Source organism: Schistocerca nitens, chromosome 10 (genome assembly GCF_023898315.1).
Source record: "Schistocerca nitens isolate TAMUIC-IGC-003100 chromosome 10, iqSchNite1.1, whole genome shotgun sequence".
Taxonomy (NCBI): domain Eukaryota; kingdom Metazoa; phylum Arthropoda; class Insecta; order Orthoptera; family Acrididae; genus Schistocerca; species Schistocerca nitens.
In genome coordinates, this window is record NC_064623.1 from 100,234,526 (window position 1) to 100,522,883 (window position 288,358).

The 288,358-nt window shown below is 41.7% G+C and overlaps 1 protein-coding gene and 1 long non-coding RNA gene across 2 annotated transcripts; both read left to right on the forward strand.

Annotated features, from left to right (window-relative positions):
* The first annotated feature begins 18,326 nt into the window (after positions 1–18,326).
* On the forward strand, positions 18,327–30,703 carry LOC126209772 (uncharacterized). The gene is made up of 3 exons (XR_007540591.1): positions 18,327–18,871; positions 26,499–26,736; positions 28,528–30,703. It is a non-coding gene; the product is annotated as an uncharacterized LOC126209772 (long non-coding RNA).
* Positions 30,704–59,259: 28,556 nt separating this feature from the next.
* LOC126209770 (gephyrin) lies at positions 59,260–193,223 on the forward strand. The gene is made up of 12 exons (XM_049938896.1): positions 59,260–59,414; positions 113,127–113,260; positions 135,469–135,656; positions 144,988–145,201; positions 153,708–153,989; positions 154,862–155,043; positions 158,826–158,942; positions 170,361–170,522; positions 175,545–175,706; positions 180,781–180,952; positions 184,633–184,729; positions 190,078–193,223. The coding sequence occupies exons 1-12, from the start codon at positions 59,372–59,374 to the stop codon at positions 190,209–190,211; spliced, it is 1,887 nt and encodes a 628-aa protein (XP_049794853.1). The 5' UTR covers positions 59,260–59,371; the 3' UTR covers positions 190,212–193,223.
* The last annotated feature ends 95,135 nt before the right edge of the window (positions 193,224–288,358 follow it).

Below are 288,358 nucleotides of genomic sequence, written 5' to 3' on the forward strand. Positions count from 1 at the left end.
TATATTTTAGAGTTTCTGTGCATCTATGTTGATGATAGACAATATGATGCTCATTCAAATGCATGGTGTATGTCAACTAATAACCACTGGCATGTTTGACTAGTCGCACCAGCAGCATAACCCAAGGTGCCAAATTAACGACTAGCGAAATCGAGCTCTGGTTGTAATTTTGGACGCTCAGTAATGTTTATACATTGTTCTTATTTAAAAGTTGTCCAATTTGGGATCTCTTGATTATCACTAATGTCTGTACAACCATCCTGTCAACAACATGGATATTAGAGCTTGTTTGTGAGTAATCTTAGCAGTGAAAATAATATTTGTTACGTGTATTGAATAGAGTTTCAGGCACATTCATTTCAACAACTATCGCCTTTACTGCAATGTGAATGTTCAAGGGGTCAGTGCAGTTTTGTTTGTGCAACTGTACACGGTTTTTGAAATAAAAACTACATAACTAAAGCGTGATTGAGAAAAACGTTGATGGCTGTTAATACATTAGAATATTTTAAAGTTTCATTTAACATAACTTAGTAATACGATACCTAATACAGACACAAGGATAACATACTTCCATCCGATCGAGTTGGCGCAGTGGTTAGCACTCTGGACTCGCATTTGAGAGGAGAACGGTTCAAACTCGCCTCCGGCTATGCTAATTTAGGTTTTCCGTGATATCTCTAAATCGCTTCAGGCAAATGCTGCGATGGTTCCTTTGCAATGGACACGGCCGATAGGCCAGATGACTTCGCTGTCTGGTCTCCTCTCCCAAATCAATCAACCAACCATAATTCCTAGAGAATAAGAATACCTGCGTATGTGTGTTACGGCTTCTCACCAATCGCCGTGTTTGTATTGGTTTACATCAGGTTTATACTTATGATAAACAGAGTATAGCTCCGTTGCACAGTTTAGTTTATTTGCACACAAAGTTCATGTACTACGGCTTTCTCTTAAAGTCTTTAATAGCACTGATTTTGGCGTTTGTTTTGTTACTCATTTGCAATCAAATTGCGCTGATATTGAAGTTATGCATTTCATCTAACGTCCACAATAGCTTGTTTGTTTGCTATGTGCAGAATGGTTTGATACATCACTTTAGACCACTTGTTTAGTATTTATATTAGAACATGGCTGTACATGAACATTTATTATATCAGTTTTTGCAATATTTTTTTTTTGAAAATTTGCAATGCGAACTGTGTTTGGCCATTATTTTATGTTCTGTGCGGCTGTACTTTATATGTACAGGATGTTTCTGTTAGCGCATGCAAAAATTTTAACAAGACATAGAGGATACTCCACTAAACAATTAGAGGTAAGACACCTGGGGTCGGAAATAATAGGAATTAATTAAGGAGATAATAGGAATAAAATCACATTACTGCATTCTCTTTTATTCACATTAGTTAGTGCAAATACCATCATTGACACAATGAACGTACCATTTGTACTGTACCTTAGATAATGTGCTAAAACTGACGGATATCAACCTCAATGCAAGCATGACATCGACGAACGAGATTCTGACGCACCCTGGCAAATATCCCAGGTGTATTTGGAATCACATCACAGGCTGCTAAGTTCTGCCAAATAATTCCTTTTCCGTATCCACTGGGGTCTCACACACAAGTGACTTTAGAATCTCCATATGACATAACTAAGGAGATTCAGGTAAGGAGACCTCGCAGGCCATGGAATAGAACCTCGGCTCCGGCCGGGGTGGCCGAGCGGTTCTAGGCGCTACAGTCTGGAACCGCGCGCCCGCTACGGTCGCAGGTTCGAATCCTGCCTCGGGCATGGATGTGTGTGATGTCCTTGGGTTAGTTAGGTTTAAGTAGTTCTAAGTTCTAGGGGACTGATGACCTCAGAAGTTAAGTCCCATAGTGCTCAGAGCCATTTGAACCCAAGAACCTCGGCTTCCAAAAGACAAGTAAAATACTTACGAATGGTGGGCTCCATGTGGTTCCCAAGCCGTGCAGTGACCGTAAACCATAAAATTACCAAATATGCAGCGAGCAGTCGCAAAATCATGTTTTGTTTATTCACTTTTGCAAATCGATTTCAACTGATTAACAGCCATCATCGGTGCTTTCAACCAATATATGCCCTGAGTAGTAATACTGTCTTAAGCAGAGGTCAAACATAAAGTCATATCTTGAACTTGTGGCACATGTACTTCTTTTTGACTTTATGTTTGACCTCTGCTTAAGACAGTATTACTACTCAGGGCATATATTGGTTGAAAGCACCGATGATGGCTGTTAATTAGATGAAATCGATTTGCAAAAGTGAATAAATGAAACATGATTTTGCGACTGGTTACTGCATATTTGGTAATTTTAAGTAAAATACTGTTTCGGCATTGCTCCATTGTACTGTATGTCGCTGAATAACACTGTGTAATGAATGGGTACGTCGTTGATTCATAGCATGTCTCTCTGGGGACAATGTATATACAATACAATAGAGTTGCCTTAAGGACAAGTAAAGTAAACAAAACCAGCATAATGATTTCCTGGTAACTGGTCTCGTCTTCCTTGTTTCCTTGCAGGAAATAAACAATATACATGTAAATAAACAGCACAGCATGTGTTAGTTATAAATAACCTGGAAAACAGTAATGCTAGATAAACCTTAAGCTAGCTTCTCCGACCGCAGGTTCCCTACCTCAAACTGTTCAGTGGAGTATTCTCTATGTCCTGTTACATTTTGGCATGCTCTTACAGAAACATCCGTATGTGTTTCGTTCGTTAAGGCTCCCAGTATATTTCTTTATTCCAAGGAAAACCCAGTTCAAGGGTCATTACCGATATTGTGCCGTACCGATAAGAAAACAAAACAAAAAAAAAACTCTAAAATGCAAAACCAATATCAGAGGACACGAGTAAGTGCCAAAATAAGCACATAGTTTAATTGCAAGATAGATGATCGGGGTTCCTTGCCTGCTGGCTAATGCATTGACACAGGAAATCATGCTATAGAAAATACGTTGTTTAGTATTTGTAGACATGACTATATACACTATTATTGTCCGACCCCGGTAGCTGAGTGGTCAGCGTGACGGTATGTCAATCCTAAGATCCCGGGTTCGATTACCGGCTGGGTCGGAGATTTTCTCTGCTCAGGGACTGGCTGTTGTGTTGTCCTAATCATCATCATTTCATTCCCATCGACGCCCAGGTCGCCGAAGTGGCGTCAAATCGAAAGACCTGCACCAGGCGAACGGTCTACCCAACGGGAGACCTTAGCCACACGACATTCCATTCCATTCCATACTATTATTCAAAACTTTTATCTTGAACTTGTGGCACATGTACTTCTGACGTGAGTAGTGCACAGTTGTTTAAGACTAATCACATAGTTTGGAGCCAAAGTATAAATGAATAATCTTAAAACTAACGCTCTATCTACAAATTCTGTTCATAAAACAATGCTACTATTTACAATTTATTACGTGAGATGTCGTTATAAGACCGATTTTGGCTTTGCAAATAAAATGGAGTTTTGGCAAGCGATTTTTTGGTGTCCTTTAAGTGCAGTTTAGCTTCTCTTTGGAATACCCAACAATGACTTTGAGACCTTTCTCTCACAACTAAGTCTACTATGTACATGAAAACAGAAAAATGTTTGTGCAGTTATATACAATCCAAATGTCATGTTTATGAAATAAATTTCCTGAGATTAATATCTGATAGGATGTTTGCTAGTAAATAACTTCCTTTATGAGGAAAGTCCACGATTTTGTACGGACAAGTGTACTTCAGGTGCCACTTCTTGTTCTTCTAACCCAAAGGATAATACACGAAACTCATAACGTCTGCCACTGAAAATGAATGAGGTATATTTCTTAGATTTCTCGGACAGCAAGATCTGCCAGTGCAAATTTCGTAAATCTGCCAAAGATAGATATTGCACACTATAAAATTTCTGTATTTGTTGTTCTAACCTTTCTGGCCTTGTTCTGACAGGTATCTTGTTGATCCCTCGTGCGTCCAGCAAAAAGCATAACCTACATCCCGATGTGACTACAGGTAACAGGGCTACTACATGGCGATAAGGTTGTTTCTACTATTCACCATTCTAACATTTTTTTGATTTCTTTGTGTATAGTCTCTTTCTTGGCCAATGGAATCAAGTACGTTGTGTGGCTTGCATGTGATATACGTATTCTTTTATTATATCTGTTTTTATTCTGAAATGATTTGTATATATCTACACAAGAGGTTGCATAACTTATTCCTCTGCAGCTGATTTAAATAATCTGCTCCTAAGTTCCTGCCTGAAAATATTGCCTCGAGAACTTGCCTGTTGTCAACATTAGCACACTTGGTTACATCAGACAGACAGAGCAATTGAACTACCACCTGGTATTTGGAGGTTCAATGTCTACAAATTTGATTTTTACTCGCTGGCAGAATTTGCCATGGCGAGCTTTTCTTTCGAGCAACTCCTCAATTATATTTTTTCCATCAACTGTAATATAGCATTTGCCTGCCGACAAGTCAGTTTTTGCATCCTTCTCTTGCAGAAATCGTACAGTTGGCTGACAGATTCTCAGCCAACAGGAACGTGTAGTAAATGCTCCATTTCCCGTCAATATTCCCAACTGAGTCTGCCAACTAATGTTCTTCGACCTGGTGCCTTTCGCACTATAATTCTACAATTCTGGACTGGTAATGTGGGAGGTGGAGGTGTACCCTTCTCATATATTTGTTTAAACAAATTCTAAGGAATGACGCTCTCTGATGCACCAGTGTCAATTACTACTACTGTAGATACTTTACCTACTTCAGCTTCAACTGGAACCAGTACCACTGTACTGTTTTCCTGTCTGCAGAAATTTTCCTCAGAGACCAGTTCATCCGATATCAAAACCGTTATTATAATGGATCAGATTGATCTGTTTTTGTGTGTTGCTCCTAACACTATTTCTGGCCACTACCCGAGGGCTCGATGCGACCGAAATTAGTTTGTTGGCAGGCTACTTGAAGGCTGATTACTTTCAATCACTTCAGTTATCCTCAGGGGGTGGTTTTGTACTCGCCAGTTCGCAGCATCATTACTGTTACTCTGACTACTTTGGTTAGGGTTGTTTTTCTGCATCAAATACTGTTGCCCATTGTTTTGTGGTGCAGTATTCGGCTGCCAATTCTCTTGTTCGTTGTTTGGCCATGTTTGTGGCATTATGTTGTTACTCTGATTATTCCTGTGGTGGTAACACCAATAACGGGATTAAACCGATTATCATACCTGCTTTTCTTTCAGAAGGACTGTCGCTTGTTAGCTTCCTGTGTATGGTTATTTTTATAACCTTACTGAGGTGCATTTCGGGTATTTCCATTCTCATTATCATCACCGTTACTGATACTGTTTTGTTTTTGGTTCTGGTTCCCGTTGTCACGGTTTTTGAGGTACAGATTGTCTTTACTATTAATATGCCTGTTGTCTTGAGTCCACGGCTTCATGTCGTCATGTAACAAGTCTATAGAGTCAAGAACAGCCATGAACTGCTCAGAGTCATTTTCAGGAGCATGAAACAGCTTTTCTCTTACATTTAAATGTAATTTTGCCATTAAAATTCTTATAATATCTTTTATTGGTTTGGAATCATTCCAGATCTTGTCTTACTGATATATTTCTCAAACAACTTGCGTAGAGTACCTTGGTTGCTATTGTAAACTTCAGGTTAGTACACTTCTTTTCATAACTTCTCTTGCTGGCTTGGAACCACGACTTTGATAAAAATGTTCTCTCGAAGTGTTCATACGTTTCGAATTTCTCTACAGTTTCTGATGCCCACTGCGCACCTTCGACTTATACATGTGAGGCAACAAATTGTATTCTAAAGATGTCTGTCCAAGATGTGGTACCCTTTGAAACTCTTCAGGAAAACAGTGGGGTGCTGAGACCCTTTCTTGTTTGGGATGTAGGAGGGTTGGAACTTTAATAGTGGCAACTATTTACTTACAGCTCGTACAAAATAGATACGCGTTCCAAAGATTTACTGACCTTCAAAGTAGTCACCAGCATTGTGTATAATCCGTTGCCAGCGATGTGGAAGTCGTAGGATACTCTTAGCAGTGACAGTTGAGTTGGCAGTTCGAGTGGCGCGGTCTATTGCCCGACGAATTTGTAGCAGTTCTGAAGCGAATGCCGTGAAGTGTTTCCTTCAGTTTAGAAATCGAGTTGAACTCAAGAGGGCTTAAGTCAGGGGAGTGCAGTAGGTGGTATAGCACTTAGCAGCGCCATCAGTCAAATCAGTAACAGCTTGCACTGTATGTGCTTGAGCATTGTCCCGCAAAATGATGGTCAGGTCCTGCAGAAAGTGTCATCACTTATGTCTCTATGCTGTTCAGTTTTGGAACACAACCTACATCTGTGCACATTGGGTGCACATAGTGGTTGGGGCAGGTAACAGTATTGACAAGAGATCCTGGGTACAGTATAGAGTTTGACCTGGCGAAGATTGCATCAGCATCGAAGCATACTAGTGTTGAGTTTGTATCTGTTCTTGGGCGCCATGACCGACCTCATTTGAACTCTTCTGCCAAGAGAGTTAATTTGGAGCTGGAATGGCTGCTTATGTCGGGTGCATGGTCACACATTGGTGTGGTTCCTGTTGATTCTCTCAGTAGGTGGGATTATACTAGGCATCACCTCAACAGGAAGGGGAAGGGTAAATTGGCTGGGGAAATAGGAGGAAAGTTAAAGGGGGGAGGCACTGTCATGAGTGGTAAAATACCAGTGGTTATAGGGTTCAGAAAAGACCCGTTTTTAGGGTAGGGAGAACAGAAAGAAAGCAAATTTTAAGAGAGGTTAGAACTGAGACAAACCTTAAGTTTGAGTAAAAAAAAACATAATTCCAGCTTATTACATCATCATAAAAAGCTACTGGTTAAGAATTTTCAACAGTCAGCAGATTTTATAACTCTACCAAATTTTAACTCAGTCAATGTGAAATTTCAGCTATCTTTATTGCATCAAAATATTCGAGGACTGAGAAATAAAATTAATGAATTAACTATTTGCATAAATGAATTAGAGTCTTCAAACCCAGCTGACATAATCTGCCTCTCTGAACATCATGTGACCACTGTTATAGAACTTTTAAGTGTTACATGGTTTAGGTTAGCATCTCACTTTTGTAGATCAGAAGTGGAGAAAGGAGGAGTTGCCACATTCATTAGGAACTGTCATAAATTTAAGAACATAGAAATTCATAAATTTTGTCTAGAACAGCATATGGAAGCATGTGCAACAGAATTAGAATCTCACAAAAAATCCTTCATAATATTGAGTGTATATCGAGCACCTGCAGGTAACTTTAATCTGTTTGTAAACCACCTTCAAGCTGTACTGGCCCATTTAACAACCAAAAACAAAGAAATAGTGGTTGCTGGTGATTTCAATGTAGATTTCCTTAAAGACTCTCCCAATAAGAACTTATTTGAGTAGGTAACACTATCATTCAACTTAATTCCCACTGTAAAGTTCCCCACTAGGGTAGCCACTTGCTCACAAACAGCCATTGATAATATCTTTATAGAAAAGTCCAATGAACAAAATTATATTACAAAACCAATAGTCAATGGCCTCTCAGACCATGACATGCAGTTCCTTCTGTTGAATGTTAATACTGAACAGGATATAAAATCTGTTAAATCTGAGCTCAAGAGGGTAAACAATAATCCAAAAATTGATTATTTTAGGGCACTCCTCAGAGACATTCACTGGACTGATGTTTACAGTGCTCATGGCATGAATGAAAAATATAACACTTTTGCTAATAAAGTGCTTACCTTATTCGAACACTGTTTTCCCCCAAAACTTACCAAGGTTAGAGCAAAGTCTACAAAAAAGCCATGGATTACTCGAGGAATAGGGGTGTCTTGTAAAACAAAAAGAAAACTGTATCTGTCAATCCGAAACAGTTCCGATGTTGATGCTATAGCATATTACAAGAAATACTGCAAAATATAAAAGACTGTAATACGGATGTCAAAGCAAATATATTACAAGGAAAACATAGTCATATCAGATAACAAAATAAAGACAATATGGGATATAGTGAAGAAGGAGACCGGTAGAACCAGACATGAAGAGGAACAAATAGCATTAAGAGTAAATGATACATTGGTGACAGATGTGTATAGTGTTGCAGAACTTTTTAATAAACATTTTATAACCGTTACCGAAAAGATGGGGTTGTCAGGTTCGGTAGATGCTGCTATGGAATACCTCAGACCAGAAATTTCAAGCAACTTCCATAATATGAATTTGACCCTCACTACCCCAACAGAAATAATGTCCATCATAAAATCTTTAAAATCAAAAACATCTAGTGGGTGTGATGAAATATCAACAATGTTAATTAAAGGATGTGATTCTGAGCTAAGTAACATATTAAGCTATCTGTGTAACCAGTCATTTATCAGTGGAATATTTCCTGAATGGCTGAAATATGCTGAAGTTAAGCCACAATTTAAGAAGGGAGATAAAGAAACAACATCAAATTTCCGTCAGATTTCACTGTTGCCAGCATTCTCAAAAATTTTCGAAAAATTAATGTACATCGGCTTTATAACCATCTTATCTCAACATACTGCCAAAGTCACAGTTTGGATTTCTAAAAGGTTCTGATATTGAGGAGGCTATCTACACTTACAGTGAAAATGTGCTTAATTCATTAGACAAAAAATTGCAGGCAACTGGTATATTTTGTGATCTGTCAAAGGCATTTGACTGTGTAAATCACAATATCCTTTTAAGTAAACTAGAATATTATAGTGTAACAGGAAATGCTGCAAAATGGTTCAAATCTTATATCTCTGGCAGGAAACAAAGGGTGATATTAGGAAAGAGACATGTATCAAGCTATCAGGCATCATCCAACTGGGAACTAATTACATGTGGGGTCCCACAAGGTTCCATTTTGGGGCCCTTACTTTTTCTTGTGTATATCAATGACCTTTCATCAGTAACATTACCAGATGCCAAGTTTGTTTTGTTTGCCGATGACACAAACATTGCAATAAATAGCAAATCAAGTGTAGTCTTAGAAAGATCAGCCAATAAAATATTTGTGGACATTAATCACTGGTTCCTAGCCAATTCTTTGTCACTAAACTTTGAAAAAACACACTACATGCAGTTCAGAACTTGTAAGGGGTGTCCCAAGAGTATATGTCTAACATACGATGACAAGAAGATAGAAGAAGTGGACAGTGTTAAATTCTTGGGATTACAGCTTGATAACAAATTCAACTGGGAGGAGCACACCACAGAACTGCTGAAGCGTCTTAACAAATCTCTGTTTGCAATGCGAATTTTGTCAGATATAGGGGATATAAAAATGAAAAAGCTGGCATACTATGCTTACTTTCATTCCATAATGTCATATGGGATTATTTTTTGGGGTAATTCATCAAGCCAAGCTAAAGTTTTCCGGGCAAAAAACGTGCAGGAAGAGTTATGTGTGGTGTGAACTCAAGAACATCCTGCAGAAGCCTGTTTAGGGAACTAGGGATACTAACTACTGCTTCCCAATATATTAATTCCTTAATGAAATTTGTCATTAAAAATATATCACTTTTTCAAACCAACAGCTCAATTCATGGAATCAACACTAGAAATAAGAATAATCTTTACAAGGATTTAAAGTCACTTAGTCTCGTACAAAAAGGAGTGCATTATTCAGGAACACACATTTTCAATAACCTGCCAGCAGCCATAAAAAGCTTAACAACCAATGAAATTCAGTTTAAGAGAAGCCTAAAGGATTTATTGGTGGCCAACTCCTTCTACTCCATTTATGAATTTCTCAGTAAAACCAACTGATTTATATATATATATATATATATATATATATATATATATATATATATATATATATATATATATATATATATATATATATATATATATATATAATAGAGGGAAACTTCCACAAGGGAAAAAATATATCTAAAAACAAAGATGATGTGACTTACCAAACGAAAGTGCTGGCACGTCGATAGACACACAAACAAACACAAACATACACACAAAATTCAAGCTTTCGCAACAAATTGTTGCCTCATCAGGAAAGAGGGAAGGAGAGGGAAAGACGAAAGGATGTGGGTTTTAAGGGAGAGGGTAAGGAGTCATTCCAATCCCGGGAGCGGAAAGACTTACCTTAGGGGGAAAAAAGGACGGGTATACACTTGCACACACACACACACATGGGATGGATATGTGTGTGTGTGCGAGTGTATACCCGTCCTTTTTTCCCCCTAAGGTAAGTCTTTCCGCTCCCGGGATTGGAATGACTCCTTACCCTCTCCCTTAAAACCCACATCCTTTCGTCTTTCCCTCTCCTTCCCTTTTTCCTGATGAGACAACAATTTGTTGCGAAAGCTTGAATTTTGTGTGTATGTTTGTGTTTGTTTGTGTGTCTATCGATGTGCCAGCACTTTCGTTTGGTAAGTCACATCATCTTTGTTTATATATATATATAAAAGTACAATATAGCTTCTGTGCAATTTCAGTGCAGTAATGTATTCATTGTAAATAAGTATTATAGTAGTTGTATTACATGTTTATTACCTTATAAATAAATAAAAAACTTTTTTTATTTTAAATTCAGTGTATTAGTATTTGTAAAATGACTTTCATATAGTGTTCATTAAAAAATGACGATCATTCCACTTGGGACCTGTGGAATGGTACATTAGCTTATTTGTTTTAGATGTAAATATTTGTCATGTATTGTTGTTTTTCTGACATGTCCCACATGCTGGAGGACCTCCTCAGTACGGATCAATTAGAATGAAAGTAAATCTAATCTAAACAACGAGGAAGAATGTGTGTGAGGGTCTCATGAAGACCTTTACTGAAGAGTGGAAGTAGTGTTTTGGCGGCGTCATTACCCAGGATGAAACACGTTTTTTTTTGTCCGAACTCGAGAGCAAAGCGCAGTCCACGGAATGGCGTCATCCAGGTTCCCCTCGGAAGAAAAGCCAATACTTTCACGAACAGCAGGCTGAAAGGTGATGGCCTCCTAATTCTGGGATCAGTGTGCTGTCATTTTCATTGACTTTTTGGAACCTGGCTCCACAGTTAACCGGAATCATTACTGTTTGTCATTGGACAAGCTGCTACGTGCCATCAAGACCCACAAACCACAGCTTAAGGGTCAGCTCATCAGACTACACCATGACAATGCTGAAATGACAATGCCGAACCCCATACAGCAAGAGAAAATCAGGAAAATAGGTTGGAAAATTGTTCCTCATCCTCCTTACAGTCCAGACTTGGCTCCATCTGAGTTTTACCTCTTTGGTCGTTTGAAGGCCCTCCTGTGCGGTAAAACATTTGATAGTGAGAAAGACCTTATTTCCTGTGTCAAGTGATGGTGTAAAAGTCAATCCCCAGAATTTTACCAAAGTGCACTTTCATAATGGAAAGAACAATGGGCCAGACGCGTCACAGCTGATGGATGCTACATTGAGTAGGCTCAATGTATAGCTAAATGTTCCAAGTATGTTCACAAAAAATTTCATTCTCCTCCTGCAGAAAATAAAAAAATTAGAGAAGACTGTGTAAAACTTTTTGAATGGCCTTTGTATATCATGTTCTGTAGTACTAAATTGAGAAGCAGTGAAATTATAACAGAAGGGTAATAATAAATAAAATGAAACGTATACGAATCCTATGCAGGCGAGAAGCCATAGGCTTATATAAACACAGTCAACAACGTAGCACGGAAATCAGAGTAATTTTATAATTTTTCCAGGAGTTGCTCGACAGAATAGATAAGTGGGCCATGAGGACACTTAGCAGACTTGACTTTAGACTTGAAAGCGTGTGAATTACTGCTAAGGTCTTTGAATTCTCTTGGCAGCTTATTGAAAATGTATGCAACAGAATACTGAATGCATTTATGCACAAGAGTCGAGGAGATGCATTCCAAAAGCAGATTGAATTTCTGCCTAGTATTAACTGAGTAAAAGGTGCTAACTCCGGGGGATAAGTTGATATTGTTAACAGCAAACGACATTAAATGAAATATGTATTGAGAGGTCATTGTAGGAATGCCCAGACCACTGATCAGAGATTGACAAGAGTTTCGCGTACTTACACCACCCGTTGCTCTAATCGCCCCTTTCTGAGCCAAAAATATCCTCTCTGAATTAGAGTTATTCTAAAAAGTATTATCATACGCCACAAACGAAGGAGTGAGGCAAAGTTGACTTCTTTTCACGTTCAACTATCATTACAGATATTGGTCTAATGATAAGTAAAACAGCGTTTAGTTTTTGAACAAGATCCTGAACATGGACTTTGCACAACAATGTACCATCTACCTGAACGGCTAAGAATTTGAATTATTCAGTGTCACTAATCATATGCCCATTCTGTGTAGTCAAAATCTCAGTTTTTATTGAACTGTGTTAGAAACTGAAAAATTTGACTCTTACTCTGATTTAGCATCAATTTATTTCCCACAAGCCATGAACTTACGTCTCACACTGGATTATTTGATACTGCATCAATATTGCACACAACATCCTTCGCTGTCAAGCTGGTGTCATCAGCAAACAGAAATATTTTAGAATCACGTGTAATAGTAGAAGGCTTATCATTTATATAAATAAGAAACACCTACTCCTAGGGCACCCCTACCTACCCCCCTGGGTCGTGCTATTTTGGGATTGCACGTCATAGCTATTTTCAGTACTGCAAAGAATGACCTTCTCCTGTATGTTCTTAAAGTCAGAGGTAAACCAATTGTGAGTTATGCTCCTTATTCCATAATCGTCCAACTTCTGCAGTAATATTTCGTGATCAACACGATCAAACGCTTTAGTTCAATCTAAGATGGCCCCTAGCGTTCCAACGTTTTATTTAATTCGTCCAGAGTCTCACAGAGAAAAGAAAATAAGCATTTTCAGTTGTTAAACCACTTCTAAAACCAAACTGTACATTTGCCAGTAAATTATGTGAATTGAAATGATCTATTACTCTTGAATATACAGCCTTTTCAATAACTTTAGGAAACACCAACGGGATAGAAATAGCTCTAAAATTGTATACTTGACTCATTTCTTCATTTGTATCAAACGGCTTCATTACTGAGTACTTTAATCGGTAAGGAAACTGGCCATTCCGAAAGAGAAAGTTACAGATATGGCCAAGAACTGGACTGACATATGCAAAACAGCACTTCAGTATTCTGCTAGATATCACATCATACCCATGAGAGTACTCAAGTCTCCCCTTTGCCAGTATCACGGAGGAGTATTTCAAATAACAATCTCGGAAAGTTATGTGATCGTTCCGTTTTAAGTTATTCGAAATTGTAATACGTAAGTACATAGTTGATGTTCAACATCAACAAAAGCAAGACGAGGATAATGAAATGTAGTCGAATTGAGTTGGGTGTTGCTGAGGGAATTAGATTAAGAAATGAGAAATTTGTTAACATCGAGTATAGATTTAAGTATCAGGGAGTCGTTTCTGAAAGTATTTGTATGGAGTGTAGCCATGTATGGAAGTGAAACGTGGACGATAAACAGACAAGAAGAGAATAGAAGTTTTCGAAATGTGGTGCTACAGAAGAATGCTGAAGATCAGATGGGTAGATCACATAACTAATGAGGATGTAATGATTAGAATTGGGGAGAAGAGAAATTTGTGGCATAACTTAACTGGAAGAAGGGAGCGGTTGGTAGGACATGTTCTGAGGCATCAAGGAATCACCAATTTAGTATTGTAGGGCAGCGTGGAGGGTAAAAATCCTAGAGGGAGACCAAGAGGTTGCGGTAGGTACTGGGAGATGAGCAAGCTTGCACAGGTTAGAGTAGCATGGAGAGCTGCATCAAATCAGTCTCTGGACTGAAGACCACCACAACAACAACAAGTATTTAGTTAAATTTACAGCCATTAGATTTGTGTGATTTATCGTGTAACCGAAATTTAGAGGATTCCTTTTAGTACTCATGTGGACAACTTCACATTTTTCGTCATTTATAGTCAAGTGTCAGTTTTCTTCTGCAGTAAAACAACAAATTAGACAGTGTTTCACACCAGGCCAGATTCTATCTAACGTCGACAGTTCCTCCTTTCGCAGAGAAACTTCTTCCGGTAATGAATGATTTCCTTAAACTCCACTTCAACTGACTGGTTCGGTAAAATAAACCAGTTTGAAGTGACTTTTCGTGGGCGAAACGGTGCTAAATGTGATGGAGTGATGCGAAAGATTATTTCTACAATAACGTCAAAGTTTCCCGAAATGAATCTGAAAGTGGTTTCTGTCAACGTAAGACCTAAAATCTTCATTAGAATAAAGCATGTGAACACACAAGTTAAAACAGGACATATAAAAAATCTTGCCACGAAGAAAAACCATCGGTGGGCTGCGTCGTGAACTTCTTGATCTACAGTGAGTATTTGTGAATGCAAAAACATCTTCTAGCTCTTAATATTAAGTTTCTGAAGGTGGCTGTTATTATACCATAAAAGTGTTTATTTACTATATTATTAGTTGTAAGCGATGCTTAATAATGTGTATCAGTACTTAACAACGTACAATGATTATCTGGGGGTCTCATTCAACATGCTGAAGAGGCTATTCCTGTAGCCACTGACGGAACCGGACGCAAGCAATCGCAGACTGTGGCGCACGTTGGAATAAATGACGCCTGTTGTTTGTGTTCCGAGGTTATACTTGCATCATTCCAGCGGCCGCCAGAGAGGGTTGAGAAGACCAGCGTTGTGCACGGAGTTTCAACGAATTCACAATTTGCAGCATTGTTCCCAGAACTGATCATGATCCCTTGGTTGAGAGTCGAGTAGGAAGACTGAACAGAGAAAGTCCTATGAAAGCCACGCTGCAAATTCCTAGACTTGTGGCATAGGGTTGAGAAATGTATGGTCCTCTAAATGGGTCAGATTTGCACTACACATCAGAGGCCAATACTTATGTGTGGTGCACACAAGGTAATTTTAGATTAGGCGACTCTCCACCCAGTCCAGATAACGATAGCTGTAGGAAATCCAGCAGTATCAGTGTATGATCGAAAGAAATGCTTCCCACAAGTGAGAGTATTTAATCCGAGTGGTTATTTGCCAAAGCATTTGCAACGAAGTGCTAGACTTCAAAGTGCTCCTGAGAAGCAGTGAAGCTCATATAGTACTAGGTACAGAAAGCTGGTTAAATCCTGAAAATAATAGCAGTGAGATTTTTGGGGAAAATTTAATGTGCATATCAAAAGGATGTGTAAATGGGAAATGGAGGCGGTTCATTTATAGCAATAGACAAGTATATTAAATGATTCTCAGTATGCATTTAGGTCAAACCTATCAACAGTCAAAGCAGTTGAAAACCTTATCTCTTTTGTACTAAGCTCATTCGAGTCAGAACTATCTGCTGAAGCCATTCTAATTGACTTGAGTAAAGCTATGACTCAGTTATCCACAAATTATTATTAGATAAACTGTGTTGCTATGGAATTAAACACTTGGAACTCTCACTAACTGAATCATACCTCAGCAATATAAAACAAGTTGTAAAGCATAATGGCCAAAAGTCACAGACCCTAAGTATAAAACGAGGTGCTCCTCAGGACTCAGTGCTTGACCCTCTATTATTTATATTATTTGTAAAAGACTTTCCGAGTAACTTACCCTGTAAATCTAGCCTCTATGATGATGGCACAACATTAGCTAATTCCAGATAGGATATAAAAAAATTGAAGGAGGAAAGTGAAGAATGTCTCAAAATATCTAATATCTGGTTTAAAGCTAATGAGTCAACTATGAACCATGAAAAGACTGTCAAGATAATCTTCAGTCCATCAAACAGTAACACTGAGTTATCATCTGTTAAACTACTAGGAATACACGTTGACTCGAAATTAACGTGGGACACACATACAGATTATGTATGTCGAACATTATCACGAGTTATCTACCTACAAGCCAAACTACACACATGTGTTACACAAGATTTATTACTTCATTCATACTATGCCTCCTTTCACTGCCATCTACAATATGGCATTCTTTTATGGGGTAGCTCCCCAGGAGCCAAAAAAATTTTCACTTGGCAGAAAAAAGCAATTAGACGTCTTTATGGAATTGTTGACAACAATGCCTCATGTAGGCCTTATTTTAAAGACTTTAAAATTCTCACAGTCCCATGTCTTTACATATATTGTTGCCTATTAAACATAAAAGAAGGCTTAAACCACTACACTACAAGAAAATTTGTTCATCAACACAATAATCGACAAAGAAATATGATTGATATACCTGCAACCAGCTTAAGAAAACCCAATCTAGCTATGAATACATAGGCATAAAATTATTCAACACTTTTCCCGTACAGGCTCAGTTGGTTTCACTGGATATTTCCAAAATTAAAACCAAAGCATGAAGGAAAATACTTTCTATAGAATAGAAGAATTTCAGAATAGTTGTAAAGATGAGCTAATTTATTGATAAATTAAGGCTTACTGTTATGTGTAGATATGGGTGTAGAGGCAGCTATAAGTTGTAATATTTTGTTATGTAAAACAACTTGTACAAATAGCAGTAATTCTTCTGACGACATCGATTGCATGTTAATGCTGCAAGATAGATAAAATAAATAAATAATAAAAAACGAAAGAAACTCAAGTCCACCGAAATCGAAATTGAAGCTGTGTGTGAGATTGTCTGAGCAAGACACAGTATCAGGGTGGTCATAAAATTGTAACTGGATACTTCTGTCGCCCACCAGACTCATCTCCTGATGTAACCGACAACCTGAAGAGAAAACTGCAGTTCCCTTATACGTAAGTTCCCCACTCATACTGTAATAATAATGGGAGACGTTAATCAACGAACAATCAATTGCGAAAATTGTGGTTTTATTAGTCGTGGGCGTGACAAGACATCCTGCTAAACAATACTAAATCCCTTCTCTGAATACAACGTAGAACACCACTCGTGATGGAAATTTATTAGATCTGATGGCAAGAAGCAAACCAGACCTTTTTAAGGAATTTCACATCCAAACTGATATCAGTCATCATGAGGTAGTTACAGCAACAGTGAATACCAATGTACGAAGGACAGCTAAAACACAGGAAGATTTAGATGTTAAGCAAACTAGGCAAGGAAGTGGTAATGTCGTATCTCAGTGAGTAACTTGAAACTTTCAGCACAGGGCAAGAGCATGTAGAGGAACTGTGGCTCGAGTTTAAAAGAATTGTTAACCATGCACTGGATAGGCATGTACCCAGCAGAACAGTTCATAATGGGATGAACCCTCCATGGTATACAGTAACTGTACAGAAGCTTCTAAGGTAACGGAGACCACTGCATAATAGGTGTAAAAGAAAGCGTTGGGCTGTAGACAGAGGGATTGCCGAATGAAACGGTCAAGAGGGCAGTGGGTAACATACTGTACATACTGTAGCAGAATATCGTCAAATGATCTTTCACAAAACCCAAAGAAATTGTGGTCAAATGTAAAGACTGTTAGTAGCCCCAAAGTTGGCGTCCAATCCCTAAGGGCCAAGGGCGTGCTTTCATATCCGCCTGAAGAAAATGTTTTTATATTTTCAATTTTTACGTTACTGAAAATAAACAGAAATAATGTTTAATATATTGAATATATTAATACAAAAATTTAGGATTGCATATAATTTTCTAAGAAGTGATTGTAAGCTGCGAGCGGTAACTTATATAAAATTAGATGTTTTCATTATTTTACAGTTAATAATTTACACTTGCTGCAGCCATATTTATGATAACAGTTGTGAACAGTTCGTGTAATTGATGCGCGTTTCTCAAAGAAGCACATCTCAAATCGTTTTTTGTAGTTCGACATTACATTCATACTCATCCCCCGACCTCTTTATGTAGCAGTTCAACGGGGTGGATCGCTCATACGCAATCACGCCCTTCAAAAATTGTTCCTATTGGCTATATAAACCCAACCACAATCCACAAAGTGTTGAGTATCGCTCAACACCGTGATCTTGAATGCGACTAAGTTGCCAAATTGCCAAATCTAGTGGCATCTTCACGACAAATGTCATAGGGCAGGAAGTAATCTTCTCACAAATAGTCGAGAAACACAGGCGTTGATAGCAATTTTGTTAATAAAATAAAGATAAATAATTGATATAGCTAAGAAGATATTTGTCACTTTTACCTCCTTTGTGCTAAATTTGTTAACAGGGAAAAAAGAAATCAGATAGTTTAAGTGCTGTCCTCAGGCGGCGCGCCATGCATTCAGCACATTGTTGCTCAACTTGGCCGTTAGATGTCACTTCAACACATTATGTGCAGGATCCCGCCTCAGCTAGGAAGCGTCAAGTTTTATCCCATCATTCTTTGCGATGGTGGTCAGTTTGGGTGTTAGTTATTATGACAGGTTGACTGCCGGCGGTCTTTGATTATAGTTTTTGTCAGTCAGAGTAAATTTCTGGTGTAGAAAACTTGGAACGGGACACTGTGCAGCGCCGAATTGTGTCAGCAACACTGCAAAAATTAACAGGCTACTCAAGATTCCCTACTATCTGAATGACTAATGGAACTCAAGTTTGCTGACGAAAGTAATTAATCTGGTGAAACAATTGCAGCTACGATTTCATAGTTTTTGGTAGAGTGTAAGTGCATATGGTTTGTTTAAACTTCACTTTGAGGATGCACAATCCGAGATGAATAAAGCTATTAAAATGTAATGAAATTACTACGATATTCGAGGGTACAAATCTGTGCACTTCGAATCAGAAATGGCAAAAATCCAAAACCGAAGCAGACAGTAACGAAGGTGAGCTATTCGCACCTTGAATCAGAAATGACAAAGCCAGGACCAAAGCCGACAATAATGAAGGTGAGCTATTTATTTATGTTTGAAGAGTTTGTATGCATCTGTGTTTACAATGGACAATATTATGCTCATTGAAAATTAAGGTGTATGTCAACTAATAACTGCTGGCATATTTGACTATTCGTATCAATAGCATAACCCCTGGTACCTAATTAACGACGAGCGAAATTGAGCCCTTATTGAAATTTTGGACGCTCAATAATTTTTATACCTTGTTCTTATTTAAAAGTTGTAAATTAGGGATCTCTTGACTATCACTAGTGTGTGTGCGCCACCGTCGCGTCAACAACATGGATATTAGAGCTTGTTTATGAGTAATGTTAGCAGTAAAAATCATATTTGTTACTTGTATTTCAGGCAGATTCATTTCAACAACTATGGCCTTCATTGTAATGTAAGAGTTCAAGGTGTCAGTCCAGTTTTGTGTTGTGAAATGATGCAAAATTTAAGCTAAGTTTTATAGGCGTGTGAAAGTTGGTGACTGAATTGTCATGTTATTTATAATTATGAGATGATTTGATATACAGACACACTGTACACTACATAATGTTATTAAAATGGTTCCAGAATATTTACGTGGGTCATTCCATTTGAAACACACAATAATTCAAGGATTTGTAACCCTTTGCCCCAGATTTTCACAATACTTTGCACATTTACTTATAATTTGTGAAAATCTGAAGCAGTGAGTGTCAGGTATGGATGATGATACTTAGAATTATTTTTTTTCATCACAACACAAATTACTTTGATTTTAGGTGTATTTGTGTGTGCATTCGTAGAAAACCCATTAATCATTTTATTTTATTACAATGTGTACTGTCTTGGGAATTGTTTTGTTGTTGTTGTTGTGGTCTTCAGTCCAGAGACTGATTTGATGCAGCTCTCCATGCTACTCTAACCTGTGCAAGCTTGCTCATCTCCCAGTACCAACCGCAACCTAGATCCTTCTGAATCTGCTTAGTGTATTCATCTCTTGGTCTCCCTCTACGATTTTTACCCTCCACACTGCCCTCCAATACTAAATTGGTGATTCCTTGATGCCTCAGAACATGTCCTGCCAACTGCTCCCTTCTTCCAGTTAAGTTATGTCACAAATTTCTCTTCTCACCAATTCTATTCATTACCTCCTCATTAGTTACGTGATCTACCCATCTAATCTTCAGCATTCTTCTGTAGCACCTCATTTCGAAAGCTTCTATTCTCTTCTTGTCTAAACTATTTATCATCCATGTTTCACTTCCATACATGGCCACACTCCATACAAACACTTTCAGAAATGACTTCCTGACACTTATATCTATACTTGATGTTAACAAATTTCTCTTCTTCAGAAATACTTTACTTGTCATAGCCAGTCTACATTTTATATCCTCTCTACTTCGACCCTCATTTATTTTGCTCCCCAAATAGCAAAACTTGTTTACTACTTCAAGCGTCTCATTTCCTAATCTGATTCCCTCAGCATCACCCGATTTAATTTGACTACATTCCATTATCCTCATTTTGCTTTTGTTGATGTTCATCTTATATCCTCCTTTCAAGACACTGTCCATTCCATTCAGCTGCTCTTCCAGGTCTATTGCTGTCTCTGACAGAATTACAATGTCATCGGCGAACCTAAAACTTTTTATTTCCTCTCCATGGATTTTAATACCTACTGTGAATTTTTCTTTTGTTTCCTTTACTGCTTGCTCAATATACAGATTGAATAACATCAGGGATAGGCTACAATCCTGTCTCACTCCCTTCCCAACCACTGCTTCCCTTTTGTGCCCCTCTACTCTTATAACTGCCATCTTGTTTCTGTACAAATTGTAAATGGCCTTCTGCTCCCTGTATTTGACACCTGCCACCTTCAGAATTTGAGAGTATTCCAGCCAACAGTGTCAAAACTTTCTCTTAGTCTACAAATGCAAGATCAGATTGGATTCCACAGAAATGTTGGAACACATGAGGCAATACAGACTGTACGACTTATCTTAGAAAATAGATTAAGGAAAGGAAAACCTACATTTCTAGCATTTGTAGACTAAGAGAAAGTTTTGACACTGTTGACTGGAATACTCTCTTTCAAATTCTTCTCTGTGCCCCCACTAAGAGAATATCTGTTCTCATGAACAAATGCCTCCAGCCCTTTACTCTTAACTTTTTTTTATTTTATTTTTTTTTAACAATGCGTTGCTCCAAATGGCATATATTTTCAGAAATTTGTTCATCAAATTAAGGCCTGTGTTTGAAGCTAGAAAACTTTTCCTGGCCAGAAATGCCCCTTTTGTCAGTGCAAGTCTGCTTTTTTATGTCTTCCTTGCTCTGACTATTATGGGTTATTTTGCTGCATGGGTAGTAGAATTCCTTAACTTAATCTTGTGATCACCAATTATGTTTTTCATTTTGTCTGTATTCTCATTTCTGCTACTTCTCACTTATGTTAGTCTTTCTTCGATATACACTCAATCCATATTCTGTACACATTAGACTGTTCATTCTATTCAACAGGTTCTGTAATTGTCATCAGTGGATCTTATTATTGATATCCATTCCCTTTAAACTTTAATCTCAATCTTAAACCTGTCTTCGATGTATAGATTGAACAGTTGGGGCAAAAGACTACTTCAGTGTCTCACACACTTTTTACTCCATTTGCGTTGTTGTTGGTGTTCCATTCTTATCGTTTCCTCTTGGTTCCTGTATGTATTTTGTGGTACCCATCTTTCCTTATGGCTTACTCCAACTTTTCTCAGAATTTTGATTGTCTTGCACCACTTTGCAGTGTCAAACACATTTTCCAAATCCTATGAATGTGTCTTGATTTTTCTTCTGTCTTGGTTCCATTATCAACCTTAATGTAAAACTGCCTCTCTGGTGCCTTTACCTTTTCAAAACACAAACTGATCCCCTAACATATCCTCAGGTTTCTTTTCAATTCTTCTGTTTATTATTCTTGTCAACAACTTGGATGCATAAGCTGTTAAGCTGATTGAGCAATAATTCTCACACTTGTCGGATCATGCGATTTTCAGAATAGTGTGGATAGTGTTTTTCCGAAAGTTTCATGGTATGTTACCATACATTCTACACATAAACTTGAATAGTCATTTTGTTGCCACCATCCCAAATGATTTTGAAATTCTGATGGAATGTAATCTATCCCGTCTGCCTTATTTGATTGAGAGTCTTCTAAAGCTCTTTTAAATTCTCATTTTAATACTGAATCCCATCTCTCTTCCCTTTTCACTCCTGTTTCTTCTTCTGTCACATAGTCAGGCAAGTCCTTCACCTCATAGAGGCCTTCAGTGTACTCTTCCCACCTATCTGCTCTCTTCTCTGCATTTAACCGTGGAATTCCCGTTGCACTCTTAATATTACCACCTTTGCTTTTAAATTCACCAAAGGTTATTTTGACTCCCTGTATGCTGAGCCAGTCTTTCCAACAGTCATTTCTTTTTTGATTTCTTCACAATTATTTTGCAGCCGTTTTGCATTAGCTTCCTTGCACTTCCTATTCATTTCATTCCTAAATGACTTGTATTTCTGAATTTCTCGGAACATTTTTGTTTGTCCTTCATTTGTCAATTTACTGAAGTATTTCTTACCTAGAAATTCATTGCAGTTACCTTTCTTGTGCCGATGTCATTCTTTCCAGTTTCAGTGATTGCCCTTTTTGGATCTGTCCATTCCCTTCAACTGAACTGCATTCTGAGGTATCCATTAACACAATATCTATAGCATAAGTGAATTTCAAGTGTATCTCTTCATTCCAATTTCTTTGCCCATTCAAGTTTACAGCTAGTTGTTCACTAAAAGAGATCTTTTAGTAAACAACTCTTTGAGTAAACAACTAGCTGTCAAACTGGAATTTCTTCTGCTGTCAGATAGCAAAAAAAGTATTATAATATACGTGCAAAATCAAATTATCAAACAACTTTAAAATATTGCTGAAAATAATATTACAACCAACAACTACAGTCAGCAATAATGGTTTACTCAGAGTTGACACATGTCCACGTATGTCGGTACATGCACTGACAAAGGCAATAAAGCTAAAATAAGCTTACATCCTACTCTGCATAGTCTCTTAAACTTCAGCGTACTCTTCATCATTAATAAGTCGTAATCTGAATCTGTCTGCTACTGGATAGGCCTTACAACCCAATATCTGATTTCAGAATCTGTGCCTGACCATGATGTAATCTAACTGAAATCTTTCTGTATCTCCTGGGCTTTTCCAAAGTATACCTCCTCCTCCTCTTTTGATTCTTGAAGAGAGTATTCGCTATTAGTTGCTGAAATTTATTGTAGAACTCAGTTTTTCTCCTCTCTCACTCCTACTGTCAAGCCCATATTCTCCTGTAACAATTTCTTTCTACTCTTTCCCTACAACCACATTCCAATCCCCCTTGACTATAAGATTTTCACCTCCCTTTACATACTAAATTTCCCTTTCCGTATCATCATATACTTTCTCTATCTCTGCATATTCTGCTTGCGATGTCGGCATGTATACTAAACTATTGTTGTGGGCATTGGTTCGCTGATGAGTCTGATGAAAACAATCCCATCGCTGAACAGTTCACCATAACTCTCTTTCTCTGCCCTACCGTCCTATTCATAACAAATCCTACTCACACTATATCGGTTTCTGCAGCTGTTGATATTGCCCTATACACATCTGACCAGAAAGCCTTGTTTTCTTTCAGTTTTACTTCACTTACCCCACCTATATCTAGACTGAGCATCAGCATTTCCTTTTTCACTTTTCTAGCTCCTTTATCATGTTTAACCTTCTAACATGCTATGATGTGACTCAAAAGGAGATCATCCTTTTGTTGGATACTCAGTCTTCTTGTCATGCTCACCTCCACTTTGGCCATCCCAGAGACCTGAACGGGGAACTAGTCCAGAATATATTGCCAATGGAGAGATCATCATCATCATCATACTTTTTCAGTTAGAAGTCAGATGTCCAGTGGATGCACAGTATGCGTCTATAATGCTGTGGTTTCCATTGCTTTCTGCATCCTCATGCTGTTGATAATTGCTGATTCTTCCACCTTTTAGGGACAGTTTCCCACCCAAAGGGCAAGAGAGTGCCCTGAACCTTTGATGCTCCTCTGCTCTCTTTAAGGCATTTTGCAGAAAGTGATTGACTTCTTATGCCAGAGGTCTTCGACTGCCATTGTTGATGGTTTCTTCAAAATTGAAGCAGTGGCAGGGTTCAAACTCGGGACCGAGGATGTTTTTAATTACTAGTCAAAAGTCAAAGACACTATCCCTAGACCACAGGTGCTATCCTTCTACATAAGACACACCAACCATTTCTCCATCGACTGTCCATAGTAACTGTTTCTTTACCACATTGCACCCTTCTTGTCACTATTGATGCAACCTCCCATCCCCAATGCTCATGGCCTTGCCAATACTGAATACTATCTTTCCGAACTCCTGACTGACTCCAGCCCAACAACCTCCTTCCTAGTCAGCTTGACCAACTAATCTCCACCCACAATTGCTTCTCCTTTGAAGATGTCGCCTACAAAGAAATTCGCAGTATAGCAATGGGCTCCACATATCACTATCCTATGCCACCCTATTCATGGACCACCTAGAGGAATCATTTCTAACTGCCCAGATTCCAACTGCTCACCTGGTTCAGAATCATTTGTGGTCTAGACTGAGGGTGAGGACACCCTGTCGACGTTCGTCCAGAACCTCAACACCTCCTCTACCATTTGCTTCACCTGGTCCTCCTCAACTCAGCAAGCCTTCTCCCTCAGTGTTGATGTCCACCCCAAAGATGCATATTACAGTATCCTGTCCACATCAAATCTATCGGCCATCCCAGCAATACCTTAGACAGCTGCCACCCATTCCACACCATGAAGTGCCTTCCATACAGCCTAGCCACCCATAGCCATTGCATCTACAGTGATGAGCAGTACCTCTTCAATTATACCAAGGGTGTCAATGAGGCCTTCACAGACTGAAAATACCCTTCCAGTCTGGTACAGAAATAGGTATCATGCGTGTTGTCTCTCCAGTCACCTACTATCACCCACAATCCAGCCACAAAGAAGCACTCCCCTCATCAGTTAGTATCACTCAGGACTGGAAGTAACTAAATAAAAAAAAAATGGTTCAAATGGCTCTGAGCACTATGGGACTCAACTGCTGAGGTCATTAGTCCCCTAGAACTTAGAACTAGTTAAACCTAACTAACCTAAGGACATCACAAACAACCATGCCCGAGGCAGGATTCGAACCTGCGACCGTAGCGGTCTTGCGGTTCCAGACTGCAGCGCCTTTAACCGCACGGCCACTTCGGCCGGCTAACTAAATCACATTCTCCTGTAGGGTTTAGACTACCTCATGACCTCATATGAGGAATATTTTACCGACCACCATTCCTGCATCTTCCTTAGTGCTATTCTGCTGCCCCTCACACCTATTCAGTATCCTTGTCCATCCCTGCTCCGACTCCTTGCTTATGGCTCATATTCCTGCAATAGATCTAGATGCAAGACCTGTCCCATACATCCCACCACTACCACACCACACCACACCACACCGCCACCACCACCACCACCACCACCACCACCACCACCACCACCACCTATTCCAATCCAATCGCAGGCATCCCCTATCCTACCAAAGGCAGGACTGTGTGCGACAGCACTCACGTGATCTACAAATTAAGTGGCAACCACTGTGCTACTTTGTATGTGTGCATGACAACTGTCAGGCTGTCTTTTCAGCACAAATGGCCACTGACAAATAGTGGCAAAGAGGCATAGTTGGATCACCCAGTTGCTGAACATGCTGCCCATCACTATGTGATTCACTTCAGGGACTGCTTCACAGCCTGTATCATCTGATTCCTTCCTACATACACTGGCTATTGTACAGGAAAGAAGTCCCCCACTCTCAGCAATAAATCCTATTTTTTCTTAAGCCTCCTGGCCTCACCGAGCGAGGTGGCGCAGTGGTTAGATACTGGACTCGCATTCGGGAGGACGACGGTTCAATCCCGCGTCCGGCCATCCTGATTTAGGTTTTCTGTGATTTCCCTAAATCACTCCAGGCACATGCTGGGATGGTACCTCTGAAAGGGCACGGCCGACTTCCTTCCCCATCCTTCCCTACTCCGATGAAACCGATGACCACGCTGTCTGGTCTCCTTCCCCAAACAACCAACCAACTTCCTGGCCTCAACATTTGGTAGCCCCTGTCCTCCACTTACCTATCCTCTTCCGCACTCCAACACAATGCAGACTTCTGCTCTGCCACCACGCCCACTGGTTCTGTTCTCCTTCTCTACTTCTCTCGTCCCCCCTCCCAAAAAAGAGGCAATTAGTGACAGCACCTAGCAGAGCAGTCCTGCGCTGTCCCCGCCACTTTCCTGCACACTTCCACAAGTAGCACTAAACCTTTCCCTTCCCCACCATGCTGTCCCATCTCCCCATATCATGCCACCTCAAGGCCTCTTTTCGTTAGGCCTGTATCTTCTATGTGGTAAGTAACAATCTAGCCGTTTGATAATATTGGTGTTATTCCATCTTGTACTTCCATTGTTCACTATCGTAATCTTGGTTGTCACAAATATTTGCCTGTGGTTTTTTTTTTCTTGCAGAATTTGTCACAATTTCCGAAGCTGTGGTTAGATTGAGATCTAATAGTATAGCTGAAATTGCTGTGGTGCAAATGGGGGAAAAATACGTGATAACCTCATTTACAAAGAACAAGAAATTCTGAATGAGCAGTGTGACTGACTGTTCACATCCAAGTGACAATTCATCAGGGTCACTTCCCATCATTGATCCTGCGAACCGTTACCAACAGCGGCACACAATGGAAAAGTGGCAGACGCTGTTAGTACACTCTTATTGCTATATTTTACAAAAGAAGTGAAAATGTACGAGCATGAAATAAGTAACAGTATACACAAAGGTCATACCATGTAGTAAAAACAAAATGACTTTGACACTACGATTTTCTCATCACAAACAACTTATTTTACTCTACTTGACCTTATGTTCTGTACTGATTTATGCAAGTGGGGGAAAAAATTCACTAGAAATAAATTACTTGTAATAAAGTAAAAACAAATTACAATATTTAAGCATTGGTTTTTATGAAGTTTTCTTTATTGTATTTTCTAAGATTTTAGTTCTCATTTCACTCTAAATTATGTTACAAAGCCAAACAATGAGTCCACCATATTAAATAATCTTTCTGAATAATTCAAAAGTAACATAAAGTTACAAAAATTCGAGTAATTAACTAAAAGTTAAGGATGAAATTCTTATTTCACAGATATGTTGCAGGAAATAAACAGGAGATTTTGAAACATAAACATTTTAGGAAAACAATTTTTTTTTTTTTAAATGTACGTTGCAGAATATTTTGTGAATGTGGGCAATACAGGTAATCTGATATTCATTTTTCCCCCACACTGGTGTAATGTACACATTCCACAACCCAGAACAAAATAAAATGAAATTGGTAACACCAGATATTACAGCCTGTAAATTATAGGACAACTACAACTGAAAGCAGGCAGTGTCTCATCAAAGGTATCATATAAGTTGCTGAATGACAGAATGTTTGTCATTATAACTGACTGATTGCAGTTAAATTTCCTTAACACTCTGCTGTTATTTTAGTTGCATATGCTTATACTGCAGTCACTACACCAAACAGATTTGTTTGTATTCTATAAAGCCTTTCACTGAGTTTTTAATCATCTGGCTTTCTTGTGTTATTTGGTAGTGTTGTCTGTAATGACCAACGCTTTCACAATACGGTGTGGTGTTCATTGTTTCAGATGCTGAATTCTTTTCTCTGGCTGTTATTGTGTTCTGAAATTTGTTATCCAACATGGCCAAAACTCTGATAAGCTTTCAGTGTTTATTTTAATATATTAGTACTCTCATTACAGTTACATTTACATTACATAGGAGTCAAACTAATTTGAGTTACAATTTCTATCTCTGTGACAACTATGGATTCAACTGATGTAGGTCGTGTAATTACTTATGTCATGGTATTAGCTGAAATTATTGAGAATAATGTGCACTCTCAATTTCTCAGTTATTGTTACATTACGTAAAAAAAAGTAGTTTCCCTCTACTATAACAAAACAGTAAGCTCTCTTGCCTTGTCTTGTATAACTTTTTCAGCTGCCAGCTCTTCACTAATGAATGAGGAGCAGCAGGTGGTACTGTTGTACAGGTTACAATGTCAGTAAATCCCTGGGAATGTGATATGAAATAGAAGCTGCCTCTGCTATGATGTCACTCACACTGATGCCATCCATGCACTCAGGCATTCCATATGGGAGGACTGCGGGAACCGGGCCCTTGGAATCTTCCCTGCCACTCATTTCCTTTAGAGTCCCTGCAGCAAAACTGAACTCAGCTCATAAGAGCTTCATTTACATTTTAGTATCCACAAGACAAGAAAACAACTGTGCATCAATTGTAGTAAAATAGTTAATTACATTAACATAGTCATATGCTTTTTTTATTCTGTTGCAGTTTACATGAAACAGTGAACCATGACAAAATGTCGCTGTCGGTTCTCTGTGTTTCCTCCTTGTCTGTAGCAAGTTCCTTTTGAAATCTCCGCTTCACACTCTGCTGTTTTCTTACCTTCGCCAGAGGGCGCTGTGGCGTTGCTGCGGCCGGCTGCCTGCTGTGTTTGCGGGAGAACATCGGTTGGGAGGAGGAACTCTGATTGCAGACGTCTGGGAGTGTACAGGAGGCCACACCGTTTTGTTGATGGTTTGGCATGACTCGTGTCAGGTGTGATGCGTCGTTAAAGCCGTAATAGCAGACAGTGTTACTATCTTGGTTGCAGGTGGATCCATGGGGATGAGGCCTTGGTAGTACTATCCTACGCATGTCGTCGGACTTTAAAAAATTGTTTCAGTTTGAAATATGTTTTTTCCCCAACACAGTAACAATTGTCTTTACAGATGACAATGGATGGTCCTCCTGTGCAGCAGTTGAATCTGAAATGTCCATTTGAGAAGGTTGAAACTGGTCATCTGTAAAGCTAATTGTAACTGTGCTGGGGAAAAAAGTATTTTATGTATCACGTGCATCTACAGGGTGTTACAAAAAGGTACGGCCAAACTTTTAGGAAACATTCCTCACACACAAATAAAGAAAAGATGTTATGTGGACATGTGTCCGGAAACGCTTAATTTCAATGTTAGAGCTCATTTTAGTTTCGTCAGTATGTACTGTACTTCCTCGATTCACCGCCAGTTGGCCCAATTGAAGGAAGGTAATGTTGACTTCGGTGCTTGTGTTGACATGCGACTCATTGCTCTACAGTACTAGCATCAAGCACATTAGTACGTAGCATCAACAGGTTAGTGTTCATCACGAACGTGGTTTAGCAGTCAGTGCAATGTTTACAAATGCGGAGTTGGCAGATGCCCATTTGATGTATGGATTAGCACGGGGCAATAGCCGTGGCGCGGTACGTTTGTATCGAGACAGATATCCAGAACGAAGGTGTCCCGACAGGAAGATGTTCGAAGCAATTGATCGGCGTCTTAGGGAGCACGGAACATTCCAGCCTATGACTCGCGACTGGGAAAGACCTAGAACGACAAGGACACCTGCAGTGGATGAGGCAATTCTTCGTGCAGTTGACGATAACCCTAATGTCAGCGTCAGAGAAGTTGCTGCTGTACAAGGTAACGTTGACCACATCACTGTATGGAGAGTGCTACGGGAGAACCAGTTGTTTCTGTACCAGGCACTATCAGCAGCTGATTGGCCTCCACGGGTACACTTCTGCAAACGGTTCATCCAACAATGTGTCAATCCTCATTTCAGAGCAAATGTTCTCTTTATGGATGAGGCTTCATTCCAGTGTGATCAGATTGTAAATTTTCACAATCAACATGTGTGGGCTGACGAGAATCCGCACGCAATTGTGCAGTCACGTCATCAACACAGATTTTCTGTGAACGTTTGGGCAGGCATTGTTGGTGATGTCTTGATTGGGCCCCATGTTCTTCCACCTACACTCAATGGAGCACGTTATCATGATTTCATACGGGATACTCTACCTGTGCTGCTAGAACATGTGCCTTTATAAGTACGACACAACATGTGGTTCATGCACGATGGAGCTCCTGCACATTTCAGTCGAATTGTTCGTACGCTTCTCAACAACAGGTTCGGTGACCGATGGATTGGTAGAGGCGGACCAATTCCATGGCCTCCACACTCTGCTGGCCTCAGCCCTCTTGACTTCCATTTATGGGGGCATTTGAAAGCTCTTGTCTACGCAACCCCGGTACCAAATGTAGAGACTCTTCATGCTCGTATTGTGGGCACCTGTGATACAATACGCCATTCTCTAGGGCTGCATCAGCGCATCAGGGATTCCATGCGACGGAGGGTGGATGCATGTATCCTTGCTAACGGAGGAGATTTTGAACATTTCCTGTAACAAAGTATTTGAAGTCACGCTGGTACGTTCTGTTGCTGTGTGTTTCCATTCCATGATTAATGTGATTTGAAGAGAAGTAATAAAATGAGGTCTAACATGGAAAGTAAGCGTTTCCGGACACATGTCCACATAACATATTTTCTTTCTTTGTGTTTGAGGAATGTTTCCTGAAGTTTGGCAGTACCTTTTTGTAACACCCTGTATAAATGTTGGGGAAAAAAAGTCATGTTTTATAAAATTGTTTTAAAATTCAGTGTATACACAACATGATTTGTGGAGAATACGCCATTTCTTAATGTATTTCTGAACAAATTGTGATGCTGTGGTATGATTTGTAACATCAGTTGAAGATCTTAGTTAAGATGTGATATATAAACACACAAACTTTTTATTTTCACTGTTCATTAACAAAAAAGTAATAAAATGAAAATAATTTTCTTTTGATATGCAAATGTTGTGTAAAATGCCCTCAAATGTTAAAAAGCTGTAGTCTGATAATGGTGTATATATATAAGATGTAATGTGTGTAGTCCAGATATTTGTATACATTGTACCATAATATGTACACCTATCAGTGTGTCAGGTGCTCTTTCTCTGCATCGAACAGTCTTTCCACAAACACCTCACAAACTTTACGACCTGATGTTTTCTGCATGGCTGTACCTGGGCCACGAAATGAAAGATGTCTTGCATTGTAGACTATCTATTTTGCTTCCTTGAATCCACACATGAGTAACAGCCGATTTCCTATATAACAGAAGGCCATTAGCATTCCAAAAGAAGGCAGTTCCAGGATAATGGAGACATGCACCTTTGCAGAAGTAGCTGATATGCACCTAATTTATAGAGAAGCTAGGCAGTCTACGGAAAGGGCAAGGGAAATCTGTCATCTCAGATTCCAACTCGTCACATTACAAGTGCGAAAACCTTCAGTGCAGTGCACCACTGCCTACAAGACACATGATCTTTCGCCCATGATGCGAGGGATATGGGCAATGATGTAATGGTGCAGCATCGAACTGTGATGAGTATATTCTATGTGTAGTTGAAGAGCAAACCACTGTAAGTACAAGAAGCTCAGCAAATAAGGTTCATCGCATGTTGCATTAAGAGTTACTGCTTCTGTATCAGCACCAGAGTGTGAACTACCCACATAGAGCTAAATTCTGCACCTAGCTCATGGAAAAATGCGTAAACAACAGTTTTTTTGGAAACTACTGCTGACAGATGAATACATGTTCACTCTCGAAGGTCATGTGAGTATGCGTAATTTGTATTCCTGGGCAGATGAAAACCCTCACACCTTTCAGTGGGAGTAGGTTTTAAGCCAGATTTGCCCTAAACATATGTGCTGGGATTGTCAGAGATATGCTGCTGGTCCATTAGAGCTGCCTGTGGCAGGTGCTGTTATCTTCACGTATTACAGTCTTCTTTGCCAGAATTTCTGGAGGACATTCCACTTTGTGAACATCTAAAGATGTGGTTTATACATGATGGGGCACCTCCTCGTGCTGGAAGAATGCTTCATCAGTAATGAAATCACCAGTTTCACGATAGACAGGGTGGTGGACGAACCCTTGTCTCGTGGTCGCCCAGGTCCCCCCTGATTTAAATCCACTAGATTCTTATTTCAGGGGTCACATCAATGTGCTTTTCTACAGAGTAATCACCTGGATTGAAGCCTCTCTAAGATGGCAATTCCAAGAAGCTGTCACAACCATCAGAACTGACGTTGGACTGTGGGGACAGGTAAGAGCATCATGATATCGTTGCTTACAAGCCTGCCATGCAACTGATGGAGGCCATTTCGAACATTTGCTTGGAAGGATGTGACAGAAATCAGGGTTGTTAGTCTCCTGAGGAATCTCATAAGAGCCTTAATTTCATATATTTTGATTATCTTAACAAGCCACAGAATGTCGAATATTCTTTTGTTTTCATTGTACGTAAAGTTCTGTATTATGTAGGGCCTACCGTGTCTTCCTGTTTTCTGTTTGTTTTGTTGTTTCACATAACACATTAGTGTTATGCACATCAAAGAAGCATTGCCAATGGCTGTATAAGCTTTAATTCTCAATTGAACTTTTTCACACCTCTGTACTCCATTTTGCCTTTTTTGTGGTAATGGACACTGTAGATAACACAAATAATGACTGACAAATGATTCTTATTTCACATATAAGCATATATGTACAACAAATAATGCTTACTGGGGTACATACTAACCCTGAGAGATACCTCCATTTATAGTTAGTTGCAGGAGAGGGACCTCCACGTTTGTTATCATGAGGCTTGCCTCACTGCTTTACCCCTCTTGACAGCCCCTCACCTGATCTTGGTGAAAATAGACATTAATGGCGGGCTTATATATGGAGGAACTAAACAACCTGAAACCATATGACTTGTAATAGCTATAATTATTAGACTGAAAACAAGGTAAATACTGATGTAATGTTGTTCAGTATACCATCCTGAGTCACTAGTAGAAATATCTGCTTTTATACCCATTACACCCTGTATATTGAATAATGCCATAAGCTATTTAGGCATCAAAGGAGCAGAGTCACAGTTAACTGTATTAAGCCTTTCAAGTTATAGTTAGTTGCTAGTTGCACATGGAGCTAGGTACCATTCTATAAGCAGGACTAATAATTAATAGATGAGTCACTATAGAGGAATTACCAGTTTCTCACAGAAAGGTAGTCCCAGAACTTAGTCACAACATGAGTATTTGCAGCTTATATTTAGCATTGTTTATTTTAATAACAGTATCCATACAGTGTAGCCACCTGTAGTTGTAGCATCTGCAGAGGCCAGTAAGCCCTCTCCAAATGTGCCACTGAGACCTTTGCAGACCGAAAGTACCCTCCCCACCTCATCCAGAAACCGATCTCCTGTGACATGTCTCGCCAGTCACAAACGAGCCCCACCCTCAGTACCACCCAGAACTGGAGCGGCCAAGTCGCATTCTCTGTGAGAGTTTAGATATCTGCCGCTATGCGCTGAAATGAGAAATAACCTTCACCAGCCACCTGACCTGTGCAGTGTCCTTTGTCTGTCCCTATTTCACCTGCACTCCTAACCCCATGCCCCTGGCTCATATTGTAGTCCTAGATGGAAGCCGTGTCCCATATATCCTCATGCTATGTCCTAATTCAGTCCTGTTGCAGGCATTTTTACTCCATAAGAGTAAGCTGAAGTTTAGGAGACAAGTCAGGAAGAATCAATGTGCAAGAAGTGGGATATGGAAATATTAAGGAATGAAGAGGCTTGCTTGGAGTTCTCTGAGGCTATTGATACTGTGATACGAATAGCCCAGTAGGCAGTTCAGTTGAAGAGGAATGGTTAACTCTAAAAAGGGCAATCACAGAAATTGGAAAGAATACCATAGAAAGGCAGCTGTGAAGCAACTGTGGATAACAGATGAAATACTTCAGCTGATTGACAAAAGAAGGAAGTAAAAAAATGTTCAGCGAATTTCTGGAATGCAGAAATGCAAGTTACTTACGAATGAAATAAATGTGAAATTCAGGGAAGGTAAGGCAAAATGGCTGGATGAAAAATGTGAAGAAATCGAAAAAGAAATGACTGTCGGAAGGAAGGACAAACTCAGCATACAGAAAAATCAAAACAACCTTCTTGTAATTAAAAGCAAAGGTGGTAACATTAAGAGCGCAATGGGAATTCTGCTGTTAAATACAGAGGAAAGGAGAGCAGATAGGTGGAAAGAGTACACTGAAAGGTTCTGTGAGGGGAAGACATGTCTGATGTAGAGAAGAAGAAACAGGAGTTGACAGGGAACAGATAGGGAATCCAGTATTACAATCAGGATTTAAAAGAGCTTTGGAAGGCTTAAGATTAAATAAGGCAGATGGGACAGATAACATTCCATCAGAATTTCGAAAATCATTGGGGGAAGTGGCAACAAAATGGCAATTCATGTAGGTGTATGAGACTACTGATATACCGTCAGACGTTTGGAAAAATATCATCCACACAATTTCGCACATTGCAAGAGTAGACAGGTGTGAAAATTGTTGCACAGTCAGCTTAACAGCTAATGCATGCAAGTTGGTGACAAGGATAATATGAAGATGAATGGAAAAGAAAATGGAGGATCTGTTACATGACTATCAGTTTGGCTTTAGGAAAGCTTAAGGCACTGGAGACAGTTCTGACATTACAGTTGACAATGGAATCAGGACTGAAGAAAAATCGAGACACATTCATTGGATTTGTCGACCTAGAAAAAGCATTCAACAGTGTAAAATTGGTAAGATGTTCAAAATTATGAGGAAAATAGGGGTAAGTTATAGGGAAAGATGGGTAATATATGATCTGTACAACACCCAAGAGTAAAAGAACCATTAGATTAAAAAGGGTGTAAGATAGGGATGTAGAAATTCTTTCAAAGGTAACTTTTCAATGATTTGATTAGTTTTAACTCTAAATTGCACTTGACACATTAAAGTACTTGTTGCCTACCTGGAAACTGCTCATTGACTCGTAGTGAGTTATCTTAGCAATTTGATGCCTTGACTGGCTTTTCGTTTTCCACCAATTGCTGGTAACATTAACTGAAGTCTCTCTTTAGTCTTCTACATGTGGACTGAAAGTTATTTGAATTATCACTAATAAGCTATCAGTGCAAGTAATGTTGGAAGCATGGCTGGAAAAGTGTATTAATTTTTTAATAATAAATATAAATGATGAAAGTTATGCTCCTTCATGCCAAGCCTCTTAGGTGAACGCCTCCTGTCTGTATTAGTTCCAGCACAATACAGCCTTCACTGGATGCACCGATCTATCTCACTCTGTCACCTTAGCGATATGTACACTACTTGATACCTTGCAGGGACACGAATCTTCCATTACTAAATGTTAAAATGTGGCAATATAAATATATTAAAATGTCGGTGAAGGTGTGGCATACACACCACAATAGTGATACATCCAACATTTGCCAATGATAAGTAGAGTCCTCTGGATAGTCCCAACACAGCTGCAACATTTCTGCTGCTGCCTCAGTTCAGCAGCCTTTTTATGTGGGTGTGAACAGTCACGTAACTCAGCAGGTGGTGACTTCCATCATGTTCAAAAGAAATTAATGCATCATTCTCCAAACTTCCTGATACGGTGATGTGTTTTAGAATAGTATCTCACCTCAGGAACAATACTATCCTTAACAAATTATAGTTTGGGTTTCAAAAGGGTTGCTCTACCGAGAATGCCATTTACATGTTCATTCACTAGATTTTACAAGTATTAAATAATAAAATACCATCGGTTGGTGTTTTCTGCGACCTCTGCAAGGCATTTGACTGTGTGAATCACAGTGTTCTCCTAGATAAATCAACACTGTATGGGACTGATGGTACAGCCAACCACTGGATGTCATATCTAACCAAAGGAATGCAGAAAATTGTACTTATCAATTCGAGCAGTATAGCCCAGGGACATAATTCAGACTCTGGAGAAATCACATAAGGGGTTCCCCAAGATTCAATCTTAGGTCTGTTACTGTTCCTCAAATATGTAAACTATCATCAGTCTAATATACAACAAGCACAATTAGTGCTTCTTGCAGATGACACCAGTATTGTAATCAATCCAACCATATGTACAGAAATAGAAGAAATGGTAAACGAAGCTCTTAAAAGTATCATTGGCTGGTTTTCTGTGAATGGTCTCACCCTCAATTTTAAAAAGATACAAAATATTCAGATCTGTACATCTAGGGGTACTATGGCAATATAAGTGTAACACATGGTGAGGAAAGAACAAATAAGGTGGAAACTTAAAAAATTCTAAGTGTTCATATTGACGAGAATTTAAACTAGAAAAAGCCCATTTTGGAACTCCTAATGTCATATGGTATAATGTTCTGGGATAATCATATTCAAGAAAGTAAGTCTTCATTGTGCAAAAATGTGTTGTTGTAATAATAATAATAATAATAATAATAATAATAATAATATGTGGTGCTCACCCACAGTCACCTTGTAGACAACTGTGTAAGGAGTTGGGCATTCTGACTGCTGCTTCACAGTATTTATTCCCTCATGAAGTTTCTAGTAAATAAGCCATAACACAAACAAAGGGTGCACAATACTGCAACATGAAGCTTTGATCACTTGCCCAGTGATATAAAATGTGACAGACAGCAGAGTAAAATTTGAAAAAGTTCCTCCTTGACATCTATTCTGTAGAATAATTTGTATTGCTGTAATGTGTAAAATGTGGTGGGTAAGAATTACTAACTCGCATCAGTATGTCTTCTTTCCTTTTTGCAATTAAAAAATATGAAATTAAAAAACAATCCTTAGATGTGAATGTAAAATGACTCATTCCACATCATTACAATCTATGTGCAAAATTATCCATGGAATGTGTAACTAGTAACTTTTCACATTTTCTAATGTGCCTCAACTGTTACACATTGGGATATGAGCACCAGGACCTAAACATCTCTTGCAGTGCCCACTTTTTCACAGACAGATGGTCTGCCATGTCTTAAATCATTCAGATCTGTTTTACAACAGTGGAAGCATCTGCATCACCTAAACATTGCGTGCACTGTTGCTGTAGACTTCAACTAACTCAACATGGAACATGACTGTGCTGCTCCCCTTCAAATGGAGAAAACAAATTACCGCATGTTACATCACTTTGTCAATGGGCTGCACCATTTTGATTTGCTCCTGTATTGGTGCACTACAGTACTTTGGGGTGGTTTGATTTTAATGTGTAGCTGGAAACAATAAAAAAAATCAAGCACTTATTAGTAGCAGTAGAAATAGTAGTGGTAGTTAGCAGCAGCTTTATTCATCCATAGATCAATTTTACAAGGCTAATGGACATGTCTTTATGTTAAAATTTAGGAACAACCAAAAAATATAATGCATGTACAGGGTGAACATTAAAAAACTGACAAACTGTAGGGACAGATTCCTGATTGGAATTGGAGGAAAAAAGGTCCTATGAACATGTGTCTGTAAAGGCATCATTGCCACAATAGATGGTGCTGAAGGATGACAGCTCCTCTGACCACGTGCTGTGTATTTCTTGTGTGTTGCAGGCTGTGAGATTGACACAGCGTATTGTAAACAGTAGAATGGCCCGTTATTCATGTCAGCAACAGAGGATCAAGTAGGTAAAAAGACGAGGGCAAGTAGAAATCCTCGGGTAACACAAGAGATACTGAATTGAAAGGAGAAAATATAAAAATCCAACAAATGAAGCAGGCAAAAGGCAATACAAACGTCTCAAAAATGAGATGATGGAAAATGCAAAGTGGCTAAGTGGGAATCGCTAGAGGACAAATGTAAGGATGTAGAAGCATGTATCACTATGGGCAAGATAGATGCTGCCTACAGGAGAATTAGAGAGACTTTGGAGAAAAGAGAATCACCTGTACGAACATCAAGAGCTCAGATGGAAAAGTAGTCCTAAGCAAAGAAGGGAAAGCAGAAAGGTGGAAGGAGTATATAGTGTGTCTATACAAGTGAGATGTACTTGAGGTCAGTATTATGGAAATGGAAGAGGACGTAGATGAATATTAGAAGGAAGATATGATACTGTGTGAAGAATTTGACAAAACAGTAAGAAGCCTAAGTCGAAACAAGACCCCAGGAGTAGACAACATTCCATCATAGCTACTGATAGTGCTGGGAGAGCCAGGCATGACAAAACTCTTCAACCTGGTGAGCAAGCTGTATGACAGGGGAAATACCATCAGACTTCAAGAAGAATATAATAATTCCAATTCCAAAGAAAGCGGGTGCAGACAGATGTGAAAATTGCCCAACTATCAGTTTAATAAGTCACAGTTACAAATTACTAACATGAATCCTTTATAGAAGAATAAAAAAAACTGGTAGAAGCTGACCTCGGGGAACATTAGTTTGGATTCAGGAGAAATATAGGAACACATGAGGCAGCACTGACCCTTCGCCTTTCACAGAAGGTAGGTTAAGGGAATGCAAACCTATGTTTAAAGCTTTTGTAGACTTGGTGAAAACTTTTGACAGTGTTGACTGGAATATTCTCTTTAAAATTCTGAAGGTGGTAGGGGTAAGATACAGTGTGCAAAAGGCTATTTAAGAGGGGCGTGGAAGGAAAGCAGTGGTTGAGAAGGGAATGAGACAGGATTGTAGCCTATCCCCGATGCTATTCAATTTGTATATTGAGGAAGCAGTAAAAGAAACAAAAGAAAAATTTGGAGTAGGAATTGAAATTCTTGGAGAAGAAGTAAAAACTAATTATTAAATTAGGAAATGAGACACTAAATGTAGAAGATGAGTTTTGCTATTTGGGCAGCAAAATAACTGATTATGGTCGAAACGGAGAGGATATAAAATGTAGATTGGGTATATCAAGAAAAGCATTTCTGAAGAAGAGAACTAGATTAACATCGAGTCTAGATTTAAGTGCCAGGAAGTCTTTCCTGGAAGTATTTGTAGGTGGGTAGTTGAGTAACTAATGAGGAGGGACTAAATAGAATTGGCTAGAAGAGGAATTTGTGGCACAACTTGACTAGAAGAAGGGATCAGTTGGTAGGACACGTTCTGAGGCATCAAAGGATCACCAATTTAGTACTGGAGGGAAGTGTGGTGGGTAAATCTGTTGAGGGAGGTCAGGAGGTGAACATAGTAAGCAGATTCAGAAGGATGTTGGTTGCAGTAAATACACGAGATGAAATGGCTTGTACAAGATTAGTGTGGAGAGCTGTATCAAACCAGCCTCTGGACTGAAGGCGACAACAGCAATAACATGTACTTATACTAATACAGTAGAAGGGGACTCCCACACTCCCCCCTTCCTCTCCTGCAAAAAGCAGTGGGACAATGAAATTGTATTGATGTAGATGATTGAGAATATGAGATCAAAGAATAGTGACTTGTGTGATATCTTTAATATTTGATCAGTCTTGTTTTGTACACCTTTGCAACCAGATGCTCAACTGTATGTTGGTTCGATTTGAGAGCAATAAAAACATTGTTCACAGTTTATATCAGTTAGTGCTTTGTTCTGCATGAATACTACAATGAATTACCTGCTGTGATAATCCTGTTTCTGTGCACCAGTTTCTTTATCTCTTTTGGATTTGTATGACACTCAGTTGCTACTTCAGTGATGGATACATTTCAGGAACATTTGTTTTTCCAACAACTCGCGCAGAACTATGTGGCAACTAATGCTCCAACAAATGTTCTCATACCCATTGACCATCATCAAATGGAACTAAAACACAAAAGTGGCATCACAATGCAATGTACAGACAATGCTGTTAATGGTGGTTGGTGTGGAAACAATATGCATATCAATAGGCCTCACTCAGTGAACTCCAATTTACTGATTTTGGTGTTACAGACCACCATAATTTTACTCCAGTCACATACCTTGATCTGTGTGAAAGTCACGTAAGTGTACCGATTGGTCCTCCTGCGCCATTGTTTTTCCAGATGAACCTGTTAAAGTCACAAGTAAGTTGTGCTCAACCACTTGAGCTTCATGTCACGTGTCTGGGCTTTGCTCCATGCCATGCTCATGCAACGAGTTGTCGACACCGTTCCTGGACAGACTTTATATACAGAGCATGGACAGAGTTTTGGTGATAACATGTTTCATTGAGGTCATATGATTAAACTAACAGCATTTCAACTACTTCACCTGGGGACTTGGTTTCAAATAGTCAAACTCATTTTGCATTGTTATGGTACTGAGAATGACTTGTGGAAATTCGTAATCCTTCCGTACAATCTGTCCAGTCATGTCCACATCATCATCGATATTCTGTAGGCACCACTGACTGCTGGGAAATTTGAAGCAGGGAGATGGCTCTACTAAAAAGTCTGACGAAGACACCAGAACAAGAAGCCATATGTGAAGAAAGAATTGGTAGTAACACACCCTCACAATTTTGGAGACCACTACTACTACTACTACTACTACTACTACTACTACTATTACAACAACAACAACAAGAGTCCATCTCATGGGACGCTAAACCAAACAGTGTATTGTGGGCAATTTGCATGGTTAAACTTCCACTGCTCATTCAGTCAGCATTAATCGCAAGATTGCAGAGAGCAGGCTATGTTTGCCGAGCAGGTTATACAGAATTCCACAACAATGCCAGGGCACTGCAGTCATTTTCCTCAATGCTTCACACTTGCTACCCTCAGATGTGAGGGGGCCGTATGGACTCTGTTGACCGAGCAGCCATGAGCAGTTCTGATGCCACGTGAAGAGGGTCCACTGATCTTCAGCCTATGCCTGTTCCACCCTTGGCTGACTGCAGTGCTTCACATGCCTTGGCTTCAATGCACTCACGAAGATGCTGGTACCGCACACGCTTTGAAGACAGGGCGTGCAACAGCTCGCTTTCATGTAATTACCTAAACTTTGGGGACAGCTCGTGATAGATGCTCTGGGGTGCATTCGAGCAAGAAGGTGCCTTCTTGGCTGGATTAACAGCCCAAACAAACATAACACAACTTCAAGAAACAGATAAGAGACTATATATTCTTAACCATGACATGGGGAATTATTTCCTTGTTGACACAGGGTCAACAGTGAGCATTTTACCAGGTACTTCAGGATCCCCACAACATGGCAAAGTGGTAGTATTACTACATGCAACAAATGACTCATGTTAACCCTTTGAGTCCATACAATATGATAAACAATATAATATTAAATTGTTTCACAAAATTAACCTTCATTGTTATAGTAAACAATGACTATAAGAATTAGGCAAAAAATAAACAGTCACTTGTTTTAAGGTGGTGGCTTCACTTTGCAACTGCTAGGATATACAGTTTTCAACCACCTGTCATTTTACATGATATACAGGCTGTCTGGGCTAGAGCTATACACAAACAAATCTTTTATAATGAAAGAACTTGACATTTTATGTTGTTGCGTGAGAACACAATTGATACTCTCCAAGATGTGATCCTTACCACTTTATGAACAGTGCTGAGTAGCATGGCACATGCATGCCAATGGCAGGGCACATCTATCTCAACATGTTGATGAACTCTGCAGCCATGTAGATGCCCACCTGTGTCATTTTCCACCAAGATAATGCCACACGACCCCCATACTATCATGGTAATGTTACCATATTTCTCCCTGAGATTTTTTTCTTAGTGTCTAGTGATCTGACTTCCCTGGATTTCAGTGCGTGGGGGGGGGGGGGGGGCTTATCAGGGCATTGTTTATAGAACAAGAGTTCAAGATACAGTAGATTTGAGACAACCGATCTATGTCACAGCAGAGGCCAAAATAACTGTCATGCTTATGAACATGTCTCAAGAAATGGAGTACTGTTTTTGATATCTGTCGAGCTACAAACGGTGCCCACATTGAACTGTACGAACATGCTTAAAAATATGGGTATACTTGAAAAGAGAGACAGCATTGGTCGTATATTTTTATTATCGCAAAATCGATTTTCTGTCACTGAGTGACCATCTTCAGTGCTGTATTATATAACTTAAATTAGTAAGCACTGGTGTCAAGCTTACGGCAATCACATAGACTCGATTTTGCGATAATAAAAATATACGACCAAAGCTGTCTCTCTTTTCAAGTATACCCATTATCTGGTCGTAGTGCACAGGACACTATGGAGTCGCCAATCAATGCTTAAAAATGTTTGTGCTCCATTGTACATGTTGGACAAATGCACTTATCAAGTTTAATAGATGACAAACAAACAAACAAATGTTTCGTTGACTCTCACCCAAACACCCTGTATGAGGTGTGTTTTTTAAGTACCATTTTGAAATTAAAAAAAAAGACGTTCTAAGATGTCTCAATAATTTTATTTTTACGTGAAAGCCTGCACCTTAATCTACTTTACTACATAATTTCTGTCAATATTGAGGCACTTATCATAATGTTGTACCAGTTTTTGAATACCCTCCTCATAGAACTCTGTGGCACATCTTTTTTTGATGTCAAAATGGTACTTACTTAAAAAACACGCCTCGTATTTGAAAACAAATTCTCTTTTTTTTAGTTGCAATCCCAATCATAGAAGTACCACTGGATGTCTCTGCCTTGCAACAACTTTGGTAATTTCATGCTACAAGCATTGTTACTTCAAAACAAAATTAATAAAATGATGATTTCAGGCAGAAACCATTGATACTGAAAGGGTTAAATATAATAGAATTGTAGAAAGTACCATAGACATTGGTCTTAGAGAAAAGTGCACAAAGCATTTTTTGTACTACTGAAGTGAGTGAACCGATGTTATGGGGCTGGTTTTCCAAGTTTCTTCAACCTGGCACACAACTTGACAGTGAAATTACTTTGTTAAACATGGAATGAGGAGACAGTTTATGGCTGCTCTTGGCCACCCCAAATTCATATCCATTTAAGCAGCAGCAAGACTGTCAGGATAAGGATGAGAGACCAGAGCAGACTTTAACACATCAACTATGCAGTATGATGAAGAAATTTGAGGATGCTGGACAGGAGTGTCAACAGCTGTGTTCAGAAATTTCAGGACTACAGCAATGCTCGTGACCACATTGCACTTTTACAACAACGATGTCAGTGAAAAACTGCAACAGCTACAGCAACCACCATCACATCAGCAGTCTTCTCAGCGCATAAAGCATGAGACATTACTGCCTACACAGGTTTCCAATGCAAAGCAAGGGACGGAGGTTGGTCCAGTGCCTGATATTTTAAGTGTATGTGCCAGCCCCACATGTGTGATGAGTGACACTACCGAGCATTGCAAACGTATGGCCAAACGAGTTGTGCACCATGTCATTACAACACTGGGACCACCAGTTCATTATAAGACTCAGGGCCTCGCACTGGACAGATTTCTTATAATGAAGCATATTACAGACAAACTGCTCAATGCTGAGACTGTGAAGCCATTGTACAGTACTTGGGTGTCACCCTTGCATTTGGTTCTGAAGGATAGGTTTCATAGAATGTTTGGGGACTGTCATTTGCTAAATGCATGAACAGTGCCAGACAGGCACTCAATTTACATGTCCTGGGCTTTTCTCGACCCTTGGCAGGTGCATCTGTCTTCGGTGTAATTGACGCTCCATGTATCTGTGGCACAGGAAGATATACCAAAGACAATTGTTGTTACAATGTTTGGGTTGCATTAGTACCTTTTCATTCCTTATCGATTAAAAAGTGCTGCATAGACATGGGAGGTATTTTTTTAGGTATTTTTCTTTTTGTTATTCTTACCTTGATGACATTTTGATTTTTTCACCAAACCTAGCAGATCACAACCTACATCTTCACTTCATTACCCTGGATCATTATGGTTTTGAGATCAATGTGGAAAAATGCCAGCAATTCTAGGAGGAAGTCGCAATTCTAGGGCACAGGGTTATTGGATAATGGTCCTGATCTACCGCAGAGAAAAACATTGCTGCTTCCAGTTGTATTTTAGCCATGAACCTACAAATAATTAAGGTGATTTCTGGGAACCATCAACTTCTGCTGTAGGAGACACCTACTGCAGGCCGAAGCTATTCAAACCCTACTAACAGACACACTGACAGGAAAAAACAAATGTGGCAATTATATGCTGACATGGACTTCGGGCATTTTCAGGGCCATTGTTAACATTCAATTGTCTCTCCAACAAGCTGTGACACTCCCTTATCCATCGAAACTGATGCAGATGATGTAGCTATCAACACATTGTTCCAACAACTAGTTGATGAATCCAACAACCATTATGGTTCTTTTCTCAGAAACTGAAAAAGTTGCAGTGCAAATGAACTGCATTTCAGAGAGAGCTGTTAGCTGTGCACGAGGCAGTACATCATTTCAAAATGGAAATGGAGATTAGGCCCTTCACACATTCCAGACCCCATGCAGAGGCTACACAGAACCATGGGAAGGATTTCCCATTTGATGTTTTCGTCATTTGGACTATGGAAGTCAGTTTACAACAAATGTGAAACATATTCGAGAGGTGGATAGTGTAGTGGTAGTCTTCTGCTCAAGAATCATTGTGTATTAATAATGACTGACTTGCTTTGATGCCAGAGATAAATGTATAAATATAAGAACTTTTGCAGATACCTCAACTAGCCTTTGGTCTGAGCGCCGCCACCTCCTCAGATCGGACATACGACATACGTGTCTGGTGTAATGTATTGAGAGGGACAGTTAGACCTTTGGTTCTATCTCAAATCAGAAGAATTGTGTTTGATAGTCTCTACAATTTATCACACCTGGGAATCCACCCTACAATCAAACTCGAAACGGACCACTTCGGTCTGCCAGAAGTAAAGTGTGATTGCAAGAAATGGACCTGCACCTGCATTGTATGCCAATGCTGCAAAACAGGCAAGCATGCTAGAATGGAATTTGCCATACAACATTCTGGTGGGTAGATTACAGTGCGTACATTTGGATTTGGTCTGCCAGATTCTGGTGGATACAGGTATATTTTGTTGGCTGTTGATCGAATCACACATAGGGTCAAGACAATTCTGATACCAGAAATTATGGCCAAAATAATGGTTAAGGCTTTTGTGTATGTACAGATCTTGCGGTCATGGTGCCACAATAATGAAGGACCTGGGAATGCAATTTGAGATAGTGCTATTCAAAGAATTGCCCAGCCTCTGTGGAGTACAACACTTGAGCAATCTTGCGTACTACCTGTGAAGCAGTTGGTTTGTGGAGTGGTGCCACCACATGCTCAAAGCATTACTGATGTGCCAAGATGGATAGCGGTCAGGGGCCTTCCGTGGGTGCATCTCAGTATTCACAGTGCTCTCGTGAAGGAGCTTCAGGCTTCTCTAGCATAGATGCTATATGGTTAAAAATTGAATCTCCCATCAGAGTTTGTCACCCCTGTGGCATTAACAGACACAAATGAACTGTCGGCAATAATCCAATGAGTCAGACAGCATATCTTCAACATCAGGATGTCTCCTCTGCAGTGTCATAGAATTCTCAAGGTTTCTAAGAGTTGGCAACATGCAAGCATGTGATGTTATGTGACAAAACTATCAGAGCATCACTTCAGCCACCTTTTTCTGGTCCTTACAAGATACGACAGTGGGGTGAACACACATTTGATATCCTTCCCCATGAATATTGAGCTTGGAGCCCGACCAACAGGAATCGGACGCAGTTTGCAGCACCATCAATCCACAGCAGAACCTGCACTCTGGCTGGACACAACATTTGGTGATATCTAAGGTGGAAACTGCCACCAAACTCTTCGCTTACACCCCTACTGTCACACCTCGGCCGCCCACTCTTCCCACCTCCACAAGTTGAGGATATCATGACAGACTAGTAAGTGTTTATCACAAAAAATGATGCATTGTTAATACTATAAAAGGTAAGAAATGGCACTGTTAATTGCCGTATACTTGGTACTAAGTAACTGACTTTTGTAAATTTTTGAACACCAGTTATAATGTTTAATTTTTTTAAAATTATCATATAGTATTAATTTAATGAAAAAAAAATCCTAAGCACCCTTGATGAATCTAAGAAAACGACTGCTTTTTACTCCCAAATGTGTTGTCTTTGTTCTACAATTTGTGTTAAGTTTCAAATGGAACGTAACTGCAAGTACTACAACTCAGAGATTGGGTGTGTAACAAACATAACTGATTTTCATGTGTATTATCAAATTGGGTTTATTACTTGAAACAATAAAATGTGTATTCTTCAACAATGTTTTTCATGGTTCAGAAATTTTAGTGCTTTAATTTCTTTTTAAAAATTTCACCAGTTCAGTCATCATGGTGTACAGAACAAAAGTTGCCATTATTCTTATCCTTCCACAAAAGATAAACATAGCAAATGTTCCATACAAATTGTAAATTTCCAATTTCTACTGTTTATTTAATTACAGTAATATGACCAGAATTTTATAGTGCAGCATATCTTGAAGGGTAAGTCATTTCTATTTGTGAAGACGTCTACTCAACACAATTGGCGCCTTAGCGCCATTTGCATCTTCTCCAGTTCTCCACACTACATAGAGGAGAAGGGGGGGGGAGGGGGAGGTGAATTGGTCTCTGTGGGGACTTTCTTCCAGCAGATGCAATGGAATGATAAAATAGTATCAATACAGATGATAGAGGATATGAGAACAAAGAATAGTGAAGTGTGTGATATCTTTATCATGTAGTCCTCTGGTTTTGGATGACTTTGTGAGCAGATGCTAATGTGAATGTTAGTTCAAGTTGTGAGCTATAAAAACATTCCTCACAGTTTTTATCAGTTAGTGCGTCATTCCACAAAAGTCCTGCAATGGATTTCCTACACACATTACCAGAGTGATTTAAGTGTGATGAATTGATTGTGCAAACAATGTTACAACTCTGTGAGCAATAAGTGGTGCGTTATAGCATGTATCAGAGCACCTTGGTAAATAGTATTCTGTTTACATGTGCAAAGGCTAAAAATTAGCATCTTGTATTACTAGCAGGCAAAAATGCTACTTTTACAATTTTGGTATAGAGTTGTTCATAAGCTACATGTTAGCTGGTATATGAATATACCAATTAGTATGTGGGTGACTACAAGGCTTCGCTGTGGAAAAGTGAAGAAATAAATAAAAGTAACTATCCATTAGGCAAGTGTCAGTATTGTATTTAATACTTCAGTTCCCAGAAATATTGTAAATGGACTCTGTGTTGTTAAACAATACAGATAGACTGATTTTTATTTGGTCCTATTGACCTATTAAATTACATTTTGTAAAAAGATCATACTGTAATGTAGGACAAGTCAAAGCATACCGTATTACATGGACAAAAAAGAAAAGAACAACAAACAATACCATAAACATATAGATACAAGTTATGCAATATTACATTGAAGATTTCAAGAAGAATACAATACTGCAGACAATATATTTAAATCCACATTTATACTTGGCAGACAATGATGGAAAGAATTATTGTTTAAATTTCTTGGCACATGCTGTAATTAATCTAATCTAGTCCTCACGATCCCTATGCGAGTGATAAGTAGGGGGCTGTAGTATATTCTTAGCGTTATAATTTAAAGCTGGAAACTCGTTCTTGAAATTTTGTAAGTAGGCTTTCTTAAGGTAGTTTACATCTATCTTCAAGAGTGTGCCAGGTCACTTTCTTCAGCATCTCTGCGACACTCTCCTGTGGGTCAAACAAAACTGTGACCATTTGTGCTACCCTTCACTGTCTGCCCTTAGTCCTGTTTGATACCTGTCCCACACACATCAGCAGTATAACTGTGACCATTTGTGCTACCCTTCACTGTCTGCCCTTAGTCCTGTTTGATACCTGTCCCACACACATCAGCAGTATTCCAGAATGGGAAGCCTGAGTGATTTGTAAGCAATTTCTATGTAGACTGATTGAATTTTCCCAGTATTCTACCAATAAACCGAAGATGAGTCACCTGCTTTACCCATGAGTGAGCCTATGTGATCATTCCATGTGATATTCCTACAAAGAGTTACACCCAGGACTTTGCAGAAGGTGGCCAATTCCAACTGTGACTCATTGATATTGCTATCACGTGATAACATTTTTTTTTTTTTCTTTTGTGATGTGCACAGTTTTATATTTTTGAATACGTAAAGCAAGTTACCAATTAAGGTGCGACTAAATATTTATACATATCCAAAAACACAGATGATGTGACTTACCGAACGAAAGTGCTGGCAGGTCGACAGGCACACAAACACACACATGAAATTCAAGCCTTCGCAACAAACTGTTGCCTCATCAGGAAAGAGGGAAGGAGACGGAAAGACGAAAGGATGTGGGTTTTAAGGGAGAGGGTAAGGAGTCATTCCAATCCCGGGAGCGGAAAGACTTACCTTAGGGGGAAAAAAGGACAGGTATACACTCGCACACACACACATATCCATCCGCACATAGACAGACACAAGCAGACATTGGAGTCAAACAGGCCTTGGAGCTTTGTTCAGTGTTATACATTCAAGATATACAAGCTATACAATAGCATACAAATTACATAATTTATAATAGACTGTCCGGTCACTTTAAGACGACCACGTGTCAAAAGCCTGAATAACTACATTTTGCCGCATGGATGTGCAGGAAGAGAAGCAACGAGGTTCTGGAAGTTACCAACAGGGATATAGAACCACGATGACTCTAATGCTATGCTCTAGGTTTCTCGGTTGTGGCCCATGGTGCAAAGAGCCTGATTGTAATGGTTCCATAGATTCTTAGTTGTATTTAAATCCGGGGAGTTTGGTGGCTAGGGGATTATGATAAACTCCTACTGGTGCTCCTCAAACTACACACATACGCTACAAGCGGTGTGACACATCCTGTTTTCCCGCTGGTAGATGCCATCATGCTGTGGAAACACAAACTGCAATTAGGGTGGAAATCATCTCCAAAAGGCTCTTGTTGATCTGTTGTGCCTTCCAGATTGACAAGATCACCCAGAGGATGCCACAAAACATTCCCCAGACCACAATGCTCCCTCTTCTGGCCTGGACCCTTCTGACTATTGTTGCAGTGTTTCAAACGTTTCTTGTCGATGGAGCATGAAACATGAGTCATCTGAAAAGGCTACATATCCCCAATCAGAGGCTGTCCAGTTGCAGTGTCGGTGTGCCAATTCCAGTCTTTGTCACTGATGGACAGCAGTCAGCTTGGGTACATGAACCAGGTGCCTGCTGTGGAGGCCCGTACACAGCAACGTTTGCTGAATGGTCATTGAAGAGACACTGTTGGTAGCCCCTTGGTTCATCTGGGTGGTCAGTTGCTCATTTGCTCATCATTGTACATCTATTTGTCTGTATACATATCCACAGCCATTGTTCACCTCTGTCATCTGTGGCCTGAGGTGCAACACATTTGCCTCAGTGCTGGTTTTGAAAAGCACCATTTTGCGATGCACAGTAAACTTTAAACCATGGGGGCACATGAACAGTTCACAAACTTAGTCATTTCAGAAATGCTTCCAACCTGGGCCTGAAACCTAATGATCTTGCTCCTCTGGTCTCAGATAAATCGCTCCATTTCCATATTATGTCTGCAACTGTTCTGTTACCCATTTTCCCTGGACACACTTTGTATGCCCTCCAGCTGCTAGTGCTGCCTGTCATTAGTCTGTGGCGTAGAGCGCCATAAATATCGATATTTGTTCTGTGTGTAAGTGTGCTATCTTTGAGGAGAGGGCTTTGGGCAGGATGTTGGACGCTAATGGGAGTTAGCCTCTGGACTTGTATCTGTGTAGAAGCTAAGTGTGAATAAATCTGTATCTGAGAGAATTCTAGTTGTTTACCTACAACTATGTCATATTCCCTCACTGGTGACCCCGTTTTTTGTGTAATACGCGTCTGAGTTACCGCCCGAAGGTTATTTACACGCCTACCTCGTCGGGTTTCTCAGCGATCGCGAGGGCCTTTGTTCAGCTCCAGACAATGGCCTTTCAGCATTCACCGCCGCCCGGATTCCAGCAACATCTATCCAGCACTCCTGCCGTCATAGTGGACATGCCGCAAGAATCTTCTAAATCCTTCAGCCAGAACATGCAGTGGAATTCATCGAGTGCCGCCAGTTTCTTCCAACCGCCAACGGTCGTGCACTCTGGCTTTGTTAGCCTAGAACTTCCCACGTGTTCTCCACAGAGTGTTGGTCGGAACATTCCTACTCCTGTGTCGAACGCACAATTCAATACAGTTCGTGGCGTCGAGCGAGGTTTTGCTAGTACCAGTAGTAAATTCAAACTCGAATCAGTTCCCGCCACGTGTGTATCCTTCCGCGCCGGCTAGTCAACAGGTGTTCAATGCTCGCCAAACAGCAAATATCACACTGAGTGTGCATCCTAGCGGACGTGTGTGGGATCCTTGTGTTGCTTCTAATCAAGTCAACAATTCTGTGCTGGACAGTAATTACTCCGACATCTACAACCAGCCCCACCACTCACGGTCGAATGAATACTGTGTGCATAACGGACATTCACCGGCGTACTTAAGCACTTGTGGCTTCTCTCCGAGCTACCACGTCAATGAGAATGCACATTTTGACTATGATCCTCACACCGTTCGAGCGTCCGTCGCTTCTCAGCCGCCCCCCCCCCGCCCCCCCGGCGTCAAGTGAATTTCACGATTCCCGCATTACGGGACGCCAATAATTCGGACTCGCAATCTTCTGCATTCTCTACTTCCATCCGAAGTAATAGGCGCACCTCCGCAGTGACTGCAGTGCCGAATCTGCTGAAATTACCAGACTTCAAACCCGCTCACCCGGAGTTCTGGTTTAACCTGGTTGAGCAAACATTCAATGTCTGTGCTTTGGACGACGACGCACGCTTCGCCTGCCTCATGAACCATCTTCACGACCATGTCAATTTAATTTACGATCTGGTCAAAGCACCCCCTTCCCCCCCCCCCCCCCCCCAGCAGGGAAGTATGCTGTGGCGAAACAGACGATACTGGAGCGCATCTCTAAAACCAGGAGAGAAAATGTGTGACAGGTCATCTACGAAGAGCATCTCAGCGACAGGTCTCCGTCCCAGCTGTGGCTGTGCATCCGTCTTTTCGTCGATGAGCAAGTTATGCCTGATGACACGCTCGCAGAAATCTGGACTGAAAAGCTGTTTTTGCCTGTCCAGACTGCAGTCTCTGCATATGAAGATAGGCCAGTAAATGAACGTTTACGCGCCGCTGACAGAGCATACTCCGCCAGGCAATGTGAGCTCCGTGCACTGCATTCTGGACGTGACCGCACTAAGACGCTTTCTGACGCCACGCCCTTGTCTGGTGCTGCTAATAACAAGTTTGTTCAACTAGCCGCCCTGCCTGCACCTTAAACTCCCCGCAACGACAGTGCATCGGACTCTGTGGAAGACTCTGGGGCACATACTCCTTCACCTAGCAACTACCCACAGGAGCACAGGCCCGCCCTACCTTACTGTTTCTTCCACGCGAGATTCGGGTAGCAAGCTCGCAAATGCCAGTCACCGTGTTCTTATCCAAACTCCAACCGCAGGTAGGCTATGGTGCCACTTCCTGTGATGTAAACAACGGGCACCATCCCACGTTGCACTCCATTTCGGACAATAACAGTGAGTGTGGTCGAGTCTATGTTCACGATTTACGATCAGGTGTATGTTTTCTGGTAGACACTGGCGCAGACGTCTCTTTGCTGCCAGTTCGCTTAGCAACCAATAAAGTGCAACCACACAAAACAGTACTTCGTGCAGTGAACTTGTCTACCCTACAGTGTTCGGGTTCCACTTTGTATACAGTGAAACTTTAGCCCGAGTGCAAGCTGGAGTGGACGTTTCTAGTGTCAACAATTGAAGAACCTATTCTCGGAATTGATTTCCTCAAGCACTATCAGTTGTCACTAGATTTTGTGCAAAATACTGTGTTTTACCCGCCCCCCCCCCTTAACAAACATATTCCTTTCACTTTGCCAAGTGACAGTTCGGCTAACACCAAACATGTGTGCTGTGCTAAGAAGTGTGTAAACCTATCCTTGGAGCTGCAATCTTGGACAAACAAGTGGCTAGTGGAGTGCGCCAAGTCTTCGAAGTTGCGGATGGAACATACGGAAATGCTGCTGCATCTCCGCGACATACACCACGAGTTGGCCTCCACACAACAATGCCTCGCGGCACTACAAGCAGGCGACTCGTCGGCTACAGACAAGGTCAGTCCATGCCAATCTGGTGTTCCCGTGCCCGCGCACGTTAACAATGTTGTGAACTCTGTAAACTGTGTCAGCACCCTCTTTTGTAGTGATAGTGTACGCCCAAGTGCTCATGCTCCTTGCGTTCCGAATGGACAATTAACTTGCCAAGCTCGTGGCAACGAACTATGGCCATCTGCTGTTCGGCCACGCCCACTCGTGCCTACAGCGCTTGTAGCGGCACGGTCTGCTACTAAGAACCAGTGTACCAACTTCGCACATGTTAACACGTGTGCGGTCTTTACGCAGCCTACGAGCGGGTGGCACACCTGTACTTCCGTGCCCTCAGCGCCACAGCTTGGCCCGTCCGCCACTGCCTGCTCTGCTTTACGGACATCTGACTGTCGTGCCACGCCACGTATTGCAGTAGTCACTAATGGCACAGTTCATCGGTTACGTCTAACCTATGGGCCGCCCATATCGCAACGCCCACGCCGCCTCAAGCCGGAATTTATGAAAATTGCAAAAGAACAGTTGGATGATCTGTTACAAAAGGGAATAATTGAACCTTCTTCCGGTTGCTGGGCTAGTCCTATCCTGTTTGACCAAAAGAAAGACGGTACTTGGCATATGGTCGGAGACTATAGGCGTTTAAATGCCCGCACCATCATTGATAAATATCCGGTCCCACACATTGCAAACTTCAATCATGCGCTCGCAGGTGCAAAGTACTTCTCTGTTTTGGACTGTAAGCACGCATTTCATCAGATTCCTATGGCTCCGGAGGATATTGAAAAGACTGCCATAACCACTCCCTTTGGGCTGTTCCAATACAAATTTATGCCGTTTGGGTTGAAAAACACCCCCCAAACGTGGCAGCGTTTCATCAATCAAACTTTATCCCATCTTGACTTTTGTTTCGTATACATGGACGACATATTGGTTTTTGCTTCTACTTTGGAACAGAGTGAGGAGCGTGTTCAAGTTGTGACAGATATTTTAGCAGCCGCTGGTATTGAACTGAACAATAAAAAGACTCAATTGCACCAGTCATCCGTCACATTCCTAAGTTATATTGTGTCATCGGACGGTCTGACACCACCACAGGACAAGATCAAACCTGTTCTCGAGATGCTGTGCCCTCAGACCTATAGGGAATTACGCAGGTTCATCGGAACAGTTAATTATTACCGGAAACATTTGCCAGCCGCTTCTGCGGTGCAGGCTCCTCTCACAGATGCTCTCGCTGGCCCACAAACTTCTGGCACCTGCCAGGTACCATGGACACCAGACATGGACAAGGCATTTAACGAACTCAAACAGCTGTTGGCCTCCGCTGTCACTATTGCTCACCCACGGGCAGACGCCACAATGTTTATCACTACTGACGCTAGTGACAATGCTATCGGCGCAGTACTGAGTCAGACATACAACGATGTTACGACCCCCCTGCAGTTTTTCTCAAAAAAGCTAAACTATGTGCAGAAGAAATACTCAGCGTTCGACAGAGAATTACTTGCAGTTTACGAGGCCATAAGACACTTCAGAACTGATGTTGAGGGACGAGATTTCTATGTGCTCACTGATCACAAGCCGTTGGTTCCTGCCATAAAAAATCCTGTGGCTGATCCGCCCCCACGATGCTTTCGTCACATCGATTACATCTTGCAATTTACAAATGACATTCGCTACATCCGAGGAGCGGACAATGTGGTCGCTGATTTTCTCTCACGTGTTGGTGCTGTCACAACCTTAATTGACTTAACGGACCTACCTCGCTTGCAATCGGCAGACCCCGATACCGTGCAGTTAATTTCAGACCACAGCTCCTCTCTCCAACCAGTACGCTCTACTTTCCCTGGCATATCTGACTTAGTGTGGTGTGATGAATCGACTGGTACGTTGCGGCCATTCATTCCTAAGCCCCTTCAACGCCAGGTCTTTGACAAACTACACACATTAGCACACCCCGGTGTCAAAGCTTTCACCCATCTGGTAGCTGAACGGTCTGGAGAGACATGCGCCGTGACTGTCAGTCTTGGGCAAGGGCATTCATGGTGTGTCAACAGAACAAAGTTTCCAGGCACACTTCTCCACCCCTTGGCTGTTTTGCCCAACCGCCAAGCCGGTTTCACCATGTTTATGTCGACCTCGTAGGCCCTTTGCCCCCCTCCGAGGGTTTCCGTTTCTTGTTTACAGCTTTCGACAGGATGACTTGGTGGGCTGAGGCTGTGCCTATTCCAAACATTACCTCTGAGACAGTAAGTCGAGCATTCTTAGATTCGTGGATCTCTAGATTTGGCTCACCTGTTTACCTCACCACTGACCAGGGGCGACAATTCGAGTCTTCAGTTTTCTCTGACTTATGTAAAATGTGTGGTATTGTCAAAATTCATACTTCTGCATACCACCCCCAAAGCAATGGGCTTGTCGAGCGATGGCATCGCACATTAAAGTCTGCCCTGCATTGCCATGACTCACTATGGACAGAGACACTGCCCTTCGTGCTCCTTGGCCTTCGTGCGACTTTCAAGGAAGACCTCAAGGGTTCCGTAGCCGAGTTTGTGTATGGCCAACCTCTGGTTTTGCCTGTAGAATTAGTCACTCCGACCCCACTTCCACGGCCCTCTGAACTCCCTTCAGTTCTCGAGCGGGTGCGCTTGCACTGCAGCAAAATTCAGCCGCCACCTCCGGCTGCTCATACACCTCTGCCCGTGTACGTACCGTGCACGCTAGACTCTTGTGAGTATGTGTTTCTCAGAGACGACTCAGTCAAAGCCACACTTCAGTCGCCCTACACAGGTCCTCAAAAGGTTGTCAAACGCTCTGAGAATAACATGGATCTCCTCATAAAAGACTCTGTAACCACGGTCTCACTCAACCGAGTGAAATCAGCTTTCATTGAGCCTCAGGTGAACCTCCCTGATTCTGCCCCTATTTCTCCCACTCCTGCTTCGAGCGGCCGTCCATCTTCCCACACCATGCATTCGGGTATTGATTCTCCACAGTGTGCTTCTCTGCCGAGCACTGCTCCTTCTCCGCGTTCATCTAATTCGAGTGGCTAATCTTTTCGGGGCTTCACTCCTCACAGTCGAACTGCCAACCACTCGGATTCTATCATTGCGTTACCATCTTCGTGTGACATCTCTTTGTCACGCCATTCAATCCACGCTGGCACCTCATTGCCTACGGTCACGCTCCCTCGTCTGTCAGCTGATCACCCGAGGTTGTCTCCTGCGCAGTCCAGTGCACCTGCCACCCCCCTCTTAGCAGATGCTTCCCCCTGCCATGGCTTTCCCACACCTCCCTGCCTCCCTATCATTGCTCGTACAGGTGCCACCCAAGAATTCACATGTGCACCCTGATGACATACATAAATTATCTGTTGTCGTAGATGGCGATACGGTGTGTGTGGTACTCGCGTGTGACAATATTGAGGGAGGAAGTGCAGAATCTCGTGTGGTGCGCCGCTTTAAATTGAGCAGAAGTGCTGCGTGTGGCAATTTGCATGCCTTTGTTAGGCCTTCTGGCAAGGTGATTCTCCGCCTGCCGGCTGACGAAGTGCTACACCTCCACTCCAGGACGGGATGTCGTCTTCAGCCGCCGGCGTCGCTTGCTGACTTCACCGTCGACGTATCGGGTTTCACCCCCGGTCTCCTACCAGTCGACCGCTTCCGCCTGACGCAGAAGAACTGTACGTTACCTTCCTAACTTCTCACCCCTCTCCCCCATTCACAGGAACGTACTCCATACTGTGCGGAGGGGGGGGGGAGGGGGCTATGTGGCGTAGAGCGCCATAAATATCGATATTTGTTCTGTGCGTAAGTGTGCTATCTTTGAGGAGAGGGCTTTGGGCAGGATGTTGGACGCTAACGGGAGTTAGCCTCCGGACTTGTATCTGTGTAGAAGCTAAGTGTGAATAAATCTGTATCTGAGAGAATTCTAGTTGTTTACCTACAACTATTTCATATTCCCTCAAGTTATTGTATGCTGATGTCGAGCAAAGAAGGTGGCCACATAATGTGACTGGACTGTGTGTGATACTTCTTATACAAAACTTATAGCTCTAGAAAGTAATTTAAACCATATACAGTGTGGCTTATGAGGGACTGTTTTAATTTCTGCTTGAATGCATGGGGGGTTTTACATTCAGTGGGAGCTTATTGTAAATTCTTGTTCCAGAATGGATAATTCCTTGTTGTATTATATGGAGAATTATTGAATGTTTGTGAAGGCTTTGCTTCTGCCTTGTGTCATGATTGTGAATATCACAATTAGTTTTGGAAAGTTTTTAGTTAGTTGTGTCAAATATCATCAGTGAATAGTGCGAGTGGTATTAAACAGTTGCTTACAGAGTAGCTGATTTCTAGCACCACAGATCAATGTCACAGCTAGTTTTTGTCATTTAAAATTTTTTCTATTTTTGCAGCATTTCCTTAGAATATTATGCCATATCATACGAGATCTGAGAGTTGAAATATTCAAAGTAGAATAACATTATTATTTCCCTATCAGCACACATCAAAATAGCTCTTAGTGCAAAGCAAGCTGAAGTTTCTTGAGCAAGTGCTCAATATGTTTATTCCATGTTAATTTATTATCCATTTGTATTCCTACAAATCTTATATGTGAAGTTTCATTTATTTTCTGACCATTGATATCTACTTCATGAGCTTGCAGCTTGTTATTTGCCGTCTGAAATTGCATTAAGTTTGTTTTGGAACCATTGCTGTGAACCATTTGTATACTTTTTGTGTTGTTGTTTCAGTTGTAACATGCACAGAGGATTTCATGCCCTTGATCAACAAACATTGCTATATTTGAATTGCTATTTACTTATGTTTGTAGGCCATTAATATACACTAAAAACAGTGGCCCAAGAATCGACCCCTGGGGAACACAATACTTAATTGTTACCCCCTCTGATTTTATTGATTCGCCTGAACCGGTTAGGGCAACTATTTCGTTTCCTGTTATGTTAGAAGGATTCTAGCCGAGTGGTTGGACTTTGGTGCCATAATGTGTTTTTTTTTTTTTTTTTACTGATACGTTGTTGTACACAGTCGAAAGCTTTGAGCAAGATCACAGAAAATATGCACACACAATACCTTCTACCATTCAGTTAATCTATAATTTCTATTGTGCTTTGAGCAAGATAACAGAAAATATGCACACACAATACCTTCTACCATTCAGTTTATCTATAATTTCTATTGTGTGACTAAATGAACATTGGGAAGCTATTTATATCAAGTAATTGTCCAGATAATAGTTGTAGATTCCGTGTTATGCAGAATATTTCGACAGCCGACCTAGTCGTAAGCTGTGTTGTTAATAGCTGATTTTACCATAACCATATTCTGTGTGCAACTTGGTGCAAGTACTTCCAGGAGCTGGAAGTTTTTCTCAAACTTGCATAACATCGAGGCGAAAATGTCAGTGTTGGAAAAAAGAATGGTGCAAAGGCAGATGAACCAAAACAAATGCACCCCTAGAACTTCTAAACATGAAACTGAACATCGTCATGTAATGAAACGCGAAATGCGTCGACCGATCGTTTTGTTCCACCAAATCGGGGAATAGAATAGCAGAACAGATGTCTTTAAATTTTTGCGTGTTTTTATAATGGTAGCGTAAACATAAATGCATTACATTTGTAATAAAAGTATCAAATATTGTGTGCAGAAGTCGAAGAGTAATTAAAAGGCATTATACTGCATTTTTGTAGTCTCTTTTCGATTATTTGACAACGTAAAAGGTGTTCGAAACTTGTGTACGACGTTCTCAGAGAGTTTTTAATCTGAGCCAATTTTTCTGATTCAGTTAATTGAATACTGTTTATCTATACGCTCCTGTATCCAATTCTTCATCTAAATATTTCTGTTTTTTTTTCTTCTTCTTGTTTTGCCACGATTTTGCTCCAATAAGAATAGCGCATTTTCCTTCAATAATAATAATAATAGCGCAACAACCGAGAAAGTTACAATATTCTAACCGCCTAGGCAACAACGGCGAAGGCTACTTTGGTTTTTAATCCACCCAGTACCATGAATCGGAGGGGAGTGGGTTACTTCATGCCTACCTTTTCAAAATATTGTAAGCTAGTCAATTGCTTTATTTTGAAATACTGGAACAAATATCGTTGTTTTTAATGAATTGCTCTACGTGATTCAATACATAATTTAAATTTCTCAGTTAAACATAAGCAAAACTTTGTTTTATGTCAATCAACACATCATCTCTTAAAAAGGTATGTTACAAGGGAAAGTCACTAACTACTGTAGAAATTTGCATTTTAAAGTTTTTTAAGGTGGGCCTAAAGTACCCCCCCCCCCCCACACGTTAGTAAACCTTATTGAAAGTGCTTCGATTTTGTTAAGACTGTGATAAAAAATATTTTCATGTCGCTAGCGCTTGGACGCTAGTAACACGCCAGAACCACTTTAAAAAGTGTGTTTTCAATATAAGTCAACAACAATTAAAGAATGTGGCTTTTAATTTTTTTTAGATTGAGCATTAACTACGCTCCCCCTTTTGCTGCTACATTAATGGAAACACTTCTGGAAGTACTTGCAGAGATGAACTTGCCATGGGATTTGCAGAAGTAACATTGAGCAACTTTTTGTTCTAATGTAAACACCCCGACAAGTACTTGCATAAGTTACTTGATTAGCGGACACAGTTTTCAGTGGTAAAATCAAGAAGAAGAATAATCCGGCGTGTGTGACACCCAACAGCAATCGTGAATTGAAAGCGAAGGGAAATAATTATTTTATTTAGCATCACCTCCTTTGCTGTATTGCTGAGTACGCATGTCACTTTAGATGTGCACAGATACCGGCATAGAATAAAAGTTTATATTTACAAATATGATTTAGACTGATTAATTTCTTGGGACATAAAGTAGATCAAAATATATAGCCTCTGCCTGAGAACGAATTTTAAGGAACGTAAGTTTATTTTTTTTTTAATAAATGAAGGTGCTCAAATGTACAGGACAAAACCACTGACCTCAAAAGACCATTTACTACCAACTATATTTAGTAGGTACATAGGGGGGCACGCATGCTCCAAAATGTCGGAAGTACAGTAGACAAATTAAAAATAATTTATTTGTTGGAAAGACACTTAGAATATTTAAAACGTTAAAGCAGGTAATTCAGCTGCAGTCTAGACGCTGATGCCCTTTCGCTTCGTCAGACATTATCATCATTTACCCGGCGGAAATCTGCCTTTCTGGTTCCCTACGTTTGCAGAACTCATTGTGTATTCAATGAATAGCATGATTACGCAAGCGAATGTTGAAGGCTGAACTCAGAACTGTTTGAACAGTAGTAGTTCGTGCCCGCACCGCAGTGCAGCCTTCCCCTCCCACTGGTAAACAGCGAAGATGAGCACTGTCGGTGACAAATTTCGTATCGGCATCTTGACAGGTTAGCTATTATAATTATTTCTCTGGATCGTGTATGTGGTAGGCACCAATGCAATTCGCTTGAGACTGTCAGTGTGTGGTCTTGCAGATAATCATCATAATTCGGTAACCAAGGATGTTGTCGAAATATCTGTTTCCTGCGCAAATAAAGAATATAGCGTGAGGTGTTCTGCTTTTATCACAAATCAGCCATACATTTGTTTTAAGCATATACCCATTGCGGCTATAAAATGATCCCTGTAAATAACACGATATAACATTTGAAAAGTTTGCATCAGTATTCGGTTTTCGAGTAGAAATGTCTGCGATTATCGTGTAATAAACTAAACGTGATTACCAACGTGTTCCAAGTGTTGTTATGTCCATTATCGAAGACAATCATGATTTTTTGGATCATTCTTCTTAAATTAATTTGCGTGGTTTAAAGTGTGTACGCGTGTTTATAATACCTATTTTGGTAGATAAATTCATTTTTGTACCATTACAGAACAGATTATAGCAAAAACGTACAAATAATATTTCACCCGCCTTGTCTCACAAAAACTTGCCTTCCACGAATCCCAAAAAATGGAAATATAACCGTCATGAAGCAAGTAAGGTGTATACTTTATTTTTTCGTAATTGTCAGTATCATCAGGTTTATTTCTGACGTTAAAACCAATGCACCAAAAGCTGTACATCAGGTATCAGGCGTGACAAAATCAAAGTTTGCTGGAAGCAAGTAAAAGCTCTTAGCACTTTTTGTGTTAAGAGCAACATACTTTGTTTCAGACTGTCAATCATTTACTAATCAAAACTGGACTGATTACCTTACGTTTCAGGAGCACACACAATAATATAGATGTAATAAGTTAGTAATATGCTTACAAAAATGTATAAAGCTTAACAAAAATAAATGTTCATTGAAATTCTTTACACAGCTCTAATTGATAGCTTCATACATTAAGAAATAACTGTAGGAATAAACCGTAGTGCGCCCTTTAGAACATCTTGTGTATGGCTCTTTAAGAAGTTAGGCCTTGTGACAGTAATCTGAAAACAGTGTGCTGCAGATATAAATGAGGTATACTGTCATTCAATCTGCTTGACAATCTGCTTATATTCCATAGAAGTACCACTGAATGTGGAATCATGTGCGTGTTTGTGTTGTTTTGCTCAAGAGAGAACTAAGACTGCTAGCAGATGCACCTACCACTCCAATTGCTGAAAAATCAATCACAAAGTTATTTTAATCAAAGTAGAAACATTTTGAGCTGAACTATTGGAGAGCTCTCTTGTATTTTCAGTAACGGTTGAGTCAGAACATAATATGCCCATGTTTACATTTCTTCAAATTTTGTAACTGTGAACTTTGTGCCTTGTACTAAAGGGTTTCTGGTTATTTTTCACATAAATGGAGTATATTGAGTGAGTATTGTCATTACTCCTTGCAAGATTAAACAGCCCTGCAGTGGTCTAGTTTCTTACTTGATGTTACAGTTGTAACTGTCTTCTTCTGGAGTAGTAGGATGTGCTTACAATTTGCTGAGTCATAAAAGTAGGCTACAGTAATTTGTAACTGATGTGGCAGTGGAAGCGTGTACAGGATACTGTTCAAGTGATTTGGTCCAGCTCTCCATTCTGCTCTATCGTGTGCAAGCCTCTTCATCTCGGAGTAACTACTGTGACCTACATCCTTCTGCATCTGCTTACTGTACGCATCTCTTGGTGTCACTATTTGATTTTTACCCCTCACACTTCCCCCAGTACTAAGGTGATCCCTTGATGTCTCAGAAAGTGTCCTTTCAATCAATCCCCTTCTTCTAGTGAGGTTGTGCCACAGAATTCTGGTCTCCCCAATTCTGTTCAGTACCTCATCATTAGTTATGTGATCTACCCATCTGAACTTCAGTATTCTTCCGTAGCACCACATTTCAAAAGCTTCTCTTCTCTTCTTGTCAACTGTTTCTTGTCCATGTTTCACTTCTGCACATGGCTACACTCCATACAAATTCTTTCAGAAAAGATTTTCTGACACTTAAATATATACTCGGAATTAGCAAATTTCTCTTGTTCCGAAATGCTTTTCTCGTCATTGCTGGTCTACATTTCATATCCTCTCTGTTTCAACCCTCATTAATTATTTTGCTGCTCCTATAGCAAAACTCATCTACTACTTTGTCTCATTTCATAGTCTAATTCCCTCAGCATCACCTGACTTAATTGTCTACATTCCAGCTTTTGTTGATGTCCATCTTATATCTTCCTTTCAAGACACTATCAGTTCCATTCAACTGCTCTTCCAAGTCATTTGCTGTCTCTGACAGAATTACAATGCTATGAGAGTTTCTATTTCGTCTCCTGGGACTTTGATTCCTACTCCTAATTTTTCTTTTCTTTCCTTTACTGTTTCCTCAATATACAAACTGAATAACATTGGGGACAGGCAGTAGCCCTGTCTCACTCCCTTTTCAACCACTGTTTCCCTTTCAAAGAGAGTATTCCAATCAACATTGTCAAAAGCTTTCTCCAAGTGTACAAACACTATAAAAATATGTTTACCTGTCCTTAACTCATCTTCTGTGAGAATTTGTAGGGTCAGTATTGCCTCGCGTGTTCCTACCTTTCTCCACAATGCAAACTGATCTCCTCCAAGGTTGGCTCCTGCCAGTTATCCATTCTTCTGTAAAGAATTTCTGTTAGTATTTTGCAGCCACGATTTATTAAACCAGTACTTTGGTGATTTTTCACACCTGTCAGCACCTGCTTTCTTTGGAATTGAAATTATTATATTCTTCCGGAAGTCTGAGGGTATTTCACCTGTCTCATATGTCTTACTCACCAGGTGGAAAAGTTTTGTCGCGACTGGCTCTCCCAAGGTTATCAGTATTTCTAACGGAATGTTATCTACTCCTGGGACCTTGTTTCGACTTGGGTCTTGCAGTGCTCTGTTGAATTCTTCAAGAAGTATTATATCTCCCCTCTCATCTTGAGCTATGTCATCTTCCATTTCCATAATATTTCTCTCAAGTACATCTTCCTTGTATAGACCCTCTATATACCCTTTCTGCCTTTCTGCTTTCCCTTATTTGCTTAGGTCTGGTTTTCCATCTGAGCCCTTGATATTCATACAGATGCTTCTCTCTTCTCCAAAGATCTCTCTTATTTTCCTGTAGGTGGCATCTGTCTTTCCCCTTGTGATATGTGCTTCTAAATCCATACATTTGTTGTCTAGCCATTCCTGCTTAGTCATTTTGCACTTCCTGTCAATCTCATTTTTAGATGTTTTTATTCCCTTTCACCTGCTTCATTTACTGCATTTTTATATTTTCTCTTTTATCAATTAAATTCAGTATCTCTTGTGTTACCCAAGGATTTCTACTAGCCCTTATCTTATTACCTACTTGGTCCTCTGATGCCTTCACTATTTCATCCCTTAGAGCTACCCATTCTTCATCTACTGTATTCTTTTCCGTGTTCTTGTCAGTTGTTCCATAATGCTCCCTCTGAAACTTTCTACAACCTCTGGTTCCTTCAGTTTTTGCAGATCCCATCTCCTTAAATTCCTACCTTTTTGCAGTTTCTTCAGTTTTAGTCTACAGTTCATAATGAGTAAATTGTTGTCAAGAGTCCACATCTGCCCCTGGAAATGTCTTGCAATTTAAAATCTGGTTCCAAAATCTCTCCTCGAAATAATTCAGAGGCAGATTTTTTCATTACAAGTAACGTTTGTTTAGACAGTTCAGTAAGAATTGATATTGATTAGTAACCTGAGATTTCAGTTGTATCACATTTTTGTAGACTGGGGCTTATTATTTACTCGTCCGTAGACTATTCAACACATCAGTATCGGACGTGTCAGACAAGTTACAGAAATTATAAATACAGATATAACAAGAACTCAGCCATTTCCTTTTCAGTGGAATCATCCCAGCATTAACATTAGTAATTTTGGCAAAACTGTGAAAAACCCAAGTCAGGATTGTTGGATCATTCTTGAACTGAACCCTGCTGCTTCTGAGTGCAAGTCCAGTGCGTTTACACTGGCTTAACCACCTTGCTCGGTACATGAATGGAAAGGAAATCACATAGTCTGCAAGGAGAGTACATCATGCTCAAGAAGTCAAGTAAAAAATGTAATTTACATATAATACACTTCCGAAAAATGTAAACACATGAACACACAACTGCTGGAAAGTATAATACATGATGACCTGCCAACATCATACCCTTGACAACTAATCTACAACCAGATCCTCTGAGGAAGTGTTTTGCACTGAACCTCAAACAGAGAAAATCAGAATCCAACAGCAGAAGCTTTCTTGTACGAAGACAAACACAGCATAGATAGTACATCTGTTAACAGACTAAAAACTAAGGAAATAAATGAGGGTTAGTATTTCTGTAAGCTGACATAATCATTTACCCTGTAAAAACACTTCTCAATAAGAAATGGTTTTAACTTTGCTCTAAATCCAGTTCCTTCTCCAATCACTTTTTGTATTTTGACAATGCATTATGCAGCAAAGTATGAAAATCCCTGACAGATTAAAACTGTGTGCTGAACTAAGACTCGAACTTAGGACCTTTGCCTTTTGTGGTCAAGTGCTCTACCAACTGACCTGTCACGACCCATCCTCACAGCTTGACTTCTGCCAGTAACCTGTCTCCTACCTTCGAACTTCACAGAAGTTCTCCTGTGAAACTTGAAAGACTAGCACTCCTGAAAGAAAGGATATTGTGGAGACATGGCCTAGCCAGTCTGGGAGGTGTTTGCAGACTGTCCAGCACACAGTTTTAATATGCCAGGAAGTTTCGCATCAGCACCCACTCCACTGCAAAGTGAAAATCTCATTCTGAGCACCAAATTAGCTCACAAGTCTTTGAACATTGCAACAGTACTCGGGCTCGTTTACTACCTATTTTTCACGTGGCTCATCTGTAAAGGGGGTTGGTAGTAAACGGTTGCATTTGCGCCCCTATTATTGAGTCTGATATTGGCTGGCTTTTGAAGAGCAGTGAATTGAACTATACACGTTCAGATTGAAACTTATTTATTCAAAGGAAACACTTTAATGTTGTGGCCATGCATTTTTAAGTTCACAAATAATAATCGGTGCAATTCGTACACTGTTTGTCTCACACCCACACACTGTCACTTTGTTCCTTCGCATACCCTGCCGTCCATGCTTGCACTTGCGGCACTTTGCCGCTCCCAACTCACCACCACAACGGCCAACGACAAAAGACCCCGATTTTCCCGCTCACATCCACAGTCCTGAGTCGGGTCACATGACACTACAGTAGTCAAAACAATTGCTAAACATGGCCACAATTCGTTTACAATATTTTATAATATTTAAATACTTAAATCTAAATACATTATATAATTTTACAAATTATCACCACACTTATATAATTCGTTGCAATTAAAAGAAAACCAAAACACTATCCCACGGAACTACAACGTCCATCAAAACACAAACAAGTATTTTCCGGTCTATTTTGCCCAGCATATTATCTCTGCTGCCGTGCTTTAAATTTTAAATTACTTGAAAGAGTTCCCTATTATCCCCTGTTACCTTACATACCCCCACTTCATGGTGACATTACCTTAGTAACGGCAACATGAAGTAGCACCAAATGGAGTGAACCGATATTACTTTATACATTAAACATTTTAATTATAACTATAATGGCACCAAAACACGTAGAACAGTGTTATAGTGGTGAGTTAATCAGTGTATGTACTGTCATTACGAAAACATACATACATAATCCAACAATGTATCCAACTCAAATATACAATTAGATAGTATCCTATTGAGCAACTGGACAGGCAAAATAAATGCCCATGTTAGGCTATATGTAGGTTGCCCACTCACTGCACATTAACACTTCCACTTTTTACACAGTTGTTTCTGTAAGTTGCACGAAGTTGTTGTAACCAGATCCTTGTGTTCACAGGTTTATGCATTGGAATACAGTCTTTCCAAACTTGTCAGCCAACAGCACTGTGCTTCCTCTCATTAGCCAAGTCATCCTATCAAAATTTAATCAAATCCTCATAAATCTTGCCTAGACATGCAGACCCACATTTCCCAGGAATCAGGCTATCCAAATCCTCCCTGGAACATCCTGTTTTCACTGATCAGTTCTTATTGAGGTTTGTACAAATGACAAACATGCACACAAATCAAACACAAACATGGCATAGTTAAATATATTCTATTTCACCCTTCAAATGTTCCCAGATCAGGACCTCCGACACTTCTACCCCCACGCACCAGTATCAACTCCAGGTGCCACAGATACATTAGAAATTTTAATAAAAATATCAACTATTTTTTAACAAACTATTTGCAGATTTCCTCCCTCCTATATTCTCCACATATTTATACAGAAATAGACTATATGCACAGTAGGTTTCAGTTCCCGTATGACTTTCAACAAGGCTTTTATCACACCCACACCAGTTGTGCAAATCCATTGGACAACAGATTCCCTTATTGCAAATATATACAGTATAATGAAGTTTGTTGACCACCAACAATGGCATCGCAACATACACAGTAACACAAATAATACTCCAATTACAAATACATGTATACATAGCCCCCAATAATTTTTTTTTAAACTCGACAATAGTGTACATGGGAATCTCACTTCCTTAATCTTTATTCTTTTACCACATATTTTTTCAACTCCGTTACATTTCTCAGTCCAAATGGCTTTTTGGACACTGGATATACCAACCTATATGCATTAGGGTGTGGACAACCCATTATCTCAAAGGGTCCTTGGTATAATTCAAATAACTTTTTGATTTCGCCATCAATGTCACTGGATTTTTTCTTGTTCCTCACCAGCACCTTATCACCCTCCTTGAACTTAGTTGTCTTATACCTTTCTCCATGCCTCCTCTGTCTCTCATGTCCTTTCTTTAACATTTGCTGTCTGGCCACCTGCATCTTCTCTTGACTTGTCAAGTCTTGAGATGGAGGAAAATCTATGTTTTCTGCTATTAGATTGTCAGGCTTGATATCTTTCATGAGCTCATAGGGTGAGAATCCTGTTGCACAACTCTTCACTGTGTTCATAAGATCCTCAAACACAGTTATATATTCTGCCCAAGTACTATGCTTTTTACTGCAATATGTCCTACATAGCCTACCCAGCTCCCTCATATACCTCTCAGCAGGGTTTCCCACAGGGTGATACACTGAAATCCTTATATGCTTCATCCCAGATCTTTGCATAAACTTCCCCCACACACTAGATACAAATTGTGCTCCATTATCAGACAGAACATTCTCTGGTTTTATAACATTCACAAAGTAATCTTTCTCTAGCTTGTTAATTATATTCTGGCTAGTGGCCTTTTTCAGTGGATACAGCCTTACAAACTTTGAGAATACATCAACAGCTAAAAGAACATACTTTACACCCCCTCAGCCTGTTGGCAGCCTCCCAAATAAATCAATAGCCAGCAGTTCACCATTTCTTTTAGGAACAATATTCTGCATCTCTCCTTGTACTGCAGTAGTATTATACTTCACTTTTTGACATTTGTCACAAGAAGCCAACTGTCTCTTTACTCTCCTGGCCATGTTGTTAAAACTAACATAGTCCTGCAGTATTTCCAAACATTTTTGAGCCCCATAATGCCCATGGCTAAGGTGGATGTAATTTATTAATTTTTCCACATGCTCATCTGGAAAACATACCTTCCACTCCTCTTTGTCCAACTTTCTTCGTCTAAATAAAATACCTTTATAAATTCTATAATATTTAGCTATTTTTTCATGTTCTTTACTTCCAAAGTTTGTTTTGATAAACTTCAAGGTTTGGTCCCCATTCTGAAGTCTCCTCATGTCCTTACAGATGGATATGATTTCCTTCTCTCCACCCACTCCTTTCATATACAATATCTGTAGTTCTTTCTCGTCTCCATTCGCTTCATGTTCTTCTCCAATGAAAGGTAATCTTGATAAGGCATCAGCCACATTGTTGTCTGTGCCCTTAATATATCTTATCTCATAGTTAAACTGCTGCAAAAACATGGCCCATCTCATGAGTCTATTATTTAACAGCTTACATTCTTGCAAATAGCTCAGAGCCTTATGGTCTGTGTAAACAATCACTTTCCTACCTTCCACATATATCCTGAACTTCTGAAATCCAAAAACTATGGCTAACAGTTCCTTCTCTGAGATACCATACATCAATTCATGTTTGGACAGCATTCTGCTTGCAAAAGCGATTGCCCTGTGCTCGGTCTTCCCATCTACTACCCTCTCCTGAAATAGCACTGCCCCTATCCCATAATCTGAGCTGTCTGCCCCAATACAGAAAGGCAAAAACAAATCTGGATAGAACAAAATTTTGCTGTTTTTTAAGCTATTCTTGATGGCTTTAAATTCCTGGTCACAGTCAGATGTCCAGCACCAGGTTACACTTTTCTTTAATAGTCGACATAAGTTAGGTGAATTCAGGCTATAATCACTTATGTACTTCCTATAGAATGAACATAGTCCTATAAATGATTTCAATTGTTTCCTGTTCGTTGGCACCTTGCAGTCAACAATAGCCTTGATTTTCTCTTTATTGGGCAGAATGCCATCAGGAGTTAACTGATGACCGAGAAATAGTAATGTTGCTTGAAAAAATTCACACTTACTTAACTTTAGGGTCATCCCCCCTTTAGATATAGCCTTGAATACATCCTCCAACAGCTGACAGTGCTCTTGCCAATTGCTACTCGTAATCAAAATGTCATCTACGTACACTGTCAATTTTCTCATTAGTTCATCACCCAACACATGACTTAAAGCCCTTACAAAGACTGCTACAGATATTGATAAACCAAATGGCACAACTGTAAACATATAAGTCCTGCCCTCAAATAAGAAAGCAGTGTACTTTCTGCTCTCTTCAGCCAATTGCACCTGCCAGAACCCTGAAGTCAAATCAACACTTGACAGAATTTTAACATTATAAAATTTTTTGCAACAGCTCATCCATGTTCTCTGGCTGATCATTTTCTTTGACTATTATTTTATTTAGCTTTCTTGCATCCAGTACTATTCTTATAGAACCATCCCTTTTTTTCACCACTACTATTGGATTACAATACTCACTCCTCCCCATTTCCAGTATGCCCCACTTCAACATCATCTGTATCCTTGCCCTTACAGCCTCTCTATTAGCTATTGCTATAGGATAAGGTTTGGCCCTTATCACTTCATGTGGCAATACCCTCAAAACGTAACTGAAATCTACGACTTTTCCAGGTCTGTCAGAGAACACATGCTTATGCTTACACAATAAACCTGTAAGCTGCACCTTTTGTTCCTCATTTAAATGTCCCATTTCATTTACTTTGTCATGTATCTGCTGTTCAGTGCAGATCTCATCACCTACCTCTTCTAGCCTTTGTAAATGAGTAATTGTCTCACCTCCTTTTAATTCCCCTTTAAATTTTATTCTTCTTCTATTTCCACCAGCATCAAATTCTACCACTCTGTCCTTTACAAAAATGCTACAGTCATACTTGTACAAGAAGTCCATACCCAAAATTACATTCAACGCCAAACCCTTCACCACAAAGCAACTAATATCAAAACAATACTCACTACTATTAAATTCCAGTAATACTTCCCGGCTGATGGGCTTGCTACATGTCCCAGTTGCTGTCTTAATTTTGACTCCTGTAACTGGTAATTCTATTAATCCTAAACCTTTAATTTGCTGCCAGAAAGATTCAGAGATTGCAGATAAACTTGAGCCAGAGTCTAATAATGCTACATCTGCAACTCCTCCCACACTGATATCAATTATTGGCTGTATCACCTCTATTTCTACTCTGTTCAGCCCTGATTCCTGTAATAAATCTCTTTCTACTTCACTCCTGCTTTCCTCTTGCATAATGCAAATATCTTTAGGTCTTTCTCCAAAACATACATCAGTATCCCCTTCAAACAGATCCTTAATAGCAAACTCAACATTCTCTTCTTCACTTAATTCTTCCAATTTTCTGGCAATTTTAAATTTTATTTTACCCCATTCTTCAGGCATCAAAGCTTTATGTAATTTTGCATAGGACACCCAATCACTCAAATCATAATCAGCCTCCTCCTTTCCTAACCATCCACAATTAACATCTTTGAGGCTTGCATCATCAGTTAAGAAAACATAGGTTTCAATTTTATCTTCTGGGCAACCTACAGCAACATTCTCCATATCATTACGCATTTCCATATCCACACTGAAGTCATTATCACTACCACAGTTAACACCTGCACCCACAAGCACAGTAACTTTATCAGTAGGTAATTTACCAGTATTTTCCACATTGTCAAATACACCACTCATATTAGCCTTTACATCACACTGAATAACCCTCTCCTCACCTTTTCCACAATTCTCCATACTATTTCCAATAGACATCTCTACCCATTCATCACACCCATTATTACTGTGAACATTGCCCCTTAATTCCATATCCACTTCTGTTCCCCCTTTTGATGAAACTACCTCTGTCTCTGATCTTTCAATGAATTTTGCTGCACACAAACCAATATTGTCCTCCTCTGCTTGTAATTTCTCTTCCCTTTTAAACATGTCATCAATGTAAAACTCACACTGTTCATTGCTGATATTAGCCTTGTTCCCTTTTTTCCTCTTATACCTTTTATCTGTATTTCTATAATTGTTAAACCCCCCCCCCCCCCCCCCCCCATAGATTTTCATTTCCTAAGACAGCATCCATATGACATATCCCAATTTCCCTATTCTCCTTGCTGACTTTATTACTCATCCCATCATGTCCTTGTCTGGCCCTTTTCACATAATTACCAGCCCCCCTGCGGACCTTAAGTGAGGCATCAATCAGTTTTTTGATTGCCTACCCTGTCCATTTGCATCTGGCATTCCTACTCTCATACCTTCTCTATCACTCCTCATCTGATCAAAATTCTCTCTTCTCCCTCCAAAATTTCTGTTATACCTTTGTGGCGTGCTTCTCCAATCTCTATCCTGATTATTCTGATTACTTCTATCTTCTCTCCACCTGTTATGGTTATTACTGTATTCATAATTAATACTGTTTCCCCTTTCATGATACCTTCCACTCTCCCTATGTTCCATGTATTTAGGTCTGTAGCACAATGCCCTGTCCATATTATCCACAAAATTAAGAAATTCTTCCACTGAATCTGTTGCACTGTGAATCAAATCCCATTGCAAATGCTCTGGTAATCTTCTCTTTAGTGTAGATATTTCTGTTAATACGCCCAGTGGCCTATCCAGATGATTTAATTTATTCAGTTCTCTAACACAGAACTCTCTCATACTTTCCTTTCCACTCTTGTAACTGGATCCATTCAAAAAATCGTTTTGCAATCTTAATTGTTTTGCTTGGCCCCAGTATTTGTTCAAGAACAGGTTTTCGAAAGTTTTAAAATCACAAAATTTATCATCATTTTGGTTTGCCCATGTTTGAGCTCCCCCTTCCAACTGCCTCTTAACATATTTAATTTTTGCCTGCTCACTCATCCCTGTCACAAAGTTATCCTTACATGCAGCTAGAAAGTCAACTGCATGGTATTTACTCTCCCCATTAAAAGGTTTTGACTGAAATCCATGCCCCAGAGGATATCCCAACAATAAATTTCCATTCCCTGCTGCCACAGTATTAACTGTTTCCCTCAAGACATTTATTTCCCCTTCTAATTCCTTCTTATTGTCAGTAATTCCCTTATGGCAATCCAGCACTCCTATCTTAATGGATTCAATGTCTGCCTCTGTTTGTCTTTGAAATAATGTGCATTTCTGTTCCTGTACCTGAATCTGCCCCACAAGATTACTTTGCACAGTGTCCACCTTGGCTACTAGGCCTCTTTCAACCTCATCAACTCTCTCAATAATTCCCTCAACAATTTTAACTGTGTTTTCAACTTTATCTGTAATTTGAGTGAATTTGAGATCTAGCCGATCAAATTTTTCACTCACTGTCTTTATTTTATCACTAAGCCTTAATTCCATATCCCCTATTTTCGAATCCATTTCTCCAACTATTGCAGTTTTTATATTCCCTATTTTCGAGTCTATTTCTCCTAATTTACTAGTAAGTTTTACAAAAAATGTGCTGAGGTCACTTCCTGGTATCCAGCCTATTTCTTTTGACATGCTAGGGCTACTACAGGTACTCCTAACATCCACTGATTCGCCTTCACTTTGAGATTCTCGCGTCTCATCGGCCATGGCTAATGAAAGGACACAATTTTGCAATGTAGCTGCTGGCTGTACTTATCTTTTAAATCCTCGTGTGACGCGACGTCTGCAGTGAGCTCCGCAGCACAGCTATGCAATGAATCTTAATCGGCGGCGTGGACACACAGCAAACTCAATCAGGAGCGAGAACACGTTGCGTAGGCCCCTGGCAGCATGTAGTCGTGTTGGTTGGTGGCACGGACGACGGCGTTGATCGTCGGCAGCACGTGGATACAGCTTCGACTGCTTTACCCGTAGCAACACATGGACGTGGCACGGACGACGGTTTCTTCTGGCGGCAGCACGTATCGCGGCACGGACGACTGTTTCACCCGCGGCAACACGTGGATACGGCAAGCACGGCGGTTTTACCCGCGGCAACACGTGGTCGACTCATTAGACTGTGTAACTGACTGCTTCACAATCGTGGTGGCCTTATATCGGCGTAACCACGGGGCAGCGCGTATCTTGTCCAGCACAAACACTCCGGTACTGCTAATGCACCGATTTAGCTCTGAGCCCCCACACTGACTGTTCAAAAGCCTAACATCGGACGGACATTCGATTCCGAAATACTATGGAATATGGAAGAAAGTCGTATCCCGGACGAGCCCCCAATTGCAACTGTACTCGGGCTCGTTTACTACCTATTTTTCACGTGGCTCATCTGTAAAGGGGGTTGGTAGTAAATGGTTGCATTTGCGCCCCTATTATTGAGTCTGATATTGGCTGGCTTTTGAAGAGCAGTGAATTGAACTATACACGTTCAGATTGAAACTTATTTATTCAAAGGAAACACTTTAATGTTGTGGCCATGCATTTTTAAGTTCACAAATAATAATCGGTGCAATTCGTACACTGTTTGTCTCACACCCACACACTTTCACTTTGTTCCTTCGCATACCCTGCCGTCCATGCTTGCACTCGCGGCACTTTGCCGCTCCCAACTCACCACCACAACGGCCAACGACAAAAGACCCCGATTTTCCCGCTCACATCCACAGTCCTGAGTCGGGTCACATGACACTACAGTAGTCAAAACAATTGCTAAACATGGCCACAATTCGTTTACAATATTTTATAATATTTAAATACTTAAATCTAAATACATTATATAATTTTACAAATTATCACCACACTTATATAATTCGTTGCAATTAAAAGAAAACCAAAACACTATCCCACGGAACTACAACGTCCATCAAAACACAAACAAGTATTTTCCGGTCTATTTTGCCCAGCATATTATCTCTGCTGCCGTGCTTTAAATTTTAAATTACTTGAAAGAGTTCCCTATTATCCACTGTTACCTTACATCATGCACTTGTATATGTATAGGGAGGATACTGTACATGCACACGACTTTTGAAATAGGAGCTTCCAGTAAGCCCTCGAAGAACTATGTGACAAGATTTGAATAACACTTTTCTGTAACGCAATAATTTCATTGAAACAACTATTAGTTTTATCCCAAAAAACTGTGCCTTAACCTACCAGGGACTGGAAGTAACCAAATAAAGCCATTCTGGCACCTGATGATCACACTTTATAGATGATTATCAGAGCAAAACATGCAGGACTGCGTGTGGTTACATGATCTTTATGGTTTGATTCTTGATCAACATACACTGAGGTGACAAAAGTCGTGGGATACCTCCTAATATCATTCAGACCCTTCTTTTGTCAGGCATAGTGCAATAACTTAACATAGCACAGACTCAACAAGTCGTTGGAAGTCTCCTGCAGAAATATTGAGCTGCACTGCCTCTATAGTCTTCCATAATTGCAAAAGTGTTGCCAGTGCAGGATTTTGTGCATAAACTGACCTCTTGATTATGTCCCATAAGTGTTTGATGAGATTCATGGCGGGCCATCTGGGTGGCCAGATCGTTCGATCAAATTGTCCAGAATGTTCTTCAAACCAACCACGAACAATTTTGGCCTGGTGACATGGTGCATTGTCATCCATAAAAATTCAGTTGTCATTTGGGAACATGATTGGCTGCAAATAGTCTCCAAAATGATCAGTTGGCCCAGAAAATCCCGTCCATACCATGTAAACACAGGCCACACCATTATGGAGCCACAACAAGCTTGCACAGTGCCTTGTTGGTAACTTGCATCCACGGCTTCGTGGGGTCTGCGCCACACTTGAACCCTACCATCAGCTCTCACCAACTGCGATGAGACTCATCTGATCGAGTCACAGTTTTCTAGTTATCTAGGGTCAAACTGATACGGTCATGGGCCCAGGAGAGGCGATGTATAGGAGGATACTGAACATGCACACAACTTTTGAAATAGCAGCTTCCAGTAAGCCCTCTAAGAATTGTGTGTCGAGATTTGACTAACACTTTTATATAACTCAGTAATTTCATTGAGACAACTATTAGTTTTATCCCAAGAAACTGTGCCTTAAGCTACCAGGGACTGGAAGTAACCAAAGAAAGCCATTCTGGCACCTCATGTCAGTCATCTGCTGCTTGAAGCTCATGAATATCACATTTCACCACACTGTCCTAACTGATACATTCATCATACGTCCCACATTGATTACTGTAGTTATATCACACAGCGGTAGGAAAACACACATACAAAAGATATTAAAATTTGCCAGCTTTTGTAGCCCATGGCTCCCTGTGGCAGAAGGGTTGAAGGGGAAGGACGCAGGATGAAGGAAAAGGACTGGCAAGGATTAGGAAAAGTGGTAGAGTTCAGAAAAGTTGCCCAGAACTGCCAGGAGGAGGAGCCACTGGCTTTGAAAGCTTGCAGATTTTAATACCTTTTATACGTGTGTCCTCCCGCCACTACTTGGTGAGTAGTTTTTTTTTATCCATCCACTTATGTTACATTTAAAAAAAAATTGATTATTAGTGTTGCTTGTCTGTAAGCACTGGCAACTCTATGCAAATACTGCTGCTCTCAGTCAGTAAGTGATCGTCGACCACTGAATTGTCTGTGATGAGAAGTAATGCCTGAAATTTGGTATTGTTGGCACACTCTTGACACTGTGGATCTCAGAAAAGGACAAGTATTTGTTAATCACTGTGGTTAATAGTTCTAAAATTGCAAAAACAGTAGCCTTCTGGACAGTACATAATATATCTACCATCAAGACACACTGAAGGTTCGTAAGCTCTCACAACCCCCCCTCCTCTCAACGTCCCTGTCAGTTTTCTAGCTGGTTTGATAAGGCCAACCATGACTTCCTCTCTTGTGTCAGCTTGTTTATTTCAGAGTAGAACATAACCCAACGTCTTCAAATACTATATTTGCTGGATGTATTCCAGTCTCTGTCTTCTATAGTTTTATCTTTCACAGCACCACATAGTTCCATGAAAGTTTTACCCTGATGTCTGAATACATGTCTTATCATTCAGCACCTCATTTTTCCAGTGGTTTTTACGGGCTCATTTCCTCACCAGTTCTCTGGAGAGCTTCATTATTTCTGGTCTTCAGTCCAATTAATTGCCAGCATCCGTCTGCAACACCACATCTTAAATTCTCTTTTGTGGTTTTCCCACAGTCCATTATTCACTTCCATACACTGCTGTGCTCCAGATATATCTTCTTAGAAATTCCTTCCTCAAATTAAGGCCTACATTTTGTTAAAAGTATTCTACTTTTAGTGAGAAAAGCCCCCTTTTTCTTGTGGTACTCTGCTTCTTATACCCAAATTGCTTCCTCCGCCACACATTATCTTGCTTCCAAGGTAGCAGAATTCTTTCTCTTTGTCTACTTCATGTCTCCAGTTCTGATAACTTCATCATTAATCTCATTTCTGCTACTTGTTATTTTAGTCTTTCTTTAGTGTAATCCATATTCTCTGCTGATTAGACTATTCATTCCACTGAACAGGTTCCATAAGTTTTCTTCGCCTTCACTGCGGGTAGCTATGTCATTGGTAAATCTTCTTATTAATTTTCCTTTACTGTGAATTTTAATCCCACTCCTGCATCTTTTATTTTGTTTTTGTCATTGCTTCTTTGATTTACTGTTTGAACAGTAGGAGAAAGACTGCATCCCTGTCTTAAAACCCTTTCCAATCTGAGCACTTTGCTCTTGGCCTTCTATTCTCATTGTTACCTCTTGGTTCTTGTGCAAAGTGTATATTATCTGACTTTCCCTATAGCTTAAATCTATTTTCTGAGAGTTTTGAACACCTTTCACCACTTTATATTTTCGAATGTTCTTTTAAGTGGACATATCCTATGGAAGTATTTTCTACATTTACATACATATTCCACAAGTCACCATGCAGTGCATGGTGTAGGACACCATTAACTACAATTAGTCATTCCCTTTCCTGTTCCACTCGCAGTTAGAGCGAGGGGAAAATATACTGTCCATATGCCTCCATTTGAGCCCTAATTTCTTGTATCGTATCTTTGTGATCCGTATGCGAAATGTATGTTGGCACCAGTAGGATTGTTCTGCTGTCAACTCCAAATGCCATTCTCTAAACTTTCTCAGTAGTGTTCTTTGAAATGAATGTAGTCTTCCCTCCAGAGAGTCCCACTTCAGCTCCCAAAGCATACTGATAACACTCACATGCTGATCAAACCTTGTTGTTGTTGTTGTGGTCTTCAGTCCTGAGACTGGTTTGATGCAGCTCTCCATGCTACTCTATCCTGTGCAAGCTTCTTCATCTCCCAGTACCTACTGCAACCTACATCCTTCTGAATCTGCTTAGTGTATTCATCTCTTGGTCTCCCTCTACGATTTTTACCCTCCACGCTGCCCTCCAATGCTAAATTTGTTATCCCTTGATGCCTCAAAACATGTCCTACCAACCGATCCCTTCTTCTTGTCAAGTTGTGCCACAAACTTCTCTTCTCCCCAATCCTATCCAATACCTCCTCATTAGTTACGTGATCTACCCACCTTATCTTCAGCATTCTTCTGTAGCACCACATTTCGAAAGCTTCTATTCTCTTCTTATCCAAACTAGTTATCGTCCATGTCTCACTTCCATACATGGCTACACTCCATACAAATACTTTCAGAAACGACTTCCTGACACCTAAATCTATACTCGATGTTAACAAATTTCTCTTCTTGAGAAACGCTTTCCTTGCCATTGCCAGTCTACATTTTATATCCTCTCTACTTCGACCATCATCGGTTATTTTACTCCCTAAATAGCAAAACTCCTTTACTACTTTAAGTGTCTCATTTCCTAACCTAATTCCCTCAGCATCACCCGACTTAATTTGACTACATTCCATTATCCTCGTTTTGCTTTTGTTGATGTTCATCTTATATCCTCCTTTCAAGACACTGTCCATTCCGTTCAACTGCTCTTCCAAGTCCTTTGCTGTCTCTGACAGAATTACAATGTCATCGGCGAACCTCAAAGTTTTTACTTCTTCTCCATGAATTTTAATACCTACTCCGAATTTTTCTTTTGTTTCCTTTACTGCTTGCTCAATATACAGATTGAATAACATCGGGGAGAGGCTACAACCCTGTCTCACTCCCTTCCCAACCACTGCTTCCCTTTCATGCCCCTCGACTCTTATAACTGCCATCTGGTTTCTGTACAAATTGTAAATAGCCTTTCGCTCCCTGTATTTTACCCCTGCCACCTTTAGAATTTGAAAGAGAGTATTCCAGTCAACATTGTCAAAAGCTTTCTCTAAGTCTACAAATGCTAGAAACGTAGGTTTGCCTTTTCTTAATCTTTGTTCCAAGATACGTCGTAAGGTCAGTATTGCCTCACGTGTTCCAACATTTCTACGGAATCCAAACTGATCTTCCCCGAGGTCGGCTTCTACCAGTTTTTCCACTCGTCTGTAAAGAATTCGCGTTAGTATTTTGCAGCTGTGACTTATTAAACTGATAGTTCGGTAATTTTCACATCTGTCAACACCTGCTTTCTTTGGGATTGGAATTATTATATTCTTCTTGAAGTCTGAGGGTATTTCGCCTGTCTCATACATCGTGCTCACCAGATGGTAGAGTTTTGTCGTGACTGGCTCTCCTGAGGCCATCAGTAGTTCTAATGGAATGTTGTCTACTCCCGGGGCCTTGTTTCGACTCAGGTCTTTCAGTGCGCTGTCAAACTCTTCACGCAGTATCTTATCTCCCATTTCGTCTTCATCTACATCCTCTTCCATTTCCATAATATTGTCCTCAAGTACATCGCCCTTGTATAAACCCTCTATATACTCCTTCCACCTTTCTGCCTTCCCTTCTTTGCTTAGAACTGGGTTGCCATCTGAGCTCTTGATATTCATACAAGTGGTTCTCTTCTCTCCAAAGGTCTCTTTAATTTTCCTGTAGGCAGTATCTATCTTACCCCTAGTGAGACAGGCCTCTACATCCTTACATTTGTCCTCTAGCCATCCCTGCTTAGCCATTTTGCACTTCCTGTCGATTTCATTTTTGAGACGTTTGTATTCCTTTTTGCCTGCTTCATTTACTGCATTTTTATATTTTCTCCTTTCATCAATTAAATTCAATATTTCTTCTGTTACCCAAGGATTTCTATTAGCCCTCGTCTTTTTACCTACTTGATCGTCTGCTGCCTTCACCACTTCATCCCTCAGAGCTACCCATTCTTCTTCTACTGTATTTCTTTCCCCTATTCCTGTCAATTGTTCCCTTATGCTCTCCCTGAAACTCTGTACAACCTCTGGTTCTTTCAGTTTATCCAGGTCCCATCTCCTTAAAGTCCCACCTTTTTGCAGTTTCTTCAGTTTCAATCTGCAGTTCATAACCAATAGATTGTGGTCAGAATCCACATCTGCCCCCGGAAATGTCTTACAATTTAAAACCTGGTTCCTAAATCTCTGTCTTACCATTATATAATCTATCTGATACCTTTTAGTATCTCCAGGCTTCTTCCATGTATACAGCCTCCTTTCATGATTCTTGAACCAAGTGTTAGCTATGATTAAGTTATGCTCTGTGCAAAATTCTACAAGGCGGCTTCCTCTTTCATTCCTTCCCCCCAATCCATATTCACCTACTATGTTTCCTTCTCTCCCTTTTCCTACTGACGAATTCCAGTCACCCATGACTATTAAATTTTCGTCTCCCTTCACTACCTGAATAATTTCTTTTATCTCGTCATACCTTTCATCTATTTCTTCATCATCTGCAGAGCTAGTTGGCATATAAACTTGTACTACTGTAGTAGGCATGGGCTTTGTGTCTATCTTGGCCACAATAATGCGTTCACTATGCTGTTTGTAGTAGCTAACCCGCACTCCTATTTTTTTATTCATTATTAAACCTACTCCTGCATTACCCCTATTTGATTTTGTATTTATAACCCTGTAATCACCTGACCAAAAGTCTTGTTCCTCCTGCCACCGAACTTCACTAATTCCCACTATATCTAACTTTAACCTATCCATTTCCCTTTTCAAATTTTCTAACCTACCTGCCCGATTAAGTGATCTGACATTCCACGCTCCGATCCGTAGAACGCCGGTTTTCTTTCTCCTGATAACGACGTCCTCTTGAGTAGTCCCCGCCCGGAGATCCGAATGGGGGACTATTTTACCTCCGGAATATTTTACCCAAGAGGACGCCATCATCATTTAATCATACAGTAGAGCTGCATGTCCTCGGGAAAAATTACGGCTGTAGTTTCCCCTTGCTTTCAGCCGTTCGCAGTACCAGCACAGCAAGGCCGTTTTGGTTAATGTTACAAGGCCAGATCAGTCAATCATCCAGACTGTTGCCCTTGCAACTACTGAAAAGGCTGCTGCCCCTCTTCAGGAACCACATGTTTGTCTGGCCTCTCAACAGATACCCCTCCGTTGTGGTTGCACCTACGGTATGGCCATCTGTATCGCTGAGGCACGCAAGCCTCCCCACCAACGGCAAGGTCCATGGTTCATGGGGGGAGGGATCAAACCTACCGGTACCAAATCTAGCAGCTTGCCCCTGAATTGCTTTGATGTCTTCTTTCAATCCAGTCTTGTGGGGATCCCAAGGACTCAAGCAGTACTCAAGAATAGGTCGTGCTAGTGTCCTGTACGTAGTCTCCTTTACAGATGAAACACACTTTCCTAAAATACTTCCAAGAAACCTAAGTCAAACATTTGCCTTCCCTAGCACCATTCTCGCATGCTTGTTCCATTTCATATTGCTTTGCAACGTTACACCCAAATGTTTAAACAACGTGACTGTGTCAAACGAGACACTACTAATGCTGTATTCGAACATTACAGTTTTGTTTTTCCTACTCATATGCATTAACTAACACTTTTCTACATTAAGAGCCAGTTGCCATTTATCACATTGACTAGAAATTTTGTCTAGGTCATCTTGTACCAACCTACAGTCACTTACCTTCCTGTACACCACAGCATCATCAGTAAACAATTGCAGATTGCTGCCCACCCTGTCTGCCAGATCATTTACGTATATAGAAAATAGCAACAGTTGTATTATGCTTGCCTGGGGTACTCCAGATGTTACACTGTCTCTGACGAACACGCACCATTGAGGACAACATACTGAGTTATATTACTTAAGAAGTCTCTGAGCTAGCCTATTCTGTATCCACATATCTTTGTTGACAGCCTGCAGTGGGGTACCATGTCAAATGATTTTCGGAAATATAGAAATTGGAATCTGCCTGTTGCCCTAGATCCATAGTTCGCAGAGTTCATGTGAGAAAAGAGCAAGCTGTTTTTTTGCATGAGAGATGCTTTCTAAAGCCATCTTGATTTGTGGACATGAGCTTTTTGGTTTTAGGAAATTTATTGTATTCGAACTCAGAATATGCTCTAGAATTCTGCAGCAAACCAGTGTCAAGAATACTGGCCTGTAATTTTTCGGGTCTGTTCTTTTACCCTTCTTATATACAGGAGTCACCTGCAGTTTTTTTCCAGTTGGTTAGCACTTCGCTCTAGTCATGAGATTCGTGATAAATGCAAACTAAGGAAGGGTCCAATGATGTAGAGTGCTCTTTGTAAAACTGAACTGGGATTCCATCTGGACCTGGTGGCTTATTTGTTTTCAACTCTTTCAGTCGTTTCTCTATCCCAGGGATGCTTATTACTATGCCACCCACACAGGACTCTGTGCAGTGGTCAAATGATGGTACATTTGCACAATTCTCCTGTGTGAATGATTTCTTAAATTTGGAAGGTAAAACTTCAGCCTTCCTTTTGCTATCTTCTACTGCCAAACCAGACTGATCAATGACTGACTGGAGAGGGTAGGATGAGTATAGGAAAGGCGGTTGACCGTGGCCTCGATCGAGGAACCATCCCAACATTTGCTTAGCGATCTAGGAAAACCACGAAAAATTCAAATCATTGTGGCTGGACAGAGCAGCTCCATCCTCCCAGATGTGAGCTCAGTGTTCTATCAGCTGCATTGCCTCATTTGATAATTCTCTGTTGTATATTGTTCTTTCATTTACACACAAATTGTTTCCGGCAATTTGCAAGATGAAACATAGCTTTGTTTTTCACTGCCTACACACCATGGACACTTGCTGATGGCCCCTGAAGTGCTTCGGATCACTTGCAATGTAAAGTGTAGTTACACTCTTCACTACCATTCACACTAAAAGAACCAGTGATGACTCCTAGACTGAGACATTGCTGCTGTGCCCCTAACCTCAGTTACAGACTCCACATACAACTGTTTGCTACTGTTCACCTGAAAAACTAATCCAACAGACATTACTGTCATGTAGTACACATCTTGACACGTTATTTAAAAAATGTACTCACCAAGTGACGGCAGAACACACACGTAAAAGACTGTTGAGATTGGCAAGCTTTCGGAGCCAGTGGCTCCTTCTTCATGCAGAAGGGTTGAAGGGGAAGGAAGAAGGCTGAAGGAAAAGGACTGGAGTGGTCTAGGACTGGAGGAGTAGATCTATCCCTTTTCCTAGACCTCTCCAGTCCTTTTCCTTCACCATTCTGCCTGAAAAAGCTTGCCAATCACAACAGTCTTTTATGTGTGTGTTCTGCTGACACTTGGTGAGTAGCTTTTTATCTATCCAGTTCAATAATTTTATCAATAATTGATTGTTTTTGTTGTTGCATCTTGTCACATGATCCTTGTGAAAGCAGTAAACCATAACCATATACTGAAATGTGATACAGTCCATTACTCTGAGTCCCTTAAATAATCTGTAATTGTGAAATATGCATTACTCATGAAAAATGTCTTAGCTGCCTTTTTAAACAAGTGTGTTGTAGTTATCTTTTTCATTTCCTGTGGCAATTTATTATACAGTCGTCTTCCCTTATATAAAATGTTTTTGAGTTTGTTTTTCCTGGGTAAATGTGACTTCAAACTGGCTCTTATTCTGTAATTATGTATATAACTATGTATTAGTGCAGTATTTAGTAATATTTTCCGTGATATGCACCACAGATTGATATCTGTACTCTCGTGATTCAGCAAGGATGTCCAATTTTTTAATTAACTCTTTAAAGTGACCTTGACCATTACTTTGTTATTATTCTTAGGCCCTTTTCTGCTGTTTAAAGACCATATCCATGTTTCGTTCTTTCGATCCCAGAAAAGAATCCCATTCCCAAGAACTGAGTGTGTGCAGGCATAGCATGTATGTCATCATGAGACAGTGGCTATTACAAACTTGTGCTAACACATTAAGAACATAGCATGCTGATGACATTTTTTGCCAGTACCTTTGTATGTTACTCAGTGTTACCTGACAATCAGTGTTCATCCACAAAATTTTGTGTTTGCTATGCAATCTATAGATTTATTGTGTATGCTTAGAGTTACTTCCTCTCTTTATGCTCAAGTGCATACTGTTTGTTTTCTGTATATTCAAGTAGAGGTCGGAACATAGCCCCGGGAGTAGACGATATTCCATTAGAACTACTGGTAGCCTTGAGAGAGCCAGCCATGAAAACTCTACAATCTGGTGAGCAAGATGTATGAGATAGGCAAAATACCCTCAAACTTCAAGAAGAATATAATAATTCCAAACCCAAAGAAAGCAGGTGTTGACAGGTGTGAAAATTGCTGAACTATCAGTTTAATAAGTCATGGCTGCAAAACCTATGTTTCTAGCATTTGTAGACTTAGAGAAAGCTTTTGACAATGTTGACTGGAATACTCACTCTCAAAATTCTGATGATGGCAGGGGTAAAATACAGGGAGCGAAAGGCCATTTACAATTGATACAGAAACCAGATGGCAGTTATATGAGTCAGGGGCATGAAAAGGAAGCAATGATTGAGAAGGGAGTAAGAGAGGGTTGTAGCCTATCCCCGATGTTATTCAATCTGTATGTTGAGCAAGCAGTAAAGGAAACAAAACAAAAATTTGGAGTAGGAACTGAAATCCATGGAGAAGAAATAAAAACTTTGGGGTTTGCGATGGCATTGTAATTCTGTGGGAGACAGCAAAGGACCTGGAAGAGCAGTTGAACAGAACGGACAGTGTCCTGAGAAGAGGATATAAGATGAACATCAACAAAATCAAAACGAGGATAAAGGAATGTAGTCGAATTAAAACAGATGATGCTGAGGGAATTAAATTAGGAAATGAGACACTTAATGTAGTAGATGAGTTGTGCTGTTTGGGCAGCAAAATAACTGATTTGGTCGAAATAGAGATGATATAAAATGTAGTGTGGCTGTATCAAGAAAAGCATTTCTGAAGAAGAGAAATTTGTTAACATTGAGTATAGATTTAAGTGTCAGGAAGTCTTTTCTGAAGGTATTCGTATGGAGTGTAGCCGTGTATATAAGTGAAACATGTTTGGACAGGAAGAGAATAGAAGCTTTTGAAATATGGCGCTACAGAAGAATGCTGAAGATTAGATGGGTAGATCATGTAACGAATGAGGAGGTAGTGAATAGAACTAGGGAGAAGAGGAATTTGTGGCACAAACTGGCTAGAAGGAGGGATCAGTTGGTAGGACACATTCTGAGGCATCGAAGGATCACCAGTTTGGTATTGGAGGGAAGCGTGGAGGGTAAAAATCGTAGAGGGAGATGAATACGCTAAGCAGATTCAGAAGGATGTAGGTTGCAGTAGTTACTCGAAGAAGCTTGCACAGAATAGAGTAGCATGTAGAGCTGCATCAAACCAGTCTCTGGACTGAAGATCACAACAACAACAACAACACATGTTCAACGTTACTTTATTATACACTGCCCAGTTGTGGACATTTGCTGTCTCTTGATAGGAGTTCAGAGATTTCATCAGGGATTATGATGTTGCTGTCGTTGGCTCAGAGAATGTTTTCTCCAATTCTTACACTATCTAGAAAGTCATTTGTGAATCATATTTATTGATATTTCACCACAGTACTGGCCCACATGTGTATACTACACATATGCCAAATGTTACATTTCTTGAACATACTATTCACATGTACGTCACAGCAACATATAATTATACTTATGATGATTTTTATTACAAAACGCTGTAAATATTGATTATATCAGTCACTAAGTTGCAACGGCATAACACTTTTCTTTTATGACCATTGTTTAGTTACCCTGGCTATGAATGATGGAAATTTATTTGTAATTATGTCATCTATGGAGGTTTTCATTTTAAGAAAAAATTTTAATGATGTGTAAGCTGAAATGGCACAAACACTAGTCAAGAATGTTTTAAGATCCAAAGACAGCTACATTGTTTGCTAAGACTAGTAATCAGTCCAAATAAAGATGACTTCATGTGCGATCTTGGCTTAATGGGTTTTCAGTGCCCAACATAAAAAACACACACACACACACACACACACACACACACACAACATCATTCATATATATTAACCCATTAGCACCCGTTGTCCTCAATTGATGACAGTCAGTTTTTTCATCATTATACAATGTATGATACTCCAAATCAACAATGGGCATTTGTTGTTGTAAAGTAAGCTTTCTGTGAAGAAAGGGTACCATTGTTATCTCGCTGCTACAGTTATTCAGTTGAAGACTGTTAATTGAAGTGGAGCATTTTTGCAGAGCCTGCTTGTTTTCTGTTTTTATTTTTGTGGCTGCATCTAAGGTAAGGATCACTGTCATTTTCTGTGTGTTGCATAATTTAATACTGTGATATTGTTTGCTACTTAGAAAAGCAAAAATAGTTATTACATTTTGTGTCCTAGTGCTCGAAAACTTGCTGTCCTCGCTTGAGGACATGTGGCATCTCCGTGGTAAATGTTAATGTCTTCGGTCTTTTCAGATTTCTTTTCCATGGCTCGCCATGTTTTTAAAACTGTTGAAGAGGCAGTGGAACACTTATTTTCTAAAGAAATACAGGGTGTACATAAAGTCCGAGAACACTTTCAATTATTTATTGCACAGGAACCAAACATTCTACAGATATCATGCATATGTTTTTTTAAGAGAAACCCTGGAGTTTTTTTTTCTTTTATTATTATTATTATTTAGTGTATACCACCACGGCGTAGTTTGGTAATTTGCCGTTAGCCAACGCTAGTCGCAAACACGGCGAGTTCAGGTGCGGAGCGAGCTTTCTGTGTGTTGGAGTTCGACAAAAACAAGTGTACTACAGTTGTTCAATGGATGTTTAGGACTAAGTAGGGTAAGAAGCCACCAACAAGGAAGGCCATTTACCACTGGCACAACAGATTCGATACGACAGGTTGCTTGTGTCAGGCAAAGAGAAGTGGAAGTCCCAGAGTGACTGAAGTGAATGTGGAGTGTGTGCAAGAGACATTAATAAGAAGTCCATCCATCATGCATCCTGTGAACTCGAAACGACTCCAATGACTGTTTGGAAAGTCCTGCGACAGAAGCTGTCTATGGAACCATTCAAATTGGAGCTAGAGCAGAAGCTCAATGACGATGACAAAGACAAGTGTTTTGAGTTTTGTTTGCTGTTGCAAAGTTGAATGAGGATGGGGGTGGCATTGTTGATTGTTTAATTTTTAGCGACGAAGTCACTTTTCACACTAATGGAAAAGTGAACAGGCATAATTGTTGAATTTGGGGTACAAAGCATCCACGTGAATGCATTGAATTTGAGCGTGATTCCCCAAAGAAAAATGTTCTCTGTACCTTGTCATGTCGAAAACTGTATGGGCCGTTCTTCTTTGCTGAGAGCTCTGTCACTGGATATTCCTACTTGGACATGTTACAGCAATGGCTAATGCCTCAAATGCAATTGGTCTCTCCGTTCATCTTTCAGCAGGACAGGGGTCCATCCCATTTTCATCGTGAAGTTCGTGGATACCTGAACACAGAGCTCCCACATTGATGGATTGGCTGTGCTACGGAAGGGGACAGCTGTGTCATGAAATTGCCTCCCCAATCATCAGATCTCACTCCGTGTCACTTTTTTCTGTGGGGACACATTAAAGATCTGGTGTATGTATGGCCTCTACCATGTGATGTAGCAGAGCTCCGGGAGAAAATACGGGAAGCAACTGCCACAGTCGATGATGCCATGCTGGGACGGATATGGCAAGAATTGAATTACTGTATTGACGTCTGCTGGGTCACTCATGGTTCGCGTATCGAATGTTTGCAAAAAAAAAAAAAAAAAAACTTTCAGAGTTTTTCTTAAAAATGCAATATGTATGACAACAAGAGTGGCAAGTCTTTCAAAATAAAACCATTAGCAGAGGCTCTAGTAAAAAATGATCTGAAATGGGGAGTCTTTCAGGAAAATCTGGGATTGATGAAATGATTATGAGCTACTATGGACATCACCTTGTAAAGCAGTTTATCCAACTGAACCCCAAATCCTCTGGATATGAACTTTGGGCCTTATGTGGTACTGATGGCTACTGTTACAATTTTTTACTGTATTGTGGGAAGGACTAGAATGATGGCAATGCAAATCTACGACTGACTTCCAAAGTAGTTTTGAAGATGTCCATTGTTGGTTAGTCGAACAGTTACAAAGTATTTTTTGACAATTACTTTACTAGTCATGACCTGCTCATCCAACTGAAGGAGCTGGGATTCTGTGCAAATGCAACTGTAAGAGAAAGCAGAACAAGGAAGTGCTCCATATCATCAAGTAATATTATGAAAAAGAAAGAAAGGAGATATTCTGAGTTCATATTTGACAGAGAGAAGGAAGTTTTCATCATAAAACAGGATGACAAAAAGTGTGTTACACTAGCTACTAATTTCAACATTGTGCTTCCTACTGTCAAAATCCAACGTTGGAATTCATCCCAAAAAGAAACAATCAGTGTTCCACAGTCACATGCATTGATTTTGTACAAGAATTTTATGGGAGACGTCGATCTTCATGACTGGCTAATTGAGAAACAGACCATTGCAGTTGCATGGTAAAAAGTAGAACTGGTGCCCTTTTACAAGGATGGTAAATATGACTGTTGTGAATGCATACTTGGCTTTCAAGAGATATAGAGAAGGAACTTCTCTTTCAGTGAAAGAATTCAGTAGCAGATTGCGGGAACACACCTAAACATAGGTCTTAAAATGAGGTCAGAAGGAAAGAGCAACAAAACTCATCTCACCTCCTTGGAGTTGTGTACCAGATACACAGTATGATCAGAAGACACAAGTCATCCAGAAGCTTGAAAAGCGAAGATGATGCCAGTATGGGAACTGCAAAGGAAAGCTGAGAACATATTGTTGGAAGTGCAATGTTATGCATTGTATGGAATGCTTTCCCAAATGTCACATCAGGCCTTAATGAAATTTCTGTTTTGGAGAATTTTTAAGGTTAAAAATTTTATAAATGTTACTTAATGTAAAATAAATAAGACTTTTGAAATGTTATTTTGAGTTTGTTATTACCAATTTCTTTGTACCTTGTAAAAAAAATTTCCTAGTAAGCAGTGTGATGACAAAACAACTGCTGAGTGCCCACCGTCCTCAAATGAGGACAGCCAAAAATTTTGCATTTGACAATAAGTGAACAAAATTCTTCCTATTTCCATATACTGGGTTGCCAAGACACCATTTTCCAAAAATACAGAATGTATGTTACTAAAAATAAATTGGGTGCTAATGAGTTAAGAACAGAATTGGATTCAGTACACTATTCGGAGGAACATGTATCTTTATGTATTTCTTGCGTGACAATTGTTTCACTAAAAATTTATTATCACCAGACATATGAATGATTTCCAGATTTTGCATCCCATTTTCCAAGCAAGGCAAACCACTCATTTGTTGTTCCTCTTATACCTAATGTATGGGCTTGCTCGGGGGTATTTTATGGACAGTAGTGTTGGACAAGTCTAAGAAAATGCCTGTAACACAATCATCCATTTTGCGAACTCTGCAGTGGCCGATTTTGTACTTCTTCCACTTCTGAAATCAAACTGTGCTTTATTAAGGAGGTTGTATTTACTCACACTATGTGATCAAAATTATCTGGACACCTGGCTGAAAATGACTTGAAAGTTCGTAGCTCCCTCCTTCGGTAATGCTGGATGCTGGAATTCAGTATGGTGTTGGGCCACCCTTAGCCTTGGTGACAGCTTCCACTCTCGCAGGCATATGTTCAGTCTGGTGCTGGAAGGTTTCTTGGGGAATGCCAGCCCATTCTTCACAGAGTGCTGCAGTGAGCAGAGGTATTGATGTCAGTCGGTAAGGCCTGGCACGCTGTGTTGCGACAGCGAAAGGGACCTGTGACCACTGTAGGTACTCTAGTTTACTTACTTACGTTTATTATTAGATATCAGTTTAATTTTTTGTCAGAAGAAATCCAAAACCATATTCTGAAATAGTGTCTTGTCTCTCCCTAGGCAGTGCCACAAGTTCCTCCAAAAAATCGTAACACAACACCCACACAAATCTCATATTAGCTAATGTAAATCCACCCGATGATGGAGGTTTAAACCTTTGAAACGTGTCGTGGAAATAAATAAAACGGTGACTGGTAACAGTAAACTTGTTGTTTCATTTAATGTCAATATCAGTCACGGTAAAGCCTAACCTAAAATGTTCGCAAAAAAAAAAAAAAAAAAAAAAAAAAAAGGGTAAGTATCTTATGACCTGAGAAAATCCTCTTGTAGGCTTGCAGTTTTGCAGGTTTCATTGAGTCTGTCTTAAGCTTTACATCACATCTTGGGTTTCTTACCCTGATAAAGGCCTTCCTTTTCTACCTATCCTCTCTGCCCTCTGCATTTAACAGTGAAATTCCTCTTGCGCTCTTAATTTTGACACCTTTGGTTTTCATTGTACCAAATGTTTTTTCTGTATACTATACCTGTTCTCAAGATCTTATTAAGATGCCTCCCCTCCATTTACTCAGTTAGGGTCTCCCTTTGAAATCTGTATTATCATGACAATGATATCTCTAGTATATCCCGAGATCTAGATTAGGTTGAAAGGAGACAATTTTGTTGTGAGTGTGAGTATGAAATATGAAATAAAGATGGTTGTAACAGATTTACCTGTACAATAGCCTGCGGCCTATATTTGCACAATATATAACACACTTCTCGTTATAAATAAATAAAAGTGCAGGTAAATTCAGGAAAGCTGTTACATAATATGTAAATCTGGCTAGGGTTTTGATACATATAAAAATGCGAGGGTGATAACTACGCAACTCTTAACCATTTACCATTGGTACATCATCTGCTTTGTGTTGCAATACGTATATTTCCAGGGCCTTTACCCAAAATTTATATTTCCACTAGCATCACAAAGTACTGTCAAAAATCCTTTGTCATTCAATATTTAAATGAACAAAATTTTTACTGACGGAAGACTGTAATGTTGATTCCTGACTGAGGAAATCTAAACTCTCTGATGTTTACATGTGGCTCATAGTAATATTACCATATGGATAGGAGGACACTAGCATTCATTAACAGCTTACTCCTAATTCATTGATTGAATTCAGTGGGACTACAAGAAATTATAGAAACTGTAAGTGTTTTCATGTGTTTATTGGCCAAATTCCAAGCTGTGTGGCAATGACTATGAGCTTTTTCAGTATATGTGGTATTTCAATCAAGTTTAGCCTCTTCAACTGCTTTCCTGTAAACTCTTTTTGCATGTAAGTAATAGAAAGAGTACACATTATTTTATGTACAAAATTTTTATTCATCCCATCAGTGACTTATATTGTAGCTACTACACAAGAAAAAACCACTTTCCTTTGTTTCATTAACACTTTATTTTACATGACTTGGCCATTTCTTCTAGAGTTGTGAAACATTGGCAGAAAAGTGTCTTTTTTTTCCAAATTGTAATAATTATTTCACCAAAACATCACAGACAAGACCATAAAAATGAAAAACTGTTTATCATTAATTTCTTTTAAGCATAGATTCATTAAAGATGAATGTGAAGAGAAATTATGCAGCCAACGCAACTATTAACAAAACAAAACACTACAGCTTCTACAAAACCAGCGGTATAAACAAAGAAACTGTTAATATATTTCATCAAAATGTTATAACCTTTGTAGATGCAAACAAATCATTTTTAATTCAGGGTTTACTTTTGAACAGCTCTTTGATTATCCTGCCACATTTATGGATTTCAGAAATTCACAAAATAGTGGTTCTGCTTGTGTACTAGCCACAACAGAATATATTCCTCGATTGTTGAGCTAATTGAGGATTTGCCTTTTTTGTTAAAAACTGGTAATTAGAGACCGTGGCTCTGTGCAAAACGTAGGTTGATTATTTGAAAGAAGAAGACAGCAACCAGCCACTATTGATAATGCTATTTATTTACGCAAATAGTGCTGTAACCACTTCTGAATGAACAGTTTCATCTTCGGATGGCCGGTCACATTAAGATGCAAATTTGGTGAAATTCTCAGAATATTCCTTGTTAGTTTGTTGGAATGTTGTCATCTTGTATTCACGAAATACTGTAGAATGTATGCAGCACTTATTTGATTTGTATATAACCACATCACATATAGGACCACACCAAAAACTTTTTGATGTATGCAAATCAGATGTGCTGCATATGCTCTACAGTATTTCAGAATACAAGCCAACAACATTCCAACAAAATGAAGAGCAATTTTTGAAGACACCACCATCTCAAGAACCTTTCACCACAAGAGGGCATAAAGAGCTAAAAAAACTTACACTAACTTCAACAAATGTGCAACTTGATGTAGACAAGATGAACCTGTCAAAACTAATTGTGGTGCTAATAATGTAAATGAATAGCATTATCAATAGAAGCTATGTTCTTTGAAAGAATCCACATGCACCAATTGGAGAGTGTTAACAAGATTGTTCATCCATCATAATAGATTTTTTTGGAAAGTCAGCAACTGTATCATCAATGATTTAAACAATGAAACACTTAGCATGACACATTATGAGAATCTATTCTTGTTATCAGGTGCAAATATTTGCAAAGGTATTTTATGAGATGTTTTCATATGTGTTGTTCTGTTTGTCTTGCCTTACTGTTGTATTTTTTGAGATTTTATTTAGGCTACCTTAAAAAAAGGAAGTGCAGTACCTTAAACCCACAAAAAGACTACTGCAAGGCAAGAGAAGCTGAACACCACACACACAAACATCACATAAAATACCCATGTAAATATTTGCACTTGATAATGAGAGCAAAGTCTCAAATTCATCGTGCTAAACATGGAAAAAAAATATAAAACTGTTGCAGTGTTTCATTATTTAAATCAACAAAATTTTTACTGGCTGCAGACTGTAAGGTTGATTGCTGACTGAGGAAATCTAAACTCGCGGTGTTTACATGTGGCTCATAATGATATTACCATATGGATAGGAGGACATTAGTATTCATTAACAGCTTCCTCCTAATTCAAACTGTACACATTAAAATGCTGGTAAATGACTCGTCTGACCACAATGTATGAGGCGTGTTTTTTAAGTAAGGTCTGTTTTGTTGTAGACACTAGTAGGTCGTGTGCATACCGCAATGAGCACGTGCGTTGTGTACCGGCATGCCTCGGGAACAACTGCGCTCAGTTTCAGCTCTGTGTAAGACTGCCAACTTGCCCGGCGCGTGTCAGGTTCGCTCAGTGATACGGTTTTTGTCAGCAAGGAATCTGTCTGCTGCAGAAATTCATTGACAGATTTGCGAATTGTACGGTGAAACTGTTATGAGTGAAAGCAAAGTGTGTAAGTGGGTACGAGAATTCAGATAGCCATGACAACGTCCATGATGAGGACCGCTCCGGTCGCCCTCCTTTGATTACAGACGATTTGGTGTCTTCAGTTGAACCGAGGGTTCTTGAGAACAGGCGCTTCACAATAACAGGTCTCTCAAACGAATTTCCTGATGTGTCAAGATCAGTGCTTTACAACATTGTTTCTGAACACCTAAAGTTTAGGAAACTGTGCTCCCGTTGGCTCCCGAAACTCCTAACAGAGGACCACAAAAACCAAAGATTTGAGTGTGTGATGAAGTTCTTGACTCGTTATCACAAAGAAGGTGACGGCTTCTTGAGTCAGATCGTAACTGGAGATGAAACACGGGTTTCGCATCACACCTGAATTGAAGCAACAGCTCAAGGAATGGAGATACACACACTTGCCTGTAAAGGTGAAGGTCGAACAGCTTCTGTCCCAGCGCAAAGTCATGGCGTCAGTGTTTTGGGATAGGCATAGTGTTTTGTTGCTTGACTTCGTGCAACAAGGAACTGCTATCAATGCAGAAGCATACTGCCAAACCAAGAGAAAGCTACACAGAGCGATTAGAAACAAAAGACGCGGCATGCTGACAAAAGGAATTGTCCTTGTCCATGACAATGCAAGACCTCACACTGCAGGTCAGACCCACGATTTATTGGACAGTTTTGGCTGGGAAGTTTTAGACCACCCACCATACAGTCCTCATCTTGCGCCAAGCGATTATCATCTGTTCCTCCACCTCAAACAACACCTCAGTGGCAGCCGTTACAATGATGACGATGACGTGAAAACGGCAGTGAACTCTTGGTTATCGGAGCAGGCGGCACATTTTTAAGAAGAGGGGATTTTAAAATTGGTTGAGAGGTATGATAAGTGTTTCAACAAACTCGGCAACTATGTCAAAAAATAGAGTGAAGTATGTACTTTCTGAAAATAAATTTACTTTTTTGAAATAACCTTCCATTGTGTACTTATGTTCAAACAGACCTTACTTAAAAAGCACGCCTTGTACAAATGGCAATAATACATATTCGGATCAGTTTGGCTTAGCTGTTACATGGAGAATACTGCGTAATTGAGTAATAAACGACGACTTCAGGTGTTCAGGGAGAAATGCCAGAAAGATCAGCAAGATGTAACGAGCAGGGCAGAAACTATGAGCAGGAAGTTTAATAGCTTCTTAACTATGTTTTCATAGCACATTGTCAGTGTTCTAACATAACACAAGTGTTTGTAATGTAAAACAAAGGTAGGGAGAGGTGATGTTTGATGTCTAGTTTTCATAAGTGGAAATGCAAATGCAAAATCTCTTCTTAGTGTGTTTTCATTATCTGAAAGAAGACAAAATCCTGAAATATTTCTTGAAAGTGGAGTTTGTGCTTTGAAATGTTTGACGTGTTGTAAGTGTAACAAACATACAGTGACTGGAGATCAGACGTGTTTATTCCTTACCTACAACATCAAGGAGTCAGAATACTGGGGAAGTTCAGTCAGTCTACAAAGGAGATCATTTACGAATCACTCGTGTGACTGGTTCTAGAATATTGCTCAAGTGGGTGGGACCTGTAACAGATAGGACTAATAGGGGGTTGTTGAACATATCCGGAGAAGGGCAGCACAAATAGTCACAGGTTTGTTTAATCTGAGGGACAGAGTCACAGAAAAATTAAAGGAATGGAACTGGAAGACTCTTGGAGATAGGTGTAACTATCCTGAGAAAGTGTGTTAACAAAGTTTCAAGAACGGTCTTTGAGTGATTACTCTAGCAAAATACTGCAACCCTTTGCATACTGCTCACATAGGGATCCTGAGGATAGGATTAGAATAATTACTGCACACACAGAGGCATTCAAACGATCATTCTTCCCATGCTATATACATGAATGGAACAGGAAGAAATTGGTACACTGGGATGTACCCACTGCCATGCACCTCACGATGGTTTGCAGAGTGTAGATGTAGATGTAGAAATTGGAATTTGTGAGCTCATGCAAACACTTTGGTGTAGCAATTTGTAGGAATATAAAATGGAATGATCTTATTGGCCCAGTTTTAGGGAAAATGGGTGACAGACTTCGGTTCACGGGTAGGATACTGAGAAAATGAGGTCAGGCTACAAAGAAGACTGCTTACAAACACTTGTGTGTCCTACCTTAAAATATTACTCAAGTATGTTAAAACTATATTAAAAAGGACTGGTGGGGGATGTTGTAGTTATTCAAAGAAGGGTACATGTTTATTTGAATCATGGCAGAGCAGCTTGGAAATGTTGAAAAACCTGAGGTGACATACTCTTGACAGTAGATGCTAGTTATCCCGCAAAGGTGTACTTATAAAGTTTTGAGAACCATTTTTAAGTGAAGAATCTACAAATATACTTCAGCCTTCCCACTGGGAGTGCGAAGACAATATTAGATTCAAAATACATTTTCACTCTGCAATGGAGTGTGCACTGATTTGAAACTCAGAAGGTAGGAAATGAGGTACTGGCAGAAGTAAAGCTGTGAGGTCAAGTTGTGGATCAAGCTTGGATACTCAGTCGGTAGAGCACTTGACTCAAAAGGCACATGTCTCAGGTTCGAGTGCAGTCTGGCACACAGTTTTACTCTGCCAGGAAGTTTCAGGATTAGATTACACTTGGAGACATTTAAGCAGTCATTCTTCCCATGCTTCATTACATGACTGGACTGTGAAGAAACTCTTAACATACAATACTTCAGACTCAAGATACATATAATAAAATACACTACTGGTTAGCATTCTATTACACACTGACAGCCACTCTACAAATCAAGTGCTTCAGCCTAATTGAATTACAGTTGTCTTAGTTAATACATGTAGACATAGAACTTAACGTGTAGCCTGTATTTGTGGAGAAATATCTAAAAACAAAGATGATGTAACTTACCAAATGAAAGCGTTGGTATGTTGATAGACACACAAACACACACCCAAAATTCGAGCTTTCGATAGTGGGAAGTTCATCAGGAAAGAGGGAAGGAGAGGGAGAGACGAAAGGATGTGGGTTTTAAGGGAGAGGGTAAGGAGTCATTCCAATCCCAGGAGCAGAAAGACTTACCTCAGGTATACACTTGCGCACGCGCCAACACACACACACACACACACACACACACACACACACACATATATCCATCCGCACATATACAGACACAAGCAGATATTGTAAAGGATAGTGGGAAGTATCCAGATAACCCGGACGGTGTAACACTGTGCCAAGATGTGCTGGCCGTGCACCAAGGCATGTTTAGCCACAGGGTGATCCTCATTACCAACAAACACTGTCTGCCTGTGTCCATTCATGGGAATGGACAGTTTGTTGCTGGTCATTCCCACATAGAAAGCTTCACAGTGTAGGCAGGTTAGTTGGTAAATCACGTGGGTGCTTTCACACGTGGCTCTGCCTTTGATCGTGTACACCTTCCGGGTTACAGGACTGGAGTAGGTGATGGTGGGAGGGTGCATGGGACAGGTTTTACACCGGGGGTGGTTACAAGGGTAGGAGCCACGTGTTTGTGTTTGTTTGTGTGTCTATCAATATACCAACGCTTTCGTTTGGTAACTTACATCATCTTTGTTTTTAGATATATTTTTCCCACGTGGAATGTTTCCCTCTCTCTCTCTCTCTCTCTCTCTATATATATATATATATATATATATATATATATGGTTATAATAGAGGGAAACATTCCACATAGGAAAAATATATCTAAACACAAAGATGATGTGACTTACCAAATGAAAGTGCTGGCAGGTCGACAGACACACAAACATACCCTCTCCTTCCCTCTTTCCTGATGAGGCAACAGTTTGTTGCGAAAGCTTGAATTTTGTGTGTATGTTTGTGTTTGTTTGTGTGTCTGTCGACCTGCCAGCACTTTCATATATATTATATATATAATAAAGGGAAACATTCCACGTAGGAAAAATATATCTAAAAACAAAGATGATGTGACTTACCAAATGAAAGTGCTGGCAGGTCGACAGACACACAAACAACTCCTTCCCTCTTTCCTGATGAGGCAACAGTTTGTTGCGAAAGCTTGAATTCTGTGTGTATGTTTGTGTTTGTGTGTCTGTCGACCTGCCAGCACTTTCATTTGGTAAGTCACATCATCTTTGTTTATATATATATATATAAAAGATACTATCCACTGGTTCCATGAGCATTTAAATAATCAACAGGTCGAAGAAATATTGAGCCTCTGTGGAAATTATAATTATGTACAATGAGAATTCAAGTAAGGCTGTTACAGATCGCACCATTTACTAATTTAGAAAGCAGAAACATAATAAAAAGTTAGCAGTAACTTGGTTTTTTGTGGAGTGTGGAAAGCATTTGTTCAATCGATTACTAATATTCTTTTGGAGAAATTGACAACAAATTGAGTGTAATTGTGGTTACGTTCTCATTCAATAGTAAGAAAAGCTTTGCAACAAATTATTACTATGTATTTTATTTGTTATTATTATTCATTTATCCATCATTGGACCATTCAGTATGTAGGATAGGATTAGGCATGGATGGCCAGGCATGGATTGGCCTAATCAACGGAACCATCCCAGTGTACACCTTAGCAACTTAGGAAAACAATAAGAATCCCAAGCCAGGATAGCTAGATGGGAAATAAACCCTGCTCTTCCCAAATGTGGGTCCAGTGCATGAAAACTGGTGCAGCCACTTTGCTTGGTACATAATTAGAAAGGAAATCACAAATACGTAGTCTGCATTGAGGTTGCAACATGCACAAGAAGTACACTCCTGGAAATGGAAAAAAGAACACATTGACACCGGTGTGTCAGACCCACCATACTTGCTCCGGAAACTGCGAGAGGGCTGTACAAGCAATGATCACACGCACGGCACAGCGGACACACCAGGAACCGCGGTGGCGCTAGCTGCGCAGCATTTGTGCACCGCCGCCGTCAGTGTCAGCCAGTTTGCCGTGGCATACGGAGCTCCATCGCAGTCTTTAACACTGGTAGCATGCCGCGACAGCGTGGACGTGAACCGTATGTGCAGTTGACGGACTTTGAGCGAGGGCGTATAGTGGGCATGCGGGAGGCCGGGTGGACGTACCGCCGAATTGCTCAACACGTGGGGCGTGAGGTCTCCACAGTACATCGATGTTGTCGCCAGTGGTCGGCGGAAGGTGCACGTGCCCGTCGACCTGGGACCGGACCGCAGCGACGCACGGATGCACGCCAAGACCGTAAGATCCTACGCAGTGCCGTAGGGGACCGCACCGCCAGTTCCCAGCAAATTAGGGACACTGTTGCTCCTGGGGTATCGGCGAGGACCATTCGCAACCGTCTCCATGAAGCTGGGCTACGGTCCCGCACACCGTTAGGCCGTCTTCTGCTCACGCCCCAACATCGTGCAGCCCGCCTCCAGTGGTGTCGCGACAGGCGTGAATGGAGGGACGAATGGAGACATGTCGTCTTCAGAGATGAGAGTCGCTTCTGCCTTGGTGCCAATGATGGTCGTATGCGTGTTTGGCGCCGTGCAGGTGAGCGCCACAATCAGGACTGCATACAACCGAGGCACACAGGGCCAACACCCGGCATCATGGTGTGGGGAGCGATCTCCTACACTGGCCGTACACCACTGGTGATCGTCGAGGGGACACTGAATAGTGCACGGTACATCCAAACCGTCATCGAACCCATCGTTCTACCATTCCTAGACCGGCAAGGGAACTTGCTGTTCCAACAGGACAATGCACGTCCGCATGTATCCCGTGCCACCCAACGTGCTCTAGAAGGTGTAAGTCAACTACCCTGGCCAGCAAGATCTCCGGATCTGTCCCCCATTGAGCATGTTTGGGACTGGATGAAGCGTCGTCTCACGCGGTCTGCACGTCCAGCATGAACGCTGGTCCAACTGAGGCGCCAGGTGGAAATGGCATGGCAAGCCGTTCCACAGGACTACATCCAGCATCTCTACGATCGTCTCCATGGGAGAATAGCAGCCTGCATTGCTGCGAAAGGTGGATATAACTGTACTAGTGCCGACATTGTGCATGCTCTGTTGCCTGTGTCTATGTGCCTGTGGTTCTGTCAGTGTGATCATGTGATGTATCTGACCCCAGGAATGTGTCAATAAAGTTTCCCCTTCCTGGGACAATGAATTCACGGTGTTCTTATCTCAATTTCCAGGAGTGTATATTGATGATATAACTAGAACGTGAAATTTTGGTATAAAACACTGGAAACATATGAACACGTTATATAACACACTGAAAAGTATAACACATGAAAACCTGCTGACAATATATCCATCACAACTAAGCTAGCACCAGATCCCTTCTCTGAGGATGTGTGTTACACTGCATCTAAAGCAGAGGAAACAGAAAACAAACAGCAGAAACATTCTTCTGCATAGACAAACACAGCATAGATGGAACAGCAGGTAAGAGAGCCTAAAGAACTTAACAATAAAGGAGGGCGTAGTATATCTTTAAGCTGACATGTTTGTTTACATTTGAGCAATGCTCCTCAACAAGAAATGGTTTTAATTCTGCTCTAAAAGCTGCTTTCTTCTCCAACTAATTTATTTAAGTTGGCAGTGGATTATAAAGACTGACATCAGAGTTGCTCACATGTATTTGAGTATAAGCTGTTCTTACTTCTGTAATCTACATGGAGGGACCCACATTTGCAAGTATTGTAAATAGGGCAACCACGGTTGGTTTGCAAGTCCGCAAGTCTAGGTTCTATATAGGGAAGGTACAGTTAGCAAACACTGCTTTTTGAGTAAGGAAATTCAGTGAGCCCCAGCAGAGCTATGTACCAAGTTTTAAATAGCCCTTTTATGTAATGTAAAAATTTCATTTAATTGTCTATTAATTTTACCCCAAAAAGCTATACCATATGCTACAAGGAACTGGAAGTAATGAAGTAAACCATTCTAACACCATCTTGAGGAGCAAACTTTAGAAATAGGTCTTGGAGAAAAATATGTAGAACTGAGTCCCTGCAGCAGTTTTTTTTTACATGGACTTTCCAATTTGTCTTGATCAACACATATTCTCAAAACTTTTGTGAAATGTGCCTCTTTTAACTCATTTCTGCCCAGTACCAGTTGGAGATTATGGTTATGATTCATCTTTCCAAATTGAATGCAATCTGATTTCATCACATTAAGGGTCAGTGTGATGACAGCAACCAATAAATGTAGGGACTTAAAGACCTGATCAGTTGTGGACAGAGATTCCTTTACATCACTCGCTATTACACTAGTATCATCTGCAAAAAACTTGATCTTAGCTGCAGTTTCTGAGGACTGTATGTGATTTATATAATAAGGAACACGAGGGGGCCTATTATGCGTCCCTGTGAAACAGCTAGTTCACCTGTCTTTGACAAGATACTAATCTGATGCTATGAATATAATGAGCTGAAGTGAGTTCCATAACCTGTGACCTGTTTTGCAAGTATGATTGAAACCACTTACTTTCTGTCCGTTTTATTCCCATTGCTTCCAGCTTACCTAAAAGGATTTTGTAATGAACAGTATCAAAAGCTTTACAAAGATATAAATTAACTGCTACAAGTCTGGTGTTGTTATCCAAGCTTATATTTCACCAGTGCAATCCATTATCACTGTTTTGTACTTCTAGGGAAATATAGTAACAGTGAATTGAAATTTAAATGTTAGGAAATCTTTTCTTCTAGAATTTGTGTGACATAGCCTCATAAAAAAATGAAATGTTAATATTAAACACTGCAGAAAGAATTAATGAAGGGGGTACTCAATCAAATTTGGGAGAAAATAAAAATCTATGGCTCAACTTGACTTACGGAATGGATAGTTGAGTGGGGCATGTCCTAAGGTGTCAAGGAATACTTAATTTGGCAATGGAGGTAACAGTATATGGTAAAAATTGTAGAGGAAGACAACTGTTTGACTACAGTAAGCAGAAGCAGAACCGGATGTATGAAGGGTGTTCAGTAACTACTGTAACACTTTTTTTTTGGGTGGGGGGGGGGGGCAAGGTGGGTTTTAACCTCCAATGCAATGGCCTTACACCACCTTACTGGGATAGTGGGTATGTTCACATTTCACATGGTACCACTCTACTGGTCAATGTCTTGCTGCATCAATAACTTTCTCATCATCCACATACAGCTTTCTGCCGACTGCGTCATTCATTGGACCAAACAGAAGGATATCGGAAGGTGCGAGAACGGGACTGTAGGGTGGATGAGGAAATGAGGTTTTGTGAGCTCATCTTGGGTGCGCAGACTTATGTGAGGCCTTGCATTGTCGTGGAGAAGCAGAAGTCGATTTGCATTTTTGTGGCATGAACATGCTGAAATCATTTCTTCAGTTACCTGAGGGTAGCATAATACATTTAAGAGCTAATTGTTGCACTATGAGGGAGGACATCAAACAGAATAACCCCTTCGGAGTCCCAGAAGACTGTTGCCATTAAGTGGTTTCGAACTTTTGCTTCGGAGGAGAGGTGGTGCGGTACCATTTGTTTCTGGTTCAAAGTCATGAATCCATGATTCATCGCCTGTGACAATGTTTGACAAAAAATTGTCACAATCAGTCTCATAACATGCAAGTAATTCTGCATGGATGGCCCTTCATTACACTTTTTGGTCTTCCGTTAGGCAGAGAGGAACCCAGCGAGCACATACATATGAGTATGGCACCAGGTGGATAAGTGTGTCAGCGCCACCAACAGACATCCAGTGGTACTGTAAGGTATTTGATTGTGATGCACTGATCACCTCAAGTGAGAGTGTCTGCACATTCCAACATTGCAGGAGTCACAGATATGTGTGGCCGGCTGGCACGCAGGAGACGAGACCAGTCTGTGAGACTTCGTTGTGATGACAGACATCTTGCCCAATGACTCACTGTGTTTTTTATTGACTGCCAGGTCGCTGTGGACATCCTGCAAGTACCTATGAATATCTGTGATGCTCTGGTTTTCTGGCAAATGAAACTCGCCAGTTCCCTGCTTATAATGCACTTGTTTTTCAGACACCATTTTGAAGGCTAGGAATACTGTTGCCACATATTGAAACTTCGTGACACTATAGGAGCTGAAGCGGGAATATTGTGCGATGTCGCACAACAAATTCCACTCCCCCCCACCACCTACCAAAATGGGCTGAGAAAAAAATGTGTTGCTTTACTTATTGAACACCCCCCATAGGATGCAGCTTCTACACAGAAATGAAGAGGGCTGCACAGAGTGTGTTAATGTGAGCAGCTGTGCTTAAACTTGTCTCTGGGCTGGAGACCATACCGCCACCACCAACAGCTGTGACAACAACAACAACAACAATAATAATGATATTTCAATACCTGTCAATGATAATATTATCCACTTGTCCACAATTATTTCTTTTCACAAGAAATGTATTGGGACCAAGTCACTTTGTATCCATAGTTACTTGTATGCTGCCACTCCCTTCTTGCAACATGTAAAGATGTCCATTCTACCCAGTATCTTAAAGGATTTCATACTACTAAATACATGAATATGGCTTTTAACATCTACAATTGCATAAAATCTACCCTGTTGCTCCCCCTCCCCCGAAATATGATGATTGATGATTCCTGTCTCACCTAGCTTGACATTTTTATGACTAATGTAGTGTATGTCTCCCTTTTTTTCATTTAGTTGAAAATATTATCCTTACCATCTGTCCTCTCCAATCTCTGTGCATATATGATATTTTATCATCTTAAATTACAAAGACATAAAATGGCTGACCATTATCTGGAAACGAAATGTTGAGTACTGACAATAGAAACTTTTAAAAATAGAAAAAGCTCTCTGAGGTTTTCAGAGATTTCGAAATTTCCTTTGTCTGGGAGAAAAGGGAGATTGGTTTGTGAAGGTTGGAAGGGAGGGGCACATAACTCGGACCTCAGGTTAAATGCCACACAACTGCTCATTCATTCATTCATTCATTCATTCTTTCTTTCTTTCTTTTATTATTTCTTTCTTTCAATGATCATATTGCATTGAGACAGGAGTTGTCATGGCAACACAATGAAAATCAATAGTTCTAAAGGAAACTTCAAGAAGGAATATCAACAATGTAGGAAAAGACAGATTGCTACTTACTGTAAAGAAGACACATTAAGTTGCAGACAGGCACAATCAAAAGACGCTTACATAAAGCTTTCGGCCACAGCCTTCATCAGCTAAAGAGAAACACAACAGTCATGCACACAAGCAAGCACACCTTTTGCACACGTGACTGCCAACTCCAGCATCTAATGCCAGGATGCAACTATCACGTGGGATGCAAGCAGCAGTCTGGAGGGGGCGGGGAAGGGGTAGTAGTACATGAGTGGGGAGAGAGATGAACACTGTCTGGTGGAGTGTGCAGGGATTAGAATGACAACAGGTGCTGCGTCAGGATGTTTTGGGGCAGGGAGGTGAGGGAAAAACAAAAGGAGTGGGGAAAGATAGGTGGGAGCATTGGTAGAGGATGGCAAATAGAGAGGGAGGGAGATGAGGATGGGGAGGGGATGATATGATAGAGGGAATTGAATCTGTTGGACAAAGAGTGTGGAGACAGTATGTTGCTGTAGGTTGAGCCTGAGACAATTAAAGGAGTAGAGAATGTGTTGCAAGGACGTCTCTCATCTGTGCAGTTCAGAAAAGTTGGTGGTGGAGGGAAGGATCCAGATGGCTCAGGTAGTGAAGCAGCCATTGAAATCAAGTAAGTTATGTTCAACTGTATGTTGTGCCACAGGATGGTCTACTTTGCTCTTGGCCACAGTTTGGCAGCGGCTGTTCATCATGGTGGACAGCTAGTTGGTAGTCATACCAATGTAAAAATGTTTGAAATGATCCCAGCAGAGCTGGTAAATGACATGGCTGCTTTCACAGGTGGCCATGGGGTAGGATAAACCTGTGACAGGACTGGAATAGGAAGTGCTGGGTGGGTGGATTGGTCAGGTCTTGCATGTGGGTCTTCCACAGTGATATGCTCCCTGTGGCAAGGGGTTGGGATTGGGCTTGACATAGGGATGGACCAAAATGTTATAGAGGTTGAGTGGGTGACAGAACACCACTTTAGGAGGGATGGGGAGTATCTAAGGTAGGATGTCCCTCATTTCAGGGCATGATTATAGGTAATCAAAGCCCTGTAAAAGGATGTGGTTCAGTTGTTCCAGTCTAGGTGGTACTGGGTGATGAAGGGAACACTCCTTTGTGGCTGGTTCTTGGGGTGGTGAGAGGATTGGAGGTGTGATGGGAAATGGCATGGGAGATCTGTTTGCAGAATGGGTGTGGGTGATAATGCCCATCAGTGAAGGCCTTGGTGAGACTCTCAGAATTCTGAACAAGGGAGTTCTTGTAACTGCAGATATACTGTCCCTGGGTGGCTAGGCTGTATGGGAGGGAATTTTTAATTTTTTTGGTTGAAAGGGGTGACAGCTGTTGAAATGCAGGTACTGTTAGTAGTTGGTGGGTTTAATGTGGACAGAGGTGCAGATGGAGCCATCGGAGAGGAGGAGGTCAACATCTAGGAAGGGGACGTGCTGGGTAGAGGACGACCAAGTGAAGTGGATGGCAGAGAAGGTGTTGAGGTTGTGAAGGAAGGAAGATAGGGTGTCTTGGCCTTGAGTCCAGATCACGACGATATCATGAATGAACCTGAACCAGACTAGAGGTTTGGCATTTTGGGAGGCTAGGAAGACCACCTCTATATGACCCATAAAAAGGTTGGCATAGGAGTGTGCCATGCGGATTTGGATTTGTTTATATACCTTCTGTGCAAAGGAGAAGTAGTTGTGGGTTAGGATAAAGTTGGTAAGGTGTATGAGGAATGAGATAGTGGAGTCTGAAAGACATTGGGAAAGGTAGTGTTCAGTTTCGGTAAGACTACATGGGCGTGAGGGATGTTGGTGTATAGGGAGGTGACATCAACAATGATGAGTAGGGATCCATGAGGGAAAGGGGTGGGGATGGTGGAGAGATGGTGAAGGAAGTGGCTGGTGTCTTCGATGTGCTAGGCTAGATTATGGGCAATTGGTTGGAGGTGTTGGTCAATGAGGGCTGAAATTCTTTCAGTGGGGGCACAGTAACCAGCTACAATGGGGCATCCTTTCCCAACGTCCTTCAGACTCCAGATCCACTGCCTCATTCCTCGTACACCTTGCTAACTTTATCCTAACCCACAAATACTTCTCCTTTGGATGGAACGTGTATAAACAAATCTGTGCACAGCCATCGGCACCTGCATGACACCCTTCTATGCCAACTTTTTTGCCGACCATCTAGAGGAGACCTTCCTAGGCTCACAAAATACTAAACCCCTAGTCTGGTTCAGATTCACTCATGATATCGTCATGATCTGGACTCAGGGCCAAGACACCCTATCTTCCTTCCTTCACAATCTCAACACCTCTCTCATTTGCTTCACGTGGTCCTCCTCAACTTAGTGTGCCACCACCTTCGCAGATGTTGACCTCCTCCTCTCTGATGGCTCCATCTGCACCTCTGTCTGCATTAAATCTACCAACCACCGACAGTACCTGCATTTTGACAGTTGTCATCCCTTATACACCCAAAAATTCCTCTCATACAGCCTGTCTACCAGGGGATGGCGTGTCTGCAGTGACAAAAACTCCCTTGCTCACTGTGCTGAAGATCTCACTAAGGCCTTCACAGGCAGGCACTATCCCCTAGACGTGGTATGCAAACAGCTCTCCCATACCATTTCCTGTCACACCCCCAATTCTCCCACTGTCCCCAAGAACCAGCCAAAAAGGAATGTCCCCTTTGTCACCTAGTACCATCTGGACTGTAACAACTGAACCACATCCTCCACAACATCCTGGTCCATTCTTATTCCACTCCCGGTCCCAACCCCTTGCCACAAGGAGCATATCCCTGTGGAAGACCCAGGTGCAAGACCTGCCCAATTCACTCACCCAGCACTTCGTATTCCAGTTCTGTCACTGGTTTATCCTACCCCATCAGGGTCCAGGCTACCTGTGAAAGCACCCATGTCATTTACCAGTTCTGCTACAATCACTGCACAGATTTTTCTATTGGTATGACTACCAACCAGCTGTCTACCAGGATGAATGGCCATCCACCACATGACCAGCTTTTCTGAACTGTGCAGATGCGAGTTATCCTTACAGCACATTCTTTGCTCCTGTAATTATCCCGGCCACAACTTATGGTAACATACTGTACCCACACCCTCCTCTCAATAGTTTCCATTCTCTCTGTCCTGTTGTTTCCTCTCCATTCACTTCTCCCACCTTGTTTACTTGCTGCTGTCTTTCCAATGCACATGCCCCCCCCCCCCCTCTTTCCTCTCCTTTCTTGTTCCTTTTTTCCCCACCTCCCTGCCCCAAAACCTTCAGAAACTGTGCCTGTTGGCATTCAAGTCCCTGCACACTACAGCAGACAGTGCTTGTCTCTCCCCCTCCTCTCCCCCTCACCCTCCCCCTCCTCCTCCTCTTCCCTTTCCCCCTCCCCTTCCAGATTGCTGCTTGCATCCCATGTGATAGCTGCATTCCGGCTCCAGATGCTGGAGTTTGTGGCCACATGCGCATAGTGTGTGCTTGCTTGCTTGCTATTTTGTGTGTGTGTGTGTTTTTCTGATGAAGGCTGTGGCCAAAAGCTTTATGTAAGTGTCTTTTGATTGTGCCTGCCTGCAATTTAATGTGTCTTCCTTACGGTAAATAGCGATCTGTCTTTTTGTACATTGTTAATAGTTCTAAAGGTGCACATGCACTTGCACATTGACATGCAATATGCTTTAGGATAGTTCGTCATGCTTGACCTTGATGAATTTATTTTATTTATATATTTGTTCATCCTTTGACCATTTAGCACAACTACACAGGAGATGTCAGATACATCACAGAAATAGTATATAGGTACATAAACATATACAATGTGGGAGAGGATTAGGTGATGATAGGGCAGGCCTTATGGCCATAAAAAAGGAGCTATACCAGCATTGACCTTAACAACTTGGGAAAACCATGAAAAAGCAACCAGAATGACAGGATGATGTATGAATCCCGTTCCTCCCAAATGCGAGTCCAGTGCATTAACACTGGCTTAGCAACCTCACTCAGTATATGATCTGGAATGAAAACCACGTGTACCTAACCGAAAGCAGATTATGTTATGCACAAGTAGGAAAATCAATGATATAAGTAAAACGCAAGACTTTGTTGTACATTTGTGAGAAATATAAGCATGTGAACACAGTATGTTCCACTTCTAAAACATTTAAACACATGGAAGCCTGACAACAGTACATCCATCATGACTTTTCTTGCAACCACTTTCTTACTTTGAGGAGATGTATGGCATTGCATCTGAAAAGGAGAAAACAGGAGAAACATTCTTGCACAAACAAACAAAACACACACACACACACACACACACACACACACACACACACACACAGACAGATATGATGGTAACCTAATACCAGATTAAAAAGTACTCAACAATAAACAAGGGAACTGATGACCTCAGCAGTTTGGTCTCTTAGAAATTCACACTCATAATAAACAAGGGCCTAGTATTTCTTTAAACTAACATACACGATATAAACATTTCTCAACAAGAAATGTTTTTCCATCTGCTGTAAAAGCCATTTCCTTCTCCGATCTCTTTATGTATGTTGCCAGAACACTGTAAGGAATGAAACCAAAGTGGTTCATTACATGATGAGTATGTGTTGTTCTACATAGAGGCACCCTCAGTTGGAAGTGGTAGAACTATGGTAATAACTATTGGTTTGGAGGTATCCAAGTTAGCTCTTGTCAATAACACCCTTTGTTTGCGTGTAGGGAAGGTACAGTAAGCAAACACAACTTATTAAATAGGGGCTCGCAGTGAGCCCTTCTAGCTCAACATGACTAGATTCAAATAGCCCTTTCCTGTAATTAAAAATTTCTTTTAATCGGCTATTAGTTTTACCCCAGAAAACTTTTCCATAAGCTACAAGAGGCTGAAAGTGATCATTTGAGGTACATACTTTCGAAACGATTCTCTGATTAAAACATGCTGAACTGAGTCTCTGCGAGAGTTTTGTTACATGGTCTTTCCAGTTTGTCTTCATCAACATACATTCCTTTAAGTTTTGTAAATTTAACTCTTTCCAACTCTTTTCCATCCAGTTCCAGAAAGTGATCTTCATTTTGATTCATTTTTCTGAATGTAATGTAATTTGGATGTACTATTTTTTAGGAAACATTCAATAATTTGCCTGAAATTGTGTATGAAACCTAAATTGGGATAGTCAGACAGAGCCAAGAGATGAAGGTGATGGGAACTGTCAGAAATATTGGAGGTCGGGCATGGTACTTCCTTTAACCTCTTACTCTCTCTGGTACCACTCTTGTGGTCATTTATTCATTAACAGTGTTCTGTAGCTTACATCAGGATGGGTAAACTACAGAAATATGGACCGAGTTGAGGCATACATCAACATGAGACAAAGACATCATAAAAACTTTTTTCTGTATGCTGTATTAACAATAAACTACCATTGTATTGCTTATTACTGTTCACACACAATCTAAATTTGAGTGAATCAATGAGAAAGATGCTGCTTCCTCAGTTCCATTAAATAGCTGATATTTTTCTATGATATCAATATAATAGAGGGAAACATTCCACGTGGGAAAAATATATTTAAAAACAAAGATGATGTGACTTACCATACGAAAGCGCTGGCAGGTCGATAGAAACACAAACAGACACATACATACACACAAAATTCAAGCTTTCACAACAAACTGTTGCCTCATCAGGAAAGAGGGAAGGAGAGGGAAAGACGAAAGGAAGTGGGTTTTAAGGGAGAGGGTAAGGAGTCATTCCAATCCCGGGAGCGGAAAGACTTACCTTAGGGGGAAAAAAGGACGGGTATACACTCACACACACACACATATCCATCCACACATATACAGACACAAGCAGACATATTTAAAGACAAAGAGTTTGGGCAGAGATGTCAGTCGAGGCGGAAGTGCAGAGGCAAAGATGATGTTGAATGACAGGTGAGGTATGAGTGGCGGCAATTTGAAATTAGCGGAGATTGAGGCCTGGTGGGTAACGGGAAGAGAGGATATATTGAAGGGCACGTTCCCATCTCCGGAGTTCTGACAGGTTGGTGTTAGTGGGAAGTATCCAGATAACCCGGACGGTGCAACACTGTGCCAAGATGTGCTGGCCGTGCACCAAGGCATGTTTAGCCACAGGGTGATCCTCATTACCAACAAACACTGTCTGCCTGTGTCCATTCATGCGAATGGACAGTTTGTTGCTGGTCATTCCCACATAGAAAGCTTCACAGTGTAGGCAGGTCAGTTGGTAAATCATGTGGGTGCTTTCACATGTGGCTCTGCCTTTGATCGTGTACACCTTCCGGGTTACAGGACTGGAGTAGGTGGTGGTGGGAGGGTGCATGGGACAGGTTTTACACCGGGGGCGGTTACAAGGATAGGAGCCAGAGGGTAGGGAAGGTGGTTTGGGGATTTCATAGGGATGAACTAACAGGCTACGAAGGTTAGGTGGACGGCGGAAAGACACTCTTGGTGGAGTGGGGAGGATTTCATGAAGGATGGATCTCATTTCAGGGCAGGATTTGAGGAAGTCGTATCCCTGCTGGAGAGCCACATTCAGAGTCTGGTCCAGTCCCGGAAAGTATCCTGTCACAAGTGGGGCACTTTTGTGGTTCTTCTGTGGGAGATTCTGGGTTTGAGGGGATGAGGAAGTGGCTCTGGTTATTTGCTTCTGTACCAGGTCGGGAGGGTAGTTGCGGGATGCGAAAGCTGTTGTCAGGTTGTTGGTGTAATGGTTCAGGGATTCCAGACTGGAGCAGATTCGTTTGCCACGAAGACCTAGGCTATAGGGAAGGGACCGTTTGATGTGGAATGGGTGGCAGCTGTGGAATGGAGGTACTGTTGCTTGTTGGTGGAATTGATGTTGACGGACGTACGTGTGAAGCTGGCCATTGGACAGGTGGAGGTCAACGTCAAGGAAAGTGGCATGGGATTTGGAGTAGGACCAGGTGAATCTGATGGAACCAAAGGAGTTGAGGTTAGAGAGGAAATTCTGGAGTTCTTCTTCACTGTGAGTCCAGATCATGAAGATGTCATCAATAAATCTGTACCAAACTTTGGGTTGGCAGGCCTGGGTAACCAAGAAGGCTTCCTCTAAGCGACCCATGAATAGGTTGGCGTACGAGGGGGCCATCCTGGTACCCATGGCTGTTCCCTTTAATTGTTGGTATGTCTGGCCTTCAAAAGTGAAGAAGTTGTGGGTCAGGATGAAGCTGGCTAAGGTGATGAGGAAAGAGGTTTTAGGTAGGGTGGCAGGTGATCGGCGTGAAAGGAAATGCTCCATCGCAGCGAGGCCCTGGACGTGCGGAATATTTGTGTATAAGGAAGTGGCATCAATGGTTACAAGGATGGTTTCCGGGGGTAACACATTGGGTAAGGATTCCAGGCATTCGAGAAAGTGGTTGGTGTCTTTGATGAAGGATGGGAGACTGCATGTAATGGGTTGAAGGTGTTGATCTACGTAGGCAGAGATACGTTCTGTAGGTCTTCGTGGCAAACGAATCTGCTCCAGTCTGGAATCCCTGAACCATTACACCAACAACCTGACAACAGCTTTCGCATCCCGCAACTACCCTCCCGACCTGGTACAGAAGCAAATAACCAGAGCCACTTCCTCATCCCCTCAAACCCAGAATCCCCCACAGAAGAATCACAAAAGTGCCCCACTTGTGACAGGATACTTTCCGGGACTGGACCAGACTCTGAATGTGGCTCTCCAGCAGGGATACGACTTCCTCAAATCCTGCCCTGAAATGAGATCCATCCTTCATGAAATCCTCCCCACTCCACCAAGAGTGTCTTCCCTACCCTCTGGCTCCTATCCTTGTAACTGCCCCCGGTGTAAAACCTGTCCCATGCACCCTCCCACCACCACCTACTCCAGTCCTGTAACCCGGAAGGTGTACACGATCAAAGGCAGAGCCACATGTGAAAGCACCCACATGATTTACCAACTGACCTGCCTACACTGTGAAGCTTTCTATGTGGGAATGACCAGCAACAAACTGTCCATTCGCATGAATGGACACAGGCGGACAGTGTTTGTTGGTAATGAGGATCACCCTGTGGCTAAACATGCCTTGGTGCACGGCCAGCACATCTTGGCACAGTGTTGCACCGTCCAGGTTATCTGGATACTTCCCACCAACACCAACCTATCCGAACTCCGGAGATGGGAACTTGCTCTTCAATATATCCTCTCTTCCCGTTACCCACCAGGCCTCAATCTCCGCTAATTTCAAGTTGCCGCCACTCATACCTCACCTGTCATTCAACATCATCTTTGCCTCTGCACTTCCGCCTCGACTGACATCTCTGCCCAAACTCTTTGTCTTTAAATATGTCTGCTTGTGTCTGTATATGTGTGGATGGATATGTGTGTGTGTGTGTGAGTGTATACCCGTCCTTTTTTCCCCCTAAGGTAAGTCTTTCCGCTCCCGGGATTGGAATGACTCCTTACCCTCTCCCTTAAAACCCACTTCCTTTCGTCTTTCCCTCTCCTTCCCTCTTTCCTGATGAGGCAACAGTTTGTTGTGAAAGCTTGAATTTTGTGTGTGTGTATGTGTCTGTTTGTGTTTCTATCGACCTGCCAGCGCTTTCGTATGGTAAGTCACATCATCTTTGTTTTTAAAATGATATTTTTCTATTATTAATAGCTTAACATTTACTTGATTACAGTGGCATTTTTCAAGGAAACTGTTTCTTACATCTATAAATGCAGGATTTTACAAAATGATATTTGCAACTTTGATCACATATATAGAAATAGCTAAAAAGGTATATTTTTGGTATAATGTTCGTACCTGCCTTACATTTTAGTAGCTGTTTAACAGAGTTCAATCTGTAGCACACAAGATATGTAAGTGATATCTAGTTCCTCCCCTATGTGGCTTAGCGCATCCTCGTTAACATGTACAATTGCTGCTCTGATGCGAAATCTTTCTGGGTTCTGGTAGCCATCATTTTTCACAAAGCTGCAAAGAAGAAAAGTGTAATGGGGTTTCGTCTGGAGACCTTGGGAGACAGAAAATGGATCCTCCTGTGCCAGTTCAGTGACTTGGAAATGTGTTGGCCAAAGCCCTTATATTAATCGAGGTCCAGTGAAGAGGGTCACCATCCTGCTGCAGCACGTTGTCGGTTTGCAGTTCTTCGACATGTGGAAACACAAACTGTTCCGTGTTCAGATAAGCGGTCAAGTTTCTTTATGTGTCTGCGAAGAAAAATAGTGCCACCACACAGTCATGAAGCAGATCACACCGCATGTTTACCTTTAAACTGTTGTGCACATCCTGTCAGTTTACATACCCGGACACACTTCATTCGTGAATATCACCTTCTGCAGATAGTCTGGGGCATCATTGATGTGACTAAATACATAAATTGCAAATGCTTTGCACTTTGACCTGTCATCAGGTTGAGGCACATGCAGCGGCTGCACCTTGTAGGTGTGAATCTCCAGTCTCTTTTGCAGCACACTGTGCAGTGTGGTAGGTGGTAGCTGCAACTGTTATACATTTGATGGATTGGTTTATTTATGCTTTGAATAAATACCTGTTGCACTTGGTCCACACCTGCACCACTCATGCTTGGGTGCCCAGAACTCATCCCCTTCATGGCACATCTGGATTCCTTGAACCTCGTGTACCACTGTCTGATGCTCAGACGTTATTGGGGTGTGCTTCTGCAATCTGTGCAGAAATTCCACTGGACCTGGTTTTTCGAGTTAGTCCTACTCATGCCATTATACTTGAAGACTGTGTTCTTTTTTTTCTACAGGCTACCAGTTTGTAAATAGAAATTCGTCCATGGAATAGGACATGCCGTCCAGGAGAAATGATTTTAGGTTAGATTTGAAACTTGTTTTGCTACCTGTCAGACATTTTATAGTATTGGACAAATGGTAAAAAAATTGTTGCTGCTTATTGAACTCCTTTCTGAACCACTGACAGTTTTAATAATGAGTAATAAAGGTAATTTTTTCCTATATCAGTATATGCATAGACATCACTATTCTTCTCAAATTGTGATGGATTATGTATGGTGAATTTCATTGGAGAATATGTGTGTTATGATTGTGCAGTTAAAATGCTCAACTCCTTGAAGAGGTTTCTACATGATGACCTTGGGTAAACACCACATATTTCTCTTAGTGCTCGCTTTTGGGCAATCAGTTCTTTTCTTCTATAAGACATTACTGAGTGGAAATATACAAAATACATCAGGAGGTTGACTCATTTATTTCCAAGATCAGCAATTATATGAAGAGGAAAAGTAGCAGAACTTAATTGTTTCTTCCAGTTAGTGTTTTCATCAATATGTAGAGCCCAAAAAGACTGGAGCATTCTTCCCTATTTACTAACTGCTGCTCATGTGCTACATCATGTGTTGGTATGACTCTGTTTGTTGTATAGAACTGTATGTAGTGTGCTTTCTCAAACCTTAGGGAGACTCCATTTTCAGATAGCCGCTTAATAATCATCTGTAAAAATATCATTAATAATCTCTTCTGTTGCTTTCTCTCTAATGGGACTTATTAAAACACTAGTATCGTCTGCAAAACGTACTAATTCTACTTGTTGAATGTTAAGGGGAAGGTCATTCACATGTATAAGGAACAACAGAAGATCCATAATCCTTTGGGACTACCTTTGTGATTTCTCCCCACTCACTTAAATTTTCTACCTGTTCAGCACTGCTTCCATTGTTCAGCACATCTTTTTACATTCCGTTTGTGAAGTGTGGTTCAAACCAGTTGTGTGTAAAGCTATCAATTCTATAAAACTTTGACTTGGTCACTATAAACCATTCCACACATGTGCCATCTGCTATGGGGAGGGGAGTGTATCAATAATTAAGCTGTAAAAATGAAACTTTAGATATGTGTGAATATTGTGTCAAACTGCACCTTTGTACCTATCCCCATTTCTGAAATACACACGATCAGAGTTGTAAAGTTAATTTTGGGACAAAATGTACTACTTCCTGTGTATAGCACATTATGAATTGTGAAAGTTGCTGACAGATAGATCTGACAAGCACATTTACAAATACAAGACTGCACTGTAAGCTACCACTGATTAATACACAAGGGTCTTAATCAACTGGGTCTCTGAGTTACGTGTCCCTCCTTTCCAATTTTCCTGCACCAGTCCCACTTCTTGCAAGTCAAAAGTTAGAGCATGTTGTGCATGTATTTGAGTTTAATAAGACTTTTTTCCACTCCAGTGGCCAGAAAATCTGTTAAAATGCTGGTTTGAGTGGTGGCTTATTGCGACCTTAATATGAACTACTGTTATGTCAGAGCAAGAAAGGAAACTACAGCTTATTTGTGTTTACAGTTAGTGACCGCTGCAGTGCTGGCTTAGCAAAGGATGAGAGTGGACCCAACTTGAAAAAATTAGTATCCGGTGAATTACTTGATGGTAATGTTCTTGCAGAAGACATTGTCCCAGATGAAGTGGATAGGATAATGGTGAGTATTATTTTCTCAAATAGGGTTGTAAATGTAACACACAGTTTTTGGCCCAGTACATTTCAACATTTTTATGGAAATGATTTTAATTTGTTGTTATTATTTGAGCAATGGTGCAGAGCAAAACAGTTGCCAAGTTGAGTGAATGCACTATTAGCAATTCCCTGAGGCTGTTTGTGGGTAATGCTGTTGAATATAAGGATTTTGAATTACTGGAAAATTGTTGTTCAGTGTAAGAAAAACTATCAACATTTGGGGCAATGACTGCCAGTCACCCTCATAAGATAGATGGTTGGTTGTACTGGAATCAGTTGTATCTGCCAAGTTTCTAAGAATACTAAACCAAATCCATTTCAGATGGAACAACTACATAAATCTAGTTTTAGAAAAACAAGTGCGAGCTGAGACTTTGTGAAATTATTGATTGGAAGTGTAAATTTTCCTTTCATGAAATCACTTGCAAAATCCTCCTCCTCAAGTATTTCTCATCAGTTTGAGACCTGATCCAAGTTGAGTTAATAGGAGAATAGAGAACATTTGAAGAAGAGCTACACACAGTTTGTCAGACATCTTGTTAGGTGCTGTAATAACTTTGTAGATAACTCTCAGACCATGTCACTTGATGAGTCGAAAGACATACTCTCTTACATCACAGGCCGGCCGTTGTGGCCGAGCGGTTCTAGGCGCTTCAGTCCGGAACCGTGCTGCTACTATGGTCGCAGGTTCGAATCCTGCCTCGGGCATGGATGTGTGTGATGTCCTTAGGTTAGTTATGTTTAAGTAGTTCTAAGTTCTACGGGACTAATGACCGCAGATGTTAAGTCCCATAGTCCTCAGAGCCATTTAAACCATTTTCTTACATCACGTCGTTACTGTGACAATACAGTTACATATAAGAGGGGTACTCACAAAGTATCAGACTTTTATTTATAAAATCGGCCTTTATTCAGTTACAATGGTTTGACACTAGTCGCCTTGAAAGTAGTCCCTTTAAGCTTCTACACGCCTCTCCCAACACTGCTACCACAGTTGGAAGCATCACAGCTACGCCTTTTTCGTTATGACGTGCAGTGGTTCTTTCGATTTCTGCATAATGTCTTCCTCGGTGTGAATTCTGGTGCCTTTCAGAGTCTCTTTCAGTTTAGGGGAAAGCTAGAAGTCACTCTGTGCTAGGTCAGGGGAACAGAGACGCTGACAAACAACAGCCATGTTGTGTTTGACCAAAAAGCTATAAATTTATTGAGAAAGATGAATGGATGCATTATCGTGGTGAAGGTGCCAACTGTCTGCTGCCCATGAGTCTGGCCATTTGCATCTGGCTGCTTAATGAAAGTGATGCAGAACCTCTTGATAGTACTCCTTGTTGGCATCAGTACCTTTTGGGGTACACTCGTGATTCAAAAAAGACATCAGTATGACTTTCACATTGCTGCGGACCTGCCTTGCTTTTTTGGATTTTGTGGATGGTGGATGTTTCCATTGTGATGACTGGAACTTTGTTTCTGGGTTGTACACATAAAATTAAGACTCATCTGCCATGATAACTGTGTCTAGAAAGTTGGGATTACTGTTCACAGTATCCAGTATGTCCTGTGTGATCTCCAAAGTTGCTTCTGCTCACTTGTTAGCAACTTTGGCACAAATTTTACTGAGATCATCGTGAGGGTCAGATGTTCTGTTAAAGTGGAATGAATGGATTCAGTACTAATTTTAACCTCATCTGTAAGGTCTCTGATTGTCATTCATCTATCTTGCATCACCAGGCTCCTGGCATGATCAATAACAACCCCATTTGTGGATGTTCAGGGGCCTACCTGGATGTTATTGACTCTTCACTGATGTGTGGCCATCTTTGAAGCAGTTGTACCACTGCTTTATCTGTGTGGTACCTATTGCTTCATCTCCAAACAACTGTCGAATCTTGTGGATTGTTTCAACTGAGAAACACCGAGCTTAAAGCAAATTTTTTTGCAGTAATATTGTTCCACTTTTTCTGTCATTTTGCCCACAACTAATAAACTGACGACTACCAGTTACACGTTTTCGCTCATCAATGGCTAGCCAGCAACTAGTTGTGTCTCCAGCCGTGAAAAAAATCTGGCATGCGCACTACATCTGCCTACAAACATGAGAGTGTGCATGCCTGTATCTCAGTATTGGTTTAGCTTGAAGATCGCATGACTGGTTTCACAGGTAGCCCTCCCTTTGATGGGATAGGTGATGTTTGTGACCAGAATGGATTAGGTGGTAGTGGGAGGATGTATGGGACAGGTCTGCAAGACCCTCCTGGTCTCAACCTTTGTTAGTCACCGTCCTCACCCATTCAGTACCTTCCCTGTTCCCATTCCAGCACTACGCAGCCCTCATTACACCATTGCACCCAGTCCTTTTACTTCTCTCCTTTTCCGCTAACCCCCTCCCCTTCCCACCTCTCCCCTGCCCTCCGTCTAACCTGCAGCACTTCACTGACTGCCACCCCTACCCTACTATCCCTCCCCCTCTCCACCCCAGCATTCTCATTACCCCCACCCAGTCGCTACTCCCGTCACGCACTGGTGCTGCTGCTCACAGTGTGGTTTCTGTTGCCTGAGACTGCAGTCATGTGTGTGAGTTGCATTTGCATGAGTGTGTGTGTCTTTGACGAAGGCCTTGCTGGCCGAAAGCTTTATTCGTGACAGTCATTTTGCTGTGCCTCTGTGCGACTCAGCGTCTCTGCTGATTGTTGAGTAGCAACTTTCCTTTTCATAATATTGTTACATTCCATCCTGGATTTTCCATTTTTTGAAAAAATAAGTTTAGACACTTTTTGAACTGCTCTTGTATTTGGGCTTGAATAGTGGCACATTGACAGCTGTTCTTGCACATGCTATTTATTCTTACTCAGGTATCATGGTAGCCACTATAGAGTGCATGGCTGGGTGTACTTTATAACAATCTTCCCAATTTTCTGTCCTATTGTATTCATGCTTACTTGTAGTCTTGAAAGCATGTTTAATTTTTTACGGAGAGAGGGTGCTGGCCTCCCATCCAACCTGCGGTGTTACTCTCACAGCTTACAGGACTGCTGGCTTTTCTAAAGGGGTGGGCTCCCCTCAGGAGGTGGGTTATAAGTAGGAATAAGAAAATTGGAAAGACGCCCTCGGGCCTCGAAACCTAATACCGTTGGGGTCGAAAAAGCAAGAGTTGGCCAAGGGAGGCTGACACAAGTAAGTGGAGGCAATGTCAGACTCAGCTCGGGTCCCCGCGGTCGCCACCCGCGTACTTCTAGCCGAAGTCCCCTGGGGATTTCGGAAGATCTTCGGTCTGGTTCTGGATGCAGGTACAGGGGAATGGAGGATCAGATACAACCAAGAGCTTGAGGAACTATACCAGCAGCCCAACATAGCAGGAACTGTCAAAGCCAAACGAATGCAGTGGGCCGGCCATGTGGCCCGGATGGAGGATCACAGATGGCCTCGGAAGCTCCTGGATTTCACACCTACAGGAAAGAGACTGCCAGGGAGACTCAAGAAGCCTTGGAGGGATGGACTCCATGAGGATTTAAATCAAGTGTCAATAGATGTGGACGAATGGCGGATAGCAGCAATGGACAGAATACAGTGGAGGAAACTTGTAGATGCGTGCGGTCCACTGGGCCTGATCACGTAGTAGTAGTAGTAGTAGTAGTAGTAGTAGTAGTAGCAGTAGCAGTAGCAGTAGCAGTAGCAGTAGTAATTGTATTTATGCATTGGGCAAGGGTAGATGTACTGTCTGTATGTGGCTGTACATGGCATCATCATGATCATACAATTCCAGTTCTCCAAATACTGTTAATGAGGTGCTTCCACTTTCCTCTGTTCATGTGTATGGGGCAATCAAAAAGTTTCCATTTGAAGGCCATACATTCCAGAATCAATGAACCAACAAGATAACATTGGTGTGAGGAAATCATCCCACTGACACACCAGGTTCAAGATATCCGTTGGTAAAACACTGAGTCCTGCTGCGTAAAGAAGTCCATAACTACCTGCTGTGCATCCTTGTCAAACGGGAATTGTTGGCCCTTTGAGACCTTTTTTAAGGGACTGAAGATGTGATAATAGCACGCAAAGAGATCCGGACTATAGGGTGGAAGTTCAAGTGTGTCTCACTTGATTTGGTGTAGCTTCTGCCCTACAACATTTGCGATTTGGGGATGTATGTTATCAAGAAACAGCAACACTGCTTGTTACAGTTTTCATGGACCACAATAGTGGTTTTCAACTGGCATGCTGCCCTACACACATTATTCATTCTTCGATGGATGTCTCCTGGTGTTAGTCCTTTGGCAGCCAAGAAAAGAACACCAGCACATTGGTCCTGTTAGGATGCATTTGGTAATTATGTAACCATAGTTCACGTTTCCACATCTAGTGCACACACATTGGAAAGACATGAATGCCACACTAATGTCAGTGCTTACATATCCGCATTGGAGTTACACTATGTTGTATATATGCTGCAGCAGTGGCCTCAAATGGAAAGGTCTTCCTAGGGATGGTGGTTATTGCTGAAACAACCAATTTTCAGTTATATAAATTTTTTTATGCCACTTTAACCTGACTGTTAAAATCACTCAAAATAACGGTTTCTGAAATAACCGATGTTTTGTTTTTTTATTTGTATTATTTCCTATAATAAATGTGGAAACTGAAAGGCTCCCTCAGTTTCAATATACGTAGAATCAAAATATAAAATTAAATAGGTAAATAAAAGAAAACTTAATGTACTCACTATTGGCTACTTTTCTCAAAAAATGATAAGTGACTAAGTACTACAAAAAATAATCACCAATATTCTGCTACTGATTCTTATTGTTTGAAACTCTTCTCAAAAATCAAGTTGCAATTGAGGATCGTACCACAATTTGGGCATTATGACCAGTCAGTGCTAAACGGTGAAAACCGAGGTTTCAGAACTCTATGTTAATTTGTCCATTTTCAACAGTAAAGGCATGCTGTTTCAGACTTACCTGGCATAATAACTGCTTCACTGGTTCATAGGTGTTGCCTTGGATAATGTTGTGGCAGCTGCACTATATTTCAATGAGGCAGCTGCCTGTCATCTTCAGGTACTTACTGACATTTGCTACAGTGGCTCACCAATATATAAGCTGGCTCACTAGAAAAGTGCCAAGGGGTGGGGCTATAACATCATTGTAGACAAATCAGAGAGCATGTTGTCATCCAGTGCCCCCCTGCTGGAGTCTTTGCATGTGCGACACAGGAAAAGCGGAGCTGCAGGTCACGGCCCAGTGTGTTGGCATCCAGTTTAAGTGTGTGGACTCCGATTCCCTATCTGTGTTGACTCAGATTCATTGGTCCTGGGCCGATAACACCTTATTAACGCCAGTGCTGATTCCTGTGTTTTGCTGAGTTGAAATCTCATGTCTCTATTACTCAGTTCATTACATATATGTATTTTGACTGTTTATTTAATGATGGAGTCCCAGTGCATGGCAGCGGATGAAAGGATCTTTCTCTCGCTGTGTCCTGTATCAAGACAGTGTTCAACAACAGCAGACTTTTCTAGCTGACCCTATCTGGTGTGACATCTGTGCTCAGTGCACCTATCCTTAAAAGTACAACACATCCAGCCAATGTATAATTTCCCACTCTGGCACAGTATTTTATACATCCCTGGTCTCCTGAGACATAGGTTGTCTGTAGCGGAACTTAGCATTGTTTGCACTTGCGCTGGAGAGCAGAGGACATGTTTTATTTCATGTTTCTTAAACGTCACCATCATAGGGTAGAAAAACCATCTTCATGGAGATCTTTGTCTCTTCTGGCTGTTCTTCATGTTTAGTGCATGCAGGTTGAAATAAGTTAGGAATCTGTTTATCAGATCACCCGTTTTTAGCGAAGACGCCTAAGCTCAGCTGATAAGATCTCTGCATCTGAAATAACTCTTGCCTTATGTACGAGAGTTCGTAATATGCCACTACATTGATGTGGGTGATGGCAGCTCATATCTCGTAAGCATTGGTCAATGTGAGTTTGTTTACAAAACACACTGTGACCAAAGGAAATGTCTTCTTGTTTGTACCGAGCGAGGTGGCGCAGTGGTTAGCACACTGGACTCGCATTCGGGAGGACGACGGTTCAATCCCGTCTCCGGCCATCCTGATTTAGGTTTTCCGTGATTTCCCTAAATCGCTTCAGGCAAATGCCGGGATGGTTCCTTTGAAAGGGCACGGCCGATTTCCTTCCCCATCCTTCCCTCACCCGAGCTTGCGCTCCGTCTCTAATGACCTCGTTGTCGACGGGACGTTAAACACTAATTTCCTCCTCCTCCTCCTCTTCTTGTTTGCAGACTAGGATGTCAGAATGGGAGGTCTCCATTTATCTCCATTTCCATGGCGAAACAAATGCTCGGATGGAGGGTGTTAAGGTATTCCAAAAATGCGGGAAGCATTGCTTCCTCATATGGCCACACTAAAGAGGTATCATCCGCATATCTTCAAAAACATTTAGGTTGCAATGCTGCTGACTGATTTTTCCTTGAAGTCTTCCATAAAAAGGCTAGCTACTATGGGAGACAAAGGGCTAACTACAGAAACACCATCATTTTTTCAAAATTTTGTTCATTAAATAAAAAGTGAGTCCAGGTAAGCATATGTCTGAATAGATCTAAGATGTTCTCCTCCAGCTTAGCTTCTATAAATTGTAATGAATCCACCACAGATACTTGCATGAACAAAGAGACCACATTGAAACTCACTAATACAAAGGACTCAGAAGAGGAGCCAAATGTTTTAATAGGTAATATGTTGGGGCTCCTATATTGCTTACAGTGGTGCGAAGTAGAACCCTTTCCCTATGGATCTTACACAACCCATAAAATGGTGGTGGAACTGGGACTTGTCCACGTAAGCTCCTTTTAAGATTTTCAGGAAACTGGCTGGATTTGAGAAGGGTGGATGTCTTCCGTTTTACTGCAGGACCAGTGTATCGTCATCTCCAGAAGGAACCGACTGATGCAGTTACTATTTAATTGTATTTGCAACTCGTTAAATATCCACAATAATAACAAGTTGCCTTTGTGGTGTTGCTAAATGTTAAAATGGAGATAAAACTGAATTAATTTCCTTTGTGATTTCTTCTTGTGTACTTGCTAAGAGATTCTATGTTTATTAAGGTTCTAGAGTTTCACAGTAACGTGGAATCCAATTAATGTTTTCAGTCTTACAAAGGTGAAATACGAAGAATGTGGTATGCAATCAAAATCACTTACTTCTCCTGAAGACCTGCCCATGTGTTATTTATTAGTTAACTTTTCGGACATTCATTTAAATAATGTCGAAATTTCATTAGAAATTGTGGGAACATAAGAAGGAATAGGAAATGTCTTAAATGATGCTGTGAACTGTGGCTCGAATGATGATTATTGTGCTAGTTAAAGTCCAGAACAAAAATGGCGTATCTTCCAAGCCCGAAGGAAACGTGCACAGTAATAGTTACAGTGAAAACGAAAAGGCAGTAAATTTTTTGGTTGAGCAAAGCAGTGTGCAAAGCTGGTTTCATTACATGAGATGTGAACATGAAATCTGTAAATGGAAGAAAGATTTACACTAAGTATGTGTCAAAATGAAACTCAAGGAAGTCTAAAATAAGAACTATTTGAAAGATTTAGAACTGCTCATGACAGTCAGTGCATCATTACTTAAGAAGATCTATGAGAGTGGATGCTCTGAATTGCCAGTGAGACATTACTGATTTCCAGGCTTCTTCACCCTGATTGAATAGATTCAGGACAATGTACGGAATAGGAAGTCAGAAAATTATGAAGTTTACCTCAATTAAATGCGTAGAGAAGATGTCATTAATAGGTATTACTATAAAAACATTTGTGACTGACGGGAAGATGAAGCTTCTTGTTATCAATAAAATTATGTGTATAAGGACAGTCAGTCTGGACTCACATTCGGGAGGACGATGGTTCAATCCTGCGTCTAGCCATCCCGATGTAGGTTTTCTGTGATTTCCCTAAATCGCTCCAGGCAAATACCGGGATGGTTCCTTTGAAAGGACATGGCCGACTCCCTTCCCCGTCCTTCCCTAAGCCCATGAGTCCGATGACGTCGCTGTCTGGTCTCCTCCCCCCAAACAACCCGAAAGTCAGTCATGTTTCGTGCAAGAAATGCGTGCAAACCGCATATTCTCATTTTCAGCAAAAAGAAGACAGATTTGCATGTGCAGTCATCTATTATACAACAGTGTCAGTGATAAGTATCAGTGGATTACTGTTTCCGCAGCTTTATATCTGTCTTCAGGAACATCAAACCAAATTATGACCCAAAAAAAAAGACTGTTTACTTGCAAAAATATTGTAACTCATGTAGCAAAATCCGGAAAAATGGGAGAGAATAAATTGGAGTTTTTCATCTGAAACATCTTGTTACCATTTGTGGAAAATAATTCGTTACTTTTGTACAAAGCCATTGCCCTCAGGAGGAGGATAAAAAGACTGATTATATAATTCAGATTTCACCTGGAACTGATAGTGTGATCAAACAATACTATTTCTATTAGCTCTTTGTCATTTATGGTTTATCAACAGAACAGTATTCTTAACTTCTTTCTGCACTGTGAGTTTGCATCACCACATTTTGCAAATTTCATCAAGGATGCCTGGTATGTAGCACAACATGCAGAACAATGGCCATGACTGTTTCTTATTCAATTCCAGTTCTGTATGAATTAAAGTAGTAATGAGTGTGAATTGATGAATACATTAATAATTTTTCTTTTATCAGGTGTGCCTGGTATAAGGAAAATATTTGTTTTCAGTGTCCAGTAGACACTTCACATTTTTGTGATGACTACAGAGACTAAAAAAGGAACTGTTTCATTGTTGGTGAAATATACATTATTCAAAACCTATCATAAGAAGTGTGCTACATGAATTGTTATAAAATATTTAACATCAACAAATTAAAAGTCTCGACTGACGGAAATCGTTTGTAATCTAACATCATACACTGCCTTGATTTTCTTCCTTCTGCTAGTCACTTGTGTAACAATCTCATCTGCAACCGTTTAACTGTCGATATGAACTGCAAGTTATTCAAAAAATTGATGATTTCAGGCTTTTTGGTGTGGCTTAAGTGCTTAAAATTTGGAAGTGGGCACTTTGGATTTCACACTATGTGGCGCTACATTCTCTTGTCACGGTTGCGTCTACTTATTCGCTGATTTGCATACTAGACAGGAAGGGTCATACAGACTGCTGTTATAAATTGTTTTTGTGTGGGGAAAAAAGAGTAACTTTAACATTTTTTTTTTAAATTCTTGCAGTTTGCCTTGGCAGTTACAATTTTGTCAGTGCATTTATTTTGCTTCATTTTTTTGTGTGAAAAATTTCAGGGTAGGTTTTGGGATGTTGGATTGGACAATTCCCTTTGATAGTCTTTTTGATGGTGGATCTAAGGAATTTCATTTTGGATGCCTGGAGTTTCGATGGTTCTCTCTTTGTGAGGATGCATGCTTAGATAGATTAGATCAGTATTGATACAAAGTGGATGCTGAAAATAACTATCTTTTTTTTTTTATGGAATCTTGTCACCCCGTACAAGAGGTCTCTCTTGTTAATAGAATTCAGCACCTGTTTGTAGAACGATGCAGCCTTTCTTCCAAACAATCTCTTTTAGATCTCTTGAGCATCTCTGTTACACTTTAATATGGGATATAACAACCTGTTGTGATCTTAGCAACACCTCTCTGAATTTTTTCGATGTCTGTTAGTGTGTGTATGCAGTAATGACTCCTAATACTGGGGTGATACTCTAGAATTAGTCACATAAGTGTCTTGCATGCAAATTCATTTACTGATGCACTGCACTTTCCCAGAACTGTACAAAACAAATCTAAGTCTTTCATTCACTGTCTCACTTTACGTGTCCATCCCACTGCAGATGTTTGCCCTTGCCTTATATTCAGATGCTGTTGGGTTCTTTCCCTCTGTTATAGACATTATCTTGCATTTATCCACATAAGGAGATCTGCCATTCATTAAACCTGTTGGAAATTTTCTCCAGATGTTTATGATTTCCTTAAGATTGCCCAATACCACTTTCCTGCAGACAGCATCATCATCAGCAAATAACCTGATAGTGCTGCTGGTAACACCTGCAAATAGAAGAGCCTAAAATGAAACTGGAGGACTATGTGTGCTTTGCAAAAGTTGATGCTGAAGAATTTATTTTTTCTCTCTCTTCAGTTAAGCTTCCTCAACTACAATGCAAACTAGACATAATGGACAATAATAAAAAGAATGAAACAGATAAATTAATAATGAGAGCTACAGCATTGGACACAACAAATCTGAGACGCCCTGAAGAACAGTGGCACCACATCTACACAGATGGCTCATAGGGGTCAACCGAATGAGGCATTGCAGCTGAAAGAGACTTAAAATTCAGTGAAACAGTCTCGATTGCAACAGATATTTATTTGGCATCTTGTTTCGGCCTATATTTTTGACCATCTTCAGGCTGTGAGCACCTTGATGGTAGCTGATGGTGATGAATGGAGCAATATCCGTACGAGTATGGGGCAGTTGACATCTATTGTAGACCGAAACCAGTTGCCAAATGAACATCTGCTGTGATTGAGACAGTTTTACTGAATTTTATACCGATCATTGTTTACGCTTCATTGATAGAATGCTTTCTAAAGTGTTAAGAGTATGATCTCTTGTTCAGGAGGAAGGAGTTGCTCTGTTCAGCCATCTCAATTTGGGTTTTTCATGGTTTTCCTAAATCACTTAGGCAAATGCTGGGATGATTCCTTAATCGAGGCCATGGCAGACAACCTGTCCTACCATCATTAAGCTTGTTATGTATTCTACATGTATGTATATTTTGAGCTACTGAATTGCACTGTATTACCATGACAAATCCTGTAACATACCGAGCGAGGTGGCGCAGTGGTTAGCACACTGGACTCGCATTCGGGAGGACGACGGTTCAATCCCGTCTCCGGCCATCCTGATTTAGGTTTTCCGTGATTTCCCTTAATCACTTCAGGCAAATGCCGGGATGGTTCCTTTGAAAGGGCACGGCCGATTTCCTTCCCCATCCTTCCCTCACCCGAGCTTGCGCTCCGTCTCTAATGACCTCGTTGTCGACGGGACGTTAAACACTAATCTCCTCCTCCTCCTCCTGTAACATTGTGAGATGATTCTTGGATGAATAAAGATAAATAAAAATAAATAAATAATGGAGAAGAAGGAAACATTGAAATTGGAATGTACAGGAAAATTTGCTCTTTGTATCAGACCTTAGGACCACACTGGTTAAGTTTTGAAGGTGAACTTGAAATCATCAGAATTTGCAGGAAGCCAGCGAAACATGATTTTACGTATGTTCAACAAAGCAGTCATTTTTTGTGATTCCTGAAGAACGATACATTTGCAGTTCCGTGGGTATTGTTTCACTGTAGCTTAGACGGTAATGAAACAGTGGATTTTCTTGCAACAAAGAACACAAAAATTAAACAAATTGAAAAAAAAAACAACTAACATTTAAAGTGTGCTATTAGCATCACGTATAAAGAAGAATTAAAAGGTCCATTAAAATTTCATGTGAGGGAGAGATCTGTAAAACCCTCATTTGCAATGACTGTGTAGTACCCTATGGCATTAGCCATATTCAGCTTCACTGCTGGACGTAACTGGTTGTCCACTTGTATAAGATTGCCGTCATGTTGGCTCCAGAATGTGTTCTGTGTCACAAGATTGACTCCACTATGAAGAAAGAACATTTAAGGGTGTACAAAATTAAAAGATTGTAATCCATACATAACAACATTGTATGGGAAGCAAGAAGGCAAATGACAATAAGTGCCAGAACATTAAAATGATGATGATGATGATGATGATACTGTATGGCTGCTCATGGCATACAGAAATAGAAGTTATCCAGTGACTAGCAGCTGAGCATAATTATAAGGAAATGAAATGTATTCACTTATTTGACAGAACATTATGAACACACACCAAGCAGCATGTTTGCCTGTCTTTGAGAAGCAAAATTTTAGTTGTTGCAGCCTGGATTATGCTACACTTAATGCACAGCTGCAGATGCCAGATAGCTTGTGAAAGTCCGAAAGTGTGGGAGAGGATGTTTGTGAACTCTGACCCATGCTGTAGGCTAACTAATAATCTGTGCCCAATGCTTGTAAGAATTCTGGACTTTTAAGTGTATTTCTCTCTTCTGACAACTTTATGAAATAAATTCAGAATATTCTTTGTAAATCTTCTGTGTCTGTGTATCACATTGCAATTTATGACCGCTACTTACCCCTATCTGTCACCTAATTCAATTTAATCTTGTGGTAACCCAGAAATTAAACTATTTCTTAAGCAAAACAGACAGGACAAAATGCAGAGCAGACATATGAGAACCAAACAAACTGTAGTAAATAATAGAAGACTTCTTACCCTAAGCCTGAATCCTGCAGTTTGTAGCATAATGGCTACAAAGGGGCCTTTTATGTCACCTACAATACCAGGTTTGGTATGTAAAGGGCCATCTATACCTCTAGGGTGCTTACTAAATATATTCTGCCAGGCCGAAATCCCTTATATTTCCATATGGAATATGTTGTAGAACAAATATCTAATCATTTGTTAGGTCATTGCCCATTGGACACAATGTGACACAAAATACGCATACATACTAAACTACTTATTCTGTGAAACAACAATGTATGGCAAAGCAGTCTTTCCACACAATTCAGTTACTTGACATGAATGCAGCAACTGTACTGGGAGGGGGAGGGGGGGGGGGGAAGAAGGAGGAGGAGGAGGAGAAACATTTACTTTTTGAAACACATCAGCACATTCATACTGCTTTTTTACACAGTTAAGTTTGTAATTATTTCTTCTCAGTTAATCTGCACAGAGAAGACAGCTTTTAAACTTACTGGGAGTCAAATAACGAAGCTGGACAGAATGAAATGAGAATAATCCATTTTCTGCTCCAATTCTGCTACAGTTGACATAAGAGTTTGTGGATTTAGTCTTGCCAGAAGCAGCAACTAACAAAACTGAATTTAATGTAGTAGAGTGGTTTCAGCAAGTGCTCATGTTTTCCAGTACCATGGATAAGTTTGATGTTGACAGGGACGTCTTGTATGGTCAACTGCACCCTTCACCATGCTTCGACACTCAGCTAAGAAGTGCAAGCACAAGCCCCACCAGAGAACACTTGGCATCATGTTCCATGGATAGTGGTTGGGCTCCTTCTCTCCCTGCCACCGCTGTGATCATACATCTGCACAGTGCTGTCCCCTTTCTTGTACCATCTTCCATCACTAAAATTCTTTCCTTCCCTCCACTGCCACCACGTAACACAAGCTGGTTTAGGAACAAGTCAAAAGATCGGAAAGAGACTTTGATGTTTCAAGCAGGCTAGCTGACTATATTTACAAGAACAATCTCAGTTGTGGAGCCACTGATGACCTTGCAGAATACAGTCGGCACATAACCAGTGACAAGCAATGGTCATTTTTGTCAATCAGTCGTTCCTTGATAATTGACGGCACTCCAATCTCAGGAATATGCTAACTCATCAATGAACCCTCCCACTGGAGAGAAAAGAGGCTGCATTAGTCAACCAGTGGAAAAATGGTCCTGTTAGAGCATAACAGCATCTCTCTTCCACTGTCACTGTCTCCCTACCACTCTCTTTCAGCGCAAAAAAAGCATGAATATCACACGCCAAAATTTTTGGTGAGGAAGGTGGAACAAGGATTGACACAGCTGGTTCCCTACTTTTCTGTCAAAGTCTTTTAAAGAGGAACATATTAACCTGTTATGCTCTAACAGGACCATTTTTCCACTGGTTGACTAATGCAGCCTCTTTTCTCTCCAGTGGGAGGGTTCATTGATGAGTTAGCACATTCCTGAGATTGGAGTGCTGTCAATTATCAAGGAACGACTTCCTCAGGAAGTGCCCGTGAATGAATGGTGCTTTTATAAGCCACATAAGGTTCATGCTAGATCACACCTAATGCAATTACACTGTCATACACAGACAGTCATACAGCGACTATGTTCTCACTGGCTGTAGCCCTATTCCTACTCAGATTGTGAGGTCTGACAACTTGCCACACAACTCTCTTCCTATTACCAGTGTCGGTCAATGCTGCCATCAGTGAACCTTGGTCTGATACCGTATCGGGTAAAACGTATATAGTGTTGCTTTCACAATAAAATTTATAAAATCACCTGATGATCTGAAGACATATGAGTACAACAAAATCAAATAGATTACTTTTGTTTATTAATAGTCTTCCGTGTATATGGGTCCACACCCACTTCAAATTTCTTCAGGGAATTCCTAGCCTTGTATAGGTTGTTTTTATTTGTGAAATAAATGCTTAATTTCATGCTTTTGCAATATTAGCTAATTTTACCCCCTAGGGCATATTCAAGTTACCTCCGTCACAGTGGAAAACTATGGTGCGGCCAGGATAAAAGAGGCCTTGTGTTACACTGAACTTGATATCTGAAGCCATCTGAGTGTTATTTCTTAACATTAGGGCAGTGCTCAAACGGGGTCACTTGATGTTGAAGGGCAATTTAGTGATCAGTACTGCACTGTCAGTAGTCAGTTTGAAGCTTGTAGTGAATACAGTTCTACAGAATGTCTTCTTCAATTGAACAAAGAGTGTTTATTGTTGAAACTTTGTTTGGGTGTAAATAGCTTAAAACGTTGAATGAAAGGTTTATTGCTGCTCCTGCAAAAAGTGTTGTGCAGAAACTGATCACTAAATTTAGAGCAACAGGTTCAGTTGCTGACAGCAAAGGTAACCGTGCGAAGAAAATTTGTTCACCAGAAAATATTGAACGTGTTCTATGGTAAGAAGTCTACAGATATGAATTAGACGTCTGTCTTCCCAACTAAACATCAAACAAATGTCATGCCAGAACATGTTGAAGCTGTTGCATACGCAAGCATACAAAGTAAGAGTGATGTAAACATTAAAACCTACAGATTATGCATGTCACTGATAATTATCTGGATCCAAATCTTTACTTCAACTCAGATGAAGAATCGTTTCACCTTAGTGGTTACGTGATCTCTCAAAACACAAGCTATTGGTCAACAGACAGTCCTAGGGAATGCTTTGGCGTGCCTCTGTGTGGTTTGAAAGTAGGTTGGTTGGTTGGTTTGGGGAAGGAGACCAGACAGCGTGGTCATTGGTCTCATCGGATTAGGGAAGGATGGGGAAGGAAGTCGGCCGTGCCCTTTCAGAGGAACCATCCCGGCATTTACCTGGAGTGATTTAGGGAAATCACGGAAAACCTAAATCTGGATGGCCGGACGCGGGATTGAACCGTCGTCCTCCCGAATGCGAGTCCAGTGTCTAACCACTGCGCCACCTCGCTCGGTTTTGAAAGTAGGCATTTGGTGTGCAGTTTCAGACTAACGGATTGTAGGCACCATTTGCTTTAACATCATTGTGTACTCTCAGATGAAATAGTTGCAACCATTCATAATGCGGCTAATGGATGAAGAATGAGAGAATGTGTTTTTCCAGCAAGACGATGCTATGGTGCATACTTCACAGTTTTCACTATCATATGTCCATGATACTTTCAGAGAAGAACACACAGTTTCTGAAGGCTTATGGCCTGCCAGATCACCAGATCTGCCTACCTGTGATTTTTATTTGTGGGGTAATTTAAAGAGTAAAGTTTACAGTAATAACAATTGAAGAGTTGAAAACATATTCACAATGAGACTGCGGAAATCACACCATATAAATTGGCATAAGTTTCCAGAAACATGTTGATGTATGCCGAATTGTGTATCAAGGTTTATAATGAAAATTTTCAGCACCTCCTGTGAACTATTGACCCACTGAATGTTGAATACATTATTTTTCACAATAATAATTTACTACTCTGTATTCTGTATTTACAATAAATGAGTGAATTGTCTGTATGTTGTTTATAAGACATGATGCCTGTTTTATTTTGGCAATCCTGTGTAATCACTTGTCATATTTTCCACACTTTAGTGTGAGGGAGCTCTATCTGATGTTATCACTGATAAAGGTGACTTACGAACGTGGTGGTAATGGGCGCAACACAGATGTATTGTCCATATGTAAAATGGAAAAAAATGCAACCTTTATGCAGATCATTGTCACTGCGCCAAAGACAAAATGGTGGTGGCCATTCCTATAGAAAATGCTATGCAGCTGAAATATGTAATATGGCAAACAACATGCATGTTTCTGCACATTTCTCTGCCTTTTAAGTTGTTGTGTGGTGGGGACTCGAGGAAGTGATGGTGGGTGGGTGCATGGGACAGGTTTTACTGCAGGAGTTTGCGATAATGGTTTGGGAATATCATATGGCTTAACTAGAATGTCACAGAGGTTAGATTGGTGACAGTGAATGGTATGGGAAATATATCGGAGAGAGAATATCATTTCATGGTCCAACTTGAGAGAGGGGTATAGGTTTGTTGGAATAAGGTATTGAGGCATTTGAAGCCTGGACGATACTGGGTGACAAGCAGAGTGTGCTGTTAAGGGCATTAGTCAGCTCTCGAACATCTTGTCTTAGAGAACTGTTCTTGAGGCACCATTTGTTCCATCGAGACTGAGCTGCAAAATGTTTTTATGAACCTAGATTCCTCCCAAGGACTCACACCTGCTTTTGTGGAACATCTTTATTCCTCATGGCTCATACAACCTCGCCTTCTACCTACTTCTGAAAATCCATAAAAAGGACCTATCACAGCCATCCCATCACATCTATCTTCTGGCTTTCAAGGCACCCTCCCCCCCACCCCCCCTTCCTCTGGCACTACCTCCCGAACACATTTCAGCTCTGTTAGACCAGACCTCGAACCCATTAGACGGAGCCTCCCATTCTCCACAAGACACCCGTTGCTTCCTGGAATGCCTCAAATCTATCCCTACCTGGGTCCTTCCTTGTCACTATTGACGTAACCTCACTCTACACTATTATGTGACAGACACAAAGCCTTTCAGCTCAAGAACACTACTTCTTCCAATGGTGACCTGGAAGACTCCATAAAGCCTCATTGATTGTCTTCTTAGCAAACTTCACTCTTACCTATGACTACTTCACTTCTGAGGACCAGACATTCAGACAAATTAGGTGGACTACAGTGGTCCCGTTGTATGATAAGCTTTCCATGGATTTCATGGAAGAGACATTGCTCAGGACCTAGAAGTTGGGCCTCCTGTCTTGCTGCATTTTTATTGATGATGTGTTTGCAGTGTAGACTCACAGTGAACAACTACACTCCTGGAAATTGAAATAAGAACAACGTGAATTCATTGTCCCAGGAAGGGGAAACTTTATTGACACATTCCTGGGGTCAGATACATCACATGTTCACACTGACAGAACCACAGGCACATAGACACAGGCAACAGAGCATGCACAATGTCGGCACTAGTACAGTGTATATCCACCTTTCGCAGCAATGCAGGCTGCTATTCTCCCATGGAGACGATCGTAGAGATGCTGGATGTAGTCCTGTGGAACGGCTTGCCATGCCATTTCCACCTGGCGCCTCAGTTGGACCAGCGTTCGTGCTGGACGTGCAGACCGCGTGAGACGACGCTTCATCCAGTCCCAAACATGCTCAATGGGGGACAGATCCGGAGATCTTGCTGGCCAGGGTAGTTGACTGACACCTTCTAGAGCACGTTGGGTGGCACGGGATACATGCGGACGTGCATTGTCCTGTTGGAACAGCAAGTTCCCTTGCCGGTCTAGGAATGGTAGAACGATGGGTTCGATGACGGTTTGGATGTACCGTGCACTATTCAGTGTCCCCTCGACGATCACCAGTGGTGTACGGCCAGTGTAGGAGATCGCTCCCCACACCATGATGCCGGGTGTTGGCCCTGTGTGCCTCGGTCGTATGCAGTCCTGATTGTGGCGCTCACCTGCACGGCGCCAAACACGCACACGACCATCATTGGCACCAAGGCAGAAGCGACTCTCATCGCTGAAGACGACACGTCTCCATTCGTCCCTCCATTCACGCCTGTCGCGACACCACTGGAGGCGGGCTGCACGATGTTGGGGCGTGAGCGGAAGACGGCCTAACGGTGTGCGGGACCGTAGCCCAGCTTCATGGAGACGGTTGCGAATGGTCCTCGCCGATACCCCAGGAGCAACAGTGTCCCTAATTTGCTGGGAAGTGGCGGTGCGGTCCCCTACGGCACTGCGTAGGATCCTACGGTCTTGGCGTGCATCCGTGCGTCGTTGCGGTCCGGTCCCAGGTCGACGGGCACGTGCACCTTCCGCCGACCACTGGCGACAACATCGATGTACTGTGGAGACCTCACGCCCCACGTGTTGAGCAATTCGGCGGTACGTCCACCCGGCCTCCCGCATGCCCACTATACGCCCTCGCTCAAAGTCCGTCAACTGCACATACGGTTCACGTCCACGCTGTCGCGGCATGCTACCAGTGTTAAAGACTGCGATGGAGCTCCGTATGCCACGGCAAACTGGCTGACACTGACGGCGGCGGTGCACAAATGCTGCGCAGCTAGCGCCATTCGACGGCCAACACCGCGGTTCCTGGTGTGTCCGCTGTGCCGTGCGTGTGATCATTGCTTGTACAGCCCTCTCGCAGTGTCCGGAGCAAGTATGGTGGGTCTGACACACCGGTGTCAATGTGTTCTTTTTTCCATTTCCAGGAGTGTACTCTTCCACTTCCTACAACAGCTTAACTATTTTACCCAACTTAAACTCACTTGATCCTTTTTCAAATCCAAAGCCATTACTTGACACTGATTTCCATCCAATTGAAGCTCACGTCCAACAGCAGTCCATATGAAGCCGAACAGTAAGCAACAATACCTCCACTTTGACAACTGCCACCACCTCCACATCAAATGCTGCATTCCCTACAGCGTGGCAAACATATCTGTTTCACCAGTGAATTCCGAAAGACCTACACTGACCATATCGTCTGGTCTTCTCCCTCCCCCAGCTCCCCCACAGATCTTCTCTACAAACAGTCTCCCAGACAGTATCCTCCTCTCACTCTCCAACTGATACGACTCCTACTTCCACAAAACCCAAAAGCTCTGCTTGTCGTATAGTGCCAACAAGGCTTTTAATGAATGTTTCAATAAATTTCTCTGACCAAGGTTGTGACATTCTCAGATTGGATCCTTAAATCTTCTCTCTCTGATATCCTCCCCACACCACCTATTGTTGCCTTCTGTCACCCTATTGGCCTCCATAACATTCGTCTTGAAATTTATAACATTCACAGACTGTTATCCCTGTCCTAAGGTTCTTACCTTTGCAACTGCCCACAGTAAAACTGATCCCTTTCACCCATGTGTAACTTTTGCTCCACCTCCTCTGCTGGTAAACCATACAACCTAACAAGCAGAGAAACATGTGAAACCACAAACATCATTTATTAACTTACACCTGTTCACAGTACAGCGATTTGTATAGAAATAACCACCATCAAACTGGCTGAGTCCTTGAATGGACACAGAGGAACAGTCTGCTTTGGAGTGGATGTCTTGAAGACATCCATTACTCAGTACACAGTAGCTGAGCATGCTTTGCAGCATAACTCGAGGGACCTGAGTTCCTGCTACTACTATACCACACAAGCCATTTGAATCCTCCCCACACTATACAAGTTTCTTTGAACTCTGGATATGGTAACTTACCCTCCAACATATCCTCACATCCAGACGCTCTCCTAAACTTAACTTTCATTAATTTACAATCCCTCACTCCTTTATTATTATTTTTTTATTAAATATTTTGTTTTTACACTAAATTACTTCCTTTATTCCCTTTTTATAATCTCCCTGACCCTCTGTCTTCTTTTCAGTTTTTAATTCCACTATTCATTAGATTTTTAATTCTTTGGATGTAAACTGACACAGTGCTTTTCAGTGTACTGGCTCTCTCTGACCTCTCGCCCTTCATCTTTGACTCCCCTTACCCTCAGAACAGATGGGTCCCCCTATCTTTAGGTCTGAGGGACCTGCCCACCCTTTCTGACCTTCTCCAACCTATCTTTCCACCCTGAGGGAGAAGCCAACAGTTCCTAAAGCTGGTGTTAGAGTTTTAAGTTTTAAATTGAATTTACACATTGCCCCTTTCTTTTCTCTATTTTTTTTTAAATTCTACAGAAGGTATTGTACTGTATGTGATGAGGTCTTGTCATAATTTAATGATAACAATTAATTTACCTTGAACCAAATGTTGATGTTTTCAAATCTTTCATTACTTTCCTTATCAGAAAGTGAAGATGCTGCCTTTGCACGTCCTCTCTCGAGCATGGTTTCATCATTTGCAAGTGCACATGTGATATGCTCATATGTATGACATTAACTGAGTGAACACGATTCTGTAATAAAAAGCCAAACATGAGAGAAGTATGTTGGCATCTCATACACCCACCCAATCCATTTAATAGTGCATACTGCTACTAAAAACAATTTTTATGTACACTTCAGTCATTTAATTTTAGTAAATGAGCAATTTTTCCCCAATTTTAAATGGCTTATGGGAAATAATAATTTGTCTTCATCAGCTCTTTCCACTGTAGTGGATAGATATCTTATGTTTCCAAATAACCGATACACCTTTCCATGGTAGCTGTGTTACATGGTTTAAATGAAGTATGCTGATGTAAAGTATACACCAACTACCAACATTTCAGATATAATATGAAGTTAATCTGCACAAACAACAGCTGGTGAAATATGTTATCCGATATAAGATATGGAATGACTTAAGTAACTCCTGAACAATTCCCTGTGTCCAAAATTTCTAGATAATCTTTAATCCTAGCTTATCATGTCATAATTTCAAGCCATGAGAAAATGCAGTTTATCTTTGCTGTGTTTTACAGACGATGATATGATTAAGATAAGGCTCATAAATTTATCACCGTTTGGCCTCCAAGCAATCTTTTCTTAATGAGTATAGATTTTTTTCTGGCACAGTGCATGTTGGCAGTTCTCTGAAGTAGAGATCTTGTTATGCTGACAGAATTTCCATTAGGCTGAATGAGTGGCAGCTTGCTTTAAATGTAATACTCAAATATAATATTATTAGTACACTATTTAAAACACTCATGACAGTTAAATATAAACATGTAATGTTATGAAAGGATATGGAATGGAACAAGTACTAAGATCAGTTGCAGGGAAGTTGAATGGTTGAATATAGTTTACTGAGGGACTTTTGTGAAAGTGCAGCATACAGACAAAAGAGCCCACTTAGAGAACACTTGCGTGATCCATTCTGTAGTACTGCTTGAACGTGTAGCAGTCTCAGCATGTCAGGTGAGAGAAAGACATAAAGGAAATTGAGTGGTGAGCTACTAGGTTTGGTATGTAGATTCATGGATTGAAAATTCCTTTTGGCTACATGGAAAGTACATAGTAAATCTGCATGAACAGTAGTATACTGTATTGTGAACACACATCTGATATTACTTGTGTGGGTAGCAGTTTTATTTAAAAAAAATACCAACATAAGTAAATTAAATTACCAGTAGAAGAAAAACAGTAGATATTTAATGTAACTTATGAATCGGTAACTTTTTCCAAATTAGTGACTTTCCATCCAGTTTAGTACATTCCTGTAGTTGGCAAAAGCACAAGCTTTATGAAGCAATATAATGATAGTTTATTAATAATAATGTGTTCATATTAAGCATTAGGGCAACGGCCTTGCCGCAGTAGATACACCTGTTCCCGTGAGATCACTGAAGTTAAGTGCTGTTGGGCATTGTCGGCACTTGAATGAGTGACTATCCAGGCCGCCATGTGCTGTTGCCATTTTTCGGGGTGCACTCGGCCTCGTGATGCCAATTGAGGAGCTACTTGACCGAGGATGACACGGTGGTCGGATGGTCCCGGTAGGCCACTCGTGGCCTGAAGACAGAGTGTACATATTAAGCATTATGTTTTGCTTGACTCATTTCATATCCTTGAAGGTTTTCCTTTTTGATGGAATCTACAAAACCTTATGTATCAATATATGGATGGAGGAAGAGTGCTTAAGAAAAGCAACTGCTTTGTGATTAATAAAATAATTCACAGTGTAAATTAGCAATAAATGTCTATTATTGTTATAGATCTGGAGTAACATGAGCCATCAAAATAACTAATTGCTATGGTTTTCTTCAGGGTATACTGTTTGACTGGTCAGACAAATTACGTCTGGACCTAATTTTGACAACTGGTGGGACAGGCTTTGCACCTCGTGATGTCACACCGGAAGCTACAAAGCGTGTCGTGTCAAAGGAGGCGCCAGGTTTGTCTACTCTCATTCTCCAGAAGGGGCTGGAAAAAACTCCATTTGCGGTTCTGTCAAGGTCAGTCTCATTTTAATCTTGGTTTATATTCATTTATGTTATTTTTTGCAAGTGTAATAGTGGAGTATTAGCCTTTTAGTCTCTGCATATAGATAGATATCTTTCAGGTAAATAATTGATATGAATTGCAGATCCCTGAGAAGTTTTTGTAGAATTTGAGGTATAGCGAGCAAGTGTAATCTCTGGCACCGTAACTTATTCTTTTGTGCAAGTGTTGCACACAACTATTGAAACATTTTATAAAATAATAAATTAATTAACAAAATAGTGATAGTAAAAAGCTATGGAACATAACTACTCTTGTTGGTTTTAGCACTCTATAGATAGTTAAATAGCTAAAGCGATCTTTCTCCCAATTATTCTTTATACCAAAAATGGCTTTATGAAATAGATTGTGGCATTGCAAGAGAGGGAGAGGGCCAGTTCTGCTGTGTACTAAAATTTGGCAGTGATAAAATCTGCCGAACTGTACTCTTATCCTGGCAGTTAAAGCCCTGCACCCATTCACACATACATCCAGCGAACGTAAGTGGCACAAAGAAAACATTATTACAGAATAAAAACAGTCTTGGTTGTGAAATTATGTAACGTCAATGATATGTTTCACCCTTTTGGGCCATCATCGGATTGTGTAAAAGTAGCTGGACATGTTACCCACCCATCATAAAGCCATATAAAATGGAAAATGGACACAACTGTAACTGGATTGTAATACATCCATCAGAAAAACATACCCCGTTACTGTTGCATCCATCTTCCGGTTTATATCACTTTATGATGGATGGGTTACGTATGCGGCTACTTTTACACAATCTGATGATGGCCCAAAAGGGTAAAACGCATCAGTGATGTTAAATAATTTTGTAACCAAGTCTGTTTTTATGCTGAAAGGATTTTTTTTTTTTTTTTTGATGGCTTAAGGTTTGTTTGATAACCTCAGAAGTAAGTAAATTAAAGCTGATGTAATGCAAAGTGATGACCCCTCACCATTGCTCTTCAGCAGTGTTTTGGAAAAAGTAAGAAAGGAGTGAAATTTAAGGCTCCAAGAAAAAGGAATCCAAGAAATCAGATTGGGATATATAGAAACTTGAATGTCAAACCTAACTGTCTAGCCTTTGCAAATGATTTAGCAATATTTTGCAAAAAAGTCAGTATGGTAACTGAGCAAATCAGTCTGTTCAAAGTGATGGTGGAAAATACTGGATTACAAATTTCTTTTGAGAAGACAGAATTCATTATGAACGTTAAAACCAATCCAAAATTTCTATATAGTAGACACAGTGAATAACTTTTAAGTGTTAAGGGAAGTAATACATCCAAATGGTCTATATAAAGAAGCAAACAAAAATAAAGCCCAGAAAATGGAAATGGATTAGCAGTTAATGGAAGACATTACAATAAAAAATCACTCCCAGAAAAAATAAAAATCCAATGCTGCAACACTGATCAAACTGGGGTGCATGTATGCAGCGGAATGTATAGTCCCCAACAAAAAGGAAGAAATAGAGAAGTTGGAGAAAACAGAAAGGCAGGTACTATGGAAAATACTTGGTCCAGGAAAAGTTGGGAGCACATGGTTGAGAAGAAGTAATGAAGAAATTTGCACCCAAACTGAAAACCTACCTGATGTTGTCAGGTAATGGAGAATTTCATTTTATGGTCACTTGGTGAGAATGAACCCTGAACAAAGCAGTAATAAAAAAAAGTTGACTGTTTTGACAAAAATTCCAAAACACAAATTAGTTGGTTCAGGGAAGTGAAAGTGGCTTAGCAGATAAAATTGCAAAAGCAGAGGTTCTAGACAGGCCAATTTTTCAAAACAAGATTAGAAAATTTGGGGATTTTCACAAAAAGGTCAGAAAGCACAGGACGGTATGGACAGATGAAAGAAGAAAAGAACACAGTGAAAGAATTAAGCAATGCAAAAGAGACCAAAAATCAGGACGGAAGACAACCATGAGGAAGTTACTTTGTGTGCTCAATAGATGGCCAAAACCAGAGGAGTAGTTGTAATAGTAATAGTAGTAATCATGATCTACCATATCACCTGTGTAGGAGATGAGTATTTTAAAAAAAAAAAAAAATTAAAAATGCTTTTGCGAAAATCTTCAGGAGATTTCTGTGTATGGCTGTCAGAATTTAAACTATGTTTAGCATTGTTAGTGAATTGCTTAAAAGTAAGTATTTCTATTAATTAGTCAACGATTCATGCAAATATGTTAGATACAAAGACCAGTGATAAGAGCTAAGGCTGATTTGTAAGTGGTATAAATGTTTGAACAAATTGCCGATCCATCGAAATAAGAACAATTGAGCAGCTGTTCTTGATCTTGGTATTTGGCTCAACCATTGTACTGACTTTAGTTGCTTGGGCTGTGGGCAGTTCACTTGTGACAGATAAAAGATAACATTAGGCTACCTTATCAATGTGTATTCAGACACAGTGCAAGCTTTCTGGACAGTTGTAATGTCCACAGAATTACATTCAAGTTCTTTGAATTTCTTGAGCACATTTACCAAAATAATTGAACTGTAGTAGGAGGAGGTACTGTGTTTAATTATTTTCTTACCCACGTGTTGTAGGACAATATGCTAAAATATGCTTTTCCTATTTCTGGTAGACTAGCATAACACAGTATCTACATTCGATCTGTTTTCATTATTTGGTGAATATGTGGTGATAGTTCTTTCTCTTTGTTTGTGAGTATGATGATAATGTTTCAATTGATATTTAGTTCTTATAATGCATGAGAGCATACAGAACATTGAGAAAGTTCTGAATTTGACACATTTATAACTCACTGTATGGGTTTTCTTTTCTGAGGAAGGCTGTGGCTGAAAGCTAATGCATAAATGTCTTTTAGTTGTGCCTGTCTGCAACTTTATGATAAGTAGCAATCTTCCTTTCCTTACATTGTTAGTAATGAAAATGATGATAAATAGTACAGATCAAAAGAGACTGTTGAAAAGGATGGTGAAGATTAGGTGGATAGAGGGGATAAATAACTGAGAGGCACTGAACTGAGTTGGGGAGAGAAGAAGTGGTTTGCGGTACAACTTGACAGAAACAAAGAAAAAAAAAAAGTTCACAGGACACTTCTTGGGGCATAAAGAAATAGTTAATTTGTCAGTCGAGTGGAATGTGTGTAAAGTGGATGTAGGTTACAGTATTTATGCAGAGATGAACAGATTTTCACAGGACAGATTAGCATAAACAGTTGTATCAGACAACTTTTCAGACTGAAGACTACACCCTCAAGAACAAAAATGTAATTGTGAAGGATGGAACATACAGCCAAAGGTGAAAGTGTGGTATTTTGGATCAAGGAAGTTCTCTGCTGTATTCCAGGGATGTACAGGTCACATGCAGCCCGCCACTGATCTGGTGGCGGCCTGCCCCTCATTGTTCATTCTTGTAAATTTATTTTTAAACTCATCTTTTGTTCCTTCCTAAAAGGAGAGAGTGGGCCGTTGTAGAACTTAGTTCTTTTGTACCCAGTCTAGTTAGCATTGGCGCAGGGGGAACCAATTTGGAACTGTAAGTTGCCTCACACCACATCATTTTTATTTTTGAATTTGCAGCCTACGGTACTTGCAAGCATGTACACACTTTGCTAAAATTGAAATACAGGGTGGAGCAGAGGAAACTTATGTACGAGGGCCATTCAGAAAGTGACCTCCGGTTGATTTAAAAAAATACACAAAGTTAAATAAAAATATTTTAATATATACATCTTACAACTACATCTTTGCACTATTTTTCTACATAGTCTCCATAGCGATTGAGGCACTTATCATATCTCTTCACAAGCTTTGAAATTCCTTCTGCATAAAAATCACCCGCTTGTGCCTGGAGCCAGCATGTGACCGCATCTTTGAGCTCTTCATCGTCATCAAACCGCTGTGACCCGAGCCATTTCTTCAAATGCATGAAGAGGTGATAATCACTTGGCGCCAGGTCTGGGCTGTAAGGTGGATGGTTGATAACATCCCACTTGAAGGACTCAAGAAGGGCCGTTGTTCTGCGAGCAGAGTGAGGACGGGCGTTATCGTGCAAAAAAACGATACCGGAAGTCAGCATACCACGGCGTTTGTTCTGTATAGCCCGTCGTAACTTTTTTATTGTTTCACAGTACACGTCTTGATTAATGGTCGTACCACGTTCCATGAATTCAACCAACAACACCCCTTTTGCATCCCAAAACACCGTTGCCATCAGTTTTCTGGCAGAAAAATCTTGCGAGGCTTTTCTTGGTTTGGTAGGCGAATTTGAATGTGCCCACATCTTTGATTGTTCTTTTGTCTCAGGGTTCACGTACTTAATCCAGGTTTCGTCACCGGTCACGATTCTGTTTAACAATGGTTCTCCTTTGTCCTCATAACGTGACAGAAAGTCTAATGCAGAGGCCATTCTTTGAGTTTTGTGGTGGTCGGTAAGAATTTTGGGCACCCATCGTGCACAGAACTTACGGTAACCCAATCTTGCTGTCACTATCTCGTACAAGAGAGTCTTAGAAATCTGTGGAAAACCAGTAGACAACTCCGACATTGAGAAACATCGATTTTCACGAACTTTTGCATCAACTGTCTGAACGAGTTCGTCAGTCACCAATGATGGTCTACCACTCCTCTCTTCATCATGAACGTTTTCTCGTCCACTTTTAAATAAACGTACCCATTCACGGACAACTCCTTCACTCATAACTCTTGGTCCGTACACGGCACAAAGCTCACGATGAATAGCTGCTGCAGAATATCCTTTGGCTGTAAAAAACCTTATGACAGCACACACTTCACATTTGGCGGGGTTTTCTATTGCAGCACACATTTCAAACTGCCACAAAAACTAAACTAGCGCAGGTACGACGTTCACTTGACCACGGCTTGATGCCGACTGACCTGTTGAGTGCGTGAACACACAGATGGCGTCACTACTCCCCCCACAACCCGCACTGTGACCAATCGGAGGTTACTTTCTGAACCGCCCTCGTATTTCATTAACGAATAATTTCCACTATTTTATTCATAGAAAAAAAAACTTTTACAGTAAGTAATAATACTGTAGTTTTATTGCATTTTTGAAATCTATGTAGATAAATTAGGTTTGGAAATTAGTCATTAAAATGACACCCTTCTTGACAGAAACACATTCAGGGCCCCTCCTCAAAGCTCTACAAGGTTTTCTCCAACAGTTAATTTGACATAGCTTCAATGTCTTGACAAAAGGAAATTTTCAGATCGGCAATTGTTTGGGGCTTGTTTACATACAATCTTGATTTCAGGTAGCCCCACAAAAAGAAGTCATGAAATGATAGGTTGGGAGAGCATGTGGGCCATACATGTTCGCCTTTGCAGTTTAGGAAGTTGTTTAACATTTTAATGCAGAGAACTGACACCACAGTAACTGTTGTTCCCCTCTCTTCAGAAAAGTAAGGAACTACAATCCCTTCCTTGCAGACACCAGTGCAAGAAAAGAATAAAAGATAAATGCCATATACACTGACTGAAAAAAACTTGCAATACCAAACAATAGTTAATGTAGAGAGATGAAATTTTGGGAATACATTTGTCTAGGTAACATATTTAAGTGATTAACATTCCAGGATCAAAGTTTAATGTAAGGGCGAGATATGCAATTGCAAATGTGAAACCCTGGTATATTGATAACAAATGTAACTGCCAGAATGTTGAATGCAAGCATGCAGATGTGCATGCATTGTGTTGTACAGGTGGCAGATGTCAGTTTGTGGGATGGAGTTCCATGACTGTTGCGCTTGGTCAGTTGATACAGGGACAGTTATTGCTGATTGTGGATGATGTTGGATTTGTTGTCCAATGGTGTCCCATACACGCTCAATTGGAAACAGATCTGGTGTTGGAGCAGGCCGAGGTAACACGCCGGCACTCTGTAAAGTATGTTGGGTTACAAAAGCGGTATGTGGGCATGCATTATCCCAAGGAAAACATACCCTGGAATGCTGTTCATGAATGGCAGCAGAACTGGTCAAATCACCAGACTGATGTAGGAATATGCTGTCAGGGTGCATGGGAATCTCCTGCTGTCATACAAAATCGCACCCCAGACCATAACTCCAGGTGTAGGTCTAGTGTGCCTACCATGCAGGTAGGTTGGTTTAGGCTTCGAACTGGTCTCCTTATAACAACACACAGCCATCATTGACATGGAGGCAGAATCAGCTTTCATCAGAAAACACAACAAACCTCCATCCTGCCTTCCAATGAGCTCTCTCTTGACACCACTGAAGTCGCAAATGGCAGTGGTTTTAGGTCAGTGGAATGTACCCTACAAGGCTTCTGGCTTGGAACTGTCCTTGAAATAACTAATTTGTAACAATTTGTTGCATCACTGTGGTGCCAACTGCTGCTCAGATTGCTGCTGCAGATTGATGCTGCGGATGCAGTACCATGCGGCAGAGCCATACGCCATACCTCTTGGTAGTGCCACGTGGCTGTCTAGAGCCCGGTCTTCTTGTGACCGTACACTCTTGTAACCACTGCTGCCAGCAGTCATGTACACCGTCTACATTCCTGCCGAGTGTTATGCAATATAGGAGAAGGAAGATCCGGCTCCTCTTAGCCCTGTTATATGATCTCGTACAGTCTCAGTGAGGTGTTGATAATGGTGTCTTTGTTGCCTTAAAGGCATTCTTGACTAGTGTCAACTCACCAACCCAGTCTCGAAGATAACTAACACTTACGACTTACAGCATGTATTTAGGGCAAACCTGATTTGCATCCTCATAGTGGTGCCATTAGGGTCACTCTTAGGTGACTGATGCAAAATTTGAATCAACATCATGTTTGAGGTGTAGAAACATGTCTACCAACTGTTTTTGTCACACAACTTCTTCTTGACATTCCAGTTTTTTTCCCGCCAGTGTATATAGCACTACTGTTCCGACACTGAAGCTGAAAGCTAATGTTAAAGAAAAACTTTTTGCTAGTAATTCTTTTTGCATTCCTTAAGACAGCTGTTATTTCATGGAAAAAACATGCAAGTAAAAAATATCCTGCTGGATACTAAGATCTGTTTCTGATCTTTTTTAGTACATCCTGTTAGCTTTCAAGTTTTATAGCTTTCCATAACTATGTCTTAATATTTTAAAAATATAATGATCTTCTGCGGAAGAAATGACGACTGAGAGAATATTTTTGTCAATTAAAAGTAGTCATAAGTGCTTAACAGGTTTAGAAAAATGAATTTGCAGTGTGTAAAAGTTATAATTGAGTGATATGATACAGTAGTGAAGACGTTGAGAAGGACCAGACTTCAGCCATTGTAGATTGGGTTTTTCTGTGATTTTCTTGAACTGCTTCATACAAATATATAGTAAATGGTCCCCAACCAAGCTACACTCACTCCATAACATCCCATGCTAAAATTATTGTTAATGTGCCTTGTTTGTGGTAAAAGTTTTCATAAATAGTGAAGTATGTTCAACAAATATATTTTCAAATCATACAAAAATGTTGCTGTGTTACCATGTGGTTTTTATGTCAATTTTGTGCTGGAAACATAACATAAACTTTCACAAGGATTCAACTAATTACATTTCAGTGAGTGACAAGTGGCGTTACCAACCAAAATTGCCATGCAGCAATTAGTCATTGAGCAATGCTGTAACAACTACTCTCAAGACATAACCACTTGTCACAGTTGGAGCACATTTATGGCAATTTTTATAACAATGTTTTTCATGCAGTTTGTGCTAATGTACTTTTAGTTAATAACATAGTGTCATTAATATACGTGTTTTTGTATCAGTTAGTAGGTCACATGCCTTTTTAGACCACATAGCTCTGTGAAATATTCAATATCTAATTTTTGTGGAAAAAGTTCCTCAGTAAAACCAGACCATAGAAATTGATGAAACATAAACTACTGTCTGAATAATAAGAATTTGGAAAATATAGCCTTTTAAATAATTCCGATATTTGCCCTATGTGATAACTGTGATACAAAAGTAAATTGCAAAATGGGAATCTTTTGCAATTTATTTATTGTAGCAGTGATAGCAGAGTAGATGGAGATACTCTTCCTTGTTATGTTTCAACTTCCTTGCTTATTTTTTTTTTTCAATGAAGCTAATGCTCTTGACAAGACAATTATTATTATGCATTATTCTGCCTAGTGGCAGGACTGTGTCTTCATACAGAGAATTTCTGATGCTAGTGTTCCCTGTCTTCAGCTTCTTCCTTGAGTCTTCTGTATCTCCTTCCATCTTTCATGTCATCCAGATGTTGAATTATTCTTCTTCCTCATCGTGTAGTTCCTTTGATCTTCCCTTCAGTGACATCGTATATGTGCCCCTCGTGCCTAAGTATGTGTCTGATGCAGATGGCCTTCCTCTGAAGAATTGTATTCAGAATAGTTTTCTTTTCTCCTACTCTTCTCATTATCATTGTTTGTCAGATGACCTGTCCACTTGATCTTTTCTATTCTTCTCCAGCACCACACTTCAAAACTTTCTAGGTTTTTCCCCATTTTCCTCATGCTCCATGTCTGTGCTCCATACAGTGCAATGCTCCAGATGTAGCACTTCACAAATTTCTTCCTAATTCCAAGCTCAACTTTCTGGTCAGCAGAGTTCTCTTCTTGTTGAATGCAGTTTTGGCCATGGTGATTCTTCCTTGAATTTCAGTTGTGCAGTAGGCATCTTTTGGCAGCTATCCTCAAAAGTTTCTCCCATTTTGATATACACATCACTTCTGATTTCTTGATGTTGATTTCCATGCCATATTTCCTTCCAGGTTCTCTGCTTCATCACATGTTGCAGTTGCCTTTCATTTTTGGCAAACACTACCAGATCAATTGCGTACTTGATGGTGTTGATGAGTTGCTCCTATCCTGAAGTTTCTGCATCTTTTCAAAGCTTCTTTCACCAGCCATTCTCCATACAGGTTGAAGAGACTCAGCAATAGACAACATCCTTGTCTGACTCATCTTCGTATTTCCAAGCTGTTTGTTTCTCCATTGTTTAGTCACACCTTTACTCTTTGTTCCAGTTGACTTCTATCTCCTTAACGATGTTCATCAGTTTTGTCTAGTTGACTTTGTCAAAAGTCTGCTGCCAGTCTATAAAACAAGCACAGACTTCTTTGTTAGCAGCCAAAACTATCTCCGACAAAAACCTCACTGTACTGATGGCATCTCTGGTTCCTTTTCCTTTCCTAAATCCAAACTGGCCCTCTCCCATTACTACTTCAATTTTAGGTTTCTGCTGTCTGTGTTGACAAGACAATAAAATTTCATTTTTAGAAATTAAGGTTTCTTTAAATTAGATGAACTGTAATCTCCTTGTCATTCCAGAGGTGTGTGTGGCATACGTGGCAAAACCCTGATTATCAACCTGCCAGGCAGCACTAAAGGAGCCCAGGAGTCTCTGGAAGCAGTCGCCAAAGTCCTGCCACACGCGGTGGAGCTGGTGAGGGACAGCAAGAAGGAAGTGGAGCACGTTCACAGGAGCATGGGTGCACAGGGCGATAGCGATCCCGAGGCCGCCCCTCCCAGTGTCCACAGCAAGGTGGGTGACTTTACGTCTACACTGTCTGAAAACCGAGTCCACGAATCTTATAAACTTCTGCGAGTAATACCACAGTCTATCATGTACAGTTGCGACATTCCTTCTAATTTTTGCGACACCAGTGTGCCAAGTGGACAGTACACCACTACACTGTTGAATATGTCCTGATGAATGTGAGTAGTATTATTTATATTGATTTACAATGTTGATTGTACAAAAAAAAAAAAAAAGAAATGTACGTAGTGCAATAAATTAGAAAAGAAACAGAAAGGAGACACCAAATGTGTCATTCTGTGGGTTGCCTAAAGACCACAAGAGGTGTGAAACACATTTCAGGACTGTTTATGATTTTCTTGTAACCTATGGATATTAACTTAAGAATAACATTTGTTTAAGAACAAGAAGTAGATAGTAACTGGCAAAGTTGTGATGAATTGCAGAAAGACATTATCTATCAACATAATAACATGCAGTTTTACTTGCTACACTTCGAATCAACACATAAAACAGGAACTTGGTATTGAATGCAGTACTTACTTTATCTAATGTACAGATACACCACCATAACTGTAGCTAGAGAGAAAACTACCACGTAGATGTGGTAAAAAAAAGATCCTGTTCTCAACTCAAAAGAAACTAATTCTGCAGTTAGTGCTACATCAGAGCTGAATCTTCAGAATTCAATATACAGTTTTCTTTTGAAGAAGAAATAATTATGTGAAAAGAATTGGAAAGTCGAATTAAGTGAAACAATGAGGAAATTTTTAGACTTGATGAAAAATTGCTGTGTGTCAAAGGAAGTGCCAATCATAAGCAACAGAGATATAGGTTTCTTGTGGATGAAATCCTGCATTTATATTCTTTGACAGGAAGACACAGAAAAGAAAGAAAAACTGCTAGCTTTTAGAATAAATTAGTAGCTGGTTTGCCAGCTACAAAATGTGAGAGGGAGGGGTGCCAGGTTTACAGGCTGGGCATGGGATCCACGGGTCTTGGAACCAGCTTAAAGTGGTGCAGGCTGAAGGTGTGAAGGGCAGGGCAGATAGGATGGAGGAAGGGGAAATTATTGGGTGGAGAGTGTGGGAACATTGGGGTAAAGGAGATTGAGGCCCAGGAGGGTTACAGGAATCAAGGATATTTTGTAACGCTAACTCATATCATATAAATCAGAAAAGCTAGTTGTGGAGGGAAAGACGCAGGATGTGAAGCAGCCATTGAAATCATTTGTGCTCAGCTGCATGTTTCATGGCTGGGTGGTCAACATTGTTCTTGAATGAGATTTTCACTCTGCAGCGAAGTGTGCGCTGATATGAAACTTCCTGGCAGATTAAAACTGTGTGCTGGACCAAGACTCGAACTCGGAACCTTTGCCTTTCGCGGGCAAGTGCTCTACCAACTGAGCTACCCAAGCATGACTCACGCCCTGTTCTCACAGCTTTACTTCTGCCGGTATCTCGTCTCCTACCTTCCAAACTTCACAGAAGCTCTCCTGCGAACCTTGCAGAACTAGCACTCCTGAAAGAAAGTATAGAGCACTTGACCGCGAGAGGCAAAGGTCCCGAGTTCGAGTCTCGGTCTGGCACACAGTTTTAGTCTGCCAGGAAGTTTCAACATTTTTCTTGGAATCTGGCAGTGACCCTTCATTTTGGTGGACAGCTGATTGGTTGTCATATCCACATAAAAGGCTGTGCATTTATTGCATTGGAGTTGGTATATGACATTGCTGCTTACGCAGGTGGCCTGGCCTCAAATGGGGTAGGATAGTCCTGTGACAGGACTGGAGTAGAAAGTGCTGGGTGGGTGGATTGGGCAGGTCTTGCACCAGGGTCTTCCACAGGGCTACAGTCCCTGTGGCAAGTGGTTGGGAATTGGAGTGGCGTAAGGATGGACAAGGATGTTGTGTTGTGGGTGGCAGAACTCCACTTTAGGAGTGGTGGAAAGAATCTCAGGTAGGACGTGTCTCATTTTAACGCATGATGATCAAGCCCTGCCAAAGGATATGGTTCAGTTGTCCCAGTTCAGATTGATATTGAGTGACAAGGGGCCGCTCCTGTGTAGCTGATTCTTTGGGGTGGTGGGAGGTTTAGCATGTGTGGGGATATGGCACCCTGTTTGCGGACTGTGTTTGGAGGGGGGGGGGGGAGGTGGTGGTTAGTGCCTCCCACCGAACCACTAGCTCCCCACCCACAACCCTGCTTCCTGCCTATATCTCCAACTATCCACCACACTTGACACAACTCCGACCACCACATTAGTCCACCTGCCAAACTAGAATCACCGCAGTGAGTGTCGTGACGGTGTATGTTAGAGTGTGGTAGTACTGTCTAGATTGCAATAAGAGTGGTAGTCATAAAGTTTTAATTACCACCTGGAAGAACTCGTACTGTGACTTTGAAACTTCGTGATAGTATTACTTGGTCTCTACATACTCATCCTTCAATGCTACGAATTGTTTCCCAATGATTGGAGTCTTGCTAGAGACTTCAGTTGTAGAAGTATGCAGTTTGACTACAGCTGAAACACTGCACCTCAAAAATGACCTTGTCATTACTGAAAATGCCTACCACCCAATGCTTTCTTCATCCAAGCAGTGAGGAAGAAGTCACTGGCTGCTATGTCAGGAGAATACAGGGGGGCGAGGGTCAATCTGAGAGGTTAAAAGAGTAGCATGTGTGACTGTGTCCTGCACATAATCATCTGAGGCATTGACATGGAGAACTCCCTCCCTCACACCACCCCCAGCTGCCTCTCCCGTCCCCTACCCCCGTACCACAGCTTCCTGGAACACTTCATCTTAACAGCCATCCATAACACTGTCAGGAGAGATTGGTGTAGAAGTGATGGTTTGCCTCTTAAGAGTGTAGTGTGTTAGCACCATACTGTGAAGGTCCCTAAAAGTATGCAGCATTAACTTGTCTGAAGAAGGTTGGGTTGTTGCCTTTCTTGGCAGTAGTGAATCCACATACTTTTGTGGTGTCACCGCCAGACACCACACTTGCTAGGTGGTAGCCTTTAAATCAGCCGCAGTCCATTAGTATACGCCGGAACCGCGTGTCGCCACTGTCAGTAATTGCAGACCGAGCGCCACCACACGGCAGGTCTAGAGAGACTTACTAGCACTCGCCCCAGTTGTACAGCCGACGTTCATAGCAATGGTTCACTGACAAATACGCTCTCATTTGCCGAGACGATAGTTAGCATAGCCTTCAGCTACATTTGCTACGACCTAGCAAGGTGCCGTATTCAATTGATATTTATTATGTGAAGCATGTATCATCAAGAGCGATATTCTACAATTGTGGATTAAAGTTAAGTATTACATCATCTACGTACTTTATTTGCAATTCTCAAGATATTGTCCTGTTCCAGACCTCACGCCAGTCAGCGTGTAATTAAACGCGTGCATTTCGGCCTCCTCTAGAAAAACAGTGTTGGCTCTTCTGCCAACACTGCAACTTTCATTGCTTGTGTCATGCGAATAACATAGTCGGTGAGAACGTCGTAAAATGAGTGCCATGTCCCAAGTCTTAACACTTCTCTCCTAGTTTATTAAAAGAATGTTATTGTTAAAACCAAAAAGTTTTTGCAAGGGTATGGCCTCTAAAAAATCATCTTCAGTCAGCCTATACACACTTAGAAACATAAGATACCATTATTTAAAAGTTTGGACAAATTAATTCGTGGTATCTGTAATACTCCAAAAAGGTATAATTGCAGCAAATACTTTATAAAAAGGTTCCTAGAAGTAAAAAATCATAAAAACAAAACATACTGTTATGAACATAAATATTGTCATGTTTTTTATCGTATATTTTAGTGTCATAGAATCACCAATTGAAAGTCACATAACAACAGATCTGTCAAAAATTTACAGAATTAAACGGTGTTGCAATGTAACTAAAGGGTTGATCAGCTGATGTCCATTTGAAAAAGGGACCCAGTGATATGCAGTCTAGTATGTGAAAGATATTTGGGTAATTAATCGTAACATGAAACACAACACTATGATTTTGTATGATTATTTGATGCCAAGGAACCTTTCTTAAAAGCATTTGCTTCAGTGACAACTTCCGTAAGAAATTTGGATAACAAGATTTTAACTGTAGAAGCTCTAGAACTGTTCACTTGTACAAGGTGAATAAAAAAGAAAGAACAAATTTTACAGACGAACTATAAAAGATAGAAACACATTGTGCATGTCACTGGATAGAAGGAGGTCCAAAGTTGTGACACAACTCCACAGTTATTTGTTTGTAGCAACATGGTGGCTGCACCACAAGACAAGTCATTCTGTGTATTGGAATTTGCATGAAGTCAGTCCTTGTTCAAGTGCAATGTCCATTCTGCCTTCGATTCAGCAAGAAGCCGTCTCTACATAAGTAAATTTATGAGTGGGATATAAAATTCCTAGAATTTGGTTGCATATGCAGAGGGAAGAGCACTGGGCGGCCATGCACATCTGATAAAAATGTCAAGCATATCTGAAATGCCTTCACATGGAGCTCTTGGAAGTCCACAAGATGAGCAGACCAGGAACTTCATACTTCCTCAATCAGCAGTGTGCTGTGCTCTGAAATGAACCCTATGTATGGAGCCTTACAAGTTGCAGTTACTGCAGCAGTTGTGTCCAGGTGACCATAAAGCCTTGTATGAATTTTTCATTTCAGTGCTCCAGGATATGGCAGAGAACACCTTTCCCAAATGACTCATCTTTTCAGATGAACTGATATTTCCTCTATGGGGTAAAGTAAACCACCATAATGTAAGAATTTGGGGGTCACAAAATCCTGGCATTGTTATTGAGCTTGCAGGAGACTCACTGAACCTGTATATGTCTTGTGCCATTTCTGTTTAAAAGTTTAGGGACCTTTCTATTTTGTGGAGGAAACTGTCACAGGAATGTCATATCTGGACATGCTGCAAAATTGTTTGTTTCCTCTATTTCACAAAGATTCCAGTGATGTAATTTTTATACATGATGGTGGCCTGCATCTCTTTCATTTTGTGGTGTGACATCGTCTTAACAACACCAACCCACAACATTGGATTGGAAGAGGCTAACAAGAAGAGCTTGTTCATTGCTTTAACCTCCCAGATCACTGCTTCAAACCTTGTGATCTTTTTTGGTGGGGATATATAAAAGACAGTCTTTGTTCCACCTATGGCAGCTACTCTTCAAAAGCTAAGAAATCAAACTGTGAAGTTGTTGATTCAGTACTCAGAGACCTGTTGTTATGCATGTGGAATGAAGTGGACTACAGTTTTGATGTTTGTCGAACAGCACTTGATGCTCATGTTGAGTGTATGTATGAACATAAAACTTTGAACTTTCCTCTATCCAATGATGTGTGCAATGTGTTCCTATCTTTTATAGTTTGTGAGTAATAAACAATTGAAATCTGTCCTTTTCTTTATGAATGACCCTGTATGTTTCTGTTTCTTGATGGGTTGACTGAAGATAATCTTTTGTCTCAAATGAGCCTCAACACTAAATATACAGCTAAGGGCAGTGGTAAACAAATTAGCAAGAAAGCGAGCAGCTAACATTAATTGGAGACTTAAGTAGTGAGCACATGTGAGTATTTCTTGGAATACCTGATGAGTATGGCTTTGTCAGCCATCAAAATGTTGTGCAAAGAAAATGGAATATCTGTCTGGCAGAATTTCTGGAAATATACCTTCTAACATTTGCTCTGAGAAAGCTACAAAATTAAATACTTCTTTTTCCTTACAATTTATGTAGTCCTGGCCATAAGACTATTCTGAGAAGATTGATTGAAGAAAGACATACCCACATTTCTAGAATTTGTAAGTTGATAAAAAATCTTTTGACAGTATTGACTGGAATACACTCTTCAAAATTTGGAGTGTGGTATGACTAAAATGCGATGAATGAAAGGTTATCTACCATTTTAACAGAAACCAGACAGCAGTGATAACAGTTGAAGGACATGCATGAAAGGGGAGCACTAATTGGGATGAGAATAAGGCCGGGTTGTTGCCTATCCCCCATATTATTCGGTCTGTAAATAGAGGAGGCAATAAAGGAAACCAAGGAAAAATCCCTGGGAGAAGAAATAAGAACTTTGAGATTTGCCAATAAAGGACATGTAATATCAGTTGAATGGGATGGATAAAGTCTTGAAAAGAGGTTATTTTTAATGCGAACGTAAATAAAAGTGAAACGAGGGTAATGGAGAGTAGTTTAATTAACTCAGGCGGTGCTGAGGTATTAGATTGGGAGATGAGATATGTTTTACTAGTTGGGCAAGAAAATAGCTGACAGTGGCAGAAGTAAAAGAGAGATAGAATGTGAACTGACAAATGCAAGAAAAGCTTTCCTGTGAAAGTGAACTGAATTAATGGCGTGTGTAAATTTGTATGTTTGGGAGACTTTCCAGAAAGTGTTTGTCTGGAAGTGAATTTTATGCAACGAACAAGATAATAGCATCTTTTGAAATGTGTTATGGAAGAGTGATGAAGATTAGGTGGGCAGATTGTGTAAGTAATGAAGAGGTAATGAATCAAATTCAAGAGAGAAGAGCTTTATGGTAAAAAATGACTGAAAGAACTAACAAGTTGGTAGGACACATTCTGAAGCATCAACGGGTAATTAATTTGGTAATGGGGGGGGGGGGGGGGGAGCAGATAGTAAAAACTGTAAAGGGGAACCAAGGCTTGCATACGAAAAGTGGATATAAGAGAGAGATTGTTATGAAGAGCCATGTCAAAGCAGTCTTTGAACTGAATATTGTCATCACCCTCCCTACAATAGTTTATTCACTCGATCAAGAATCCTGAAAAGTGTAAATAATTTATGTTTAATTCAACTGAACAATTTTAGCTGTGCCGATGCTAATGTAGTGCAGCAAAAATGTCTGAGGAAGGAAGTGACACAGTGAAAAAATATTCTTACCACTCATCTTTTTGTGGCTCCTTGATGAAGTTGAGGCTCACAGAAACAATTGACGTATAGGCGGTATGTTGTTGGTCTATAATTTAGAAACAAAAGCTTTGTTGATAAGGTGTATACTTCCATTCATTTATTGCCTTCACTTCACACATCACATTTCATGTTTCCACAAGACTGTAAAAATTAATAATTTTTCATTATTGATTGTTGCAGCACTAAAGGCTTGACAGAGTTGCTCCAAATGAAAGTTTAATTTCATTTCAGAACCTTTTTCTAAGTAATTTATCACATCAGTTTGTTAATACAGTTGCATTTGTCATGACATGAAATAATTTCGCAAAGGTTCTAAACATAAATTGTGAAATGTGGATTGACTAACATGCCAGTCTTCACCAATTACAAACTGCTACTTCCAACAGATGCAATGATCCACTTTCAACTAACTGTGCACACCATGCCTGCCATATTTGCACATGCTGACAGGACCAAATTTATTAATGTGTAACAGGTGTTTACGATCATAGAAATATAAACTGTGAATTAGACTTAATGAGATCTGAATAACGACTCGTACATTGCTGTGTATGAAAACTGCATTGTTTTTGTAACTTTTTTATTTATTATGTTTCTATTTGATGTTAAAATGTAAGGGTGACTTTTTCCTGGGGCCTTTCAAGTTCTGAAATTTTAATATAAAAAAAGTTCTTGTCAAATAATATGAAAAAGGAAACATTAGTCTTAGTAAAGTAGCGCCAATGGCCTAGCCGCAGTAGTAACACTTATTCCCGCCAGATCACGCGAGTGTTACGGAAATGCTTCAGGAACTCGGGTGGGAGTCTCTAGACGAAAGGAGGCGTTCTTTTCGTGAATCGCTACTGAGGAAATTTAGAGAACCAACATTTGAGGCTGACTGCAGCACAATTTTACTGCTGCCAACTTACATTTCACGGAACGACCACAAAGCTAAGATAAGAGAGATTAGGGCTCGTACAGAGGCATATAGGCAGTCATTTTTCCACCATTCTGTTTGGGAGTGGAACATGGAGAGAAGATGCTAGTTGTGGTACGAAGTACCCTCTGCCATGCACTGTATGGTGGATTGTGAAGTATGTATCTAGATGTAGATGTAGATGTAGATGAGCGTGGATGTGCTGAGTGCTGTTGGTAAGGGGTGTTGCACTCGGCTCTTGTGAGGCCAGTTGAGGAGCTAGTTGACTGAGAAGTAGTGGCTCCAGTCATGAAAGCTGACAAGAGCTGGAATAACAGTGTGCTGACCACATCCCTTTCATATCTGCTTCCAGTGACACCTTTTGACTTAGGATAATGTGCAATTGGTCAGTACCATTGGACCTTCTGAGGCCTGTTCGGATGGAGTTTATTTTTAATTTAGTTTAGTATCAGTAAATTACTTCATTGTATCAAAATCTTACACAAAATCAAGTACCACATAATTCCCAACTACAGTGGCAATGAAATACTCGTAAGAAAAGATCATAGGGACAGATTCAATTTGGATTAGAGAGCCAAAACTTGAGTTTACTACAAGATACATCAGTAACAACATAATTTAAATCTAACTGTTTGTGCTTACAGGTGGATGTGTCAAAAGTAGCACTGCGACCCCGCAAGTCGACGTGGCCGCTGCTCACTGTGCCTGATGCCCAGTGGAAGGTTCTGGCACTCTGTCCGACACCTGCAGATCCAGAGTGCCTCCCTCTCACAGCACGGCTATTGGGCCGCGTGTTGGCAACTGAAGTGACTTCTAGTGATCCTCTTCCACCGTTTCCTGCTTCCATTAAAGACGGGTATGCTGCCATCAGTTCAGATGGAGCTGGCAGGCGTGAAGTTGTCGGCAGTTCAGAGGCTGGAGTCACGGTAAGTTATTTTGTGTCAAAAAATAGAGTTTTTTTAATCTCTTCTATGTTATTCTAGAGTACCAAGAAAAGTTATGAGCTCTCCACATCTTTGCTGCTGTTAAAACTTCTTTTGTATAAAGATGTGGTTGCCGAAACTCTTCTGTTCCTGATGTTTTGTCCAGAACTGTCGTGGACATCTTCAGAGGCATTGCTTGTATGTTGAGTCTTGCCGACTGACAGGCCCGACATCTGAGAGCAACATATATACTGTAGAAAAAAGGAACCTGGCTGGAGTTACACATGATAAGGAGAGATGATCTTTGTGAAAGATAAAACTTAACTATTGATTGTTGTCTTGTCAAAGATAAAGAACTGTTTAGTGATTTTGCAGAGCCACTGTCCATAAGTTGTTAAGTTTCATGTTTTCTTCTTTCCTATAAAAATATCCCTATATTTATATTAGGTCTATATTTATATTAGGTCTACAACTTTGCTTCCACCGTTTCACAGTAGCGGCAATTGGGGTTCAAGTGGTTGGTCATAGGTGTAATAATTCTTCAGGCTTTCTCATTGAAGTTAATGATTTACAAGCCATGCGTAAACCCAAAAACTTTAAATTGCAAAAACGATAAGAGGTGTGTGTTCTATTAAGTAAATACAATTTTTATTTCAAACAAAATAACTGCAATTTTTAAAGCAATTTTATTATTACATGTAAGCTTATACCTTAAATTAGATTTTCCCTGAAACTCTGATTGCTATCAGTTCTGAGTTTTAACCAGCTTTCTGTACCTATTGTTAAGTCAGCTCAGCTGCTTTCTTAGGAGCACATTGGACAGTCGCCCTTGTCTTAAGAGACAGTTCCACTTAACAGCTGTGCCTCATTTACAGGTGGATGGTGTCTTCTTGAAACCTGGCCAGGTAGTGCGTGTGAACACAGGAGCCCCCGTGCCTTCAGGAGCCGACTGTGTAGTGCAGGTGGAGGATGTGGACCTGGTCCGCTCCTCAGCTGACGGAACCACCGAGCTGGAGGTGGAGATAAAGGTGGCACCGAAGCCGGGGCAGGACATCAGGTGAGCCTACTCTCCTGACCTCTTGAAATCTCACGTTCATTTGAGGTTCTGACTTTGCTTGAGCTAAAATTATTGGCAACAGATTTTGTTACAAATTACAATATCTAATTTCTTTGTTTTTCTAGCTCATAAGTAAATTTCTAAATAATTAATAATTTTGATTACGAAGTTAACAGATGCAGCATTTAATAAAACTGTTGCTTGCGCATTTTTGTTATAAACTTATCACTCACAGCTGATATGTAGTTGTTACCATGAATATTGCTAATGTCACATTGTCAAAATCGTGTGTCAGTTGAGAGTACATACATTTTTTTTCTGATTCGGTATAGACTCGAATATTCCAGGGGGAGAGTACAATCAGTATTGTCTTTTGTTTTATATTACACATGTAAAAATGCTACTTTAACAGAACACATGGAATCCATTAAGTTCTCGTATTCCACACTTATTGTGTTGGGCAGGTCTCCAGAATGCTCTGACATGTCTACTGTAACTTTGGAAGCACCACGTGTTTATGAATATGGTCAGACTGCGCAACTGATACTTGTCAGAAGTGAACCTGGAGCTCCATGTTAGACAATAAAGTATGTCATTACAAAAACTATTAACAACAATGTTACAAATCTGTGACTACCTCTCCAGGCACCATCTCACTTGTTCGCAGTTCAGGCTGAAAGAACTGTTGTCTAACAAGTGTCATTCTAGCAGGCATTTGAACTTTTAATTTCAAAGCCATGGATTGTATGGGATGTCTATGAAGTTCCGCTACCATTCCAAAAAATTTTAATGTAGAAACTATTACAGATAGAGCATTGTGATTTGTTGTAAAACAGTGTGCTGCACTCCAAGTTTTGTTCTGTTATACCACACTTTCATTGTATGCCCCACTTGTAGCTTGTAGAACATAAAGACAATTTTCGTATTGCGCCCGCCTATAAGTCACGATTGCAGAATTGACAATTCTGTGTGTGAAGGGGAGCAGTGTCACTGAAAAGTGTGGTCTACATGTGAGCCTTAAAGTAATGTTGCAAAAAGAAGTCAAGTGGTATAACATCAAGAGAGAGAGGGTGCCACGAAATGGGAACATCACGACTGATCCATCTGTTGGGAAATGTATGATTCAATGCACCCTGTATGTTCAGTCTCTAATGTATGGTTGCGCCATAACAATGGAAAATGATGGATGGCTGCAATTATTCTATCTGTGATAGCAAGAACTCTTAAAGGACGTCGAGGAAAACATTTCCTGTTACGAGTTTCTCTGCAAAGGAAAATGGGCCTGTCAGCCTATTGTGCATTAGGATCCATCAAACATTAAGCATTCACATGTGTTATAAAAGTTTACAGAGCCCCAAATCATAATGTTGTGACAATTCACATGTTCAGGAGTGTGGAATGTTGCTTCATTTGAAAACAGGTAGTTTCTTAGGTAGTCATTGACAGCATCTGTGGAGGGCAGTGGGGAACACCCAAATGTGTTCTGTGGGTGACAATCATATGGCTGCAATGCTTGGACCATTTGCAGTTTGTACACATAAATACATAACCACTTATGTAACACTTCATTGACAGTTGATCTCACTTCCTGCAATTCACCTGATGCTCGGTGAATTCACTTCCGGAGGTTAGTTGAAATGCATCATGTGAACTGTCAACACGTGCTCAAGATGCAGGGACATGGACTTTGAGGAAAGCCTTTGACACTGCCTGTCCCTTTAAAAGTTTTTAAACCATCCCACTGTACTTGATTTTGCTGGTGGTGCCATCTCATTCTGGCATTTATAATTCCACAGTGCCACTGTCACAGATTTGGGTTGTGCATAGCAGATGAAAAATTGAGCTTTCTCCTAGTATGTTGCCATTTTTATGCACTACAGGTAAAATTTGTGGCAGAGGAGAAAAGAATAAAATTTGAGATCTACTAAACATCTTGCAAAACCACAGTTCTTTACCTCTAATAATTTCCGAGTTACTGAATAGATAAAAAAACCTACTCACCAAGCAGCAGGAAAACACACACATATAAAAGTTAAGGAAATGTGCAAGCTTTCAGAGCCAGTGGCTCCTCCTCTGGGGAGAAGGGTTGAAAGGGAAAGAAGAAAGATGAAGAGAAAGGGTTGGCGAGGTTTAAGAAATAGGGAGAATTTGAAAATGCTGCCCCCAGCCCCAGATTAGGGTAGACTTACCTAATCTGATGAGAAGGAAAGACCTGCTAACTTGATAACATTGTGAACAGTTACTGGGGGATGAAAACTGTCAACTGATACTGTGAAATGTTATTGAGAAGCATTTTCTTACATATGTTTCTCTAATACATTGAAGTACCGAAGAAACTGGTGTAGGAATGGGTATTCAGATACAGAGGTATGTAAACAGGCAGAATATGGTGCTGTGGTCGACAACATCTATACAAGACAACAAGTGTTTGGCACAGTTGTTAGATCAGTTACTGCTGCTTCAATGGCAGGTTATCAAGATTTAAGTGAGTTTGAATGTGGTGTTATGGTCGGCGCATGAGCAAAAGGCACAGCATCTCCGAGGCAGCGATGAAGTGGGGGTTTTCCCATACGACCATTTCACGAGTTTACCATGGATATCAGAATCCGGTAAAATATCAAATCTCTGACATTGTTGCGGCCAGAAAAAGATCATGCAAGAACTGGATCAATGATGACTGAAGAGAATCATTATGACTGAAGAGAATCATTATGACTGAAGAGAATCGTTCAACATGACAGAAGTGTAACCCTTCCGCAAAGTGCTGCAGATTTCAATACTGGGCCATCAAAAAGTGCCAGTGTGTGAACCATTCAACAAAACATCATCGGTATGGGCTTTCAGAGCCAAAGGCTCACTCGTGTACCCTTGATGACTGCGCGACACAAAGCTCTATGCCTCACCTGGGCCTGCCAACACTGACATTGGACTGTCGATGACTGGAAACATGTTGCCTGGTGGGAAGAGACTCATTCCAAATTGTATCGAGCTGATAGAGGTGTAGGAGACAACCTGATGAATCCATGGACCCTGCATGTCAGCGGGGTACTGTTCAAGCTGGTGGAGACTCTGCAGAGGTGTGGAGTGTGTGCAGTTGGAGTCGTATGGGACCTCTGATACCTCTTGATTCAAATCTAACAGGTGACATTTACATAAGCATCCAGTCTGATCACCTGCGTCCATTCGTGTCCATTGTGCATTGCAACGGACTTGGGCAATTCCAGTAGGACAATGCGAGAGCCCACACATTAGAAATTGCTACAGAGTGTCTCCAGGAACACTCCTCTGAGTTTAAACACTTCTGCCGGCCACCAAATCCCCCAGACATGAACATTATTGAACACATTTGGGATGCCTTGCAATGTGCTGTTCAGAAGAGATCTCCACCCCGTCGTACTCTTATGTATTTATGGACAGCCCTGCAGAACTCATGGTGTCAATTCCCTGCAGCATTTCTTCAGACATTAGTCATGTCCATCACGTCATGTTGCGGCACTTCTGCGTGTCGTGGGTGCCCTACATGATATTAGGCATGTGTACCAGTTCCTCTCGCTCTTCAGTGTATTTTGCCTTTCTTTGTTGTGAGGAAACCACCACATGACTTATGTATTTTTATAAGCCCTTTATTGTTCTTCTAAACCTTAAATGCAGACATATTTGAGTCTAATATGGAAAAAGAGTGAAGTAAACAAAGGAATTTTTGTAGAAGATTTCATGAGCACTGAATTGTGAGCTTTATTTACGTTTTCATAGTGAGTGTTTGACTTTGCTTTTCCCACCAGGCCACTGGGAAGCGACATCGAGACAGGGCAAACGGTTATTGCCGCAGGCACGGAGATCGGCCCTGCTGAACTGGGGCTGATGGCTACTGTTGGAGCCACCACGGTTTCAGTCCACAGGTGAGGCCACAATATAATATAATAGTTTAGTTGCCAATTGACTACAGTTAGTTCTTTTGGTCCAGTTATTAAGAGGTGAAGACTTCAGAATACTTTTGTACAAAAACGTTATTTTCAGCAGTACTGTTTTGAAGAGCATTGAATGGGAACTGGACATGTTAAAAAATAGACCCCCCCCCCCCTCCACACACACACACACACACACACACACACACACACACACATACACACACACACAGTGAAACGTAATATTCTCCAAACAGCACACAATACAGATTTTATTCTTCGCATTATATTCAGAAACTAGTTGTAGTTTTTGAGAGCATGAAATTTTGTTAAAAAACTTACACTAACTTGCTTGGTCGGAGGTGTCCTTTATTGAAAATTATTTAACACATTTTGTTCCTTTACTGCAGAGAGTGTATGGGTGAATGTCTTGGAATGGTGTTGCATTCTTATGATTTAATAAATGACTTTACAGCAAATATCTCTTTCCCAACATTTGTGATTTATTAGTAGCTTTGGAATATTATAACTAGTCATTAACTGAAAATGGACTCACAGAAAACTGATCTGACCTTAAATTATTCTCTGTGCAACTAACTCACTACACAGTCACAGCTGTGGTCTCTTAAATACTACGACTACTACTATATAAATAATTCTAAGTATTATTAGACTTTGCTTTCTGTGTTACTTGCAGTGAAAAAGAATTAACACAAATAATTTCACATGGTGACAACATCTAGATCAAGAACTATATAAATATGTTTCCAAATAACAGTTTTCTCGGTTTAAAAGTTTCTGTGTTAAATGTTGCAAAGTAAGTCTCTTTAACATTACTGTACAACATAGTGCAGAAGTATTTAATTATTTTAATTGATACCATTTACAGAAGGTTGGTGTTGTAGTCACATTATTTGTTGCAGCTAATTTTTTATGAACCACATTAAAGATGTTATCTACAGAACTTTTTACTATTTCAATAATCATACTTGATGTTACTAGGTGTTTTTTCTACAACTTTGTATTTGTTAATTTTACAAAACTGTACTACTTCAGTGAAATAGCATTCTGAATTAGGAATTATCATTTTAACAAAATAGAAGTGTGCATACATGACATTTCAAACTTACATTTTTGTCCATGAAACAGCATTACTAACTTGTCATTTCCAGCACATTTAATTATTCCAAATGATATAAGACAAAGAATAGTAACTGTGAGATGAATAAACACAAATATAAATATAAGAGAATATGATAAAAGATATTATATATTGATATATCTAAAAACAAAGATGATGTGACTTACCAAATGAAAGCGCTGGCAGGTCGATAGACGCACAAACAAACACAAGTGGTCTTTAAATATGTCTGCTTGTGTCTGTATATGTGTGGATGGATATGTGTGTGTGTGCAAGTGTATACCCGTCCTTTTTTCCCCCTAAGGTAAGTCTTTCCGCTCCCGGGATTGGAATGACTCCTTACCCTCTCCCTTAAAACCCACATCCTTTCGTCTTTCCCTCTCCTTCCCTCTTTCCTGATGAGGCAACAATTTGTTGCGAAAGCTTGAATTTTGTGTGTATGTTTGTGTTTGTTTGTGCGTCTATCGACCTGCCAGTGCTTTCATTTGGTAAGTCACATCATCTTTGTTTTTAGATATATTTTTCCCACGTGGAATGTTTCCCTCTATTATATTAATATTATATATTGAGTAATACGTTGTAGACTGTGTATCCCGTAATACGTTAATAGTTGTGTATCGTAATGATTAATAATGAGATGTATTGTAAACTTCATCATTTGAGTCTTGATCAGTTATATTATAACATACAACTCTCACACACGTGACATCTGTCATCACTAGCCACTCAGGCCTGACTGATGTGAACAGTGATCTTGGCAGGGGTGGGTAGTGGATGTACAGAAGAGGTGTGGGGCAGGGAGGCAGAGGGAAAACAGGGTGAGAGTGGGGAAGATGCTGTAGTGCTGCCTGTGGAAACATCCGGGCTGTGGCAGGGATGGAATGATTGGCTGCTGGATGTGGCATTGAGAGGCTGTTCTGAGAGAGAGAGAGAGAGAGAGAGAGAGAGAGAGAGAGAGAGAGAGAGAGAGAGGAGGGGGGGGGATGAGAAGAGAGAAACATAGAAGGGGAAAGTGTTATGCAGGTGTGCTAGGAAGACTGAAGGTGTGGGTAAGATTGGAATGTAAGTAGGGAAGGTGATAGAGGCAGGTGGCAGACAGGAACTAAGGAAGGTTGAGACCAGGAGGGTTACGGGAATGGAGGATATGCTGCAGGGAGACTTTCCATGTACACAGCTGATTAAAGCTGGTGTCGATGGGAAGAATATGGATGATGAGCTGTGAAACAGTCTTGGAAGTGGAGCACACCAAGTTGCACAACATGCTTGGCAACTGTGTGGTCCAGTTGTCTCTTAGTCATAGTCGGCAGTGGCCATTCTTGATGACAGAAAGCTTATTAGTAGCCTTGTCCACATAGAATGTCACACAATGGTTGTAGCTAAGTTGATACACCATACTACTGTTACTTCATCCCAGATTTTCCATTGTTTAATATTATTTTGGGGTATTTTAGAAATGATTCGGTCTTCCTCTTCTATTGTTATGAAGTTTTGTGAGCTTTAGTTGACAGAAAAACTTAAGTCATATGATGTTCTCTTTGATTTTCAGGCAGCACAACAGGATAGTTAGATGTTTATTGAAGAAAAAAAAATGGAATTTTGCATGATGCTCAATGTCGTCAGATGCTTTAAATTTTGTTTATATTTGAGTCTTTATTGAAATGACTTTGGTCGTTATTTTTATTCAGTCATTCATTTAAACTTCCCCCATGAACCATGGACCTTGCCGTTGGTTGGGAGGCTTGCGTGCCTCAGCGATACAGATGGCCGTACTGTAGGTGCAACCACAACAGAGGGTTATCTGTTGAGAGGCCAGACAAACATGTGGTTCCTGAAGAGGGGCAGCAGCCTTTTCAGTAGTTGCAGGGGCAACAGTCTGGATGATTGACTGATCTGGCCTTGTAACATTAACCAAAACGGCCTTGCTGTGCTGGTACTGCGAACGGCTGAAAGCAAGGGGAAACTACAGCCGTGATTTTTCCCGAGGACATGCACCTTTACTGTATGATTAAATGATGATGGCGTCCTCTTGGGTAAAATATTCCGGAGGTAAAATAGTCCCCCATTCGGATCTCCGGGCGGGGTCTACTCAAGAGGACGTCGTTATCAGGAGAAAGAAAACTGGCGTTCTACGGATCGGAGCGTGGAATGTCAGATCCCTTAATCGGGCAGGTAGGTTAGAAAATTTAAAAAGGGAAATGGATAGGTTAAAGTTAGATATAGTGGGAATTAGTGAAGTTCGGTGGCAGGAGGAACAAGACTTTTGGTCAGGTGATTACAGGGTTATAAATACAAAATCAAATAGGGGTAATGCAGGAGTAGATTTAATAATGAATAAAAAAATAGGAGTGCGGGTTAGCTACTACAAACAGCATAGTGAACGCATTATTGTGGCCAAGATAGACACAAAGCCCATGCCTACTACAGTAGTACAAGTTTATATGCCAACTAGCTCTGCAGATGATGAAGAAATAGATGAAATGTGTGACGAGATAAAAGAAATTATTCAGGTAGTGAAGGGAGACGAAAATTTAATAGTCATGGGTGACTGGAATTCGTCAGTAGGAAAAGGGAGAGAAGGAAACATAGTAGGTGAATATGGATTGGGGGGAAGAAATGAAAGAGGAAGCCGCCTTGTAGAATTTTGCACAGAGCATAACTTAATCATAGCTAACACTTGGTTCAAGAATCATAAAAGAAGGTTGTATACCTTGAAGAATCCTGGAGATACTAAAAGGTATCAGATAGATTATATAATGGTAAGACAGAGATTTAGGAACCAGGTTTTAAATTGTAAGACATTTCCAGGGGCAGATGTGGATTCTGACCACAATCTATTGGTTATGAACTGCAGGTTGAAACTGAAGAAACTGCAAAAAGATGGGAATTTAAGGAGATGGGACCTGGATAAACTGAAAGAACCAGAGGTTGTAGAGAGTTTCAGGGAGAGCATAAGGGAACAATTGACAGGAATGGGGGAAAGAAATACAGTAGAAGAAGAATGGGTAGCTCTGAGGGATGAAGTAGTGAAGGCAGCAGAGGATCAAGTAGGTAAAAAGACGAGGGCTAATAGAAATCCTTGGGTAACAGAAGAAATATTGAATTTAATTGATGAAAGGAGAAAATATAAAAATGCAGTAAATGAAGCAGGCAAAAAGGAATACAAACGTCTCAAAAATGAGATCGACAGGAAGTGCAAAATGGCTAAGCAGGGATGGCTAGAGGACAAATGTAAGGATGTAGAGGCTTGTCTCACTAGGGGTAAGATAGATACTGCCTACAGGAAAATTAAAGAGACCTTTGGAGAGAAGAGAACCACTTGTATGAATATCATGAGCTCAGATGGCAACCCAGTTCTAAGCAAAGAAGGGAAGGCAGAAAGATGGAAGGAGTATATAGAGGGTTTATGCAAGGGCGATGTACTTGAGGACAATATTATGGAAATGGAAGAGGATGTAGGTGAAGATGAAATGGGAGATAAGATACTGCGTGAAGAGTTTGACAGAGCACTGAAAGACCTGAGTCGAAACAAGGCCCCGGGAGTAGACAACATTCCATTAGAACTACTGATGGCCTTGGGAGAGCCAGTCATGAGGAAACTCTACCATCTGGTGAGCAAGATGTATGAGACAGGCGAAATACCCACAGACTTCAAGAAGAATATAATAATTCCAACCCCCAAAGAACGCAGGTGCTGACAGATGTGAAAATTACCGAACTATCAGTTTAATAAGTCACAGCTGCAAAATACTAACGCGAATTCTTTACAGACGAATGGAAAAACTGGTAGAAGCGGACCTCGGGGAAGATCAGTTTGGATTCCGTAGAAATGTTGGAACACGTGAGGCAATACTAACCTTACGACTTATCTTAGAAGAAAGATTAAGAAAAGGCAAACGTACGTTTCTAGCATTTGTAGACTTAGAGAAAGCTTTTGACAACGTTAACTGGAATACTCTCTTTCAAATTCTGAAGGTGGCAGGGGTGAAATACAGGGAGCGAAAGGCTATTTACAATTTGTACAGAAACCAGATGGCAGTTATAAGAGTCGAGGGACATGAAAGGGAAGCAGTCGTTGGGAAAGGAGTGAGACAGGGTTGTAGCCTCTGCCCGATGTTATTCAATCTGTATATTGAGCAAGCAGTAAAGGAAACAAAAGAAAAATTTGGAGTAGGTATTAAAATTCATGGAGAAGAAGTAAAAACTTTGAGGTTCGCTGATGACATTGTAATTCTGTCAGAGACAGCAAAGGACTTGGAAGAGCAGTTGAACGGAATGGACAGTGTCTTGAAAGGAGGATATAAGATGAACATCAACAAAAGCAAAACGAGGATAATGGAATGTAGTCAAATTAAATCGGGTGATGCTGAGGGGATTAGATTAGGAAATGAGACACTTAAAGTAGTAAAGGAGTTTTGCTATTTAGGGAGTAAAATAACTGATGAGGCTCGAAGTAGAGAGGATATAAAATGTAGACTGGCAATGGCAAGGAAATTGTTTCTGAAGAAGAGAAATTTGTTAACATCGAGTATAGATTTAAGTGTCAGGAAGTCGTTTCTGAAAGTATTTGTATGGAGTGTAGCCATGTATGGAAGTGAAACATGGACGATAACCAGTTTGGACAAGAAGAGAATAGAAGCTTTCGAAATGTGGTGCTACAGAAGAATGCTGAAGATAAGGTGGGTAGATCACGTAACTAATGAGGAGGTATTGAATAGAAGAGAAGAGAAGAGAAGTTTGTGGCACAACTTGACTAGAAGAAGGGATCGGTTGGTAGGACATGTTTTGAGGCATCAAGGGATCACATTTAGCATTGGAGGGCAGCGTGGAGGGTAAAAATCGTAGAGGGAGATCAGGAGATCAATACACTAAGCAGATTCAGAAGGATGTAGGTTGCAGTAGGTACTGGGAGATGAAGAAGCTTGCACAGGATAGAGTAGCATGGAGAGCTGCATCAAACCAGTCTCAGGACTGAAGACCACAACAACAACAACATTCATTTAAATGTAATTTTTTGATTTCTGTTCCTGTGTCACACCATTTTAATCATCATATTAACATCTTCATTTGCTTTCATTTTCTCCTTATCATTATTTTTATGCTAGAAATCTTTGTTCATGTGATTTTAATTTATTTTATGTATTAATTGTGATTTTAATTTATTTTATGTATTAATTTTGATTTAATTTCTTTCGATTTATCATCCTGCTTTTTGTCCATGTTGTTGCATTCATTATTTCTATTTCTCATTTTGCTTGAATTTCATTTTACTTATAACTCCTTCTTTTGTCTAAATCTTCACCTACTTTATTTTGTCCACAATGTGAGAGGAATTTAGGTTATGTTTCAAATGTTTGTATGATGATTACCATAAAAACGTGGACACCTTGTAATGAAAAATACCTTTTTGACGCCATAGCGCAGTCAATATAAATGTATTATTTCATCTTTTGTTTTTGAACCAATAGATTGGCATATTTAAATATTTAAGTGTCATAAAAAATAAATATAATTAAATTCACATTCACAAAAATTTCTAGTGGGAAAAGAATGATATAAAGAAAAAATGAGACCAAGAGAGAAAGTTGATGGAGTGATTAAAATGATGTGAGAATGGAATAGAAATAAAAAATTACATTTAAACCAAGTAATTGAATAAAAATAATGATCAAAGTCATTTCAATAAAGATTTAAAAATAAACAAAATTTAAAGCATGTGACAACATTCGAACCCACGATTTCTGCACGTGAAGTTTTGTCCTTTATGCCATGCAACCAGCCCATATGTTACTACTTTTTTAATGCTATACATTTTATTTTGCATATCTTAAGGTTGCATATCTTAAGGAACAGACATTGCTGATGATCCACAGCTGTATTAAATACATGAAACTTATTTGTGTGCGATGTAGGGAGGTTTGGGTCGTCTGGATAGCATGGGTGGATAGCTTTACTTGTTAAGGCGACTGCTCGTGATAAACAGGAAATCTGGGTTCGAGTCCCTGTCAAGTACAGATTTTCATGGGTTGCCAGCAGACCATATCTATACCTAGTATAGGTGATGTCAAATGAATTTACAATCCGCGAACAAGTTTTATAATACTTTCCCAATAGTTGGAAGTTACACCCTGTAGGAAACTGGTACCAGGGCAGTGTTCTGCAGTAACAGATTTGCTGAGCTGTTGTAAGATTGTGTGATGCTTATGTTCTATACATTGGTCCTCCATTCTCCTGATGGTCTGACCAGTATATGGACATGCTACAACTGCAAGGAATATGATAAACACCTCTCTTATGCACACTAATTTCACCCTTTCCAGATGCTAAAGGGCTCTAATTTTAGATGGTGCTTGAAAAACACGCTTCATACCTTGTTCCCACAGAATACGACCAATCCTCTTGGAAATACTACCTGCGTAAGTGTTAGAGCCTGTAGATTAGCTACTACCTCATTAATTTGCGATCGGCTGGCAGCACAACGCCTGGTCTTTGTTTCACTTTAACCATTCAGGCGGAAGGTGAGTTCAAGGTGGGCTGACTCGGCTGACAAATGTTCATGGTCTGAAATTATGTAGGCACTATAAATCAAGGTATGAAGAGTCCCTTCATGCTGAGGTGGATGGCGACAACTGTCAGACTGGAGAGAGAGAGAGAGAGAGAGAGAGAGAGATCTGTGCAAGTTGGCTTCATATAAATGTCATGTCCCGACATTCAATCACTCTTACCCCTGACCAACATATTGTGAAAGACTCCATTACAATTGCCAACAGTTGGATTTTGAAACATTGTGGCAGATTTTTGTTTGCGAGACCGCGACATGAACCCGAGACTTATGCGTTTCACAGGCAGGTGCTCTACCAACTGATGTGCCTGAGCACAACTCACGATCCATCCTCACAGCTTTATTGTCACCAGTGCATAATCTTCTACCTTCCAAACTTCACAGTGGTTCTTCTGTGTAACTTCAGGACTATCACTCCTGGAAGAAAGGCACAATGTTTTTGTTTAAGGAATTTCTGCTATTTGACTGTTAATAGCGCATTTATTTTACACAGTCATGATTGCAGCTATACAGATATTTTCAAGTGCTTGTTGAAATATTAAAATATGTCTGACCAGTCTGTGACATGTCATCACAAAAAAAAAAAAAAAAAAAAAAAAAAAAAAAAAAAAAAAAAAAAAAAAAAAAAACACGAGAGAAACTATGATTTGGCTGTAGCCTGGTGATTTTTTTTTGCTTAATGAATTTTCACACTGCAGAGGGGTGTTTGCTGATAAGAACCTTCCTGGATGACTTAAACTGCTCTGCTGTACAGTAAATTTTCATTCTGGAAACAAATGCACAGGCTGTGGCTAAGCCATGTCTCTGCAATATCCCTTTTTCCAGAAGTGCTAGTCGTCCAGGTTTCGCAGTAGAGCTACTGTGAAATTTGGAAGATAGGAGACAAGGTACTGGTGGAAGCAAACTGTGACGGAGAGTTGGGAGTCATGCTTGGGTAGCTCAGTAAGTAAAACACTTGCCCATGAATGGCAAAGGTTCCCAGGTTAGTGCTGCAGTTCAGCACATATTTTTAATCTGCTACCAAGTTTCATACAAACACACTCTATGCCACTGGGAATTTATTCAGGAGAGTTGGATTATGTTTCTTAGAAATTATTTCAGCTTCATTTAATGATTTTTTTTGACAATTTTTGCATTTTCTTGGAATTGACTGAAAGGTGCTTCTTGGATGCAGTCACGGAGAATGTTGTTCTCTCACTACCACCATTTGGCTACATTTGCACATTTCCATGTTTCTGAGTGTGATATCATGTCTCAAAGTTCTGTGATCTATCTTGCATGGAAATTGTTGGACAACATAGCTTTGTCTTTGCCACAATAAGCTTTAAACTTGGCACTGATGCCCATGCTGTTTATAATACATTAAATCTGAAGACAACCAATTTATGACTGAAACTGATTATGATTGCTATCATATTACGTGGTTGTGCCTTAAATAAAAAGTAACATGTCTGTCAGTCTTTCAATACCTTTCCTTAATTTTTTTCCTTCTTCAAAATAGCACTTTGTCAGTGTAGATCCAGTGAACGATTATTAGTGGGATAAAGTTTTTTTAAAGCACATGGTACCATGAAATTTAAAAATCAAATACTTTTGTAAAATAATAATTCCTTGTCAAAGCTAACTAAATCCTAGGAATCAGAAAACTCTAAATTTCCATCTGAATAACAAGAATTTGAAATTTTTAGCCTGTAGAGGTGCTCTTTGCTGAGTAGCTATGATCCAAAAGTAAAAAAAAAAAAAAAAAAAAAGAGAGGAAAAAGCTATTAATTTACACTAGGAATCAGAGCAAGTGGAGATGGTCCACATTGTCAAGCTTCATTCCCAAGACATATGTTCTAAGAAAAGATGTGTACAAAGGTGTGGAGGAGAAGCAGATGATCCAGGGGGGGAAATGGAGGACATTACTGGGCATCAGGCATGTGTGATCTCAAAAGAGTAGTTTTGAAGAAAGGGTCAGTGTTGTTTGTCACAAAGCTTTGGAGGTAGTGGTGGTTGTGGTGATGACATCTCTGTATTCATTAGTTTTCAGAGTGTATGAAAATTAGCCAGTGTGTACTGAAAATCATAATAATGGATTGTACCAGTAATTTGTGTGCACAATTTGTACAGTTAATAGGTGGGAAGAGAGAGTTATTTGAGAGAAGGAAGTTGACTATGTTTAAAATGTTTTTCGTGCAGAGTTTTTCTTTTTACTGTGTTTGATGTGTTGCTACTTTTCTTTCCATCTGTCAATTTGAAAATGGAGAAATTTGTTCAAACATTATACAAACTGAGTAATGTTTATAAACAGTAAATTATAATAGTGATGATTACTGCATAGACTGGTCATTCTCACTTACATACAACACCCCACCCTCCCAAATTCACTTTTCCCAAGAAAGAAACCAAATAATGCAATGGTATGAAAATAAAAGAAGAAAGAAACTATGGCATGACACACACAGAAAAAAATTACAAATGTGGGGTGATGCGTGTATAGGATCTTACAGCTGCAGTTGGTAACTCTGACCAAATATGCATTGAATTCTGCTTGTGCATACATTGCTGAATAGAGGGAAATCAAGCAATTGGTTTGCCATGGAGCAGTGGTCTTTGAAGACAGGAATTGTGGCAGTGAAAGCCTTTTTCTGAAGTGAAGTGGCTCTGCCAAGGAGGCTGATAGTGTTTTGAACCAACAGTCACGAAGCAGGCTGGGGAAAAAATTGTTCAGTCATGTGAGAACCTGAACAAGTGCATGTGTATCACTCAAAAACAGTCCCAGGCATTCAGCACAGTGACATGCACAAATGTTGCAACTTTCACAACTTATGTCGGGGTGCTTAATGGATAATTTGAAGTTTTGCCTGTATAAAAGACAAGTGGCTCACGAGTTGAGAGACATTGATGAGCAATACAAACTCCCCAGTTTCATTGACATTCTTGCAGTGATTAACTGAGAATCACTGTTGCTATGACAGCAACTGATGTCTGATGAAGGAAACTTTTTTGTGACTGGATTTATTGATGAACAAAATTTCAGGATCCCGGGAAAATACAAGCAATTTAAATGAAAATCGCCAGATGAGCCTAAAAGTTGTTGTATGGTGTGCTGATGGCACATGTGAGGTTACTGGTTTCTATTTTCTTGAGGATGACGCTGCACCTGTATTGACAGGGATTCTGTCCAGTACTGCAAAATATTTTAACATTTCCTCATTTCGGAACTGCAGGTGAGAGGGTTTGTTTTATCAGGACAGTGCAATGGCTCACACAGCACACTGGAGTGTGACTATACTCTGACAAACATTTCCAAACAATGTTATATCCCACTTCACTTACTTACTTTGTGGTTATTTGAAGGAAAGTGTATTTGCCAGTTGTTTGCAAACAGGCTACGAATTTAAGATTGCCGTATGCCACTATACAAGTGCCATTCTGGAGGGTGTATGAAAGTTTGGTATGGTGATGTTTTCAGCACTGCATCTAGACAGAGGGGTTCATTTAGAGGAAGTTACTTTTAAGGTGTTGGGAGGTCCCGTGATGGGAATTGCATACTATAGTAATTGACAATTTATATGCTTGTATGTGATAACTGCATGAAATTAGTACTCGTATTCACTATGTGTGTGCCGTCATTTGAATTTGATAGATATGGTACCTGCAACCCTGTACTTTGCATGTGTGTTTTTCGGTGTTAGATACTAGTGTCGATGTTGCTGATATTTTTCAGGTTACCTAAAGTAGCGGTGCTCTCCACGGGAGACGAGCTGCAGGAACCTGACAAGCCGCTGTGCCCCGGCCGCATCCGAGACAGCAACAAGCTGACACTGCTGTCCCTGCTGGCCGAGCAGGGCTTTGGTGACACCTACGATGCTGGCATCGCAAGAGACAAGTAAGGGCATTCCATAGGCAGCATGCGTGTTTTATGCGTAAGACTGAAAAACAATCCATTAACAATATGTTGCGTTTTACTTATTGTGATTCCTGCTTGATTTCTTGTCTACAAGTGGAAATCACCACAAGTAAAAAGCAACATATTGTTAATGGACTGTTTTTCGATCTTAAAAACAAATCAAATTATAAATATCTTTAATTGCAGATTACTAGTGACAGTTTACCTCAATAAAGTGAAATGCGTCAGGTGAAAAAAAAAAACACACACACATTTTCTTGTAGTTGCAATGACAGAATGAAAATACCCTCAGGAATTGCAAAGCATCTATGGACAATATGGCCACACAAATGAAGTGATTAATAACTGTTTGTTTCAAGAGTGACACAGCTTATTTGAAAGCCCTCATTCTCCTCTATCAAACAAACATTTAACTTTTCCAAAAACCTGTAATATTCAATTCGTAAAATGCAATTAATTCCACATTTCAGTATTACAGTTTTGTAGCCTCAAGCTGTTGCAAACTTGCTGGGTGGCTGTAGCATGTCAGGAGGCATATGGCTGCTTGCTTTGCCATTCAGTGCAGTCAGATACTTCTCTCCAGTGGCTGCATTACCACACTGATATCTACTTTCGTACAGCTGTTTTGATTTTGCAAGTTGAACTAAGCTCTTCTTCTGTCTATACTTCTATTTCATTGTCTCCCTCCTCCATTATCTCTTTTCTGTCTTCTCCCTTCATTTAGGCTTTGCTATCCAATTCTATACCATGTTCACAAATTACACTAGACAATAATTTTTTTTACAAAGGCCAGAATTGTTGATTTACATGGATTTTAGTGTGCTGAATATTAGAATGACAAAAATGTAGGTTTTCTCAGGTTTGGAAGTTGTTGAAAGTTTTATGTTTTTCACGTATTATAATAGGCCATAGTCTAACAAGCATAGCAATGCCCAACATACATTTACTTACCAAACATTTGACGGTAGTTTTGGGGTTAATTCAATGTACTGATCACAAACTGAATCCATACATCACATCATTTTTTCAGATAGGCTGTAGTTTTTTAGATATTTGGTAGACTATGTGACTGAAATACATGAGCAATACAAAATTATAAAGTCTAATCTGTTCACAAACCATGTGGAAAATAAATGAAAGTGCTTTAGACTATGTACACGAAAAGCCACAGTTAATGTAGTTCAATTAAATATACAAATTTTCTTTTCACATGCCTCTTATGGGGAGATCATGAGTCTTTCTGCAAAGTCTAGTAGAATTCTTCCAAAACTGAAGTACTGAATCTTCCTTTGTACCAGTGTCTCATCACTTGAGGGTAAAATCTCTCACTATGGTTGTCGTTAAACACCCCACAGTCTTCAGGAAAAATGTAGATATGTGAGTGAATGAAGTGCACTTTGGGTGACATGATGCATTTCAGTTTCTGAAAGGCTCGTATGAGGTCATTCACAAGTTCAGTGTAATTTTTAGCCCTCCTGTTACCCAAGAACAATGACATACCTTTCTGAAAGCCTTGCCACATGCTTAGCTCATCAGGATAAATTGCTGGTCACTTAGGACCTTATGTATTTGTGGACTAATGAATAATCTCTGCTTGATCTTGTCAGCACTCAATCCAGGGCACTTTTCATGCAATTATTCAAAGGCACATTCATTTCCCTTATTCACTGCTTTTGAAAATGAGTTCATCAATCCTAGCTTCACATGAAGTGATGGTAATAGGACTTCACTATGCTTTACATGTGGTTCCCATGAGAGATTCTCTTTGTCAGACAATAAAACTTTTCGTCATGGTCAGTCCTTCTGTTTGTAGTGTAAATCCTTTGCACAATTGTTCCACTCACAAATCTAGCAACAGCACTCTCCTTGTAGGCCCATTGGCATACTGATAAGTGATAACTTTTAGATCAGCACATATGAGCTGTTGATGCTTAGTTGACGCTGTGCAAAATATCTCTTATCATGATTTAAATTTCCTTTGCAGGGGCTACATATGCCACTGGGATGGAAGGAAGCATGTTGCCATTATGTAGTTGCACGACTTAGAAACTAGTTTTCAAACCATATATGAAAAGTCTCCAATCATCCTGTTTCTATAAGATATTACGTTTTTGCATCAAACCTTCAACATCCATACAGTATGTCATTACTTTCGTTGGTTTGAAAAACCTTTAGAGTGGCTTTTGATGTTAGTGAAAAGCACAGACTTGAGCTGTATCCAGAAAATTCCCATTCATGAAACAAGAAGCTGATACTTCAGCTTTGTTTTGGAAGGTTGAAGTCTCCAACAAGAGTACTGAGTTCACTTTGTGTGATTTCATGCATTTCACTAGATTATGATAGTGTAAAGGTGGTGTATTTCGATGTGGAAGGAAGGCATCTGGTCTTCATCTTGTGACGACGTTCCCTGCTTTCTCTTCATCGATTGTTCTTGGTGTCGACGTACTGGCTGCTACACTGGGTTGCAGAAGTAGAACTACTGTCTGCTGTAAATGATGTAGTCAACAGATGCACAGTTGTGTTTCACAGTCTTTTACTTTCACAGTTCACAACCTCCAATATTACACAGTAATATGGTCAGTGCACTATTGTTTAACTTTCAATAAGCCTCATTAATAGTTTGCAGGCAAACATCCACATACTGTTACAATAGTTTCCTGTTAAAAGCCTAACACAAAGTTCTCAGACCTTGAAGAATAGAAAGGTACGTATGGAGCAGACACTGTCACTGTTTCTACACTCAGCGTAATTGGGTAACACTTATTTCACTGTTGAGTTGATGCATTGTTGTCATTCTAACCAACACGGGTTCCTCGTCTGAAACTCGGTCGTGGACTGACTGTCTCATGACCAAAAATCAGGCCCTTATATATCATCACAATAATAGGCCCTGAAACTACACATTGTTCGATGTGTAATTTACTGAAACTACATTTAAAACTTCACTCATTAAATTAACTGAATACATCGAAAAATTCCATCTTTATAACAGTTTCTTCTACTACGATGGTTAAGGCGAATTATTTGTGTAAATCATGAAATTAACAAATATCGTTACGCAAACAATACTTTTGACAAAACTTAATTACTTTGGAATTAATTAAGGGCTGGTTTTGCTAAAATGTTTCCGACTAGAGACAAATAGATAGTTTAAGAATACTAGCATTTTGTCTTCGAAATGTTTATAATTATTACAGAATTTATATTTGTTTATATGTCAACAGTAGAATTTAAGTTACGAAACAAAAACCGATTATGCCCTATAATGAAAGATACTAACTAGTAATAGTCAAAATAAATTAGAAAATCAATTACATACATAAAACTAAGCCCAAAACTAGATCTAGTGTTAGGATTCTTTAACTGAGGGCCAACCTTCCTCTTTTATGAAAATGCCAGTTATACTCATGTATGTTAATGGTAATTAGTTCAAAAATGAAAAAATCAATTTTAAGGAGGCAGATAACAAAACAAGGGGGGAAGTAAAAAATATCCCAGCTTTCTTCGTAACAATCTTCACTGTAACTAGAAAATTTTACTGTTGTGGCTACTGAGGCATTTCATACTGAAAGACCCACTCCATAAGGCACTGGCCGTGTTGCACTTGGTGCATTAGGATACTGTATGGTGCTTTTTTCCCCCTTGTTAAATCCTCTGTTGAATGGAGGCACCAAGTAGAATTAGCAATCTGTTGCGTGGTTTGTAGGCTCGTGCCAAATTTGTTGGCTCCTGCCAGATGTCCACATTGCAAAACCCATGGAAACCTTTTTCATTTCTTCCATCCGTTTAGAGTTGATGAATATGAATATGTTGTACAACAAACATGAGGAGCCCATTCTTTTGATTGGTCCATTACATGGCACCTGAATTATAGAAATAGGCAGTTTTTCACTGCTTGTGACAATGTTTGCTTTCTTTGTCCAAAAATTGTTGGGGTTAGTAACACATCTGAGGGGGAGGGGGGGGGCAGGGGGGGGGGTCATAACAGCAGTTTTGTTTCCACGCAGTAACTCAGAAACTATAGTAAAAGTCAAGTCACAGTACATAGTGGTGCACTCCAGAAGGAAAGCTGTCTCAGATTGTGTTAGCTAGAAACAAAACACTGATGTGATATCTTGTGGAACGTGTATTCACCGATTGATATATATGAGGATGTGATCAAGGTTGTTGCCTCGCATCATAATGTGTGTATATTATAACTGTATGAAACACAACATTCATGTGTGATTTCAGTGACATTCATGGTATGACAAGAAAATGAGAGCTAAAGAATAGAAATAAGGCCATAACAAACTTCATATAGCACAAAAATGGAAGCAAAAAAACAAAAATTATTGTCATTTTCGAATTCAGCATACCAAAATCTATAAAACTTGTGTATTTTTCTTCAAGTAAAAGCATCATTGTTGAGTAGTGTTAGTTGACAGTTTTATTGGGGCTATGTTGTCAATACTGAACATAAATACAGGAGCTCAATACCACTTCAAAAAAAGGAAACATTAAATTTCAGTATAGTGATAACTGGTTTGGGTTGATTGACAACCATCTTCAGATCACATTTATCAAAGAAACAATACCTACGTACATTCTTGGTCATACCATCATTAGTAAATGTAACATGTAAATAATTAAAAAGAAAGTTGTTTAAAGCATGGCTGTCAACTGTCAATGTTTAAAACCATGAGAAATCTACTTCTCCTCCCCCCCCCCCTCCCTCCCCCCCCCCCTCTCTCTCTCTCTCTCTCTCTCTCTCTCTCTCTCTCTCTTCTCTCACACACTCACACTCACTCTCTCTCTTCCCTCTCCTTTCTCCCCCTTTTTTTCTACATAAAAAGAAATAAATTGTGTTCTCTTTCTCCACTGTGTGTTATTTCATGAAGTACGCTGCATTTGGCGCTCAAGCTGTTTTTGTAGAACTCTTCTTTTTTTAAGATAATAAATGTAGTATTGAAACAAACAAAGACACAGGATGCAAGAAGTGACACTTCTTTTCGTATGCAGCCCCGACTCGATGCTGGAGAGGTTGACTGCAGCATTGGAGATGGCTGACGTGGTGATTTCAACAGGCAGTGTCTCAATGGGTGAACGTGACATGCTGAAAGACGTGCTCATAAATGACCTTGGTGCCACCATACACTTTGGAAGAGTTTTTATGAAACCAGGGTAACTACAGTACTTCATATTATCACCATTTTCAGTGTGTTCATATTCACAAGCATGCAATATGACACTAATTCCCATTGTATTACTTGATATTTACTTTATATCTAAAAACAAAGATGATGTGACTTACCGAACGAAAGCGCTAGCAGGTCGATAGACACACAAACACAAACACACACACACACACACAAAATTCAAGCTTTCGCAACAAACTGTTGCCTCATCAGGAAAGAGGGGAAGGAGAGGGAAAGACGAAAGGATGTGGGTTTTAAGGGAGAGGGTAAGGAGTCATTCCAATCCCGGGAGCGGAAAGACTTACCTTAGGGGGAAAAAAGGACAGGTATACACTCGCACACACACACATATCCATCCACACATATACAGACACAAGCAGACATATTTAAAGACAAAGAAGATCTTAGGTGATTGCAAATTATAGGTGTAAAAGTAACTACTCACTGAATAGTATGCTGCACCAATGAGCTTTTCCAAATTGTCCAGTCAGTACAGTTTCATAAAATGCCTTTACAAGTCATTCATTCACAGTTTTTCAATATTTACGTGGTAGAATGTAAGTAATTTAGGAGTAATTAAGATATTTGTCTCAAATTTTGATGTTATTTATTTAACCAAACCTGGTTTCAACGTAAGTTCCTAGATAGCACCTTAATCTTGTAGTCTCTCTTGTAGCAAACTGTTTGGGTTTGTAACTGACAAACCTTCCCCAAAGAAGAATATGAAGGAGGAAGAATAATTAGACTTTTATGAAGTCAATCATAGGGTCTTTACTAGTCTATTAACAGAGAAAATTATGTGGACTACTACAGCTGGTGTGTTAAAAATAGATCCACAAATTATTTGTACTGAGTATCTATTATCATGTGTAACTTTCCCTGTTGGCAAACTTTTGCACGTTGACATACTTGTGATGATTTCAAAGCACAGATTCGTACACAGAGCTGTTGATCTTGTGAATGCTAATCTTGGAATGTTATGTTAAGATGTTAACTGGATGAAAGCTTACTGTAGGTGGCTGACCCATTGTCTGGTGGTGGTATATAAAGACTAATACATTAACAATTTGTGAAGTCAGTAAGTACATTTTAGTTTATAATATTACAGGGGTCACATTTAGTAGTGGTATCCTTGTATTGAATCCAATGATTTTATTTAACTCTATGAAAGATAACTGGAAAAATAATGAAGTTGGAAGGACTATTTGTTAACAGTAACTGTACATCTGCTTTAGTTTACTAGGTTTTATGTAAATTTCTCAGGATTGTAATTAATGTATTCAGTATCTTAATTAAGTCACCGAACTTCATCAAACCAGTCTCAGGACTGAAGACCACAACAACAACAACAAGTAACCGAAGTCAAAAAAGGCCCCAGCAGTAGACAACATTCCATTAGAGCTACTGGTAGCCTTGGGAGTGCCAGTCTTGACAAAACTCTACCATCTGGTAGGTGAGCAAGATGTATGAGACAGGCAAAATACCCTCACACTTCAAGAAGAATATAATAATTCCAATCCCAATGAAAACAGGTATTGACAGGTGTGAAAATTACCAAACCATTAGTTTAATAAGTCATGGCTGCAAAACACTAACACGAATTCTGTACAGACAAATGGAAAAACTGGTAGAAGCTGACCCCTAGGATGATCAGTTTGGATTCCATAGAAATCTTGGAACACGTAAGGCAATGCTGACTCTACGACTTATCTTAGAAGATAGATTAAGGAAAGGCAAACCTATGTTTCTAGCATTTGTAGACTTGGAGAAAGCTTTTAACAGTGTTGACTGGAATACTCTCTTTAAAATTCTGGAGGTGGCAGGGGTAAAATACAGTGAGCGAAAGGCTTTTTACAATTGGTACAGAAACCAGAAGGCAGTTATAAGAGTAGAGGGGCATGAAAGGGAAGTAGTGGTTGAGAAGGGAGTGAGACAGGGTTGTAGCCTATTCCCAATGTTATTCAATCTGTGTATTGAACAAGCAGTAAAGGAAACAAAAGAAAAAATTGGAGTAGGAATTAAAAGCCATGGAGAATAAATAAAAACTTTGAGGTTTGCTGATGACATTGTAATTCTGTCAGAGACAGCAAAGGACATGGAAAAGCAGTTGAATAGAATGGACAGTGTCCTGAAAGGAGGATATAAGATGAACATCAACAAAGGCAAAATGAGGATAATGGAATCTAGTCGAATGAAACTAGGTGATGCTGAGGGAATTAGATTAGGAAATGAGTCAGTTAAAGTAGTGGATGAGTTTTGCTATTTGGGGAGCAAAATAACTGATGATAGTCGAACTAGGGAGGATATAAAATGTAGACTGGCTGTGGCAAGGAAAGCGTTTCTGAAGAAGAGAATTTTGTTAACGTCGAGTGTAGACTTAAATATTGGGAGTCCTTTCTGAAAGTGTTTGTATGGAGTGCAGCCATCTATGGAAGTGAAATATGGATGATAAACAGTTTAGACAAGAAGACAATAGAAGCTTTTGAAATGTGGTGCTACAGAAGAATGCTGAAGATTAAATGGGTACATCACCTAACTATGAGGAGGTACTGAGTAGAATTGAAGAGAAGAGGAGTTTGTGGCACAACCTGACTAAAAGAAGGGACCAGTTGGTAGGACACTTTCTAAGGCATCAAGGGATCACCAATTTAGTACTGGAGAGAGAATCATGGAGGATAGAAATCGTAGAGGTAGACAAAGAGATGCATACAATATGCAGATCCAGAAGGATGTAGGTTGCAGTAGTTAATTGGAGATGAAGAAGCTTGCACAGGATAGAGTAGCATGGAGAGCTGCATCAAACCAGTCTCTGGACTGAAGACCACAACAACAATGATAACAAGAACAACACTTAACATCTTATTTATTCGCATAATCAAATGTATCATCAAGAACGGAAGGGCTACCTGTGAAACCAGTCATGTGGTCTAAAAGCTAAGTTGCAACCACTGTGCTGAATTCTATGTAGGCATGAAAACCAACAGACTGTCTGTCCGCATGAATGACCACTGACAAACTGTGGTCAGTAAACAAGTGGTCCACCCTGTTGCTGAACATGCTGCCAAAAATGATATCCTTCATTTCAGTGACTGCTTCACAGCCTGTGCCACATGAATCCTTCCCACCAACATCAGCTTTTCTGAATTGCGCAGGTGGGAACTTTCTCTGCAGTACATCCTATGTTCCCATAACCCTCCTGGCCTCAACCTTCGTTAATTGCTGTACTCGCCCATCCAGCCCCATTCCCTGCTCCCATTCCAGCACTACATAGCCGTCATTCCACCACCACACCCATTGTTTTGTGTGTGTGTGTGGGGGGGGGGGGGGGGCGCGCGCGCGCGCACGTGCGTGTGTTGTGCCTATCTGCGACTCAGCATCTTCGCTATATGGTGAGTAGCAACTTTACTTCTCATCATATTGTTTTATTAAATTACAATTTTGTTTACACAGTCCATGCTAAATATGCATATATTTCTGTATGGTTTGGTAGTTTTTTTTCATTTTCTTTTTTAAGGTCATCTTTTGTGGTTTATGTAAGTTACACCTCTTTTTTATTATCGTATTACACAGCATCTGATGGTTAAGATATATTTTATAAGAAATTAAAATGGAATGTTTACACAGTCCATGCTAAATATGCATATATTTCTGTATGGTTTGGTAGTTTTTTTTCATTTTCTTTTTTAAGGTCATCTTTTGTGGTTTATGTAAGTTACACCTCTTTTTTATTATCGTATTACACAGCATCTGATGGTTAAGATATATTTTATAAGAAATTAAAATGGAATGTTTTGAGAGATTTTTTGTAAATATTCGTGTTCTTTATTTCTCTCAAGTTAGAAGGAAGTTTTCTTGTGTCGTGGTTGTGTTGTGCCTCGATATCTTGAGTATCGGTAGCATATTTGAATTTTGTCCAGCACAACAGTTCGTATAAGTATATGCTGGGTAGTATTAGCATCTTAAGAGCTTCAGAAATGGCCTACATAATTCTCTCCATTTAAGGTTTGCTATTATTCTTGCTGCTCTTTTTTGTAATTTGAATACTATATTAGTGTTTATTTTGGAAGTGCTTCCCCAATGCCATAACTTAATATCAAATTGGATTAGAGTATAGTATAGCATTTTCATAATCTTATAGGTAGCCAAGTTTGTGCAGCACATATAGGTTTGAGCTGAGTTTTCCCCATACGTGTTCTATGAACTTATCTCAGTTGTCATTTCCATTGATTATTTGTCCATGGAATTTTTTAGATTTCTACTATGCTCTTTTGTATACAAATGTTGATTTATTCGTTGTGTTGTTTTTTTTTCTTTAGTTTGAAATTTAGACAAAGTGTTTTAGTAATGTTGTTATGGAAATTTATTTCAGTAAACCTTTGGATAACATGATTTACTTCCATGTTGGCATTTATTTCTAGATTTTTTTGTATCTATCTTCTAATAGTAAAGTTGTGTCATGTGCATAAGTAACTAGATTACCATAATTAACCTTGTTTGGGATGTGATTTGTGTATAAAATGAAAATCAATGGGCCAAGAATGGATCCCTGTGGGACCCTGGAGTGTAGCGTTCTCACTTCATATCTTGTTTTTGTACTTCCTGTATATTGGCACCTGTTTCCAGGTACGATAGAATTCAGTCTCTTCTGTTTCCTCTTCTACTAATGTTTTGTGGCCTACATAGTCAGATGCCTTCATAGAGCCATAGAAATTCTTACACATTTGTTTCTAAAATCTGAGTTGGTTATGACATTTTGATGAGATCTGTGAGTGCATCTTTCTGGAAGCCAAATTTGTTTTTCTTGAGTATCTCATATTTAATCAGAAATGCAATGAGTCTCTGTGCGTTCTTGAATTTATTAAACTGATCAAGCTAAATACTGGAATGGTTGATTTGAAAAGGATACAACATATTTCTTTCCTGTCCACAACCCAAAAGCTTGTGCTGCATCTCCTGTGATCTCATCATTGATGAGGTGTTAAAATCTAGTCAGTCTTCCTTTTAATTTCTTTTAACTGTTAAGTGTGCTCGAAGAAACATAAGAAATAATTCTGTGACAGTAAACCGACGACATTTGCAACACTGGAATACAAAGGGCGCTGCAAGCTGGTGTTCGGGCTGCCGGGGAACCCCGTATCTGCGACTGTGACGTGCCACCTCTTCGTACTGCCAGCTCTGCGCAAGATGTCTGGCTCTACACTCTTGCTGCTCGGCACAATTGTTTCTGCTAAGGTATTATGTTAGGTTCTTCTCTCCCTGTGTGTGTGTGTGTGTTTTATATAGATGTATTCTTTCTTTACATAGATTTTAGTGATCTATCTGATTTCATATTATTGCTGTTGCTCCATCCACTGAAGGATAACTTTGGTAGCTTAGTCTACTTTTAAATGTTCCTTTCTGCTGCTCAGTGCCTCTCCTACTCCTGTAGAGGTGGGTGGAAATCTGTCCTCCATTAATCTCTATATATTGGGCCGAGAGAAACCGTCTCAGGAAGATAACGGTATGGTTAGTATAGATTACAATGAAGGGCAGAACTGTACCAAGAAAATGAAAGATTAAATGAGTCAATTAGAAAAAGAAGATTAAAATTTTATGGACATATGTTTATAATGGACAAGAGGAGGCTGAAACTCTTTTAAGATACTTCACAACAGACTAATGTTTCTAACATATCATTCAGGGAGATTGGACAGCATCTTCGATGGGCAGAATTAAATTGAGGAGGCATCTCAGGCAAGATAAAATACATGTCACTGTCTGACAGCTTTAAAGGCTTGCATGATGAACAGAAACTGAACCGTGGACAGATATACGAACTGTTACCATGTATTTATATATTAACCATAGGCCATTAGGTGCCACCTAAAACTGTTATCTTCAGTTTTCTCAAGACATTATCTTCCCAATACATTAGATAAAACAGATTTAGAAATACAATTATTTAAATCCATTTAATAGATTTAAATCCATTTAAATAACTTTAAAATAATTTTATTAATAATTGATGGTTTATATTTAGAAATACAGATATTTACAAGAAGTTACTCTTCTTGAAATTAATGTTCACATCAATCTGGATAATAGTTTCCATTTATTCATTATCAGTATACATTTGTGGTTTGGAGTCCACATTAAACTGTAGGTCCCCCTATGCTTTTTAGAGCATAGCCATGCTTTTTAGAGCATAGCTATGCTTTCATAGCTATGCTTTTTAGAGCAGAGCTATGCTTTGTTACTGTACACATTGTCTGCCAGTCAATAGTGAAGTAAAACACACACTCACAATCAGATGGATTGACTTTTACAACATAAAATTGATAATATTTGGTTACAAGAAGGGTTGGGTAATAGTACTTAGACTACAAGAAAGGTTGAATATAGAAATTCCTTTTCTTAATTTTGTTCTTGGTGTTAATAATGGCTTTTTGGATGCTCTAACAAATTACTACTCTATCTTTCAATGCAGAAAATTATAATGTACAGAAAGCTCTGCTTGAAAATTCCAAATTGTTTAGGAATGAAGGAAACAATTCACTGAAAGTGCTGTTTCGTCAGTAGGCACACAGAGCTCTGCTAGCTTTCAGTAGGAAAAAGAAGCAAACACACACACACACACACTCACACTCTCACTCTCTCTCTCTCTCTCTCTCTCTCTCTCTCTCTCTCTCTCTCTCTCTCTCTCTCTATCGGTTGGGGGGAGGGCAGTGAATTACTTTAGGTTTAGGCCAGGAAAATTATGGGAGTGAAGGATTTGCTGTAAGGATAGCTCCCATCTGTGCAGCCCAGAAAAGCTGGTGGTGGTGGGGAGGTTCCAGATGGCACAGACTGTGAAGCAACCATTGAAATTTCACATGTTGTAGTCTCCTACATGTTGTGCCACTGGGTGATCCACCTTGTTTTTGGCAACAGTTTGGCGGTGGCCATTCTTTCTAGTTGACACTGGTTGGTTGTCATACCAATGTAAAATGCTGTGCAGTGGTTGCAGCAGACCTTGTATATGATCCCTGTGGCAGGGGATTTGGGGTGGGAGTGGCATAGTGATGGTGTAGGATGTTCTGGAGATTGGGTAGGTGGTGGAACACTACTTTGGGAGGGGTTGGAAGTATCTTGGGTAAGCTGTCCCTAATTTTGGGACATGATGACAGATAAAGCCCTGATAAAAGATATGGTTCAGTTGTTCTAGTCTGGGGTGGCACAAGATAACAAGTGGGGTGCTTCTTTGAGGTTGTGAGGTTCAGGTGTGTGTGTGTGTGTGTGTGTGTGTGTGTGTGTGTGTGTGTGTGAGAGAGAGAGAGAGAGAGAGAGAGAGAGAGAATATGGCACGGGAAGTCTGTTTGTGAATTAGATCTTCACTGTATTGCCTGCCTGCAAAGGTCTTTCTGAGGCCTTCACCATACTTGGTGAGGGAGCTCTCATCACTGCAGATGCGTCTACCACAGGTGACTGGGCTGTATGTGAGGGATGTTTTGATGTGGAAGATCGGGCAGCTGTCAGAGAACAGGTACTGTTGGTGATTGGTGGGTTTGATGTGGACCGAGGTGCGGATGGAGTTATCTGAGAGGAGGAGATTCACACCTAGGAAAGTGGCAGAATGGGTGGAGGAGGACCAGGTAAGGTGGATAGGAGAGAAGGTGTTGAGGTTGTGGAGGAATGCGGATAATATATCCTTGCCTTGGATTCACAACACAGTACTTCTACCTTTCGGTGAGTCTCCTCCTTTACTCTTATATAATTCTTAATATAGAAAATTAAATACTTTAACAAATCAATTTCATTGGCCAGATGATCTTTGTAGCAAATACGCTAATAGTATCACAACATGTTATTGTCAGAAGTAATAATGTTAGAAACAATTACTTGAGTGATTAATCAATTGGTCTTGGGTACATCAAACAAATAAAGTGACGCAGTCTGGTTACAATTTTATGTTTGTTTTACCTAGCAAAAATGTTCCCCCAGCCCCAGAATAATACAAAACATTGTAAGTAACATACAGTTTCACTGTGCAGAGTTGGAACCATGGTGAAATGAACTGAATCAAAATATTGGGCCAAACTATTGTTGGGATAAGTTATTGCAGCCATTATAACATTTATCCTCTTCGATTCCCAGATATCATACAGGATACCTCACTTTTGAAATTTGTCATAAAGGTCAGAGTACATATTTGTCTTTGGAATCAACATTGTTACAAATGGTACTTCATGCAGAATGTGACTGGTAATTGTTGTAGACATTACCACTTCGACAGCAGATGCTAGGTTAGTGTAAAATGGAGTGTGTGAGCTGTTCATGTGATGCTAGGAGAAACAAAGATAAATAAAACACTATTTCTTTGGTTTTGAAAGCCATTTCTCTTTACTACATTTCATTCAAGTATGCTAGTCATATCAGTGGTATTGGATAATTGAAACACAAATTTACATAGAATTCATAGGTCAAAGTAAACTACATTCACCACAAAGAGTGGTATTTTGTGTTCACTAGTAGGACTTACAGACTATGAAATTTCAGCTTTAATACATCTGACAAGCTGTCACTAAGCCCTGTCTGTACAATATCCTTTCTTCCAAGAGTGGTAAATGCAGGTTTTGTAGGAGAACTTCTGTCAGGTTTGGAAGGTAAGAGACTGGCAGAAGTAAAGCTGTGAGGATGGGCCATGAGTCATGCTTGGGTAGCTCAGTTGGTAAAGCCCTTGCCTGTGGAAGGCAAAGGTCCCAGGTTAGAGTCCTGGTCTGGCATTCAGTTTTAATCATCCGGGAAGTATCATATTTAAATCTACTTTTCGAACGCAAGTTAGCAATAGTGTTGAAAATTTCCTTTTTCAAGGTTTACTGTAAGCCATTTCTACAAATCTTAAATAATTTAATTTCCAAATTGACTACTTTCATTGTGCCTCACTCTGTTTACAGACTGAAAAGGACATTTCATTGGACCCAAGGCCTGAATATCACAGAGTGTCTCTGGACTGGCAGCCAGGAAATGCAGTCCCTGTTGCAAGGAGCACAGGTAGGCTAATCATAAGGTGTTCGTCTCTTTTGTTTGCAGCTGATTGTTGGAACAAGCATTTACACAAACAAACAAACAAACAACTGCTACTACTCAGAAAAATGAACTAGCTTTCCAGCAGCTGTCACTCTCTTTCTATATCTGTGGTTTACAGCCTATTCTTCCAGTATTTTGTTTCCTATTTCCATTTATTTTCTGCATTATATGTTACCTTCTTCCGTATACATGCCATTTATGTGGTGTAATTTGAATGCCCACTGTTGTAAAAGCCAGTTATGTAAATCGTTGATGCATTGTAACCCTTTATTCTCTTGCCCAATACATTTATTTCATCTCTGTGTCTGTTTTGTCTGTAGTTTTTCCTTCTGTTTGTTTTGATGTCTGATGTTTTACTTTCTCCTGCCTACATGCTGCAAAATGCATCAGTTGCTCATGTTACCAACTCCAACTTCTCAACTGCTTGTGTTTAGTTATGATTGCATTCACAGCTTCTTGGGCATGTGTCTTGAAACAGTCTGTTCAAAACTTCCAGGCTGATAGATGCCTGAAACTATTTGCTAACTTTTTGCATCTGCCTGTGGTGAACATCTTCAGAGAGCTCAAGGTGCCCCACATTCCTAGGGGCATTATTAGCTGTGTGGAGGGCACCATTATTTATCACGTGGTGATGAATGCACATCAGATGACATCATTCTCAGTTAAAAGTAATCAATAGTGAGAATTCCTTTCTTTTTGTAAAGTCACCTTCCATACCTTACTTGTTTTACTCTTTCTTATTTTCTGTTAAAGTTATTACTGTGTTTAGAAGTTTGTGTTGGCTGTCAATACAAGAACACACAGCAGTGTGTTGTCAAGGCTAAAATGCTAGTCTAATGAAATTTTATTTCAATGAAAGCCTTCATTGTATTAAGATTTCATTAATGTATCTAGTTTATTAATGATCTCATTCACTTCCCTATCTATTATGGCAACAAGCACTTCTTTATCAAATTATTTCCATTGTTGGTTTACGTATTTTTGATTGCTGTTTTACCACAAGTTGTCCCCATGAGCTCCAATATGAACCCTTGCTCATTCTGCCTTTGCTGGTTCAGAAAACTCTTTTTCATGCTAGCACACATCTAGCCACATACATTTGTTCTGAAATCCTGCTTCACTCTTGGTAACCCTGAACATGATTTACTTTTTTTTACAAAACAAAAAAAAGTTGTATTTTGCTGTCAGTGAGTCTTTCAAAGAGAGCTTTGCCTGTTTTTATTCCACTGGTCTGTAACAACCCACTTCAGAGTTCTGACATATCTAAGACACTGAGGCTCCAATATTAAACTACAAAAACAGTGGGAGCTTAATCAAAAGCTTGTACAGTTCTCTGAGCTATCAGCAGTGACTGTGTGCCATCCTTCAGTCAGTTGCTGATGAGTGCTTGTCTTCCCTCATTTTTCTTTGTTGTTTCCATCTTGGAATTTTCATTATTATGATATGTTGATATCTTGCACTATAGATCTTTATTTCCACATTTATTGTATGAGCTATACGGTATCAAATTTTTTTGAAATTTTAAATGTCTGGAAAGATAATGTTACAAAGAATTTCTTAAGTTTAAGACCTTTATTTTGTTTTTATTTCCAATCTTTCTGCATGGCACTCCTTTTTGTTTTTAACATATTATATCCAAGCATTCCTTTTACTGTTCTGTTTTCTCAGCACATTACAGCTGTAGGTACGTGCAGAGTGACATCATTCCATAAGAACTTCTGAAATTTATGGATATTCAATATATTTAACTCCATAATTTCCTTTCAAACCTCCAACAGAATTAAAACCCTGGATTTGCCTGTACAAATTTGCTGCACTTGTGCAAAATATGCCATAGTGCAAGAAAAAGTTGGTTACAGTGTGAGTGTAGACTTTTACAGTGTATATTTTTGACAAAATGCTCATGCAGCTGGCTGTGTTAAAATAACGCAGTGTTTCAACAAGGATCATTCTGATCATCTTATGACAAAGTGTTGGGATGTTTCTATATTTACAGGTATGGCAAATAGTTAGTTGAGGAGTCGTGTATCAGTGAAACGGCAGACATCAAAACATTCATGACTGAGCTAGAAAAAAACAGATGTCTGCCTTACTTTGGAAATTCTAATAAAGAAGAAGGCTGATGGTATGCTAGGCTGTACATTTTATAGAAAGATGATCAAACATAAGTGTATCTACATGCAAAGAGCACAGTGCTAACCACCCTGGTCCACATGGCGTGCATCATCTGTGACAAAGAAACCTCCCAGCCAAGCTTCAACACCTGAAGGAAGTGTTCCAAAAAAATGGGTACAACGAGGGTAGTCAATGAAAGAAAAGGTGTCGCAAACAACGAGGAAGATGAATGGGGCAAGAAACTCAATTTTCTTTCGTATACAAGGCGACACTAACCTGAGGTTCATGAGGCTGCTTGAAGACTATAATATTTGCATCTACATGTACATGATTACTCTGCAATTTACAATAAAGTGCCCAGAAGAGGGTTCATCGAACCGTCTTCAAGCTATTTCTCCACTGTTTCACTCTCGACCAACAAGCAGGAAAAACTAAAACTTAAATCTCTCCGTGTGAGCTCTGATTTCTCTTATTTTTAGATGCGTGCAACAAAATATTTCCACACTCTGAAGAAAAAATTGGTGATTGAAATTCCATGGAAAGATATTGCCACAGTGTAAGGTGTCTTTATTTTAATGATTGCTGCCCCAATTTGAGTATCATAACCATGGCAAACTGTTCCCTAATTTGCGATAACAGAAAGTGAGCCGCCCTAGTTTGAACTTTTTTGATGTCCTCTGTCAGTCATGTCTGATGTGGATCCCTCACTGCAGAGGGTCCTTAGCTCATGGTCTAGTGGCTAGCATTGCTGCCTCTAGCTCATGAGGTCCCGGGTTCGATTCCCTACCGGGTTGGGGATTTTCTCTGCCCGGGGACTGGGTGTTTGTGTTGTCCTCATAATTTATCATCATCATCATCATCATCATCATCATCATCATTATTCGTGACATTGTGTAGACTGGACTGTGTAAAAAAGAAAAAGAAAGAAAGGAATTGGACTGTGTAAAAATTGGGACTTTGTAGGGGCACTGATGACCACACAGTTGAGCACCCCATAAACCAAACATCATCATCAAACACTGCAGAGGCGATACTACAGAAGAGGGCAGACAGGTGTAGTAGATCTTTAGTAGACCTGTTGCATTTTCTGAGGGTTATGCCAATAAATCACAGTCTTTGGTTTGCTTTCCCCAAGACATTAGCTATGTGATCATTCCAATTTGAGTTATTTGTAGTTGTAATCCCCAAGTATTTAGTTAAATTTACAGCTTTTAGATTTGTGTGATTTATCATATAATTAATCCAGTCACCATCGAAGATGAAAGCTATTTTGGACTCTGTGAAGGACCCGCTGAAACTTCACAAATCAGTGACTTATAGCATCCCATGTGAAGCTGAGTGCAGTACATCAGGCAAAAGCAGTATCATATATCTAAAAGCTGTGAGAAACTCATTAAATGTGTGCGATATACTGGGAAATTGACAGACTATAGCTTAAACGAACACCTATGACTTTTCAGAATTGTTGCTGTGCTGGGCCAGCCACTATTGGGAAAGGATAATGAACGAATCCATAGAAATAAGGATCTGTGGAATCTTGTCAGTAGAGACTAAGGTTATCAGCTGAGTTCATTGTGGAAATGTGCATTAGGAATTAAACGCCAAAAGTACGACTGGCGGTTGTCAGCTTGCAAAGCAGATGAAAAGTGCCTGTGCAGAGATTAGAACTTAGCCTCTGGCCCATCCCCATCCCACCACTGTACACTACCTCCCTCCCCCTCCCCCCACTCACTAGCCACATTAAAACCCAACCAGGTGGAGCGAGTGGCCACTCACACATGTAAATATAGCGACAGTTCGCAAGAAGATGATGAGTATGACACCCATCGAAATGTCACAGTTCCCCAACACTGCCATCCGGCTGTAAAGCCAAGATCCCTGTAAATGATGTACTCCCAGGTATTCAGCTGAGTTAATACTGCTGGTGGACCTAAAGACTAGCCGGAAAAATACCTGAAATATTTCCTCAACAAATATGTGGGGAACTGTGAACACCTCATTTTCAGCTCCAGGATACAGAAATTATGGTCAGTTTCACTGTAGTCTCCTTTTTCATGAGGGTCCTACTTTGTGAATGCTTGTAACTAATCTCCATGCCTTTAGCCATCACCATCCTTCATGAAGAAATCAGCAACCACCAGAGTTACCAAAATATTGCTCATTTATTTAGGCTGTATTTGTGATTGACATGTGAGACTCTTGACATCAAGAAGAGAAATATTGCGCAAACACTTTCAGACGGGGAGTGCCTCTTCATAGAATTACACCTACAAATAGTGTCCTGAAGGAATGAGTACTCAGATTGTAAAATTGAGCAGATGCCTGAGAAAGAGGTGGAAACTGAGACAGAGTAGCCAAGAATCGCTTATATTCCTTATGCTAGCTAAATATCCGGAAAGATCGGTAGACTTCTACACAATCATGACACAGTATGTTTTGTTCATGTGAACAAAGATAAAAAGTCGCCTTTGTATAGATGAAATGTGTGTCTGAAAGCTGGGTGTGTACTGCATTCCATGCAAATGGGGGCAGACAATGAGAACAGTTAAAGAGATATGCAAGGGATGCGAACAAAAGATAAAGATGCTAAAAAAAAAAATAAAAAAAAAACTAATAAATGGGAATTAAGTTTTCAATATGTTTAAGGCTTGTGGTCAAGCACACAGTTCATTCGGATTTCACTGGCCATCAATCTGTCAGAGCTGGAGAAGCTGAGTATGTGTGTTTTGCTAACTATTAGTGTGGTCTCTTAAAACCAGTGAATGTCCAAAGTTGGATTCTACTACATAAACAGTAGTTCACAGTCTGGCTGAAGTACAGGCAGTGAGTGCACTTCACTGCACAACTAGCAGCATGTGAAGATGACAAGGTCAGTCACTGAACTATTGCGGATAAAATGGAACGAGCAACTCGGCTGAACACCTGAAGGTACACCATTAATCAAACACACCAAGAAAACATGAGGGATCACGTTTTGCCGCAGTACACTCGTGGTTCATGAAGTTGCAAAAGTGTGTTGGTTTTTGTTTCATGTGTCACTGGTCTGTGTTTGTCTGGGTGGAATTAGATTATAGATATCTTTGAGTCAGAAGATATTTGAGCTGAACCTCACCCTGTATGCATTGGCTGTCTCATATGGAATATCATTGCAGTGTGTGATTTTGATAAATAACCAGTTAATATTGTTCTGTTTTTAGGCAATCAGCTAAGCTGTCGCCTCCTGAGTTGCCTCTCTGCCAATGCCTTCCTGATGCTTCCAGCACGGACGGAGTTCCGGCAGACATTACCTGCTGGCTCCATTGTGGAAGCACTTCTGTTGAAGCGATTCTGAGCCACTTCACAGTGGGAAGCATTTTCTCAGAAATATTTTGCTTCCATTAATAGCTTTTATATAGTTATGTTTGTTAAAGGCAGTGGTCATTCAATAGGTAATGCACTTGGTTGGATATCTGCATTTGCGATAAATGGTTGTTTCCATGTATAAACACTGCCTCAACACACAGTACATTGTTGTTTTGTTAAGCACAATAGCTTTACAGGTACTGTGAAGCCAGCTGCACACAGTTTACTTTTCACAAGTTGGTGCCTCTATTAATGTTACATTTATATCTCACAGCATATTGCGTTGTTAGTTCCAGAATACTTTTACCCAAAATGCTTAATGAATGCACTAGATTGCTTATTCATTTCACACATGTGAGACTGTGCAAAGGTGTGAATCAAACACGCAAAATAAGTACAATCATTTTACTGTGAAAAGAGAATTGTGTGCTTCCTGATGATGGGCCTGCATGTTTGAAAACAGTAACTACAGGTGTTATCATATGTGTATACTTTATCTCTTGACATTTGTATGGCCAAAACGGAAACCAGAAAAAAATAAGGAAACGACAGAGCAATTGTTTCTTAAATCTCTACATTGATATATGGATTTTAAAAATTGATCTACACTTTTTTTAACATTCTGGTGCAGTTCGTATGTCCATAATTTTGAAAGAGTGGCTTTTAATATCATTTGAATCTCTGTCTTTCACTAGGTTAAGAAATATGGAAGGTGTAATGTTTCAGTTAAATGAGGATACTTTGTGTTTCAAAATTTGTGGTTAGTTGATGTTGAATAGTACATTGCCTGTTGAATAGCCTGCACAGAATTTGACTGAAGGCACAAAAGCTGTGCCATATCTTCATAATATTTTGGAGGTTTGCTGTTAAGATTAAGTTTTAATCAACATTGGTTTGTGAAGTGTGGTATGAAAGCATTGTATGAATAGACATTATGGAAAGAAGGTTGTATTGGAGGAACATTTTGACGAAAAGGAGGGGGCAAAACATTCCGGGATATTTTTGGAACAATCAAAAACATTTCAATGAAAATGAGGGGGCAAAACATTCCAGGATATTTTTGGAACAATCAAAGCACAAAAAGGAGCTTTTTTTTTTAATGCCATTGACAGAACACAGATTTTAAGAGGATGCATTTTAGTTCGTGACAGTTTTCTGCAAAATAATAGTCACATGGTACACAGTAAATAACCTTTAAAATGAATATACATAAAACCAAGCAGAAAAATAAGGTTCCTTTATCAATCATTGTCAACAGCAGAACAATAAGATGTGATGATCCTCTGCATCCATATTTGCGGATGTCACATGGATTTTGTTGGAGCATAAATAATGTACCAGTACCTCATTGCTATGGAAAACATGATGGAGGAATCTGAAAAGTGAGTGCTAGTAGCTCTCTGTTTCAGTTCAACTTCCTCAAATTTTGCAGTAGGCTGTTTCAGAGGAAGTAATGTGTTGTCATTCTTCTCTCAGATGCTTGGGCAAGGATCACTGTTGACTTTATTACTAAATACTCTAATGGCCTAGTTTCATCTCTCTCACTGGTAGAAGCAATCCATAGTTCTGAGAGCTAATGTTTATATGATCTTACTTTATGTTTGTGCTGTCACTTGTTGGTTACAAGCTTTTATTTCACTTCATAGCCAGAAATTTTTGTGCTGTTTATGTTGTTTCCAGCAGCACAAGTCAGTCTAAACCTGGTTGGACAGAACAACATTGCCTGTGTAATGTGACATTTTATTCACTTCAACTCACTCCAGGTACAATGTTGATATTAGTAAATTAAGAATTCGGGGAAATAATGATTTAGATCCTTGAAGAATACTAAAAATTCTGTTGATAGCAGCACTAAAAGCAAAGCAGATATGATAAGAGGCGGCAGTGACATGGTTTGACACAATCTGTGTATACAAAAGTAGGTAATTCAGTATTTTTAAATTTAAAATTTTTTCTGCAACTTTGATTTGTCTTAAATATTGGAGACCACCATGTATTTGTGACTGAGTTGTTAGAATAGTGGAGTACTTTGACACCAAAAACTAAAGATTTTCAAAAACTAAAACTTTATCCTCTGCAGAGATTATTTTTTTTCATTAGCCATTATAAAAAATGTGTGTTTCTGAAAGCTTAATACATTTAATTTTAATGATTTGTGTGTGCTATGTTGCACTTTTAGCATTCAGCTAATACAACCGTTTTTCTTAGTTGTCTAGAAAATAGTTCACACGTCTATTCTTTATGCATTCATTCGGATTTTTCACTCTGTTCAAGCTGTACGTGTGAGAATTTAATAAAGGACAGAGCGTGAATCAGGTGTACAAATCTCGTGGGTGCTAAATATTTCTTATATGAAGTATTTTCTTAATAGAATTGCTTCTTGTTGTAATTAACTACTATGTTACTGGGTGTTAGATATAGTCTTATTTATCTCACTTGAAACTATGTGTAGTGTCTGAGCGGATGTATGTGTCTATGGTTGTCATCTAAGAAAAGCACAAAAATAGTTAACAAGAGGGTTTGAGAAATGGCTGAGACAGATACTTCAATAGATATACATGCACTTAACATGGTGGTTGTGTGTAAGAAATGTATTCAGTCTCTCAAAGGAAATCGGTAACCACAAGAGTTACCAAAATATTGCTCAGTTTATCTACAATGCATTTGTGATTGACATGCGAGACTATTTATGTCAAGCAGAGAGATTTACCAAATTGTAAAGACAATGTGCAATCTCAAGCAATATGAGCATGTTGATCTGAGTAGTTCAAGGCTGATGAGACCTTTATCAGCAACTTGAATTTTGACTGACCTTATTAGTCTTCCAGCAATACAATAGAAACCTCATTAGTTCCATTTTGCTCCCTATTGTAGTAGAAGATAAAATATGTGAAGTTGATGATTCATGTATGTAACAGGTGGTACAACATAGCTTTTTTAGATTTTGATATGTGTTGTTACTGTATTAAATGCCATAATAAATATGCTATTGCAGAAATTAGTGACTGTTGTTTAAGAGTGAAGTTGTGTATGCTAAGCTAACTTTTAGAACAAACCTGAATGTTTGTTTCACTCTCAGATTTACAGAGCTTCTCCTAAGAAATGCAGAATTAATCTTTCACACTGTGGCAGAGTGTACAATATTGTAATATTTCTTAGCAGATTCAAACTGATGTGAACACAGGCAGTGTTCTTAGTAACTGACTTGCACACACACAAAGGGATGAGGATGGAATTGTTCTAGTGTTATGGTACATAATGTGGAAAATAATATCAAACTGTTGATTTTAATTATCACGATGAGACAGGCACTTCATATATTTCATCTCTCGGCAATTTCAGTGATCTGTAAATAAATACAGAAACCCTGACAATCAGTTACATAACTTTTTACAGGAAGAACATTAATACACAACTTTTTTAAAGTAGCACAGAGTTCAGAGAGAGAAATTTATATCAGTTGTAAATATCATATGGTTAACATATGAATTTGAAACATACAGAAAAAGACAGTGTGGTTCAAATGTCTAACCCAGAACCTCCAAGTTACATGTCAGCTACATTAAAACTTAAGCCTCCACTCAGTGGTAGGTATTAAAAATATGAATAGTAAACAAAATCATATTAATCACACTCTCTCGGTATACTTGCTGCCAATTGTGCATCCACTGTGTTGACACTGATGTGTGTTTACTGTGAACATCTTTCATTCAGTACTCTTAGATGTGGCTGTCTTTTATACTACTTTTTTGGCAGTGCATAGTAAAGGTTAAAATGCAAACAATAACACCTAGTTCCCATTTCTCTATGGGATCAGCATCATTATAGTGGATATTCTAATGTTAGTGGTATTTGGTGGCCAGATGCCACCATTTCCACTTGGAAGGAATGTGTGCCTATGTGTCTGCATGTAGAGTAAATCTTGGAAAAGAAACCAACACTATCTTTAAAGGTGAGAAACTGGAAATGAAGAAGTTGAATAATAGTTTTAAAACTGATGTTGATTTCAAATTAATAGATGACATTATGGACAATAGTCCTGGCCCAATAATGTTTTGATATGACGAGTTTATATTCTGGAAAATGCTGAATGTGGAGATAAGTCATTCCTTTAGAAACAGAATAGTGTGTTTACCACTTTCTGCTTGTGGGAGTAAAAATTACCTTGTTTGCAGTTTCAGCAATGCGTATTGGTGAGAATGGTTTTAAAGGGAGCACCGTAGTGAAATTAATAAGCAGGTATGGACTGTTTGTGGTAAATTGTTTACGAAGTTAAAGAGGTGCCGGTCTCGACACTGTTACGGCAAATCTAAGTAGGTGGGACTACAAGGTAAGTGTGGTCAAACCGATGATCAGCATTCACAGAGCAGTGATCATGAAGCTGTGGGTAAAAAAAAAGTGAGTAAACTATGTATTCTGGCATGGTGTCAAAATTGTATTTTGCACAGTAGGATTGTGAAAAAGAGAAGTGTAGATGCAGTCAAAGCTGCATTGTCTATTATTGAATTGCAACAAATATTTGAAAAGCTGGCTCCAAGTGGTGATGAAGTCAGGTCCAGAGCTTAAAATTTGATTAAATGTGTCCACTAAAACAAAGGAAAAAAATACTGCGAGGAATCAGTAGGGGTGGAAAAATAGTGAAGAAAAAGTTGTGGTACACACCGAGACTAGGTAACATAAAATGATTAGGTAAAGGCAGCAGCAGATACTGGTACTAAACACAAACTTCATTGGAACTACATACAGAGATAAACAATCTACAGAAAGGATGCAGAACAAGAAAAGAAGGAAAACAGTGTTGCTGAAAGGCAGCATGGGACCCAGTCAACAAACACAGGGAGAAACACATCTCGTGCACAAATACTTGTAGATGAATAGTTACAGATGAATTTAATCGGTGTTTTGTAAAGGAAGCTCCATATGTGAAAATACCTGACTCAGAAATGGATCTACATCTACGTGATTACTCTGCTATTCACAATAAAGCACCTGGCAGAGGGTTCAATGAACCACTTCAAGCTGTCTCTCTACCGTTCCACTCTCGAACGACGTGCAGGAAAAACGAGCACTTAAATTTTTCTGTGCGAGCCCTGATTTCTCTTATTTCATTGTGACGATCATTTCTCCCTATGTAGGTGGGTGCCAACAGAATGTTTTCGCAATTGGAGGAGAAAATGGGGATTGAAATTTGATGAGCAGATCCTCTCACATCGAAAAACGCCTTTGTTTTAATGATTGCCACTCGAATTCATGTATCGTGTCTGTGGCACTATGTCCCATATTTCGCGATGATACAAAAAGAGTTGCCCTTCTTTGTACATTATCAATGTCATCTGTCAGTCCCACCTGATGCAGATCCCACACCGCACAGTGTGGTGTAAGCACAGTCTCTTTAGTAGACCTGTTGCACCTTCTAAGTGTTCTGCCAATGAATAGCAGTCTTTGATTTGCTCTACCCATAACATTATCTACATGATTGTTCCAATTTAGGTTATTTGTAATTGTAATCCCTAAGTATTTAGTTGAATTTACAGCCTTCATATTTGTGTGACTTATGGCATAATCAAAATTTAGTGGACTTCTTTTAGTACTCATGTGAATAACTTCACACTTTTCCTTATTCAGGGTCAACTGCCACTTTTCGCACCATACAGATATCTAAATCATTTTGCAATTTGTTTTTTCATCTGATGACTTTGCAAAATGGGAAATGACAGCATCTTCTGCAAACAATCTAAGACAGCTACTAAGATTGTCTCATATATCCTTAATATAGATCAGGTACAATAGAGGGCCTATAACACTTCGCTGGGGAACACAGGACATTACTTCTGTTTTACTCTATTACTTCTCGTCTATTACTATGAACCTTTCTGACAGGAAATCTCGAATCCAGTCGCACAACTAAGGTGATATTCCATAGGCATGCAGTTTGGTTAGAAGACACTTGTAAGGGACGGTGTCGAAAGCCTTCTGGAAATCTAAAAACATGGAATAAATTTGACATCCCTTGTCGATAGCACTCATTACTTCATGAGTTCAAATGGCTCTAAGCACTATGGGACTTAACATCTGAGGTCATCAGTCCCCTAAACTAGAACTACTTAAACCTGACTAACCTAAGGACATCACACATATCCGTGCCCGAGGCACGATTCGAACCTATGACCGTATCAGTAGTGTGGTTCCAGACTGAAGTGCCTAGAACCGCTCAGCCACAGTGGCTGGATTACTTCATGAGTATAAACTAGTTGTGTTTCACGAGAATTATATTTCCTGAATCCGTGCTGAATATATGTCAATAGATCGTTTTCTTCGAGGTACTTCGTAATGCTCGAATACAGTATATGTTCCAAAACCCTACTGAAAAATCAACATTAGTGATATGGGCCTGTAATTCAATGGATTACTGCTACTTCCCGTTTTTGGTGTTGGTGTGACTTGAGCAATTTTCCAGTCATTAGGTACGGATCTTTCTGTGAGCGAGTGGTTGTATATAGTTGCGTACTCTGAAAGGAACCTGACTGGTATAAAATCTGGACCAGAAGCTTTACCTTTATTAAGTGATTTAAGCTGCTTTGTGACACTGAGGATATCTACTTCTATGTTTCTCATTTTGGCAGTTGTTCTCAATCGGAATTCAGGAATATTTACCTCATCTTCTTAGGTGAAGGAGTTTTGTAAAACCGTGTTTAATAACTCTGCTTTAGTGGAGCTGACATCAGTGACTTCACCATTGTTATCGCGCACTGAAGTTATTGATTGCATCTTGCCACTGGTGTGCTTTATGTATGACCAGAATCTCTTTGGGTTTTCTGCCAGATTTTGAGACAGAATTTTGTTGTGGAAATTATTAAAAGCATCTTGCATTGAAGTACGCACTATATTTTGACCTTCTGTAAAACATTGCCAGTATTGGGGATACTGCATTCTTTTAAATTTAGCATGCTTTTTTTGCTGCTTCTGAAATAGCGATCTGACCCGTTTTGTGTACCATGGGGGATCAATACCATCACTTATTAATTTATGTGGTATATATCTTTCAGTTGCTGTCAATGCTATCTCTTTGAAATCATTCCATAACTTTTCTATGCTTACATGACCAGATCTGAAGGAGTAAAGACTGTCTCTTAAAATGACATTAAGAGCATTTTTATTAGCTTTTTTAAATAGGTATACTTTGTGTTTATTTTTGATGGTTGTAGGTGTTACGGCATTCAGCCTAGCAGCAACTACCTTGTGGTCGCTAATCGCTGTATTTGTCATGATACTTGCTATTTGTCCAGGATTATTTGTTGCTAAGAGGTCAAGTAGGCTTTCGCAACCATTTACACTTCAAATGGGCTCATGAACTAATTGTTCAAAATAATTTTCTGAGAAAGCATACAGTACAATTTCGGATGACGTTTTATGCCTGCTGCTGGCTATAAATGTATAATTCTTCCAGCATATCGAGGGTAGGCTGAAGTCAACACCGACTATAACTGTATAAGTGGGGTACCTATTTGAAATGAGACTCAAGTTTTCTTGGAACTGTTCAGCAACTATATCTTCTGAGTCGGGGAGTCGGTAAAACAATCCAATTAATAGTTTAGTTGGATTGTCAGGTATAACCTCTACCCACACTATTTTGTGGAACTATCTACTTCAATTTCACTAGAGGGCAAACCACTTCTGACAGCAATAAATACTCCACCACCAACTGTACGTAATCTATCCTTTCTGAACACTGTTAGATCATTTGAAAAAATTTCAGCTGAACTTATTTCCGGCTTTAGCCAGCTTTCTGTACCTATAACTATTTGAGCTTCAGTGCTTTCTGTTAGGGCTTGGAGCTCTCTGGTTCTTTCCCAACACAGCTACGACAATTTACAACTACAATATCGATCGTTTCTACAACTAACTTACTGTGTTTTACCTGTCCCCTTTTAGATGGATGACCTTTCTGGGGTTCCCTGAGATCCTCTAACCTAAGAAACCACCCAGTCCCTTCCACATAGCCCCCAATACCCATGTAGCCACCTCCTGTGTGTAGTGGACTCCTGATATATTAAGCAGAACCCGGAAATTCACCACCCGATGGCGCAAGTCAAGGAGTCTGCAGCCTACACAGTCACAGAACTGCGTGAGCCTCTGATTCAGAGCCTACACTCTGCTCTGCACCAAAGGACCACAGTCGGTTCTATCGATGATGCTGCAGTTGACGAGCTCCGCCTTAATCTCACAAGCAAGACTGGCAGTCAGTACCATTTCTGCTAGCCGCCCAAAACCAGAAACAATCTCCTCCGATCCAAAGAGACACACATCATGGGTACCGACATGAGCCACCACCTGCGGTTGGCTGCAGCCTGTACTGTTCATGGCATCCAGAAGCACCCTTTCCACATCTGGAATGACTCCCCCCGGTATGCACATGGAGTGCACACTGGTTTCCTACCCCTCCTTGGCAGCCATTTTCCTAAGGGCCCCCATTATGTGCCTAATAGTGGAATTCCCAACCAGCAGCAAATCCATCATCTGTGAATGCCCAGACCTTGTGGGCTGAGAAACTTCCTCTGGAACAGGATGGATGACTATATCCATCTCAGAGACATCGTCTGACAATATCTGTAAAGTCTAGAAACCAGTGCAGCTTTCAAAACTGGAAGGGAGTGAAACCAAATGCCATTGTAAAAATGCACAAATCATTGGTGATCGCACACACCTGTGAAATGTGCTGTACTGTTGTAAAAATGACTGGTGCAACTGTCAGCCACTAACTGAGGTAATAAATAAGTGCCTATCTACTAATGAATTCTCAGACTTCTTAAAACTAGCAGACACAGTGACAGTTTATAGAAGAGGTGACTCCAATAGTGTGTCTAGCCACAGGCCTCTCCCACTACTAGCTTAAATGATGGAATCTAGAATGAAATGCCTACTTTTAACTTATTTTGAAGAGAGCAACTTGTTACATGATCACAGCAGTTTTCAGAAGGGCACATCCATAATAACATTAGTTTACAACTTAATTATTAAAAAGATAAGAGAAGCTTTTGGACAAGAGCAATGTATAGCACTGTTACTTTGTGATTCTAGTATGGCCTTTGTATTTCACATAAGGTCTTTCTTACTAAGATAAAGTCTTTTGGTATTGGAAGGTTTGCTGTGACAACACTTCGGTCGTATGTGACGCCGTAAACTTCAGTCGTATGTTGCTAACAGACAGTACAGTAAGTCATTTAAGTACAGACAGGAATGTGCTGTTGCTACAGGAGAAAGTAGTGCGGATTATTATTTCTAGTTAAAAATATATGTGATTGTAACCACATCTTTGCCAAACCTGATTCACAACTTGTGGGTACAATACAAACAACAGCTCTGATATTGCATTTTAAATGTTACTGTAATATCAGTTTCATTATTAATCACGATACAGGCCATCCAGTCCTGACGGGTGAGTCACAAAGCAATGGTAACATACATATTAATTTCAGCATATGACTGCTGCCCTCCTTTACCTTTGCATGATTAGATTTCGTTGCTGCTGCTGGTAATGATTCATCATACAACTTACAACCACTGTCCTCTGACAGCACACAAAGGTAATGTGATTGTACCCAATGCATTATTTATTGACGAAGGTAAAAGAGGCATATGTTTTGTAGTTACACGCTTGGAACATATTGTTGAATTTCATATCTTTCAGTAACACGTATTCATGTTGCTAATCAGTTAGAAAAATAAGTAGAACACCTTCAGTTATGTTTTTCATAGTAAACAAGGATTAAAACACAGGTCCATATCGTTTTGGAAACTAAAAGTGTCTAATGTAAGAAATACAGAAATGATTTCTCCACTGAACTGTAAATATAAATACAGTTTTAGCTGCAGACAGTACTCTGTAATAAATATAAAGGAATGTATATGGTGCAGAAGTATGTTGTTTTTATTCATTTCAAATAAGATTGATAATTATAACAACTTGTAATTCTATGGCTAGCATTGTGTAAAGGTTTTTGATATGTTCACTTTACAGTTATGAACTATCTAAATTACCTTTACTGGACAATGGAACTGCAGTAACCAACAATTCTCTAATATTATGATAGGTAAAATTCAAATGAAAATAAGAAATACAGTAAATGAAGTAGAAAGAAATTTCCCATATTCCCTACACATGTTACATCACACATGAGGTGCTAAATTTATCAGTGTTTAAAAAAAAAGAAGAAAAAAAGAACAGTCTTTTGTGTAACAAATAAATCACCACATAAATTAGTGTAGGTCAGAAATGAAATCCACATAAGCCCTATACTTAGAGACGTTTATTTACTTGGATTAACAGTCTGAAGCACAGCTCTAAACAAAAGAACAAAAACAAAGAATGAACATAAAACCACCAAAATCAGCTACTCTTCCAAGGAATAAACAATGCACTTCCCTGGTCAGTCTCTTGTTCCCGCACAGCCTCCCCCTTTCCCCCCTTCACCCATTAAAGTGTAGGGTGCCTGGGTTGTAGGGGTATTTGAATTTGACTTGTCGTCCAGCTCTTGTACGGATGACAGGTTGTTGTCAGTGTGACCACAGGTGTGACTGGTTGTTCTGTAGTCCTCTGCCATCTTGGCGTTGTCTGTTTAGTTCGACTGGGTGTACACTCACCTGACCCTCGATCATCGTGAGTGCTTTCGTGCTTCGGCGATGGGAAGGTCCACACTGGTTTCACTCTTTCAATGGACACCCTGACAGTTTTTCCATTTTGCGAGGTGTCTTTAGTACGAGCATTATGTCACAGCACTTGGTAGGGCCCAGTATAAGGAGGTTGCAGGGGAGCCCGTACGGTGTCTGTGCACAACATGATGCGCGAGCTATCAGCCAATGCTTTGTGCACGAAGACAAGGTGTTCACCATGGTGGGATGCTGGTGGCCCTCTTGTCCATGTCACATGGTCACAAATATGCTGTACCAGCAGTGGTAGCTCCGTTCGTGCTTGTAGTGGTGCAGTTGTGAGATAGTGTGCAGGAATTCTCAATGGTTTTCTGTAAACCATCTCTGCCAACGATGCGACTATATATAGGCACTCCGTAAACCTAGAAGTACTAGCGGTATTGCCTCTGTCCAACTCTCTTAATGACAAATGAGGGCCGCCTCCAGTGTTCTGTGCCACCTTCCCACCAGCTTGTTGCTTGCCAGGTGATAACTGGTTGTGTGGTGACTCTGGAATCCACACGGTCTAGCCAGTTTGTTGAACAGATTAGATTTGAATTGTTGACCCTGATCTGTTGTAATATGTAGGTCAGAAATCAAACCCACATTTACATAGACATTTATTTACTTGGGTTAAAAGAACAAAAACAAAGAATAAACATCAAACCATCAAAATCAGCTACTCTTACATGGAATAAACAATGCTCTTCCCTGGTCGGTCTCTTTTTCCCACTTTAGGAACCAAATAATACTATAAACAAAGTCCACATACAAAGAAATGGTATTTATATTTATAAAATAACACGCAGAAAGATCGCACGTGTACCTGAATGGTTAACATTAGCGCTTTTGGTGTGGAAGGACCCGGGTTCGATTCCCAGTATTTTCTCAGATTTTTCCGAGATAGGGAGCGGGGTCCACTCAATTCCTGGGGCCATATGAGGAGCTGCTCGAATAAAGAAGCGGTGGCATCTTCAGGATTCAGCTAATGGTAATAACAACTGCAGGGATTGGCAACATGTTGATCAGATGCCCCACAATCATAGATCACTCCTTGTACCACCTTGTAGGCAGCAGTTGGAAGAGGCCTAAGGTGTAATCTGTGAGTGATGTTTACGTTACATTCAGAAAATGTTTCCAATCATGCACGGAACAAACTGGCAAGGACAAAGATATATCATGGCTTAAATGAAGGTAACACACTGCATTTATCTGACGAGTTATTAGTGGTCTAGTGGAACTGTAAATAAAATCAGATAGTCGAAAAGTTAATCATTATTTTTTAGCAATCTTTTTCTGGGCTAATGTAATTATTGGAATAAGTAAATCAGTTTTTCTCAGATACTTTCTGTAAGATCCTGAGACACTGGTGAAATTCATATTTATGTTAATAATCTCTGTGTATGCATTTATCATCTCTGAAATAAACTTGTGTAATATTCTCGTTCATGGCGGCTGTGCTCGAATGAGTTCTTGCAGTAATATTCTGTGAGTAAATAGTTTCATAGCTGTAAACGCAGTGCGACATAGCTTTTAATCAAAACAAAAAAGACATAAAATACAAAACCATTTTTTGCATCATCAAGTTAATATGATAATGAAAGGCCACAAAGGCCTTGGAAATGAGAAATTCTCGAAATGTCTCGTGCTGAGCGACTGTTAGATAAACCGTTTACTCTCGACGAGAAAAATCTAGAAAAGAGGATCAGTGGTTAAGACGGTATAGTAGATCGTAAGAAACTAATTCAAATCCTCGTACAGCAGGCCAGCTTTCCGCAAACCAGTTGTGACTGATAACGCGATAGTCAATGGATCAACGTCCGACTTCCTCCTTTATTCTTGTTCATCTGAGCTAGGGCTCCAATTTTAACGATCACGGTGTCGATGGGACGCTAAACACTATAACCTTCCATAGTTCTTTAATGAAAAGTTGTTTGAATCTAGCGGCATCAAACGCATTCGTGTACGCAGGCGCAGTTTGTGAAGGAGGCAGTGCGTGCAGTGCGCTCTGGTGGCGTTGCTTAAGTCGCACGTTTGTTGCTGTATCGCGACTGCGCCAGCGGGATCGATAATAGATAGCGCCGTGCAGTCTGTTCCAGCGGACGATCGCTTATCAGCATTCTTTCTCCATCCTTCTTAGCATTTTCTTCCTTTCCGCGGCTAACGTGGCAAAATGGTCAGGTCCTGTCGCAACAGTGTTTTACGGATAATACGAAGCACGACCTTAAAACACTCGGCCTGGTTGATATTCTTTGGAAATACAGAAGCGTCCGATCTTACCCGTCGGCTTTGACCCATGACGTCACAAATACCGCGGAAACGACCATAAACAACAATTCCAATATGGCGGATATAAAAACATCGAATACGTATTGTAAACACTGAAATACACAAGTTTCACAAAAAGCCTAATGACTGTAACGGGACAAGCGTGGGAAATTGGGGGTTTTTGGGTGGGGAGAAACTAAATATGTCGTTATGCGGTGGGGGGAGTCTGCAGTGCCCCCCCATCCCCCCACAGGCTTCATTAGTGTCAAATCAATATTTTCGAATCATAGGCGGCCGCTGCCGCGGCCGCATTCCAAAAAAAAAAAACTCCCAACCTAACCTCAAGTGGGCTACGCTACAGATCAATATGTTCATCAAATTGCTTCATATTACGTATACATGTTCTTTAAACAAGAGTACATCAAACCATGTATTAGGTTTTCCGCGCCGTAATGACGTCACACACCACAACACGCTTACGTCACGGGTCAAAGCCGACGAGTAAGATCGGACCTTTCTGTTGACCCTATTCTTTTCTATTTACGGAATTTCACTGACGATAGAGCTCACCTGGGAAGAGTCACCGCTGGATATTCCTACAGGCTCTATCCTACAAAAAGATCTGCATCTACATTCATACTCTGCAACACGCTGTGAAGTGCATAGCAGAGGGTACTTAAGATGGAACAACATGTCAGGGCTTCTTCCCTTTTCAATGGCGCATGGAATGATTGCTTAAGGGGACTGGTCCGTGAATACCAGGGGGAACTTGGAAAAAAAAATGCCAGTTTTTTAAACAGTGTATTTCAAAGAACAAGATTTGTAAGCCCATATAACGTTTACCATCTTTTAAGATATCTTTTAGGAAGATTTTTATGTATGAACCACAGCTTTAGCTCTCATATTTTTTAAATTGTATTTTTTGTTGTCAGTGAAATAAACCATGCTAATTATTTATGAACATCATAGGTACGCATTACTCTAAATACAAACAAAGTAGAAGGTTTATTTTTTTCCTGTAAGTTGTTTGCACTATTATCTTTAAAGCAGACTATTGAAAAGATGATGATGTCATAAATTGAGGTACAAAAATTTTTTAAGTATGATTATCAAACATTTTGGAAATGAATTCAGGGTTTTTCTTCAGAAAATTCATTTTATTTTCAAAATTAAGTCGCAAGAGTAGTCTACATTTTTGTTAAGACAGTGTACAAAATTTCAGCTCTCTATCTTTAATAGTTTTTAGCCAAAGTCTACCAGAACATGAAATAATTTAACTTTTGGGAAATTCAAGTTAAAGTTAAAACCTGCTTTTTCTATTAAACTTGCCTGGCACTAATGCATCCCAGGTCCATATTCATTTTGAAACTTCCTGGCAGATTGAAACTGTGTGCCGGACCGAGACTCGAAATCAGGACCTTTGCCTTCTGCGGGCAAGTGCTTTACCATATGAGCTACCCAACCACAACTCACGACCCGTCCTCACAGCTTCAATTCTGCCAGTACCTCGTCTCCTAGCTTCCGAACCTCACAGAAGCTCTTATGTGAACCTTGCAGAACTAGCACTCTGGCACACAGTTTTAATTTGCCAGGAAGTTTCACATCAGCGCACACTCTGCTGCAGAGTGAAAATCTCATTCTGGAAACATACCCCAGGCTGTGGCTAAGCCATGTCTCCGCAGTATCCTTTCTTCCAGAAGTGCTAGTCCTGCATGGTTCACAGGAGAGCTTCTGTAAAGTTTGGAAGGTAGGAGACGAGGTACTGGCAGAAGTAAAGTTGTGAGGACGGGGCGTGAGTCGTGCTTGGGTAGCTCAGATGGTAGAGCACTTGCCCGCGAAAGGCAAAGGTATCGAGTTCGAGTCTCGCTCCTGCACACAGATTTAATCTGCCAGGAAGTTTCATATCAGCACACACACTGCTGTAGAGTGAAAATCTCATTCTGGAAGCATATTCATCTTGTTTCCTGTGTTGTACTTCCTCCTTTCGCTTTTTCACACTGCTTCTTATTGCTTCTCTGGTGGCTTACAACACTGATTTTTCTGCTTTGAAGAGTCTCCTTTTGTCAATAGCTATTAGAGCTGTATGCATATTTAGCCCACCAGGCACTCCCATCAGCTCCATAACATTACTCCTTGACACTGCACCGTCATTGAAACATAGAACAGCATCTAGTACATCTATTTTCAAAGTATTTAATTTCACTAGAACAGTTTTTGGTATCCATCCCATATACAATCGTTGAAATTTTCATTTGGATTTTGGGTCTTACCATGTAAACATTTCTCTAATAATCTTGTGCCACTAAGATCCCAATATATAATTCCATTATAACAAATGGCAAAGAATGTTTATGGTTCTAGGTCTCACCTCGAGACCTCTGGTAGCCACAACATGAATCACAGCCAGGCGGGCAGAGTGCATGACGTGTGTTGTCATCTGTGGAGGGTTTATGAAAGAAGGTAGCCCATGCTGCCTTTTTCATTCCCTCAAGGTCATTTTTATTTTGTCTTATGGCTTGTCCATAATAATACTCAAACTGCAAATTTCATCATCTGTAAGCTGACCATGTCCACTAATGCACTTACTGTCGGCTAATTTCTTTCTCTTCAAATTCCTCCTCAAGTTCCTCAATCTTGTACCTAATCTTTTCTGGATATGTCCAAAACATTACATTTTCTCAATTTTTGTGCCAGCATAAGATTTTGGATTCACAACTTTAGTTTGAACAGAGCTGACTGTGTGCCATGGGGACGTAATGATGCGTGCAGTCACTTTTAAAGTCCTCTAATTTTTGTACTTTTTGTGGTCCATTATCCTGGAAGTAAACTTTTTCTCGTTCTGAAAACTACAGAGAATTTTTAAAACAAAAGTTTCAAAAATCGATTTTTTGAGAGTTATTCACGTACAAGTCCCCTTAAATGCCTTTGTGCGCTCTGTAATTAGTCTAATCCTGTCTTCACGGTAGTTATGGGAGCCATGAGGAAGGGGAAGAAGAATTTATCCAGATTATTCATTTTAAACTGGTAATCGAAATTTTGTAGGCTTTCGTGGAATGATAGGGATCTCTTTTCAGACACTGCCAATTCAGGATTTTCAATATTTCGGTGACACTCTTCCTTGAGTCAAACAAAACTGTGACCATTTATGCCACTCTTCTTTGTATGCGTTCAGTGTCCCTTGTTGGGCCTGTTTGGTAAGGGTCCCACACACTGTAACATTATTCCAGAACGGATCGCCAATAAACCAAAGTCTGCCTCGTGCCTTACCCGTGACTGAGTCTACGTAATCGTTCTATTTCATATTTGTACGAACTGTTAAACGTGGTATTTGTACGAGTCAACTGATTCCAGTTGTTACTTATTATGTTGCAGTAATAGAATATGTATTTTTTGCGTTTCTTGAAGTGCATAATTTTATATTTCTGATTATTCAAAACAAGTTCGTCGTCTTTCCATCTGTTTTAAGTTTTATTAAGGGTCATTTGTGCAGCTCTTTTTTCGATAGCATTTCTTTATAGATAACTGCATAATTTGCAGTTACTACAAATATTGTTTGACAGGTCATTAATATATAGTATAATCAACAAGGGTTCGAACACACTTCTCGGGGCACGCGTGAAGTTGCTTCTACTTTTGTCGATAATTCTCCATCCAAGATAACATGCTGCGTCCTACCAACGAACAAAACTTCATTGCAGTCACAAATCTAGTTTCATGCCTCATATAATCGTACTTTTGGTGAGAATCAGAGCGGGCGGATTACATGAAATGCTATGTAGCTATCTAAAAAAGTGCCATGGCGTAGATGATATATGGATTAAGAAGTACCTTACTATTATAACGTTAATAATAACTCTACCTGACTTTAACAATAACACTACCTGATCCACCTTTTCTCACTCTTTTCAGGTTCATTTTTATTTTACGTACAGAAAAAAGGAATAGTAGTGAATACATTGGCGGAGAAAATCGCACCTCTAGAAACTAATTAATGTAGAGTAATGAAATTTCGGAAAAATATGTCTAGGTAACATGTTCAAGTGATTAACATTGCAAGATAACAGGTGGTGTAAGCTTGAGATAAGCTATTGCAAAAATGAAATGCTGGTACATTAATAACCGGTATAACTGCCAAAATGTTGAATGAAAACATGCAAATGTACATGTTAATGCTGGTACGTTAATAACCAGAGTAACTGGCAGAATGTTGAATGCAAACATGCAAATGTGCATGCATAACACTGTGTTGTAAGGTGCCGCATGTTAATTTGTGGGATGGAGTCCCATGCTTGTTGCACTTGGTCGGTCAATATGGGGACGGTCAATCCTGGTTGTGGACGGCACCTGGAGTTGTCCGATGGTGTCTCATGTGTGTTCAATTGGAGACAGATCTGGTGATGTGGCAGGCTAAGGCAAACGTCGACACCCTGCAGAGAACGTTGCGTTACAAATGCGGTAAGTGGGCGAGCGTTATCCTGTTGGAAAACACTCTCTGGAATGTTCTTCATTAATATCAGCATGACAGGTCGAATCACCAGACTGACGTTGCAGTCAGGGTACGTGCGATAGCCACGAGAGTGTTCCCGCTGTCATACGAAATCGCACCAGACCGTAACTCCAGGTAAGAGGTCCAGTGTGTCTAGCTGCAGACAGGTTGGTTGCAGGCCCTCAACTAGCCTCCTCCTAACACACGATCATCACTGGCACTGAGGCAGAACCAGCTTTCATCAGAAAACACAACAGGCCTCCACCCTGCTCTCCAATGAGCTCTCGCTTGACACCACAGAAGTTGCAGATGGGGGTGATTTGGGGTCAGTGGAATACGCGCTACAGGGCTTTTAACTCGGAGCTGTTCTTGAAGTAACCGATTTGTAACAGCTCGTTGTGTCACTGTGGTGCCAACTGCTGCTCAGATTGCAGTATGATGCGCCTGAGCCATGCAACGAACACATGGTCTAACCTCTCGGTAGTACCACGTGGCTGTCTGGAGCCTGGTCTTCTTGCAACCGTACATTCTCGTGACCATTGCTTCCAGCAATCATGTACGGTGGCTACATTCCTGCAAGTCTTTCTGCAACATCACGAAGGAGCATACGGCTTCTCGTAGCCCTATTATATGACATCTTTCAAAACTCAGTGAGGGTTTGATAATGGCATCTTTGTCTCCTTAAAGACATTCTTGACTAACATCAACTCACCACGTCAAATCTCACGACCATTGCAGAGTGTATTTAAAGCACACCTGATTTGCATCCTCATAAAGGCGTTAATAGCGCCTCTCTTATACGACTGGAGCGAAATTTGAATAGCGATCATCTTTCAGATGTAGAAACACACCTACCAACCTTCGTTTGTGTCACATAAATCCTTCTTGGTGTTGCGATTTTTCTTCCGTCAGTGTAATTAAAGCTATCCTCAACAGGAACATCACAGTGCTTTACTAGACTTGGTCTTATTGAAGGTGGTATGTCTTTACTTCCTTCGGCATGTGGATTGATTCACAAAGCCACTGCAGGGAAACCCCAAATCACAGTGCAACTACCAGGACTTTTTTTTGTTGTAAATATGTACAAATCATTGTTGGAGGTAAATGAAAATGCCGTGTGGCTAGGGCTTCCCGTCGGGTAGACCGTTCGCCATGTGCAAGTCTTTGGAGCTGACGCCACTTCGGTGACTTGCGTGTCGATGGGGATGAAATGATGATGATAAGGACAACACAACACGCAGTCCCTGAGCGGAGGCCGGCCGCTGTGGCCTAGCGGTTCTAGGCGCTTCAGTCCGGAACCGCGCGACTGCTACGGTCGCAGGTTCGAATCCTGCCTCGGGCATGGATGTGTGTGATGTCCTTAGGGTGGTTAGGTTTAAGTAGTTCTGAGTTCTAGGGGAGCGATAACCTCAGATGTTAAGTCCCATAGTGCTCAGAGCCATTTGAACCATTTGAACCTGATCGGAGAAAATCTCCGACCCACCCGGGAATCGAACCCGGGCCGTTAGGTATGACATTCCGTCGTACTGATCACTCAGCTACCAGGGGCGGACATTGTTACAGGTGAAGGAAGGGATTGATGGACGTAAGTCCCATGACCAATAGGCGTGGGGAGGGTGGGGGGTAGCAGGAGGAATTTGCGAACCTAACAATCGGTGGAAATAGCTGATGATACGAATGATACGTTGCAGTGATGTATATACTACATAGATGTCGAGACCTGTGTCTCACTGTATAACTTTCACGTGCCTGTGGATTCCTGGGTTTTATGTCGTCCGCCACGTTGTAGTTCGCCAAAAACTTCTGATCGATTTACTGTACTTGGTAAATGATTATTTATCCATAACCAGAATAGATGCCAAATTTAGAACCTCTCTCTGGTTTTGGAACTGGTAAAGGTAGCGGAAGATTTAGTGACCCAGAAATACACTGCCTGATAGAAGAAGGGAAGCAGTCAGAAGGAGAAAAGGAAACGTAATGAAACTTCACAAGTTGAGAGGGCATGTTATGTTAATTCAGTGATTGCAATATTGAGTGGTTCAAATGGCTCTGAGCACTATGGGACTTAACATCTGTGGTCATCAGTCTCCTAGAACTTAGAACTACTTAAACCTAACTAACCTAAGGAAATCACACACATCCATGCCCGAGGCAGGATTCGAACCTGCGACCGTAGCGGTCACGCGGTTCCAGACTGAAGCGCCCAGAACTGCACGGCCACACCGGCTGGCCTGCAATATTGACTCAGATTTACAAAGATCATGGCAGAGCGTGGCAAGAACATGGCGATATTTTCTCCTGAGGCAAGCTGGTCCAGAATTCTTGTAACTGGTCGTTGACAGCCAGGATACTGGCATTCCGATGGAGATTATGTCCATGTTGCCCTCCCCCCCCCCCCCCCCCCCCCTCCTACATGTTCTATCAGCGACAGATTTGAGAATACTGCTGTTCGCGGGAGTACCTCAACATCACGCAGTTCATAGACCACAAGCCGTGTGTGTATGAGCATTGTCTTGTTGAAAAATAGCACTATGATACTGCCACATGGGAGATAATAGCTGATGATGTAGGTTGGTTGGTTGTTTTGGGGAAGGAGACCAGACAGCGAGGTCATCGGTCACATCGGATTAGGGAAGGACAGGGAAGGAAGTCGGCCGTGCCCTTTGAAAGGAACCATCCCGGCATTTGCCTGAAGCGATTTAGGGAAATCACGGAAAACCTAAATCAGGATGGCCGGACGCGGGATTGAACCGTCGTCCTCCCGAATGCAAGTCCAGTGTCTAACCACTGCGCCACCTCGCTCGGTTGATGATGTAGGATGATCATGTCAAGCCATAAGAGTCTTGTCTTCGTTCTTGCCAAACTCCACTTTGGCCAGCAAGGTCGCCGGATCTCTCCCCAATAGAAAACGTTTGGAGCATTATGGTCAAGGCCCTCCAACCATCTCTGGATTCTGACCATCTGACGCGCCAGTTGGACAGGATTTGGCGCGATATCCTCCAGAAGCACATCCATTATGGTTCAAATGGCTCTGAGCACTATGGGACTCAACTGCTGAGGTCATTAGTCCCCGAGAACTTAGAACTAGTTAAACCTAACTAACCTAAGGACATCACAAACATCCATGCCCGAGGCAGGATTCGAACCTGCGACCGTAGCGGTCTTGCGGTTCCAGACTGCAGCGCCTTTAACCGCACGGCCACTTCGGCCGGCGCACATCCATTAACTTTATCAATAAATGACAAGCCGAATAACTGCTTGTATTAGGACCAGCAGTGAGACTACACATTACTGACTTGCTTATTTGTGAAGCTCTTTCTCTTAAATAAATCATCCAATATTTCTGAAATTGTACTCATTTGTTTGTGTGTGCGTGTGCACCACATCTACCGATTTGCATCCTAAGGTTAGGGGCGACACAAATTCGATTTTAAATTTTTCACCTAACTATTGACTGATTTGAAAAATTTAAAATTCTGTCATGATCTACTCATTAAGAGGTATAATCTTGTGTTAGAATTTTACGACGATAAGACAAGTATTACAGTTAGAAAATATGTGTTGTCTTGAGGTTGAATAATTGACGTTGCGCAAGAACACGGACTTCATTCATCCAGCATTTGAGAATGAGAACTTCCAATATAGATTACATATGATTTCAGACCTTTTCGGAATTTTTTCTCGCTGACACTTTCCACAAAGTAATGAAAGGGAGGAAATTTATCGCTTATTACACGTTCTGTGTTCAAGCAGGAAAACTTCATCAGAAATGACGTTTTAATTTGTTACGTCTTTACTGCTAGCTCTATTCGTAACACGCTTTGCAGACAGTATCTACATATGAATCGCTTACTGCGAAAAGGCAACTTAGTCCGAAATTTATAATTTCTTTTTTAAAGATTCTGGTTCTGAATGGATCAATACATTGTTAGCCGCAAAAAGGTATCCTGTTATCTCGATAACACCATCTGGCAACACCGTCAATTTTCCTTTTGTTACAGACAGGGAACTAGTCCGGAATGTAGATGGCGGCGCTACATGGCTGGTTTGCGAACTACGCTTCACGGGAAACGACAGTTTTCTTCTGCCTACTAAAAATAAGATCGACAACGACGTAAAAATGTTGCAGTAGGTAGGGGACAATTGTGTGGATCAGAACAAGAACAATACTCCGGTTAGGATGATGATGGTGGTGTGTGAGGGCAAAACATTCAATGACTTTAAAGTTATTTTTCCCATTAGAGGTCACTCGTTTGTATGGAATGATAGGAATTTAGTGATAATTAGGGGGAAGCTGGCGAAAGAGGAAAGGTACCATAAAGCGTGTCACGTTGTTGAACTCTTGAAACATTCTTAAAAAAAACATTGACAAGTTTTCCATTGTCAAAATGAAGGTATACTTCTTTACCGGTGGCAGTTTCTGGTGGCCTACATTGTATAAAAGAACCTGCCTGCGCGATGATTCGTTTAGTAAATTTGTTTTTACAGGCCTGTAAAGGGTTCTCACTTTTTCATTTTTCGGAATACCATGGGATGACATTTTCTGTTGAAAATCCACGTAGTGTTACGTGCAACATGAATATTGCTGATTTGACGATGGACACTTTTAGGCGGTGAAAAGCTGTACAACCTTTGGAACTATCTTCACATAAAATCTATTTATCTATGCTGCCTGTAAATAACGTAATGGATGACATCAAGAAATCTTTGGTCTATATCTCTCAAGGCAAGACGCAATTTTGGCATTCAGTTACATCGTGGCCGACAACAACGGCATCTCGTGATGTAGATGATAACTGAGTAATGGAGCCATGCAAAACGCCTAATATTATTCAAAAATATGCAACAATTTTTATTACGGTAAAAACTATTTATTCGATTTTAAAACAGGTAATTTAACCCCAAAATTAATTTCAAGAAAGGGAATATATCCAACACCAACAAAATCGTCCCCCCCCCCTTTCCCATTACGTCATACTTGACTATCTTGTGCATATAATAAGCAAGTAAACCTGCATCAAGAGATCAGAAATAGATGTCAGGAGATAAATTGCATTAAACGCGTTTTATTCAGCTTGTTGTTTCTTGTATAATCTTGCCTTTCTGCGGTAAATTGCATTAAACGCGTTTTATTCAGCTTGTTGTTTCTTGTATAATCTTGCCTTTCTGCGGTAAATTGTTCATAAATCACTGAGTATATCTGATGATGATGATGACGATAGCGATGATGATGATGGCGATGATGATGATGTCCCATACTCCGAGGAGCGTAGGGTCGGTGCGGGAGACCCGCACCGCCGACTAGGAAAGGTTCTAGCGGAGGTGGTTTGCCATTGCCTTCCTCCGACCGTAATGGGGATGAATGTTGATGATGAAAACGACACAACGACACCCAGTCACCTCGAGACAGGGAAAAATCCCTGACCCGCCGGGAATCGAACCCGGGACCCTGTGCGCGTGAAGCGAGAACGCTACTGCAAGACCACGAGCTGCGGAAACTGTATCATTTCAGGACATATAGTTCAGGAGATATGACGTCATGAACATTAAGACGCGTGAAAAAATGGGCATATGCATAAAATGGAGTGAAAATTAGCCAGTTTATATTCATTCAGTGTTTCACAACGAGAGCACTTAGCGACTTCAGGAAATTTTTAACATAATTTCAAACCTTTCTTAAACTCCAGAATGGGATTTTCACTCGCAGCGGAGTGTGCGCTGATATGAAACTTCCTGGCAGATTAAAACTGCGTGCCCGACCGAGACTCGAACTCGGGACCTTTGCCTGATCGCGGGCAAGTGCTCTACCAACTGAGCTACCGAAGCACGACTCACGCCCGGTACTGACATCTTTACTTCTGCCAGTTTCTTGTCTCCTACCTTCCTAACTTTACAGAAGCTCTCCTGCGAACCATGCAGAACTAGCACTCCTGAAAGAAAGGATATTGCGGAGACATGGCTTAGCCACAGCCTGGGGGATGTTTCCAGAATGAGATTTTCACTCTGCAGCGGAGTGTGCGCTGATATGAAACCTGTAGAGCACTTGCCCGCGAAAGGCAAAGGTCCCGAGTTCGAGTCTCGGTCGGGCACACAGTTTTAATATGCCAGGAACTTTCTTAAACTCTTCATCGGTTATCTGCTTAACAACAAATATTTAATACATTAACTCATTTGCAAAGTAATCAGACATTTGAAGCTGTTTTGTACATTGGAGTTCTATTCTTTAAAGAATCGGTATATCAGAAAATGGCACGTCATACTTTGTCCCTTCTTGGATAAGTTTCTACGAACAAACATCTTCGACTTTTGCCTTTAAATATTTCTATAACATGACTGTCTCTAGTTGTGACTCATTAATCACATATTCAAAGCACAGCACACATTCAGGTTTGGAGAAGTGCATAATTTTGTATTTCCCAACACTAAGAATTTTCCAACCGTTGCATCACACTGATATTTTGTCAAGATGTAACTGGATAAAACAGCCACTTATAGTGTGCAGAGTGTCAATGGTCTTGCCACGTTGTCAACATCGGTGCTCACCCGATCACCGAAGCTCGTAGCGTGGGCTGTAGGTGGAGTGGAGTGCGAGTTGCGGGTTGTACATATGTGTGCGGTCGGTATTTTTGTTATCCATTTATTTAGCGTTCAGAGACCTGTTTAACAAGATAGAAAACACTATCACAGGCAAAAGACTTTCTGAGGCCTGAATAAACTTGAACAGGTCTTGAACAGCACGAAATATCTTCTTGAAATTATAACAATAATTAGTACAAAACAATTCAGGGTAGCTCAAATAACGACGTAACACCACAACGTTCATGACAATAGTAACGTATTGTAACAGAAAATATTGACTTTTCTGTAATAGAAAACTGAGTAAATAAGGCATTCATGTAAGGGAACATAGTAGTTCACAGTACATATGGATGAACCGCAGATTCAATAACAAGGTCGATATCGGTCGCTAGAGGCCTCGTCGCTACTGCAGTGGAGACCGAGTTGCCGCTGTTGTTAAGGTATCCCGAGTTTGTGAGTTCGTGAAACAGCTTCTGGTGCAGTGCACCGCTAAGACAGTTACACAGCTATGCCCCAGGGTCAGGTAAATGGGGAGAACGAAGGTTCTACAGCACTCCAACAAATTAGTAGCAAAGTCACACAAATGAGTTATCTTCGCGACTAGTTGAATAATGAAGTCTGCAACAATGCAAGTAAAAGAACACAAAAAACCTCCTCATTGGCTTAGTGCAAATAATCATAGGTAAACTTCACAGTACATAGCAACAACTGTCTGTTCAGTTCTAAGAGTTCACTAAACGACGTTCCCTGTATAAGTCAGGCCTGGAGGATGGTCTGTAACCAACTGGGCGAGAGCTGCTCTTCTATCTTCCTTGTAGGCTTCTGTCCGTTGTCGTCCGCTCATTGGCGGATTGTACTCGGCCGGCAATTGCCCGAGGCGAAGTCGATATCTTCATCCTCAGCGTCGCCCTTGGCGCTGGTGGAACCTGCGCAAGTGGCGAGTCTCTATAGCACTGGTACCAGCTCACATCTTTGCACCTGTTATGCTTTTGCCCTGGCTGTGTTTTGTCCTGACGACACAGCATTATCAACATTAAAACCGCAAGGTTCAGAACAGATCCACCGTACTAAAAAAAAAAGTAATTAATTTCACATAATCACGCTCACTGCGCATGCTGATATGAACTGGCTTGCTTTATGATACACTATTCATTTTAGCACGCTCCAAGTCCAATACACAACGTTCTCTTAGCATGGCCCCGTGAGTGATAGCCACAACAATTCATAACTCGATGCTGACAGTTTCTGGCCGAAGTGAGTTATCATTGATTTAACTTAATACACATTTGCGTATACCACCATGACTGAAGCCCGCCCGGCTAGCCGCGCGTTCTAACGCGCTGCTTCCCGAGCGGGAAGGCGTGCCGGTCCCTGGCACGAATCTGCCTGGCGGATTCGTGTCGAGGTCCGCTGTGCCGGCCAGCCTGTGGATGGTTTTTCAGGCGGTTTTCCATCTACCTCGGCGAATGCTGGCTGGTTCCCCTTATTCCGCCTCAGTTACCCTGTGTCGGCGATTGCTGTGCAAACATCGTTTCCACGTATGCGTACACCATAATTATTCTATCACACAGACACTTGGGGTTACACTCGTCTGGTATGAGACGTTCCCGGGTTGGTCTACTGGGGGCCGAACCGCACAATAACCTTGGGTTCGGTGTGGGGCGGCAGTGGGGTGGGTGGACTGCTGTGGCCTGTTGTGGGGTTGTGAAGCAATGCACTGTGGGCTGCGGCAGGCCGAAGCCTCTCCGTCGTTTCTAGGTCTCCAGTTCAATACCTACATACCATGACTCTATTCAAACTCAAGAGCACCAGGTTTACTAACATTTATCCAAAGGCACTCTAATTGTGTTCCTTACAATCTGCTGACGCCGTTCCTCGCCTTCTTGTAATGGCGTTTGTGCCCCTGTAGAAAACAGCACCCTCTCCAACAGGTTGGCTTCCACATGCCAACACCACCTGACTGTGTCTGTCTGGTGTTGATGTGCACTCCTACTCAGTGAGGGTCTTGGGCTCCCAAGAGCAGCTTTGCTTGGTGTCTGTACAGCAAGTGCAGGTCACTCACTGACTGTTCTTCTCTAAGCAGAGGTGGAGCCTCCAGCCTCGGCCACTATGGTAGCCTCTTGAAACCTGCACCGACTGTTGCTGGCCCTCCACTGGCAACACCCACAGTCTCGGTGCTTGCTTCCGTGAAATGTGTCCATTCTACTGGAGCCCAACTGCCTGCATAACACCATCACTACCTCTTGCCAGCACGGCCACGGCGTCGCTCCCGTCGGTCTCTTTCTGGTGGTACCAGTAGCATATGGGCAAGAACGAGATTGCTGACGCCAGGGAACTTAGCAACGTCAGACCTGGTTGGTACTTGAATCGGCGACCGCTGGGAACACCGTGCGCAGTTGGTGCAGGGACACACCGGTCGCCGAAGTGGCGCCCCATTGAAAGACTTGCACTAGGTCTCTGAGCCACATGGCATTATACTGGGCAGATTTTCCTCAAAGATAACTGCGAAAAGTTTGAGACTGCGACTAATACTGGCTGCTACGCTATTCACATATAATATGAGCAGTAAAGGTCCTACCTCACACTCTTGGGACCGAACAGGTGATTCTAAACTCTGGAAAACGTGATAGTCCTGCCTGTCGGGAATATTTCGATCCAGTCGCAAAGCTGGTTTGGTATCCCATAGAAAAGTATTTTCTTTAGAAGGCGTTGATGTGACTTCGAATCAAAAGCTTTTCGAAAGTCTATAAACACGGAATAAATCTGGTTTCCTTTGACTATAACACAGAAGATATCACGCGTGAAGAGCGTCGTTTGAGTTTCACATGTTCGATGTTTTCGGAAACCAAGCTGATTTCCATGGAGAAGATTTATCTGTTTCAAGTTCGTCGTAGCTTTTGAACTCATATTATCTACACTCCTGGAAATTGAAATAAGAACACCGTGAATTCATTGTCCCAGGAAGGGGAAACTTTATTGACACATTCCTGGGGTCAGATACATCACATGATCGCACTGACAGAACCACAGGCACATAGACACAGGCAACAGAGCATGCACAATGTCGGCACTAGTACAGTGTATATCCACCTTTCGCAGCAATGCAGGCTGCTATTCTCCCATGGAGACGATCGTAGAGATGCTGGATGTAGTCCTGTGGAACGGCTTGCCATGCCATTTCCACCTGGCGCCTCAGTTGGACCAGCGTTCGTGCTGGACGTGCAGACCGCGTGAGACGACGCTTCATCCAGTCCCAAACATGCTCAATGGGGGACAGATCCGGAGATCTTGCTGGCCAGGGTAGTTGACTTACACCTTCTAGAGCACGTTGGGTGGCACGGGATACATGCGGACGTGCATTTTCCTGTTGGAACAGCAAGTTCCCTTGCCGGTCTAGGAATGGTAGAACGATGGGTTCGATGACGGTTTGGATGTACCGTGCACTATTCAGTGTCCCCTCGACGATCACCAGTGGTGCACGGCCAGTGTAGGAGATCGCTCCCCACACCATGATGCCGTGTGTTGGCCCTGTGTGCCTCGGTCGTATGCAGTCCTGATTGTGGCGCTCACCTGCACGGCGCCAAACACGCATACGACCATCATTGGCACCAAGGCAGAAGCGACTCTCATCGCTGAAGACGACATGTCTCCATTCGTCCCTCCATTCACGCCTGTCGCGACACCACTGGAGGCGGGCTGCACGATGTTGGGGCGTGAGCGGTAGACGGCCTAACGGTGTGCGGGACCGTAGCCCAGCTTCATGGAGACGGTTGCGAATGGTCCTCGCCGATACCCCAGGAGCAACAGTGTCCCTAATTTGCTGGGAAGTGGCGGTGCGGTCCCCTACGGCACTGCGTAGGATCCTACGGTCTTGGCGTGCATCCGTGCGTCGCTGCGGTCCGGTCCCAGGTCGACGGGCACGTGCACCTTCCGCCGACCACTGGCGACAACATCGATGTACTGTGGAGACCTCACGCCCCACGTGTTGAGCAATTCGGCGGTACGTCCACCCGGCCTCCCGCATGCCCACTATACGCCCTCGCTCAAAGTCCGTCAACTGCACATACGGTTCACGTCCACGCTGTCGCGGCATGCTACCAGTGTGAAAGACTGCGATGGAGCTCCGTATGCCACGGCAAACTGGCTGACACTGACGGCGGCGGTGCACAAATGCTGCGCAGCTAGCGCCATTCGACGGCCAACACCGCGGGTCCTGGTGTGTCCGCTGTGCCGTGCGTGTGATCATTGCTTGTACAGCCCTCTCGCAGTGTCCGGAGCAAGTATGGTGGGTCTGACACACCGGTGTCAATGTGTTCTTTTTTCCATTTCCAGGAGTGTATATTACTAAACGGCTAAGGCTACACCTACGCACCTACACTGGATCTGTAACTCTCCCGTTCCGATGTTGGCCGACCATCGCACGACATTGGAGGGAAAACAAACACCAAGGCTACAGTGTAAGTGCCTACGACTCAACCATGATATTGTTGGAGTTGGCCGTTACCGGAAAGACTCGGTGACGCAGCAGTAAACAAGCACGGTGGTGACTAAGGGAAACGTGTCCTAATCTCAATACCTTCATATCAGTTGTGTGAACCCTAATAACGCGCTGACTCGCGTTAAGTCGACTGATGCGTACTGACTCGCAGCTACCGAGCGAGGTGGCGCAGTGGTTAGCACACTGGCCCCGCACTCGGGAGGACGACTGTTCAAACGCGCGTCCGGCCATACTGATTTAGGTTTTCCGTGATTTCCCTAAATCGCTTCAGGCAAATGCCCGGATGGTTCCTTTGAAAGGACAATGCCGACTTCCTTCCCTAATCCGATGGGACCAATGACCTCGCTGTTTGGTCCCTCCCCCAAATCAGCCAACCAACCAATCTGACTCCCAGATGCAATGATAATGTGGTCGACTTACACGGTGAAAGGAAGCCCGATCCGACAACAACACACGACCTGATTACGGATCCTTCGAGCTGTAGTGCCAAACACGTTTGTTTTCATTGCGATATCAGAATGCGACTGCAATAATGACGGGGAAGATTGACTGCCCCTATCTCATACATAGTTGTATTGCACTGTATTGTATTGTATGTTAACCGGGGGCCTAGAAACGACGGAGAGGCTCCGACCCCGCGGCAGCCGCAGTGGTCCACAACCCCACGACGACTACCACAGTCCACTTCACTCCTCCACCGCCCCACACCGAACCACTCTTTTAGGGTTATTGTGCGGTTCGGCCCCCGGTAGACCCCCCACCCAGGGAGGTATACGCGTACGTGGATAACTTGTTTGCGCAGCAATCAAAAATGGTTCAAATGGCTCTGAGCACTATGGGACTTAACATCTGTGGTCATCAGTCCCCTAGAACTTAGAACCACTTAAACCTAACTAACCTAAGGACATCACACAACACCCAGTCATCACGAGGCAGAGAAGCGCAGCAATCGCCGACATAGTGTTGCTGAGGCGGAATAATGGGAACCAGCCCGCATTCGCCGAGGCAGTTGGAAAACCGCCTAAAAACCATCCTCAGACTGGCCGGCGACCTCGACACAAGTCCGCCAGGCGGGTTTGTGGCAGGGACCAGGCGCTCCTTCTCTCCCGGAAAGCCGTGCGTTAGGCCGCACGGCTAACGGGACGGGCTCATACATAGTTACCACGAGTTTGAAAATATTATTAACCAAAGTTAACTGCACTCACCATATTATGACAGATAGTTCAAATGGCTCTGAGCACTATGGGACTTAACTTCTGAGGTCATCAGTCCCCTAGAACTTAGAACTACTTAAACCTAACTAACCTAAGGACATCACACACATCCATGCCCGAGGCAGGATTCGAACCTGCGACCGTAGCGGTCGCGCGGTTCCAGACTGTAGCGCCTAGAACCGCGCGGCCACTCCGGCCGGCACAGATAGTTCCTCTGGACTGATGAATGCCGTGAAGTTAGACTGATCAGTGGAGCTAGTTGAAGGACATTTTGCCCCACGAGCGATATATCATTCGGCATCCACCCAACTCCCCGCTTCCCTTAGAAGTAGGTTGACTTTCCTTGGGCTCTTATTATGCCTTTAAAAATAAATGCAAGCCTTGTTGTCGTAATGCGCGTCGTTACTTCTTTTTAAAATAAGTGCTACATAGGCTTTCTTCTGTAACAGAAATATACCTTCAAATCTGAGGGTGACATTTTCGAAAAATGGTAATGCTTTAGGTTTATTATACGTAGGCGTACGTGGCTTGAGAGCTTCTTTAATTTATGTCATAACAAAAGTTTTAATTTTTCAAAATTAGTTAGTGGTGGAGAGGGGCATTTTGCAAAATTTCAAATTATTAAGAAGTTGATTATACATTTTTCAAGAAGTTTAATTACATACCAATTTTTATACGAAAATCATTTTTCATATATCAACGTTTCGAAGATATTCCCTCTAAGCCTAAATTAACATTGTCTTTTGGGGTGTGTTTTACCCCTTGAAAGTGAAACTGAGCACAAATTAAAGAAATATGTGTGTCATTATTTTGCCCACCGTCACACCCGTGACATTGCATGAATATCGATTTGGAATGTTTCCTTTTAGGCGAATTGATTACGCTTATGTACAAAGTAGGTGGCTTAGCATTCATAGAACCTTATGTAATGCTGTAAAGTGCTTCACATAAGAATATAAAAAGGCATATATTAGGCCAAATGCTTAACAGCCAGTTAAGTGCAAATGTTTTGTACGTGGAGAGCAAGAACATTCTTCACAGTTTCCTAGAGCGTTTCTGAGGACTCTCCGCCTTGATAAGATTTACGTAATACGATGAAAGAAATAATGAATGAACGAACAAAAACGTTAATTCAAATACGTTCCTCGCTATGACACCCTTATGCACGTCCCTGAACGGAACAACTGTTAGGCTAGAAAGGAGCCTTGTTTTCCAGTACGCGGGCGCAGCTCCGGACGCATCTGCGCGGCTCGTGTTCCAGTTCTGGTTATCGATTGCGCCCTCGATTGTCCCACTCGGCTCCCAGCTTGCCAGCGATTCTCCTCCTCACCGCCCGTCCCTTTTCCTTTTGTCTCTGGTCTAACCTCGCGCATCCAAAACGTTCTATCACAAGCTTGCGCTAAAATCATTGCTTCTCTGGGACGGAATAAAGGCACCAGTGCGCAGATTCAGGCTATGGTTTGTGGTTCGTGGCGCACGATCTAAGGTGTCGGTTGCCTACCTTATAGCTTCCAGGGGTAACAATAATTTGATTTCCTATATTTCATGTACTTATTTCAATATTACTATTTCCTAAAAGACACTTACAGATTTTCACCCTTGCATATTTAATATAAGCTTCCCATCTCAAGCACACGGTTCTCCAGACACTTTGGTTAATTACCCTGTCTGGGGAAGAGTCATGGGGAATAGCACCTCTATGATTGTTGTAGTGAAATTTCGTTGTATTGTTTTTCACATTTAGCATAGCAAAAGTAGAGCAACTACAGCAATCTTACATACATTATTATTACTTGTTATGAATGAGTCAAAATAATAATTTTTTCCTTGAGCGCCCATTATTCCCCCGCTTTCTCTTACTACATAAATGTGAAGAGCCTCACACCTGCCAATAGAATATAGATTTATCTGGTAAAAAATAAAGCTATCTTCTACGTGACTTTAGGTTTGAACTCGTCAGTACCTTTCTAGAATGTGAGGTGTACCTGTGTACTTACCATTCCCTGTGCTGCCTTATAAACTGGATGTTTGAGGAAAGTGCCTTTCCTGTCTACTAAAAGTAAACAATAATTTTACCTATGTATAAAAAGAGAGATAGGGAATCACCAGAAAATTACAGAACCATTGACATAGTTCCAGTATTATGTAAAATCATTGAGATGATAGTGAAAAGGCAACTAAATGAATATTTTTAGAACAATCGCCTCATAAAGCAGGTCCAGTACGGATTTCGTGAAGGTCAGTCCACGGTTAAAGCAATGCATTATTTTGTTTTATCTGTCTTAAAGGGATCGGAACGCAAGCAATATACATGTCCCACATTGGTTGGTCTAACAAAGGCCATTGACACAACATTGCCTAGTATTCTTGAAAACAAACGTAAGCAGTATTAATAACCGATAAGCGGTTGGCATAACTACAATAGTACTAGTCCAGTAGGAGGCAAATGGTCCTAACTGATTCAAATGTCAGATTTTCTGAACGTCATAAGACGAGTCCTTTAGGGATCGGTGCTCGGACCATTTTTGTTCGTTGTTTATGCTAATGATATGCCTAGCATGCTACCTTTAAAAGCATAACATGTGTAGATGATACCATGTTTATTACTTCACATAATGACAAAAATACTATGGAGGTAATGAATGAACTTATGATGAACAAGGCATCTTGTTGGTTTAAGGCAAACGAAATAAAATTAAACTGTAGCAAAACCGAAAGTATATTATTATTTTCTCCAAAAGATTATGACTGCCATGGCAAAGATTCCCGTCAAATTACTGGGTGTCCACATTGACACAAAACTGAACTGGAAAACACACGCACACACACACACACAAACACACACACACACACACACACACAAACGCGCGCGCGCGCGCACACACACACACACACACACACACACACACACACATTTTATGCAGCAAACTATTCCTTGTGTTGTACCTACCAGCTACTGCTTGCCTACTACGCATTTTTCCACACGTACACATGATAAAAAATGGTCCTAACTGATTCAAATGTCAGATTTTCTGAACGTCATAAGACGAGTCCTTTAGGGATCGGTGCTCGGACCATTTTTGTTCGTTGTTTATGCTAATGATATGCCTAGCATGCTACCTTTAAAAGCATAACATGTGTAGATGATACCATGTTTATTACTTCCCATAATGACAAAAATACTATGGAGGTAATGAATGAACTTATGATGAACAAGGCATCTTGTTGGTTTAAGGCAAACGAAATAAAATTAAACTGTAGCAAAACCGAAAGTATATTATTATTTTCTCCAAAAGATTATGACTGCCATGGCAAAGATTCCCGTCAAATTACTGGGTGTCCACATTGACACAAAACTGAACTGGAAAACACACGCACACACACACACACACACACACACACACACACACACACACACACACACATTTTATGCAGCAAACTATTCCTTGTGTTGTACCTACCAGCTACTGCTTGCCTACTACGCATTTTTCCACACGTACACATGATAAAAAATGAATAACGTAACGAGACTAGGGAGAAACCACTGGCTGGAGCTGAACATGACAAGCAGTTAATGTTTGTTGAGCGGTCGTGATAGTGTCCGCCCTGTAAATGCGAACAGGATGCGATTACAACAGATGACTGTAACTTAACGAGTCTTACGAGAAACCCGAGGCTGCAGTGGAACATAACAAAGGGAGTGAACATGAACAGAAATCTAGAAGGTTGGAAATGGTTTCCGCTGAGTAAGGACGGAGAGGGCATACGGACAATGAGAAGATAAGCTCGAACGAGCGAGCGACCGGGTTTTACTGACGTGGTGTTTATAGGCGGCGGCACAACAGCCACGCTGGACTGCAGAATGTATACGGCTGGCTAACGACAGACGTAGCACTCACTTTAATTACCTGAAATGAGGCCAGGCAGACTGGTACAGTAAACACAACTAATTCAATTCATGGCGTGCAATACATCCTATAAAAATTACAAACTACAATCATATAACGTATTTACAATCAGACCATTCATTCCACCACAATGTTTACTCTTACTGAGTCATAACTATTTTAAGGTACAAAATAAACAATGTCGGGTAATAGCATTGCTCGGTTGCCATCATCACGACAAACGACGAATATTACATTGTTGTTAAATATTCTGTAAGTTTATATGTATATAAGGGTGTCGAACCACACCATTTTTCACACTTACACTGATTAAAAATCAAGCAGGATGTGGTTATTAGTGAATCGGTTTGTTGATCTATGATCAGTGATGATTGTAATATGAATGAGGTTGCGCTAGAAACGCAAATACACACATCAAAAAACGTTTTGCATCATCTCGGTTCCGAGAGTTCCGGAACCTTTACAGAAATCACCACTCCGCCATAGGCCGTGCATTATGAACAGGTGCTCAATTGCGTTGAAAGTTGCAATGGCCATCCCCGAAAATGCTCTTCAACAGTGGGAAGCAAGAAGGTGCTTAAAACATCAATGTAGGCCTGTTCTGTGATAGTGCCATGCAAAACAACAAGGGGTGCAAGCCCCATCCATGAAAAACACGACCACACCATAACTCCACCGCCTCCGAATTTTACAGTTGGCACTACACACGCTGTTAGATGACGTTCACCGGGCATTCTCCACACCCACACCCTGCCGTCGAAATCGCCACATTGTGTACCGTCATTCGTCACTCCACACAACGTTTCTCCACTGTTCAATTGTCCAATGTTTACGCTCCTTACGCCAAGTGAGGCGTCGCGTGGCATTTACCGGCGTGATGTGTGGCTTATGAACACCGCACGGTCATAAAATCAAAGTTTCCCCCCCCCCCCCCTCCCCCCGCCCCCCTTCTCCGGGTTGTCATAGTACTTGCAGTGGATCCTGATGCAGTCTGGAATTCCTGTTTGATGGTATGGATAGACGTCTGCCTATTATACATTACGACACTCTTCAGCTGTCGGCTGTCTCTGTCAGTCAACAGACAAGGTCGACCTGTACGCTTTTGTTCTGTACGTGTCCTTTCACGTTTCCATTTCACTATCTCTTCGACAACAGTGGACCTAGGCATGTTTAGGAGTGTGGAAATCCCGCGTACAGACGTATGACACAAGTGACACCGAATCACCTGTCCACTTTCGAAGTCCGTGAGTTCCGCGGAGCGCCCCATTCTGCTCTCTCACGATGTCCAATGACTACTGAGGTCGCTGATTTGGGGTACCTGGCAGTAGGTGGCAGCACAATGCACCTAATATGAAAAACTTATGTTTTTGGGGGTGTCCGTATACTTTTGATCAAATAGTGTAACTGTCATTTTCTGCACCAGATATCTCGTCTAAGGTGGATCATCAATGTATGGATCATGCCGCGCAAACGTAAATAGAAGTGCAGATGTGCATTGTATATTGTGATTTTTAAGAATTAAAAATCATGTGTGAGCCCTACGTATATGAACATAGCCATGTGCACAAGGCGCTTTTTAATTGTGAACTTTTTATTTCTGACAAACCCTTGTATGATATGCAACATTTTATCCACAAGTACAACATGGCACGAGGCTGCAACTCACAATGCACACATTCTGTAATAAAAACAAAATTTATGGAGATCAGATGATGACAGTTATATCTGCGAAACCAGTAGTAAAAAATAAAGAAAAATTTATGTGATCTTGGGTACACAAGATTTTCTACAAAGTAAAACAGATCGATCCTTCTAATTTCTCAAGATGAGAAAATTCAATTAAACCATCTGTTCTTAAAAATTAAACTTGCAGTGATGTGTATTTTCATTACAAATGTTTCCCTGTTTGTTTACGTGCATTAATTTATAATTTACATAACTTATCCACCTTCACTTATTCGACCGCACGATCACATTTTAGTAAATTATTTCCTGATACAGCAACAGGGCGTAAAGCAAACGGTGTACGGCCCCGTCGCTAGGACTTCTGTGACCCAAGCTTAATTCAGAGCCGTACATTCGCCCTCTTGTCACATTAAATGCAGAGCAGTAGAGTCGCCCCTTCCTTCTTCATTTGAACTAACTCAGCCAGCACTAGGAGGACCTAACGTTTAATGTAGACTATATACCACGATGCGACGTAAGTCGTTTGCTCATTTACAAATCGTAGCCGGAGAGGAAAGAAGCGATAAGTTTATATGAAAGACGTTTCCGAGCTTCTTTTTCCGCCAACAAAACTTAGCTGCCTGTTCGTTGAGTCGTTGGGTCTATGCTATTAACGTTTCTTGCAGTACGTCTACATCTAGATACCCCGCAAGCCACATACGGTGCGTGACGGAGGGTAATTTGTACCACTACTAGTCGTTCCGTCTCCTGTTCCGCTGGCAAATGGAACGAAGAAGGAACGCCTCTCTATATGCCTTAATTTGTCTTTACGTCATTACAAAATACTAAAGCAGCTAAATAGCCGACGCTTCGACCGACCAGTAGTGGTTCTCTTCAGGGTGGTTAACTGTCTAATATATAAGATACTATCAGCCTCGGATGCGGTAATGAAACTAAACTTTACCTAGGTCTCAGCCCAAATAATTGAGCCTTCTTCAGAAGATATACCTGAATCTATAATTTGTGTAAGAGGGCATGATCTGGAAATAAAACTAAAACAGCCTGAATAAGTGTAGTCACATATTTTTAGTAATAAGAATATGCCGTTTTCCCATGTCAAGTGTCCATAAAATTTTCCTATATGTCTTTTCGGGTCAAGCACGTTTTATCATATCATATCTATTTAACAATAACCTTTAATATAAGAGGCGATAATTCTCTTTTGTTGCGCGTAGTGAAATTGATCTCTGTCGGTCGATAGAGCATAAGGGCGCTGAAAGGGCGTTGCACGTCCGTTCACGCAATTACCATATTTTTGAATGGGGGCTCCATACGGTTCCCAAGTTGTGCAGCGATCGTAAACCATAAAATTACCAAATAAGCAGCAACCAGTCGCAAGATCATGTTTTCTTTATTTACTGTTGCAAATCGATTTCAACTGATTAACAGCCATCATCGGTGCTTTCAACGTGTATGTTCCCTGAGTGATACATACGCCTGAATCTATAATTTGTCTAAGAGGGAAAGGTCTGGAAATAAAACTAAAATAGCCTGTATAGGCGTAGTCACATTTTGAAAATGTGGTACATAAGTACTAAGTCAACACCAAGACTTAAGCTATGGCTAAAGTGATACATCACTTTATGTTTGACGTCTGTTTAAGACCGTGTTATTACTCAGGGAATATACACGTTGGAAGCACCGATGATGGCTGTTAATCAGCCAGAGCGAGAGCACCAGCAGCAGCGAGTACTGTTTGTATAAAGCGTTTATTTTGCATTTTGTTTACGACCTTCCACTAAGGAAGGGATTCTATTTGTGTTTATCTGCTCTGCATAGAAACTAACAGTTCTTGATCGTTAGGAGAGAAATTTATTTTGTACTTATTTGCTGCGCTTAGCTTTTAAATAGTTTTTCTGGGAAAACCTAGCGTAGTTTTCGCGTCTCGTATTTCAGTGAGTGTTTCTTGATTATCAGAGTAGCTCATCAGAAGATTATCTTGGGAATTTGTCACCGTATAGAGTAGGGTAAACATAGTCATGTGTAGGGACTGTGGTTGTTGTGAGCGGACGCAAGGAGAATTGGCCACTCTTCGGGGGCAGGTGGAGGCTTTGTCTGTTAGGCTCATCGAGCTCGAGGCGCAGGCGTCGGCTCGTAGTGGCGTTGGGGCAACTGTGGTGAGACCTATGCCTACTTCGGTGGCCTTGGAATCACATGGAACCCCTGATGTCGCTGCGTCTTCCGGCAGTGAGCATCTTACCGGTCAGCCATCACTCCAGGGTGAATGGCGGACAGTGGTGGGCTCGCGCGTGCCTGGCCGAAAGGCGAAGGTGGGATCTGGCCGCGTGGCAGCTGCCTTACCCCTTTCCAACAGGTACGGGGTGCTTCCTAGTGGTGAAGACATCGTTTCCGAGCCACCACAGGATGCCTCGCCTGTTGGGCCAGTGGCCGATTCTCCGGCAAGGTCCCGACAGTCACAGAGGGCGGGCCTATTAGTTATAGGGAGCTCCAACGTTAGGCGGGTTATGGAGCCCCTCAGGAAAATAGCGGGTAGGTCGGGGAAGAATGCCAGTGTGCACTCGGTGTGCTTGCCGGGGGGTCTCGTCCGTAATGTGGAGGAGGCCCTTCCGGCAGCTATTGAACGCACTGGGTGTGACCGGCTGCAGATAGTAGCACATGTCGGAACGAATGACGCCTGCCGCTTGGGTTCTGAGGCCATCCTTGGTTCCTTCCGGCGGCTGGCTGATTTGGTGAAGACAACCAGCATCGCACGCGGAGTGCAAGCTGAGCTTAATATCTGCAGCATAGTGCCCAGAGTCGATCGCGGTCCTCTGGTTTGGAGCCGTGTGGAGGGTCTAAACCAGAGGCTCAGACGACTCTGCGACTATAATGGTTGCAAATTCATCGACCTCCGTTATTGGGTGGAGAACTGTAGGGCCCCCCTAGACAGGTCAGGCGTGCACTACACACCGGAAGCAGCTACTAGGGTAGCAGAGTACGTGTGGCGTGCACACGGGGGTTTTTTAGGTTAGAGGGACCCCCCCTTGGGCGAAACGATAAAATACCTGACGGCTTACCAGAGAGAACATCAGCATCATTGATAAAGAACGTCCGTCCTCAGAGACCAAAAACAGGAAAAGTTAACGTAATATTGGTAAACTGCAGGAGTATCCAGGGCAAGGTTCCTGAATTAGTATCGCTTATTGAAGGAAATAGTGCGCATATAGTATTAGGAACGGAAAGTTGGTTAAAACCGGAAGTGAACAGTAACGAAATCCTAGACACAGAATGGAATATATACCGCAAGGATAGGATAAACGCCAATGGTGGAGGAGTATTTATAGCAGTAAAGAATTCAATAATATCCAGTGAAGTTATTAGCGAATGCGAATGTGAAATAATCTGGGTTAAGTTAAGTATCAAAGGTGGGTCAGATATGATAGTCGGATGCTTCTATAGACCACCTGCATCAGCAACCGTAGTAGTTGAGCGCCTCAGAGAGAACCTGCAGAACGTCATGAAGAAGTTTCGTGATCATACTATTGTAATAGGGGGAGACTTCAATCTACCAGGTATAGAATGGGATAGTCACACAATCAGAACTGGAGCCAGGGACAGAGACTCTTGTGACATTATCCTGACTGCCTTGTCCGAGAATTACTTCGAGCAGATAGTTAGAGAACCAACTCGTGAAGCTAACGTTTTAGACCTCATAGCAACAAATAGACCGGAACTTTTCGACTCCGTGAATGTAGAAGAGGGTATCAGTGATCATAAGTCAGTGGTTGCATCAATGACTACAAGTGTAATAAGAAATGCCAAGAAAGAAAGGAAAATATATTTGCTTAACAAGAGTGATAGGGCACAAATCGCAGAATATCTGAGTGACCACCATCAAACGTTCATTTCTGAGGAAGAGGATGTGGAACAAAAATGGAAAAAATTCAGAAACATCGTCCAGTACGCCTTAGATAAGTTCGTACCGACTAAGGTCCAAAGCGAGGGGAAAGATCCACCGTGGTATAACAATCATGTACGAAAGGTACTACGGAAACAAAGAAAGCTTCATCATAGGTTTAAGAGTAGTCGAATCATAGCTGATAAGGAAAAGCTGAACGAAGCGAAAAAGAGCGTAAAGAGAGCAATGAGAGAAGCATTCAACGAATTCGAACATAAAACATTGGCAAACAATCTAAACAAGAACCCTAAAAAGTTTTGGTCATATGTAAAATCGGTAAGCGGATCTAAATCCCCTATTCAGTCACTCGTTGACCACGATGGCACCGAAACAGAGGACGACCGAAGAAAGGCAGAAATACTGAATTCAGTGTTCCGAAACTGTTTCACTGCGGAAAATCGTAACACGGTCCCTGACTTCAGCCGTCGCACGGACGCCAAAATGGAAAATATTGAAATAAACGATATCGGAATTGAAAAACAACTGCTATCACTTAGTAGCGGAAAAGCATCCGGACCAGACGAGATACCCGTAAGATTCTACAGTGATTATGCTAAAGAACTTGCCCCGTTTCTATCAGCAATTTATCGTAGATCTCTGGAAGAACGTAAAGTACCTAGCGACTGGAAGAAAGCGCAGGTTGTTCCCATTTTCAAGAAGGGTCATAAATCAGATGCGAATAATTATAGGCCTATTTCGCTTACGTCAATCTGTTGTAGAATAATGGAACATGTTTTATGTTCTCGTATTATGACGTTCTTAGATAATACAAATCTCCTTCATCATAACCAACATGGATTCCGCAAACAGAGATCATGTGAAACTCAGCTCGCCCTATTTGTCCAAGAAATTCACAGTGCCGTAGACACTGGCGAGCAGATTGATGCCGTATTCCTGGACTTCAGGAAGGAATTTGATACGGTTCCGCACTTACGTTTAGTGAAAAAAATACGAGCTTACGGAATATCGGACCAGGTTTGTGATTGGATTCAGGATTTCCTAGAAGAAAGAACACAACATGTCATTCTTAACGGTTCAAAATCTGCAGATGTAGAGGTAATTTCGGGAGTACCGCAAGGAAGCGTGATAGGACCTTTATTGTTTACAATATACATAAATGACTTAGTTGACAACATCGGTAGCTCCGTGAGGCTATTTGCAGATGACACGGTTGTCTACAAGAAAGTAGCAACATCAGAAGACTCGTACGTACTCCAGGAAGACCTGCAGAGGATTAATGAATGGTGCGACAGCTGGCAGCTTTCCCTAAACGTAGATAAATGTAATATAATGCGCATACATAGGGGCAGAAATCCATTCCAGTACGATTATGCCATAGGTGGTAAATCATTGGAAGCGGTAACGACCGTAAAATACTTAGGAGTTACTATCCGGAGCGATCTGAAGTGGAATGAACACATAAAACAAATAGTGGGAAAAGCAGGCGCCAGGTTGAGATTCATAGGAAGAATTCTAAGAAAATGTGACTCATCGACGAAAGAAGTAGCTTACAAAACGCTTGTTCGTCCGATTCTTGAGTATTGCTCATCAGTATGGGACCCTTACCAGGTTGGATTAATAGAAGAGATAGACATGATCCAGCGAAAAGCAGCGCGATTCGTCATGGGGACATTTAGTCAGCGCGAGAGCGTTACGGAGATGCTGAACAAGCTCCAGTGGCGGACACTTCAAGAAAGGCGTTACGCAATACGGAGAGGTTTATTATCGAAATTACGAGAGAGCACATTCCGGGAAGAGATGGGCAACATATTACTACCGCCCACATATATCTCGCGTAATGATCACAACGAAAAGATCCGAGAAATTAGAGCAAATACGGAGACTTACAAGCAGTCGTTCTTCCCACGCACAATTCGTGAATGGAACAGGGAAGGGGGGATCAGATAGTGGTACAATAAGTACCCTCCGCCACACACCGTAAGGTGGCTCGCGGAGTATAGATGTAGATGTAGATGTAGAAAGAAAACATGATCTTGCGACTGGTTGCTGCTTATTTGGTAATTTTGCCATATTTTTATATATTAAACATAATTTGAAATGTGCTGCTCAATTGCTACTACATGACGATGAAGTGGCGCTGTTCGTTCACTCCGGCGTTATTTTTAGTAATAAGATAAAAAAAATTAATCTTGATAATATTCTTCATTCAGTGTGTGTCAGCAATAGGAAGTATATCTACATCGACTGATAAAAACATCCACTCGACCATCTGTGTACAGGTTAACCGAGATTATTGCGTTTACGTCCATGTCATCTTTTATTAGAAGCGGTGGGTGCGTCATGCAGCATTCGTTGTGAAAGGGCCGATATATTCTAATAGCGTAAGTCGGGGTAGTGTGTTCGAATTTATATAAATCTATGCACAGTTTGTTACATTTTAGTCATAACTTGGTGCAAAGGCTTGATGTTTAAGATTTTTAACCTTTCTATAAGTTATTCGGTTTAAGATATAACTGCGTTGGGCTTTTGTCTTTGACAGTCATGGTCTCATTTAGATTTGCAGCGCGTCACCTAGTCCTACTGTGTTTCACGTGAGCTCCCGAGGCCCACCGCACGGCGTCCATGGAGACGAGGCGTACGCCATAGCTTAAGTCTTGGTGTTGACTTAGTACTTATGTACCGCATTTTCAAAATGTGACTACGCCTATTCAGGCTATTTTAGTTTTATTTCCAGTCCTTTCCCTCTTAGACAAATTATAGATTCAGGCATATCTTCTGAAAAAGGCTCAATTATTTGGGCTGAAACCTTTGTAAAGGTTGGTTTCACTATTGCAATCGGGGCTGATAGTTTCTTCTACATTAGATTTTCAGATTGCTGACTGGGCTGTAATGTTGAAAGTACTAACTGTCTAATCTTCTTCTCTCGGTCCCTACGCGACATGTATATTCGTGGCAGTAGAATCGTTATGTAGTCATCTAAATTTTCTCAATAGTGTCTTTCGAAAAGAACATCGTGTTCCCTCCTCGGATCACCATTGAGATCCCGAAGCATCTCCGTAATACTTGCGTGTTGATCAAACCTATCGGTAACAAATCCAGCAGCATGCATCTGCATTGATCGGTGTCTCCCTTTAAACCGATCTGGTGGGGATCCCAAACAATCGAGCAGCACGCAAGAATTGGTTGCACTAGTACTCTATAAGCGGTCTCCTTTATGGATGAACTACACTTTCCTAGAATTCTTCCAATAAACCGAGGTCGCTGTAGTGTCCCTTTTGAAATATTAAGGACAATACATATGAAATGACTGAAATAACAGACTGTGAATAATATAAATGGACAGGAACGTCAAATTTATCAAATTAATTTCAAGGAAATATTATACCGCTCGTAATGTAAAAAAAAAGACATTATATGTGATGGATGAATTCGTAGCGGATGAGGTATAGAAGCAATCATTATGATCTTTGTTCTTATATATAAAAAGAAAAAAGACAATGAATTTTTTTTCTGCTGTTAGTGTGCTGTCTGTAAGGTACGATCGTTATTATATCGGAGAGATTACGTATAGCGATATCATTTGCTCTGTTTGTTCTCTTGCTTAGTGATTAGAGTGTATCCTGTGCTTGGTGAATATATATATATGAGAGCGTCCATTGTGTCATTTAAAAACCCATACTAGCACCTCTTCATAAAGAGTCAATTGAAAAAAGTTATTTAGCATTTTTCAGTTGCTGCGAAGCGAGAAGCGGTGATCTTTGGCTGGTAATAATTGGCCGCGGAATATTTAAAATTGCTATTTTGTGCAGATTACTTCAATAGCCAGGGTAGTAAAAATCATTCCAAGTCATTAAGTTATTTAAAGTGGAAAAGTTCAATAATGTTATTCTGGCAAAAACAAAAGATTTTCAGAGATGCAATTATTTTTAGGTCAGTGGACTTGACCGGAATTCCATTACGCTAAGAGCATTTGAAATAATTTGTTGGGCGCCTAGCGCTCAAGTAAATCATAACTTAACTTTTATTTTGGCCACCTACAAATCAATTTTCTTATTACGGCCTCTACTGTTTTTTACGTAACGGTCAATAATAATACATCAATATACCAAATAATAAATTACAGTAGAGGGACGTAATATCGACCATTCGTCTTCCCTACTAACGGCCTTGCATGCTCGTTCTATTTCATATCACTTTGAAACGTTGCGCCAAAATATTTTAACGACTTGACTGTGTCAAGCAGGACACCACTAATACCCTAATCGAACATTACGTGATTGTTTTAACTACTTGCCGGCCGCGGTGGTCTCGCGGTTCTAGGCGCGCAGTCCGGAACCGTGGGACTGCTACGGTCGCAGGTTCGAATCCTGCCTCGGGCATGGATGTGTGTGATGTCCTTAGGTTAGTTAGGTTTAACTAGTTCTAAGTTCTAGGGGACTGATAACCACAGCAGTTGAGTCCCATAGTGCTCAGAGCCATTTTTTTTAACTACTTGTCCTAATTAGCTTATATTTCTTCCACATTCAGAACAAGCCGCCATTCATCACACCAAATAGAAATTCTGGCCTAATCATCCTGTATTCTCCTACAGTCACTCAATGACGACAATTTCCCATCCATACACTACAGCGTCATCAGCAAACAGATGCAGATTGCAGTTTACCCTGTCTGTCAGATTGTTTACGTACATAGAGAACAAAAGCGGTCCTATTACACTTCGCTGGGGCACTCCTGACGTTACCGTTGCCTCTGATGAACACACGACGTCGAGGAAACATACTTCTTCCATTACTTACAAAGTGACCGAGCCACTCACATACCTGAGAACATATTCCGTGTGGTCAGGCCTTCATTAACAGTGCAGTATGGCACCGTGTACAGATAAACAAGGCAACGTGCTTTAAATGTTCAGAAATGTAAAATTCTGTACTTCACAAAACAAAATAACGTAGTATTCTATGACTATAATATCAATGAGTCACAGTTGGAATCAGTTAACTCATATAAATACCTGGGTGTAACACTTTGTAATGATGTGAAATGGAATGAGCACATAGGCTCAGTCATTGGTAAAACAGGATTAGACTTCGCTTTATTTGTGGAATAGTGCAGAAATGCAATCAATATACAAAGGAGGTTGCTTAAAAATTACTCAAGCGACCCATCCTAGAATATCGCTCGAGGTGTGTGGGATCTGTACCAAGTAGGAGTAAGAGGGGATACTGAACGTATACAGAGAAGGGCAGCATGAATGATCACAGGTTTGTTTGATCGTGGGAGAGTGTCACAGAGGTGCTGAAGAAATTGAACTGGCAGTCTGCTGATGATAAACGTAAACTATCCAGAGAAAGCCTACTTACAAAGTTTCAAGAACCAGCTTTAAATGATGACTCAAGGAATCTACTAGAGTCCCTTACATATCACACCCATAGGGATCATGAGGACAAGATTAGATTAATTACAGCATTTACAGGCAATTAAACAGTCTTTCTTCCCACACTATGTGAATGGAATGGGAAAAAACCTTATTAACTGGTAGAACGGGACGTACCCTCTACCATGCACTTTGGTTTGCGGAGTATAGATGTAGATGGCGATATAGAACAGATTTTGTTGATCTAAATAGTTTTAACGTTGTGAGCCGGCCGGAGTGGCCGAGCGGTTAACGGCGCTACAGTCTGGAACCGCACGACCGCTACGGTCGCAGGTTCGAATCCTGCCTCGGGCATGGATGTGTGTGATGTCCTTAGGTTAGTTAGGTTTAAGTAGTTCTAAGTTCTAGGGGACTTATGACCACAGCAGTTGAGTCCCATAGTGCTCAGAGCCATTTGAACCATTTTTTAACGTTGTGTGACTAGGGCCTGCCGTCCGGTAGACAGTTCGTTGGATGCAAGTTTTTCGATTTGACGCCACTTCGGCGATTTGCGCTCGATGAAATGATGATGATTAGGACAACACAACACCCATTCCCTGAGCGGAGAAAATCTCCGACCCAGTCGGGAATCGAACCCGGGCCCTTAGGATTGACATTCTGTCGCGCTGACTACTCAGCTACCGGGGACGGACATCTAAATAGTGCAGACAGTATTCGTAAACATGAAGCGATACATTTATACGTTATTGTCATGTATCCTGAGGCTGATTGCTCACGTTATTACAAACTGTCAACTGCAGTTACAGTCAGTTCCAAGTATCCAAAATTTCTCATAGAGTTTTAAGAGTCGTCACCTGTAGAGCAATGAGGAAAAGCCGAACGTGTCGCTTGGTGGTGATTAAGTTCCTATGTGACTAAACTAATGAGGTCATCGGACCTTATGCTTACGCATACTTAATCTAACTTTAACTTACGCTAAGGACAACACACTCACACCCATGCACGAGGGAGGACTCGAACCTCCGATGGGGGGGAGGGGGCAGCCACGAGAACCATGGCAAGGCGGCCCAGACCGCGCGGCAACCCCGCGCGGCCATGTTGCTTGTATAAAATAAATATCCTTTTGACGACTAGATCGTTACCAACGTAGCACAGGCGCTAAATCGCTAAATGGACAGAGTTTAATAATGGAAATAAAAGTTACATCTAATGTCTTGCTTCGTCCAGCAGTAAGCTTAGTTTTCTGCTAGTATTGTGTTTAGCGGACAGATTTTTCGGATGAACTATGCCTACTGTAACGACATTCGATAGAGTTCCTCTACATGCCCCAAGTAGGTTTGCAGCCTCTGGTGCGGATGAAGCAACTAAACGGGAATTGACAATTTGGTCTCCATCCAAGTCTGGAAGGTCCGACACGACGGCACCAAAACGAACATTGACCTAGTTCCGGCGAAACACACTTCTAGAGACTAGAGATGGGTCGTTCGCGAACTAACGGGTCCGATGGAACGGTTCTCCGAGATGAACGGAAAGAACGAGGAACGAATTCTAAGGAACTGTCTTTCATTGTTCACTTCGGTCGCGGCTTTCTACTTTCCCGGGAACGGGGAACGGTCGGTCTTGTTCCCGCAACAGCACGTCGGCCGGTCTCGTTCAGCCTCGGTCCCGTTCCCGTCTGCCTCGATCTCTCTCGGCCGGACTCGTCCTTCGCGTTGCCACTGGCAGTTCCTCTGCCGACTGCTCCTAGTTAGTTCAGTGTCGAATGGCTGTGCGTTCCGTTCGCTGCGCACGCCCGTTTTAAATCTGTTTCAAACCTTTTTTTAACTCTGGGCTTCTGGTTCTTTTCATATTCTATTCAGCTTCCACGACCAGTGATTAAAATGTATTTTATAATTACGTAAATTACACGAAAATTACGTGGTATGTAATACATACATCTTTTCAGGTAATAAAAGGGCATATCAGCTTACTTCGCCGGCCGCGGTGGCCGTGCGGTTCTGGCGCTGCAGTCCGGAACCGCGGGACTCCTACGGTCGCAGGTTCGAATCCTGCCTCGGGCATGGGTGTGTGTGATGTCCTTAGGTTAGTTAGGTTTAAGTAGTTCTAAGTTCTAGGGGACTTATGACCTAAGATTTTGAGTCCCATAGTGCTCATAGCCATTTGAACCATTTGAACCAGCTTACTTCACTATTTCGATAAACAGCAGAAGATATGCTTGTAAAAAGGTAAGTTTTTTGTTATTACACATGCAAAGGACATCGGTACGGCACACACGAGTGGCCATTTTCCGTCTTTTTTTGATCCAAGATAAAACAGCATGTTTATTGTTATGGAAGGCAGACTGACTTACAACCGAATGAAGCCCGCGCTCCATAATAGAGCGTCTGGAGTCAGATTTTGTTAAGAGAATATGATAACTTCTGCGATATTATTTCAGTGGTACAGTGCGGAGCATGAAAAATCGACCCCGAGAACTAGACTGCTCATTGTCACCCACCAATCGTCATCTATTTTTTCGAAGTTGTTGTTTGCATTAGCTTATTTGTTGAAACTTCCTGGCAGATTAAAACTGTGCGCCGGACCGAGACTCGAATTCGGGACCTTTGCCTTTCGCGGGCAAGTGCTCTACCAACTGAGCTACCCAAGCGCGACTTATGCCTCGTCCTCACAGCTCTAGTTTCGCTAGTGAGGACGGGGCTTGAGTCGCGCTTGGGTAGTTCAGTTGGTAGAGCACTTGCCCGCGAAAGGCAAAGGTCCCGAGTTCGAGTCTCGGTCCAGCACACAGTTTTAATCTGCCAGGAAGTTTCATATCAGCGCAGAGTGAAAATCTCATTCCAGCTTATTTGTTATTTCTTTACTACCTAATTATTACATGTTTACCTATTCGGCTCGTAGCGGTCACAAATGGTGCGTAATTGGCGAGCAGTCTGTACTCGTGGCCGGTCTTTTGTCCGACACCTTAATTATTCCACTGCGATCAGTCACATAACGCTACAGTTGGCTAAACGAGAGGTTTTGCAGAATCACGAAAATTACTTCTATAAGTGTGTGAGAATTCTGTAATGAATAAATACTCTGTACTCCAGGGGGAGGCAAGTGCCCCCTTTTTGGCGCCTTCCATCTTCAGTCACCTATGCTACTAATTTTCAGTTTTTCATAAAAACCATATATCATGCACAAATGAACGGTGAACTAGTAAAAATGGACGGTTCCCAAAAAAGAGCGATCACCAGCGAACTAGTTCCCAAGGATGAATGAGTTTGCCCATCTCTACTAGAGACATCATAATAAGAACGAACATTGGAAGCAACACCAGTGCGTTTTATTCTGCTCAGAATAGATTTTCATAGTCTGCATATCTGCGAACGTGTAGGCATTGATTCGAGGTTATCGGGAGATGCAAGAATGAGTCTAATGGGAAAAAAAAATAAAAAAGTCGTACTGAAAAATAAAAAAGCCGTACTGTGAAACATGAAACAAAATGTAAACGTAAACACCTTCGTAACCCGACGTAGGTCACTCACAGATTAGCGGTGGCGCAGGATTTTTGGTTATCCATTTCTTTGTACACGAGCGGCTGTGTACAGGAGCGAAACGGCAACACGGTCAAGCTGAGATTTTTCAGGTCTCTGTGGTTGGAGACAGTACAGAAAGACTTGGATGTTGGGCTAAGGAGGCAGATGTTGTGATGATAGGGAAACGATACTCGGGGTTGGCTTGCTGGTCTGCTTCTAATTGCTTCTTTACGAGTCAGCAACGAACATGTAGAAGAGCGCAGACACTAGTTTATAAGAACATACATGAGGCTTACTAGAGACTCCAGTCAGTTACCAGAACAAATGGCCACCCCAGCATATAACTTCGTTAAGATTCGGAAGCACACAATAATATACTACAGACCACGAACCATGAAAGTGCCAGATTATATTGCTCTAATCGAATCTTTAGATTCAAGTACTAATGACAATGAAAGTGACGGATATAGGTACGCCGGCTGCGGTGGCCGAGCAGTTCTAGGCGCTCAGTCCGGAACCGCGCGACTGCTACTATCGCGGTATCGAATCCTGCCTCGGGCATAGATGTGTGTGATGTCCTTAGGTTAGTTAGGTTTAAGTAGTTCTAAGTTCTAGGTGACTGATGACCACAGATGTTAAGTCCCATAGTGCTCAGAGCCATTTGAACCATTTTTTGATATAGGTACACGTAGACAAATGTACGATGGAAACCAATAATCCTAGTCCAGAGCTACTCACAGGAAAGCTTTTTGCAAGTCCTTAGAGTACAAGATTTATAGAGTCTGAAGCTCACTTACATAATATCTACTGTATGCTCGTTCATCTAACCCTGCTGTCGATCGCCGGAACTTTCGAAATCTCGAACTCTGCCTAACTCTGCCTTGCCTGGAGTTTGCGAGCTTCTATATACAGCGTTTGGGGCTGTTTGCTTGTAGATGATATGTGACTACGTCGCTTTTTATGTTTAATTCGCAATCGGCGAGTGTGAAATCATGCTTTCTCAGAGCGTGTGACCTATTAATCGATTGACGAAAGCGGCTTGCACTGTACGTCTCTACCTATGTTATAAGGATTACAGTTAACATTCATACTTGGATGATTTTTTCCCTCATGATTCGGTCATCACACACCAGTCACAGGCAAGGCCATAGGCCTGTTCCAACTGGCCGACAGCTGTCTACAAGGCAGTGTGAGGAGCGATGTTTGATGATGGGAATTGTGATAAGCGTATCCTGAATCCCTCCAGCCGATACTTCCAGTTGATGAATCCCGATGGCGCCGCTGCTTCTTTATTCAAGCAGCTCCTGATTTATCCGCACGAAGTTGAGTGGACTCCGTTCCAGACCTCCCATCTTCAGAAAATTCCGAGGATGTACCAGAATTCGAACTAGGGCTCTTTCGCACCAAATGCAGCGACACTAACTGTTAGGCTACAGAGGCAGTGACAAAACAAAACAGAAACGAAACTAAAGGGAGTCTTGTTCGAATGTGCACGTCTGTAGATCAGAAGCTGCTACCGCATAACATCCAGTAAGTACCGTGTTGCTCCACCCCATGCTAGGTCCCTCCTGCACACGTTGTCCTCGAGGCTGTGGCGACATTGCTTCTCAAGCCTGTTTCAGACTGAAGACGTTGTACCTACAACACGCATCTGCTCCAAACGGAAGTGATTCGATGCGGCAGACGTCATACTTATTTTAGCATATTAAGCTGTTTTGTATTTTAACTTGCAGTATGCCGTTTCAAGGTAACGGCGCATTGAAGATTAATTACAAATGCGTCACCATCAACATCTGTCCATGAAAAACACACACTGCACATAATTCACAATTTTGAAAGAATGGTAATGAAATTTTCTACCATGCTTTACATGAAATTAACAGATTTACTATTAAGTTCCTTGGATTATATATATTTTAGTTTTTGTGGAAATCTAAAATTTTCTTTTCAAAAAATAATGTACATACCTTTTTCTCAGAAACTATTCAAGAGATTTCTACAAAATTTTCTCTGTTTAATCTGTTTGCATATAGTAAGCTTCTCTTGTGTGGTTCTTTGAATACATCGAGTTGGAGAACTTAAATAACAATTTCTTTATAATTCTATAAGTATTATATAAAATTCATGCAAAATTCCAAGCACTTTGCCTCATATCTCAGCTATCACTTAGTATTTCAAAATTTCTCTTGAGACAAAATTTATTGGTTTTACAGAAATAAACGTACAAAATTTCATGATTCAAGCATTCATAAATTCTGAGAAAAAGGCACATAAACTTTAAAAAACATAATTTTCAGGAAATGCAGTTTAAACTTCAACCTAACGTTGTTTCTTATGTCACCTCTTCAGAAGGACCCAGATTTGTACTCAGGGTCCTCTTTCCCTTCAAGGATGCTTTTCTGGTTTCTTGTTTTCTGCCTTATTTTCTTTACCACGTCTTCAGCTGACGTTTCAGCTGCAGAAAGCCGTTGTAAACCTATATTTCATTCATTCTCTCTAATAATTCATCCTCCCAAAGTTCCCATCATTGCATCATAAGTTGTAATTCTGACAACTGTAGCAGATGGAAATGTAGTTTTAGCGCATCGTTTCTTCCAAATGGCTCTGAGCACTATGGGACTCAACTGCTGAGGTCATTAGTCCCCTAGAACTTAGAACTAGTTAAACCTAACTAACCTAAGGACATCACAAACATCCATGCCCGAGGCAGGATTCGAACCTGCGACCGTAGTGGTCTTGCGGTTCCAGGCTGCAGCGCCTTTAACCGCACGGCCACTTCGGCCGGCGTTTCTTCCATTTGAGTGAATTTAGAGAGTCATTTGGCTTCTGTGTTTGGCCATGAACACACTTTTTTAGAAGTTCAGGATCGGCTAGAAACCTGTAACTGAGATTGACAACATCCAGGATACAATTTGAAAGTCTCCCCTTGTGAATGTAGGGGTTGTTATCTTTCTGAGTCTGTACATATTTACTCCAGCTAATGTGGTACAGATGATGAATGGACTGGTCATCTTTTGACACCATGTGGAAATGTGCAGCCCATTGTATTGTATTGTATTGTATGTTAACCGGGGACCTAGAAACGACGGAGAGGTTCCGTCCCCGCCGCAGCCGCAGTGGTCCACAACCCCACGACGGCTACCGCAGTCCACTTCACCTCTCCGCCGCCCCATACCGAACCACTCTTTCAGGGTTTTGTGCGGTTCGGCCCCCCATGGACAGCCCCCAGGGAACGTCTCACACCAGACGAGTGTAACCCCTATGTTTGCGTGGTAGAGTAATGGCGATGTACGTGTACGCGGAGAATTTGTTTGCCCAGCAATCGCCGACATAGTGTAGCTGAGGCGAAATAAGGGGAACCAGCTTGCATCCGCCGAGGAAGATGGAAAAGCGCCTAAAAACCATCCACAGACTCACCGGACCTCGACACACGTCCGGCCGGCGGATTCGTGCCGGGGACCAGGCGTTCCTTCCCGCCAGGAAAGCCGTGCGTCAGACCTCACGGCTAACCGGGCGGGCAATATGCAGCCCATACTGCACTTTTCTTGTTGCTTACACTGGATAGGTTGACATAATACTCTTGAACAGTAACACAAGACAAAAGAAGAAATGCTTCTCCGTAAACAAAGCAGGTAGTTTGTTACCGTTTCTAAGAGACGGAATTCAGTCACAAGTGATCTATAAAACCAAAAAGTATATGTCGCATCCTCCTGACGTATCCCACGCACGTTTGTGTGAAGGTAATCTTCGGAATCGTTGTTTATCAAGCTAGTATTGAAATGTTCCTTTAAAAAGTGGGCCGGCCATTGTGGCCGAGCGGTTCTAGGCGCTTCAGTCCGGAACCGCCCTGCCGCAACGGTCGCAGGTTCGAATCCTGCCTCGGGCATGGATATGTGTGATGTCCTTAGGTTAGTTAGGTTTAAGTAGTTCTAAGTTCTAGGGGACTGATGACCTCAAAAGTTAAGTGCCATAGTGCTCAGAGCCACTTGAACCAATTTTTTTAAAAAGTGGGCATGGCAGGAAGGTAGCTCATGCATTCAGTTATTTCTCAGACATTTCGGATGCGATCTCATCATTGAAACTTTGGGAACTTATTGTTTATGAGTTGTACTAATAAATAAAAAATGAATTGAAAATTGACATTGTCGGTCAATTTCATGAATATACCCCCTTAGATGTCAGTTAATGGCGCATCAACGATGTAGATCTTTAAGAGACAAAAGACCGAATTCGTACGAACACGGCGTAGCCTGATGGGTAATGCCATGGATTACTGTGCCAGAGGCAGTAAGTTCAAGTACCGATAAACTTCTAGGTGCTGTAGAAAAAGGCTTGAGGAACAAAAGGAGGATAGGTACTCGTGTCTGGAAAAGTCATCTAACGACCCTATAGAGCGTCGAAGTTGTAGGCGCCAGCGTCTGTCTGTCTCTTCTACAGTAAGCTTGTTTCATTTCACATTTTGTGAGGAGATTGTAAGGACCAAAACAAGAAAAGAAGTCCAGCACACACGGACTCTAAAATGCATACCGTACGAACTACGAACACTTGTTTCTATAGAGGAGATGTGTTTCACAGTAGCCGCCGCTGTGGTCGAGCGGTTCTAGGCGCTTAAAAAAAAGTGGTGGTGGTGTGTTGAGGCTTATGGGCGCTCAACATCGAGGTCATCAGCGCACTGACACAGATTAAAAGGAACGAATGTGGACAGACCTAAGAAAACTAAAGCACACACTCAAAGAAAGCAGGAAAAGAAGGAAAATGCTACATAAGAAAGTAAAACCTAAGAAAAGGGGAAACATAGCAACAAGAATGTCACAGGAAATTGTTATTGGCTGGCCACTTACATACGAGGTGCGGCTAGAAAAAAACCGGACTGATGCTGGAAAAAACATTTATTTACAATTATTTACAATTTCATGTTATCTCCTTCAATGTACTCTCCTCCTCGGTCTCTACACCGCTCCATACGAATTTTCCACTGTTCATAGCAATGCTGCAGATCATTTTCGGTAAGTCCATACATTACTTCCGTCGCTTTTTCTTTTACTGCTTCAACAGTCTCAAATCTAGTTCCTTTCAAAGCTGACTTGACTTTAGGGAAAAGAAAAAAGTCACAGGGGGCCAAATCAGGTGAGTAGGGTGGATGATCTAAGATGGGAATGTTGTGTTTTGCCAAAAACGTCTTCACTGACAACGCACTGTGAGCTGGGGCATTGTCTTGGTGAAGGATCCATGACTTTTTTCTCCACAAATCGTTCCGTTTTCTCCGTACTCGCTCACGTAGGGTAGCCAGGACGCTAATGCTGATTCACTGTTTGTCCCTCTGGTACCCAATCAATTTGCACAATCCCTTTGATGTCAAAAAAAAAAACAATCATCATTGCCTTGAATTTCGATTTTGACATTCGTGCTTTTTTTGTCGTGGAGAACCAGGAGTTTTCCAATGCATCGATTGGCGTTTAGTTTCGGGATCGTAAGTAAAAAACCACGATTCATCGCAAGTAATAACATTTTGTAAGAAGGTGGGATCACTTTCAATGTTTTCCAGGATGTCAGAACAAATCATTCTTCGGCGTTCCTTCTGTTCAATTGTGAGACACTTTGGAACCATTTTTGAACACACTTTGTTCATGTTGAAACTTTCATGAAGAATCTGCCTAACACTTTCCTTGTCAACTCCTGTTAACTCAGACACTGCTCTGATTGTTAAACGGCGATCTTGTCGAACAAGTTTACCGATTTTTTCAATGTTTGCATCAGTTTTTGCTGACAATGGTCTGCCAGTGCGAGTGTCATCACTGGTGTCTTCGCGGCCATCTTTAAATCGTTTAAACCACTCAAACACTTGTGTTCGCGATAAACAATCATCGCCGTACACTTGTTGTAACATTACAAACGTTTCACTTGCAGATTTTCCTAGTTTGAAACAAAATTTGTTGTTAACACGCTGTTCTTTCTGTACACTCAACATTTTCCGACGCACAGACAAAACGTCAACTACTTAAAATAGACGCCACGGGCAGACTGCGTGCAGGAGGCAGATGAAACTCGAGCAGTAGGCGGAGCGAGAGTCACGTGACAGGCCACGCGACTTTCAGCCTTATTGCATTCGTTTTATTGTTTCACCAGTACTAGTCCGGTTTTTTTCTAGCCACACCTCGTAAAATATGGGCGAGCTTGTCACACAGTGAGCAAATTAAAATCCTCTCCCTAAAATCTTTGTAAAAACATTTGACAGGGCACAGAACTTTAAAACTTTAACCACATTCGTCCGAGTGTTGCCTAAAAGAGATCCGCTGGCAAGTCAGCCGCAACCCGCTGGTCAGAAAATAAAACGCAATCCAATAAAACGTGGCGCACAGTGAACTGGACGCCGCAAGCACCACAAATTGGAGGGTGCGTCATAGGGCTGTGGCCTATTCGAAGCCGAGTGAGGAGAACCTCGTCCCGTCGATGGGGCTGAAAGGAAGTACACCACACACGCGTTGTGGGCTTGACTATACGGAGCTTATTGTCAGTCACTTCCAGCCACTCGTCCTCCCACTGACGCATGACCCGTGAGCTCAACAGCGAGGTGAGTGCGTGCAAGGGAATAGCACACTGAGATACTTGTGGGGCGAGACACGCCTCCTTGGCTGCGAGATCTGCCCTTTCATTCCCAGCAATGCCGACATGCCCCGGAACCCAGCAGAAAGCTACAACCTTCCCCAGTCGCTGTAGTCGGAGGAGGGCATCCTGGATGGTATGTACAATTTTGTCTGCCGGATACAAACGTTGCAATGAGTGAAGGGCACTGAGTGAATCGGAACATACAAGAAATTTAGGAGAGGAAGAATGTCTCATGTGCTCCAGTGACCGCAAGATCGCAAACAATTCTGCATCAAAGACAGTAAAAGTCTGAGGCAGTCGGACCTTGAGGACACGATATGGAAAAACAACTGAGCAACCAACAGAATTCCCTTGTTTCGACCCATCCGTAAAAACAGCTACATAGTCGTGGTGCTCAGATAAAATGGCAGAAAATGCTGCATTAAAAACGGTGGCAGGAGTGCAATCTCTCTTGTACTGCAATAAATCTAAAATCACTCCGGGCCTCTTCAGTAACCAAGGTGGCAGGCGGTTAAAACCTTGGATTTGGGGTTGTACAGACTCCACACCGAGGGACTCTAGTACACGTTGCACACGGATCCCAAACGCAACGTAGACCGGGGACGGCGGGAGAAAAGGCGGTCCAGAGGTGGATGGGCAACAAGATGGTGAGCAGGCGATCTGGGAGCTGCAAGAACTTACAAGCCTGGCGCCCCAGCAGGAGCTGCCGCCGGATGGTAAGTGGCGGTTCGCCAGACTCAGCACAGAGGCTGGGTACGGGACTGGTCCGATAAGCACCTGTGGCCAGTCGGATCCCAGCATGGTGAACAGCGTCAAGGATCCGCAAATAAGATGGCCTCGCTGACCCATATACTGTGCACCCATAGTCCAGCCGTGAACGCACAAAAGCTCCATAAAACTGAAGGAGACGCGCCCTGTCCGCGCCCCAAGATCTGTGGCTGAGGCACTTGAGGATGTTCAGTGCCTTCAGCGTTCTGGCTTTCAAGTCACGTAGGTGTGGCAGCCATGGCTCTGAGCACTATGGGACTTAACTTCTGACGTCATCAGTCCCCTAGAACTTAGAGCTACGTAAACCTAACTAACCTAAGGACATCACACACATCCATGTCCGAGGCAGGATTCGAACCTACGACCGTAGCGGTCGCACGGTTCTTCCAGACTGTAGCGCCTAGAACCGCTCGGCCACTACGGCCGGCTCTAGGCGCTTCAGTCTGGAACAGCGTTACTGCTACGGTCCCAGGTTCGACTCCTGCCTCGGGCATGGATGTGTGTGATGTCCTTAGTTTAGTTAGGATTAAGTAGTTCTAAGTCTAGGGGACTGATGACCTCAGATGTTAAGTCCCATAGTGCTTAGAGCCATTTGAACCATTTTTTTGTTTCACAGTGGCGAAGATGAACAAGTGCTCATAGCTCCCAGAACAGTGAGCAGTGTTCTCAGAACCAGCAAACACGGGTCTACTGCACGCCGGCGATTCTTACTATCACCAAGGAATGTAGATCTGATCATAATATCTGTAGCAGATCGAAACCGGTCATCTACAAATAAAAGTAAAACTTATATGCGACCATGACTGTGTTTACTGAATAAATTATAATACGGGGTGTATAAAAAAATCATCCCATTTAAAAAATCATATCTATTATGTTATTTGAGATATGTGCTTAAACAACGAACTGTCGGAAAGAGCAGACTATCGAGTTTTGCATGGTCCCCGCTAGGTAGCAGCAGTGTACGCCCACTTCAGTTCTAGAAAAAACGGTGCGGGACAGCAGAAAGCGTTTTGCGTTCTACGTTTTGCGCAATGCGGGTCAGTAATAACTAAAAAGATGTCGTGTGACTAGGGCCTCCAGTCGGGTAGACCGTTCGCCGTGTGCAAGTCTTTCGATTTGACGCCACTTCGGTGACTTGAGCGTCGATGGGAATGAAATGATGATGATTAGGACAACACAACACCCAGTCCCTGAGTGGAGAAAATCTACGACCTAGCTGAGAATCGAACCCGGGCCCTTAGGATTGACATTCTGTCGCGCTGACCACTTTTTTTTTTCTTCGTCGATACTATTTTGTTCTATATTGTTCGTTGAATTTGTTCGTGGCGGACGTCCGATGACACTCGTTCAGGCTGTTCGTTGACCCGTTCACTCAGTTTTTTTTATTACAGAGGGTAGCTAAACCCTCTGACCCAACACGCTGAGCTACCATGCCGGCATACCACTCAGCTACCGGGGGCGGACAGTAATAATTGTTAAGCGTGACTTTCGTTCTAGGTATGGTGTGGATCCTCCTACAGCACAGAGCATTAGACGATGGCAAGAAGAATTCCGAGAAACAGGTTGTTTGTGTAATGACAAATCGCCGGGACTCCCCTGAGTGTCTGACACAGACGTCGAACGCATCCGCCATAGTTTCAGGAGTCCGCAGAAACCCGTTCGCCGTGCAGCTCGACAGCTCAACATGCCCCCTATGTCTGTCTGCCGTGTGTTATATCGGCGTTTACACGTGAAACCATACAAAATTCAACTACTGCAAGATCTTCGTGAAGGTAACAAACAATGTGTGGAATTTTGTAATTTAGTTCCTGGCAAGATGGAGGATGACCGTTTTCTTCCATGCTTAGTGTTTAGTGATGAGGCAATATTCCTTTTAAATGGAGAGGTGAACCGTCATACTGTGAGAATATGAGGTAGAGAACAACCACATGAAGTTGTACAACATGAGAGAACTCTCCAAAATTTAACGTGTTTTGTGCAGTTTCACGGGAAAAGGTGTACGGTCCATTTCTCTTTGCTGAGAACACTGCTACAGGAAACAAATATCTCGATATGATTGAGAACTTCCTTTTCCCACGGTTGGAGGCTGAATCTAATGACTTTATTTACCAGCATCATGGGACACCGCCACACTGGCACCTGGAAATTCAGGAATTTTTAAATCAAAGGTTCACTGAACGATGGATCGGTCGCACTGAACCAAACGATTCAGCCTTACATTATTGGCCTCCAACGTCACCGGACCTGACTGTGATTATTTCTTGTGGGAGTTTATAAGAGACTCAGTTTATATGCCTCCGTGATCAACAACAATGAAGGAACTGAGACATCGCATTACAGCAGCTGTGGAAGCTGTGACTCAAGGCATCCTCGCTGCAATGTGGGGAAGCTTTGAATACCGCATTGACATATGCCGAGCATCTGAAGGGGGGGGGGGGATAATTGAACACGTATGAGAAGGCATAAAAAACTTTTTGAGTTTCCCGTTCATCAAAAAACAAAGTTCATTGTGTTTATTAGTTTCAGAAATGTAGACGTGCCAGATCGGTTGATTCTTTTTGATACCTCCTGTATTATTAGATCGCTGTTTCGTGGAACAATGTTCCAAAAAATCTTTTGATTTTACTGTGAATGGTAGGGGAGAACGGGGACAAAAGTTACATTTTGCATATTGCAGTTTTTTATTACCTCCCTATAAACTTTTGAAACAAAAGGAACTAATGAGTGTGTTCTCTGAAGCTTTCCTAGCACAAATGAATTTAGTTCCTACAAAATTACATACATTTAGTATTTGTGAAACTAATTTTAAGGCATCGGTGTACCCGTTACAATTGTACCCGTTACCGGGGACGACAGTAACACAGGTAGGTTACGAAAGTAACATAGTAAGTTAAGCTACATTTTATTACCTAAAGGGCTCATACAGTAGCTTAAACTACATTACCATTACAAAACATTAATTAAACATCAATAAACTTCAATTTTCATTCGTTTACAATTATTATATTAATTGGAATAGCAGTTAAAAGCACTGAACGAATTAAGGTTTAATGAGTAAATGTACAGTGAGTCAATAAAAGAGAAAAGTAATGCATATCTTAGTCCTATTCAGATTCACGATTGTGGCACACGTAAATATCCCCCTCTCCCCCCTTTGGTACAAGTAACATGAGACCGACTCTTACATTCCCAACACTGAATCCACTTCTCTTTGGGACGACTGTGGCGGAAAGGTTCGACACATACAAGGCAGTAGCTATCATTGTCTTCCAATGATGATTCTTCAGGTTTTTTCTGCTTTCGCACTCGTGGCCCATTGCTTTTTAAATGTAGCTTGTTTTCCTCTTTTTTCCCCTGGGGACGGGTCTCCAGCTCTTCTTCTATAGTCAGTTTTTCTGGAGTGTCGGTCAAAATTGCAGATGGTGCAAAATCGATTTCACTGAATGCATTCCTATTAAATGGTACTATGCCTGTGCAGTGAAACCCTGCTGCAATGTTAGTTGGAGTTACAGCAATTGGAAGTGCTTTCCTTACAATTGAAGCGATGTCATAAATTGACATGGTCTTTCCCGGATGATTCTTGATACAGTTGTCAGCAAAAGTATTCACCATCTTTTTAAATGGACCATAAACTGAACGATCTAGAGGCTGCATCCTCTGTGTACAGTGCGGTGGGAATGACAGCATAACAATCCCCTTGCTTTTGCAAAAATTCAGGCTTGTGATGGACATATGAGATTCGTGATTGTCGAGAAGCAGTAAACATTTGTGCTCAGGAGTAGGTTTAGCAAATTTTACGAAATGGTGCAAGAATAACAAAAATTCTTCCTCTTGCATCCAGCCACTCGCATTTCCTGCTCCAATGAAACCAATAGGACCGCCTCGAATAAAATGGTCATGATACCTCAAGGGGGGGGGGGGGGGGGAATTACACTCCTGGAAATGGAAAAAAGAACACATTGACACCGGTGTGTCAGACCCACCATACTTGCTCCGGACACTGCGAGAGGGCTGTACAAGCAATGATCACACGCACGGCACAGCGGACACACCAGGAACCGCGGTGTTGGCCGTCGAATGGCGCTAGCTGCGCAGCATTTGTGCACCGCCGCCGTCAGTGTCAGCCAGTTTGCCGTGGCATACGGAGCTCCATCGCAGTCTTTAACACTGGTAGCATGCCGCGACAGCGTGGACGTGAACCGTATGTGCAGTTGACGGACTTTGAGCGAGGGCGTATAGTGGGCATGCGGGAGGCCGGGTGGACGTACCGCCGAATTGCTCAACACGTGGGGCGTGAGGTCTCCACAGTACATCGATGTTGTCGCCAGTGGTCGGCGGAAGGTGCACGTGCCCGTCGACCTGGGACCGGACCGCAGCGACGCACGGATGCACGCCAAGACCGTAGGATCCTACGCAGTGCCGTAGGGGACCGCACCGCCACTTCCCAGCAAATTAGGGACACTGTTGCTCCTGGGGTATCGGCGAGGACCATTCGCAACCGTCTCCATGAAGCTGGGCTACGGTCCCGCACACCGTTAGGCCGTCTTCCGCTCACGCCCCAACATCGTGCAGCCCGCCTCCAGTGGTGTCGCGACAGGCGTGAATGGAGGGACGAATGGAGACGTGTCGTCTTCAGCGATGAGAGTCGCTTCTGCCTTGGTGCCAATGATGGTCGTATGCGTGTTTGGCGCCGTGCAGGTGAGCGCCACAATCAGGACTGCATACGACCGAGGCACACAGGGCCAACACCCGGCATCATGGTGTGGGGAGCGATCTCCTACACTGGCCGTACACCACTGGTGATCGTCGAGGGGACACTGAATAGTGCACGGTACATCCAAACCGTCATCGAACCCATCGTTCTACCATTCCTAGACCGGCAAGGGAACTTGCTGTTCCAACAGGACAATGCACGTCCGCATGTATCCCGTGCCACCCAACGTGCTCTAGAAGGTGTAAGTCAACTACCCTGGCCAGCAAGATCTCCGGATCTGTCCCCCATTGAGCATGTTTGGGACTGGATGAAGCGTCGTCTCACGCGGTCTGCACGTCCAGCACGAACGCTGGTCCAACTGAGGCGCCAGGTGGAAATGGCATGGCAAGCCGTTCCACAGGACTACATCCAGCATCTCTACGATCGTCTCCATGGGAGAATAGCAGCCTGCATTGCTGCGAAAGGTGGATATACACTATACTAGTGCCGACATTGTGCATGCTCTGTTGCCTGTGTCTATGTGCCTGTGGTTCTGTCAGTGCGATCATGTGATGTATCTGACCCCAGGAATGTGTCAATAAAGTTTCCCCTTCCTGGGACAATGAATTCACGGTGTTCTGATTTCAATTTCCAGGAGTGTACAAAGAGTGGTGGTGTGCTATTTCCCTGAGCGTTGATGGCAATAGCAACAGTGACAAGAGTGCCTCTTTCAGCCGACGTGATAGCTCCTACCTGCTTTATTCACCGTTTAGCAACAATTGTGTTTGGTTTGTGAACAGTGGTGACACCTGTCTCGTCCATATTCCAGATGTCCATGGTCTCTAACTTATATCTCTCCATAGTGCAAGCCAGGTTGTTGAAAAAGGCATTCACGTTTATTGGATTAAAGCTCGTTGCTCGAGCAAGACTTGTGGACTGAGGTGACCGAATAGACAACTGGGGATTTCTCTTCATGAATGCTGAAAACCAGTCTGGACCTGTAGTTTGATTGTCCACCCAAGTTGATGCAATTAGTATGTTATTTGTCGTTGCCAGTTCGTGAGTTAATGTACGGATATCCTTAGGGCAAAGTCCGTAAAATATCTCCGACGCCCGCATCTCGTGGTCGTGCGGTAGCGTTCTCGCTTCCCACGCCCGGGTTCCCGGGTTCGATTCCCGGCGGGGTCAGGGATTTTCTCTGCCTCGTGATGGCTGGGTGTTGTGTGCTGTCCTTAGGTTAGTTAGGTTTAAGTAGTTCTAAGTTCTAGGGGACTTATGACCACAGCAGTTGAGTCCCATAGTGCTCAGAGCCATTTTTTTTTCTCCGACGCTTTAATCACATATTCAGTTATAATTTTTTCTTGTTCATCAGAGAACACTCGTTTTACACATCTATATTCAACACAAGGCACTGGTGTGCTGCTGTCACTCATAGGTTTGTCTTTCTTTTTTATGTACGGATGCAATGTCACATGGCATACACTGTGTTTCTTTGCTGCTGCTCTAATACTTATATTATAATTTGCAATATCTTCTGCTGCAGTTTGATATACAGTATTACGAGTTAGTCCTCTGGTAGTCGTCGTAACCCGTGTTCCTGGCGTAATTCCCTGTAACGAAATAACTAAGTAAATAACAAGTCTGTTTAGTAGTAACGAGTTCGTTCAGCAAGACACTGCTACTCCTAACAGTATCATACCTAATTTACTGTTCGCTAAAAAAAAAAAAAAAAAAAAACTGGAGATCTGCAGCTAATAATACTTTTTCAGTAGCGGGGACGAAAGAAACACTGTTACTCTTGTGGTGTCACTGCCAGACACCACACTTGCTAGGTGGTAGCTTAAATCGGCCGCGGTCCATTAGTACATGTCGGACCCGCGTGTCGCCACTGTGTGATCGCAGACCGAGCGCCACAACACGGCAGGTCTCGAGAGACGTACGAGAACTCGCCCCAGTTGTACGACGACGTTGCTAGCGACTATACTGACGAAGCCTTTGCTCTCATTTGCCGAGAGACAGAATAGCCTTCAGCTAAGTTAATGGCTACGACTTAGCAAGGCGCCAATTGTCACAGTGCATGTATCTTACGAGTCTCATTTGTATAGTCAAGAGAGATGTATCACAAGGATTGATTAAAAGTTAAGTATATTCCAAAGATACGTATTTTCTTTATAGCAGTCATAACGTATCCTGTTCCAGACTTGACGCCAGTCGGCGTGTGTGTACGCGTGCCTTTCGGCTTCCTCCTCAGTGTGGCGTGACTAGCTTGTTACGCCACAACAACTCTAATCCCCAGAAGTAATGTTTCTTTTGTCCCCAACCACGCTTTTCTGTTTAATTGACATTTTAGACACAATCTATACAAGTAATGAAAAAGTTGATGTTGTTGTTGTTGTGGACTTCAGTCCAGTGGTTTGATGCAGCTCTCCATGCTACTCTATCCTGTGCAAGCTTCCTCATCCCCCAGTACCTACTGCAACCTATGAAAGAGAATGTAGACGAAGATGAAATAGGGGATATGATACTGCGTGAAGAGTTTGACACAGCACTGAAAGACCTAAGTCGAAACAAGGCCCCGGGAGTAGACAACATTTCATTAGAACTACTGACAGCCCTGGGAGAGCCAGGCCTAACAAAACTCTACCATCTAATGAGCAAGATGTATGAGACAGGCGAAATACCCTCAGATTTCAAGAAGAATATAATAAACCCAATCCCAAAGAAAGCAGGTGTTGACAGATGTGAAAATTACGGAACTATCAGTTTAATAAGCCACGGCTGCAAAATACTAACACGAATTCTTTACAGACGAATGGAAAAACTGGTAGAAGTGGACCTCGGGGATGATCAGTTTGGATTCCGTAGAAATGTTGGAACACGTGAGGCAGTACTGACCCTACGACTTATCTTAGAAAATAGATTAAGGAAAGGCAAACATAGGTATCTAGCATTTGTAGACTTAGAGAAAGCATTTGACAATGTTGACTGGAATACTCTCTTTCAAATTCTGAAGGTTGCAGGAGTAAAATACAGGGAGCAAAAGGCTATTTACAATTTGTACAGAAACCAGATGGCAGTTATAGGAGTCAAGGGGCATGAAAAGGAAGCAGTTATTGAGAAGGGAGTAAGACAGGGTTGTCGCCTACCCCCGATGTTATTCAGTCTGTATATTGAGCAAGCAGTAAAGAAAAGAAAAGAAAAATTTGGAGTAGGAATTAAAATCCATCGAGAAGAAATAAAAACTTTGAGGTTCGCTGATGACATTGTAATTCTATCAGACACAGCAAAGGATCTGGAAGAGCAGCTGAACGGAATGGACAGTGTCTTAAAAGGAGGATATAAGATAAACATCAATAAAAGCAAAACGAGGATAATGGAATGTAGTCGAATTAAGTTGGGTGATGTTGAAGGAATTAGATTAGGAAACGACACACTTAAAGTAGTAAAGGAGTTTTGCTATTTGGGGAGCAAAATAACTGATGATGGTCGAAGTAGAGAGGATATAAAATGTAGACTGGCAGTGGCAAGAAAAGCGTTTCTGAAGAAGAGAAATTTGTTAACATCGAGTATTGATTTAAGTGTCAGGAAGTCGTTTCTGAAAGTATTTGTATGGAGTGTGTCTATGTATGGAAGTGAAACGTGGACGATAAATAGTTTAGGCAAGAAGAGAATAGAAGCTTTCGAAATGTAGTGCTACAGAAGAATGCTGAAGATTAGATGGGTAGATCACATTACTAACGAGGAGTTATTGAATAGAATTGGAGAGAAGAGAAATTTGTGGCACAACTTGACTAGAAGGAGGGATAGGTTGGTAGGGCATATTCTGAGGTGTCAAGGGATTTAGTATTGGAGGGGAGCGTCGAGGGTAAAAATCGTAGAGGGAGACCAAGAGATGAAGTTGATAATGATGGCGTAAAACTGAAAGTTTCACGTAGTTAAATTATTACAGTAGACTTACCTTAAATGCGACCGTTATCAGAAAACTAAGAAAATTGAGAAAACTTATGTGAGACACTGAAAAAACCTTTTTACTGCGACACACTCAACAGAGACTCTCCAATACTGGCCAGCAATTGGTAGGCAGTTGGGAAACATGAAGGGAATAAATTGTTTGAATCAGGTGATTTTCGGAGCTACATGCGAAGGTAGGGGAGGGATGTTACTTTCATACCCTGTTACTTCTGTCCCCGGTCTCCCCTACTAACGTCTGCAGTGCCCTGCGCAGCGGCCTGTGCAGTACAGTGTGTGTGTGTGTGTGTGTGTGTGTGTGTGTGTGTGTGTCTGGATGCAGGGTGCGCGACACGCAGTGTCCGGTCGGGTATTTGCAGACGCCTCCAGCTCCGGGCGACGGCGCGCCGCTAGTATTGATCAAGACTGGCAGCTGGCCGGCTCTGCCACACTCCAGTTTCCAGTGCTGCCGGCCGCACCGCGCCGTCAATACCGCCTCTCGCCGGTGCTCCAGCTGGACAAGACGGACAGCGTCTCTGCTCGTCTCTGTCCAGCCGGCGGCCAGGGCAGATCTACCGGGGGCGCACTGGGCCAACCGAAGCTCGCGTATCATGTCATTTCCGGGAACCCAGAATCTACTCTGTAGGAATCAACGTGGATTCCGGAAACAGCGATCGTGTGAGACCCAACTCGCTTTATTTATTCATGAGACCCAAAAAATATTAGATACAGGCTCCCAGGTAGATGCCATTTCCCTTGACTTGCGGAAGGCGTTCGATACAGATCCGCACTGTCGCCTGATAAACAAAGTAAGAGCCTACGGAATATCAGACCAGCTGTGTGGCTGGATTGAAGAGTTTTTAGCTAACAGAACACAGCATGTTGTTCTCAATGGAGAGACGTCTACAGACGTTAAAGTAACTTCTGGCGTGCCACAGGGGAGTGTTATGGGACCATTGCTTTTCACAATATATATAAATGACCTACTAGATAGTGTCGGAAGTTCCATGCGGCTTTTCGCGGATGATGCTGTAGTATACAGAGAAGTTGCAGCATTAGAAAATTGCAGCGAAATGCAGGAAGATCTACAGCGGATAGGCATTTGGTTGAGGGAGTGGCAGCTGACCCTTAACATAGACAAATGTAATGTATTGCGAATAAATAGAAAGAAGGATCCTTTTGATGTGTTGGCAGAAGAGCCAACACCGTGTTGCTAGAGGAGGCCGAAATGCACGCGTTTAAGCTCACGCAGACTGGCGTGAGGTCTGGAACAGTTAAGGGAATTTATAGTAGCAAATAAAGTACGTAGTTGATGTAATACTTAACTTTAATCCATAATTGGAGAACATCGCTCTTGTTGATACATTAATAACAATCTCAATATAAACTGGTAATGGCGCCTCGCTAGGTCGTAGCAAATGACGTAGCTGAAGGCTATGATAACTATCGTCTCGGCAAATGAGAGCGTATTTGTCAGTGATCCATCTCTGGCAAAGTCTGCTGTACAACTGGGGCGAGTGCTAGGACGTCTCTCTAGACCTGCCGTGTGGCGGCGCTCGGTCTGCAATCACTGACAGTGGCGACACGCGGGTCCGACGTATACTACCGGACCGCGGCCGATTTAAAGGCTACCACCTAGCAAGTGTGGTGTCTGGCGGTGACACGACACCTTTAATGTATGATAGCGGCACAAACAGTGATGGCAGTTACTTCAGTAAAATATCTGGTAGTATGCGTACGGAACGATTTGAAATGGAATGATCATATAAAATTAATTGTTGGTAAGGCGGGTGCCAGGTTGAGATTCGTTGGGAGAGTCCTTAGAAAATGTAGTCCATCAACAAAGGAGGTTGCTTACAAAACACTCGTTCGACTTATACTTCAGTATTGCTCATCAGTGTGGGATCCGTACCAGGTCGGCTTGACGGAGGAGATAGAGGAGATCCAAACAAGGGCGGCGCGTTTCGTCACAGGGTTATTTGGTAAGCGTGATAGCGTTACGGAGATGTTTAGCAGACTCAAGTGGCAGACTCTGCAAGAGAGGCGCTCTGCATCGCGGTGTAGCTTGCTATCCAGGTTTCGAGAGGGTGCGTTTCTGCATGAGGTATCGAATATATTGCTTCCCCCTACTTATACCTCCCGAGGAGATCACGAATGTAAGATTAGAGAGATTCGAGCGCGCACGAAGGCTTTCCGGCAGTCGTTCTTCCCGCGAACCATACGCGACTGGAACAGGAAAGGCAGGTAATGACAGTGGCACGTAAAGTGCCCTCCGCCACACACTGTTGGTTGGCTTGTGGAGTATAAATGTAGATGTAGATGTAGGCGCTTCCAGATTACCTCCACTCGCTGCTGGGCTGTGTAGACTGTGTAGAGTAGAACACACATCTACAGTACTAAACACCGAAAACGATCAGCCGGTCAGCCAGTCCTCGTGGCAGCTTGCCTATGTAATGGCTGCTAAGGGCAAAAATATTGAAATATTTCATATAATTTCTGACGGAATTTAAAGATTTAAAATTCTGTCATAATCTGCTCAATGACAGCTACACTGAAACGCCAAAGAAACTGATATGGGCATGAGTATTCAAAAAAATAACACGGCGCTGCAGACGGCAAAGCCTATGTAAGAACAAGTGCCTGGCGCAGTTGTTAGATCTGTTACTGCTGCTACAATGGTAGGTTATCAAGATTTAAGTGAGTTTGAACTCGGTGTTATAGTCGGCGAACGAGCGATGGGACACAGCATCTCCGAGGTAGCGATGAAGTGCGGATTTTCCCGTGCGACTATTTCATGAGTGTACCGTGAAGATCAGTGTAATATCTCTTTATATTCTACTAATTGTCCCTGCACAATTCTGTGAGTGAATTACGTTTCCTACTTGACCATCTATATACTCGCAGAATCGATGCGCGAAGTAGTACAGTACTATTACTATTCCATGAGCGCATAATTACTCTTTGTAATATTCTCTCTGGTGTGTTGAGGGGACTTCATTGAATAATTGTAATTTTGCTGGCGAGATTACTGGAAGAAAGAGATTGAAAATATATTGTATGCTACTCAAGAAAATATATACTGAGCATTTACATCAAAAGTGTGTAAGGAATTTAATTATATATATATATTCTCTAATTGGAAATTTGCACGGAGGTGTCGTTTCGTTGGTAATCGGAAGGGAACTTCCGATGAATTGGAAACGAACCTGCAATTATTAGATACAAGAGCTCCATTATTTCAAGGGATAATTAAACTCTATCAAAGCAAACTCTCCGCTTGTTCTGAGGTTTCCCGACTGGCTACGCAACGCAAGAAAACCAAGACATTTTATTTGCACAAAATTGCAGATCGCTTCGAATCATCGAGACTGCGGACAAGGAGAATCATCGTCCGATTCTGATTAAACAAGTAAAGCTTAATTATAACTTTCTTGAGCGACTGTGATGACTATGATATGGCTGCTTATGAATGAGATCATTAATAAAATACTAATAACTTACTTTCCTCCTCACCAGCAACCAGCATAAACACAATATTAATTAAAATTATATCAGGAATCCAGTAAAACATCAATCTCCGACATCGCTGCGGCTGGAAAAAGATCCTGCAAGAACTGGACCAACGACAACTCAAGACAATCGTTCAACGTGATAGAAGGCCACTTTTCCGCAAATTGCTGTAGATTTCATTGCTGGGCCATCAGCAACTGACAGCGTGTGAACCATTCAACGAAACATTATCGATATGGGCTTTCAGAGCCGAAGGCCCATTCTTGTACCCGTGATGACTGCACGACACAAAGCTTTACGTCTCTCCTGGGCCTGTCAACACCGACACTGGACTGTTGATGACTGGAAACTTGTTACCTGGTTGGACGAGTCGCGTTTCAAATTGTATCGAGTGGATGGACGTGTACGGGTATGGAGACAACCTCATGAATCCATCAACCTTGCATGACAGCAGGGGACTGTTCGAGCTGGTGGAGGCCCGGTAATGGTGTGGGGCGTGTGCTGTTGGAGTGATGTAGGACCCCGGATACGTCGAAACACGACTCTGACAGCTGACACGTACATAAGCATCTTGTCTGATCGCCTGCACCCATTCATGTTCATTGTGTATTCCGGCGGACTTGGGCAATTCCACCTGGACAATGCGACATCCCAAACGTTCAGAATTGTTACAGAATGGCTCCAGGAACACTATTCTAACCTTAAACACTTCCGCTGGCCACAAGTCTCCCCAGACATCAACTTTATTGAGCATATCTGGGATGTCTTGCAATGTGCTGTTCAGAAGAGATCTCCAACCCATCGTACTCTTACGGATTCATGGACAGCCCTGCAGAATTGATGGTGTCAGTTCCCTCCAGCATTACATCAGACATTAGTCAACTTCATGCCACGTCATATTGCGGTGCTCGCGGTGACTCTACACGATACCAGGCAGGTGCACCACTTTTTTTTGGTCTTCAGTGTATATCTCCTTCACTTTCGGGATGTTACTCGCAATCTTAACTCACTCTACATAAATCCACAGTAAATTTAACAACACACTTAAATAAACAGTGAATACAGTTCAACACGCAGCCCTCAGCAAGCGTTTCATTCACTCACACGGACTACAAAACGGCACATGCGTCCTTCTGCATGCCAACAACGCTGGAGTTGCATCAGATGCCATGTAACGTTCAAATGGTTCAAATGGCTCTGAGCACTATGGGACTTCACATCTGAGGTCATCAGTCCCCTAGAACTTAGAACTACTTAAACCTAACTAACCTAAGGACACCACACACATCCATCCCCTAGGCAGGATTCGAACCTGCGACCATAGCGGTCGCGCGGTTCCAGACTGAAGCGCCTAGGACCGCTCGGCCACCCTGGCCGGGCCTTGTATCGTCTCAGTGAAAACTAAAAGCAGTCAGTCTTGACTTTGATCTGTGTTCAGGCGGCCGGCCGCCGTGGCCGAGTTGTTGTGGGCGATTCAGTCCGGAACCGCGTGACTGCTACGGTCGAAGGTTCGAATCCTGTGTCGGGCATGGCTGTGTGTGATGTCCTTAGGTTAGTTAGGTTTAAGTAGTTCTAAGTTCTAGGGGACTGATGACCTCCGATGTTAAGTCCCATAGTGCTCCGAGCCATTTGAACCATTTTTGTGTTCAGGCTACTGACACTGGAACATAAATTGTTTTCCAAGCAAAATAGGAATTTTGGTCAATATGGCATTTACATTCTCTTACATGTGAACTCTTCGATTATCACTTGAAATATAGGGCTGCTGCACAAGTTCGTAGTGTTTTTCCATCAGTTTAATAAACACAACAGATCCATGTGACAGAGGCTTTATTCATCAACAGTATAATATTTTCCTTCACTATTTACAACAGTCTGCCAACGCTGGGATAACTTCTCGATTCCGCGACTGTAGAAATCATGTGGTTTCCGAGGCGAAGAACTCGTCGAGCCATGTTCTGAGCGCATTTTCAACCGGGACGGATTGTTGAAGGTTGTTTGATAGAGCGGAAAAAATAAAAATGTGCGGGCACAAGATTAGGTGAATAAGGTGGGTGCGGAATGACTTCCCAACCCAACTCCTGTATAGTGTTTTTCGTCAGTCTAGCAGAATGTGGATGGGCTTTATCGTAGAGTAGCGTCACTTACTGGTCGTTGTACTTGGATTGTGTATGCAAGACGTCTCAGTTGTTGACCATAAATATCAGTAGTGATGGTTATACCTCGGGGAAGCAATTCGTACTACAGCACACCGTCGTTCTTCCACGAAAAGCACAACATTATCTTTTGGGATACGCGCAGGTCTTTTTATGACGAATTGTTGCTTAGTTTGGGTCAACCATTCCTTTCTGTTCCTTACGTTAGCATAAAAACACAATTTCTCGTCGCTAGTAACGATACAGAATACGAATGGTCGCTGTTTTTCACGAGCCAATTGATGACGAGAAAGCAGAGGCGCACATACAGGGTGGCCCACTGATAGTGAACGGGCCAAATATCTCACGAAATAAGCATCAAACGAAAAAACTACAAGGAACAAAACTCGTCTAGCTTGAAGGGGGAAACCAGATGGCGCTATGACTGCCCCGCTAGATGGCGCTGCCATAGGTCAAACGGATATCAACTGCGTTTTCTTTAAATAGGAACCCCCATTTTTATTACATATTCGTGTAGTACGCAAAGAAATATGAATGCTTTAGTTGGACCACTTTTTTCGCTTTGTGATAGATGGCGCTGTAACAGTCACAAGCGTGGAAGTACGTGGTATCACTAACATTCCGCCAGTGCGGACGGTATTTGCTTCGTGATACATTACCCGTGTTAAAATGGACCGTTTACCAATTGCGGAAAAGGTCGATATTGTGTTGATGTATGGCTATTGTGATCAAAATGCCCAACGGGCGTGTGCTATGTACGAGGTGTGGCTAGAAAAAAACCGGACGAGTACTGATGAAACAATAAAACGAATGCAATAAGGCTGAAAGTCGCGTGGCCTGTCACGTGACTCTCGCTCCGCCTACTGCTCGAGTTTCATCTGCCTCCTGCACTCAGTCTGCCCGTGGCGTCTGTTTTAAGTAGTTGACGTTTTGTCTGTGCGTCGGAAAATGTTGAGTGTACAGAAAGAACAGCGTGTTAACATCAAATTTTGTTTCAAACTAGGAAAATCTGCAAGTGAAACGTTTGTAATGTTACAACAAGTGTACGGCGATGATTGTTTATCGCGAACACAAGTGTTTGAGTGGTTTAAACGATTTAAAGATGGCCGCGAAGACACCAGTGATGACACTCGCACTGGCAGACCATTGTCAGCAAAAACTGGTGCAAACATTGAAAAAATCGGTAAACTTGTTCGACAAGATCGCCGTTTAACAATCAGAGCAGTGTCTGAGTTAACAGGAGTAGACAAGGAAAGTGTCGAACAAGTTTACCGATTTTTTCAATGTTTGCATCAGTTTTTGCTGACAATGGTCTGCTAGTGCGAGTGTCATCACTGGTGTCTTCGCGGCCATCTTTAAATCGTTTAAACCACTCAAACACTTGTGTTCGCGATAAACAATCATCGCCGTACACTTGTTGTAACATTACAAACGTTTCACTTGCAGATTTTCCTAGTTTGAAACAAAATGTGATGTTAACACGCTGTTCTTTCTGTACACTCAACATTTTCCGACACACAGACAAAACGTCAACTACTTAAAACAGACGCCACGGGCAGACTGAGTGCAGGAGGCAGATGAAACTCGAGCAGTAGGCGGAGCGAGAGTCACGTGACAGGCCACGCGACTTTCAGCCTTATTGCATTCGTTTTATTGTTTCACCAGTACTAGTCCGGTTTTTTTCTAGCCACACCTCGTATGCTGCTCGGTATCCTGGACGACATCATCCAAGTGTCCGGACCGTTCGCCAGATAGTTACGTTATTTAAGGAAACAGGAAGTATTCAGCCACACGTGAAACGTCAACCACAACCTGCAACAAATGATGATGCTCAAGTAGGTGTTTAAGCTGCTGTTGCTGGTACTCCGCACGTCAGTAGCAGACAAATTGTGCGAGAATCGGGAATCTCAAAAACGTCGGTGTTGAGAATGCTACATCAACATCGATAGCACCCGTACTATATTTCTATGCACCAGGAATTGCATGGCGACGGCTTTGAACGTCGTGTACAGTTCTGCCGCTGGGCACAAGAGAAATTACGGGGTGATGACAGATTTTCTGCCCGCGTTCTATTTAGCGACGCAGCGTCATTCACCAACAGCGGTAACGTAAACCGGCATAATATGCACTATTGGGCAACGGAAAATCCAAGATAGCTGCGACAAGTGGAACATCAGCGACCTTGGCGGGTTAATGTATGGTGCGGCATTATGGGAGGAAAGATAATTGGCCCCCCATTTTATCGATGGCAATGTAAATGGTCCAATGTATGCTGATTTCCTACGTAATGTTCTACCGATGTTACTACAAAATGTTTCACAGCATGACAGAATGGTGATTTACTTCTAACATAGCCCGCGTGTGGTTGAGGCGGTATTGAATAGCGTATTTCATGACAGGTGGATTGGTCGTCGAAGCACCATGTGGTGTCACTGCCAGACACCACACTTGCTAGGTGGTAGCTTAAATCGGCCGCGGTCCATAAGTACATGTCGGACCCGCGTGTCGCCACTGTGTGATCGCAGACCGAGCGCCACCACACGGCAGGTCTCGAGAGACGTACGAGAACTCGCCCAGTTGTACGACGACGTTGCTAGCGACTATACGGACGAAGCCTTTGCTCTCATTTGGCGAGAGACAGTTAGAATAGCCTTCAGCTAAGTTAATGGCTACGACTTAGCAAGGCGCCATTAGCCTTAAATAGCTTGTATATAAAGAGTCACTTGTATCGCCACAATCTCCAGATGTCTCATCAAGAACGATGTATACAAGGATGTATTAAAAGTTAAGTATATTCCAAAGATACGTATTTTCTTTATCACATTCATTAAGTCTCCTGTTTCAGACCTCACTCCATCCTTCGTGAGTTAGCGCGTGCATCTTGGCCGCCTCTTTCAATTAGTGTGCGTAGTGTTGGCAAGTCTGCCGACACTACACACCATACCATGGCCTGCCCGTTCATCGGATCTGATGTCCCCGGATTTCTTACTTTGGGGAAAATTAAAGGATATTAGCTATCGTGATCCACCTACAACGCCTGACAACATGCGTAAGCGCATTGTCCATGCAGGTGCGAACATTACGGAAGGCGAACTACTCACTGTTGAGAGGAATGTTGTTACACGTACTGCCAAATGCATTGAGGCTGACGGACATCATTTTGAGCATTTATTGCATTAATGTGGTATTTACAGGTAATCACGCTGTAACAGCATGCGTTCCCAGAAATGATAATTTCACAAAGGTACGTGTATCACATTGGAATAACTGAAATAAAATGTTCAAACGTACCTACGTTCTGTATTTTAATTTAAAAAACCTACCTGTTTCCAACTGTTCGTCTAAAATTGTGAGCCATATGTTTGTGACTATTACAGCGCCATCTATCACAAAGCGAAAAAAGTGGTCCAACTAAAACATTCATATTTCCTTACGTATTACACGAATATGTAATAAAAATGGGGGTTCCTATTTAAAAAAAAACGCAGTAGATATGCGTTTGACCTATGGCAGCGCCATCTAGCGGGCCAACCATAGCGCCATATTGTTTCCCCCTTCAAGTTAGACAAGTTTCGTTCTTTGTAGTTTTTTCGTTTGACGCTTATTTCGTGAGATATTTGGCCCAGCCACGATCAGTGGACCACCCTGTATAATCACCCACTGATTTTTGTGATTTGGCTTGGAGTTTGCGGTACCCATACACACTATTTTTGGATGCTCCCTATCGCGGGTAAATGTCGCACGATGGCTGATTGATCACAGTTCATCACATTTGTCAGTTCCCGAGGATACTCACATGTATCATTATGGATTAATGCGTTTAAACGATCTTCATCAAACCCCGAAGGTCTTCCCGAACGTGGAGGGTCACTAATATGAAAACGATCCTCCATCAAACGAGAAAAACATTTTCTTGGAGTGCTTTGTCTAATGCTACTATTCTCATACACGGTGCAAATGTTTCTGGGTGCCTCCGCTGCTGTTACCCCTCAATTGAACTCAAACAGAAGAATATGTCGGAAATGTCCCGATTTCTCCTTTGGCACTTCGTTTTCTAGCTCCACAGCTTCACACACTACCTCCAAATGGAAATGAGCGTTTGGCGACATTGGCCGGGAGGCCCCTTACGGGGCAGGTCCGGCCGCCTTGGTGCAGGTCTCATTACATTTGACGCCACATTGGGCGACCTGCGCGCCGGATGGGGATGAAATGATGAAGACGGTAGTCCGTCACTCTGACCATTCAGCTATCAGGGCGGACAATGATGAAACAGGGCCTCCCGTCGGGTAGACCGTTCGCCGGGTGCAAGACTTTCGATTTGACGCAACTTCGGCAACTTAAGCGTCGATCGGGATGAAATGATGATGATTAGGACAACACAAAACCCAGTCCATGAGCGGAGAAAAATCTCCGACCCAGTCGCGAATCGAACCCGGGCCCTTATGGTTGACATTATTTCACGCTGACCACTTTTTTTTTTTAAACGATTTAGGGAAATCTCGGAAAACCTAAATCAGGATGGCTGGAGACGGGATTTTTTTTTTTAATCCGACCGAGACTCGAACTCGGGACCTTTGCCTTTCGCGGGCAAGTGCTCTACCAACTTTTTTTTTTTTTTGTATCCAATGTCAGGCTTACCACCTTTGCTGACATACATGTTGTTGTACTATCGCATAAATAGTGTCTACAAAGTCCATATGTTGACAAATAGTGGCTAATTAGAAAAGTAATTAATTAAGGAAATGAATAAAACTGAAAATGCCCAAATGAAAGACATGAAGACATTGCGGATAGTACATATACAAAAGAAACATGCTCCTGTAGCAATGAAATGAAATTCGTGTCGGGGGCGACACCTGCTCACGACCCGACGTTCGATAGAGCAAGAGAGCCATCTATCGACTCGTTCTCCAGACGTTGGTGTAAGACTGGGTCGTCTTCTCGAAATTAACTAAGGGTCCGTAAGTGTGATCGATGTCTATCTCGGCTTCTTCGTCTATCTCATCTCTCACCCGTCACACCCCATCTTGCCGGCAGGTCGGTAAATGTAAGTCGCAAGTAATTAGCGAAGTCTTGCCTATATTTCTTATGCTGTTGCAGCTTCGTGTGTCCATCCAGGAGAAAATGCCAAAAATCAATTTTGTCCTTTTCCGATTCGTTATACACGTAGCCCACCACCATTCCCCGCACCCATGTCACTGCATTGGTTTTTTTGGACCGCGAAATAAGATTCTTGGGGGAAAAAAGTGTGTCTGATGAAATTGTATGAGGGGCGGAGCGTAACAGGAACGCCAATATCTGTTGTGCCAATTGCCACACTGGAGCCGTCCCACTACATGCTAAACGATGTTTATCAGTGTCCACTGTTGCGCAGCCTAAACATAGTGGAGTGTCTGCCAAATGAATCGCGTGCCGCCGTTGATTCGTTGCGAACTTCCTATTTATCACCACATACCATGTTGAGCGTACCGACGTTGGGAGGTAAACGTTCCGTATAACGCGCCATATCTGTCGCCAGTTCTTGTCTGGGCACTTCTTTTCCAGAGTATTCCTGGGGCACCGGCGCAGTAAGAGTTGGTATACGTCTCGCGTCGTCGGTAGTCGTGTTGTTGGGAAGGAATCTCTGACATAGCTAAGCTCCAAAAAAAAAAAAAAAAAAAAAAAAAAAGACTTGAAATGTGACAGCTTCGGTGAAATATGGCCCACATCGACTGGGGGCAGCATTGAAGTGGGCGCTAGTACATCGGCCAACGCACCCGAGATATTGCGAAATTGACCGCGCCACTGGCGGAAAATCGTACTGACGAATAACGCCCGTGCCTTTTCATATACGTTCACTAGACCAAGTCCACCCTCTCCAGGTGGTAGCGTAAGCGTTGTGTATCGGATCTTAAACAGGTGTCCCACACTCACGTAGGTTACGCTCTTAATTTCTGTAACAGCACCATTGTCCGCATCAGCTTCAATATGCGTCGGTAGTTATCCGCTGCTGTCCGCTGCACATCCGTGTGGAACGTAATACCTAGGCATTTTATGGTCTTAGTTAAGATGAGCGGGCCTTCCTCCCCCGGTTGTAATCCTCGACCGACATTCATGCAGCGTGATTTTTGTAGATTAAGCACGCTTCCTGCCGCCATCCCGTATCGCTGTATCCATGCCAACGCCGTACGGACTTCTTCGCCTGTCCGTGCCACCAGCATCACATCGTCAGCATAAGCGCGGCAATGAAAGGTCAGTTGTGGCAACGGCACTCCCTCCAACCGTCTTCGGAGACCATGTAGACAGGGTTCCAAAGCCATTGCATACAAAAATATCGAAAGGGGGCAACCTTGAGGAACTGACCTTGAAATAACAATGTAGTCAGTGCCCCGCCCATTCACCGAGACCTTTGATCGTACGCCGTGTAACAGTCGCATGATCACTAGGATGAAGGCCTGTGGGATTCCCAATCTGCCCATCACCGCATGCAAAAAGGTATGATCCACTCTGTCGAACGCATGATCGACGTCAATAGCGACGAGTGCCCCACGCACTCGGCATGCCGCTGCTAATGCGATGATATTTCGGTAGTCACTGAGCGCCGTATGTACGTTGCTCTTACCGCCGAGGCAAGTTTGATCTATGAGGAGTCTATCAGAAAGTGAAGACCGCAGGCGAGCCACAAGGATGCGCGCGAAAATCTTATAGTCGCAGTTCAAGAGAGTGAGTGGTCTATAATCTCCTGGATTTCTGCCACCGCGTGGTTTGGGTATTGGGATGATGATACCCTCCGTGAATTCGGCAGGTATCTCAGTCTGCGGTAACAGGAGTTCGTTGTACATCTGAATCCAGGTCCGTCCCATGAGGTATGCAAAGGCGCGGTAAAATTCAATTGGGAAGCCGTCCTGTCCTGGGGACTTGTTCGGTGCCCCCCTGGCAATTGCGTCTGTCAGCTCGTCCTCTGTTATTGCTGTGATGAATGTCTCTGCATCCAGTGGTGGTCCTCTATCTGGCATTTCCGAGATGACATCATGTAGTGTCTCGTGGTTCACATGTACAGGTCCATATAACTGGCGGAAATAGTCGGTAAACACATGCGCAATATCACGCTGGTGCACAACTTGCTGGCCAGTTTCAAAGATTAGTTCCCTGATCAATGTCCTGCGTCGTCGTTGGCGTTCACGTACCACGTGGTGCATGGAGGGGGTTTCGGCAGCAACTGTGTCCGCCAATCTCGCCCGGACCATTATACCTTCCATTCTTAGTCTCGTCAGCTGTAATAACTTGGCTTTTATCCTGCGCATGGCCGCGTGCCTTTCCGGCGATGGTTGTTGGGTCATCAGCTCCCTCAGGGCTGTAAAATAAAAATCAGCCGTTGTGCGGTTCCACTGCGATTTGTCCTGCCCGTATCGTATCAACGTTCTCCGTAACGTTTGTTTTGCGCATTTAATCAACCACTGGAGAACCGAGGTGTATGCTCGTTGGCGGCGAACGCAGGTCTCCCAGGCCGCCTCTATCGACCGGTGACATTCAGTATCACGTAAAAGTGCACAATTCATTTTCCAGTGACCTTTACTCCGCCATATCTTCTGACGCGTTAGTGAAATCGTACAGACGTACGCCATATGATACGTAAAAGCCGCTGGCCAGATTTCGGCATCCAGTATCGTCGTCCGTAGAGCTCGTGTTACGTACACTCTATCAAGTCTACTCGCCGAGTGTCCCGTGACAAACGTATAACCCGGTCTGTCACCATGCTGCAGTTCCCAGGTATCCAGAAGCGCCATTTCGGTAATCAACACACGCAGTTCCATGCATGGCACATAATGAGGTACTTGGTCCTTTTTGTCGACGACACAATTAAAGTCGCCGCCCACTATATACACTCCTGGAAATGGAAAAAAGAACACATTGACACCGGTGTGTCAGACCCACCATACTTGCTCCGGACACTGCGAGAGGGCTGTACAAGCAATGATCACACGCACGGCACAGCGGACACACCAGGAACCGCGGTGTTGGCCGTCGAATGGCGCTAGCTGCGCAGCATTTGTGCACCGCCGCCGTCAGTGTCAGCCAGTTTGCCGTGGCATACGGAGCTCCATCGCAGTCTTTAACACTGGTAGCATGCCGCGACAGCGTGGACGTGAACCGTATGTGCAGTTGACGGACTTTGAGCGAGGGCGTATAGTGGGCATGCGGGAGGCCGGGTGGACGTACCGCCGAATTGCTCAACACGTGGGGCGTGAGGTCTCCACAGTACATCGATGTTGTCGCCAGTGGTCGGCGGAAGGTGCACGTGCCCATCGACCTGGGACCGGACCGCAGCGACGCACGGATGCACGCCAAGACCGTAGGATCCTACGCAGTGCCGTAGGGGACCGCACCGCCACTTCCCAGCAAATTAGGGACACTGTTGCTCCTGTGGTATCGGCGAGGACCATTCGCAACCGTCTCCATGAAGCTGGGCTACGGTCCCGCATACCGTTAGGCCGTCTTCCGCTCACGCCCCAACATCGTGCAGCCCGCCTCCAGTGGTGTCGCGACAGGCGTGAATGGAGGGACGAATGGAGACGTGTCGTCTTCAGCGATGAGAGTCGCTTCTGCCTTGGTGCCAATGATGGTCGTATGCGTGTTTGGCGCCGTGCAGGTGAGCGCCACAATCAGGACTGCATACGACCGAGGCACACAGGGCCAACACCCGGCATCATGGTGTGGGGAGCGATCTCCTACACTGGCCGTACACCACTGGTGATCGTCGAGGGGACACTGAATAGTGCACGGTACATCCAAACCGTCATCGAACCCATCGTTCTACCATTCCTAGACCGGCAAGGGAACTTGCTGTTCCAACAGGACAATGCACGTCCGCATGTATCCCGTGCCACCCAACGTGCTCTAGAAGGTGTAAGTCAACTACCCTGGCCAGCAAGATCTCCGGATGTGTCCCCCATTGAGCATGTTTGGGACTGGATGAAGCGTCGTCTCACGCGGTCTGCACGTCCAGCACGAACGCTGGTCCAACTGAGGCGCCAGGTGGAAATGGCATGGCAAGCCGTTCCACAGGACTACATCCAGCATCTCTACGATCGTCTCCATGGGAGAATAGCAGCCTGCATTGCTGCGAAAGGTGGATATACACTGTACTAGTGCCGACATTGTGCGTGCTCTGTTTCCTGTGTCTATGTGCCTGTGGTTCTGTCAGTGTGATCATGTGATGTATCTGACCCCAGGAATGTGTCAATAAAGTTTCCCCTTCCTGGGACAATGAATTCACGGTGTTCTTATTTCAATTTCCAGGAGTGTAGTTATCAAAGCGTCCAGCGAACAACGGTGCTATCTCTTCGGTGTAAAAAGTCGCCCTTTCTCTTCGTTTTGTGGAGCCAGATGGTGCGTATAAATTGATGAAACGAACGCCGTCGACAGTGATCGCTATGCCGCCTGCCGAAGGGAGAGACCTGACGTCCTCCACTCCTATTCCTTCCCTGGTGAGAATCGCCACACCGCATCCACTTTCATCGTGCACTGAATAATGTGCCTCGTAACCGTAGAACTCTGGCGGCGATGTGAAACGCACTTCTTGTAGGAGTACAATATCCACGACCGCAGCGCGTAACATATCTTTCAGCATTTGAATTTTAAGCGGTGTCCGTATGCCATTAATGTTTATCGTGGCAATGCGGTACGCCTGGCTTGTGTTCATCAGTTGTAGGGCGGTGTCATTAAGCGTCCATCTGCCCCCGGCGCTCCTCAACACACTAAGTTGGTCAACATTTCCCGACCCCTCCCGGCCTCTGGCCAGGACTGTCCTCAATCGTCGCGTTCGTATTTTCATCCTGTTCCTGTTGGTCCATTTCTTGCGCCCAGTCCCCCAGCATATTTCCGGAACTGGTCGAAGGATGGGAGGTAACGTTGTCATCGCTCTGATTTTGGACAGTTGTCATCTCCACTTCCGCCTTCCGGTCACCAGAAGGAGAGTTCAAGTTATCGTCGCTGTGTAGTTCCTGCATCGTCATCTCGGTATCTGTTGAATCCACTGGTCTCAGGTCGATACTGTCGTTGTCGTCCACTGTCCCCTCGGGACTATGGCTATCGTCAGCAGAAGTCAGTCGACGCTTCTTTCTTCTCTTCGGCGAACGCTGTTTCCGTTGCCTTGCTTCCGCATCGGCTGTTGGGGTTGCGTATCCTCCGTCTGGGGCCTGGCCTATCACGCTCTCGGTGGAAGCACTGGCAGCCACCACGGATGAGCCTGGAGCGGCCGTCAGCTGCATCTCTTCTGTGGTGTCCTGTGTCTGCTGTGGTGGAACCGGTGGTCGGAGTTCCAGTCCGTTGGTGTCCATGTTCTCTATAGGGGGCAGCTGCTGGTGCCCATCGGAAGTCTCCCTCACGTCGCCTCTCAGGACTTCCACAAAGGTCAACGGTAAGACAGTCGTCGGTTGTGGCGCCTGAACGTCATTCCGTGGAGTTTGCACTAAACGTCGCTGGAGGCATTCCGAGCGGACGTGACCTTCTTTCCCGCACCCCGAGCAAGTGCGAGGTTGCCCATCATAGATGATAATCGCTCGACAACCTCCTATGTACAAATAAGAGGGGACGTGCTTGCGCAGTTCTATCCGTATTTGTCTCACCCCATTTAAAACGGGGTACGTGGTAAAACTCGTCTATTTTTCGGCCACATGGGATAGAACTGTACCGTATGGTCGAAAGGCGTCGATAACAAGTTCAGTCGGGACCTCAAACGGAAGTTCGAAGACTCGTATAGTGCGGATCCCCATTCCCGCGTGATCGACTGTAACCGGACCAACATTCCCGTCGGCATGACAGAAACGATACCCGTTCGGTGATCGTTGTAGAAGTCTTTCGCAAGCAGCCTCGTCAACAAGCTTGACATAGACGACGCTTGAAACGAGCGAAAAATTGATTCCCACGATTTCCTGTGGATCGATTTTTACCTCTTCTCTGAAGAAACGTTCAATCTCGTGTGACTTTGGTCGTGTATAGTCGTTCGAAAAACTGAACTTCAAAGTCGTTTTTCTGTACGAGTGTGCCATCTCGTTCTAGATTCACAACACCGCACACGCGAAGCTACTCCGGCGTAAACAAAGAGGCGCGCGCACCACAGCGCGGCCGGCAGGCAACACGGTCCGCACTGTGTCACTGCCGAAGGCAGACTCGTACCACTCAGCTACCGGGGGCGGACAATAACGAAATGAGAATATGTTAACTCAAAAAGCAACAGTTAACTACAAGTAAAAACTGACAGTCGATAAATAAACCCATGGAACCTCAAAACCAACATGCAAAACAAAAACGCTGTGATTTGTGCACTAACATTTTACAGAGCTGAATAGAAGTAATCTCTGAGGACGCTACAAAGATGTTGAAACATATTTGGGTTTGCGTTGGTCAGTATCTTTAATATCATTCTTCCCCCCTCCCCCCCCCCCCCCGCCTTCCCCACCTCTTTGTCTCCAGACGGTGTATGCTAGCTGGCGGACAAGTCTAGGAAGATGTGTTGTCGTGGCGCGGCCCGCCACCAGACTGGCTTATCTCCGCCTTCCGGCCTACTGAGCTGCTGAGCGGTCCTGGCCTCATCTCATCGCGCAGGTCCCTTCTGGCCGGGGCTGGGCTTCCTTATCTGCAGAGAGCGTGTGAGCAGGGGGTGCGTCGCTCCCAGTAGGAAAAAACACTGCTGACGTACGTGCAGTATCACGTTAATACCGTCTGGTATTCATAGAGTAAGGGGGAAAGGAAGAAGGATAGGGCTAACGTGGCGTCGACGTCGATGTCTTTAGAAACAGACCCAAGCCCATATTGGGGAAGGGTTGAGAATGAAATCGGTCCTGTACCGAGTGTTTGTCAAATGACAGCGCGGAAGTCATACCGACATACAAACAGTATACAGCGCCAAATATGCACCTGGTGGCCATAATTGGAACTGATTATTTTTCCAGCGTAAATCGGTTAGCAGATCCACCAAGTTTCGCTTTATAACTCACCAAGGTCCAGTGTCGGCTGTAAATATCACATGGCGCGAAACTTGGTAGATATGCTAATGCGTTAATGCGGAACCGATTTACGCTGGAAAAATAATTAGTTCCAACTGTGGCCACCAGGTGCAAATCTGGCGCTGTGTACTGTTTCTATGTCGGTATGACTTCCGCGCTGTCATTTGGCAAGCCCTAACGCGAGTGAACAGTTGGATATCGGGAAGAGAGACCGTGCGCTGTTAGTGAAACTGTTATTTGTGAACGGCAGCAATTTCAGTGCTGTCTTGAGAGACTATCGTTGACTGGAAAGTCTGTGGACAGGCCCGATGTCATTAAATGGTTTAAAGAAATTGATGATGGAAGTTCCTGGCAGATTAAAACTGTGTGCCGGACTGAGACGTGAACTCGGAACCTTTGCCTTTCGCGGGCAAGTGCTCTACCATCTGCGCTACCCAAGCACGACTCATGCCCCGTCCTCACAACTTTACTTCCGCCAGTACCTCGTCTCCTACCTTCCAAACTTTACAGACGCTCTCCTGCGAATCATGCAGAACTAGCATCCCTGAAAGAAAGGATATGACGGAGACATGGCTTAGCCACAGCCTGGGGGATGTTTCCAGAATGAGATCTCCCAGGAAGTTTCATATCAGCGCACACTCCGCTGCAGTGTGAAAATCTCATTCTGGAGTGATAATGAAGTTCGAAAACACGGGTTAGTTTGGTGTGTCACATGGAAGAGGAAGGCGTCCTATCCTCGTGGAAGCTATAGACGAGGTTGCTGTTGCTGTAACTGACCACGCAGCATGTGGAGAAAAATAGAAACTTTGAATTTACCGAAGGCGTTATAATTCTGTGAAAGATAGCAAAGCACTTGGAAGAGCAGTTGAGCGGAATAGATTTTGTCTTGAAAGGCAGATATCAGATAAACATCAACAGAAAAAAAACAAAAATAATGGAATGTAGTTGAATTAAATCAGGTGATGCTGAGGGAATTAGATTAGGAAACGAGACACTTAGAGTAGTAGAGGACTTTTCTATTTGGGCAGCAAAGTAACTGATGATGGTCGAAGTAAAGAGGATATAAAACGTAGACTGGTATAGGCAAGAAATGCGTTTCTGAGGAAGAGAAATTTGATAACATCGAATATCGATTTAGATGTTACTAAGTCTCTTCTGAAGGTACTGAATTTGTGTGGAGTGTAGCCTTATATGGAAGTGGAACGTGGACGATTAACAATTCAGACAAGAAGAGAATGGAAGGTTTCGAAATGTGTTGCTACAAAAGAATGCTGGATACTAGATGGGTAGATTGTATAATTACTGAGGGGGTAGTGAATTCGACTGGGGAGACAAGAAATTTGTGGCACAATTAGACTAAAATAAGAGGTTGATAGGACACATTCTGAGACATCAGATTTAGTACTGGAGGGAAGTGTGTGGTGGATGGGGGTAAAAATTGTAGAGGGATACCAAGAGGTGAATACAGTATGCGTATTCAGTAGGATGTAGGTTGCAGTAGTTATTTGGAGATGGAGACGCTTGCACAGGATTGAGTAGCATGGAGAGCTGCATCAAACCAGTCTTCGGACTGAAGTCCACAACACCACCACCACCACCACCACCAACAACAACAACAACAGCAACATGTTTTACAGTTTGTAGTATATCTCACTTAATGCAAAAAACTTTCTAAGCAGTTTACAAGTATTTTAAACAATTCATATTTATAAAAAAACGATAGTAAAAAACTGAAGCAGAAAATTTTTTAAAATGCTACCTGAAATTCAGGTAGCGTTTAATCACATGATACAGATGTGAAGGAGACCAAATTTTTACCAGATATGGATGACATGACGGCTGAGGTACTAGATCCATTCAATTCCGCACATTATGCATGTTAACAGAAATAATATTAGTACATCTTATATTTTAACTCTTACAATATTTTTCTCGATTAAAATTTTTATCTCTCTATAATTAAGTTGAAACTGTAAAAAAGTTTAGATTTACTATGTAATATAGGTAATTTCGAGTTACAGAAAAAAGATGGTGGGGTGCTTTGTAAACTCATGGAGATTTTAGCAACTAAATTCTAAAACACACAACTTCTGGGAAATTGCGAATGCAGATACGTCATATTAAATTCTGCCTCAGAACATTCCTCAGGTCTTTATTCTGCTGCATTTCTTCCTCTACAAGCTTACTATTGACATTCCTTTTACTACTTTTTGCTTGGTAACCTGAAGAGTGAATCCTTCAGTTTCATGCACACGCAGTCTTTCACAAGCAAACAATTAGTTTTTTTTTATGTCCAACTACCTCAACAGTTGCATTCTAGCTATCATTCCATCATTCAAACATATCACCTCACACTAGAGAATATGTACATCAACAAATATCTGCTTCATTTAGGTAGCATGCTCTCAGTAGTACGTAAACAAAAACAATGAAGCAGTAAACGAAAGCAAAGATGATCATTTACAGTTGGTAGACCAGCAGTGTTACCAACATGTACAATATATCCGAAACAGAACAATTGGATGCATTAATTTTCCGTTTTTTTTGAAATACTAATGGCTTTTTTATAACTGAAATAAAGGGGGTGTGGCAGCGTATACGTCCCTAACATCAAAATTTAGTGTTAGCGGTCATTTTTCATTCTAAACCCAATAATGTACACTGCTGGCCACCGTAAATGCAACACCAAGAAAGACAAGAGGTAGCACAACACAATTTATTTTGTAGATAACATGTTGACCAAGTATCAAATGATTACGTTTACAGACGTCTGTGACATGTGGTTCCTGCCAGAATCAGTAGCCAGAGTAGCCGCCATTGTTGGAGATCACCGCTGCCACACGTCTTGGCATTGAGTCAAAGAGACGTTGGATGTGTTCCCGGAGTACAGCAGCCCAAGCAGCTTCCACACGTTGCCAAAGATCATCTGGTGTGGCAGCTGGGGATGTAATCTGGGTCACTCGTTGAGCAACCATGGACCACATGTTTTCTATCGGCGAAAGATCCGGAGAGCGAGCCGGCCAGGGAAGCAATTCAATCTGGTTATTTACGAAGAACCTTTGGACAATGCATGCCACGTGTGGTCGCGCATTATCCTGTTGAAATATGGCTGTGGCCGAGCCCTGAAGGTAAGGAAGGACAACTGGCTCCAGCACCTCGGATATGTAGCGCCAGCTATTTAAAGTACCGGCAATGCGTACTAGAGGCGTGCGAGAGTAATATCCAATACCGCCCCATACCATAATACCCGGTGCAAGACCAGTGTGGCGGTGCATAATGCAGCTGTCCAGCATCCTCTCTCCACGGTGTCTCCACACTCGAATCCGACCATCGTGGTGCTGCAGACAGAAGCGTGCCTCGTCAGTAAAGACAACGTCATTCCATTCTGCCGTCCACATCCGTCTGTCATCACACCATTGGCGACGGAGACGTCTGTGGTTCTGCGTCAATGGCAGACGAAGCAATGGACGTCTTGCGGACTGACCACTCTGCTGTAAACGGCGTCGAATGGTACGCACAGACACTGGATGGTGCGTTACAGACGCAATGTGCTGTGCTATGGTTCGGGATGTCACTGAGCGATCCGTCATTGCCATGCGCACAATTTGCCTATCAGCACGTGCAGTGGTGCACCGAGGTGAATGCGATCGACCACGTCGGTCCGTCGTACCCTCCTGCATCCAACGGTCACATATCCGCATTACAGTTGTTTGGTTTCGTCCAACACGACTAGCGATTTCTCTGTATGATAATCCACAATCTCGGTAAGCCACTATCCTTCCTCTGTCTAACTCGGATACTTGATCAAAAGATGTTCGCTGTTGTCTACGAGGCATAACTGATCGTCTTGTGAAACAACCACAAGGTAAACACACGTGCCGAACGTACACTCGTCGAAATCGCCAAGCCTTAAATGGCGCTATGAGGTGGCGCCACAGGCGCGCGTGATGTGCGTCTGCGCTGAAATTCTAATCAGTTGCATATCTCATCGCTGCAAACTCATGGTGTAAATTTCACTTGATTCGGATGCTTCCTTCAGGGTGTTGCATTTACGGTGGCCAGCAGTGTATATGTAAATGTAACAACGGCAACAGGCAGATTCCGTATCTCTTGATTATCGCAAAGAATTTGACACGGTGTCCCATTGCAGGCTGTAAACGAAGGTACGAGCATATGGAATAAGATCACAGATATATGGGTGGCTCGAAGACTTCTTAAATAATAGAACCCAGTATGTTGTTCTCGACGGTGAGTGTTCATCAGAGACAGGGGTATCATCAGGAGTGCCCCAGGGAAGTGTGACAGGACTGCTGTTGTTCTCTATATACCGGGTGATCAAAAAGTCAGTATAAATTTGAAAACTTAATAAATCACGGAATAATGTAGGTAGAGAGGTAAAAATTGACACACATGCTTGGAATGACATGGGGTTTTATTAGAATGAAAAAAAAAAAACATCCCATATTACTTGACGCGTGGAAGATCTCTTGCGCGTGTCGTTTGGTGATGATCGTGTGCTCAGCCGCCACTTTCGTCATGCTTGGCCTCCCAGGTCCCCAGACCTCTGTCCGTGCGATTATTGGCTTTGGGGTTACCTGAAGTCGCGAGTGTATCGTGATCGACCGACATCTCTGTGGATGCTGAAAGACAACATCCGACGCCAATACCTCACCATAACTCCGGACATGCTTTACAGTGCTGTTCACATGATTCCTCGACTACAGCTATTGTTGAGGAATGATGGTGGACATATTATTTCCTGTCTTTGTCTTACTTTGTTACGCTAATTATTGCTATTCTGGTCAGATGAAGCACCATCTGTCGGACATTTTTTGAACGTTTGTATTTTTTTGGTTCTAGTAAAACCCCATGTCATTCCAAGCATGTGTGTCAATTTGTACCCCTCTATCTACATTATTCTGTGATTTATTCAGTTTTCAAATGTATACTGACTTTTTGATCACCCGGTACATACGAGGGCAGTTCAATAAGTAATGCAACACATTTTTTTTCTGAAACAGGGGTTGTTTTATTCAGCATTGAAATACACCAGGTTATTCCCCAATCTTTTAGCTACACTATTTTTCAACGTAATCTCCATTCAATGCTACGGCCTTACGCCACCTTGAAATGAGGGCCTGTATGCCTGCACGGTACCATTCCACTGGTCGATGTCGGAGCCAACGTCGTACTGCATCAATAACTTCTTCATCATCCGCGTAGTGCCTCCCACGGATTGCGTCCTCCATTGGGCCAAACATATGGAAATCCGACGGTGCGAGATCGGGGCTGTAGGGTGCATGAGGAAGAACAGTCCACTGAAGTTTTGTGAGCTCCTCTCGGGTGCGAAGACCTGTGTGAGGCCTTGCGTTGTCATGAAGAAGGAGAAGTTCGTTCTGATTTTTGTGCCTATGAACACGCTGAAGTCGTTTCTTCAATTTCTGAAGAGTAGCACAATACACTTCGGAGTTGATCGTTTGACCATGGGGAAGGACATCGAACAGAATAACCCCTTCAGCGTCCCAGAAGACTGTAACCATGACTTTACCGGCTGAGGGTATGGCTTTAAACTTTTTCTTGGTAGGGGAGTGGGTGTGGCGCCACTCCATTGATTGCCGTTTTGTTTCAGGTTCGAAGTGATGAACCCATGTTTCATCGCCTGTAACAATCTTTGACAAGAAATTGTCACCCTCAGCCCCATGGCGAGCAAGCAATTCCGCACAGATGGTTCTCCTTTGCTCTTTATGGTGTTCGGTTAGACAACGAGGGACCCAGTGGGAACAAACCTTTGAATATCCCAACTGGTGAACAATTGTGACAGCACTACCAACAGAGATGTGAAGTTGAGCACTGAGTTGTTTGATGGTGATCCGTCGATCATCTCGAACGAGTGTGTTCGCACGCTCCGCCATTGCAGGAGTCACAGCTGTGCACGGGCGGCCCGCACGCGGGAGATCAGACAGTCTTGCTTGACCTTGCGGCGATGATGACACACGCTTTGCCCAACGACTCACCGTGCTTTTGTCCACTGCCAGATCACCGTAGACATTCTGCAAGCGTCTATGAATATCTGAGATGCCCTGGTTTTCCGCCAAAAGAAACTCGATCACTGCCCGTCGTTTGCAACGCACATTCGTTACAGACGCCATTTTAACAGCTCCGTACAGCGCTGCCACCTGTCGGAAGTCAATGAAACTATACGAGACGAAGCGGGAATGTTTGAAAATATTCCACAAGAAATTTCCGGTTTTTTCAACCAAAATTGGCCGAGAAAAAAATGTGTTGCATTACTTATTGAACTGCCCTCGTACATAAATGATTTGGCGGACGGGATTGGCAGCAATCTGCGGTTGTTTGCTGATGACGCTGTGGTGTACGGTAAGTTGTAGAAGTTGACTGACTGTATAATGATACAAAGACGGCTTAGATAAAATATCCAGTTGGTATGGTAAAGGCAACTACCTCTAAATGCGGAAAAATGTAAGTTAATGCGGGTGAGTAGGAAGAAAAAACCTGTAATGTAATACAGTATTACCAGTGTCCTCTTTGACGCAGTCGGCGTAACGTTGGAAAGCGATATGAAATGGAACGAGCGTGTGAGAACTGTGGTAGGGAAAGGCGAAAAGTCGACTTCAGTTAATTGGGAGAATTTTTGGAAAGAATGGTTCACCTGTAAAGGAGACCGCATATAGGACGCCGGTGCGATCCATTCTTTACTACTGCTCGAGTGTTTGAGGTCTGTACCAAGTCGGATTGAAGGAAGACATCGAAGCAGTTAAGAGGCGGTCTGCTAGATTTTTTAACGGTAGCAAGAAAATTTTCTCGTCAGGTGGTTAAAATCCCACGAGCTTTCGACCGAGCTCTCCTCACTCATTGTCAAGTGGTAAGAATGAATGCTATGTTACCGTGGCCGCGTCGTTATTTAGCCGCACTGCTGGCTGTGACGTCACTAGTGCTCTCTTCCTTGCCATATATGGTAATGTTTTCATCCCGCGTCCGTCGCGCCCGTTTCAACCACGCGATGGCCGGGTCCCAGGCTATGCTGAACTGCAAACCGCCGTCCTTGTTGATGGTGTTTTCAGAGTTTTTTTATTTCAATAGCTTCTTTTATGACGCTTTCCTAAAATCCCTTCGTCCTCATAACGACAGATGTTTCGTCAAATAGAATTCAGTGTCCATTTTCTGTGTTCGGCTACGGCTGATTTTTCTGGATAGCGTAGGCGTAAGCACCTCTCGTGCTCCGTCCGGCGTTGCTCCACAGTGCGTACTGTTTGGCCGACGTAGTAACAGCCACACTGACATGGTATCTTGTACACTCCAGGCGTTCTAAGCCCTAGATCGTCCTTCACAGGCCTCATGAGCTGTCGAATTTTTGCTGGGGGCCTGGACACCGTTGAAATATCCCTTCAGGAGCCGGCTAATCTTTCCTGACACTGTACCACAGAAAGGCAAAAACACAAGTTTCTTGCTTTCTTCTTCAATGGTGTTCTCTTCTCTGTTGGTGTGTTTCTTGCGTGTCACACCAGATATAGCCTGTGACACCTGTCCGTGTCTGTACCCGTTTTCCCGGAAGACTTTTCGGAGCTGGCTCAGTTCTAGTGGCAGACTTTCAGCGTTTGAGACGACTTTAGCACGTTGGACGAGGGTGTTCAGAACGCCACGTTTTTGTGCCGGATGGTGATGGCTGAGACTGTGCAGACACCGATCTGTGTGTGTCGGTTCCCTTTAGACACTGTGGCTGAGGTGCCCACTGGGTTTCCGTCGAACGAGGACGCCAATGAAGGGCAATGCACCGTCTGTCTAGGCTTCCTTCGTAAACTTGATGTGGCCGTCAATGCTGTTCAGGTGTTCTAAGAATTCTCCCAGTTTTTCACGACCATGGGGCCAGATGATAAAAGTGTCATCGACGTAATGATGAAAGCAACTTGGCTTAGCTGGAGCCACGTCCAAGGCGATCAAATTTTTCCGTAAAAAGGTTGGCTATGGGTGGAGCTAATGGGCTTCCCATAGCCACGCCGTCCAACTGGTGGACATACCGGCCGCCATGTAGGAAATACGTCGTATCCGCGAGGTTGAAACGGGCGCGACGAACGCAGAATGAAAACATTACCATATATGGCGAGGAAGAGAGCACTAGTGACGTCACAGCCAGCAGCGCGCCTATATAACGACGTGGCCACGGCGACACAGCATTCTCCCCACTTGACAATGACTGATGAGAGGTCGGTCGAAAGCTCGTGGGATTTTAACCACCTGACACGGCTGGAAACCCGAGAAAATTTTATTAATTCATATCGCCACGAAACCTTGCATTCATACTTGTTAACGGTAGGTTCGAACAGTACGTAAGTGTCACGGAGGCGCTTCAGGGAATCAAATGGGAATCCCTGGAGGGAAGCCGACATTCTTTTCGACAAACACTATCGAGAAAATTTAGAGAACCGGCGTTTGAAGCTTACTGACGAACGATTCTACTGCCGCGAAGGACGACGAAGGTACGAGGAATAGGGCTCATACGGAGGCGTACAGACAGTCGTTTTTCTCTGTCTCTATTTGTGAGTGGAACAGGAAAGGAAATGACAAGTAGTGGTACAGTGTAGTCTCGACCGCCGGCCGCGGTGGTCTAGCGGTTCTAGGCGCTCAGTCCGGAACCGCGTGACTGCCACGGTCGCAGGTTCGAATCCTGCCTCGGGCGTGGATGTGTGTGATGTCCTTAGGTTAGTTAGGTTTAAGTAGTTCTAAGTTCTAGGGGACTAATGACCAGAGATGTTAAGTCCCATAGTGCTCAGAGCCATTTTAGTCTCGACCACGCACCGACTGTGGCTCGCGGAGTATCGATGTAGATGTAAACTATAGAATTTAATTAAGTTATAAAAAATTTATTTTTGCATCTTGCAGAAGTACCTGTGTCCTTAATTTGTTCAGGGAAGCCACAGACCGCCTAATAGAGGATGGTCGGGGACATTTTTAAAATATGTTTACATGTGTATCCTGCAAGCGACTGTACAGCTCGGTTCACAGCTGTTGTTCAGCAGCTGCGGCGTGTACCTCTCGAACAAAATGAAAAATCAGTCTTCAGTTGCACAATTTTTTTACTTTCACTTTGCCGTTTCAACAGATTAATCTACCATCTTCGGAAGTCCGATAGAGACTCAAAGCATAGGTAAATGGGCTTGACATAAGGATCGGACGATAAAGACATCGTAAAAATATTGAGTAATATACATAAAAAAATTTGTGAAAATAAATGTTAAGCATCATAAACGTATAAGAATTTTGATAAAGCCGTCTGTATAGTGGTTGAGCATAAGAAAAATCACATAGCTTCATTAAAGAACAATAAACCGAGAAACACTGCAAAAAGTGCACAGTAGATGTGATGAACAGCAACCTACAGATTGATAACCTATACGTGAATTGATCACACTTATATGGAAAGTAGGAGTGCCTTAATCCATAATACCATATGAAGCAATATAAAGTGTTTCACATAAGCATAGATCAAATCTTTGACGGCGAATCGATGTGAATATAAAAGGCAGCTAACTAAAAGTCAGGTAAAGAACTCTGTTTTATTCAACTGCTGATGATGGCACCAGGAGCCGATGGAGTGGCGGCAGATCACTGTACTCTCCAGTAACCTGGAGACGAGGCTGGAGGCCGCAAGTAATTATGTGGAAAAGCGAGGTGAGTTGGCTGCGTTCTTCTCAGGCTACGATGCCGACCCGGACACTCCTGTGCAGGACGCGTGCCTTTAGCACATATAAATACTGATTAAAGTTTACCATACAAATATCCTCTGAGGCGAAAAAATGACGCAGCACGAAGGAATTATCAATCGGACAGAAATCGGTAGATCTGATGTGCATGTTCAGCCAAACAAATGACTAGAATTAAAAAAAAATAGATGATTTATTCGGGAGAAAGAGGTTCACAAATCGAGTAATTCAAGAACACATTGGTCCATCTCTGTCCCGTATGAAAGAAGTTATTCGACTTCACATTCATTGACAGAGTTGTTGGATGTCCAATTGGCGCGTTAGAGATGTTGGAGGGCTATGCCCATAATTCGCCAAACCTTTTTCAGTTGGTGAGAGATCCGGTGACCTTGCTCGCCAAGGTAGGGTTTGAAAAGCACGACAAAAGGCAGAAACTCTCCCAGTGTGTGGGCGGGCGTTATCTTGCTGAAATGTGAGCCGTGCGTGGCTCGTGTTCGTGCCATATCTCATTCGACATCCTGTTTTTACGGTACTGCCACCTCGTTACGTTAATTCAATTACTGGTGTCACTGAGTTGCCGCCTTGCCTGCCATTGAGCGGCAGCAGCGGCGCTTATCTGTATAAGCCTCAGCGTATTATCTTTGCTGACTGCTATTACTTCCCGGTCGTCGTGTGTTCGGAGTGAGTTCGGATTGCGATTGAGGTGAGACACACTAGCAGCGCAGTTCGGACCTGGCAGTGTTTGACTTAGGATGCGGCAGAAGTTGAGTCGGGGCGCGGCTGCAGTGAGGTCCGGACAGTCATGACTCGCCCGATGGTTGCCGATACATATCACTTGAGTGCGGACCACCATGATTGGTCGTCGGTCGGTCGTCTTGTCGGACGACGTGTATGTTGGCCGGCGATCGCTTATGGGTTGCCTGCGCTTGCCGACTTGTGATTCCTCCTTATTATTGCGCAGATGCTGCCGTTAGTATACCGAGCGAGGTGGCGCAGAGGTTAGCTCACTGGACTCGCATTCGGGAGGACGACGGTTCAATCCCGCGTCCGGCCATCCTGATTTAGGTTTTCCGTGATTTCCCTAAATCGCTCCAGGCCAATGCCGGGATGGTTCCTTTGAAAGGGCACGGCCGACTTCCTTCCCCGTCTTTCCTTAATCCGATGAGACCGATGACCTCGCTGTCTGGTCTCCTCCCCCACACAACCCAACCCCCTGCCGTTAGTATTGTCTAGTCCTTCGTGCAAGTGTTCGTGAAACTGTGTGTAGCTTGTGATGTCGACTGTTCAGTTATCTTAGTGCTGTCTCCATGCTGATGTGTGGCATTCGGTGGGATGGTGTGGATCAGGCAGGAAATCTCCGCGCGGCGCAGTGGGACGGGCCCGCTGGCGGTCTCTACGCAATGTCGGAGTGTGTGGGAGCTGTTCCGATTGCTTCGGGGTTCGTGGGTCACCGACCGAGGACGTCAAAGTTGAGTGGTGATTTAATTACCGAAGTCGGACTGTTCACATTGTGTCGTTGGTTTTCATGGTTGGCTGCTCCCGTGGGCAACAGCGAGTGTTCGAGTTGGCGAAAGTTTGGCCACCATCCGGTGGAATTTAACCGTATTTTGGTTATTTGAAGTCCAAGTGCACCACACCGTGAGTGGTATTCGTGCTTGCCGAAGCCTGCCTTGGCCAGCAAGGTCGTCAGATCTCTCCGCAACTGAGAACGAGTATTATGGGCAGGACCCTCAAAGCATCTCGTGATTCTGACGATCTAAGCTCTAACTGGACCGAATCTGGCACGATATCCGTCAGGAGGACATCCAACAACTCTACCAATCAGTGCCAAGTCGAGTAAATGCTGGGGTAACGGTCGAGGGAGGACCGACGAGCTATTGACTTGCTCAATTTGTGAAACTTTTCCTCTTGAATAGATTATGAACCTTTTTCTCTTGAATAAATCGCCCAATTTTTCTGAAATTGTAATCATATCTTTGTGTGTACTTCGGATCTACCTGTTTCAAAATTGGTTCAAATGGCTCTGAGCACTATGGGACTTAACTTCTGAGTTCATCAGTCCCCTAGAACTTAGAACTACTTAAACACCAAACGCATCCATGCCCGAGGCAGGATTCGAACCTACGACCGTAGCGGTCGCGCGGTTCCAGACTGTAGCGCCTAGAACCGCTCGGCCACCCTGGCCGGCTACCTGTTTCAGCCCCATTCGGATAATTCTTCGATCGTGCATTGTTTTCTTGTCTTAGAGTGTACTTGGGAGCTAGTAAAGCTTTATAACAATCACTTAATATACATGGTGTTACAAAAAGGTACGGCCAAACTTTCAGGAAACATTCCTCACACACAAATAAAGAAAAGATGTTATGTGGACATGTGGCAGGAAACGCTTAATTTCCATGTTAGAGCTCATTTTAGTTTCGTCAGTATGTACTGTACTTCCTCGATTCACCGTCAGTTGGCCCAATTGAAGGAAGGTAATGTTGACTTCGGTGCTTGTGTTGACATGCGACTCATTGCTCTACAGTACTAGCATCAAGCACATCAGTACGTAGCATCAACAGGTTAGTGTTCATCACGAACGTGGTTTAGCAGTCAGTGCAATGTTTACAAATGCGGAGTTGGCAGATGCCCATTTGATGTATGGATTAGCACGGGGCAATAGCTGTGGCGCGGTACGTTTGTATCGAGACAGATTTCTAGAACGTAGGTGTCTCGACAGGAAGACGTTGGAAGCAATTGATCGGCGTCTTAGGGAGCACGGAACATTCCAGCCTATGAATCGCGACTGGGGAAGACCTAGAACGACGAGGACACCTGCAATGGATGAGGCAATTCTTCGTGCAGTTGACGATAACCCTAATGTCAGCGTCAGAGAAGTTGCTGCTGTACAAGGTACCGTTGACCACGTCACTGTATGGAGAGTGCTACGGCAGAACCAGTTGTTTCCATACCATGTACAGCGTGTGCAGGCACCATCAGCAGCTGATTGGCCTCCACGGGTACACTTCTGCGAATGGTTCATCCAACAATGTGTCAATCCTCATTTCAGTGCAAATGTTCTCTTTACGGATGAGGCTTCATTCCAACGTGATCAAATTGTAAATTTTCACAATCAACATGTGTGGGCTGACGAGAATCCGCACGCAATTGTGCAATCACGTCATTAACACAGATTTTCTGTGAACGTTTGGGCAGGCACTGTTGGTGATGTCTTGATTGGGCCCCATGTTCTTCCACCTACGCTCAATGGAGCACGTTATCATGATTTCATACGAGATACTTTACCTGTGCTGCTAGAACATGTGGCTTTACAAGTACGACACAACATGTGGTTCATGCACGATGGAGCTCCTGCACATTTCAGTCGAAGTGTTCGTACGCTTCTCAACAACAGATTCGGTGACCGATGGATTGGTAGAGGCGGACCAATTCCATGGCCTCCACGCTCTCCTGACCTCAACCCTCTTGACTTTCATTTATGGGGGCATTTGAAAGCTCTTGTCTACGCAATCCCGGTACCAAATGTATAGACTCTTCGTGCTCGTATTGTGGACGGCTGTGATACAATACGCCATTCTCCAGGGCTGCATCGGCGCATCAGGGATTCCATGCGACGGAGGGTGGATGCATGTATCCTTGCTAACGGAGGACATTTTGAACATTTCCTGTAACAAAGTGTTTGAAGTCACGCTAGTACGTTCTGTTTCTGTGTGTTTCCATTCCATGATTAATGTGATTTTAAGAGAAGTAATAAAATGAGCTCTAACATGGAAAGTAAGCATTTCCGGACACATGTCCACATAACATATTTTCTTTCTTTGTGTGTGAGGAATGTTTCCTGAAAGTTTGGCCGTACCTTTTTGTAACACCCTGTAGACATTTTAGCACACTAGTCTATAAAATGAATAACAGTTAGTAGATGGTACAGTAAAAGAGACTGCTGCGTACTGAATTGCATCTATAAAAAATTATCGGAAGGAGCCACTGAAAAGTACGCGGGTTGGAATTTAAATAGTGGTAACTATTTATTCACAACCGATACAAAAGAGTTAAAAGTTTGCACCTATTACTGTCCTTCAAAGTAGTCACCAGCCGTGTGTAGAACCCGTTGCCAGCGATGTGGAAGGCGTAGTATACCGTTAGCAGAGCCTGTTCTGTTGATGGTGCGAGTGGAGTGGTCTACTGCCTGTCTAGTCTCTGGAGCAGTTCTGAAGCGAATGCCACGAAGTGGTTCCTTCATCTTCGGAATCAAATCAAATGGCTCTGAGCACTATGGGACTTAACATCTGAGGTCGTCAGTCCCCTAGAACTTAGAACTACTTCAGCCTAACTAACCTAAGGACATTACACACATCCATGCCCGAGGCAGGATTCGAACGTGCGACAGTAGCGGTCCCGCGGTCCCTAGAACCGCTAGGCCACAACGGCCGGCATCAAATCAAAGTCAAAAGGACTTAAGTACGGGGAGTATGGTGGATGGTACACTACTTCCCAGTCCCATCGACCGAACAGAGCAGCCACAGTTTGCGCTGTATGTGTCCGCGCATTCTCGTGCAAAATGATGGACTAGTAATTGTCGCCGCTTCTTTCGCAAAGCTGGTCGCAGGTGATGCTCCAAAAACGAACAGTAATATGACTTAAGTTCTTGTGACTTTGATTTGGTTCCGAAGATGAAGGAACCACTTCGTGGCATTAGCTTCTGAACTGTTCCAGAGATTCGACAGGAAGTAGACTGCTCCATTCGCAGCATCAAAAGGACGGACTCTGCTAACGGTATACTACGCCTTCAACATCGCTGGCAACGGGTTCTACACAACGGTGGTGACTATTTTGAAGGACAGTAACAGGTGCAAACATGTAACTCTTTTGTATCGGTTGTGAATAAATAGTTGCCACTATTTAAGTTCCAGCCCTCGTATGTACACAATCCAGTTCCTTATGTGCTGTCTATTACAACGTTAGTTAGACATAAAATAGTTGATGCACATCATTTTAAAAGAGTTGCCATACTATGAGAAAAAGAATCTATTCTTCAATGGGTGCTGATCATTCAGCAAGCCCTTGGAATCAAGACAGGAATTTTTATATATTTCAAACTTCTCAGAGTGCTTCATTGGGTAGCCGTTGTAAGCATTTGAAGTGCTGAGTGCCATTGACAAGGGATTTCAGATCGATTCCGTATTCCTGGATTTTCGGAAGGCTTTTGATACTGTACCACACAAGCGGCTCGTAATGAAATTGCGTGCTTATGGAATATCGTCTCAGTTATGTGACTGTATTTGCGACTTCCTGTCAGAGAGGTCACAGTTCGTAGTAACTGACGGAAAGTCATCGAGTAAAACAGAAATGATTTCAGGCTTTCCCCAAGGTAGTGTTATAGGCCCTTTGCTGTTCCTTATCTATATAAACTGTGGTGTCACCGCTAGACACCACACTTGCTAGGTGGTAACTTAAATCGGCCGCGGTCCTGTAGTACATGTCGAACCCGCGTGTCGCCACTGTGTAATCACAAACCTAGCGCCACCACATGGCAGGTCACAAGACACGGACTAGACCTCGCCCCAGTTGTACGGACGACATTGCTTGCGACCAGAAGTACGACGCCTTCCTCTCATTTGCCGAGAGACAGATAGAATAGCCTTCAGCTTAGTCCATAGCTACTACCTAGCATGGCGCCATTTGTATCAGTGCTTATAGCTTACTACTATTCAAGAGATGTATTCCAACAAGAGAATAAAAGTTAAGTAACATCTACGTACTTTTCTTCTTATTCATTAATAAGTCTCATGTTCCAGAACTTCAAGCCCGTCTGCGTTAGTTTAGCGTGCACCTAGCTACCTCATTGTGTCTATGCTTTATGAGCTAGACACAACATAAACGTTTTGGGAGACAATGTGAGCAGCCGTCTCCGGTTGTTTACAGACGACGCTGTCGTTTATCGACTAATAAAGTCATCAGAAGATCAAAACAAACTACAAAACGATTTAGAAAACATATTTGAATGGTGCGAAAAGTGGCAGTTGACCCGAAATAACGAAAAGTGTGAGGTCATCCACATGAGTGCTAAAACGAACCCGTTAACTTCGGTTACACGATAAATCAGTCTAATCTATAAGCCGTAAATTCAACTAAATACCTAGGTATTACAATTACGAACAACTTAAATTGGAAGAAACACGTAGAAATTGTTGTGGGGAAGGCTAACCAAGGACGGCGTTTTATTGGGAGGACACTTAGAAAATGTAACAGGTCTACTAAGGAGACTGCCTACACTACGCTTGTCCGTCCTCTTTTAGAATACTGCTGCGCGGTGTGGGATCCTTACCAGACAGGACTGACGGAGTATATCGAAAAAGTTCAAAGAAAGGCAGCACGTTTTGTATTACCGCGAAATATGGGAGAGTGTGTCACAGAAATGATACAGAATTTGGGCTGGAAATCATTAAAAGAATGGGGTTTTTCGTTGCGACGGAATCTTCTCACGAAATTCCAATCACCAACTTTCTCCTCCGAATGCGAAAATATTTTGTTGACACCGACCTACATAGGGAGGAACGACCACCACGATAAAATAAGGGAAATCAGAGCTTGTACGGGAAGATATAGGTGTTCGTTCTTTCCGCGTTCTATACGA

What these genes read in the sequence shown, in the direction of transcription:
- LOC126209770 (XM_049938896.1), top strand. Translation starts at nt 59,372, where the DNA reads ATGAGCACTGTCGGTGACAAATTTCGTATCGGCATCTTGACAG. An exon ending in GCTGGCATCGCAAGAGACAA is followed by an intron (nt 170,523 to 175,544) that starts GTAAGGGCATTC and finishes TTTCGTATGCAG; the next exon opens with CCCCGACTCGATGCTGGAGA. An exon ending in GCACAATTGTTTCTGCTAAG is followed by an intron (nt 180,953 to 184,632) that starts GTATTATGTTAG and finishes CTCTGTTTACAG; the next exon opens with ACTGAAAAGGACATTTCATT.